The 288,358-nt window shown below is 36.9% G+C and overlaps 2 protein-coding genes and 1 pseudogene across 6 annotated transcripts; all 3 read right to left on the bottom strand.

Annotated features, from left to right (window-relative positions):
• Nucleotides 1-69,098: 69,098 nt before the first annotated feature.
• Nucleotides 69,099-69,229, bottom strand: LOC145284429 (U2 spliceosomal RNA; annotated as a pseudogene).
• Nucleotides 69,230-98,852: 29,623 nt separating this feature from the next.
• On the bottom strand, nucleotides 98,853-264,285 carry LOC145295898 (uncharacterized). Of its 5 annotated transcripts, none has more exons than XM_080142071.1 (5): nucleotides 264,031-264,228; nucleotides 111,251-111,352; nucleotides 109,353-109,391; nucleotides 104,351-105,050; nucleotides 98,853-99,003 (listed from the first exon to the last, which is right to left on the bottom strand). In XM_080142071.1, the coding sequence occupies exons 2-4, from the start codon at nucleotides 111,288-111,290 to the stop codon at nucleotides 104,386-104,388; spliced, it is 744 nt and encodes a 247-aa protein (XP_079998197.1). In that variant the 5' UTR covers nucleotides 111,291-111,352; nucleotides 264,031-264,228; the 3' UTR covers nucleotides 98,853-99,003; nucleotides 104,351-104,385. The 5 variants fall into 5 exon arrangements, with proteins under 5 accessions (XP_079998197.1, XP_079998110.1, XP_079998015.1 ...); XM_080141984.1 differs by lacking the exon at nucleotides 264,031-264,228 and adding an exon at nucleotides 257,704-257,841; XM_080141889.1 differs by lacking the exon at nucleotides 264,031-264,228 and adding an exon at nucleotides 118,234-118,268.
• Nucleotides 195,119-196,265, bottom strand: LOC145294882 (uncharacterized). The gene has a single exon (XM_080141422.1). The coding sequence runs from the start codon at nucleotides 196,154-196,156 to the stop codon at nucleotides 195,545-195,547; it is 612 nt and encodes a 203-aa protein (XP_079997548.1). The 5' UTR covers nucleotides 196,157-196,265; the 3' UTR covers nucleotides 195,119-195,544.
• Nucleotides 264,286-288,358: the final 24,073 nt, after the last annotated feature.

The following is a 288,358-nucleotide window of genomic DNA, read 5'->3' as shown; positions in this document are numbered from 1 at the left end:
TCAGGGGGAGGGTGTTACGAATATAGACTCCAAGCCCATGCATATATCTGTCAGAGTCCTTACGGCAGAGTAGAAGATAACCAGGCATGTTAAAATAGTTAGAGGGAATGGAGGAGTGAAGATTAGTTTCACTTAATGCTAAGATATCCGGGGTGTTTACAAGGAGATATGATTCAATATCATTTAAGTTATTTTTAAGCCCGCGGACATTCGTAAATGCAAGCCTCAAGGGAGGAGGCAGGTTGATTTTCTTTGAGTTTGGTCCTGGTTTAAACTTATTTTTCGCTTGAAGTGTCATTTCATTTTGTTTAATTTAAAAGTTTCAGTTAGGGTGAGAAGTTAGGGGTGCTTGACAAGTGGTTGTGCAGAATATCAGACATGCAACACAAGTAGACCATTAGCTGTCCTCACCCACAGGATTGTGGCCTCAGGATAGCCCACCGGGGATGAGTGAAAGGTCCCTTTCCATGCGCGACATGGCACTACAAACATCCCGATATTATACAACTGTTGCAACTAAGCGCTACCAAAGAGTTAGGGCTCTTGTACTATCAGTCGGAAACAGCAGCCAGGAAACTGTCAATCTGGTACCCTCAATCCATTAGGCAAAGTCAGCCCAGTCCACTGTACCGACATATATGGTACTGAAGCACCCCCACAGTGTCCAGTTTGGGGGGATGGGATGTGGCAGGAGCAGGAAAAAACGGCGTTCAATGCCCTAGTCAGGAAACAAGGTCTACCACTGGGCGATTCTGATGAGTCCCTGTGATAGCACCTCTACGCCTGGCTAATAGGCAAAGAAGGAGTATGAGATTCGGGCGATAGACAGAGCCTATCTCCTCCTTAAATATATTTTTTAAATCAAAACAATATATTTTTTTTTAATCAAAACGAACGGTATTTGGTAATTATGTACTTATGTTCCCGTACTTAAATAATAACGTTATTATTTGGAAATCCATATTAACGTGGGGAGGGGAAAGTGTATTGTAATTATTCTGTACTTTCAACTAACAATTTAATAAAAAATATATATCCTAAAACTTCAATTTAACTTGAAAATACTATTTTTTTAAAATAGCACGGTAACATAAGTGCATAGGCACCCGATATATTTTTTTACAACCAAAACCAACAATAAATAATTTTTAAGACGAAAACGACCGATAAATTAGTTTGATTTAAAACCAAATGCTAATTAAATTCAAACAAATAATGTTACTAGGGCAGAAATATTTCAAACATTAAATATTAAAACATTACAAAAATTTGTTGTAGAATTTAATAAAAAGTTTGTTTTTTTTACTAACATTGTCATTCTGTTTGCGAGGTTACAAAATTTTTCAACTGTTTCATGCAGCATTTTTATACACTATCAAACATACAGTTAAAGAAAATAATAAAAATGATAATAAATGATAAATAATAAACTAATAATATTTTTTTTAAAAAACTCATTTAACGATTTATTTAATAAATAATTAATATATACGACCGTATTGGTTTTTAAATATCGGAACAGCTAAAATGGTTCAAAATTGGAAAAAAATAAACAAAATACTGATAGAAATCCACCCAATAAGTCTCACTCTGACATTTCCTGAAACTTATTTGATGGATTTCGCTCAGTATTTTGTTTATGTTCTTCGAATTTTGAACCATTTTCATGCTCCGAAGACAACATGTTTTCGGCAGATATCTTGGATTCCTGTTGTTTACCTTAGCAGCTCGACACTAGTTCTTTTATAAACCGAATAAAAGCTTTAAATACCGTTAAAACACACAAAACTTATCTCGGTATGTAGAAAAGTAATTTATCTTGCTTTTGGTAGCATTCATTAGTTATATATTTGAATTTTTTAGCCATTTTTTTTTCGTTTCTTGGCTCCTCTGCTAAATTCGAGAAAATAGTTAGCTTCTTTTAGTTTTGTCATTAGACGTTACCTACTTTCGGTTGTTTCTTTGCGTCTTGGGATACGTGACCAGAATCAATAGACCAAATTCACTGACGTCAGTAGATTAAATGATTTTACTTCCTCGGCCTCCTGAATATATTATGAAGGCCCATGCTTCTATCCACCCCTATGAAGATAGCTGGAAAAAGATTACTAATAGGCAATATTCTAGATGATCTTGCTATGTAATCTGAACAAACGTATTTGTAAAAATAAATACGAATCAAAGATGTGTTTACAGTATTTTTTGTATGTCAGTATCGCAGCTTTCTTTCCAGTAATTCGAGAAAAAAGAAACTTTTTATCCTTATTATAAATAAAGATTACGCTCACAGAAAAAAAGAGAGTGTATAACTGAAATTTACTTAAAGCCTATACGCCAGGAGATGAAAACGAAATGTGAAGACTCCAATAATTATTGTAGACTGTATTTTAGGAAAAAAGTCATTGAGAATCGCCATCGCCAACATCAGGAAAGGAGAAGAATCATTGAGTTGTTAGACAATAAGTAATTTTTTAGTTAAATGAAAACAAACAAATTTAAATTTCTGTATTTCTAGATGGCCACCATGAAGAGTTCATAATAATGAAATGCGGGGATTCTTTATATTCTAAAACATACAACATTTTAAAAAAAATTACACTTTAAAGCATCTAATACAAACGCCAAGGTAAGTGGGAAGTAGAAGGACAAGTCTGTTACTTAGTATTATGATAAGAAATAAATATTTAAAAGCTTATTTTATGCACATGTAATTAGTTATCAAATAGCTAAAGTATGAAGACAAACTTACCAAACGTTTTGTAAAAACGTGTTTAAACGTACTCTTCTCTCTAGGGAGATAAGGATAAATTATTTCCTTTAAAATTGATCCTACACGGAGAAAATATCAAGAAAAGTACGAATTAAAAAAAAATAGGATTAACCGATATTTCCGACAACTTTAGGTCTGACTTTAAAAATCCAACAAACTTCTCTTTTTTTTTTTATATTATATTTTCACCCCAAACAAGGCACATTGCCACTTTGTTATAGGGGGCTACTATCAGGGACATAAGCATCAGGGGTACTGTGTAGGAAGTTAGGCAGCAAGATGCCGGTTCACGTTACACTTGAACTTCTGCATGTCAGTACAGTCGGGGAAGCAGGGACCCGGAAGGGAATTCCAAAGTCTAGCTGTTCTGGGGAAGAAACTACTGGAGTAGAAGCTCTCTTGCATCTAGGGATTTCTACTGTGTGGGAATGGGATTTAGCTGCTCGTCGGGTTTGTCGGGGGTATTTATGTCGAGGGGACGCAAGTGCTTGCAGTTCGTCAGAGCATTCACTGTCAAAGTAATTGCAGAATAGGCAGAGGGATGCAATATTTCGTCGATGTAACAGAGGCCGAAGTTTAGCTGACAGTTCAGGACCTATCAAATTGGCGACTCTCTTTTGAAGCTTGTCTATGAGCGAGAGACTAGTAGCAGATGCACCAGCCCAAATATGACAACAATACTCCATACATGGGCGAATGGTGGCATGATAGAGGTACAGGATACTTTCAGGCGTTAATAGCTTCCTGGCAATGCTCTCAATATAATTGTTCCAACTCATGTTCCGTGTGAACGTTAGGCCAAGGAGTTTAAAATATGTACTTTCAGATAAAGAGTCTTTAGACATTGCTATTGGCGGTAGGGAAGTTTTCTTGTAATTATTGAAGGAAACAAGTTTAGTCTTGGCAGCATTGAAGGTGACCATCTATTTTTGTCCCCATTCCACTACGGATCGGAGATGTTTCTGCCATTTCTTTAGATGTGTGTTCATTTGTTTTCCTGCCGTGTCTGTTATAGAGTATGGTGTCGTCAGCATACATATCCATCTCACAGACAATTTTGTCAGGGAGGTCATTTATGAATATTAAGAATAACAGAGGTCCAAGGATAGACCCCTGAGGCCCTCCCGCATTTATATCATATTGTTTAGATGTACGACCATCAAGGACAACCTGGATTTTTCTCTTATCTAAGAAGGATCTAATTATGTTATGTATTCTTCCAGTGATACCGTATTATCTGATTTTCTTGAGAAGACCCTCATGCCATACCCTGTCACTAGCCTAAGATATATCTAGAGCTACCGCTCTACCCTCCACCACTTTGTCCAGTGACTGGTATATACGTTCTGAGATTACAGTTAGGATGTCTGCTGTGGAACGGGCTTGTCTAAATCCATATTGTTGGTCAGTAAGAAGTTTACCATCTGTAAGGTGATGGACTAGAGCTTGGTTAATTATTGTCTCAAATATTTTGGCGAAAAGTGGTAGAAGGCTAATGGGGCGATAATTTAGTGGGTCAATTCTTTCGCCAGAATTCTTGAAAACGGGTACCACAGAAGCAGTTTTCTAGTAGGCAGGAAAGCAAGATTCATTAAGGCATTTGTTGTAAAGTTTGGAGAGAACTAGAGCTACTTCGGCGGCGCACTTTATTAATAGCACAACCGGGATGAGATCAGGTCCACATGCTTTTGCAGTGTCAAGCTTTCTTATGATAGCATGCACCTGAGCAAGGGTGAATTTCAAATCGTCTAGTGTAGCGTCCGTCGGCAAAGGAAAGTTAGGGATGGGGGTGGTTAGTAGAGTCCAGTGTGGAGTTGGAGGCAAACCGTCTGGCAAGCATGTTAGCCTTCTCAGTTGCTGAGCTCATGATTGTTGGATAGTGGGGGAATAGTGTATTGCCCATTATTTACTACACCACTGTAGATTTTCCAGAAGTCTTGGGTTCCTAATTTCTGTGCTTCTATGCGTTTTTGATGGTTTCAGTAAATTCTCTCTTAGCTGTCGCTATTTCTTTCTTACAGTTATTTCTGGCTTCTATGTACTTCTGTCTGTTTGATCTGGACTTATGTCGGTTAAATTTGCGGTACGCATGCTGCCTTTGCGCTATGGCAGCTGCACAAGTTGAAGTGAACCATTGGGGAGAGTGGAGTTTGCTATAGAATTTACGTGTGGGAACATGTGCTTCAATTGCACTTTTGAACCATTCAGTGGTCTCATTTTCGCAATGTTCAGCAGGAAGTGAAATGATATTTTGCAATGGAGCGTCCCTGATGAGGTCCCTGATGGCTCACCAGTCAGCCTTTTTATAATATCTCGTTGTTTTGAGCACTGGCTCTTCAGTTTTGGCTCTAGAGTTTATGGCGATTTCAACCATTACCACTGCATGATCGGCGTTCCCAAGTGGGCTGTGGGCATTCGTTACACAGTCATCGGGAATTGTTGTCAGAAACAGATCTAGAGGCGATACATGTTGTTCTTGCTGATCTGGAAAACGGGTTGGAAACGTAACCATCTGTGATAGTGAATGAGATATAGAGAAGTTACGTGTTGTGGTACCAGCTGCGTCTGTGTGAGTAGAAAATCCAAGCCAGTTGCTGTGGTGGACATTGAAGACACAAAATACATGCACTTGTGCGCTAGTGTCGAGGGAAAATGCTGTACCTATGCTGTCAGAGACTTTGTTTAATAGGGTACAGTCCTGGGTCGAGGGAGAACGGTAGAGAAAATAAAAATAACTAATATTATGTTGTAAGTTAAGTCTAAAGCACGTAAGGGCTTGATCGTCCAATTCTAGTTTAGTTTCTTTAGTCTTTAGGGAGGGTGTCTCGAATTTAGACTCCAAGCCCATGCATATGTCTGTCAGAGTCCTTACAGCAGAGTGGGAGGTATCCGGGCATGTTAAAGTAGTTAGAGGGGATGGACGAGTGTATGTTTGTCTCACTTAGTTCTAAGATATCCGGGGTGTTTGTTAGGAGAAATGCTTCAACATCATTTAAATTAATTCTAAGCCCACATATTTCGTAAATGCGAGCTTCAAGGGAGAAGGCAGGTTGTTTTTGTTTGAGTTTTGGCCTGATTTTAGCATAATTTTTTTAATGTACTGTCATTTTTATTTTTAAGAGTTTCAGTTTAGGTAAGGGGTGCTGAGCAAGTGGTTATGCAGAATACCAGACATGCAACACAGGCACATCATCAGCTGTCCCTCCGTCTACTACGGTTGTGGCCTCAGGATAGCCCACTGGGGACGAGTGCAGGGTCCCTTTCCATGCGCGACATGGTACTACAAACATTCCGATATTATACAACTGTTGATGGAGCAGCCGCTCTAAGCGCTAGCAAAGAGTTGGGATCCTGTACTACCAGTCGGGAACAGCAGCCAGGAACTGTCAATCCAGTACCCTCAACCCATCAGATGATGGTCAACCCAATCTGCTTGCACTGGCATTGCAGTATTAAAGCACTCCTGTTGCAATATTTTGGATTTGTAATGGGGTAAGTATTTATTTTCGGAAAATATTTACAGCAAAAAATTTTCAGAAAAATTTGGCACAAGGCCGAACATGGGGGAGGGGGAGGGCGGTCTTCCTTGACTAAAGCTAACTAATCTAACCTAACTAGTTCCTACATTTACTCTACTTTCACCACAATACCACATTCATACTATACATCCATCAGCGTATACATCCTTCGTCGTTCACCATAAGAACATCATACCATGATAAACTAATTAAAACCCATAAGAAAAAGGGGGGGTTTGGGATATAAAAATTTTATAATACAGAAAAAAGAATGATATATACAATGTTAGTAACAAAAGACCCCCCTGTTACTAATCTGTGGCAGGTGCGCTGATTCGCCAGTCGAAAAGGTGATGCGGGTCGGAACGCTTTATTTCCACACCTCTTACGAAAACTTCGAAAGGAGACCCGCATCTCTGGCGAATCAAGCGATCTGTCACCTAAATTGGGGAGGGAACGGGGCTTTAAACATAAAAAAAAAAAAAAAAAAAAACGGGACAAACTTAAAAAGGGCCTAATGATCTCTATCATACACTAGTTAAGTTATGAACACAGGAGTCTAAAAAAATGGTCCTAACCTAGCCTAAACCGTGACCTACTCTGGACTTTAAACGAGTCAGGGCTGACGTTCGTTTCTGTTACCCAAAATTCTTTTCCTAAGGGACATCCAAGAACCAGTCAAGACTTGCTTCTCTCACCCGACACACACGCGCAACTGACACCCACCTTTCAACAAAGTCTGACGAAGAGAGTCCAACTCTCTCGGCCTTGATACGACTCCTCAAATGATAACGGAAGATTCGTATAAGGTCGAGGGGAGCGAAGTCCTCAGATCCGTAGACCACTCTCATACGTGTTTTCCAAATAACACCTCTCATAACTGCTAGCAAGGTCAAACACAATTCTTTTCTAATCCTATCCATTGTCGGAGCCCAATTGCTACATACATTGATAGGAACCAAAGTTAATGACGATATGTTCAGTATGCGAACCATGAGACCTGCAACAGACTCAATCAGCGGCACCACGATGCGACAGTAGACGAAGGCGTGACATAAAGTCTCGACCTCATCGCCACATCGCTTGCAAATAGGCGAAGTTGCCAAGCCAGCTGAGTGAAGTCTCTTACCTACCCAGAGAGCATCCCGAATTACCAGCCAGGTCAAGGATGCCTCGTCATTAGTGAGGCATCCCGACCCAGGCGCCCAAGGCCAGATTGAGCGGAGCTGTCCCTTCGTCAAAGGGAGCCCCTCACCAATAACATCCCTTACGGATCCCCTCACTAGTACCCGATATAATGCCTTTCGGGACAACAGCAGAGCGTTGGAGAGGCTTTCCTTAACTCTTAAGAGGAACTTCAGCGCGCGCCGGCACTCGCGGTAGAAGGGGCATTCACCTCGGGGCAACCTGTGTGCCTCCCTCTGAGACTCGTGCACCCCTCTCAAAGCCGGAAAGGCTTTCTTGGTGTCCTCCATCCACAGGGCACCGTCTTCCCTATCTTGTGTGCACATTCGATCTAGGTAGTAGAGCCGTAATGTGTGGAGCCGAATCTCCACGTTTGGCATACCTAGACCGCCTTCAGAAGGATGTAGGTAGCAGACATCGCGACAGACCATAGGGGCCCTTCCAAGCCAAAGAAAGTTGAAAAGAGCCCTCTGCAAACAAAGCAGTGTATCTGACGGGATTGGAAGCACTGATAGACGATAAATGAAGATTGGATAGATGTGGGTATTACACACCTCCGCTCTCCCCTTTAATGAAAGGTTTCTACTGATCCACAGCGCAGCTGCGGATCGGACCGCTTTCAGAACCTCCGACCAATTTTTCTCCAGCTGGAGGTCAGGACCAAACCAGACGCCGAGTATCTTGCAAGGCCCGTCGCTCCAACTAAAGGGCCTTTGAAGGGGCATACCCCTCCAGGCACCGATGCGCAAACCCGAAGACTTGTCGCAGTTAATTTTGGCCCCTGTTACCGTTTCATACAATCTGATTTCTACACCGACGACACTAATCTCAGCACTGCTCGTTACAAGCACAGTTACGTCGTCGGCGTAGGCGGAGTACTTTACCTGGGCATCCGCACCTGGCAAAGTGATTCCGCGTAGGAACGGGTTCACCCTTAGCTTGTGCAGAAATGGCTCTATTGCAAGCACATACAGCATGGGTGATAACGGGCACCCTTGACGAATAGAACGTGATAAACTGAAGGGTCTCGACCTCCTCCCATTTACTTCTACCATCACCGCGGGGTTAGCATAGAGAAGATGAACCCACGAGCGAAATTGCGGGCCAAAACCGGCCGCCGACAAAACAGCCCCCAAGTATCGATGATCAACCCTATCGAAGGCTTTGGACTGATCTAAATTGATCAGCGCGGCCTCAGTGTCGACTTTTTCTATCATCAGGCGTATCGTGTGCAAGTTATCCTGGATTGTCCTGCCCTTCACGGCACACGTTTGCTCGGGGCTAACTAGACGAGCCAGGACAAGCTGCAGACGATTTGCGAGAATCTTGGCCAAAATCTTTAACTCTGCGTTAAGCATCGTTAAGGGCCTGAAATTACCTAACCTATCCCCACCATCTTTGCTTTTACGAACAAGCTTTATCACACCCATGGTAAAGTACTTGGGGATTGAGCCGTTCCTAAACCATGAGTTAAACAAAACCGTCAGCAAAGGGACAAAGATGTGCGACAACCTCAAATACACTTCGTAGGGCAGACCATCGATCCCCGGAGACCTATTGAGGCCGACCCGCTTTAAGGCTTCAATGACTTCATCCTCCGTTATGCCACCTTCGCACCTAGCCGCTTCGGTTGTCGAAAGATGAGAAAAGTCAGCCAAATAGGTGTCGAACTGTTCTAATGACAGACCGGGTTCCATGGAAAAAAGCTCCTGGAAATGAGATCTAAACGCCTCCACCACACCCTGGTTTGTGGTCACGGTACACCCGTCCGGCAATGTGACATGAGCGATGTGCCTATCGGCCGCTTGCCTCAGCTCCTCTGCACGCAGTTCAGCGGCCATGTTTGTTGCTTCCTGGGGCATTCTTTTTAACCTAGCCCTAATCGCTAAAGCTTGGTGCTCCTTTTCAGTAAGGGAGGCAAGCTGAGCCTTAATTAAATTAACGCTAGCACTATCCCCCTCCTTCACCGCCCGATCTAATCTAGATTCTAGTGTCGCTTTAGCTGCCCTAGATTCTAGGTTGAGTCTTTTGCTAAAATTGGCAGAAAAGGACCTAATGGATTCCTTAATTTTTACCCACCACCTATTCCCTATAATTGCCCCCGTCAGTTCCCACTGTATGGTTAGTAATAGCCCTTCCCGGAAGCCCTTCACATCGAATAACGACGTGTTGAGCTTCCAGTAACCGGCTAATCTAGGCTTAGGTCTATCTAAGTTTACCCGTACACGGACAAGTCTGTGATCCGAGTAAACTATGTTGTGGAAACTTGGACAATTCAATACCCCTACATCGACTCTCCTAACTAAGAACCAGTCGATATAACTCGAGAGCTGTACCGAACCGGAGCCGCGTCTACCTGTCCAAGTCCACACTAAGTCACGGGGCTTTTCATTTCGGAATTTGTCGATAAGATCAAACTTATCCACAAATTCACGAAATAAAACAGCATCCCGATCTCTGTTAGTACCCCTAGTAGGTAACCCAAAACGATCTAACTCGGGATCCAGGACCGCGTTCCAGTCTCCCGCTAAGATAACCGTTCGAGAAGTATCCATGAACTGCTCGATTCGCCGAAAAAAGGCAACCAGCTCAACGTGACTATTGGGCGCATAAACCCCAATAAGACGTAATGCCCTACCCTTTATGGTAACATCCAAAACGCATAGTCTTCCCTCCGTATCCATATAGCACGGGTCACACGACGAATCTAGAGACCTTTTAACTAGCCAAGAGACCCCTCGAGAGTGAGAATTAAAGTACGCTGAATAATCCTTAAAGGTCTTATACAGCGCACGTAAATGGTCACCAGGAATAAAATGGGTTTCCTGCACACAGCAAATATCCACTCCGAGGTGCTGCAGGTCCAAACTCAAGCGCCATTTTCGCGAGTCGGCCCTTAGTCCTCGGACATTCACACTTGCAAGCTTGACATCCATGATTGTGCCTTAGGGTTGAGTACCAGAAACGAACATCGCGGTCGTGAGCGTGCCGACAGCTCTCGTGAGGGAATAGGTACCCATCGCAGTATCGATGAGTCTGTCACGAGAGATAACGCCGACATGCAGAGGGTAGGTTAATTTGGCTATCCTATACAGGGAGGGGTGCATTTTTACCGGGACCCTCCCAACACAACATTTTTTTAAATTTTTTATATCAGTATCTCTAAAAACAACTAGGGGAGGAGAAACGTTAAAAGTCTGATTTGCTTCCTCAAGCATTGACCACAGGTCCCTTGCTTCTACATTTTTCCTTATTACTGTCAGTAACCTTTTTGCTTTAGGGAAGTTTGTGGGTATGTCAATGAGTTTCCCACCTACTTCTTTAACTTCAATCAGCTTGGACATATCAACCCCTTTAAAGTTTTTGTGATTGTTTAGGGCTGCGTTATTGATAATGCATATGTCTTTTCCCGGGAGGTGGAGGGTTTTTTTCCTTTCTAGGGAGGGGCTTTTTTCAATCTCCATGGCCGTGTGTGTGTTGGAGGATGATTTTACAGGTGAGGCAGAAAGAGTAATTGAGGTGGAGGGAACAGGAGAAGCTGGTTTACTGTTTTTTGCCATCGGGCTAAGAGGAATTAACTTGGGAAGTTTATGGGGAAGAGGAGATGTGACAGGAGGGGGCATTCTAACTGGAGAGCGAGTTTTTACTTTTGTTGGAGACTGTGTGTTAGGGTTGGTAGGGAGTTTAGGGCTTTGTTTTGGGGGAAGGGGTTGTGATTTACAAGGGGAGGGAGGGGGAGATTTTGATGTTGTTTGTCTTTGAGCGTCAAGTTTTTTTTTAAGTTGCATGATTTCAATGTACTTGGCTTTGCCTGGGTCGTTTTTTAACATGGCCTCCTCTCTCATATTTTCAAGACTCAGACGTCCAGGAGTTTTTTTACCCGTGGCGATTTGCCATGGTTCTCCTTTAAGTAATCCATCTGGGGTGTCATTATTAGTCTTTTCATGGGGGAGGGGGTTGGAGTCATTAACTGAGCGTGGCATTCCCAAATGCTGACCAATTCTTGTTTTGGGGTTCACAGGGGTTTTTTTAAGGGGGCACTCTGAAGTGAGGTGACCAATTTCACCACAATTCCAGCAGGTTGGCCTCCTGCCTGCTACGATGATGGGTATTTTCTCCTCTCCTATTTCGAGGAAAAATGGTATGTTGATGAAGTTGTTTTATCTAGCAAAATGTCAAAAGACCAAATGCCGTGGAATTCATCTACTTGAATAGATATTATTTCTCCGTATTTAAGGAAAAAGGCTCCTATTTGTTCCCCTACTACATAGTGTGGGACGTGGAAAACGGAGACAGTCGTTCTCCGTTTACCCATGTATTCAGTTCTTAGTATGTGGTTTTGCGTGATAATCTCTTTTTGGGATAATGCTAAACATTCCTCCGCCGAGTTGAGCAGAACACTCCAAGTGTTATATCCCTTGCATTTTATAATGCGTAGGGGTCTGACGCCAGTTGAAGCCAATAGGTTAATAATAATATCTGCTGTGGCTCTTATTACTCTCTTGGTTTTCCGATCTACCACGAATAAGGTTAAACATCTCTTCTGTATTTCCTGTAATTTGGCTAGGTTTATGGTTATCCCAGTTTCTGTAACATACTCCAAGCATTGTTTTGCTTTCTCTATAAAGTCCTTGACGTTAATTTCAACTTTTGGTGGTTTCTTCCATGTGTTGTTGGTCTCAGCAGGTGTAGTATATTCTGCTTCCATAGTGTCGACTACAACAGGCGTCTGGCTAGCAGAAGCGGCCATAGCCGAACCGTTTAAAAACGGTTAAAAAGTTATAACTGTTATAATTAACAGTAAAAACAGTAGGAGGGGAAAAAAGTTGTGTAGAAAAAAAAAATCCGGCTCAGTGAAGAGGAAGAAAAGGAAAAAGACAGAGAGGAGATAACAGACTTACAAAATAATCGCAGTGTAGACAATCCCACACAGTCGGACGATTCTATTTATAAACGATGCTGCTAGGAACTGACGAATCGAATTAATTCATGTTCTGCTACCAACCAATCAGAAACCAGAATTGCTCCATAAATATTAAACCTTTTCTGTAGCAATTTCGCATGTTTTTTCCGTCTCGACACGGTAAGAATATTTTGCTCTGTGGAACTGTCTACTGCAAACAAGTCACTTCTCAAGACTTGTTTAGAACAACGAACCATCGGAAACTGTTCTGTCTACTGCAAACCAGTCACCTCTCAAGACTTGTTTAGAACAATGAACCATCGGAAACTGTTCTGAAACTAAACATGGCTTACACTTCTAGATGTTATGGGCCCAACGTGCGTCTTTATTTCGATGGATCCGAATCAAAATTCGAATTGTGGCAAGTTAAATTTCTAGGATATCTACGAATCCAAAAGCTACACAAAGTACTTCAAACACAACCTGAAAACAGAAAGGACCCCGACTTCATTGAAAAGAACGCAACTGTCTTTGCGGAATTAATACAGTGTTTAGATGGCCGAAGTCTATCACTGGTAATGAGAGAAGCCCTGGACGATGGCTGCAAAGCATTGAACATATTGAGAGAGTATTATTTATCGAAAGAAAACCCAAAAATTATTTCTTTATACACTGAACTGACCTCTCTAAAACGAATGGAAGCCGAAACTATTACTGGTTATATTATAAGAGCCGAAACGACTGCAAATTCTTTAAAAATGTCTGGTGAAGTTATAAGTGACAGGCTGTTAATTTCGATGGTCCTTAAGGGATTACCGAGTGATTTCAAGTCATTTACCACCGTGATAACCCAGAAAGAAAAACCCATGACTTTTAGCCAATTCAAGGTAGCACTCAGAAGTTACGAAGAAACTGAAAAAATGACCACAGAAAAAAAACAAATCCACAAATATCATGAAATTTAAAAATACACACATAAAAACACCAAAATTAAATTATACCCATGCCAGGAATAAAACCCACAACTTTGCCAAAACCAATTTTTCTCCTAAGAAAAGTACAAAAATTATTTGCTATAATTGTGGACGACCTAATCACAAGAGTTTCTAATGTAGATACAGGACTCAAAATGGCGACTCCATTAAAAATGTAGAGAGCTCTGTTAACGAACATACATTTTTATTTTCGTGTACGTTTAATGCTTCAACAAACAATAATAATTTTCTTGTCGATTGTGGGGGCCACGGCACATGTGATTACAAAGGAATCTGATTTTATCAATTTTGATCCCAACTTTAAGCCACAAAATCATTTTGTAGAACTAGCTGACGGGAGTCGAGTAAATGACATCGTTTTGAAAAGAGGCGATGCTAAAATCTCACTAAAGAACAATAAAGGTGAACAGTGTTTCTGTATTCTAGAAAACGCTCTTCTAATCCCAAAATTTAAACAAAATATATTTTCTGTACAAGCTGCCACAAAACAAGGTGCAAATATAAACTTTAGCCCCAATAAATCAAAACTGGTATACCCGAATGGAACTCTATTCGACATTAAAGAAAATTGTAGACTATATTATTTAAATAGCGTAGTCCCATCGAAAACCGCCTGCCATGATCTACAGACATGGCATAAAATTCTTGGACATTGCAATATTCCTGATATCAAAAAGTTGCCGACTGTAGTTGATGGAATGAAAATACAAACATAAAAAAACTTCAACTGCGACGTCTGTACGCAAGGGAAAATGACAAACTATCAAAGCAAGATACCAGACAAAAAGGCAAAAAAAAATTCAATCAATGGTGCATTGTGACTTGAACGGTCCTGTAGAAGCGATGGCCAGAGAACATTATAGATATGTGTTGAATTTCATAGATGACCATTCAGGTTTAATAATGGTTTACTTTTTAAAGAACAAATCTGATACCCTGCTAGTAACTAAAAAATATCTAGCCGACATGGCTCCCTACGATGAAGTCAAGTGTATTCGCTCTGACAACGGTACGAAATTCACCAATAAAGACTTTGAACTTTTACTAATTAACCATCATATCAGGCATGAAAAATCAGCTACTAGATCGCCACACCAAAACGGACTGCTGAACGTGCGTGGCGGACATTTTTGAAATGGCAAGATACCTACTCATTGAATCAAAACTCCCTAAAAACCTCTGGGCGTACGCACTTATGGCGGCAGCCTATATACGCAACAGGTGCTTTAACAAAACACTATCTAAAACTCCATATGAATCTTTCTATGGTAAAAAAAACAAATTTAAGCAGAATCCATATATTTGGTTCAACTTGATTCGCATATATAGATAAAAAGAGTAAATTGAATATTAAAGCCGACAGAGGTATATTTCTTGGATACGATAAAAACAGTCCAGCCAATTTAGTATTTTTCCAGAAAAAAATAAAATAAAATGAATCCGAAGTGTAAAATTCACAGACACGTTTAATTTTACAGAAGAAAACCCGTCATATGAAGAAGATGAAATTATATTCCCTCAAATAATTAAAACAAACGAAGACAATAAAAATGACGGAGACAAGAGTATCCATGATGATGATGATGATGATGATGATGATGATGATGAAGTCGAAAGATATCCCAAAAGAAATAGGCGACCTGATTTTTTTGTGGTCGACAATATAAAAGATTATCAAATCGATTATTGCTATTCAATGGAAAATGCGCCAAAAAGCTTTAACGAAGCAATTAATTCAAAACATTGTGATGAATGGAAAATTGCCATGAAAAAAGAAATAGATGCCTTAACCGAAAATGATACCTCTCCGGCCTCTCCCAAAAGATAAACATGTTATTTCTACAAGATGGGTTTTTACAAAAAAGACTACAGCATCAGGCGTAGAACAGTACAAAGGTAGATTTGTTGCTAAAGGCTACTCTCAGATTTACGGTAGAGAATATTTTTCTACGTTTTCACCGACCACAAACCTAACGACAATCAGAATTTTACTGCACATCCCATCGCAATATGACCTTAACATACATCAAATGGACGTAAAAAATGCTTATTTGAATGCCCCAATATACTGTGAAATTTATATTACCCCTCCAGAGGGATTTATAATGAAAAATAAAAATAGTGTATGGCGACATAACAAGTCATTATATGGTCTAAAGCAGAATTCTCAGTGTTGGAATACAGTATATAATGATTATATTATTGTAACCCCTCCAGTGTAGTTCAGCTCAGGTGCATAGGCTCCTGATTGAAATGCACTGAGGTGTTCCTTATCATGTAATTAGAAGCTATTAGTCACCTCCAGGTCGAAAATGCCTGGCGGCGACCCCTCACCCCCGATTCTCACCCCTTAAGCATCTCTGGATTTCTTTATATCGCTCAACAGAGGACCCAAAACCAACCTTTTCGTTGTTAACGGATTTCTAACAGTCATGATATGTGAACAAATTCTCGTTTGTCTTTCTCTTAAAAATCCCACCCCGGCCCTGGTGTGATAAGCGATAACTATTTATTTCCATGAGTGATTCGTCAAACATTTTCGGCTGGCGACCCTTTTTCCTTTTTTTTTTCCTGACAAAATCCCATAGACATTTCTGTTTAAAACAACATCAAACCATCATCATTACCATCATCATTAGAATTCAGCCGTGCGAATTACTCTGAATTCGTGTCGACTAGCAAGGTCACTCCGCATCATGTCACATTATTAAACAACAATTTAGGCAATGCGCTGTAGACCTCTGTTTATATACCCAACACAAAGACGATAAACTACTGATTTTGGTTTTGTGGGTCGGTGACATTTTAATCGCATCAAATTGTCACATAATGTTAACCGATGTTAAGAACAAATTAAGTAAAAGATTCAAAATGACCGATCTTGGCAAAATATCCTGGTTTCTGGTGATAGAATTTACTCAAAGCAAAGGACTTGTTACGATGACTCAATCGAGATACATCGACAAAATACTATTAAAATTTGGAATGGGAGAGTGCAAGAAACGCTCTACACTGGTCGAAAATGATATTAATAAAGATATACACACAGAATCTGAAATAATAAATGACAAACAATACCACGAAGTTATAGGTAGTCTTATATATTTAATGACTGCAACCAGGCCCGACATATGCTATACAGTAACAAAACTGTCACAAAAATTATCACGACCGACAATGAAGGATTTAAACAAATCTAAACAAGTCCTGCGTTATTTAAAAGGAACTAAAGAACAGAAGTTAGTATTTAGAAAATCAAGAAATCCCCTAAAATTAGAAGGGTTTTCGGATTCAGACTGGGGAAACGACGAAGATCGAAAGAGTATATCTGGATATTTTTTTCAGACTCTCAGAAAATGGGCCTATTATTTCATGGAAATCTAAAAAGCAACAGATTGTATCTCTCTCTACGTGTGAAGCAGAATTTATCGCAATCAAACATACGACCCAGGAAGCACTCTACCTTAAAAATATCCTAAAGACTATTTTAGAGCCAGAATTAACTAAAAGCCCCGTAGTAATTAATTGTGATAATCAAGCCAGTATAGTCTTAGCACAGAACACGATAATCAACCAAAGATCTAGGCATATAGATATAAAATACCATTTCATAAAAAAACGAGATAAAAAAGGAATCCATTATTTTGAATTACATATCATCAGAACAAAATATCGCTGATGTATTCACGAAACCCGCAACAAGAATAAAGTTAAAGTGTTTTTTCTGCAAACTTGTTGGGGGATTCGACTGAATAATTTTTTTTCGCGATCCTATATGTATATAAATTCCTATATATAAAAAAAAAGTCCTGAACAAGACGTTAAACTGTATCCATTTTATTTGTATTAACACTTTAACATACTAATGCGTAACTAATACTTTTGCTGAAATAAAACAAAAAAAATGTAAAAAAAAAAAAAAGAAAAAAGTCACTTTTTTTTAAACCTTTTGTAATTTTCCTTATCGACAAAATACTTTTTGCATGCTTATTTTAAGGCGCGCAGAAATTACAATTGACTTTTATTAATTTTTTGGTGCACATTAGTTTTCTTTCTTATTTTTCAAAAATGTCCTATCTTTTATTTGCATTGTTTTAAGTAACAAAAAAGAAAAAAAAACTCTTTAAACGGGTACATATTGTATGTATGTTTATTTTTATATGTGTATATTTATATGTATGCGTTTTTTTCTTTTCTTTTATTTACAAAACTGCATAATCAAATTTAAGAAATGGCTTCTTTTTCACATACCCACCCCTTTTTAAGGTTAAAATACCTTCAATTTCTCTTCTCTGTACACATATATCTGTTTTGACATTTGAACACAATTAAAAATGGTGTCTTTTTACATGCTAAAATTCTAAGATCCAAATGATTTCTATTTTTTGTTATGTATAATTGAAAATAAAAATATATATTTATTTTTGGGCAGAACGAACACAAGGGACGTCCCCATTATAAAAAATAGGGAGGATGTTGCAATATTTTGGATGTGTAATGAGATATGATCCACATAGTCGGACGATTCTATTTATAAACGATGCTGCTAGGAACTGACGAATCGAATTAATTCATGTTCTGCTACCAACCTATCAGAAACCAGAATTGCTCCATAAATATTAAACCTTTTCTGTAGCAATTTCGCATGTTTTTTCCGTCTCGACACGGTAAGAATATTTTGCTCTGTGCAACTGTCTACTGCAAACCAATCACCTCTCAGGACTTGTGTGTAACAACGAACCATCGGAAACTGTTCTGTCTACTGCAAACCAGTCACCTCTCAAGACTTATTTAGAACAACGAACCGTCGGAAACTGTTCTGAAACTAAACATGGCTTACACTTCTAGTGCCCAGTTTAAGGGTTGGGATGTGTTGGGAGTGGGCAAAAACGGCGTTCATTGCCTTAGTCAGGAAACAAGATCGACCACTGGGTGTTTCTGTCGACTCCCAGTGGTTCGACCTCTACGCCTGGCTAATAGGCACTGTCTATCGCCCGGCTTCCATACTCCTTTGCCTATCTACTCCTTAAGCAGTTTAGGTTTGCAGACCGGTAATTTTTTTTTAGTCACCAGCTCTAGGAAGGTTATCATCCGAGACTGGAGAGGCCTTCTTCCCCTTAACTTAAACTTCAGTTTTCCTTCTCCTAGACGGATGACCTGGGAAGATCTACGGGTCCATCAGCACCGAAAGGGTTTGCCCCGCGCCTGGGTCCTAATCCAGGTATTTCTGCGATCCCACTTACTAGGTTAGTTTATAAAGGTTATATATCTACTTAGAGATTATACTCCTCAAAGTGATTACGGGACATTTCTATTTCAATTGTTTGCTACTGGAGGAAAGGGTGAGTAAGAGTTCATTCAGTGGAAGCAGGTATATTTGCAAACAGGTCTGTTGGAAGGAGTTAATATGGCTTAATGTTTTTTCCTTTAAATTTATAATTGAAAAAATAAATAAATAAGTAAAAAAGAAAAAGTAAAATAAAATTTTCTTACATTTTATTTTTATGTTGGCGTAGGAATAGGATGATGCGTTACAGAATGGCTTGATATTACGAATTAACTAAAAATTGTTGTACAAGCTCTGGATATTTTAGATGGCAGAAGGGTTATGTGCATTCAATAGATACAAGTAACGTCATTTTTGATAAGTACAATACAGTATAGGTGGAAGTAAATTATACGCTATGGCGTCTACATTATGTATAATACAGTAAATAGATATATGGGAAGATTTCCAGTAGATGCAAATGTATGGGAGTTTTGGGTGTTAAGTAGGTTTCCATTTCTAATAAGGATATCTTCAGCTTTCTTTTATAAATCAGGAAATTGTATTTTTCGTTACAGGGTATCGGTTCAGTTTTTGTATTTAACATTGTAAGGCTAAGGAAGAGACAGCTATTGCTATGTAATATAGATAGTTGTAAATCTAAGCACAGACCGTGGTGAGTAAGTATCTACCTGGTTAAGAACAAACTAGTGCATACCTTGGGGGTAAAAATGAATGGCAGTCGTCTTGGAGGCAAAGTATATATATATTGGAGTTTGTACCGTAATGTGAGAAAAACTATTAATGTATGGTGCGTCAGGATTCATATTACAATACAGTCAGTTTGCTGCCGCTCAGTTAAAGTCCTAGCGACTTAGTTATGGTCACTGCGTTTAAGTTATAAATATAATTGAAAATAAAAGAATGTTCAGCAATTTGATATAGCTAGCAGGGAAGCAGCATTTCAATACAAGCGAGCTTATAGTAATAGATATTAAGTATACCACTTAAATAAAGTCCTAGCTTCCTATATAAAAAATAATTATCTTGTGTGTATATATATATATATATATATATATATATATATATATATATATATATATATATATATATATATATACTAGCAGAAGTACCTGTCGTTGACTGGGTTCAAAAACAGCCTATAGAAAATGGACTGTGATTGATGAAAGTATGATAGGTTATGAAAAGGAGGGGGTTGTAAAGAGATAGGTTTTGATACTAAAACATTTTACCCTAAGCAAAATATGAAAATAAAGATAATTTTCGCGAAAATATATTTTTTATATCAACTTTGTTTCCATTCGTAGCGAAGAGTGACCAACAAAATGATGTTTCCTTACAAAGAGAAAATGTTATATATATATATAATAATATAAATATACAAGAAATAAATGCTACCATATTCAATAAAAGTTACTTTTATGGTAGAAAAGTTTATTGTTTTTTTTTTTTGTTGTTGTTTTTTTTTTATTCAATTTTCACCCCAAACAAGGCACAGTGCCACTGTGAAGCAGGGGGCTACTATCAGGGACTTAATTTTCAGGGGCATAATGAAGGAAGATGAGTAGATAGATGTTCTGTATATCAGTACAGTTGGGAAAGCAGAATCCCGGAAGGGAGTTCCAAAAACCTGCAGTTCTGGGGAAGAAACTATTGGAGTAAAAGGCTTTCTTGCACCTAGGGATCTCTACTGTAAAGGGATGAGACTTAGTAGCTTGTCAGGTTTGTCGGGGGTAGTTACGTCGAGGAGGTACAAGTGTTTGCAGTTCGTTAGAGCATTCACCATTAAAGTATTTGTAGAACAGGCAGAGGGATGCAATATCTCGTCGATGGGACAGAGACTGAAGCCTAGATGACAGCTCAGGACCCATCAGGTTGGCGACTATCTTTTGAACCCTGTCCAGGAGCGAGAAACAAGCAGCAGATGCACCAGCCCAGATGTGACAACAGTACTCCATACATGGGCGAATGGTGGCCTTATAGAGGTACAGGATACTTTCAGGCGTAAGTAGTTTTCTAGCTCGGTAGAGGGAGCCAACCTTCCTTGCAGCAGCCTTGGCAATGCTCTCAATGTATCTATTCCAGTTCATATTCCCTGTAAACGTTAGGCTGAGGAGTTTAAAAGAAGTACTTTCAGGCAATGTGTTCTTGGATTTCCCGACTGCAAGGACCAGTGATCTATGTTATTTATGAACAAGCAAGATATAAACAACAGAATATATATATGCTTGTATATAAGCGAAAAAAGGGTTATTCCTGCGTGGCGTTTTGGTGAATTGTGTTATTACACGTAGAGAGATGTGGAGGAAGGAGACATTACCTTTGTCCTAAAAAAGATGATGAGGTTTAGTTAGCTTCAAGGGTGGTGTTAGTATTTCCGTGTTTGTCTTATATATTTTTTGTTATATAGTTCCATGGATGTTGATAAAATTTAATCCTTATTCGTCTTTTGCATATGGGGCAGCAGAATCGGGCCGGGTTCAATAACTGTCGAAGTAGCAAGTTGTGAGCGCGTTCAGCTGCTTTCAATTTGAATGAAGGTCACAGTACGTTAGTAATAGCGACAAAATAGCTGGGTGGGTAGAGATAGAAAGAATACGCTAAGCAAATCTGTGGGAGTGGTTAGATCGACTGATAAGAAGCATTAGGCTTCGAAATGCCTTGCCATAAAGAGTCCCTTCTATCCCCAACTAATTGTTTGTATTTCCTTATTCAATAAATGAACTCTGAAATGAAATGTTTATCTTTTGGGAGAGGTACTACCCTATAGGTATCATTTTCGGTTAAGGCATCTATTTCTTTTTTCATGGCAATTTTCCATTCATCACAATGTTCTGAATTAATTGCTTCGTTAAAGCTTTTTGGCGCATTTTCCATTGAATAGCAATAGACGATTTGATAATCTTTTATATTGTCGACCACAAATAAATCGGGTCGCCTTCTATATATTTTGGGATATCTTTCGACTTCATCATCATCATCATCATCATCATCATCATGGATACTCGTGTCTCCGTCATTTTTATTGTTTTCGTTTGTTTTAATTCTTTGAGGGAATATAATTTCATCTTCTTCATATGACGGGTTTTCTTCTGTAAAATTAAACGTGTCTGTGAATTTTACACTTCAGATTCTTTTTATTTTATTTTTTTCTGGAAAAAATACTAAATTGGCTGGACTGTTTTTATCGTATCCAAGAAATATACCTCTGTCGGCTTTAATATTCAATTTACTCTTTTTATCTATATATGCGAATCAAGTTGAACCAAATATATGGATTCTGCTTAAATTTGTTTTTTTTTTACCATAGAAAGATTCATATGGAGTTTTAGATAGTGTTTTGTTAAAGCACCTGTTGCGTATATAGGCTGCCGCCATAAGTGCGTACGCCCAAAGGTTTTTAGGGAGTTTTGATTCAATGAGTAGGCATCTTGCCATTTCAAAAATGTCCGCCACGCACGTTCAGCAGTCCGTTTTGGTGTGGCGATCTAGGAGCTGATGTTTCATGCCTGATATGATGGTTAATTAGTAAAAGTTCAAAGTCTTTATTGGTGAATTTCGTACCGTTGTCAGAGCGAATACACTTGCCTTCATCGTAGGGAGCCATGTCGGCTAGATATTTTTTAGTTACTAGTAGGGTATCAGATTTATTCTTTAGAAAGTAAACCATTATTAAACCTGAATGGTCATCTATGAAATTCAACACATATCTATGATGTTCTCTGGCCATCGCTTCTACAGGACCGTTCAAGTCACAATGCACCATTGATTGAATTTTTTTTTGCCTTTTTGTCTGGTATCTTGCTTTGATAGTTTGTCATTTTCCCTTGCGTACAGATGTCGCAGTTGAAGTTTTTTTATGTTTGTATTTTCATTCCATCAACTACAGTCGGCAACTTTTTGATATCAGGAATATTGCAATGTCCAAGAATTTTATGCCATGTCTGTAGATCATGGCAGGCGGTTTTCGATGGGACTACGCTATTTAAATAATATAGTCTACAATTTTCTTTAATGTCGAATAGAGTTCCATTCGGGTATACCAGTTTTGATTTATTGGGGCTAAAGTTTATATTTGCACCTTGTTTTGTGGCAGCTTGTACAGAAAATATATTTTGTTTAAATTTTGGGATTAGAAGAGCGTTTTCTAGAATACAGAAACACTGTTCACCTTTATTGTTCTTTAGTGAGATTTTAGCATCGCCTCTTTTCAAAACGATGTCATTTACTCGACTCCCGTCAGCTAGTTCTACAAAATGATTTTGTGGCTTAAAGTTGGGATCAAAATTGATAAAATCAGATTCCTTTGTAATCACATGTGCCGTGGCCCCCACAATCGACAAGAAAATTATTATTGTTTGTTGAAGCATTAAACGTACACGAAAATAAAAATGTATGTTCGTTAACAGAGCTCTCTACATTTTTAATGGAGTCGACATTTTGAGTCCTGTATCTACATTGGAAACTTGTGATTAGGTCGTCCACAATTATAGCAAATAATTTTTGTACTTTTCTTAGGAGAAAAATTGGTTTTGGCAAAGTTGCGATTTTTATTCCTGGCATGGGTATAATTTAATTTTGGTGTTTTTATGTGTGTATTTTTAAATTTCATGATATTTGTGGATTTGTTTTTTTTTTTTTTTCGTGGTCATTTTTTCAGTTTCTTCGTAACTTCTGAGTGCTACCTTGAATTGGCTAAAAGTCATGGGTTTTTCTTTCTGGGTTATCACGGTGGTAAATGGCTTGAAATCATTCGGTAATCTCTTAAGGACCATCGAAATTAACAGCCTGTCACTTATAACTTCACCAGACATTTTTAAAGAATTTGCAGTCGTTTCGGCTCTTATAATATAACCAGTGATAGTTTCGGCTTCCATTCGTTTTAGAGAGGTCAGTTCAGTGTACAAAGAAATAATTTTTGGGTTTCCTTTCGATAAATAATACTCTCAATATGTTCAATGCTTTGCAGCCATCGTCCAGGGCTTCTCTCATTACCAGTGATAGATTTCGGCCATCTAAACACTGTATTAATTCCGCAAAGACAGTTGCGTTCTTTTCAATGAAGTCGGGGTCCTTTCTGTTTTCAGGTTGTGTTTGAAGTACTTTGTGTAGCTTTTGGATTCGTAGATATCCTAGAAATTTAACTTGCCACAATTCGAATTTTGATTCGGATCCATCGAAATAAAGACGCACGTTGGGCCCATAACCTCTAGAAGTGTAAGCCATGTTTAGTTTCCGAGCAGTTTTCAATGGTTCATTGTTCTAAACAAGTCTTGAGAGGTGACTGGTTTGCAGTAGACAGAACAGTTTCCGATGGTTCGTTGTTCTAAACAAGTCTTGAGAAGTGACTTGTTTGCAGTAGACAGTTGCACAGAGCAAAATATTCTTACCGTGTCGAGACGGAAAAAACATGCGAAATTGCTACAGAAAAGGTTTAATATTTATGGAGCAATTCTGGTTTCTGATTGGTTGGTAGCAGAACATGAATTAATTCGATTCGTCAGTTCCTAGCAGCATCGTTTATAAATAGAATCGTCCGACTGTGTGGGATCATACCCCATTATACTTCTTGTCTGATGGGATGTGTCTCCTAGCGGCTTCGGCTGCATGGAGACAGGGTAGTACAGGTCAAGGATTCGTCACTTGACACTCAGCCCAACAGGTGAGGGGCCGGGAACCGGCCCAGCACCTGTTGGACTGAGGTACACCGCCTGGGTAATACCTAGGAGGTCCACCCTCCCAGGCCTTGCCACCGGGCTTTCCGGTGGGGCAAGTTTATTGCTTGCTGCCTGAGGCGCCCCGACCGGGGAATGCCGACGGGGTTACTCAGGCAATTTTTAAAATTGCAGGAGTGCCCCTCCTTTAGGGGAGCCTGCGGGGTTCCCACTTTCCGGCCTTGTGCCACATTTTGCTGAGGTGGGCAGCAAATAAATATCTACCCCATTATACTTCTTGTCTGATGGGATGTGTCTCCTAGCGGCTTCGGCTGCATGGAGACAGGGTAGTACAGGTCAAGGATTCGTCACTTGACACTCAGCCCAACAGGTGAGGGGCCGGGAACCGGCCCAGCACCTGTTGGACTGAGGTACACCGCCTGGGTAATACCTAGGAGGTCCACCCTCCCAGGCCTTGCCACCGGGCTTTCCGGTGGGGCAAGTTTATTGCTTGCTGCCTGAGGCGCCCCGACCGGGGAATGCCGACGGGGTTACTCAGGCAATTTTTAAAATTGCAGGAGTGCCCCTCCTTTAGGGGAGCCTGCGGGGTTCCCACTTTCCGGCCTTGTGCCACATTTTGCTGAGGTGGGCAGCAAATAAATATCTACCCCATTATACTTCTTGTCTGATGGGATGTGTCTCCTAGCGGCTTCGGCTGCATGGAGACAGGGTAGTACCAGTCAAGGATTCGTCACTTGACACTCAGCCCAACAGGTGAGGGGCCGGGAACCGGCCCAGCACCTGTTGGACTGAGGTACACCGCCTGGGTAATACCTAGGAGGTCCACCCTCCCAGGCCTTGCCACCGGGCTTTCCGGTGGGGCAAGTTTATTGCTTGCTGCCTGAGGCGCCCCGACCGGGGAATGCCGACGGGGTTACTCAGGCAATTTTTAAAATTGCAGGAGTGCCCCTCCTTTAGGGGAGCCTGCGGGGTTCCCACTTTCCGGCCTTGTGCCACATTTTGCTGAGGTGGGCAGCAAATAAATATCTACCCCATTATACTTCTTGTCTGATGGGATGTGTCTCCTAGCGGCTTCGGCTGCATGGAGACAGGGTAGTACCAGTCAAGGATTCGTCACTTGACACTCAGCCCAACAGGTGAGGGGCCGGGAACCGGCCCAGCACCTGTTGGACTGAGGTACACCGCCTGGGTAATACCTAGGAGGTCCACCCTCCCAGGCCTTGCCACCGGGCTTTCCGGTGGGGCAAGTTTATTGCTTGCTGCCTGAGGCGCCCCGACCGGGGAATGCCGACGGGGTTACTCAGGCAATTTTTAAAATTGCAGGAGTGCCCCTCCTTTAGGGGAGCCTGCGGGGTTCCCACTTTCCGGCCTTGTGCCACATTTTGCTGAGGTGGGCAGCAAATAAATATCTACCCCATTATACTTCTTGTCTGATGGGATGTGTCTCCTAGCGGCTTCGGCTGCATGGAGACAGGGTAGTACCAGTCAAGGATTCGTCACTTGACACTCAGCCCAACAGGTGAGGGGCCGGGAACCGGCCCAGCACCTGTTGGACTGAGGTACACCGCCTGGGTAATACCTAGGAGGTCCACCCTCCCAGGCCTTGCCACCGGGCTTTCCGGTGGGGCAAGTTTATTGCTTGCTGCCTGAGGCGCCCCGACCGGGGAATGCCGACGGGGTTACTCAGGCAATTTTTAAAATTGCAGGAGTGCCCCTCCTTTAGGGGAGCCTGCGGGGTTCCCACTTTCCGGCCTTGTGCCACATTTTGCTGAGGTGGGCAGCAAATAAATATCTACCCCATTATACTTCTTGTCTGATGGGATGTGTCTCCTAGCGGCTTCGGCTGCATGGAGACAGGGTAGTACAGGTCAAGGATTCGTCACTTGACACTCAGCCCAACAGGTGAGGGGCCGGGAACCGGCCCAGCACCTGTTGGACTGAGGTACACCGCCTGGGTAATACCTAGGAGGTCCACCCTCCCAGGCCTTGCCACCGGGCTTTCCGGTGGGGCAAGTTTATTGCTTGCTGCCTGAGGCGCCCCGACCGGGGAATGCCGACGGGGTTACTCAGGCAATTTTTAAAATTGCAGGAGTGCCCCTCCTTTAGGGGAGCCTGCGGGGTTCCCACTTTCCGGCCTTGTGCCACATTTTGCTGAGGTGGGCAGCAAATAAATATCTACCCCATTATACTTCTTGTCTGATGGGATGTGTCTCCTAGCGGCTTCGGCTGCATGGAGACAGGGTAGTACCAGTCAAGGATTCGTCACTTGACACTCAGCCCAACAGGTGAGGGGCCGGGAACCGGCCCAGCACCTGTTGGACTGAGGTACACCGCCTGGGTAATACCTAGGAGGTCCACCCTCCCAGGCCTTGCCACCGGGCTTTCCGGTGGGGCAAGTTTATTGCTTGCTGCCTGAGGCGCCCCGACCGGGGAATGCCGACGGGGTTACTCAGGCAATTTTTAAAATTGCAGGAGTGCCCCTCCTTTAGGGGAGCCTGCGGGGTTCCCACTTTCCGGCCTTGTGCCACATTTTGCTGAGGTGGGCAGCAAATAAATATCTACCCCATTATACTTCTTGTCTGATGGGATGTGTCTCCTAGCGGCTTCGGCTGCATGGAGACAGGGTAGTACCAGTCAAGGATTCGTCACTTGACACTCAGCCCAACAGGTGAGGGGCCGGGAACCGGCCCAGCACCTGTTGGACTGAGGTACACCGCCTGGGTAATACCTAGGAGGTCCACCCTCCCAGGCCTTGCCACCGGGCTTTCCGGTGGGGCAAGTTTATTGCTTGCTGCCTGAGGCGCCCCGACCGGGGAATGCCGACGGGGTTACTCAGGCAATTTTTAAAATTGCAGGAGTGCCTCTCCTTTAGGGGAGCCCGCGGGGTTCCCACTTTCCGGCCTTGTGCCACATTTTGCTGAGGTGGGCAGCAAATAAATATCTACCCCATTATACTTCTTGTCTGATGGGATGTGTCTCCTAGCGGCTTCGGCTGCATGGAGACAGGGTAGTACAGGTCAAGGATTCGTCACTTGACACTCAGCCCAACAGGTGAGGGGCCGGGAACCGGCCCAGCACCTGTTGGACTGAGGTACACCGCCTGGGTAATACCTAGGAGGTCCACCCTCCCAGGCCTTGCCACCGGGCTTTCCGGTGGGGCAAGTTTATTGCTTGCTGCCTGAGGCGCCCCGACCGGGGAATGCCGACGGGGTTACTCAGGCAATTTTTAAAATTGCAGGAGTGCCCCTCCTTTAGGGGAGCCTGCGGGGTTCCCACTTTCCGGCCTTGTGCCACATTTTGCTGAGGTGGGCAGCAAATAAATATCTACCCCATTATACTTCTTGTCTGATGGGATGTGTCTCCTAGCGGCTTCGGCTGCATGGAGACAGGGTAGTACCAGTCAAGGATTCGTCACTTGACACTCAGCCCAACAGGTGAGGGGCCGGGAACCGGCCCAGCACCTGTTGGACTGAGGTACACCGCCTGGGTAATACCTAGGAGGTCCACCCTCCCAGGCCTTGCCACCGGGCTTTCCGGTGGGGCAAGTTTATTGCTTGCTGCCTGAGGCGCCCCGACCGGGGAATGCCGACGGGGTTACTCAGGCAATTTTTAAAATTGCAGGAGTGCCTCTCCTTTAGGGGAGCCCGCGGGGTTCCCACTTTCCGGCCTTGTGCCACATTTTGCTGAGGTGGGCAGCAAATAAATATCTACCCCATTATACTTCTTGTCTGATGGGATGTGTCTCCTAGCGGCTTCGGCTGCATGGAGACAGGGTAGTACAGGTCAAGGATTCGTCACTTGACACTCAGCCCAACAGGTGAGGGGCCGGGAACCGGCCCAGCACCTGTTGGACTGAGGTACACCGCCTGGGTAATACCTAGGAGGTCCACCCTCCCAGGCCTTGCCACCGGGCTTTCCGGTGGGGCAAGTTTATTGCTTGCTGCCTGAGGCGCCCCGACCGGGGAATGCCGACGGGGTTACTCAGGCAATTTTTAAAATTGCAGGAGTGCCCCTCCTTTAGGGGAGCCTGCGGGGTTCCCACTTTCCGGCCTTGTGCCACATTTTGCTGAGGTGGGCAGCAAATAAATATCTACCCCATTATACTTCTTGTCTGATGGGATGTGTCTCCTAGCGGCTTCGGCTGCATGGAGACAGGGTAGTACCAGTCAAGGATTCGTCACTTGACACTCAGCCCAACAGGTGAGGGGCCGGGAACCGGCCCAGCACCTGTTGGACTGAGGTACACCGCCTGGGTAATACCTAGGAGGTCCACCCTCCCAGGCCTTGCCACCGGGCTTTCCGGTGGGGCAAGTTTATTGCTTGCTGCCTGAGGCGCCCCGACCGGGGAATGCCGACGGGGTTACTCAGGCAATTTTTAAAATTGCAGGAGTGCCCCTCCTTTAGGGGAGCCTGCGGGGTTCCCACTTTCCGGCCTTGTGCCACATTTTGCTGAGGTGGGCAGCAAATAAATATCTACCCCATTATACTTCTTGTCTGATGGGATGTGTCTCCTAGCGGCTTCGGCTGCATGGAGACAGGGTAGTACCAGTCAAGGATTCGTCACTTGACACTCAGCCCAACAGGTGAGGGGCCGGGAACCGGCCCAGCACCTGTTGGACTGAGGTACACCGCCTGGGTAATACCTAGGAGGTCCACCCTCCCAGGCCTTGCCACCGGGCTTTCCGGTGGGGCAAGTTTATTGCTTGCTGCCTGAGGCGCCCCGACCGGGGAATGCCGACGGGGTTACTCAGGCAATTTTTAAAATTGCAGGAGTGCCCCTCCTTTAGGGGAGCCTGCGGGGTTCCCACTTTCCGGCCTTGTGCCACATTTTGCTGAGGTGGGCAGCAAATAAATATCTACCCCATTATACTTCTTGTCTGATGGGATGTGTCTCCTAGCGGCTTCGGCTGCATGGAGACAGGGTAGTACAAGTCAAGGATTCGTCACTTGACACTCAGCCCAACAGGTGAGGGGCCGGGAACCGGCCCAGCACCTGTTGGGCTGAGGTACACCGCCTGGGTAATACCTAGGAGGTCCACCCTCCCAGGCCTTGCCACCGGGCTTTCCGGTGGGGCAAGTTTATTGCTTGCTGCCTGAGGCGCCCCGACCGGGGAATGCCGACGGGGTTACTCAGGCAATTTTTAAAATTGCAGGAGTGCCCCTCCTTTAGGGGAGCCTGCGGGGTTCCCACTTTCCGGCCTTGTGCCACATTTTGCTGAGGTGGGCAGCAAATAAATATCTACCCCATTATACTTCTTGTCTGATGGGATGTGTCTCCTAGCGGCTTCGGCTGCATGGAGACAGGGTAGTACCAGTCAAGGATTCGTCACTTGACACTCAGCCCAACAGGTGAGGGGCCGGGAACCGGCCCAGCACCTGTTGGACTGAGGTACACCGCCTGGGTAATACCTAGGAGGTCCACCCTCCCAGGCCTTGCCACCGGGCTTTCCGGTGGGGCAAGTTTATTGCTTGCTGCCTGAGGCGCCCCGACCGGGGAATGCCGACGGGGTTACTCAGGCAATTTTTAAAATTGCAGGAGTGCCCCTCCTTTAGGGGAGCCTGCGGGGTTCCCACTTTCCGGCCTTGTGCCACATTTTGCTGAGGTGGGCAGCAAATAAATATCTACCCCATTATACTTCTTGTCTGATGGGATGTGTCTCCTAGCGGCTTCGGCTGCATGGAGACAGGGTAGTACCAGTCAAGGATTCGTCACTTGACACTCAGCCCAACAGGTGAGGGGCCGGGAACCGGCCCAGCACCTGTTGGACTGAGGTACACCGCCTGGGTAATACCTAGGAGGTCCACCCTCCCAGGCCTTGCCACCGGGCTTTCCGGTGGGGCAAGTTTATTGCTTGCTGCCTGAGGCGCCCCGACCGGGGAATGCCGACGGGGTTACTCAGGCAATTTTTAAAATTGCAGGAGTGCCCCTCCTTTAGGGGAGCCTGCGGGGTTCCCACTTTCCGGCCTTGTGCCACATTTTGCTGAGGTGGGCAGCAAATAAATATCTACCCCATTATACTTCTTGTCTGATGGGATGTGTCTCCTAGCGGCTTCGGCTGCATGGAGACAGGGTAGTACAAGTCAAGGATTCGTCACTTGACACTCAGCCCAACAGGTGAGGGGCCGGGAACCGGCCCAGCACCTGTTGGGCTGAGGTACACCGCCTGGGTAATACCTAGGAGGTCCACCCTCCCAGGCCTTGCCACCGGGCTTTCCGGTGGGGCAAGTTTATTGCTTGCTGCCTGAGGCGCCCCGACCGGGGAATGCCGACGGGGTTACTCAGGCAATTTTTAAAATTGCAGGAGTGCCCCTCCTTTAGGGGAGCCTGCGGGGTTCCCACTTTCCGGCCTTGTGCCACATTTTGCTGAGGTGGGCAGCAAATAAATATCTACCCCATTATACTTCTTGTCTGATGGGATGTGTCTCCTAGCGGCTTCGGCTGCATGGAGACAGGGTAGTACCAGTCAAGGATTCGTCACTTGACACTCAGCCCAACAGGTGAGGGGCCGGGAACCGGCCCAGCACCTGTTGGACTGAGGTACACCGCCTGGGTAATACCTAGGAGGTCCACCCTCCCAGGCCTTGCCACCGGGCTTTCCGGTGGGGCAAGTTTATTGCTTGCTGCCTGAGGCGCCCCGACCGGGGAATGCCGACGGGGTTACTCAGGCAATTTTTAAAATTGCAGGAGTGCCCCTCCTTTAGGGGAGCCTGCGGGGTTCCCACTTTCCGGCCTTGTGCCACATTTTGCTGAGGTGGGCAGCAAATAAATATCTACCCCATTATACTTCTTGTCTGATGGGATGTGTCTCCTAGCGGCTTCGGCTGCATGGAGACAGGGTAGTACCAGTCAAGGATTCGTCACTTGACACTCAGCCCAACAGGTGAGGGGCCGGGAACCGGCCCAGCACCTGTTGGACTGAGGTACACCGCCTGGGTAATACCTAGGAGGTCCACCCTCCCAGGCCTTGCCACCGGGCTTTCCGGTGGGGCAAGTTTATTGCTTGCTGCCTGAGGCGCCCCGACCGGGGAATGCCGACGGGGTTACTCAGGCAATTTTTAAAATTGCAGGAGTGCCCCTCCTTTAGGGGAGCCTGCGGGGTTCCCACTTTCCGGCCTTGTGCCACATTTTGCTGAGGTGGGCAGCAAATAAATATCTACCCCATTATACTTCTTGTCTGATGGGATGTGTCTCCTAGCGGCTTCGGCTGCATGGAGACAGGGTAGTACAAGTCAAGGATTCGTCACTTGACACTCAGCCCAACAGGTGAGGGGCCGGGAACCGGCCCAGCACCTGTTGGACTGAGGTACACCGCCTGGGTAATACCTAGGAGGTCCACCCTCCCAGGCCTTGCCACCGGGCTTTCCGGTGGGGCAAGTTTATTGCTTGCTGCCTGAGGCGCCCCGACCGGGGAATGCCGACGGGGTTACTCAGGCAATTTTTAAAATTGCAGGAGTGCCCCTTCTTTAGGGGAGCCTGCGGGGTTCCCACTTTCCGGCCTTGTGCCACATTTTGCTGAGGTGGGCAGCAAATAAATATCTACCCCATTATACTTCTTGTCTGATGGGATGTGTCTCCTAGGGGCTTCGGCTGCACGGAGACAGGGTAGTACAAGTCAAGGATTCGTCACTTGACACACAGCCCAACAGGTGAGGGGCCGGGAACCGGCCCACCACCTGTTGGACTGAGGTACACCGTCTGGGTAATACCTAGGAGGTCCACCCTCCCAGGCCTTACCACCGGGCTTTCCGGTGGGGCAAGTTTATTGCTTGCTGCCTGAGGCGCCCCGACCGGGGAATGCCGACGGGGTTACTCAGGCAATTTTTAAAATTGCAGGAGTGCCCCTCCTTTAGGGGAGCCTGCGGGGTTCCCACTTTCCGGCCTTGTGCCACATTTTGCTGAGGTGGGCAGCAAATAAATATCTACCCCATTATACTTCTTGTATGATGGGATGTGTCTCCTAGGGGCTTCGGCTGCAGGGAGACAGGGTAGTACCAGTCAAGGATTCGTCACTTGACACTCAGCCCAACAGGTGAGGGGCCGGGAACCGGCCCAGCACCTGTTGGACTGAGGTACACCGCCTGGGTAATACCTAGGAGGTCCACCCTCCCAGGCCTTGCCACCAGGCTTTCCGGTGGGACAAGTTTATTGCTTGCTGCCTGAGGCGCCCCGACCGGGGAATGCCGACGGGGTTACTCAGGCAATTTTTAAAATTGCAGGAGTGCCCCTCCTTTAGGGGAGCCTGCGGATATCCCACTTTCCAGGCCTTGTGCCAAATATTGCCGATGTGGGCGGCAATTAAATGTATACCCCATTATACTCCTAGTATGATGGGATGTGTCTCCTGGCGGCTTCGGCTGCAGGGAGACAGGGTAATACAAGTCAAGGATTCGTCACTTGACACCCAGCCCAACAGGCGAGGGCCGGGAACCGGCCCAGCACCTGTTGGACTAAGGTACGCCGCCTGGGTAATACCTAGGAGGTTCACCCTCCCAGGCCTTGCCACCGGGCTTTCCGGTGGGGCAAGTTTATTGCCTGCTGCCTGAGGTGCCCTTACCGGAGAATGCCGACGGGGTTACTCAGGCAATTTTTAAATTTGCAGGAGTGCTCCTTCTTTAGGGGAGCCTGCGGGGTTTCCACTTTCCGGCCTTGTGGCACATAATGCTGATGTGGGCAGCATTTAAATATATTTACCAATACATAGTTTTTGTTAATTCATTTACCATTCCTATTGCTCTCCTCTATAAGTTCCAATGATACTTGTTGAGCTTTATATTGTCCTGATAAATCTCCTCTTATACAATTGAGCTCACCATTTTCTTCTAACGCACTAAGTTTATATATATATGTATATATATATATATATATATATATATATATATATATATATATATATATATACAGTGATGATCATATTTATTGGCACGGTAAAATAAAAGTTAAATTTTGTCTAATAAATTCTAAAAAAGGGATTAAATTAAAGAAAATAACAAAGTATATTATGTATTTTTAACTGGCCTTTCCGATGCAGCAATCGGATTTTAGAAAAAATAAATAACAAAGGAACAACAAACATAATTGCAAAAAACCCTTGTTCAAAATTATTGGCACGGCTTTGTTTTTCTTTTAGTATCAGTATAATATCAATCAATTTCCGGTTTACGTGCTTTCTGAACTTTTTTATAGCCATATTATGCTTGTTTAACGCTAATTCAGTGAATAATTTTTTTCAGATAATTTTTAGATAGCGATTTATTTAAACTATTATAAGTGACTAAATTATAATTTTCAATCGCCATGGTTAAAACTAAGGAACACAGCGAAGACGTCAGGAAGCTTGTTGTAGCATGCCATACCAATGGGGAGGGCTATGATAAGATTTCAAAGAAGCTAAACCTTCCCAAATCCACTGTTAGAGCCATAATAAACAAGTTCAAATCGCAAGGCCACGTTATGAGTTTAGAGGGTAGAGGGAGAAAAAGGATTCTTTCCCCAAGAGATGAACGGAAAATTGTTCGACAAGTAAAACAAAACCCAAGGATCTCTGTTGGGGAGATTGTTGATGAACAGAGCACCTCTGGAGTGAATGTATCTCGACATACAGTTGGTAGAGTTTTGAAGAGAGCTGGTTTAAAAGCATGTCGTCCGAGAAAGACTCCCTTATTGAAGCCTATGCACCTGAAAGCAAGGCTAGCCTTTGCAAAACGTCATATTGATAAAGATGTTGCATTCTGGAAACGTGTTCTATGGACTGACGAAACGAAAATAGAGTTATTTGGCCATAATAAAGTGTCTTATATTTACAGAAAATCTGGCGAAGCTTTCCTGCCTAAGAACACCATACCCACAGTGAAGCACGGTGGAGGCAGTTTGATGTTTTGGGGATCCTTTGCTGCCTCTGGACCAGGGCGACTTGTTAAGGTCACAGGTAGCATAAAAAAGGAAGATTATGTTAAAATATTGGATGAAAACCTGAAAGACTCTGCTAAAGAGCTCTCACTTGGTCGTCGTTGGTGGTTCATGCAAGATAATGACCCAAAGCATTCGGCTAAACTGACTAAGAAATGGCTTGAGGACAATCATATTAATGTTTTGGAGTGGCCATCACAAAGCCCAGACCTTAATCCAATTGAAAATTTATGGAGAACATTAAAATTGAGGGTAATGCAAAGGAAGCCTAAGAATCTTATTCAATTGGAGGATTATTGTCAGGAAGAGTGGGCTAAAATTACTACTGAAGAGTGCAACAACTTGGTTGTAAACTATGAAAAGCGACTGAGGAAGGTAATCAAGGCCAAAGTCTATACAATTGATTATTAAATAAATCGTGCCAATAATTTTGAACAAGGGTTTTTTGCAATTATGTTTGTTGTTCCTTTGTTATTTATTTTTTCTAAAATCCGATTGCTGCATCGGAAAGGCCAATTAAAAATACATAATATACTTTGTTATTTTCTTTAATTTAATCCCTTTTTTAGAATTTATTAGACAAAATTTAACTTTTATTTTACCGTGCCAATAAATATGATCATCACTGTATATATATATATATATATATATATATATATATATATATATATATATATATATATATATATATATATATATATATATGTACTAGCTGTACCTTGCCACGGGTTGCTGTGGCTTAAATTGGCGCAAGGAAAAAAGTTCCAAAATGAGAAAATGCATGTTTATCATAGGTTGAATAGAGATGTTCTGGTTTTGTGACTCTTGAACATGTGACATAAATTGTGAAAAAAACAGTCAGTGTGTAACTGTAAGCCAAACAATTGCAAAGATTGTTCCCTGAGATTTGTTGATGGTTATTGCAAACGACAATAAAATTGGAAAGTTCAATATCCTGAAGTGTAATGGTGTATCCGGTGGAATCATAGGCATCCGTGGAATGAAGATATATTCACCTGTGAAAGGTCCTGTTAAGATTGATGTTTCTATGATATTGTTTGTTAATTTTTTTACTTCAATCCATGTGCCATTGCAAAGCTTGGATTTGTTTATATTTCCCAACATGATAATTAGTATGCCAGTTTCCAGTTGCAGTACATGCGGTAGCATCCCTGGCAAATATAGCTGTTGGATAATTAACCACTTTATCTGCTTCCACAACAGTGTCGATGGATTTGTATTTGACTGCCTCACTTGAAATTTTCTGTTGAATAATAGTGTTAAGTTCATGGATGTCTTTGTATTGAGCTGCAAGAATAGCTCGTTCACTCAGTCAAGTGGAATTTTTATAATTAATTTGAATATGTGCAAAAACCTTTTAAAGCAACTTCTTGTTTGATGTAATAAAATTACAGAAGTTAAAAGTCAAAGAATTTCGCCCTTAACTCGGATCAGCTGGCACTTTTCCGTACCCAATTTCCCACAAGTGATGCAAAAAATTTTGTGCGGATCGAGCAGTCTGCAACTGGACGCGGATATTTTGAGTTAAGTTTAATGTCTTCACATGGCACCAAAAAAGTAGAGTATTTGAGGCAAGCATTTATTTCATCTGCTGGTGGTGATTGAGGAATTACAGGTAACATTTGTCTGAAATCTCCTGTAAGCAATATTACTGCATTCCCAAATGGTCTGACATTGACACGCAAATCTTGCAAGGATCGACCAAGAGCCTCAAGTGATTTTTGGGGTATCATTGTGCATTCATCCTAAACAATAAGTTTGCATTTCTGCAATATTTTTCCTCATACTGGATATTTTGGCGATGTCGAACATGAGATTTTTGAAAAATTGAATGTTTCAAAGTACAATAAATAGTTCTTCTACTTGGTAGCAAGGTCACAAGTTTCCGCATGCAGCAAGGACTAAGGCTATGTCATTTTGTCACTGAATGGCTGCCAAAATCGATTTAAATTTACTCCTGGTGCTGTTCAAGGTAGCAGTAATTTCAAAACTACTTTTATTCTCACAGTCAGTAAATTAGGTGACTAAAATAGGATTTATCCATGTTTTGACAATGCCTTATTCACTGCAATTAATTCAGGAAACTAAAATAGGATGAGGGATTAGAGATGGACAGATAGAGAGGAAGATATATAGATAGAAAAGAGAAACTGGGAGGGAAATAGAGAAAGAGAAGAAGATAGAGAGAGATGGAGGGATTGAGAGATAGACAGAGAAAGGGGGAGAGTTAGAAACAGAGAGGAAGCAAGACAGAGGAAAGGAGAGAAGGGGAGATAGAGATAGAGGGAGTTAGAGAGAAAAAGGGTCTCAAAGAGAGATGGAGAGAGTGATATAGAGAGAAAGATAGATTGAGAGAGGGAGAGGGAGAAATGGATGGAGAGAGATATTAAGAGAGGAAGTGAGAGAGAGAAAGAGAAACAGGTGAACTACACTTAACCGTTTTATCCTCGATCATTAAAGGAGAAATCTTTCGAGACTGAGGCAATTTTAATTTTTTATTATTATCCAGAGTACCCTTTTTTTTCGGGAGCTAGATTTTCCACACATTAGAAACCGACCGGGTTATCTCTACTTTCACCTAACAATTTAATAAACAAAAAGATATTGTAAACCTTTAATTTAACGTGAAAATACTATTTTTTAAAATAGTACGATAACATAAGTGCATAAGCGCCACTTTATTTTAAATATTTATTTTCCAAATGTCTGTTTGGATAAATCCACAATTAATTAGATTTTAAGTGTTGTGTAATTATTTTTTCTGCGTTCGGCTCGGCTTAACGCAGGGAAAAGTAAAGTAAAATTTTAAGTACAGAAAAAAACAAAAAAACCTACTGTTCATTTGTATTTCTTATTAAATGTTTGTAGAAAATGTCATTTTTTTTTGTCAAATAAATAAATTTTAAGCAATTTTTGCAATAAATAATAGCAACTTCGTTCATTTTTACGACTTGTCCCAGGGTATTATAAACACCCCAATCTCCCCATGTTAAAAACGGCTTTCGGAATAAACCCCCACCCCTCAATATCCCCATGTTAAGAACGGCTTTCGAGTTTTGGGGGGATTTAATCCGAAAGCCGTTTTTAACATGGGAGGTTAGGATGTTTATAATACGCTGGGGCAAGTGGTAAAAATTAAACAGCAAGTTTCTTATTTTTTTATAGTTTAGAAAAGGTGAAGCAAACTTTTTATGTAAACAATGCCATGAAAGAAACTAAACAATTGAAACGTAATGAATTGAAAATTAAAAAATTGGGAAGATAAACAAATGAATTTAAATTTAAAAAATAGGGGTGGTTCTTTCTTTACTTATCGATTAATATCTTGTAATTCGAATCGTTGAAACGGAAATTACCGGAAGTAAAACCGAGAAGTGTCTGGCAGAATCGACTTACGAAAAGTATTTTTATTTTGATTAAGTTTATAATTTGCAACTTTTATTTATTTTAATAACATAAAAACATTCCTCGACTCTAAGGATAGACTGTCTGAAAATTTCAATTAAATTGGTAATGTAGAAATATCGTTGTATGAATAACTAATGAACCAAGAATTAGATTTATATATATATATATATATATATATATATATATATATATATATATATATATATATATATATATATCGTATTATAGTTTGAAAATGAAACAACCTTTTTCTTAATTGACCGTATTTAATTAATTCTTTTTTTTTTTTTTCACTACACAGTTTATAGTGTGGAAATCGATTTTCATTAAATTACGAAAGATAATGTCTCTTAAGTAGCCTCCATTCTCGGCTTTGCAAAGTCGAACTCTGTCCAAGCTATTTTCCATGCCAGTTCTTAACATCGGGGGTTTTCATGAAAGAATTTCCTGTTGTATGTTTGTCTGTAGTTCTTGAATAGTTCGAGGAATATTTGCATACACTTTGTCGTAAAGATATCCTCAAAGCCAAAATTCTGTTACTGTCAAATCAGGTGAACATGGAGGCCATTTAAAATCGGAATTTTTAGAGATTTTTTAATCCTGAAACATCATAGTAAACAATCGCATTGTGGCTCTAGCTGAATGTGCAGTTGTTCCATCCTTTGTAGAGGTTGAAAGAAATTCACTAGCATATTTCTACATCTCTTAGCAGTTACAATCACATCATTTTCATTCACATTTTCAAAGACAAAAGACCCAATAGCTTTTTCTGATGTTACTCCATATTATATTGTGACTTTAACTGGATGCATACGACTCGCATGAACTTGACGTGGATTTCCGGTGCCCCAGAATCTAGTATTCTGCTTATTGACATCCCCGTTCAAATGGAAATGAGCCTCATCTCCAATGATCAACTTGTAAATAAACTCATTGTATTTCTTGCAGTATCCTGTGTTTTATTATACGATATATTTCTTTAGTGTTACAATCGTTTCATGATCATTCGGACAAGCTTCAAGATTATTTCGTTAAAAATATTCGACAATTGCTAATCTTCAGACACAAAATACATCTGTAATACATATATACTCCATTTCTTATTCATTGATATAAGCAGCGAAACTCACCTCTCCACCCTTCAATATATGTGTGTGTGTGTGTGTGTGTGTGTGTGTGTGTGTGTGTGTGTGTGTGTGTGTGTGTGTGGTATTTTATCTGGGGTTTTTTTTTGCGATACCTTTGGAATGAATTCAATTATTTATACGAAAGTGTATTTTTACCTAAATGCGAGTTGGGAATAATTTTCTCTTTGACCAATTTGGTATTCCCGATTGGTGGCCGGCATATATATTGTTTTTAAAATAGAATTATATTTTAAAAACAATATATGTATATATGTGTATATTGGTTTCGATTCTAGCTGATGTCACTCAAATCATATATATTTTTTTCCCTGATGTGACAAATCACCTTATTACGCGCGTCCATGCTCAAACGCATCATGTAAGAATAGCATAAACGATGGCGATGAGTTCGCAAAAAAATAGTGCGAGAGTTCAGGGGTTAATACCAAGCAAACAGTAAATTTGCGACGTGTTTGAATATCAGATTCGTTGTCAGCGACACCGAAAACCTATAAAAGAATATATTTTATTGGTCGGTGTTCTGATGTAGTTAAAGTAAACATTTACATTAAATTTTTCTGTTGGTCCACATGGAACTCAACGCCCAAGGAGTACCACCGTCTGATATGACGAAGACGACATTGACCAAAAGTTTCGTTACATAGCTTTCTAGAGACCACTGGCCGTGGGCCAGTTGTATTTATTTGCTTCACACCGAGCAAATTAGGCACAAGGCCGTTTTTTAATGTGGAGAGAGAGGGAGGAGGGAGGGAAAGGGGGACCAGCTCCCGAGAGGTGGGAAATGGGAGCTAGATAGTAACTGTTGGTCTGTAGGGTGATTCCTACTTTGACCAAGGTCTGATATGTGGGGTTACCCCCACATATGGTCTTTGCTTGCAGTATCTGTGGCAACAGATACTACACTTTGATCTTGTCGCCCGAGGCCACGGAGGGCAGGGTGAGCAGGATATTTATTTGCTCCCCCACCGAGAAAATAAGGCACAAGGCCGATTTTTAATGTAAGGAGTGAAGGGGAAATGGGGACCAACTCCTCAGGGAGTAGTGGAGCTGGATAGTGACAATTGGTATGAAGGGTTGCCCCTACATTGACCAAGGTCTTATATGTGGGGTTTCCCCCACATATGGTCTTTGCATGCAGTATCTGCCGGAACAGATACTACACTTTGATCCCAGCCCGAAGACCAAATATTTATTTGCTCCCCCACCGAGCAAATTAGGCACAAGGCCGATTTTTAATGTGAGGAGTGAAGGGGAAATGGGGACCAACTCCTCAGGGAGTAGTGGAGCTGGATAGTGACAATTGGTATGAAGGGTTGCCCCTACATTGACCAAGGTCTTATATGTGGGGTCGCCCCCATATATGGTCTTTGCTTGCAGTATATGCTGGAACAGATGGTATTTATTTGCTCCCCCACCCAGCAAATTAGGCAAAAGGCCGATTTTTAAAGTGAGGAGTGAAGGGGAAATGGGGGACCAACTCCCCGGGGAGTAGGGGAGCTGGATAGTGACAATTGGTATGAAGGGTTGCCCCTACATTGACCAAGGTCTTATATGTGGGGTTTCCCCCACATGTGGTCTTTCCTTGCAGTATCTGCCGGATCAGATACTACACTTTGATTCCAGCCCGAAGGCCAAGAACAACAGGGTGTTTATTTGCTCCCCTACCGAGCAAATTAGGCACAAGGCCGATTTTTAATGTGAGGAGTGAAGGGGAAATGGGGGACCAACTCCCCGGGGAGTAGGGGAGCTGGATCGTGACAATTGGTATGAAGGGTTTCCCCTACATTGACCAAGGTCTTATATGTGGGATTTCCCCCACATATGGTCTTTGCTTGCAATATCTGCTGGAACAGATACTACACTTTGATCCCGGCCCAAAGGTATTGATTTATTTGCTTCCCCACTGAGCAAATTAGGCATAAGGCCGTTTTTTTAATGTGGAGAGAGAAGGAGGGGAGAGGGAAAGAGGGATCCAGCTCCCGAGAGGTGGGAAATGGGAGCTGGATAGTAACTGTTGGTCTGTAGGGTGATCCCTACATTGACCAAGGTCTGATATGTGGAGTTACCCCCACATATGGTCTTTGCTTGCAGTATCTGTCACAACAGATACTACACTTTGATCTTGTCGCCCGGGCTGCACAGGGCGGGCGGGCGGGCAGTTGGTATTTATTTGCTCCCCCACCGAGCAAATTAGGCTCAAGGCCGATTTTTAATGTGAAGTGTGAAGGGAAAATGGGGGCCAACTCCCCGGGGAGTAGGGGAGCTGGATAGTGACAATTGGTATGAAGGGTTGCCCCTACATTGACCAAGGTCTTATAAGTGGGGTTTCCCCCACATATGGTCTTTGCTTGAACTTTGGTGTCCAGCCCTGCAGGACACATCGAATTTCGCTTTTTTTTATACCGAAAAACGAAAGCAACACGTGCTGATCCGAAAAGGTCGAATATTTTACGTTCCAAAGTCGGTCAAATTTAATAGAGAGGCGACCCCCTTTTTAAGTCGTAGATATTATCATTTAGACGTGATATAAAAAGTTTTAAAAATTAGCGACGGCCTCGAGAATCCGGCGGAAAATAGCCTTTCTTGGACATACACAAAAAGCGAACATACATACACACATTTTCGCTTTTATATATATAGATTTTCCCTCCGTCCTTTTTATCATGGATACAAAATAATTCAGCAATAAAAAAGTATTTCTATATTGAAAGAAGAAGATAAAAAGAAGATAGAATTAAGGACGTAACAGCTACTACAAACGACCACAACAACCTTGTTTTTAGTTATGCAAGAAGAATGTGCTGAAAGATATGTTATGAATATGTTCCTGATTTTTTTAGATGAGGATTGATAATGCGTACGATTTGGATTTTTCGGACTACTGTTCTCATGTTAAGTGTTATTTTCATAATGTTTCGGTTAATGTAGTCTCCGACCTTCTTCAGGTGTATCTTACTTGAGAATCTGCAGATCGGCAGAAAGATTCCACGAGTTCAAGAGTATACATCTGAAGAAAATTGAAGGATACATTTACTAAAACGTTAAAAAAAAATAACGCTAAAAATGAGGACAGAAAAATTCAAAATAATCCGATGCTATGACTAGTTTACGACTTTTATAAAATCAAAGTGAATAAATAGTGTTAGTGGTTGTGACGCAACAGGTGACGGGAATGTGTAATATATATATATATATATATATATATATATATATATATATATATATATATATATATATATATATATATATATATATATATATATAGAGAGAGAGAGAGAGAGAGAGAGAGAGAGAGAGAGAGAGAGAGAGAGAGAGAGGGCAGATGGGAGAAATCGGTAGTGTGTGTGTGTGTGTGTGTGTGTGTGTGTGTGTGTGTGTGTGTGTGTGTGTGTGTGTGTGTGCATAATCAAATCTGAGGTATAGGTAAATATTGAAAAGTTTCACACAAATTCCATTTCCCAACTTACAGAACTCGACCAATTGTCGTTATGCAAGTCGAACCTTGAACTGTAAAAGTGCGCAACATCTCAATAACGCGCAGTATTTCAAGCGTTCACATACGCGAAGTGGTTTCCTTTTATTTATACAAAACAGCCTTGTCTGTAGAATATTCATGGGGGGAAAACAAACAAGTATTAATATCAAATGAAAATCAAAGAAAGGTTCAGGGAGTTGGCACCCCCTCGCATCCCTCCCTCTTACAAGAGAGGCAATCTGGTTCGTGGCGGTTGCGCGCTACCACTGCTCTGAAATAAAGACGAATGATATAAATAGCTGACTGCGACCAGAAAATCACACGATGGCCGACGCCTGCGTATACATTCAATCTGTTTTGTGAGTGATGATCTAACTGCAGACTGGTAACCGGAGACAGTTCACCTTGTATCTTGTCAGATCTTCTAACAAGATAGTTATTTGCTGCTCATCCCATGAGACGTACGCTTCAATGATTAGCATTTAAGCAAACAGAAGAATGAAAGAAAGAGCGACAGTGTTTTCAATATTAATTACTTCGAAAGTTTGTTTTTCTTTCTTTTTAATTAAACACTAAAAAAAATTCCTGCGCGTATTCACGTAGTGGTCCATAAAGGTCAATTATTTCCACTGCGATGAGAAATCATTCACCTTTCTTTCTCTTTCTCCTCTCTCTCTCTCTCTCTCTCTCTCTCTCTATATATATATATATATATATATATATATATATATATAGAGAGAGAGAGAGAGAGAGAGAGAGAGAGAGAGAGAAAGAGAGATTGATAGATACATATATATATGTATATATATATATATATATATATTTATATATATATATATATATATATATATATATATATATATATATATATATATATATATATACAGCTAGATAGATACATACATACATATTCTAGAGGAATACGTGTCCTAGAACGGGTAAAATAAATTTCTTTGTACAGAACACTCTGGCACACGTTTATTTCATGTTAAAGTAAAAAAATCATCATATAATGTTACTATATGTCTACTACCTTATGTTTAGAATCCCTTTCATAAAGACACACAAACACACAGAGTAGGACTCTGAGATACGGTGACCCTACGGTTTTTTCAGGTTACAATGTGGAATACGATGTTTTTCGGTCCCTGGTTACGGTATTTGCCTCGCATTACGGTGTTATTTATAATGTTATTTGATTATATACATGTGTATTATATTTTTGTTACTAATTTTTAATGCCGTATCCCGGGGTTATTATATATATATATATATATATATATATATATATATATATATATATATATATATATATATATATATATATATATAATTATTATTAGTTCTTATTAAATAAATACATCTTATATGTTTTGTATGTCTACACGCGTTAATTTTTATTATATAACCGTACCGCCAATCGGACGATTCGAACCCCATCGTGATAATCCTGATTTGAAATGAGAGAGAATTAAGTGTATTTAAGCTTCATATATTTGTATGTGCAAAATTCACTCTTAAAATAATGAACCGATCATTATCATTTAAACATAACTGATTATACCTAGCAGCGGAATACAAATCCCAGGAAGAGTATTTTTCATACAAAAGAGTTTTACATCCCCTTTATGTCGCTATACAAAGATTAAAATATAGGGAATAATGATACTAATTTGTATAGAGAGAGAGAGAGAGAGAGAGAGAGAGAGAGAGAGAGAGAGAGAGAGAGAGAGAGAGAGAGAGAGAGAGGGGAGAGAGGGAGAGAGAGATCAGATTTAGATGGAACATTCTAAATATGGAATAGTGTAGCAAGATATGAGTACAAATTTTATTTAAATCTTTGTATGTTAGTAAAGTCCGAGAATAATTCCAATGGGATAATTCCAAGTGCCAGCGGTCCGAGGAAGGAAAGTAATAGAATAAGGAATTCGACTGAAAGTACGACAGGTACTCAACTGTGGGAAGTTGAACGGCTTTATAGATCCATTTATTGCTAACGCAAAGGTTTGCGCGCAAAAACTAGAAGAGTGGTGGCAACAAGAGACCAATATGTCATTTCTTGATTTTAGAAATGTTGATAAAGCGCTATGGCCTTTTATAATTACATGCCAGACAACGACGGACCCTTTATGGCGGTGATAAGGCAAGTTGAGAACACTTCTTTTGCTCGACCCAAGTTCAGGATCACCACGTCCGCCACAGTTTCTGAATAAAATAACCCAAAACAAGTTGATATGCTACAAAATATACAAGAAAAGCATTAAGTGAAAGCAAAATATTTTTTAATAGATGCATCAAATTAACTTAGTTCCTTCTATCATACAAGAAATAGTTATTGTTATAGAAGCTGTGTATTCATCATCATCATGTCGTATGAATTCGTCAGAATATTCTATTGTTGGCATTGGTTTCCCCGATATCATGTAGTCAAAATTTTTTCTAGAAAAACATCAGGTATTTACGAGAAGTTTGCCAACATACTAAGTGAATGTGATTTTTGTGGAACGAACTAGATTTGAACTTGGAACACTCAGGTCGTCTCGTTAACCATTTGGCCACCGTTACCACCTAGCTTTTGTATTAAAATAGCAAAAGTCACTTTGATGAGTAGGCGACCATTTCTTTTCAAAAGTGGATGATAACAGACGAGTGAGGAGGCAAAATGGCTGAGATAATTCTTGATGTGATGACAGTAATAAAAGCAATTACCTGGTTTGTAATACTAGTGTAGATATAAACCAGCAATTGCATGTAACACAGTTTATTATTTAACTAAACGTGGCAACGAAAACTGGGTGTTCGTATCTACGAAGCATTTCCTGTTTTTTTATCTTCCGCCAATTGGCCGATTAATGCAATCGGAAATTATCCTTACGGTTGAACATTGCTTTATTATAATGTTTTCGTTTGTTTTGTTCTTTGTTGTTGTTGTTTTCTTTTTTTTGTTTTTTGTTTTTTGTTTTTTTTTGTTTTTTGTTTTTTCAAAAGGTCAAATATATGTTGAAAGGGAAAATAAAAAGCGCACTGTTGAATTGACAAATCCAGCAAAAATTATTATTATTTTAATACGTCGTATTTCAAATAACTAGTAAATGAAAACAGGTTGCTGACAAAAGCGTTCTTATTTTCTTTTTATCAAAAGCGAAAACAGTTATAATTTATTTTAGTTCTGACCTCGTCATTTAATTATGAAAGCGCGGATTTTGATTGTTCTTAGCCGCCTACACATTTGTACGATTAGAAAGGTAGATAGAATTGGGAGCGAAATAGATTTATATCCGACCCTTAGACTATAAATTGACGTTTCAAATTTGCGGTACGCTCATTGTGCACGCACCATTTTACTTTGTTTTCTTCTTTGTTTGTTTATTTGTTTTTTTTTGTTGTTTTTTGTTTTGTAGTTTTTTTTTTCTATCTTTTTCTTTTTTAGCTTGTTTTCTGTATTTCTGCTCGGACAGACTTAGTGTTAGGTTAGAAGAAACTCCAGTGGCTCAGTTGCTAAAGTAACTGGAACCTATCTTTCCTTGCACTACAATCTTCTTTTTTCAATGAGATTATCTTTACTACCTGGGACCATGTCTTTCAGGATACCTTGGGGGAAATTTAGTAATCCTACAAATTATTTTGACCGCTTTCATTGTGCATACTGTCCACACATGTTCCTGTCTTTTTTTTCCTCCTTTTTTTGCCAGCAAGACTTGTCATTTGCGATAGAGTTAATGAAAGACATGATTTTTTTATTCATACTAAATATTACCTTCCTTCCAATGTCTGTTGAAAAACACAATTACTTACTCCCTCCCCAAAAAATACTCGTATCTACGTTACTGTGGGGGTGATCGTCTAATGATACGAATGTTTAAATGTTTATTATTATTTATAAATATTATAGTTACAAAGCATTACAATTAATAGCCATAACCCAATAAGAAAAATCAATTAAAAATATGTATATGGGGTTCAGAGATTGGGGAGAGGGCATAAATTTCTTGAATTTAATTTTTCCTGATAACGCCCAACACACGGTTGCGCTAGTTTCTAATAAACATTGAATAAATTAAAAGATCTGTTGTTCCGTTGTCAATCGGCATTTTGTTTATTTCGCTTACATTTTATTCGGCTCGACTAAGTTCAAATGTTTGGTTCCTTCTTCAAAGACATTCACAGCAAGAATTCGCATTTCTAATGTTTTTCTTCCGTGCACCTCATCGTGTAAATCGAATTTCCATGAACAGAATTTTTCTTCAAATAACTCCCCATCCAAGCAAACACATTACAATGGGGCTGCTTGTTTTCAGACTTCAACGTGGTCTACTTCAAATCCAATCTCAACAAATACTTGTTATGAACTGTCCTCATCAGTATTCAAATACCGTCCATTTCATTCATAATATTTGTCGTCATTCAACTGACAATCCATTCATCGCTTTAACTCCTATCCTCGGGTGGCGTTTGGCCTTGATAAATGGTTACTCCTTAATAAAAAGAATCATCAAGGTGAATTCTTCCTCGAACCACTAACCTTGTAAAATATACCCTTCTTACATAGAAACAAAGTAATGGTTTTTTTTCGTTTAAACAATCTGAGTGTCAAGCGACATTAACGTTTCCATATATGGAATAAATGGACTTGTGATGATAATGAAGCTATGTATATTATTGGATTAAAATCACTCTTATTCAGAAACTGTATCCTATTAAAATCGGTAAAAAAAAAAAAAAAATTTTTTTTTAAACACATGTAGAAAAATCTTTATGGTTAAAGCTTTTGCATTGTTATTAAAAAGACAGAAAATACCAAGGTCGGAAATGTATTTTCATCTTTTTGGACAAATATGTGATATAAAAATAAGGTACGTTATTTTTATTTATTTTTTTACTGGTCTTAAAATATAACAGTTTATTTGGATGCGAATTTTCCTCCAGCAAAAATGACGGGTATTGCAGTAAACGCACTGAATTGATATGAAAAACCTTTCTTATTTCAATAAGAAAGGTTTTTCATAACAATTCAGTGTATTGTGACGGCATTGTCTTAGCACACGCAGCATTACATATATAATCAACCCCCCCCCACCTCCGCCCATGCTAGAAAGGGTAAACGGCAGGACATGTTTTCGCTTTCCCTAGCCCAAGTCTAGTTTTTCCACAATTCTTTTTCGGTCGTTTACTGCAATACTGAGCATGGTTTTCGTACGCAATTCTCCAAGACAAACAATTTTTTTCTATTTTCGTCTCTACCTTGAAATTAACAATATATACACAGTCACATTCCAAAGTACGACATCTACGCACACTCTGATAGTATCTATTTACTATCCTACTTTTCTAGACCGTCTGGGGTAATCTCGTTATAAATATATACAGGTTATTTATATAAATTACTAGACTACCCGTGACCCGTTGGGTCAGTATGTTATATTAGCTATGGAATTCATGTATGAGCGTGACACTTGTGACGTAAAGAAAATAGTTTGTTTTTTTTTATAACAGAAACATTTCTATGAAAGTATATTAAAATGAAAAAAGAATATAGATAGTCGTTCTGTTTATTATAATTGATTATTTTGGGAAAAGAATTACAGTTATTGAATTATAAGTGGTTGGCCATACTTATAGGTAAATGTGCACTGAACAGATACCATAATACTTATTATAGTTAAATTCAAATTTTGATATATCTGCTTTTTTTTTACATCGTTCATTTCTGTATTACGCTTAAGTTATTTTAAACCCCACTCTTCCCATGTTAAATAATAATTTCGAAATAATAACGTTAATATTTCAGCGTCCCAATTGTTCTTTTGTTTTTTTGTTTTTTGTTTTGTTTTTTTCGCGTTTAAATTATCCAAATAAACATTTGTTAATACTGTCTGTTTTTTTTTTTGTTTGTTTTTTTACATCGTTCATTTCTGTATTACGTTTAAGTTATTTTAAACCCCACTCTTCCCATGTTAAATAATAATTTCGAAATAATAACGTTAATATTTCAGTGCGCAGGTCATGCGCGCATGCGCAACTGGATGTTGTAAACCGGAAAGTGGGTTACATACATCGTTACAAGGTCATTTGAGTTTTATAATTATAGAGATTGTGTAGTCCCTGGCAAAACTAAACCGTCCAAAACACTTCGTTTTTTATACATTTCACAAACTTAAAAATGTCTATATATTTAACGTATCACAGTAGATGGAGGGTTGGTAACTTTACGTGTTTGACTCTTGAACCTAATTATAATAAACATTACATCTTTAGCGTGAAAATTAGACAAACAGCTTTAAGAATTTGAGCATTCGCGTTGAAAAAATATTATTTCTGCAGCATTTCTACGTTTGAGACTTTTTCTATTTTCATTTTGGAAGCGTTCGACTTTGGAAAAAAGGCGACAATCATTATTTTAACGAACACTTTCTTTTAATTGTAATTTCGAAATAAATTAAAGCAGTCAGTTTGGGATATTCTGAATTGTATGGAAATTGTCATTACTTGAAAACGTGTGATTTTTAACGAACAGTTTCTTTAAGAAAATGTAATTCTGAACTTCTGAAGTTAATCATTTTTTTTTTTTCACAGATGTGTAATTTTTTTACGAAGAGTTGTCCTGATAAATTAAGATTTCTAAATATTATTAAAAAAATAGCCAATACTGAAAAAGCGTGATTAAAAAAAAACAGTTTACGTAATAGATTAAAATTTCGAAATTATTTAAAACTATGTAGTTTATTTACAACGAATTACATTTATTTCCTAAGAAAATTTCGTGATTGTCTCCCCTTGTCTCGATTCGAATTCTTCAAAAGAAAACAAAAATAAATAAGATGCAGAAGTGGCATTCCTATTATAGCAACTCTTGTTTCACTATGAACTCGCCATTGTGCAGGCACTTGTCCAAATAGAGTCAAATTAAATATATGCTTATGAAGACGTTGCGTTTACGATCTGGTTCTTTTACTTCTAAATATGTAACCGAGTTAAATCCCGTCTATTTATTTCTTAAAAGACCTCATGTATTTTCATCTCAATCTTTCTCCTATTGTAACTATTTTATCTTCTTTCTAATGTAAAACTGATTTCATCCGGTTCATCGATCATGATTAGTCGATACGGAATATTTTAGGAAATACCAAAAAAAGAGACGACTCATACTAAAAGAGCGCAATAAAAAATTGGATAACTCTCCCCTCTTTCTATTATTGATGCTAAATCGCATTCACGGTGCAATATATATATATATATATATATATATATATATATATATATATATATATATATATATATATATTGATATATATATATATTGACATATATATATATTGACATATATATATATTGACATATATATATATTGACATATATATTGACAAAACGAGTTCCTCCCACTTTTAAACGCATAAAATAATGAAACTATTCCAGTCTGGGTCTGTTCCTTATTAATCGCCTTCCTACTATCTTAGAATAGAATGAATCAACAATGTATACAACGTGGCCAAAAATAACTATATCTTATTTAATTATCTATTATAATAAAGTCGTATTCCTGTTTGTTTTCTCACAAATTCAATAATATATACAAAAGTTTGCACAGATTAATTTACATACTGAAAACGGTTGTTTACCCTTTTTATTCAAGCATAATTACTATATATAATATTTATTGAAAGGAAATCTACATGAAATAAGTTACCTCATTGGCATATTATATTACTGAAAATCTACTTTAATAATTATCTCTATATTATTAAATTTTATACCTAATAGAATCGTTTTGATTGTTATATTATTTAAAGTTGATTTATTTAATTTATTTTTAACTTAATGTGTATTTAATTTAATTGTAATAATTGTCGATATTAGTTATGTTTAAAACGGAAGTAAGCTTTATTTGTTTGAGCTATGGGAGTTATTTTCCCTTTAAGTCATGAAAGGTTATTTCCTGTTTGATTTTTATAGATGAAAATGGGTGTGTTTTATGCTTCCATAAATCCAACATGTGGTCCATTTTCAGGTAAAGCGTAACAGAAGCTAGAATATCGGTGTATCTTAAATAGTATGTGACTAAATCCTCTTTCCAGCAATATGTTTCGACCGGGCAACGCTGGGTATATAAGCTAATATTAAATAATACTAGAAAATCTTTAATCGATTTGTCAATGGTGGCGCATTGCACATTAGTATACTACATGTTAGAGCACTTAGTTGGCTGTTAAGATAAATAGATGATTTAAGAGTACATAACGATTTGGGAATAAAGTTTCAGTTTAAATAAAATTGGTGAGTTTTTGAGATCTTAGTAATGACAAAATATAAATACTATTTCACCGCCTGTTGCGAGCCTGTTTCTACTTTATCGTTGTTTTCATGGTAAGTGTTCGTCCCCCCCCCCCACCAAACTTTCACGAAAAACATTCGTCTAGCCAAAACCACTATCAATAATTTACCACACTCTTTTATCTGTGGCTAAACCTAAACGTAGATTCCATGAACAAAGCTTCTTTCTTAGAACTGCACGCATGTGGAACTCTCTTCCGTTTGCCTGCTTTCCAGCTGACTACAATCTGGTTGTCTTCAAGTTCAACGCAAACAAGTTCTTGATGAATCCTTCCCCTAAGTAATCAAATTTACAAAATGTCCACTACTTACGATTACTACGCTATAATCCCATTGACTAATGTATACCCATTAACCCTTATCCTCGAGTGGCCTCCGGACCTTGATAAGTGGTGACTCCTATGTAAAAAAAAAGAAAAAAAACCCGCCTTAAACGCTGCTGTCAAATAAAACTATATTACGCCATCCAATCAAAACATTTGTTTCCATGGTGACTGGCTGTTTACAGATTAGCCCATTGTATACGTCATTTATTTATTCATACCAACCTCTTACTCTTTTGTTATCATTTTCCATCTCTTTTCCGGTACTTATTCATCAGTTAACCACTTTTACAACGATCATTTTCTTCTTATCATAAACATTTTGAATGTATTTTTGTCGATTTAAGTACAGAATTCATTTTCACAATCTAATTAACAAAACTAAAGGGTATTTTTCTAATCCAAAGTACTATTTTTAAGTAATAAGATGCTCAAAAAATATCCCACTTTTCAGAAAATTTATGAAAAGTGTTTAATGCATCGAAAATATTCACTAAAACTGAAATATCTGTTGACTAAAACATTTTGCATAGAGTTGATGACAACGTTTTAAATGGAATTATATTTACGTTTTTGAAATTTTGAGATGAGGATTGATTATTCGTAGTATTCGAAATCTTCGGATTACTGTTCTTATCTTTAATATTATTTTCACAACATTTCAGTTGATGTAATCTTTGACTTTCTTCAGGTGTAAATTGTCGTACTAGGGAATCTTTCTGTCGAATTCGGGAAAATATATATGTGTGTGTAGAAATAATATTCAGTAATAAATGATGATATATAATGCTAAGTAGTAAGATTATACATTTTGTATACAAAATAGGTTTAAGGCTATTAAAATTCATATTAGGATTGTCTGTAAGGATAACTTACTTAGTACAATTCAGTTGTAAAGTTACACTATTCAAAAGGTTTAAGGTCCAACCCTCAGTGCAGGCTAAACTCAAAAATGAAATTGTAAATTGCTTAGGATTTCTACCTAACCGAACTACAGCATGCTACTACCGCGGATTAAATAAAAAGTTTCGTTCGAAATTTTGTGCAGATTACAGAGTTCGACAGAAAGATTCCCGAGTTCGGCAAGATACACCTAAATAAGCTCGGAGCTTACATCAACCGAAACGTTGTGAAAATAACACTCAAGATGAAAACAGTAGTCCGAATAATCTCAATAAACTAATTATATTTACCTTAGATATTGATAGAGCTCGATGACTATCTAATAGTTTGTATGGCTAAATAAAGCCATTTGTAAATTTATATCGAGTTTTAAAATAGTTTTAGTTGTTGCATATTATTATTATTAAATATTATTAAACTATAAGATAATAAATTACACTATCAGACACATTCCATATTACTTGTGAATGATTAACCTTTCTCTTGACACATACACTTTATACTTGCTGAAATTATTTTTTCGATTGAGAATACTCTAAGAGTGGAGACATTTTCCCTACTCATCTAAACAGAAGTGTGAACTTACGCCCTTAATAAAAAATGTTTCGACGTTTCTCTATATTTTTCTTCTTTTAAACTATTCGTTTCTTAAAATTAATCGTCTATGTAGATACGATGTAAAATAGTTTTTTTTATTCTAACTTCTATTTAAACGTGAGTTAATATTCCATGCTTACAAATACGAAACGACTATATTAATCATTCTTTATTAGATTCAAAAACTTTTCGAATTGAGTACTTTAAAAGACTGGTAAGCAGTGTAATTGCTGATGAAAATTACAAGTTCGCACATTCTACATCGAAAATAGTCGTGACAGATAATTCTTAGTCATGAACTGTTTTGATAATATACAACTGATAATTTAATTTAGTTTTAACATAGTTAATACTTCCGAAAATCGGTCAGATAAAAAAGGATTACGATATCCGATAGCTCTGGAGTTAAGATGATTATAGGTAAGTCGGCTTTATTATTGGTAATAATATGTTAATAGCGATTTTAAACATACGTATTTTTATATAGATAATTATCGCGATGTTCCTAAAATGGTTTTAAAAATATTGTATAAAGAATAATACAAGAATTGAGCAGAATGATTTACAAAAGGAAAACAATTTTCGTTCATTTTCAGTGACATGAAAACAAACCATTCACATTACAATTGTCAAGTTCTTCATTATAGTTATGCGTTTACTAAATGAACCGAAGATGGTGAAATTTACTTCATTTAAATATTTCCTTTTATTTGAAATGTAAATTTCATAAACTCACCTTAATTCGTTTTATGTTTCTTACTTTTACCATACAGAAATACTTACTTTGGAATTCATGGATTTTATTAGAAAAATAATACACAGCAAGCTTAAACAAACAACTCAAACAGTTTTATCGATAAAAAAAAATAAAATTCGAACCTCTTTTATTTGTAACCCGCCAAGGGAGGGGGGGATATTACACAATCTTGCTTCATGGGACCAATTAGTGTAATCAGGCCATCTCCAATCTCTGAACACAGGGCTAACCCCGTGGCTACATTCTTATTTTCGTCTAGTGATGGTCCCTTCAAAATGTAACCAGACACTTATTACTGAAACTACTATTCTAATGGCCAGGGCACACAAAACGTGCACGACCCCAAGTTTGAGTGCAATACCTTTAACACCTGAATTGGCCGTTCGTTGTCAGATGCTGTGGTTGAGTTCTTCTTATAGTTGATCTGGCGAATGTTTGGTATATCGCCTCTCAGCTGGAGCTTGATGTCAGGTTCAGGGGAGATCTGGAATCGACTGGATCATTCTCCACAACAAAAGCAACCAATAATCAATGATAACTTGAAGATCATTTTCTTATAAACGAGAATAATTATTCATAAGATATTTTATGTACTCTTCGTGCAAAGGAAAGTTACACTATTTGGGTTCTTAACGGTTTCAAGATGCAGGATTTTTTTTCAACTTGGATTTCTTCAGATGGTTTCTCAGTCACAGGAGTAACAGCTTTTCCACTTAGCTCTTTTGGGGAGATTTCCAGCTTTTGAGTAAAAGCCCCACGTCGTCTCTATCTGCCAAAACCAATGGTTTTATGAGATTTGTAATCTCTCCCCTCTCTTGGAAGTATTACCATTTCTCTCTCTGCTGTCTTTCTCTTAATCCATATATGTCTTTAATTCTCTTTTTCCTTTTTCTTTCTTCCCGCTTTGTCGGTATTTTTCTCTTAATCTTATGTTCTAAAGAAATTTTATTATCATAGCAAACCTTCCTGTGAGGTGAGTTGCTGGATTGATATCTCCATGTATGTCAAACCATACCCCATGGCGGCAGATGTCCACTTTACTTCGTTAAGAAAATACTTTTTCTACAATATCACAATAAAAACACATTCTATAATTTCTCTGAAATTTGGGCTCTCTTAAATCTCGTGTCAAGTACCCCACTCAACCCTTATTCTGTAAGCAGTGTAATTTGATACTGCCCGACGCATATAACAGCGTTACTTACCGACAATAGTCGCAACAGATAATCTATGTGCGTTTGAAAATAAATGTTACATGTTTTCAGATGATACAAATAATAGTTTTGACAGATTTTAATTGAGTGACCTCCAAAGAATTATTTCGTCGATGTCACATGCTTTTAAAAAAGCATATGACGTGTTTAACGGGTGATTAAATGATCTGTTATTTTCCTTATGGTTTCCATAAACATAAAATCTGAATATTTCGAACCTAATTGAAAATTACCCATAGATTGTTTTCAAAAAGATGAATAATTAAAAGACATTCCAAAAAAATGTCCTCTGGGTGATGTGTTCTTACTGATGAAGTTCAATTCTCTGAAATATGATCAAAGTAGAAAACCTGTTTCGTCAAGAATGGTGGAGGAAAATGTTAGTTTTTGAACTAGCCAATGGAGAAGTGAAGAAACAAGAAACAATCTACATCACTGTTATTGAAATATAAATGTATTTATTCAACCGATGAACTGTTTAGATCAAAAGTTTCTTGGATGTGATTGACGAGAAAAAATATATTATCCTGCACGGGGATTGAACTCACATCTTTCAGATTATGATAATTTTATGTTTAATACATCCCATCTCCATATTATCCTCGTCCAACCACTTCTTCCCTTTTCGCCTTCCATTGTCATCTGTTATATCATGTTCGGTTAAGACAGAAAATAATATTTATAATATAATTGAAAAATTGTGGTGGTTTGGGCGAGAATGGAACTAAAAAATGAACTGACACAGAAACTATAAATTGGGAATGGCAAATTTGGGCCTCCTAACATCCTCACATGCTCTAGGCTCGTCATATGACGGCATGGCCAGGGTAAATCGACTCCGTCTGCGATCGTTGTTTGATAAAATTATGTCAGTTCTAAATTCTGAAATGAAAACTATTATTTTTCAAAAGTGTCATTTATTGTTAATTTTTAATCAACACCATTGTACCATATAAAGGAGGAATGTTATGACTGGCTTTTTCTCATAAGAAACGTTTCTTATGAGAAAGAGTCCTCCTTAATAGTTTTTAAATAAAATAAGATACAAGCGACTTCTATCAATAGCTGGTGGAAGAGGTGCCCATTAAAGATTTAGCTTACTTTGATAGAGATGAATATTTCCCTGGTACGCTAACACACAATCATTGAAAAAACTATATCAATCACAGACCAGGTCCTGAAAAGAAAAAATTCTTTTTTCACAAGAAGGCAGGTTTCATGCGGATCATAGAAAAAGCATGAACACTCACAGACCTGCATATTTAAAACAAATACGTATATATATGTTTTTATATATTTATTTACTATTGGAATTCAGATTCAAATGCAATGTATATATATATATATATATATATATATATATATATATATATATATATATATATATATATATATATATATATATATATATATATATAGAAGAAGAAGAAGAAGAAGAAGAAGAAGAAGAAGAGACCTGCCTTTGAAGAGAGAAAGATTTTCGCTGAAGAGGGGGGGATAGACCTGCCATTGGCAAGAGAAAGTTTTTCCCAGGCGTTCTATTTTTAGCTGTCGTGGTGCATGGTGTGTGGCCAACCTTTTAACCTAGTTTCTAGTAGCTGTTCCTCGATTTCCTTGGAGCAGTATAGTACGCTTCGTTCTATGTTGTTACCCGTTACCTCTCTGTTTCTGATGGCGATTTGTTCGTTTGCAGTTGTGTGGAGTAGTGGCTCCATGCAAATTTTCTACGCGGTTGCATTTTTATTTTCAGGTTCGTATGTGTCAATTTCCTCGTCGCTTTCGATGATGAAAGTTTCCTTATCTCTGCGACGTATAAGTCTCCTGACGTGGGCGAGTTTTGAGGTGTGTGAGTGTTTGTCGCGTAGAGCGGAGTGGCAACGTAAGCCAGTGGCTGAACAATGTCGCAGTCTACCATCGGTCGTTTCTGTGTCACGCAGAACTGAGCGTCCTCGTTGGGATCGTATCTGCAATTTGGCGATCGCGAACTCGTGATCGTTTCGTCGGTCATGAGCGCCTTCTCTGGGTTTTACCGCACTTTACTGTGTTTTTCTTTCTCTCTAGGATGTGCGAGTGGGATATTAGGAGCAAGTATTTGCTGCCCTGTTTCAGTTTCTCAGTCTGAGTGCTGTGTACTCCTGCGTGTAGTTGTTGTCGATGAACCTGTCGATGTACTGTCAGCCGCATCAATAGGTGTATCAGAATTTTTTAGGAAATTTTTGACAACCCTAACGCAAAATTGCGAATGAATTATAAAAAAACTCGTAATTTCTCTTTTTAAAGTGGGTTGTTTATTTTCTTTATGGAATATACTTCCAAAATAAACTATTAAATATTTTTAAAAACATAATAAAAAGATTATGTTTTATTTAAAAAAAAAAAAAACAGTGTTTACAAAGTGCATGCGCGCGTTCATGCAGTCATTTTTTACGTAATGAAATCAATTGAATTTTATGAGTTGAATTTTTTTCAATTTTTTCACTTTAAAAATGTATCAAAATTTTTCTATTCGTTCAATTTTTAAGATATTTTCAGATTGAATGTGAAATTTTATGTTCTTTCCAATAAACCGAATATAATATTCTAGACAAGCGTTTTATTTTAAATTCATCCCCCCCATTTTGAAATGTCTACAAATAAAAATAAAAAATTGTTAGAGTGTTTTTTTTAACGGCAAAAACTGATAAGTGAAATGGGATCATTTTTCACATACGGTGGCCATATTTACTAACTTTTGTTTACAGCACGCAATAGAAAGAGACATTAATTCTATCGCTTAAAGCCACCGAAGATGTCAACTCGAAAGAAAGCAGACATTTGACTCCCTTTATTTCAACTGTGAAAAACATCTGATATCACGTTTTTTTTTAATACTTGCTAAAAATTGTTTTATTTAAAAAGGACATGGAATATAAAATATGAATATGGATGAATTCTTAACAATGAAGAATGGAAGTACCCATTCATTAGTATTTTTATGGCTAAGTGATTTTTTGGAATTTATATATATATATATATATATATATATATATATATATATTATCGAACTAAGTTAAAATTCGTTGATTTTCTTTAAATCTTTTTTAAAGAAAACCGATTTAAAAAACTAATATGGCGTGATTTGCTATTAAACCTGCTATTTTTTAAAATTTGATCTTTGCTCTTTTCATTGAAAAAAAATTAGGGTTTGAATTACATATTTTTAAGTAGTTATAAGCTTTGAAAGATAGGAGGTCGAATTGTTCAAGTTTTTATCGCGCATTTTTAATGGCGATTTCTGACCCTGCTACCGCATCAATGGATTCAGTTCGATCGCACCCCATTCCTTCAGTTTGGTTATGGGGTGGCAGGTCTCGTATAGGAACATGTGGTTGCGTAGGGTTTCCTTTTCCCCCAGTATGTGTCGCCACGGATCTTCATTGCTGGTGCTCAGGCTTGGGGTTCTTTTCAGCGGCTGCTTGCTCTGGTGCTTCACATTGACCTATGTCTCCATGCCTTCAGTATACACTTGGCCTCCTCGAAGTGGTTCGGTGTAAACCACATCTTGTCCGTGTATATTAGAGTCTTGCCTACACAGCTCCCGAATATGAAGTTGTCCATAGCCTGGCATCACATTCTGCTGCAGTTCATCAGTTTGTTACATATGGAGCAGAGGATATAGGATTTGCTGCTGTTGCTGACACCCGTTATGTGTAGGCCGTTTTTCTTTGGCAGGATCTTGTGGCAAATTTTGAACGTGTGTCATCCAAACTCCTCCTTTTTGATGCTGTGGTGAGCGCATCATTCAATGTAGATGTTAAGACTATTCTGTATGTCCCAGAAACTGTTTCTGTCCATCTTGAAGAGCTCCTTCTGTTAATGTATCTGTTCCCAGATGGGCGTCACCTTTATCTCGACGTGCAAGTCCATCACAAAAAGGTATGATGTTCTGCAGGTTCGACATGTTGCGGAATGTTTTCCCACGTCTCCTACGTCCTGTTGCTTTTGGTCATCTTGCAGTAGGCCATGATGTCAGCCACGTCAGGGGAATTGCATTTGCGTATGATTTTTTTTACAAAGTCTTACTTCTTGCTGCGCAGCGTCGTGCTTTTGTTCACAAAGCTGTTCTCGTCACTGGACCCGCCGTCCTGGGTTTTATTGTCCTGTAAGGATTTACCCAAGATTCTCTGTAGGAATCGGGTTTTCCCAGCGCTGGTAAGGTTCCCTGCCGAGACAGGATATCGAGACTGGATTCTGGGTCAGGTACGTGCACAAGTCGTAGGGACTGTACACCTTTTGGCAGAGATGGCGTACAGCTTTATGTCCCTAGTATGCATCAGTTTTTTGAGCATCACGAAACTATGATCATAGGTAGGGTGGCTGTTGTGCCATGTGGAGACGTGGAAGTAGTCAATGTCCAAACAGTGCTTTAGCTTGCTCGGCCCGACGCTGTGGTAGACTACTATGTATGGGTGGTTCTCTTTTCTTGTGAAAGATAACGGAAAGCCTTTTGTGCTGGCAGCACGTTGGACAGTGAATAAAAAAAAAAAATTTTTTAAAAGCTCAAACTCGGTGGGAATCGCTTAACGGTAAACCCAAATGTACAACGTCAGATTTTTCCGTTCACCATGTTGTCATTCAGGACCACATTGTTGAATATGTTTCACAAGTTCGCATTGCAGATACGATCCCACCTAGGACGCTCAATTCTGGGTGATGCACAATTTTCTTTTTTTTTACATTTTCACCCCAAACAAGGCACATTGCCACTTTGATGTAGGGGGCTACTATCAGGGACATAAGCTACAGGGGTACTATGTGGGGAGTTGGGCAGCAAGATGTCGGTTCACGTTACCTTTGAACTTCTGCATGTCAGTACAGTTGGGGAAGCAGGAACCTGGAAGGGAATTCCAAAGTTTAGCGGTTCTGGGGAAGTAGAGTAGGAGGCTCTCTTACATCTAGGGGTCTCTACTGTGAAGGGGTGGGATTTAGCTACTTGTCAGATTTGTCGAGGGTATTTACGTCAAGGACGTACAAGTGCTTGCAGTTCGTTGGAGCATTCACCATTAAAGTACTTGTAGAAAAGGCGAAGGGATGCTACATTTCGTCGATGTAACAGAGGCTGAAGCTTAGATGACAGTTCAGGACCTATCAGGTTGGCGACTCTTTTTTGAACCTTGTCTAGGAGCGAGAGACTAGTAGCAGATGCACCAGCCCGAATATGTCAACAATACTCCATACATGGGCGAATGGTAGCCTTATAGAGATACAGGAAACCTTCGTCATCAAAAGCAATGAGGATATTGACACATACGAACCTGAAAAAAGGTAACTTAGAACCGCTGGTATCGTGCAGAAACTCTGTATGGAGCCACCACTCCACACAACTACAAAACGAACACATCGCCATCAGAAACAGAGAGGTAACGGATAACAACATAGAACGAAATGTACTGTACTGCTCCAAAGACATCGAGGAACACTATGCACCATGACAGCTAAAAATAGAACGCCTGGGAAAAACTTTCTCTTGCCAATGGCAGCCCCCCTCCCCTCTTCAGCAAAATACTTTTTACGTTCAAAGGCAGGTCTCTTCTCTTTTTCTTTTTTCTTATTATATATATATATATATATATATATATATGGTATCAATTAAGATAAAAATGAAATGTAATAAGTCCTCAGACGTACCTCTCCATCGTACAGTATATCGATACACTATGGCTGACTGGGATACTTTCCGTACATTTATATCGGATCTTCCTCTGCATTCCATGTTTAAAAAAGATGTGTCGTCTATAGTATCAGACCTGACAGAATGGTTAATTGAAGGTATAGACAATTTCATACCCTCAAAAAAGTTCCAGCAAAAACCTAACAGCCAGCCATGGTTTTCTCCAGAATGTGCTGCTGTTATTGCGCACAGAAATCACTTTTTCCACTGTTTCCAACGTAATAGATATATGGAAACTAAAGCCGCTTTCAGGACTGCCAGCAACCATTGTAAGAAAGTAATAAAGAACGCAAGAGAGTTATATGCTCAGTCCGTCAAGTAGCTGAGCAGCAGCTTGGTTCCCACCAGTTTTGGCAAATTGCAATCAGAATCCTGAACAGAAGCGTGTGCCCTATCCCAACTATCATCAATGGACCTGAGTTAATCTCGTCAGCATCAGACAAAGCCAAACTCTTTGCCAAGAACTTTGGAGTCAATTCTACCCTTTGCGACCAAGGCCGCCAACCCCCAATATTTCCTCCTGTATCAGAAAACACACTATGTGATATACAAATATCTGTATGTGATGTTGCCAAGCTAATCAAAAACCTTGATTCCAGTAAAGCAACCGGCCCTGACGGTATTCCAATTATAGTACTCAAAAAACTTCAACCAGAACTAGCACCCATACTTACAAAACTGTTTAAACATTGTCTTAAGGAGAATTGCTTCTCATCACCTTGGAAAATCTCATCAGTATGCCCTGTATTTAAGAATTCAGGGGATCGTTCATCCCCCTCTCAGTACAGGCCAATAATCTCCTGTGCGTCATGAGTAAGTTGCTGGAATCTGTGTTAAATAGAGAAGTAATCAAACATCTCAACAAAAATAACCTTCTTAGTGACACACAATATGGTTTCCGTTCTGCTAGATCTACAGCAGATGTGCTTACAGTTATATCTCATAGGATTAGCGAATCTCTCGACAGAGGCAACCTTTCTAGGGCAATTGCTCTTGACATATCAAAGGCCTTTGATAGGGTATGGCATAAAGGTTTACTTCACAAGATCTCCAGCTATGGTATAGCTGGAAATGTCTTCTCAATTATTAAATCATTTCTCTCTGATAGGTTCATAAGAGTAGTAGTTGATGGGCAAAAATCAGAAGCTCACAGTATAAATGCTGGAGTCCCTCAGGGGTCCATCCTGGGCCCAACTCTTTTCCTGATCTACATTAATGATCTTCCAAATCACATCCTTACATCATTCGTAGATATTTTTGCTGACGATACTACCATCTATGGTAGTACATCTAAGACAGTAAACGACCAAGTTCTCTCCGATTCTTTCTCCTCTGATCTTGATCACGTTGTACAATGGGGAAAGGAATGGCTGGTTACTTTTAATGCATCTAAAACCAAGTTTCTATCTTTACATCATCAACGTTCTGATCCTCATCTAGCATCAATTAAAATGAATGGCTCTCGTCTTGGGGAGGCCTCAAGTTTTGACAGGCTTCTGGGCTTGACCTTTTCTCCTGATCTTAAATGGAATACGTACATCAAATCTGTCGCCAAGGCCGCTGGAAAAATGGTGGGATCCTTCTATCGATCCAGTAGATATCTCATTGCTGATGCAATTCTCTATCTATATCAGAGCCAGATACGTCCAAGGATGGAATACTGTTGCAACATATGGGCAGGAGCCGCTAGAAAAGACTTGTCCTGCCTTGATAGGGTTCAAAATAGACTTTGTGGCCTGGTGGGAGACGTCCTTTTCTCTTCGCTGCAACCTCTATCTCACAGAAGAGATGTTGCGAGTTTATCTCTGCTTTATCGTTATTTTCATGGAAAGTGTTCGACTGAGCTTCAATCTATGGTCCCCCCTCGCCAAACTTTCACAAGAAACACTAGACTAGCTGAAAACATTATCAATAATTTTCCCCACTCTTTATCTGTGCCTAAACCTAAACATAGATTCCATAATCAAAGCTTCTTTCTTAGAAATGCACGCCTGTGGAATTGTCTTCCGTTTTCCTGCTTTCCAGCTGTCTATAATATGGTTGTCTTCAAGTCCAACATGAACAAGTTTCTGATGAGCCGTTCCACTTAAGTTAACAAATTTACCGAACTTCCATTACTATCGATTACTATATTGTTCTTTTGACTACTCTACACTCTTTAACCCTTATCCTTGAGTGGCCTATCGGCCTTGATAAGTGGTGACGCCTATGTAAAAAAAAAAAAAAAAATATATATATATATATATATATATATATATATATATATATATATATATATATATATATACTAGCAGAAGTGTCCGTCGTTGACTGGGTTCAAAAACAGCCTACAGAAAATGGACTGAGATTTATGGAAGTATGATAGGTTATGAAAAGGAGGGGGTTGTAAAGAGATAGGTTTTGATACTCAAAAATTTTCCCCTAAGCAAAATATGATGAAAGTAAAGATAATTTTTGCGAAAATATATTTTTTCATATCAACTTTGTTTCCATTCGTAGCCAAGAGTGACCAACAAAATGATGTTTCCTTACAAAGAGAAAATGTTATATATATAATAATATAAATATACAAGAAATAAATGTTACCATAGTCAATAAAAGTTACTTTTATGGTAGAAAAATTCATTGGTTTGTATTTTTAAGTAATTTGTAAAAAAAATTTTTTTTTAATTCACAAACCGGTTTTAAAAAAATCAAATGGCAGCGACTTTGAAATGGAGATCCCCGTTTTCAATTTGAAGGAGGGGCGCCTAAGCATTCTGTTTCAACAATTTAAGAGAGTTCCGTCAACGTAAGGAATATTTATAAACATATTTTAATGTTTTCCGTTATTTTGTGCTTGAGGAATATTCGATTATGGCATGTGTAGTTTATATAAAAATTCATTTAAGTAGTTATCGCCTCAAATTTCGTTTTAATTTCGGTTCGCTGAAATTATTTCAAGTAAAGAGCATTAAAAACTATTTCAAAACAAAAAAAAATGAACTGAACTTTTATTGACTATGGTAACATTTATTTCTTGTATATTTATTTTTTCGAGTAGTCGTTTGTTGGCTTTTCTGCTAAACACTCTTACTAAATAATATCGACGGTATATCGAAAAACAAAAACAGTTTTGAAAAATAATGAAGCTTTACTGACTTAAGTAAAATAATCCGAAACATCAAAATGGGATATTAAAAAAGTAAACACGTAATTACTTTAGTTTTTAAAACAAAGAATCGATATAAATATGAATAATAAGAAAATGGCGCCCTTTTCAAGCAGAAAAGCTTCGTTTCAGTTTTACAATATTGAACGGTGTAGTATTGCGCCGTAAGATTCAGGGTTGTTATATTGCAATGTAAAGAACACGCAGAAAAGGTTGTAATCAACTGAATTCCTTCTAGTACACTGACAAAAAAAAGCTTAAACAGATATATAAATAAAAATAAACAGGTTATGTAAATGTTTTTAAAAAGACACGTAATCACATGAGCAGGATTTTTTCCTTCTTTTGACACGATAACAAGTAAGGTTCTTATTTTTTATTACTTATCTATTTATCTATTTTCAAAAGAGTGTCACGTGCAAGTGGAGAAGGAAAAAAAACAGAGTTATGCAAAATTTGTGTTGAGAATTATCTAAAGTTCCGACTTTTTTTTTTTTTTTTGGCTTTCACTTTAATAAGAACGTGAATTTATGAGGTGAATTTATTTGACACAATATGATTCAACTCAAAAAAACAAATGAAAGCTAATGTGAATTAAGATTAAAGTTAAGGTGTTATTGTGGACCATTACCCCTTTTAAAAAACCTTGTTAAACTTTGTGACATACTTACATTCTATGGTGGTCAGGCGCGAACGAACACCCAATAATTTTATTATACCATATTTTTTCAAACTGAAGCATAATTATCAAAGTATACTTACGCAAATAGATATGAAAAGTCTTTGTTAAAGTTTGTGCCATATTTCCATGGAGTACAGGCGCGAACGCAGACCCCACGATTTTATTATACCATCCCTATTTAAGTTGAAACATACTTATCAAAGTATTCTTATGTACATCTATATCAAAAACACTTATAAACGTTGTTTTTTTTTTTTCATTTTTTATTTCCATACTTTGGGGATCAGGTGCGAACGCAGACCCCACAATTTTTATGAACCACCGTTCTGCCAGATCAAACATACCCATTCCTGATCCTCGATGCATCTTCTATCATTATATGTAATCAGTTTTTTTAAAATAATCAACCATATAGGAGCTTATTCGTGACCAGACACACACACACACACACACACGTTCAGCTTTTTATATATATATATATATATATATATATATATATATATATATAATGTGCTATATATATTACATTTTGAATCTGAATTGCAATAGTAAATAAATATATAAAACATATATATATATATTTGTTTTTAATATGTACGTTGCCTACCTGTGAGTGTTTATACTTTTTCTAGGATTTACATGAAACCTTCCTGTGAAAAAAGCATTTTTTTCTTTTCAGGACCTGCCTGTCATTGATATAGTTTTTTCAATGATTGTGTGTTAGCGTACCAGGGAAATATTCATCTCTATCAAAGTAAGCTAAATCTTTAATGGGCACCTCTTCCATTAGAAGTCGCCTGTATCTTATTTTATTTATAAACTATTAAGGAGAAATGTTAAAACTGGCTTTTTCTCATAAGAAAAGTTTCTTATGAAAAAGAGCCCGTCTTAACATTCCTCCTTAATTCCTTAATATGATACAATAGTATTGTTGATTAAAATAACAAAAATGACAGAATAAGTTTTTCAACAATTTAAATTTTTGGTTCTAGAATTTATTTTATAGGATAATAAAATTGAATTATCAAATGGCATCTGGTTTTGTGGTCGACGGTGGATGAAAATTGACCGTTGAATGATGGTTTAAACTAAGTTTGAAAAGAAAGGTTCGAGAGTGAAATATTAAGATGGAAAGACGATTTTAAATTAAGATTTTTCCAATTGATATGAAGGAAAGGAAGTTACTCTCCAAATAATTGCGCAGATCAATGAGAATTGTTGAGATTGCAATTAGTTAAGTTCTAAAAAAAATAATTGATGAAATTCACCTTTTTCGGTGGAAGACTAATAAAAACATTAATTTCTCTTCCCATCGAAACCACTTTAGTTTGAAGTCGATTTCAATTAATATTGGAACGATTGATCGGAATTGGAAATCGGAAAATCGAAATTCTTTGGAGTATCGGAATCGGTATCAAAAAAATTTGAGACCAATTTCCGATTCAAAAACGATTTTTTTTTTTTTTTTTACTTCTTTCTTTTTTCCAATCTCTTTTAACTTGATATTCCATTTCTGGTACTAATTATAAAATGATAAATATTTATTGCTTTCAAACTACTAATAAAACTAAAATTATAGACATCGAATTTAAGTAAAAATGGTACCGGCAAAATGATAATATAAGAAGTAAACATGCCATGATTAAATAAATAGAAAAAATGGCACAGGTAAAAATGATAAAAGTTGATGAATAATTTTAAAATAGCACAAATCAAAAATATAGATGAAAATCTTACAATGAGTTTATCAAAATCTAGAATACAGTACATAACTGGAAAACATTAAAAGTTTGTCAAGTTAAAACGAAAATTACTTTTAAAAGTAATACAAATTTGTAAATGAGAATCCTCAGCAAAATATCCCTCATAAAAATAAGATTTTATTTTTTTATGCAATTACACGTGAACATCCGGAGAAAAAGTGTCTTTTTAGTGGGGGGGGGGGGGCAGTTACTTTATAATTTAGAATCGAGGATCAGTTTCGCATATAGTTTCACACATAGTTTCACACATAGTTTCACATATAAATTTGACATAAAATGATCAAGTAGCCGAGCAAAATTACCCATTTTAAAAATGATATTCCATTTTTAGACGACTACGTGTGAATACTCAAAAAACCTGGAGGGGGGAAAAATAACTATGAATGAGAGATCGGTTTCACATATAAATGTAAGGTAAACAGATCACTCATTTTCCGGCCAGTGTCTAATTGAATAGCGTTTTCAGAACATACGGCAATACAAAAATTGCGGAGGAGTTTAAAGAGATAAGTATAGTGCGATTTTGTTGTTGTTTGGTGTGTAGAGGATTAAATAAAATAAACTTCCTTTAATCCTACTACTAGCCTAAATCCGTATGGCAACGGCCAGCTCTCGCCCCAAAAATGACAATTTTCCCTTAACACTACCACTAACGTTTAAACTGTGTGGCAACAGAATCCTCCCAAAAAAGAACAAAATATGGTTGTACCTAAGATTTAATACAATAAAAATTGTTTTGGGTTCAATGTTGAATATTTTTTTCATTTAAAAACTATATGGGGAAAGAACCTAGCCCTCATAAATGTATGCTATTTGCGTGAATGCAACAAAGTAAAAACGGATTTTAAAATAAATATTTTAAAATAGAGAAAGGGCCTCAAGTAATTATTCCATTAAGACCCATTGTTAACGTCTGAGGTTCAGCATGCCATCCATTGAGCCAATTCTTGGTAAGTATAAGCCATATGCAAATCTCGATAATATGCCAATAATTCTGATCACTACATGGAAAAATATCTCAGTAATGTTGATATTCAATTCAAGTCGAAACATAAGTTGTTCACGATAATGGAGATGTTAACATGCTGTGTAGAAAGTACATATTTTGTGATGGAAGCTGACATTTTCCGACAGAAAGAAGGTCTGTTTATGGGAACACCATTGTATTCAGCATGGATCGATGCATGCATTGGCTATTTTGAGGAGATGGAATTAGAGTCTACATCCCTACAGCCATGAATGTGGTTGTGATATGTCGATAACGAATTCGTACTCTAACCACATCAGAATGATGTTTAAGCATAGCAAAACCATATAAACACAGCCCATCTATCTATACAGTTCACCATAGAAAATAATAGCAAATCAGCCTTCCTAGATGTAGTGATAACTCGCACTAATCAGGGATTCAGGTCGTCTGTATATCAAAGGTCAACTTTCACTCGACAATATATCAATTCTAACTCTCACCATTTATAATATATAATCCAAACAAAGGAATCATCCCTTATCTACAAAATCAAGCAAAGGTAATATCCAGTAACATTATCGCGAGGCTGCTTCCTAGCTGACTGTAATATGGTTGTTTTCGAGTCTAATGTAAATAAGTTCTTAGTAACCGTCCTCTTAAATAATCAAACTCTACCCAAGTTCCACCATTACTGATCATCACCGTGCTGTTTCACAGTCTACCCGATATTCATTAACGGTTATCCTCGAGTAGCCTTTGGGTCTTGATAAGCAGTTAGTCCTAGTAAAAAAACACACCAAGAGTTTGTAACGTTTGAAGGTTCGCAGGTAGTGATCGGACAGAAAAGTGCGTAAACACACAACTACACACATTTCATTATTATAGTTATTGATACATGTGACCTGTTGACGTTAAAAAGCAAGCAAAGTAGAACTTGGTTAATAAACAAGAGAGAAAAAAAGTTTGTAGTGTCGTCTTGCATGTAGTCGACGAGCATATATCCCTCCAACGTATGTTTGAATAATCAGCTGATGCTTCACCTGTCGAAAGAGTTAGTTAACTCCATCTTAAATGTAATTAATACCAAACATAAATAGAAATATATATCATGTTCAGGTGCACGTTAACTGCGATGCAGATTAAAACATCACGATTTTTTTCTTTTCTTTTTTTTAATTAAAACGTCGTATTTACATTTTATACAACTCTGTTCTGTAGAATCATTCGTTTTAAAAGCGCTTTCAAGTTGATTTCATTTAATTTCTCTTGTTTAGCTTATTGCGTCTATTTATGCCACAAGATAATTAATTTGTGGTGCGTCTTTCGAAGGCATAGTATGAACAATATTGTAATGAAGAGATAAGAGAGGAACCGAAGTGACCATAGAAGAGGAATAAGCAATATAAAATGTTTCATAATTTGGAGGCTATAAGTTCAAATCCCAAAAAAGGTAGTACATTAATGAAGCTTGTGCTATCTTCATTATAATAAAATGTTAAAAACATATCTTAAGAGAAAAATGCATTTAAACAATCATTTTTGCTGTAGTTAGTACTGTATTAGTAGTAGTAGTAGTAGTAGTAGTAGTAGTATCACCACTTATCAAAGCCCAAAAGCCATCGAAGATAACTGTTAAATGAGTTTGTCAGGTAGACGATGAGACAACGCCGTCGTGATTTGTACTGATAGTGATGATTGGACAGAATCATATTAAGAAGGTGGCTCAAGAAGAATTTTTTATATAGCACTTGAAAACGACTATGTTGTAGTCAGCTGGGAAGCAGTTTCTGGTATTGTATTACACGCTCATGCAGTTCTAGACATAAAATTTTTATCCTGGCAGTTTCGTTTAATTTTAGGTAGAGAGAGAAAAAAAAACTATTGCCAGTAGTTATAGCTGGACGAGATCTTGTGGGTGTTTTACTAAGGCCATATATTGAAGCTCAGTCGAGCAGCTGGCATGTAAATAATGACAGTGTTAATAAAGGCTGGCAAAAGTGAGAAAGTGGTAGTAGGGAAGAGAAAAAAGCATCGCTGACTAGATTTCAAAGTTAGTTTGGAACTGTCTCATGGCAGGAATGGGTCCTCTGAGTATCACCTATCCGAATGTAGCAACAATGATGATGATTTATTAAAATAACAAGTCCGATAGCCATTAGTCGCATGCTCTCGTGTAATGAATGAATGCGTGAATGTAGGATTGACATGATATTCTTAAAGATAAACTAAAATGGGCTGAAATGACTTAAATAAAAAATAAATGACTTAGAATGACTTTAATGAACTTAAGGATGAATTGAATGACCTTAAGAATGACTTGAATGCTTAAAAAATACCTGGAATCCTTCAAAAACAACTTGAATGATCTGGAGAATGACTTGAATGGCTTTCAGACTGACTGATTGTAAAGTGGGTGATCATTTTACATTAAATTAATACACAAAAGTGATCCCCCACTTTATATTACAATAAGTCCAGCCCAGCATATAGTAAGAACAGATACTACACTTTGATCTTGGCCAAAAGGCAAAGAAGAGGGTATTTATTTGCTCCCCCACTGCGCAAATAAGGTACAAGGCCGATTTTTAATGTGAGGAGTGAAGGAGAAATGGGGACCAACTCCCCGGGGAGTAGGGGAGCTGGATAGTGACAATTGGTATGAAGGGTTGCCCCTACATTGACTAAGGTCTTCTACGTGGGGTTGCCCCCACATATGGTCTTTGCTTGCAGTATCTGCCGGAACAGACACTACACTTTATCTTGGCCAAAAGGACAAGAAAAGGGTATTTATTTGCTCCCCCACCGAACAAATTAGGCACAAGGCCGATTTTTAATGTGAGGAGTGAAGGGGAAATGGGGACCAACTCCTTGGGGAGTAGAGGAGCTGGATAGTGACAATTTGTATGAAGGGTTTCCCCTATATTAACCAAGGTCTTATATATGGGGTTACCCCCACATATGGTCTTTACTTGCAGTATCTGCCGGAACAGATACTACATTTTGAGCTATTAAATTTTTTATTCACAGGAAAAAAATACAATTGGGAAAATGAACAAAAAACTTAGGCACAAGGCCAACTCAACTGGTGAGGTTGGTTGAGCCATCTCGTCTCTGTTGTAAATTTTAAATGATTTTTCTCTCGGCCAGCCTCTTTTATCATGGTTACCCCTTTAAATTTGTATTTATGTGTGTGTGGTGGAAGGGGGCGCCTACTTAAGCCCAATTTTAAAACATTTTTTATTTATGTCAAAAAATACAAAAAAGATAACAATCTTAATACAATTTCATTTATGTCGAGGGACTTAGGGAAAAAAAAAAACGGTTAGTAAGGCCCTCCCAACCCTATCTGAAATTCTAGACCATTCGTTTCACTCTGGTTTGTAAAGGGACCAGGGTTTCGCGAGCAGCCTCTAAATGGAGGGGAGAGGGGTTGTGTCCTAAATAGGGGAGAAAAGAAAAAATTGGCGGTTAGGGCGGGGTGGATGTTAGTGTTTTATTTAATTTCCTCCAAGCTGGGTTGAATTTCAAGAGGAAGGGCGGGCAAAAGAAAAAACTGTTGTTTTTGGAGGCTGGGGATCTTGGAGGCTTTCTAATAAGGGAAACAAGATTTATTCGGCTGGTTGAGAGGCTGAAGGAAGTAGAATTGGAAAGGGGCGGGGGTTCGACAGAAACCTTAGAACTGAGGGCTCCACACATAGGCGGGAAACACGTATTCAAATTTGGCCCCTCTTCGTACACACAGACTTGCTAACTATATCCATCTTCTTTCAAAAGCCACACGATGCAGCCTTCTTCTGTCACATCTGATCCTTACTCATAGTTGGTGTTTAAAGAAAGGGATCAGATCCTGATCAGAAAAAGGCAGCAGCCCCCGGCCATCTTGCAGTCTCAACGTCCAAATCACCATTCTCGCCACGGCCAGGATTGCGATGTAGACCATTTGTCTCTCACGGTCCCACGGCGGCCTCACGTTGTCCACTACGTTTGATATAGTAATCGGGCGAGGATGCTCGGGGTCGATGCGAGCTGTCATCTCGCCAACATACGACCAGTACTGGTGGAGTTCGCGGCAATTGAAAAATGCATGATCAGTTGTTTCTGCGGCCATCGTCTCGCAACGGGGACAGGCAGGTGACTCCAAAAGAACAGAACTGCATTGTATATTGTTGAGGGGAAGCGCATTTCGGGCCAATCGCCAGGTCAGAGAGAATTCTGAATTGTTCAGATGACTCGAACCTGGCGCCCAGCTCCACGCGGAGCGGATCTCACTCTGCTGCCAACCCAAACGCGCACATAGCGAATCGTTGGCAGCCCCCCTCCCTCACTAGATCCCTGTGGAGTTCCTTATGGGTGGAAGTCACAAGGTCGCTGGATCCGGGTAGTCGTTTTAGCGTGGCTCGGCACTCTTTCAGGAAGGCTGAATCTCCCCGCAACTCTTGATAGCGGGGTCGAGAATGCGGTTGGGAAAGGCAGCAGTGATCGCAGGGTGCCACGGTTGATCGTCTTGAAGGTAGTGGCTAAGGAAGGCCAGCCTCTCGGCGTCTTGACGACACCTCAAGTCCGGCATTCCCAAGCCTCCCTCACACAGACGTTGAATACAGACCTGTCTGCTTACCCAGTGTCTTCCTCTGACCCAAAGGAGCGAGGACAAGAGTTCAACAAGAGCTGTTAGGTGTTGTGCAGGCAGAGGAAGTACGGCCAGTCGGTAAAAGATAAGAGGGAAGACGTATGTGGCGCACGCCTCAGCTCTACCCTTTAAGAAAAGTTTCCTAGGAAGCCACGCATCGACCGCAGCTGCCACCTTTGACCGTACCTCCGACAAATTCTTATCAAGCAGTAGACCCGGTCCGAACCACACGCCGAGGATCCGAACCAGGCCATCTGTCCAGCTGAAGGGCGCCAACCACAGTCCGACCAACTTGCTGCGGTTTATCTCACCCCCGTGATTCTTTTGTACTGTGCAAGCACCTCCGACACGATCTCAATGTCTCTGAAGCCCGACACAAAGACCGTGACATCATCGGCGAACGTGGATACCTTGGCAGCTGAGCCACCAGGCAGAGCCATTCCACGCATGGCCGAATTTGCCTCCCCACGTCTCAGCTTGCAGAGCAGAGGCTCCAAAACCAGGACATAAAGCAGGGGCGACAGCAGATAACCCTGACAAACTGACCGAGAGATAACAAAGGGTTTTGAGCGCTTTCCATTGACTTGCACGACCGCCATGGGCTGTTGATACATCACAGAGATCCACTTGCAGAAGTCCAGTTTAAAACCGGCGGCCTCTAAGACAGATGCCAGGAAACGATGGTCGACCCTATCGAACGCTTTGGACTGATCTAAGTTGATCAGCGCGGCTTCCGTGTCGTCATCCATTCCCCCCTCTAGGATCGTGCGGATCAGGTGCAAGTTGTTCTGAATCGATTTCCCCTTCACAGCGTAGTTCTGTTCTGGTTCAACCAACTCTTTGATAACGACCTGCAGCCGATTCGACAGGACCTTGGCCAAAATCTTCAACAAGCAGAGTTATGGGCCTGTAGTCGTCTAACTCTTACCCACCATGCCCATCACCTTTCCTCAGCAATGTGATCACTCCCTTGGTTACCTGCCCTGGGATGTATCCCTGAGCAAACCAATGGTTGAACACATCCGTCAGAAGAGACAGAAACATGGGTGACAGCCTCAAATACAATTTGTATGGCAGACCATCAAGTCCCAGCGATCTGTCACAGCTGACCTGCTTCAGTGCAGTAAAGACCTCCCGCTCCATCACCCGGCCCTCGCAATCAGCCGCTCTAGCCACTCTAGCCGCATCAAGACGGGGAGAGTCGGCTAAATAGTGGCTAAACTCAAGGACTGGAAGATCGGGCTGCTGCATAAAACGCTCCTCGAAATGTTCTCGAAACCCCTCGCAGATCTCCCGAGTCGATTCAAGGGTGCGTCCATCCGGATGTCTAACTTTTTCAATGTATTTGTCCAAGCCACACCTAGAAATCTCACGATGCGCAACAGCATCAGAGTTGACTGCTTCATTGCCTATCTTTCTAAGCTTAGCTCTGACTACTTGACCTTCATAGCGCTCGCTAGTCTCGCGCAGAAGATCCTGCATGAACCGCAACTACTCGAAACACAGAATCTTTTACAGCTACATCGGCCACGCCTGCCCACCGTATCTCTATGAACAACGTCGACCATCGCGGACAGAGTTCACTTCACTAGCGAGGAGACTCCCCTTCCCCGTGGGCTGCTGAGAAAACTTCAAAATCCCGGTTCAGCACCTGACAGTCCACAGAAGAAACAAAATGCATCTCCTGGATCGCAGCAACATCGACTCCCAGGGACAAGAGGTTGTGCTGGAGGCGAGCCTCCCGGTCAGGTGATCTCAAGCCCTTGCATTCAAACTGGCCAAATTTAAAGACATGGTACCTACCTTTAGGGTGTATCGCACTTGGCTCCAAAGTCGGTCGACGTAAGGATGCCGAGGTTGTACGCAATGCTCAAGGAGGTCAAGTTTTTCAGGTCCTGGCCTTCTCTCACAATGCCGCCAACGTCTAGGGGAAAGGTCAATTTTAGGGCCCTGTAGAGAGACGGATGGACCCACACTGGGACCCTTCCCTTGCATTGTTTTGACAGTTCGTCAAGGGAAGAGTCACTTTTTTTAAACAGTTCCATTTCCGGAGAGGCCCCTTCCGCTGCCTCCAGAAGTGACCACAAGTTGCTCTTGCAAGCCTCTGGAGTTCTAACGAAAGTTATTAGGAGCAGGGCATCCGGGAAATTTGAGGGGATGTTAACATCTTTCCCCTCTATCTGTTGGCAATCCAGCAGTGGCTTTAAAGTCTTCCTCTGATGATGTGAGAGAGCCGTTACCACCGTCAGAGGGTCAATTCGACACAGTTCTTGTGTTTTAGTCGGTCTTCGAGAGGCAGAGCGACCCCTCCCTCTCCCGGGTTCATTCGTTTCTTTTTCTCTTTGGGGTGGTGGTTCAGTTTGCATTGGTGTGGGTGGAGTGCAGTGTACGGTGCTGGTGTGGTAGGTGTGGTGCGTGTGGTGTCTGGTGTTGGTGTGATGGTTGGTGCAGTGTTTGGTTTTGGTGCGGTGTCTGGTTTGGGGGTGGAGGTGGATTTTGTTGTTGCTGCTGTTTGGGATGGTGTAAGCGCACAGGAGGTGGGGGCCACCTTTTCTTCCCCTTCCATCTTTTTATGGACCGGGGAGTGGGGGAGTTTGTTTTCCGTCCCTCTCGCTGGCCGACTTATCTTCTTAGGAGCAGTCCTTCCTTCTCTTGGTCCCCGATTCAATTCGTCCGGGGGCCAGTCGTTGTTCCTGGGCTGGTTTGTTCTGCTCCTCTTGATGTTGTTGATGATGCTTTTCCTTCTGCTGTTGCTTCTGCTGTGGTTGCTGCTGCTTGGGTTGTGACATCTTTGGCTGCGGCGGTTGCTGGACAATGTGTTCTGGTCGCATGTCTGGAATTGGCTGCAGTTGTTGTTGCTGCAGCGCTTGTTTTTTGTCTGCTTGCTGGCTGGAATTGGGGGACTTTGTTTTCCCCTTTCGAGTCACTGTGACCCATCCAATGCTGGGGAATGGGCCCACTGGCTTGGTCGTCGTCTCTGAGGCACAAGGCTTGTCGGCAGCTGTAGGGGCTTTGGTCAGATTTCTTTTGGGGCAACCCTTGGCCATGTGTCCCTTCTCCTGACAGTGCCAGCAGTGCGGTCTCCATCCCTCTACTATGACAGACATTGTCCCCTCCTCGCACCTCAGTGTCGCTGGTATTTGGTTGAAGCCAGCTTTGTCGAGGCACATCTGGAATCTGTAGTCTCCAGTCTCTTCGGCCTCTCTTTGGGTTCGGAGCAGGACGTTCCACATTGCGTAGCTCCTCCTGCATATGTATTTGGCTGGGATCTTCAGATCCAGGAGGAGGTCCATCATGCTGTCCTTGTCTACTCCTGTGAGGCCTCTTTTCTTTGTGTCCGAGATGATGAAGGACACTATCCTATTCTTAAGGTCCTTTGCGGTGCCTGGAAGGGGTTTTATTACGTTCCCTTCCATGAGGTCCTTGTAAGTGGACTCGAAAAGGTCCCGGTATTCCTGAAGGGACATTTGGGTTTGTGGACCCCATTCAGTGTCTTTATTACTGGCAATGCGGGTCCAGGACAATGTCGTCTGGCTTGGGTGTTGCTGTTGCTGCTTCTGCTGACCGGGGTTTGGTGGTTTGCCCAGTGGGATGAGAGCCGGCCAATCGGTGTTGAAAGTTGCCAATCTACCAGTCCTTGCCTCCTGGGTCTCTTTCTTTTTCTTTCTGGGAGGGGATTGTTGGCTCCTGGGTGCCATCTGTTGTGCTCCACCACTTATGGGGGTTGCCTCTGCTCCAGTGTTCTTTGCCAGGCTTTTGTTGCTGGGTATCTCCCTTTCTGGAGGGGTGGCTGGTTGACTTCATTGATTAGCGCTTTAGCCTTCTAGCTACTCCATCCTCATCATTTTCCCCTTTTTCCGTGTGGGGGTCGTCCTCTTGGAGAGTTGGAGTGCTACATTTGGGTGATTGTGTAGTGGACTGAGGAGCCGGGGGTTCTATCAGCTGGGGTCCACCCGCGACGTCCATTGTCTCCTCGTCCCTTGATTTCTTCTCCACTTCTGCTGGGCGTTAGCCCTCGTGGGGAGCAGGAGTGGAGGGGTCGTCTTTGGCCAACGAGGATTGAGGAGCAAGAGGTGCCACTGAGTGTGGTTCACCTGAAACGTTCCTCGTTCCCTCGTCCGCCATTACCTGTGCTCCCTAGGTCGGGGAGTTGCCCTCTTGGGGAGCTGCTTGTGAGTTTTCTCCCTTCTGGGGGGCGTCCTTCAGTTTATTATCTGGGCGGTATGCCCCATTGCTTTTTGCTCCCCCTGTTGGAGAGTCATCCTCTTGGGGAGCAGTTTTTCCTGTGGTAGCCTCCTGGCTGGTGTTATCTGTATTGGTGACCCCGGGCTGGGGGTGTCCATTTTTTAAAAAAGCTCTCTTCCCTGTATTTAAAATCGCCAAAATGAGTGACGTGGAGTCGGCGTCCAAAGTGGGGAGCCGAATTTGGCGCCAAAAAGAAGTGGCGCCAAGAGGGGAGATAGAACTGAGAGAGGGAGTGGGAAGTTAGTGGAGGGAAGAGAGAAAGTGTTTCCGCCCTCCCTTACAGGAAGGTTGTAAATTATCAGCTCAGATCCCCCGTGAGGGGGGAGAGCAGAGAAAAACAGACCAAGTGGGGGTGCGGACAGAACGCTACCCAACAAGCTCGTCAGGTGTTCCGGACACGAGAATGTGTCGCCAGAACAGCACTGCCTAGCGTGGTGTATGTATCAGAGAACAGATACTACACTTTGAGATATTAAATCCTTTATTCATGTTAAAAATACATTGAAAATCAACAATGAACAAAAAACTTAGGCACATGGCCAACTCCTACACTTTGATCCTGGCCCGAAGGCCAAGAAAAGCTTAAAAAGTTAAGAACAGCATCTATTAAGAACAGATCTTTGATCTTAACCAAACAGGCAAAGCACAAAAGTGTTACGGATAGACCGACCGATGGATCGACAGACCGACCGACTGACCGACAGACCAACCGACCAACCGACCGACCGACCAACCGACGGAGTGACTTATAGAGTCACTTGCATGTGACTAAAAAAGGGTTATGTTTATTTTTTTAAAACAATTGGAAAAAAGTGGTTAAAAAGATATGACATTATTCAATTCACTTAATTGAGAAAAAAAATGTAAAAAATGTTTCGAATAGAAATACTTCTTTATTATTTTTTCCTTCGTAATTTAACACAGATTTAAAATTTAAATATTTTTATCGGTTAAAACTTAGTAAAAGTAGATGATCAACCTCGCCCATATTAAGCAAAACATTAAAGCTGAGTAGTGTTAATCTTTTTAATCTTTAAACATTAAAATTAAATGTACTCGGATTCTCATATATTTATTAAACATAAAAATAAATAAAGTCAGTATTTTATTTTGATGAATATATTTATTGAAATCATCAAACTAAACAAAAGAAACTGTCAGGCTTAGAATAATTCATTATATTATTTTTTATTCGTCGATATCGATTTTATGAATGAATAACATTTTATGAATAAATATCGGATAGATTTTTTTAACTCTACAGTTTATTAATCATTCTATTCCTTATTTTTTTAATTTTATTCGCTTATCAAACTAAGAAAAGTTTTCACCAAAAATGTTAGGGGCTATTGTAATACGAATCGGATCGAGACCAGCATGGATAAGGAGTTTGACAGCATTATGCTTGTTTACATTACATTTAACTTTACGCATTTTTGCATCGTTGGGGAAATGGAGAGCAGGGAGGGAATTCCAAAATCAAGAGCTGTGAGTGACAAAGCGCACTCTGGACTTTTAAGACTGAGGCATCAAAAGAGGCTGACAAAATTTTTTAAGTGTATTGAGAATGGTGGTGACTGTTTAGGAAAAATAAATTCTAGAACAGAAAAGGTCGATCATTTTAATGGTACCATTCCAGCCTTCATAGCTCTTCAACGTTTTAGTTTTTTAGTTAAAAAATAGAATGGTTGATAAGCCCAATCTTTGCTTGGAAAGTTCTGTTGCAGTGAGAACAGGGAATGATAGCAGAAGTCAAAAACTTCAAAGCATTGTTCTTCCTGGCTTGCCTGCACTTCTCTGCAGCAGCTTTTCTGGCACTTTCATATTGGCAGGCACTGTCGTGAATATTGGTCTGCCACTTGGCTCTATCTGAAGCAGTCTGCTCCCATGATGATGGATTGATAACTTCCATAATGTCTTCAAAGTGTTTTTAAATCGTTTTCTCTGGCCACCACAGAAGCACTTACTGTGTTGGAGTTCACCAAACAGAAGCTTCTTGGGCAGTTTGTAGTCTGGCATGCATGATACATGCCCAGCCCAACGAAGTTGGGCTTTCATCAGGATAGTAGTGATGCTTTGGAGCCTGGCACGAGTGAGGAGTTTTGTATCTAGTAGTGTGGAAGTGATTTAGTTTTCTAGCGTGCCGTTGGTAGATTGTCCATGTCTTACATCCATAGAGTAGGGTGATGAGTGACAGCTTTGTAGACCTTGATATTTGTCAAGGAGGTAGTACCTCTTCATTCCATACATTCTAGTGGAGTCTGCTGAAAACAAGTCTGGTGTTGATTTCATCGTCAATGACTACATTGCAGGAGGTGGGGGGGCACATACTGCCAAAGTAGGCGAATTTGTCAACCAGATTAACTCTTTGCCCCTTGATGAAAATGTTGGGTCCTGCATATAGTATTTCTGAAACAGATTATTGCATCATCTCGTCTCCATGGTATTAATTGTGAGACCAAAACTGTTACAGCCTTTGAGAATATGCTTGCACTATGTTGCATGACTGTCTCAGGTATAGGGTTAATGGCACAGTCATCAGCAAACAGAAAGTCATTAATAGTGTCTATTGTAACCCTGGATTTTGCTTGTAGCCTTCTGAGATTGAAAACTAATTGAATCTGTACCTGATTCTAGTATCCACATCAACGTATCCGGATGTGCCTGTCAGCATAACAGAGAATATAAGGTTGAACAGAGTGGCAGCCAAAACACACGCTTGCTTCACTCCATTTATGACTTCAAAAGGATAAGAATTCTTTCCACTATCTTGTACTCTGGCCAACATTACATCATAAAACTGACATATGATGATGATGAATTTTCTAAGACACCCATACTTTGCCCTGATTCTCCAGAGGCCTTCTCTGCTTAAATCTTCAAAGGTTTTAGTGAGATCTACATAGTTGGAGTATATATCTACATTTTCTTTTCGACACTGTTCTTGACGCTGCCTGGCAGCAAATATTATATCTGTAGTACCACAATCCTTGCAGAATCCACACTGGCTCACTTCATCTGAAAAAAAACCTCTTAAGAGGTCTTTTTTCAGATGAACTATAAGCCTGTTCAGCAATATTCTGACCAATACCTTGCCTACAATAGATTGCAGGGATATTCGCTGATGGTTAGCACAAGCCTGGTGGTTTCCTTTATGCTCGTGTAGATGTATGAGGGAGGCATTCTTGGAGTCTTGGGGAAATATTTCCTCCTACCAGACCAGGTGGAAAAGCTGATGGAGTTTTTCAGTCAGGGTCCTGCCGCCCTCTTTATAGGACAGAGTCTGAGTTGGCCGGTTTCTCAGTGGACAACAGGCAGATTACTTTCTCAATCTCTTCGAGGGTTGGGAGTTCATTCAATTCCTTGTTTACAGTAATTTGGGGGAGGCGGTTTTCTGCTTTCTTGCTAAGCTAAGAACCATGCAGTTGTCTGAGTTTCAACTGAATGTTGCTATACAAACTTTTCTTTAGTTCGGAAGATAGGTCTTCAATATGGGTTTTGCATGCAGAACGCTTCTCCTCTAGCAACTGAGTAATCTCCTGGTAGTTTCTCATCAAACTAGTCTTTGTGTTTCCTGGAGATTAGCTAAAGGCACCCCATGACTGTGTTGTGCATAGTCTTGTGGATTGTCTCTCATGCTGCTTCTATGTTTTGACTGTCTATCGCAATAGGTTCAAGGCGTTCTAACAAAGTTTCAGAGGAAAATTTCTAAACAGTTTTTCTTTTCAGCTTGTTGACATTCAGTCGTTTTGGTGCTATCTTTTCTTGAAGGTCTTCTCTTTAGTTGAATATGCAGATTGAGTTTAACAACTATGAGGCAATGATCTGTCCAGCACTCAGCCCCACATATGATCCTAGTGATACGTGTGTCTCTTTTCCTAATGATGATATAGTCAATTAGATGCCCATGCTTTGTGTGAGAATGCATCCATGACGTCCTTTTGCAGACAGGGAGTCGAAACACAGTTTTTGTTATCAGCAGATTATGCTGAAGGAGAAGAAGGCTATTGCTGTTGCATTTTTCGAACACCATGCTTTCCTCTCACACCCTCCCAGGCGACACTGTTACAGCCTGTTCCTACGTTAAAGTTACCAAAGATGATGAGCATGTCTAAATTTGGTGTTGCACCTATGATAGTGTTCAGATCTACATAGAACTTGTATTTAACTTTATCGTGGTTTGTCATGGTAGGGTTGTACGCACTGACAACAATAGCAAACTTCTTCCCATTTTAAAGAATGAATCTCAGTGTCATTAGTTGGTCATTCTCCTATTTTTGGAGGTTCGCCCAGTTTGCTCACAAGCGCACTTTTCACTGCAAAACCAGACCTGTGCGAGTTATTAGCACATCTAGGAACGATAATTTATTGTTATCTTCTTTTTCCATCGTGAACTGTATAGTTGGACGGATCGAGTTCACATTGTCTAGTAACGTTTGAACATCTTTCTAATGGGGTCATAGTATGAATGTGTCATCTACATACCGACACCACATTGTTGGTTTTAGTGGTGTTGATCCTAATGCCATTCCCTCAAAGTATTCCATGTATGAGTTCGACAGAAACATTCCCGAGTTCGACAAGATACACCTAAAGAAAGTCGGAGGTTATATCGACCGAAACGTTGTGAAAATCACACTCAAGATGAGAACAGTAGTCCGATGAATAATAATACAAATAACCAATCCTCATCTCAAAAATTCAGAAACGTCAGCTAAGTAACAGTTCTGTAGTATTATAAGAAACACATATGACATAAAAAGTAGATCTATACGTTTGCTAATTTATTATAATAAACTGACTATATGATGCCCGAGATGCAATTTTATTTTTTTATTTATATATTTGTATATCTATAAAAAAATAAGGCAGCCAACTCCTATCATGTTCTTGAATCCACCTTCCTAATTTTTAGTTTACCTAGTTTAACAGAAATATTTCTGAGTTCGACAAGATATACCTAAAGAAAGTTAGAAGTCACATCGTCTAAAATGTTGTGCGAATAACACTCAATATGAGGACAGTAGTCTAAAGAACCCATTGAAGATTCAATCCTTACTACAGGCGATAAAAAATAATATTAAAATTAAAATTATTGAACACTTCCAACCAATTATGAGTGGCAGAACGCGAACAAGCCACCCTCATGGATTAAATATTCAGTTCGAAATTCTGTATGACTTCCAAAGTTCGACATAAAGATTCTCGAGTTTTATAAGATATAGTAATATTTTGAGATACGAATGCACTAAGATACGACTTTTTAATACGATGATACATTGTGCCTATATTTACGCCTGATACGACGATTTTTTTTAGATAAGATTTCAAAAATTGCACGACGCCAAAGAATTAGAAAGCGAAAAGACAAAAACTAACATATAAAAGAAAAGAAAAAAACACAACACTCAAAACAAGAAAAAAAAGTGTTAAATGCTATTTGGTTTAACTGAAAATCTGACAAGGTAAGCTTATATGTTAAACCGCCTTAGCTCTTATTTCTCACCCATGTCACGCTCGTATTATATAGTTTACGTTGATTTGGTTTAGCTGTTCTGGCTTTATAAACTTAACGGCTAACACAAATTGCTTATTTAGACGTTTAATTGAACACAAGTTGCTATTTTATCCATAACTGTGAGGGTAGGGGGTGAGTGTTTATAAATTTTCCTGATGATACACACGCAAGTAAATACAATAGACTAAGTTGGATTCGAACTCGACGTAATTGATTCCATAGTCCGTGTAGATATCCATTACGCCACGCGCGCCTCCTGGTATCACATAACGTGATATGAGAAATAAAGCAGCTGTGACAAGTTGCTCATCAAACGAAGCAGCAAAATGATACCTTATGTGGATTAGCGGTGACTGACGTCACTGATGTCGCGTATATGCCGATTACGACTACCGTAAATCTGGTTTACATACATAGGCTGTTAAGATTATAATAGAACTGGGTAGATGACACGATAACAGCCAATCTCGAAGCAAAGAACGTCAGGTAACAGTAAGTAAAGCCATCGATACCGTGGAATTTTGTTCGACTCTAAGCACTTGCGTGCACATACACACACACACGTATGCGTGAGTATGTGTCTGTTCGTTATATAAAATATACACACATAATATAGACACACATATACATGGACAAAAATCCTTATTTAAAAAAAGAAATGTCATATAAATGTCGCAAGTGTGTTGCATACAGCATATGAAATGTGTCCTTTGTTACAAGGTGAAAAGAGACATGCATGTGATACGAAAAGTTATTTGACAAACCTATTTTTATCCAATGTCCACTGATCTATAAGTGCATTATATATGTGCGTGCCTGTATGTATTTCTACGTGTATTGTACTTGTTAAAACTATTAAAACATATAACAATTTTAATCCCTTTGCTTTGGGTTGGAGAGTAAAAATAAGAATCCGATAAAAGAATGATCGACAACCATCATTATAAAAGACACCGGTTGTAGAAGGAAAAGCAGTATCAATAAAAACTAATGACAAAGTTTATTCATACAAAATTGATTCTTATTAACATTTTAAGACAATTAAAATAAAGAGTTAGTACATATTTAGCTATTTTACGGACCGTGCTTAAACAATTATTGTTTAGAAACCCACTCTTAACATGACAAAAGGCTTTCACTTAACAATTTAATAAACAAAATATACCGATTGAACATAACTTGAAAATTATATCTTAAAATATAGCAGGATGCATAAACTGCAAATGTTCCGATTGTGAATTCAAACAGTCCTCAGAACATTTTAAGTGAAAGACGGTGTTTCATCTATAAGGAGAATTTGAGTACACGTGTTCATTTAAGCTGGCGCCGTGTGCGTTTACTTATGTGAAAATTGAATTAGTATTAATATAAAATATGTGTATTTATTAGCGTGTCTTGTGTTGTTAGTGAGGGAGTATATGCTTGAACTTAAGGTGTTTATTAAAATTACTGTAAGTTTGAATGTTATTTTATTTTAAGATTTGGATTTAGAAATGGAATAAAAGTTATATTTCATGTAAATAGTTAAAACCGATTACTTTTCAAAATAGTAATTTTTTATTGTTTTTTCTCTTCTCAAATCTCCATTGGCTCATATTATATAAAGCTGTACAGAACTTGATTTATTGCTTGTTCTAATATATTATACATGATTTGGAGTCGTCTATGTAATCATATGCTGATGATTTCATGTTCATACATACATTATCACCCTCCACTCGCCTTTTTTTCAAAGATGGAATCGTCCGATCAGCAAAGATGGTAATTGATGAATTATCATATATCGCTAATTTTGCCTTTCCTATTTTTCAAATGAATTTTTCCGAAATCAAATTATGCTGCTTCGTCGAAGTAAACAGTATAATTTTCAATAAATACATTTCCAAACGTGACATTCATCATTTGAAGAACATTTTGCTGACAATATTTTTAGGGTAAGAGTAAAATAATATTTATCGTTATAAGGAATTAAATTAAATATAATTTTAAATGAAGAAATGAAGAAAACACAGGTGTATTTTATTTAAAGATTATTTAGCTGAGAGTGAATTGCTCCAGTTCACCACATAAGCACAACATTCACAAATGTTAGCATTCAAATCCATCACATTTCAAGGTGTTTTATGTGGTGATGGCAAATAAGTTGTTCCTTCTTTTGTACTCATCTTGCTTTAAAACTGAAACCCAATCGACACGATTAAAATGAGTGTGTAAATGTCCCGAATCATTATAGCAGATCGTAGTTTTCTCCTGTTCACAATAGTTTAAATGTAACATAACGCGTTATTTCTATACTAGCAAGGAGACCTGGCGTTGCCTGGGGTTGAATGAGGATCAACGAATGCTTCATACTCCCATATTTTTATGTCATCGAAATCAGTGAAATCGACCATTTTTAAATCAAATCGATTGATTGCCTGCTCTAGTTGGGGATCTATCGCGGTACACCGGGAGGAAGCTTCACATGCCTCTCGCAGTGACTTAGTTCACAATACATTGTAGTCTGTATTGCACTGCAGAGAATCTAGTATTAATTTTATAAAATTATTTTATATATAATGGGTTGAAATAATATTAAAATGCAAATGTCAAGTATCATGCTTCAATTGTGTTCTAAACATAAACATTCATTTCGAATGCGGCCATGTCATATCAAAGAACCTACTGTTGATTTTATATGTTTGGTCTTACTGCTTGTGCAGTGATAATGGATTGAATTTAAGTTTAAAATGAAAAAGTCAAGTATCATAGTTCAATTATACTTTAAACAGAAGCATTCATTAATGTTATTTATTGCGGACTATTATCCTCATCTTTTTTTTTTTTTTTTTTAGTTGTTTCACGACGTTTCGGCCAACTATTCCTCTGACCTTCGTCAGGTGGTAAACGCAACGGATAGGAACTCTGAATCTCCCAACTGCAATTACTGCATTTTATAGTTATCGTCTCACCACGTTGTGGCCAAGTAAGCCTCTGGTCGGCTTTGGGTAGGATTGAACCGCTATCTACAGACAATTCTCACCTGGAACCGTAGGGATTCAACGTCTCTATCAACTGCGCCACGGGCCCCGAAGAGCGATCAAGGTCGAATTTTTTGGTCTTATAAATTCATGTTTATTATTGGATCTTTCATGGTCGGGTCCGTACCGAATGGTATATATTATTTTTAATTGGAGTTCATTGAGATGAGTATTATTTATTAATTTTATTTATTGCGGACTATTATCCTCATTTTTTTTGTAGTAAGACGACAACAACTATGGAAGCCAGTAATTACAGTCAGGAGATTCAGAGTTCCTATCCTTCGCAGTTATCACCTGACGAAGGCCAGAGGAATAGTTGGCCGAAACGTCGTGAAACAATTAATAAAAAAAAAGATGAGGATAATAGTCCGCAATAAATAAAATTAATAAATAATACTCATCTCAATGAACTCCAATTAAAATAATAGAAACATTCATGTCGAACGCGCTCCTGTCATATCAAAGAACCTACTGTTGATTTTATATGTCAAGTCTTTTGGCTTGTGTGGTAATAAAACTTCTCAAATGCACTTAGCAATGTTAGGCTGTGTAAGATGTTAACTTTGGTTAAAATCGCCTGTTCCTTCTTCCATCGGATTATTTCGATTATCGATATTTACCGAAGACATTGTCATAAAAAAACCTATCTAAGAACACTGCCAGGCACATAAAGTACCTTCGTATGAAATTTCATAGAAATCGGCTTGCTGTTTTCGAGTCCATAGGAAACGAACTCACACAAAAAAAAAGTTCCTTTTATATAATAGTAGACATTTAAGTTTAATGTCATTTCAAGATCAGAATGAATTATAGTAGATTGATTAAAATGCATGAAATTACTTTTAGATTTTCTTATGGTAGTTAACCGCTGAACACATAAAATGGTTATCTATCTTTCTATCTATCTATCTATCTATCTACATATATATATATATATATATATATATATATATATATATATTGTGTATATATATATATATATATATATATATATATATATCTTCTCTTCTTCTCTATTCTTCTATCTATTCTATCTATATAAATAAAATGAACTCATTTTTTCCCGTAGGATTTTGACCTTAATAGGATTAAAAATCAAGATATTTCATGCAAATATAATATGCACAAACGGCAGAACAATATCTGAGGTGTGTTATAGGCTTATTATTTCTCAAATTCCTCGATAATCTTAGATTTCTATACTTTTTCTGCTGAGAAGTAACGGCCAAAATCGGTTAAGATCAATGGAAGTGGTAAAATATTTTCTCTCTAATAAATTCCTCCTCCCCCTGCCACCACTTAACACCGTTTGGGAATCGTTCACAAGGAACAGTTGAGAAGAGAACACCGGTTTGGCTTCGTAGTTCTTTCATGTGAAGTTATTTAAAATCACTAAACTAAGCTGCAGTGCTCTGTGGCGTAGTGGTTAGCGTGCTGGACAATTCACATTATATTTTCACGTTCGCGCCGACCTACCGTAGTCGTTTTTTGTTTTTTTTTCCTAAACAACTGGAATAGACTTTTCTTGGTGGCCGAACTGTTAACGTTGCAGATGTTTTTTTTTTGTTTGTTTTTTTTTTTTTCACACTTTATTTTCCTACTTTTGCTCATGACTCCGGGTTTGATCCTTCCTACACACCTACCATAACATTTTTTAAAACTCCCGGAAACAAACACTCGGGCAACGCCGGGTACCTCCGCTAGTATATATATATATATATTGTATCTACGTATTCCTCGTATTTTTAACATGTTTATATCCCAAAATTACGAAAATCGATGAGGTAGAAAATTATTTATTAAAGAAGATAGAATTTCAAGAAAACGATCGTATTTGCTTATGTAAAACACAAGAGAGTTCAAAAGGGGGCAAAGAAGGGATGGGGCGGAAGTTCTTAGTAAAAATATCAGATTTCATCAAAAAGATAATCTAATAGCACAGAATTATTGGTTTGTTATAATATGAAAATCGAAAATAATTTTTACGTTTTTAAACTGACGATTCGAAACCATCCTTACGTTTAACTAGCAGGAAGACCCGACATTGCTCGAGATTAAATAAGGATTAACAAATGTTTCACTCTCCCATGTTTTATTGTCAGCGAAATCGGCGAAATCACCCATTTTTCAATCAAATCGATTAATTGCCTGCTCTAGTTGAGAACCCACCTTAGTGCATCGGGAGGAAACTTCACATGAGCCCCGGAAGTGAATTACGAGGGGAGTGCAATAAGTAATGCTCCTGACCCACTTCCAGTTATCTGATCTAGCTGAAATTTTGCATGTGCAATGGGTTATATCTCTACGGGTTATGTGGCAAATTACAGCTCTGAACTAATTGTGGTTTCTGTTTTACAGGTGTTTGAACTGAGTCAGGTATGAAATGGAGCCTGTTGAATGTCGAGCAGTGATCCAGTTTTTGTAAAGGACGTACACCACAGGAGACTTTTGGTGAAATAAAAGGAACTTATGGTGATAATGCCCCATCATATGACCTTGTAAAACCCTGGAATCGTGAATTCAAACATGTCCGGAAGTCTGTGGAAACAACTCCCAGACCTGGTCGCCCCCTTCTGCCATTGATGAGGTATCTGTCCGTCAAGTTGGGGCTGCCATTTTGGAAGATCGGCACATTACTATTCGGCAAATAGCCTAAGATGTCAAGATTAGTACAGGGTCTGTGGAAACTATCATTCATGACCATTTGCATATGCATAAGGTGTCTGCCAGATGGATTCCCAGGTTGCTCACACCATTCCAGAAGCGAGAACGCGTCGAGTGCTCGAGGATGAATTTGGAGATGTGCCAAGAACATGAGTCAAAGTTTTTCAAAAGACTAATTACACAGGATGAAACCTGGGTTCATCACTATGGTACAGAGACCAAAGTCCAGTCAATGCAGTGGAAGTACTTGGACTCACCACCTCCAAAGAAGGCAGGGTGCAGCTCTCCGCTGGCAAGGTCATGCTCACAATCTTTTGGGACCAGGACGGAGTAGTGATGACAGATTTCCTGGCAAAGGGTACCACAATTACAGGAGCCTATTGTGTTTCACTTTTGAGGAAATTAAGGGAAGCTATCAAAATCAAGAGGTGGGGCAAAGGTACCCTCCTCCTGCAGGACAACGCTCCGGTCCACAACTCGCATGTCGCCAGATCAGAAGCACTGGCGTGTGGTTATGAAATCCTTCCCCATCCTCCCTACTCTCCTGACCTTGCGCCCTCTGACTTTCACCTCTTCCCAGCCATGAAGTTGTTTTTTGGAAGGAAAGCGTTTTCCGGATGATGCAGCCTTGATTTCTGAAGTCACGTCGTGGTTGGAGGACCAACCTGGGGTGTTCTACAAAAACGGTCTCCAGAGCTGCATCAAACGATAGGAGAAATGCATAACTCTGGGTGGTTCCGATGTAGAGAAAGACTAATAACTGTGCCAAGTTTCGTTGCTCTACTGCTATGGGAAGTGGGTCAGGGGCACTACTTATTGCACGCCCCTCGTAGTTTATAATACACCGTAGTTTACATTGCACTATAGAGAACCTACTGTTTATTTTATAAAATTATTATATATATTGACTTGAATCAAAATTTTAAATGCAAAACTCAAGTATTATTGTTCAGTTGTGTTCTAGACAGAAAAAATTAATTTCGAATGTGTCCCTGTCTCAAAGATCATACCGTTGATTTCATATGCCGAGCCTTCTGCTTGTGCGGTAATAAAACTTCTCAAATGCACTTATGATATGAGGTGTCTATGAGGCGTTAACTTTAGTCAAAATCGTCTGTTACTTCTTTCATTGAATTTTTTCGATTTAAAAAATCCATTGGAAACTATCTCTCCTTTTCTCTATCTCTCCTTTTCTCTCTCTCTCACAAATCAACATTAAATAATATTCCTAAATAAAAACAACAAATAACGTGGAGCTGATTATTAAAATATATTTTCTTTAATGTGATATGTAAACTAGCTTCCCTCTGTAATATAGATTTCTTTGGAATAAATAGTATATAATGCTGATGTAATAAAAGTGTGGCCATCTTGCAGTTTAGATAAACAAAAATATTAGGAAAATACTGGGACATATTTAGTGTTACATCGTCCCTAAGAATGCAATTTAATTGGATATTGAAATTGATGGAATTATTTTAAAAGAATTTAAAAATTAAAATGAAACAATATTAAAATTGACGTAATGAAATTAAATTGAACCAATATTAAAAAACAGAATATTTTTATTAAATGATTCATATTAAATACAGAAACAAATAAATAAACATAATTAGAAATTATATTGTTTTCGGATACATAATAATATACGAGGAAATATCTGACTCGATTCTCTTCCGCCACAAAAATTCCAACAAATGCATATTGCTTTACTTAAATATGACTTTTTTTCGACTTTTAAAATATTCTTTTACAATAATTATATTTTTTGTAATAATAATTAAACAATAATTATATTCTTTTACAATAATTAAACACGTGTTAATAGGTTGATAAAAAATACAACTGCAAACCTTTAAAAAAATTATTTTACCATAATTACGTCAATTACAATAGCCAATCAAATTATATTCTTACAAACGGTGTACCCTCAAATATGTCCCAGTATTTTTCTCATATTTTTGATTATCTGAACTGCAAGAGGGCCAAAAATGTATAAAGTCCGTTTGCAGTATTAACGGAATTTGGGGGTCGTTGTCAAAATCCGTTTTACAAGGTAACGAATTGAAAGAGAAGAAAAAAGGAAAAAGAAACATATAAAGCAAATTTTCTGGAAATGAGGAACAAAAGAAAAGAGCAAATAAAGTACAGACCCGAAATGTGATTAAAATGATCCAAATTTTATTAAAATAAAGTAAAATGTTATTATTGCTTTTATTTTCCAAAGTTAGAGTAAAAAAAAAAACGTAAAGAAACATTTAAAATCAAAAACAAATACAAGGAAACAACAATTCTTACTTGAACGGCTGAAAGGAAAAGAACATATAAAAAAACAGAAAAGTTCTTTTAAGTCTTTAAGTTCAGTCTTTCTTTTAACAAAAGGGTTTTTTACCCTCGAATGGGAACCACAAACAAATAAAGTCCCTTTGACTTTAAATAGGAGAAAGGGGGTAAAATATTTTTCCCTTGTGAAGGCTTAGATACTTTTAAATTCAAGGGAGATTAAAGAAAACCATGAAGCCGATTTGTAGGCTTTATGGGTACAAATAAAATAATTTTTACGTCTGTATTTTCAGATTGTCCAGAATGTCATGTTGTCCTTACACGGGATAAATGCTGGTATTAATGTGTTTTTTTTTCTTTTAAAATAAAAATGTTGTTCTATGAAGGAAACTTCGGTTGAATTGTCTTCCAAGACGGTCTCTTTTAAGTTCCTTGAACTAAGAGGGAATTTTCTCTCCTGGCGATCACATGTCTCGATAATCTGCTCGTCTTCTTCTTGTCAGTCAGGTCGGCGAAATTAATTTCTGTCTTTTATATAAAAAAATCCCCAAAACACAACCGGTTGGTCCTTTTGAGATTAATAATTTTCCAGTTGGTAAGGCGTTGTCGCCTTGTAATTAACTGGGAATGAAATTACGTTGGAAGTTTAGTGACTATCAATGGAGTTCCAAACAAACGTCTTTCTGTAAAAGAGAAAACCCCGGAATATTACATTTAACGTCAAAACCTTTTTTGACGCAGAACGCAGTTAGCTTTCACCTCTAAGGCCGGCTATACTCGAACTGATGAAAACGGGCAAAGGTTCTGCCCCACCCCCCTCGCTCTACAGGGACAGAGGAGGGGGCCGCCGGAAAGGCATGATGATGATGATGATGATGATGATGATGATGATGATGATGATGATGATGGTGGTGGTGGTGCTGCTGGTGCTGGTGCTGGTGGTGGTGGTGCTGGTGCTGGTGGTGCTGGTGCTGGTGCTGGTGGTGCTGGTGCTGGTGGTGCTGGTGCTGGTGGTACTGGTGGAAAGGGAAAGAGGTGACGACAGAGGGCAAGTGACCTGAAAACGGCCAGTTAAAGTGTGCATCCCTTTCACTAAATGTCAAAATGTTGAATGCGTGTATAAAAAAAAATAAAAATCATTTCTTTATCAAAATGTCAACAGTATTAAAATTAATTTGTGAAACAGTGCACCTTTTCTGTGTATTAATCAAATTGTGAATAAACAAAAAGAAATACGACTTTATTATAATATATATGTATATATAAACAAAAATGACAACAGTGATGTAGATGTGTGTACAGAAAATCCTTCCAAATAAAATACCGAGAGCATAATTGCATCAAATTCTGAATTTATATATTTTTTCTTTTATGGAGTTATTGGTTGGCTGATATTAGGTTTCCGTGTCCATAATAAAGCTTAAATATCACCTGACACACAAGGAGCATGATCTCTCGCTGGGTTTTCTGCCGGTGGGTCATTACCTAAAAGTAATTATTGGCCATCCTGTCAGCAAATCACTTCCGCACAACAATGTTTGCGTTACTATTCATTGGGTGTCCCTTCAAGACCATTATCGCCTTCGCTTCATCCATCTTTGATTGCATTGAAGAATCTGGTAAACAGCACTGATTTGAATTGTTAATATCGCATGTGGCAGGCATTAATGAAAGGGTGTTCCAAACCAACGTCATTCGATGTATAAATCATACGCCGGGTTTTCAAAACGAATGGTTCTCTTGGAATCCGAAAATTAAGTCACTATTGGTGAGAAAGTATTTCCACTCCCGGCGTTCTTATGTGAATGAAAGAGGCTTCCTTATTAAAAAAAAAAAACGCATTAACAGACCATGGTAAGAATGTCATTCGATGTATTTTTAAATTCCGAGTAGTTAATGTAATTTCCTTTTAAAAATATCTGCAAATTAAACAATTTTTAAAAATTTACAGTTGTTTTTTTATTAGCCTATTGACACGTGTTTAATTATCAGAGATTTTTTAAGGAAATTTGGTCAACGATATATAAAGTACATAGAATCACACTCTAACCTAATGAAGATACATAAGAAACATAAGAAGATATGTTGAATAAATGAATGAAAATACGTTTGTGCAGTTGTTTGAGGGGGATTTTTGTATTGTTTTCGTATTATTTGAATTGTGCGGGATACTGTTCTTATATTCAGTGCTGTTTTCACAACGTTTCGGTCGATATGATCTCCGATCTTCATCATGTGTATCTTGTCGAACACGTGAATCTTTCTGTCGAACTCAGAAATCTGCACGGAATTTCGAACAGAACTCTTTATTTAATCCACTTGTTTTTGTTTTGTTTTCGTTTTCTTTTTTTAATTCATGTATTCATTTATTTATTTCTTATTTCATTGATTTATTTATTTTCTTGCATTTATTTTATTTTTTCGTAGATTAAAAATCATAGGTGATCTTTCACCTTCGTTAGTTTAAAGTGTATCAAATTCCTATCGTAGCTAGCTCTTATCTATTCTTATCTATTCTGTTTTTCTCTTTCTTAATTTTTGTAAAACCGCATACATTAACTTCGAACGTGTGTTTCAAATAAATGCATTTGTTCAAATTTTCTGCTGGCGTTTTAACTTTCCATAGAGCGCAAAACTCATTGTTATTTGAGCAAAACGTTTGAAAAGAATTTCAGAATTTAAGGAAATTAAGAAAATGGATATAACTAGCAGGGTGAACCAACGTTGCTCGGGATTGAATAATGATTAACGAATGTTTCACACCCATATTTTTATTGTTATTGAAATCGGTCAAATCGCTCATTTTTCAATCAATTTTCAATCATTTTTCAATTGCCTGCTCTAGTTGGAGACCCATCACGCTGCACAGGGAGGAAGCTCACATGCCTCTCGCAGTGACTTAGTTCACAATACATTGTAGTCTACATTGCACGGTAGATAACCTACTGTTGCTTTAATAACAAAATTATGTATAATGGTTTGAATTAAAGTTTAAAATGCAAAAGTCAAGTACCATGGTTTAATTGTGCTCTAAACAGAAACATTCATTTCGAACGCGTTCCTGTTATCAAAGAACCTACTATTGGTTTTATCTGTCCACTCCTTCGGCTTGAGTGGTAATAAAACTTCTCAATTGTCCTTGTGATATTAGGTTGTGTAAGGTGTTAACTTTGGTCAAATGCGTCTGTTCCTTCTTTCATCGGATTCTTTCGATTATCGATACTTATCGAAGATAGTCTGATACAAATCACTGCCAAGCTCATAAAGTACCTTCGCGTGAAAAATCGGCCCAGCCGTTGTCGAGATGATAAGGAACGAACTCACACGTACGGACACACACACAGACATAGTTGGAAGATGGCCTCTGTGGTACCAGTGTACAAGAATTATGGCGAAAGAACAGGCCCTCTCAATTATCATCCTATAAGATAACCTGAGCATAAGAAGATGTATTGAAAGATAATTAAATGTAAATATTGTAGTAAAGGGTGTTCTTTCATAATACAGTCGTCTCCGTGGTTTCTTCTGTTGTGTTTTGTCTGTTTGCTTGGGCTTTACGAAAATGGCATCAGCAGCATCACGACCTATGAGGAATTTAGCAACGAGATATAAATGACGAAATTTTTAACTACTGAGTCCAAGTCAAAATTATTTCCAATACGTTTTGCCATATATTTTCCATAGAAAAACATGGAACAGCATTGTTTGTGAATTTTTTAGACGAGGAATGATTATTTGCGTTCTTTGGACTACTTTCCTCATTCCACAAGAACCTGTGACATATTGGAAAAAGGTTTTGGTAAAATTCAGCTGTAAGTTACACTCTTTTGTAGGTTGAAGGTTCAATCTTCAGTGTGGGTGACACTCAAAATACAATTGCGAATTATTTAGGACTTCTATCCAGTCATGACTGAAGGAGCGATAGTATGCTATGCTCCTGGATTAAATAAAGAGTTCCGTTCGAGATTCCGTACACACTACTGGGCTCGTGAGAAAGATTCCCGAGTTCAACCAGATACACCTGAAGAAGTTTGGAGCTTACATTGAGCGAAACGTTATAAAAATAACACTCAAGGTGAGTACAGTATCCCTAAGAATCCAATTAATACAAACATGGAACAATTTTTTTTTTAACACACCATAGCAATCTTCTACAAAACGCATGTGAGTCATATCTTTTACAAGTCATCTTAATTCTTGAAAACGAATAGAAAAACCATGTAGATAAAAAGAATGGTTTCAAAAAGACTAGTATATTTCATTGAGAATATACCTCTATGCATTGTTACTTCTGGTCAAGTGCTCTTGTAGAAACAGTTTCGTATTCATATGTATGGAATGTGTGCATGTACGTGTAAACGTGTCTATATATGCATGTATGTGTGCAGATACATATGTGTATGCGTACCTGTTTTTATGAGAATATATGTGTGTGTATTAGTTATTTTATATTATGTCGGTTTTATGAATCATCTAGCATGGTGACTCGACGTTGCCCGGGTGGTCAACAAATGTTTCACACTGACATATTTTTATTGTTATTGAAACCTGTGAAATCGTCCATTTTAAAATCAAATCGATTGATTGCCTTCTCTAGTTGAGGACTCATTGCGGTGCACTGGGAGGGAGTGATGTTAGGCTGTGTAAGGTGTTAACTTCGGTCCAAATTCCCTGTTCCTTCTTTCATCGGATTATTTCGATTATCGATTATCAATACTTATCGAAGACATTCCGATACAAAACTTATCTAAGAATGCTAGACACATAAAGTTCCTCAGTGTTAAATTTCATAAAAATCGGCCCAGCCTTTTTCGAGTCCATGGGGATGAACACACACAAACAAAATTCTTTTTATATAATAGTAGAGATTTCGACTTCCCATATCACTTGTTATCACTATGTTCTACTGCCTAAGTATCCTATTTGCACTTGAGTATGTCAATGCGATGTGTTCTGTTTCATAGGTTTTTCTTGTGGATTATTGCCGTGTGTTGTTAAGAACCATAAAATTAATCCGGTTTAATTACTTTTAGAAAATACTTTGTCCATGTCGAAATTATCTTTATATGGTCATTACCGTAAAGGGGACAAAACTCTGCATTCGTCAGTACTTCGACAGTACTTGCCTTTACTTTGAAGCAAAAAAAAATAATACTTTGATAAAAAAGGGGGGGGGTTAAAAATGAATAGCAAAACAAGTACACTGCCGAGCAACACCAGTAGGTAAATTTAGTTTTATATCTTTTTTTTTTCCTTCCCATAGTTCTGTGAATAAAATCTTACATGAGGAGTGGTTTACTGCTGTGTATCCATTTGTATCCATGGTAAGTTGAGTTAAGAATAGCTCAATCAGAGATCATCTTCCTTGTTACCATAATGACAAGAAAATCCTTGAAGATTTCTTCATTCAGTTTAAAGTTGGAAAGATTAAGGCGCATTCGAGTGGCACAACAAATATTCTTCGAACATGATTCCAGTATGGGCTTATTATAACAGCCAATTTCAATCTGGTGATTAAATTCTTTTTATGTTGTAACCAAATCATGTTATTATTCTCAAGTGACGAACAAATAAATGTTCCACTATTTCTAGTTCGGTTTTAGTCATGTGACTAAGATTTGAGCTGCTGTTCTGGGTTGTGCATAACGTTTCTTTATATCATATGGTACTATAAGTTTTATCCCTATTCTGAGAATCTTGCTTTCTTTTACTCGTGATAAACTACTGATTTTTATTTTTAAATAAATTAAAGTTTGTTTATCTTTTTTTAATTCTGCGTTGTATTGGCTTTCTAAACTTACGAATTTTTGATTAAATTTAAACAATGCTTACATTGGCAAGAAAAGAATTGCACTAATAAATTCCACGCGCGAGGCAGGCGCCATATTACCATATTTTCATTTTTAAAGATTACATACTGTGATTACTACATACATAACAAACCATTCGGCTTCCAAGGTTTTAATAAATGATGTCTTTCTGAAAAAGCTTCTAGCAGTTTATCCACAGTCAGTATTTTATGTGACTCACATATAATAATGCGCCAGATAATCATAGTTTCATTTGTTAGCTAAAGGGGGTTCTTTTACTGATCCTGTTTTGGCTTGTTAAAATACATATCATACACATTTTGCGTAACATAGAATGAGACAAAAGAGAAAGAAACATATTTCAAATCTATCATTTTGTTTAGATTTCAGTAAAATTTAGTAAATACGTCACATCCACTCATCCGAACAAAAGGATAATTTTAATTGTTCTTTTAAACTAATATATATTATTATTTCAGTTCTTTTAAACTAACATATATTATTATTATTTCAGTTCTTTTAAACTAATATATATTATACGCGCTGAAATTTTGCATGTGCAATGATTTATATCTCTACGGGTTATGTGGCAAATTACAGCTCTGAACTAATTGTGGTTTCTGTTTTACAGGTGTTTGAACTGCGTCAGGCGTGAAATGGAGCCTGTTGAATGTCGAGCAGTGATCCAGTTTTTATATTTGAAAGGACGCACATCACAGGAGACTTTTGATGAAATGAAAGGAACTTATGGTGATAATGCTCCATCATATGACCTTGTAAAACCCTGGCATCGTGAATTCAAACATGTCCGGAAGTCTGTGGAAACAACTCCCAGACCTGGTCGCCCCCTTCTGCTATTGATGAGGTATCTGTCCGTCAAGTTGAGGCTGCCATTTTGGAAGATTGGCGCATTACTATTCGCCAAATAGCCTAAGATGTCAAGATTAGTACAGGGTCTGTAGAAACTATCATTCATGACCATTTGCATATGCATAAGGTGTCTGCCAGATGGATTCCCAGGTTGTTCACACCATTCCAGAAGCGAGAACGCGTCGAGTACTCGAGGATGAATTTGGAGATGTGCCAAGAAGATGAGTCAAAGTTTTCAAAAGACTAATTACACAGGATGAAACCTGGGTTCATCACTATGGTACAGAGACCAAAGTCCAGTCAATGCAGTGGAAGTACTTGGACTCACCACCTCCAAAGAAGGCAGGGTGCAGCTCTCCGCTGGCAAGGTCATGCTCACAATCTTTTGGGACCAGGACGGAGTAGTGATGACAGATTTCCTGGCAAAGGGTACCACAATTACAGGAGCCTATTGTGTTTCACTTTTGAGGAAATTAAGGGAAGCTATCAAAATCAAGAGGTGGGGCAAAGGTACCCTCCTCCTGCAGGACAACGCTCCGGTCCACAACTCGCATGTCGCCAGATCAGAAGCACTGGCGTGTGGTTATGAAATCCTTCCCCATCCTCCCTACTCTCCTGACCTTGCACCCTCTGACTTTCACCTCTTCCCAGCCATGAAGTTGTTTTTGAAAGGAAAGCGTTTCCCAGATGATGCAGCCTTGATTTCTGAAGTCACGTTGTGGTTGGAGGACCAACCTGGGGTGTTCTACAAAAACGGTCTCCAGAGCTGCATCAAACGATGAGAGAAATGCATAACTCTGGGTGGTTCCTATGTAGAGAAAGACTAATAACTGTGCCAAGTTTCGTTGCTCTACTGCTATGGGAAGTGGGCCATGGGCATTACTTATTGCATGCCCCTCGTACATATATTTACTTTTGGGGGTGGGGGATTCATTAAGCAGAATTATCTCCACGGTGTGAATGCGGTATTGTGGTGAAAGGTGCCGACGAAGAGTAATTACAAGATTCGTAGACAATAAAAAGACCATCGACCCCTCTCCCCAATTCTTATTAGGGCTTCATGCCTAAGTTTGCTGTTATTGTAAATTACAGATTATTGTATTCTTACTTTAAATTCTACTGTTTCAAGACGCAATAAACTAAATATACAAGATCATGGTGTAGTATCTGTTCTGATGCTACACTTCACTTTTTCTGTTCTCGGTCAGTGGAGGAGAAATCCTTCATGACTGAGACAATTTTTATTTTTGTTCCTATCCAGGCTGTCTCTTTTGGGGGAGCTGGATTTTCCCCACATTGAAAACTGAGCTTGTGTCTAAATCTGCCCTCGCGAGGAGGCAAGTAAATGGAAACACTCAACATTCTAGCGATGCAAATACTTCAAATACTACCGAATTTTAATTTTATGTTTATTTTAACTAATTCATTAGGATTATCTTTTATTTCATTCATAATTAAAGGCTTAATACAATTACATCAAATTGAATATCATTCATTTTATTTCCCCAGACACCCCGTGTAAATAGCGCTATTCAAATAGTAATAAAACTTCACTATTTACGACCGCTAGAAGAAAAAGAACAGGTTGACATTTGATGGAATTGCGATGTTTCTTGGTGATGTGAGAATGTCCCACTTGATGAAACTTAGTTCAGTCTAAAGATGCGTCCACTCAATCTGCGCGCTTAACCACGATTGAATGCTATTTCAAAATTCAATGTGAGAGACTTAATTTTGATGTTTGGATGCATTCAATAAAAACCAAGCAACTTTTCGTTCTTTGGTCGTTTAATAAATCTGTCCTAATGAAGAACCTACGTATATGTTGGTTATTTCAAAACTAGGTAATGATTATAGCTTTAGTATAAGGATTATTTGGTTATTTTGTTTTACAGCATATCAACCCTTTGCGGATTATTTAATGCTGAATACAGTATTTTTTTTTAATTTATGCTTCAATTTCTTTATATCTTCAAATATTTATTCATGGAGTTTGGTTTGGTTGTTTTGTTTTATGTCATATTAACCCTTTTCGGATTATCGAATGACAAATCCAATAATTTTTGTAAAAGTTTTTGCTTCAATTTCTTTTTATCTTCAAATATTTATTCATGGAATTTACTTTGGTTTGGTTGTTTTACAGAAGAAAAATTCTTTTTATTTTTTATTTTGCAGATCATGATTGAGTTTTATCAAAAACAATAACATCAATGCTTGGTGCATTTTAGATCAGGAAGCCAATATATTCAGAAATTTTGATCTAGTAGTACCAGGTAACATAAGGGTAATAAATCAAGATATTACTGGTGGTGGTGGTGGTGGTGGTGGTGGTTAAGCGAGTCGCTTAGAACTCACAAAGATCGTGTCTCGAGGTTGTCTGATCTGCATGAAGTTCTCCTCGTTGATCGTAGCTATTTGTTACCTGCAAGATTGCAGTGTTTTACCCCCGACACCGAGACCAGCAAAGTTCGGCCATTGCATACGATATCCGGGAAGGTTTGACCAAGAGCACACAAACGAATAGCACAGAAGCAACATCGTCACCTTCACTCCATTGATGTGTGGTTCCGTCCTTGACATCTTTGCTTGAAACACGCAAAGGCAGAGAACGGCGGATGCTGATGCCGACTCCTCCTGTATTTTAACCAGAGCTGTGTTAGTTGAGTTGCGGCCCTATACCGCATACTGCTAAACCTGTCTGCCATGTGTGACCCTGCCAGAAACCGACTACACTACTACATTGCTAACATCCTATCACGATGAGGTAGAGTTGTATTATTTCTGATGTATGAGCGACGCAAGAATGCAGTTGCATACGATAGCGTCGGATATACAGAGTGAAATTCGTATATTGAATTATGCATCGTTACTATTGGGAATATTATGAAAGCACAATTTTCTTTCGGTTAAAAATCCACGATTAAACTGGGTTAGTGTTCAAGAAAAAGGGAGAAACATTGTAGGTTATTAGACCCAACTGTGACTATAAAAGTGTGATATTCGCAAATAATAACTAGAATTTGTTTTGCTAACGGATATTTTACATGAAGTAAGCTTTTTTACGAGTTAGTGACATAAAAATAAACGAATGAATTTGAATAATGGACACAAAGATATGAAAATTGGTTTCATAAGTTTTTAATTTATTTTATTGTTTTACAAAAAACATTATAAAAAGAAAAAATATTGATTTGCGCTATATAAGTATTTTATGAATCAGTGAATCATCTGGGGTGTCATGCCGATATGTTAGAAAGTCATCCCGAAAATATACTGAAAGAACAAGAGAAAACAATATTATCATATTAATACGCGAACTTTCATTAATACTATTGAAATAAAAAATAAATGTAATTTATAAAACTCACTATGTCTCTATGTCTGTCTGTATGTCTGTCTGTCTCCATATTTTCAAATTCTATCTCTTCCGAATCTAAAAGTCTCAGAGCAGTGCTAGGGTAGCAGTGTCAGAAACCGATCTTAAAGAATGCATGAAAAAAAATTGAATAATTCGACCGCCTATCTTTACAAGCTTATAACTACTTGAAAAATGTAATTCAAGCCATAATTTTTTTCTGTTAAAGGAGCAAAGAACAAATTTTAAAAAAAATAACAGGTTTAATAGCAAATTATGCAATATTTGTTTTTTTAAATCAGTTTTCTTTTAAAAGATTTGAAGAAAATCAACGAAATTTTACTTACTTCTGTTATAAAAATCGATATAAATTTGAAAAAAAAAAAATCAAAAATATTATTGAATGTTTAGTTCCATTCTTCATTGTTCAGAATTTATCCATATTTATATTTTGAATTCCATTTATTTTTTAATTATAAGAATTTTTTAAACGACTGTTTGAAAAAAGCGCGATTACGCAAGCATTTTAGGTCTTTATCGAAAAAACGAAAGTAGTTGTTTGTACTTGTTTAGAAATACGGATGGACAGAAAGCAGTAAAAACTACACGTTCGCGTTAGCCGTCTAGCCTTGTGCCTGTAGAAATATGTGTTCTCATAGTTTAAAAATAATCAAATTTTATTTATAAGTTTTTGCCTTAAAAATAAACCCTCGAGGAATTTTTTCTTTTCTCAAAGAAATTTATAAATTTTTATTTATTATATTTTCATTCTTCTTTATCGAGTGAATTTTTTTTAAATATCTAAAAAAAAGAAAACATTGAATGAAATAGAAAAAAATGTCCTCAGCGTCCAATATTGACTGGAAAATTCTAAACATAAAATAAGCTTCCACTTAAAAAAAAAAATCAACGTCGTTTTAGAAAAAAAAAGTATTTACACTTTGGACTTTATAGGTAAATTTGCAAAAAACACTTCTTTTTTTGTTTTAAATTTGAATATTTTATTTATTGATCTTTTATCTTTAATTTGTGATATGTATAAAACTTTGGTACTTAAATTAATTATTTAAATTTTAATAGACATTTCAAAATGGGGGTGAATTTAACAAAAACGTTTGTCTAAAATATTAAATTTGGTTTATTGGAAAGAGCATAAAATTTCACATTGACCCTGAAAATATCATAAAAATTGAACCAATAGAAAAATTTTGATAGATTTTTAAAGTTTAAAAAATGAAATATATTTAACTCGTAAAATTGAAAAATATTTAACTCGTATAATTCAATTGATTTCATTTCAAAATGGCTGCCTAAACGCACGCAGGCACTTTGTAAACACTGTTTTTTTTTTTAAATAAAACATAATATTTCTATTATTTTTTAAACAACTTTAATAGTTTATTTTGGAAGTATATTCCATAAAGAAAATAAATAACCCACTTTAAAAAGAAAAATTACGAGTTTTTTATATTTTAATCGCAGTTTTGTGTTAGGGGTGTCAAAAATTCTCCAAAATTCTGATACACCTAGTGCTAAGGGCCTCAAATGATTGGATTTTTATGGGCCGTTCTTTTATGGGCATTTAGCCGATTAAAATAGTTTTAAGGGTTTAAAAATTGGTCAAAATTGAAAAAAATCGTTATACATTTGGTACATTCGTTTTAATTTATTTTTAATCAGTTTACATGCGTGTCACGTTGGGACTGTGGTAACGTCACCAGCTTTGAATTCTACAGTTTTACTTTCGGTTTCGATTCTAGCTGATAGCACCCAAATACATTTTTTTACTTTTGAAATTACGACTCTATAATAATATGTACGAAATCTGGACAAATTAAAATATCATATTTAAGCGTATTTTAAGACCTGGCACACATGTTCGACAGAAGGAAAAAATATAAATTTCAGTTTAAATAAACCGAATTACGGAATTTATAGAAATCGTTTTTGAAATAAAAATTAAGCATATTTTCAACTTTGTAGGAATGAAATATTAACACAAGAGAGAAGCAAAGAATTTATATGAAATGGAGAGCTTTTGCTATTTGAGAACGAACAACTGACATTCGGGCTATTGACTGAAGTATTGGGACTTTGAAGATGGAATTTGAGAGCAGCATTGAAAGGGAAATATGAAGGGGGACTTCAAGCAAGCGATAAATAAAAGAGAATATCTCTCCTTCCTTTGCCTTACAAAGTATGGTTACAAATAAATTATCGGATTGATAGAACTTAAACAACGAAGCAGTAATAAATTTTCTTTACTGTCTGGACGTTTGCAAAAACTAAGGGAAGAAGCCAACATCTTAAACAAGTCAAAAATTCCGCCGATCCTTACAAACAGAATCAGTGCAAACATACATAAATTGTTTCTAATGGTACTAATTATGTAACAATTATTGACTACTAGCAGGACCCGTTAACCGGCGTGGCCCGGTGACCCCCCCTCCTTGCAAAAATGTAAAGTACGGCTGTTGATAACCTGCAGGTAGTGTTTGAACATGAAAAAAAGCAAATAAGGGAATGCGTAAATCCGTATGCAATAATAAAATTAGGAATGATGGTCCATTAGAATAAGAATAGAAAGTAAAAACAGATTTTTTTTAGAATTTAGGGATTCTCACTGTATATGAACTGTTTAGATTGATAGAAACTCCCCATGTTAAGAACGGCTTTCAGAATAGACACCACCAACCTCCCCTTGGAATAGACACCATCAATATCCTCATATAAAGAACGTATATCAGAGCAGAGCACCCCTTTTTTAGTTGGGGTAGTAGATAAATAAATCCCTCAAATTTAACCGTGAAAATCGTAGGCAGTATACCCACCCGCAATTGATATGGTTGTTGACAGTGTCGATAGGAGAGAAGTGGATTTTTGTATCGCACACGCGAGTACAAATCTGGCGGGCATTTAATTACAGTGCAGAATACATGTGTTTATATCTCTAAAAGCACTTGTCTGCACAAAATTTGAATGAGATTTTCGTAATCAGTTTAGACGAAAACTTATAAAAGTAGTCAATGTAACGAAAAATGTGGAGGTGGGCGTAATGTAAAAATTTACACCCCCCACCCCCAAAATAAAATGTTAACGTGTGCGCGTGTAAAAGAAATCTAACCGTCTACTGTACTAGTAAATGGCATAAGTCGTAATTGTAACGAAAAATGTGGAGGTGAACGTAATGTGTTAATTACTCTTCATGTTAAGAATGGTTTTCAGAATAATAACGTTATTATTTCAGCACGGCAACAGAAGAGCAGAAGAGCAGAAGTACCTATGTGTTTGGTTCATGGCAGGTTTTTTATTTGAGGGGATGGTGGCGATACTGGTAAATGCTGATATCGAAATACCCTAGCCAAATTACTGCGAAAGAAATTGTCCGCGTCCATCAAATTTAAACATCGAATTGGAAACTTGAAAACAAAATGAAACGAAGTTTATTTTTATTATTGCCAGAGATGTATTTCCCCGGTTATTATTTTAGTAAGAACGAATTACTAATTCGTTAGCTTTCTTACTAAAAATAATAATTAATTTTTTTTCCATGCGTACTTGAATAAAATTCACTGAAAATGTAAGAAATAAATAACACGACGCTATTGATGAAATAGCACGACTATTAAATAATAAACAAAACTTATGTGATCTTGGCCCGAAGGCCAAGGAATAAAAATCTCCCAAAATTTTCGATCTTTTAAATTAACTGAGAATTTGAAAAGAATTTTAAAGCCGTAAATTGTTATTCGACAGTTTAAAGGCTTTACCTATTTCGTTTATTTTTATTTTTATTTATTTTTTATTTTATTTATTTATTTTTATTTTTTTTTTGTAAACAAAGCAATTTAAATCGTTAAATAATTACTTCGTGACTCCTCACGGGCCATTAAACTGCAGAACAGAAACTTCTGGCTTTAAAATTCTTAGCAAATTGTCATAATAAAAATAAAAGTTCGTTTCATTTTGATTTCGAATTTCTGATTCGATGTTTAAGTTTTATGGACGCGGATTATTTTTAGCGGTAATTTGGCCATAGTAATCCGATAATAAATGAGAATTAGCTAAGAATATTAAAGCCGTGAATTTTTATTCGACAGTTTAAAGGCTTTACCTATTTCGTTTATTTTGTGTAAACAAAGCAATTTTAATTGTTTGTTAATAGTTGCAAGCATATATGACGAAAACTGTGTGTGTATCTGAATTATTTTACTTGCGCAAGTTCCATTAAAGAAGGCTATCAGTAGTTAATTATCTGTTCATGAGCAGTTAATAGTTTTTACTTTATTTTATTTTATTTATTTATTTATTTATTTATTTATTTATTTATTTATTTTAGGCTCGCTAGTGTGTTCTGTGGATAACGACAGAAGTGTAGATAATCGATGTAGGAAAATCAGACCGTATTTATGGAAGTTTTTGCCTGTGAGTGTCTGTAGCGTTATATGAGATTAGTAATATGTAAATGTATGTTTATGAATGATTATTAATCGGTAAATGGTTCTCGTTTAACACTAGATCAGCCAATCGTAAAAGCCGAAATATTGTCGGGGAGAAGTTAGTAATTTTAATGCGAAAATCGGAATGAATATGTTATGTCTACGTATGTAATCTTGCAGTTACAAAGGATGTAATCGCACTGTAATAGAAAAATGCAGAATCGTACCCGGTGACAACTGGTAGCAGTGGTAGGACTAAATATATAGAGAGAAAAGTAGGGACTTCTTCCTCCTATAACGTTACGATTGTGATGGTGGTTATTCACGGATAGAATCTAGCATTTTAATATCACGACCGAATGTGTATGTAACGGCGTGCAAAAATTACATAAGATGGTTTTGACATAATAAATTTGTATGTGGTATCTATTTGGTGATATATATATATATATATATATATATATGTAATTGTATTGCACTTGTAATCATGTAATAAACAGTTTGTTATCATTCCAAAAGTCAAAAGAATGAAATCAATTCGTTATATTACGTCTTATACGTCTTGCGTTGAATAGCGAAAGATCACTAAAAACTCTTCAGAGACAAATGAATATTCCGAAAAAAAACTGTTAGAAAGTTTAATATATGAAATGGAAAAAAAAACAATTTGAGGAAGAAAATGGAGGCATGTAAAGTCTACAAAAAATATAAATTTAAAAACACTTAATATAGTATTCATGTATGTATGTATGTATGTATGTATGTATGTATGTATGTATGTATGAATGCGTGTGTAAGAATACAGAAAGCTTATTTTGTAACTTACTTGTTTCGTTTGATCCAGTTGTTTAGTCCAGTCCATCAATAGTAACGGCCGAAATTGCCAAACATTGCTGGGTATTGTCCACCATAAACTGGTGAAGTGCCATATCCTCCATATAAACTACGAAGACCAATGCCGAAATTAGTCATTGGACCTACGAAAACTCCCATCGGATAATATCCATTGGCACCTGTATTCATACCACCATATCCTGTTGAACGGAGAGAATTATAAACTGAGCCTACTGGGTAAGAAGGGCCATATCTTAGACCACCCCAGAGATATTTCAGACCAGTCGAACCATATCCTGGGCTACCCCACCCACCATAGGTTGTTGGACGAGTTACAGAAGTGCTAACAGATGATCGGGCAGGGTAGCTCAAGCCATATCCTAAACCATTTAGGCCATATCCATAACCATTGAGACCATATCCTAAACCATTTAGGCCATATCCATAACCATTGAGACCATATCCTAAACCATTGAGACCATATCCATAACCATTGAGGCCATATCTATAACCATTGAGACCGTATCCTAAACCATTGGAACCCCAACCGCCATAACCCCCTGGAGTAGTGACAGAGCTAACAGTTTGTTTGCTTGGATAATATCCTCTCCATCCTCCATAATAGCCTGGATAATTTGTACCTTGGTATGTAGAGGTGAAATAAGGATAAGTATTATATCCTCCCGATGAACCTGGAAAATGAATTAAAAAAAAATGTTAACAAAGAACTCTCATTTCTTCTTCTGTGTACCTAAAATTAAATAGCACTTCAATGAACAAACTTTCTGTTGTGAGACACGTTACTACGAGAATGTTTTACAGACTACAACATTATTGCTTTTCAAATCGAATGTCAACACATATTTATCGTGCAACCCTGTGAATTAATCATAATTCTCAATCCCATCATAGTACTGTTCCATAATCCAATTGAAAATCTCAGTCTTATCCTCGAGTAGCTCTTGGCCTTGATAAACAATGAAGAATAATAATAAATATATATATATATATATATATATATATATATATATATATATATATATATATATATATATATATATAAAATGAATAATCTAACGGTAATCATTTACCTACCGGTTTCCCTGGATTCACGATATAGCAGTCTCGTCAGTGTTGGCTTATTTTGGTTGGGAGCATAGATCCCAACGCTGTCAACAACCACTAGGTTATTACATTTTGTAAGGAAAAGAACGTAGATTCTTTAATCACTAGAATTGTCCAGTCTTAATTAAATGTTCAGTATATTATTAAATACACTAGCAGGATCCCTTGGAAATTCTATTAGTGCTTTCTATATCAATCTGTATAAGTTAACAATAATATTCTTTTTGATATGATAAAAGGTAGTCAAGGTCAATGTTATTAAGAAAGAAAAATAATTACTCTTTCTTCTTCCGTAAAAATAATTGCCATTGTTAGTTAAATTCTTTAATAAATTAACTAGTTATGTCCCTTTTTGTTTATTTGAAATTGCCGCAATTTAATTTTTTTTAAAACAATGAATATCCTCTCTTTTCTTACCGTAAAAATAAATGCCACTTTAATATTCTTCAAATCAACAAAAACGAATGTCAGCTTTTGTAATGCATTTATTTATCTTTTAGTTGCCAGATCAGTATAATTTGACTTTAGAACGATTAATTTTTAATGGGTAGTTGGAACTTTGTATCTTAGCGACATCAGATTAATTGCTGGTAGGACGATCTAATTTTTTTTTTTTTTACAGACGTACAAACATAGGGTATTATTATTATATAGATTATTTTATAATTAATATATATGTACTTTTTTTTCAAATTTAACATCATCATGTCTTTTAGAAGATTGAAAGTTTGGGTCATAATAATACACATAGGACGTGACGGTGGTCAAGCAGATAACGAGAAGGACAGACGGCCTGTGGGTATTTATTTGCTCCCCCACCAAGCAAATTAGGCACAAGGCCAATTTTTAATGTGATGAGTGAAGGGAGGGGGAAAGGAAAAAAGGGGACCAGCTCTCGAGAGGTGGGAAATGGGAGCTGGTTAAAGGTCAGGTATGTGGGGTTGCCCCCACATCTGGTCTTTGCTTGCAGTATCTGTCGGAACAGATACTACACTTTGAGGTATTTATTTGCTCCCCCACTGAGCAAATTAAGCACAAGGCCGATTTTTAATGTGAGGAGTGAAGGGGAAATGGGGACCAACTCCCCGGGGAGTAGGGGAGCTGGATAGTGACAATTGGTATGAAAGGTTGCCCCTTCATTGACCAAGGTCTCATATGTGGGGGCGACCCCACATATGGTCTTTGCTTGCAGTATCTGCCGGAACAGATGGTATTTATTTGCTCCCCCACCGAGCAAATTAGGCACAAGGCCGATTTTTAATGTGAGGAGTGAAGGGAGGGGGAAGGGAAAAAGGGGACCAGCTCCCGAGAAGTGGGAAATGGGAGCTGGTTAAAGGTCAGGCATGTGGGGTTGCCCCCACATCTGGTCTTTGCTAGTCATAGCTGGTCTTTGCTAGTCATAGCTTGCAGTATCTGCCGGAACAGATGGTATTTATTTGCTCCCCCACCGAGCAAATTAGGCACAAGGCCGATTTTTAATGTGAGGAGTGAAGGGAGGGGGAAGGGAAAAAGGGGACCAGCTCCCAAGAGGTGGGAAATGGGAGCTGGTTAATGGTCAGGCATGTGGGGTTGCCCCCACATCTGGTCTTTGCTAGTCATAGCTAGTCATAGCTTGCAGTATCTGCCGGAACAGATGGTATTTATTTGCTCCCCCACTGAGCAAATTAGGCACAAGGCCGTTTTTAATGTGAGGTAAAAACCAGCTCCCCTAAAAGTACGCAAAAAGGGGGCACTCTGGTTACCAAAAATAATAATTGTCCCAGTATAGAGGGTTTCCCCTCCATTGACTGGTACAAATTATCTTAAGTGCAGCATCTGCCGGAACAGATACTACACTTTGATCTCGTCGCCCGGGCCCCGGAGGACGGCGGGCCAGTGGACAGACGGCCTGTGTGTACCAAGCTCGAAACCAATCGGTGCCATAGTATTACTTTCAGTTAGGGATGTTGGTAATTATTATGTGGTCCCACCTGCAAGAAATACCAACAACAGAATCAAGTCGGTAAACAAATTTGGACCACTTTCATTCGAATTTACTTAAATATGCACGCGTAGTAAACTTTTTATTTGTTGTTACTGCTAATAGCGACTTCATCTTTCTCTTCTTTTTCAATAAAATTTTAAGTAAAGGTAAAATTGGAAGTAAGGAGGCCCGTGTGCCACTGCTGAAACAGGGCCATTCGGCAGATGACGAGATTTTTCAGCATAAGTATCCTCGATTCTGGTTGTCTATAGAGAACGATAAATACAAGAAAAATGGTTCTAATATTGATTCAGATCCTTTATTTAATCTGGATGGAAATATATAAATCTCAAAAATCAATAGATCAATTTGTTTAAATGTGTTCGATCAAAATCTTGCTCTTCCTTTTGTATCAGTACCAGACACAAATCAGTTCCATGAACATAGCCGCCATCGGTGAGCATTTATGAAAATCAGTCTCGTTTCGTTATGAAAGAGCATAATAACCTATAATGTTCTACCGTTTTTTTCCATATCTTTTGAATATTTGCCCAGTCTAAAAACAATGGAATATACATATTCTCTTAATGACATATCTTTGTCTTTCCATTCGTTCATTGTCACATTGATTCTCTCTTCGTTCCGTTGCAATATGGGCACAAATAGGATTTATAGATTTTACTAACATACAATGTTTGTTGTGTATATTTATAATTCGATGCTATCTTTATCTTCATAAAGTAAAGTATGTTTATACCTAAACTAATTAACCGATAATTATGATTTTTTAACATAGCTGTTAAGCGGAAATTTACAAACTGTGGGCTTAATTTAATTCCATGTAAAGGGGGTAAAAAGACAGAGAAAGTCGTTCGAGAATATGCGGGTACTTTCATTTTTGTGCAAATTTCAGTTTCTTTTAATATTTTATAGGAATTTCAGGGGACATAATATGGACACAACCACCAATTGGAAAACTCAAATATATCATATGTGTAGTAAATTTGATTCTTAGTCATTAGAGACCATAAAGCAAGATTCCCTTGATTTCAATTTCTTCTTAAGACTCCTTAAGTGTAAATATTAATATTAATTTGGAGACATTTTCTAGAATATAAAATCATTTAATGGGTTTGATCAACATTAGAAAAAGGATTCTAGACATAAGTAGGATCATATCTTCGTAAGACACATAAAAATATTTCCAAACTGTTTTGTTGGGGAATTAATTTTACTCGTCATGGGACAGGTATTTTTTTTTTTTTTTTACATAGGAGTCACCACTTATCAAGGCTCCGAAGCCACTCGAGGATAAGGATTATTGAGTGTATAGCAGTCAATGAGATAATATCGTAGTAATCGTTAGTAGTGGAAATTTGGTAAAATGGATTACTTAAGGGGACGGTTAATCAAGAATTTGTTTACATTGGACTTGAAGACTACCAAATTGTAGTCAGCTGGAAAACAGGCAAAAGAAAGAAAATTTCACAGGGGTGAAGTTCTAAGAAAGAAGTTTTGTTCATGAAACCTACGTTTTGGTTTAGACACAGATAAAGAGTGGGGAAAATTATTGACAGTGGTTTCAATAAGACAAATGTTTATCGTGAAAGTTTGGCAAAAGGGGACCATAAATTGGAGCTCAGACGAGCGTTTGACATGGAAATAACGATAAAGCATAGACAGGCTCGCAACCTCTCTTCTGTGGGAAAGAGGTTGCAAGGAAGAGAAAAGGTATTAATATAGTTACTCTATATTAGAACACTGACATAAATACGGTGACTTCTGGATGAATGGTTGCGTTAGTATTGTGAATATATATGTAATCGTAAAACTATATACAATATTGGAAAGAGGTGAGACGAATAAAAATAAAAATATATGTATATATACATATATATATATATACCTAAAGCGAGGGCAAATGATGAGCTGGTTAGTCCGAGAACTGAAATGAAAAGAAATTAGGGAAATTAAGGTAAAACATATAAAATAAATAAAAACCATAAGGTAATACATAGTGAAAATATATAAAAACTACTTTTTACTTTTTTTTTTTTTTTTTAATATTTTCACCCCAAATAAGGCACATTGCCACTTTGGTGTGGGGGCTACTATCAGGGGCAACAACTACTGGGGTACTATGTTGGGATTTGGGCAGCAAGATGTCGGTTCACGTTACACTTGAACTTCTGCATGTCAGTACAGTTGGGGAAGCAGGGACCTGGAATGAAATTCCAGAATCTAGCGGTTCTGGGGAAGAAACTACTGGAGTAGAAAGATCTTTTACATCTAGGGATCTCTACTGTGTGGGGGTGGGATTTAGTTGCCTGTCGGGTTTGTCGAGGGTGTCTACGTCGTGGGGGCACAAATGTCTGCAGTTCGCGAGAGCATTCACCATTAAAATACTTGTAGAACAGGCAGAGGGATGTAACATTTCGACGATGGGACAGAGGCTGAAGCTTAGATGCCAGTTCAGGGCCTATCAGATTGACGACTCTCTTTTGAACCTTGTCTAGGGGCGAGAGACTAGTGGCAGATGCACCAGCCCAAATATGACAACAATACTCCATACATGGGCGAATGGTGGCCTTATAGAGGTACAGGACACTTTCGAGTGTTAGTAGTTTTCTAGCACGGTGGAGAGAGCCTACCTTATTCGCAGCGGCCCTGACAATGCTTTCAATGTAAACTCATGTTTCCTGTGAACGTTAGGCCAAGCAGTTTGAAAGATGTACTCTCAGATAAAGAGTCACTGGCCATTGCTATTGGTGGCAGAGAAGGTTTCTTGTAATTATTGAAGGCAACCAAAAAAAACTTTGGGAGTTCAGTTTCCTATGTTAAATTTACTTACATTATCCGTTTATAAGTAGAATCATTTCGATTAAGGACCGGTCGAAAATCAATTTTTGACCCCTTAAAACTATTTTAACCGGCTAAATACCCATAAAAGAACGATTCATAAAAAATCTAATCATTTGAGTCTCCTTGCGCCACTTTCGACTTTAGGTTGGGAGAAGATAGAGTTTGAAAATATTGAAACAGACAGACAAACATATAGCCTTTTATATATTGGATTTCTTAACTTTAATATATATATATATATATATCAGCAGTGGTGGCGCCCGGTTTTACCCGGTCGTAAAATACGCTGAAATATATTTTAATTTGCCCAGATTTCATAGATATTATTATAGAGTCGTGATTTCATGAGTAAAAAAATATATTTGGGTGCCATCAACTAGAATAGAAACCGAAAACAAAACTGTAGCATTTAAAGCTAGTGACGTTATCAATGTATCAATGTATCACCGTGACACGCATATGAACTGTTTAAAAGGTTAAAAATTAAAAATTAACTAAGAAGATTGTACAAAATGCATAAACATTTTTTTTTTTTAATTTTGACCTATTTTGGGCCCCTTAAAAGCTATTTTAACCGGCTAAAGACCCATAAAAGAACAGTCCATAAAAAATCCAATCTGTAAATTTTAGTTTCGATAGAGATAGAGTTTGAAAATATGGACAGATAGACAGGCAGAAAGACAGTAATATAGCCATTTATATATTAGATGATGTTACAACTTGAATATCTTATACATTTCAACAATTTAAGTATTGTAGATTCAAAACTAACGACGAAATAAAAATGAACTTAATATAATTGTATTAATTTATATTCCAACGGACGTAATAGTAAATATATGTATGTGCGTGTGACTTTACATTTACTATAATTTCTGTAAAATTTCCAGATGGTATATTTTAAGAAATAAAGATATCTCATAATAATTGTCTTGTTTTTACCTGTTAATAAAGTTGCTGCTGTAAAAAATAGAGCTGCCATTTTGTGTCGATGTTCTTCTTGCCGGCTTGTTTGAAATTATTTCGTTTTTGGTCGAGTCCAAACTGAAACGAGAAATGTTTGCGGTTTGTTTGGTTTTTTTTTTAATTTTATTTTATTTATTTATTATTTTGGTGGGTGGGTACAAAAAAGTATGAAAAATCAAGGTGAGAATTTTATGAAAAATAGCTTGTAAGATAAACGCACAATGCCATTCTTACAAAAACAGAACTATCTTTTGTCAAAATATGAGTTCTGTAGTGGGACTGGTGGATATAAAAGTATATATCCCCCAGTAAAATGGCTTTGAAATAATTGTGTAAACTTCTTGTTATTAATTCTCTTTGAATTATCTGAAAAAGGCCACACACATATATATATATATATATATATACATACATATATATATACATATATATATATATATATATATATATATATATATATATAAATTTTAATAAAAACATAAAAAAAAAATAAATAAATAAAGAGTAGGAAAAGGAGAAGAGAGGGGACAGCAAAAGGAGGAATGACCATAGTCTGACCTCAATAAGAAGGGTAGTAGTGAAACACACCCATGAAGATAGTTGGAGTTATTTACAGACATTTCATCCGCTCGGGAAACATGTAACCAAAATGGACTGCGAAAATGCTTTTATACATTTTCTGAACACATTTTAAATATATTTTAATTATTTTACACTTTGAATAATTTCTGAAGAGGACGCTACACAGAACGTCTGAAATGCGTAAAAAACTATTTCAATGATTTCAAAACATTATTACAATGATCGGATCAAGTAAAGAATAGATACCCTGTAGCAGACGACGCCGCCTGGCGGTGACAACCGCACATTTCATCTAATGAAATGTGCGTTTGTAACCGTCGTCTGCTACAGGGTATCTATTCTTTACTTGATCCCACTGATCTAAATATGATACCTTTTTATATGAAAAATCAAAACACGGAATAATAAAATAATGTTAAAAAATACGTAGCAATTGTTGGTGACCTTTCTTATATATATATATATATATATATATATATATATATATATATATATATATATATATATATATATATAGTTGGGGAATTAATTTTGGATGCCGGAACAACACACGGTGTTGAGTCTTCCATGAATTTTTTTATGTTTTCTTTTATCCGACATTATATTGTCATGTATTTTTTTCTAAGCACAGAATTTCTCATATTAGTCATATTTTTCTCTCAATTTTTTTTCCTCGGAAGTAAAATGTCCATCCTCATGTTGCGCTATCGAGGTCCCACTAGCTGGTAATGCATGTAGAACTCTCTTTTATATATATATATATATATATATATATATATATATATATATATATATATTAAGCTGGAAAGGAGCGCACTCGCCAAATGTGAAGTTGAAAATGTGTCGGTCAGTAGAAGCATTTTGAAATAAATAAAAATATAGAATAATCAGACAAACTGTTTTAAAACAGTTATATATATATATATATATATATATATATATATATATATATATATATATATATATATATATATATATATATAAGAATAAAAATTACAATAAATTACAACAATAATTTGGAATTCATTCCATTTGCGCTTTTTTCCAAGGAACTCTGCCTTTTGGATTATTTTGGACCATTTGGAATTTACCCATTGGATTGAAATTTTAAATTCGACCGTTTTGGATTTTACCATTTTTGGATTTTTACCCTTCACCGGACTATCCATTCATGTGAAATCTTTTTATCATTTTTCTTTTGCCTCTGTTCCCCTTACCTCACCCTTTTTTTAACCAAGTAAGATCTCTGACTTACTTCTAGTTTCATTAAATATTTTTATATGCAAAATCCGATCCTGCATTTTGCTAATTCCTGCCCTCTGATGAGAAGGAGAGTATTTCTTCGAAACTCCGCGGATTAAGGACTATCCACTTATCTTGTGTTTCCTTTTTTAAAATTAAATTTTTTTAACTCTTTTTCAAGATGTCTTTTAACATGTTTTATTAATCATTTGTTCATATATATGTGTGTGTGTGTGTGTGTGTGTGTGTGTGTGTGTGTGTGTGTGTGTGTGTGTGTGTGTGTGTGTGTGTGTGTGTGTGTGTGTGTGTTAGCTTCCTTCAGTCTTGACAGACTATGGATACACATTGTAAGGATGCACAAGCGTGGAATTTTTGTGGCAAGAGTTACACAATCTCCAATCACACTTCCCCTGAGTCGAAATTGAAAAAAAAAATGGTATTTTTGCAGAATTTGACTCGGATCCTCGGGAATTCCTGTCAGTCATGACCTAGGTTCGAATTACAATAACTGGATTAAGCCGAGCGTTGCTATAATGTTGTAACGCTGAATCGAATTTTTTGTTATTTTGGGGGTTTTTTTTGGCGTCTGTATTAAAAAATGTGAGGTTTTAATTAGTATTTGGGTGAAGAGGCCATTTTTCTTAACATTTGTTGGAAAAAAATAATTTGTAAATTTGGTGCTTATGTATTTTTGGTACAGCGCTATTTTTAAATAGTTTTCAAAGTTAAATTGTAATTTCACGATATCTTTTTTTTTTAATACATTGTTACTTGGAAGCACAGAATAGTTACAAAACACGGTAAGAATGGATGAAAAAATAATAACGGTATTATTTCAGCACAGTACCCAAATGCATATGTACTGTAAATTTTCTTGCAAAAATACTTTTCTGTACTTTTACCTAACAATTTATGGTTTTAATAATAAAAAAAGTATTCATATTTCTTATATAAAAACTTCTGTTTACAAAAAAAGCGTACTGCCAATTTTGGTAAAAAAAAACACAAAAACTTTGCTTTAACCTAACAATTTACGGTAAAAAAAAAAAATCAGCTGACGTACACGAATCGGACCCCCATTGCCAAATAGGCATCTGCTACTATGTTGAACGCGCCATCTATATTGTTTATCCAAGTTAAGTTCAAATTTCACGATCTCTCTTCTTTTTTTTTTAATAAATTGTTAGTTGAAAGCACAGAATAGTTACAAAAAAGCCTCTCCTCCCCATGGTAAGAATGGATGAAAAAATAATAACGGTATTATTTAAGCATGGTACTAAAATGCATATGTATCATAAATTTGGATCAAGTAAAGAATAGATACCCCGTAGCAGACGATGCCGCCTGGCGGTGCCAGGCGCACATTTCAACTAACACCGGTGATTCGACCTTGACATTGGCATAAGCACATGGCGTCGGTTGTTTTTAAACACGTCAAATAGCAAACATGCTCGAATATTCACCAGCATTTTTTTTTTAAATATATTTACAAAACCTTTGAAGATTTAAAAGAAAAAGTATATATTTAAGTAACAAAACGAACGTATTTGAATAAAAGATATTTAAATAAACGGGTGTCTCGTTCTGTTTTGGATTTTTGCGACCAAGATTGATTTTTATGTACCGTGTTTTGGGGGTTCTGTGTGCGTTTTTAAGACAATTCAATATTTATTCTTTAAAACATTAACTTCAGCGACAATTAATATATTTTCAAAATAATATTTTTAAATATTACATTTTTACGAATATTCGCGAGCAAGATTTTTTTAAAAATAAAAGATATTTCAATAAATGGGTGTCTTTCTGAGTGCGTGTTTAATATATTTACAGAACTTTTTAATAACTATTTTATTCTTTTTATCAAACAAAAATAGAACTTTTATAATGACATATATATAATATGGACTGTTTCGAAATTTTAAAATTAAAGTTAGTTTTATTTAAAAAAAACAAAAACAAAGGCGAGGTGTTTTTTTTTTCAATTAAATTATAAACTTTATTTGAACTTTCAACAAACTTTTACAGACATAAAAATAGACTTTATAGATATTTTATAATAATTTTTTAAAAATATATTTAACGAAAAGTTTTTTTTTTATCATTTCATTGTTGAATAAAATTTCAAAGTAATAAATGGTGAAAAAAAATATCTCTAAAAGAAAAAACACCTCGTCTTTTTTTTTTTGTTTTAAATAAAACTTTAATTTTAAAATTTCGATGTTTGAAAAACAGTCCATAATATATATTTCATTATAAAAGTTCTATTTTTGTTTGATAAAAAGAATAAAACAGTTAATAAATAATAAAAAAAAACAACAGTCCATTAAGTTCAAATAAAGACTGTTTGAATAAAACTTATAAAAAAAGGTTCATTCTATACGGTTCTGGCCATTTCTTTTTTGTACGTTTTTAATACAATTCAATATTTATTTACAGTGCGATGTATGTCGGTGGTCAGTGAAGGAGAAATCCTTTTAGGCCGAGGCAATTTTTTATGCATAATAAAATCACAAGTATAAACAATCGAGATAAAAAAATATATTATTTTATTCACATATCTTTTTATAACTTTTATTTTTATAAAGATGAAATGTAGTATCACAAGATAGAAATCTTTTTATAATTTTTATTTTTATTTAAAAAAAAAAAAAGCACTCAGAAAGACACCCATTTATTTAAATATCTTTTATTTAAAAAAAAAAATCTTGCTCGCGAATATTCGTAAAAATTTAATATTTCAAAATATTATTTGAAAAATATATTAATTGTCGCTGAAGTTAATGCTTTAAAGAATAATTAAATAAATATTTAATTGTCTTAAAAACGCACACAGAACCCCACCCCCACAAAACACGGTACATAAAAATCAATCTTGGTCGCAAAAATCCGAAACAGAAAGAGACACCCATTTATTAAAATATCTTTTATTTAAATACGTTCGTTTTGTTACTTACTTAAAAAAAAATGTTTTGTAAATATATACTTTTTCTTCTAAATCTTCAAAAATTTTCTAAATATATTTTTAAAAAAAAATTGCTGGCGAATATTCGAGCATGTTTGCTATTGACGTGTTTAAAAACAACCGAAGCCATGTGCTTGTGCCAATGTCAACGTCGAATCACCGGTGTTAGTTGAAATGTGCGCCTGGCACCGTCAGGCGGCGTCGTCTGCAACGGGGTATCTATTCTTTACTTGGTCCAAAAAAAAGCATTAATATTTTCTGATATAAAAACAACTTCTGTTTACAAAAGAAAAAACGTGTATTGCCAATTTTGTTAAAAAAAAATGTTGTCTTGAAAAAAAACAACTTTACTTTAACCTAACAATTTACGGTAAAAAAAAAAAAAGACATTAATACAATACGCTGACGTACACGAATCGGACCCCTATACCAAATAGGCACTGGCTACAATGTTGAGCGCGCCATCCAATTTTTTTCTAAATGGATTTTGCCGCATTTTATTTTAAGAATTTTTTATAACTGCATCATGCCTTACATGTTCAGACAATGATTACAACAAAAATGGTTTTATTAAAGTTTTGCACGTCTTTGTTTACTTTCAATTTCTGCTCCACGATTAATTCCCTGAAAAAGTCCTTTCTGGTTAACATCTACTCTCGACGTATTTATTATTGCGAATGTAGCTCTTTTTCTTAATTTTTTAAAAGAATTTTGTTTTTTGTGGACCTCACTTATTTTTTTTTATTTTTTTTTTTTTTTTTTGGTTTGAACTTTGCGCCTTTCAGATTATTTTATATGAATATGTAAATTTTTATAATATCGTCAACACCAAAGAAGTTTCCACTAAAAACTCAATTTCTGGCGAGGATATTTTTTTTTTTTTTTTTTTTTTTTTTTGCCTGATATAACAAACAACTATATTTTGGAGCACAGTAACATAGGTGCTTAAGTACAAAAAAGTCTACCGGAAAAGTGAAAAAAATAAAAAAGGCCAAAATGCGTAAAAAAAAAAAAAAAAAGCTATCAATTAAAAAAAACATGATGCTGTTATCAAAAATTCTTAAATAAAAAAAAAAAAACAGTATGGCAAAATCTATTTAGAAACACGTTCAATATTGTATTTCGCACTTGGGATTCGACTCGTGTACGTCAGCCGATTAATCTTTTTTTTTAAAAAACAACATTTGTTTGCTGAAATAATAATCGCTAATCTTTCTTCAGTTCCATTCGTCGACATGAGAACTCCGTGCAACAGTTTAAAATACATGGCATCTGTTCCATTCTCTTTAATCGTCCGCATGTGGATTAATGACGAAGCGAGAAATTTCGCGTTTCCCGCTTTTGGGATTCAGCCAATCGGCGCTCTTATGCCAGTGTTTGCGGCTGTATAAAATGGACGGCTATTGCCGAGAACAAATGATTTCGAAAAAAAAGGTTTTTTAATATTTCAATATTTTTTCGTTTTAAATATATAAAAACACGCTTGGACTAGCTAAAAACGCTGTTGATAAAATGTGAAGGGAAACGGGTCTTTTTTTAGTTTATCGAAAACGAACATACCAAGAGTTTTATATATATATATATATATATATATATATATATATATATATATATATATATATATATATATATAAGAGTTTTTATATATATATATATATATATATATATATATATATATATATATATATATATATAATTTTGTCGAATAAGATAGATGTTCTGTGTCCGACGTTTTGTTCAAAATTCAATAACTTGCAGAAGTTTTCTAAAACCGTAAAGTAAATACATTTATCGATATATATATATATATATATATATATATATATATATATATATATATACATATATATCGATAAATGTAAAACCGTAAAGTAAATACATTTATCGATATATATATATATATATATATATATATATATATATATATATATATATATCGATAAATGTATTTACTTTATGGTTTTATATATATATATATATATATATATATATCGATAAATGTATTTACTTTACGGTTTTAGCAAACTTCTGCAAGTTATTGAATTTAGATAGATAGATAGATAGATAGATAGATAGATAGATAGATAGATAGATAGATAGATAGATTTGTAAAAGTTGGCACGTTGGACCAATAAGTTAAAAATTAACAAAACGCAACAAAACTCATAATTACCTTCGCTGATCAAATGGTTTGGGCTTTGTGAATTTGGAACTACGATTGACCCTAACAGCTAACGGCCTTTTATACCCAAACGTTGAATAATTTCTCAGACTAATTAGTGAAGGGATTTTAATTTGAATAATTCAAAATCAGATGTGACTGCGACGGTGGGAACGATCACATTTGGCAATGCTTTTATGCAAATTCCTATACAAAACTAATATGAACACAATTAAAATGTGGTTTTCATTTCTCATCTTATTCACTCGTTTTAATTACGTTTTTGGAAGCTTTTGTAATAAAAATAAAGATTACATAATGCATGACTTTCCAAAGATTAATTTCTTGTGACTGTTTTACGACATATTAACCCCTGATGGTAAATTGTTAGTTCATACCACTTCTCAATGCTATTATTACATAATTAAAAACAATACATCCGATGACCTTGTGCCAGAATGAGAAAGGATCTGTACGCTTGTGCCTTTTTGGCAGTATATTAAATATTGCGATTCGGGGAAGTATTAATCGGGTGTCCAAGAGATATAAATAGTTAATAGAGCAAAGGTGAACCTAACAGAATAAGGAAAAAAAAAGACAAAGTATTCATGCTCGTTGAACCGTAAAAACATCATCCTTTTACAGAAACAAACTTCTTAAATGTGTACGCTGAGAAAGGTATGACATCAATAAAGAACGGAAACTAAAATCAAACGCGTTATTTTTCATAACTGTGGTCGTTTTTTTTTTTAGCGGTGAATTGATTTTTTATCAACCATAATCATTTTTATCAGCCATAATCATTATCATATTCCACTTAACGTTTATTTTAAATGTGAGCATGCGTTGGACCACTTTAAGAATTTGACTTCCAAAATACCTTATCTCTATCCAGGTCTTTATTTATCCCTCTTTTTCTAGTCTTCATTGTTATCAAGTCTTCTCATATTAGCATTCTATTGTGAACTGCAGTTACTACTTAAACTGTGGTAAATCTACTAATCCAAGAACCCTCATCCGTTCTTTCAACGTGATCATATCATCAAAGTCTCCTGTATTGTACACATCTCCCTATACTATTCAGATTTAATCTACTTCTGAGTTCATGAGATCTAAGCCTGCCTATAAAACTGACAGTACACATCCATCATATCATTTTCATATCATTTATCGCCATGCAACGCGCGTCATCCACCATCATTGGTCAAGTTCCACTTTCATATATCCTTGAAAATAAAGACTGTATAATGTAAATAAGCCTGGAATAAGTTTCTTACGAAATAGCTTTCCAAAGTGTAATTATTTGTGTCTGATTTACTGCATATAAACCGCTTCAACGTTCAACATGGTTCAGTATAGATTGTTCAGATACCATTGCACAAAGACAGCAGACATTCTGCCGGTTTGTAGATGCTAGAAATCACTGTAAGAGAGAAATAGCCACAGCCAAAAGAAAACATGTTGAAATAACCAGGGATATGCATAGAATCGCAAAAGATAGGAACTCGTGATTTCTGGAAAATCTATAATAATGTAATGAATAAAAGGCAATTGGTAATTCCTCCGCTATCCAACAACCAGGTCACATACACGGCAACCAAGGAAGCCAAATTGTTTGCCCGGCGATTTGCCTCCAACTCCACCTTAGAGCCAACAAACAACTCTCTCCCAAATTTCCCGATGCGGACTGAAGCCACACTTGATAATCTGAAAACCACCCATTCTCATGTCCGTTATATCATAAAAAACTTAGACACCTCCAAGGCGTGTGGGCCTGATCTCACCCCTGCTATACTAATTAAGAAATGCTCAGCTGGGCTAGCCCCTGTACTTACCAAGCTCTACAATAAATGCTTTGCTGAATCTTGCTTCTCTAATAGCTGAAAGATGGCCAGTGTACAAGAATTATGATGGAAGGACTGAGCCTCTCAATTATCGCTCTATCAGTTTTCTCTCCTTCACTAAAATCTTTTAAATCGAGGTGGTGAACTAGTGCTTGGTTAATTAAACCAAGCACTAGTTCACCACCTCGCAAAAGCTAATGTTCTCTCTGACAAACAGTATGGATTTAGGCCATGTCATTCTACGGTAGATATTTTAACTGTCATCTCTGAACGTATATACCATGCACTGAATAAGACGGCCAGAGCCAGAGCTGTAATCCTTGATATATCCAAGGCCTTTGACAAAGTCTAGCAGGAAGGACTGCTAATGAAAATTAAATTGTACGATATAACTGGGTGTATAATAAATATAATTAGATCCTTCTTACACAACAGGACCATCCAGGTTGTCATTGATGGACGTACATCCAAACAGCATAACATTAATGCAGGAGTGCCTCAGGAGTCGGTTCATGGACTACTATTATTCCTGATATACTTTAACGGCCTGTCTGATAAAATTGTGTCCAAGATAGATATATGTTTAAGCATTGCAATACATCTAACTTTGAGTTTTATTTCCAACATTAATTGTTATTAACCTCTGATTTCTCTAACCGGCATATTGAACTTCCAATTTTTATGATGGCTTCCAATTTAAAAACAATGCTTTTCCCTTATATCTGTCATTTGATGTATGTATGTATGTATGTATGTATGTATGTATGTATGTATGTATGTATGTATGTATGTATGTATGTGATGGTATCAGATTAGGTGTCGTTGACACATTTGTTTACCTTGATAGCACTTTGTCGAGGGATGGTTTGCTGGATTCTGAGATACATGCTCGCATCCAGAAGGCTTCTGTTGTTTTTGGCACGTTGGAAAAGCGGTTATGACATGAGAGATGTGTAACTTTTCCAATCAAAGTGGCAGTTTATCAGACATGTGTGCTAACCACTCTATTATAATCATCAGAAACATGGAAACTGAAATGGCTTGAAAGATTCTATCAGGGCTACTTAAGGAGGATCCTTAACATAAAATGGCAATCAGTGACACCAGACACTGTTGTTCTTCAGAGAGCGCGTTGTCTAAGTATAGGAAGCATGATAATCAATAATCAGATGCGCTAGGCTAGACACATTGTCCGTATGGATGGCTGCAGATTACCAAAGCAGCTGTTTTATGGTGAGCTGACAGCTGGCGAGTTCTTACAGCACAAACCAAATAAGAGATTCAGGGACTGTTTGAAAGACAATCTTAAGAAGCTTTCGATTAATGTTGAAAGATGGGAAGTGATAGCCGAGAATATGAGTGAATGGCGAGAAGTTGTCTCGGCGGGTTCCAAGGTACTGGAGACAAAGAACTTGGAATAGGCAGAGCTTAAGAAAAATCTGCATAAAGGTTTTGTGAAGGATTTGGATGCTCGTGGGGCTGGCTGGAATGTGAGACATGTGGCCGCTTTCTACTGTCCAAAGCTGGATATGATAACCACACAAAGTCACATGAAAGACGCCCTTATGTACCCTTGCCTCCACGCCCTGTGTGGTGTGCGACAGGAAGTGCAAGTCGACTGCAGGTCTGAGGAGGCATATGAGTGAGTCTAGTTAACTTTGGCCAAACACTTTGTGTCATCTTTGCTTCAGGTCATGTAAGTCGGTTTGAAGAGCCATCTTCGTGGCCATGTAAGATGAACTGAGGAATAAGGTTGGTGGTGGGGCTTTTTGTTGGGCAGGACGGCAATCATCGGCAAAGATGAAGCAATCATCATGTATGTATGTATGTATGTATGTATGTATGTGTATATACGAGTGTGCATGTGTGTGAGAGAAGAAAGAGAGTGATATATGGACACACAGACGGACAGAGAAACGTCATATATCAAATAGTTTACAGTAATATTTTAATAAGTTTGAACAAAAATAGAAATAAATTAAGTAAATAAAAATGAATATAAAGAGGAATATTCTTTGTATATTTTTTAAAACATTATATGTGTGCATATATCAATTAATGAAAGACACTAGAATCTACAGTAAGTGGTTAAAAATAAATAAATAAATGTGTGTGGAGGTGGGGGCGCGTAGACAATCCAGACAAGCAGCTATCCTTTTATGACTCCAATGGGAAGCATCAGCTTCTGATCAAAAGTTTCCACTTATCTGTCTATATCTGTTCATCAGTTTCCAGATGTATGTGTACATATGTCTATAAATGTGTGTGTGTGTATTCTGTGTGTGTATGAGTACGTGTATATGTGGTACTGTGCAGTTGTACATGCATGTATATTTTCATATGCGAGTGTGTATGTGGAGTGCATGAATGTCCAATTCAAGATTTTATGAAACACTTGGTTTTGAATTGAGGCTACACTGGTTGCTGACCATTCCAAGTCAAAAATATTGGGAGGGTCATATTCAGATAGATCTTAACCTCATTTGCTATACCCGTGCCATTCCTGCTGCTAACCTTGCCCGCCTTGAACTCATGTTTCCATCATTCACACGGAAGAAGACCGAAGGATCGACCGAAAAGTATGTGCTTTTGAAAGAAACATTTTCGGGAGGGGGGGGTCGAAAAAAATTTTGTATTCCTACATGTCAACACATAGGAAATAAATACAGAAAATATATAAACATCTATATATTTTTCGTATTGATATTTTGGCTCCATTGTTACAAGAGCTTTATCAAGAGTGAAGTTAAAAGTGACAAAATATAAGAAATTTGGATGCATTCTTGTCTTTGAATCCTTTTACAACTTTTGATAAAGCCTCTTAATTGGGCGAAATGTTGAGGTAATTTCTAAAGTTTTAGATATTTCCTTTTCAATTTGATCTCATACTGTCAGATTTTTTTTATCCTGTATTTGTTATATATAATGAGGTGAATGTTGTACTTTGCTTGGAGCATTGTAAGAATTGTATTTGTAGGCTATGACAATGCTGTTTTGTAGAAAAAATATGGTTGGATGCAAGACAAGATAAACAAAATAATTCAACCCAAAATAAACAATATGCGGTGTTTTTCTACAAAATTGCTCAGACTTCAAACGCAACATACACACGCACATATACATATGTGTGTGTGGGGGGGGTTATAAATTAAAATGTAAAAACAAATGATCGTTTAACCTCACAAATCAATAGAATATTCTTTGAATATAATAACATGAGAAAATTTAATCTAAAATTATAAATAACAATGTAAATTGTTTATCCCAAATATATTGTGCGTGCGTGTGTGTGTGTGTGCGTGCGTGAAGTCTGTCTACTAATCGAAGTTTGCTCTGTGATACCAGTGTATAAGAATTCTGATGAAAGGACTGACCTTCTCAATTATCATCCTATCAATCTCCTCACCATCTTCACTAAAATCTTTGAAACCTTAATCAATCAAGTACAAGTTCAGCACCTCACAAAAGCTAATCTTCTCTCTGATAAACAATATGGATTTAGGCAAATGTTGTTCTACGGTAGATATTTTAACAGTCATCTCTGAACGCATACACCATGCACTAGATAAGGTGGGCAAAGCCAGGGCTGTAGTTCTTGATATATCCAAAGTCTAGCAGGAAGGGCTGCTAATGAAAATTAAATTGTACGGTATAACTGGATGTATACTAAATATGATTAGATCCTTTTTACACAATAGGACCATCCAAGTTGTCATTGATGGATGTACATCCAAACAGTATAACATTAATGCAGGAGTGCCTTTGACTCAGAGGTTTATCCTTGGACTACTATTATTCCTGATATTCATTAATGAACTGCCAAATAATATTGTGTCCGAGATAGGTATATGTGCTGATGATACATTGCTTTATAACATGCGCAAGGAAAGAACGGATGTACACAAATCTAAGACAATGGCAGAATACCGTAGTGGAGTGTAAATGGATGGTAACTTTTAATGCTAGTAAGACTTAGCAGATCTCCTTTAACAATTACAAGATGTCTCGCCAACAACCAATACCATCCAACCTGAGAATTCTTCCTTCAAACTCCTCAGTTTAACATTCACAGGCAATATAAACGGGAGAAGTACATTGAGACCATTGCAAAGGCTGCTACAAAGAAGGTGGGTTCCCTCTATCATGCTAGATAACTACTCACATCTGAGAGTATCCTGTACTTCTACAAGGCCACCATTCGCCTATGCATGGGGTATTGCTGCCACATTTGAGTTAGTGCATCAATCATTAATCTTTCCCTCTTGGATAGAGTCCAAAAAAGAAGCTTCAATCTGAAAGGTCCCACTTTGTCAACTAAGCTCCAACCCCTGTCCTATCGCTGCAATATTGCACCTCTCTGTCTGTTTTACAAGTATTTTAAGGGAATGTAATTTAATGAACCCATTGCACTTGTACCTCTTCAACGTACATATCTCTGATAAACATACTTACAGGTCCCTAAATGCCAGAAAGCTTTTTACTCTAATAGTTTCTTCCTTCGAACAGCTAGTCTTTGGAATTCCCTTCTGCTACTTACTTCTCTTACAGTAAAGATATGCAGAAGTTTAAATGTAATGTAAACTAACATCTTGTTAATCTTTCCTAGGCATGGTCCCAAATAGTAGCCCCTTACGTCTAAGTGGCTATATGTTGTTAGCAGATGAATGTTCAGTAAAAAAAGGGGTTCTCTGTCTGTTTTACAAGTATTTTAAGGGAATGTAATTTAATGAACCCATTGCACTTGTACCTCTTCAACGTACATATCTCTGATAAACATACTTACAGGTCCCTAAATGCCAGAAAGCTTTTTACTCTAATAGTTTCTTCCTTCGAACAGCTAGTCTTTGGAATTCCCTTCTGCTACTTACTTCTCTTACAGTAAAGATATGCAGAAGTTTAAATGTAATGTAAACTAACATCTTGTTAATCTTTCCTAGGCATGGTCCCAAATAGTAGCCCCTTACGTCTAAGTGGCTATATGTTGTTAGCAGATGAATGTTCAGTAAAAAAAGGGGTTCTCTGTCTGTTTTACAAGTATTTTAAGGGAATGTAATTTAATGAACCCATTGCACTTGTACCTCTTCAACGTACATATCTCTGATAAACATACTTACAGGTCCCTAAATGCCAGAAAGCTTTTTACTCTAATAATTTCTTCCTTCGAACAGCTAGTCTTTGGAATTCCCTTCTGTTACTTACTTCTCTTACAGTAAAGATATGCAGAAGTTTAAATGTAATGTAAACTAACATCTTGTTAATCTTTCCTAGGCATGGTCCCAAATAGTAGCTCCTTACGTCTAAGTGGCTATATGTTGTTAGCAGATGAATGTTCAGTAAAAAAAGGGGTTCTGCACCATACTAAATAGTTATTCGATTTCGTCTCTTTCGTAATATATTGCATCCAACTGCAAACATTTTTCTGGATTGCTCTTAAGGTTTTAATCAACAGCCGTTTTCTTTTTGTTTTTTTTTAATGGACACCATTTTTCTTCTCAGTAGCAAATTTCACTACCAATATTTTATATTTATAATAATACATTACTGCATTAATATCTAATACATACATAGTGTAATATTATTAGCATACAAATAAACGTGAAAACCTTTGGAAATCTCAGGTCGCTTTCAAAATTCAGTTCTTTGATATGTGACTCAGTGCCCAAAAGGAATTCTCTCTTATTTAAGTATATTGCATTCTCACGGAAAAATGCAAATGGCATCATACACATGGTCGCTGTGGAAGTGAATATCATTTAGTTTACCAATAGCATTGCATCTAACAAATCGATATCTATCTATCTATCTATCTATCTATCTATCCTTGTCGTTGAGGCATTTTTTGTAGGTTAGTTTTTGTAGGTTAGAGTGTTCTTACTTTAGGAAATCCTACTTTCTGCCCTTGTGTCACATCATGCCCCCGCGTGAGGGAGATTATTAATTCAGAATAACTACTTCCGAATAGCACTGATTGAAAAGAGAAATAATTCGAGGTTACACAATTTCGGTTGTTGTTTTAACTTATGTCATGTTGGCAAAGGTATCCAAGACGGGTTATTTGTGAAAATGAATGGAATTATAATTAAAAATTACCTACATTTATTTGGAATTCAGCATCTTTGCAAATTTCATTGATTTTTTTGTTTGTTATTTTTGCCCTTTTCAATTTCCAAGTTATTATTTATGGATGCTTTATCAATAAAGGATGGTAAAATCTGAATTACTTTTTTCATGTTTTACATAGATATAAGGGAATCTTTATTTAAAATTCAACTACCATCAACATGAACTTTCACTTCTTTTTAATTCAGTATCTTCCGAGTTTATTCAACAAAATTCAATACAACTTGAATTAAAAATTAACTTCTCGATTTAACGATATTGAATTAAGCATTGACATGTATGGATGCCTAGTACTGCAATAAATTAATACAGTTATTAAAAGTTTCTTACATTTCTGTTTAATGCAGTACCTTTAGACGTGAATTCACAAAAATCAATACAAGTGAGAAGAATTAACTTCTCGATTTAACGATACTGAATAAAGCTGTACTGACGTTACTTGTATCTATTGAATACACATAACCCTTCTGCTATCTAAAATATCCAGAGCTTGTACAACAATTTTTAGTTAATTCGTAATATCAAGCCATTCTGTAACGCATTATTCTATTCCTACGCCAACATAAAATAAAATGAAAGAAAATTTTATTTTACTTTTTATTTTTTACTTATTTATTTATTTTCTCAATTATAAATTTAAAGGAAAAAACATTAAGCCATATTAACTCCTTCCAACAGTCCTGCTTGCAAATATAGCTGCTTCCACTACATGAACTCTTACTCACCCCCTCTTCAAGTAACAAACAATGAAATAGCAATGTCCCGTAATCACTTTGAGGAGTATAATCTCTCAGTAGATATATAACCTTTACCAGTAACAACACTAACCACCCTCGCGGGGTCAGGGAAATACCTGGATTAGGACCCAGGTGCTGGGCAAACCCTCTCGGTACTGATGGATCCGTAGATCTTCCCAGGTCATCCGTCTAGGAGAAGGAAAACTCTGAAGCTAAACCTAAGGGGAGGAAGCCCTCTCCAGTCTTGGATGGCAACCTTCCTAGAGCTGGTGACTCAAACAAATTATCAGTCTGCAAACCTAAACTGCTTAAGGAGTAGATAGGCACTGTCTATTGCCCGGCTTCCATACTCCTTCTTTGTCTATTAGCCAAGTGTAGAGGTCGAACCACTGAGAGTCGACAGAAACACACAGTGGTCAATCTTGTTTCCTGACTAGAGCAATGAACGTTGTTTTTCCCCACTCCCGACACATCCCATCCCTTAAACTGGGGACTTGGGAGTGCTTGATACCGTAATGCCAGTGCAAGCAGATTGGGTTGACCATCATATGATGAGTTGAGGGTACCGGATAGACAGTTCCTGGCTGCTGTTCCCGACTGGTAGTACAGGATGCCTAACTTTTTGGTAGCGCTCAGAGCAGCTGCTCCATCAACAGTTGTATAATATCGGGATGTTTGTAGTGCCATGTCGCGCATGGAAAGGGACCCTGCACTCATCCCCGGTAGTAGATGGAGAGACAGCTGATGATCTGCCTGTGTTGCATGTCTGGTATTCTGCATAACCACTTGCTCAGCACCCCTTACCTAAACTGAAAATCTTAAAAATAAAAATGACAGTATATACAAAAATTACGCTAAAACCAGGCCAAAACTCAAACAAAAACAACCTGCCTTCTCTCTTGAGGCTTGCATTTACGAACATCCGTGGGCTTAGAACTAATTTAAATGATGTTGAAGCATTTCTCCTAACAAACACCTCGGATATCTTAGCACTAACTGAGACAAACATACACTCCTCCATCCCTTCTAACTACTTTAACATACCCAGATACCTCCCACTCTGCCGTAAGGACTTTGACAGACATATGCATGGGCTTGGAGTCTACATTCAAAACACCCTCTCCTTGACTAGAGAAACTAAACTAGAATCGGACGATCAAGCCTTTATGTGCTTTAGACTTAACATGCAACAGAACATTAGCTACTTTTATTTTTTCTACCGCTCTCCCTCGACCCAGGACTGTACCCTAATAAACAAAGTCTCTGACAGCATAGATACAACACTTTCCCCTGACACTAGCACACAAGTGCATGTATTTGGTGACTTCAATGTCCACCACAGCAACTGGCTTGGATTTTCTACTTACACAGACGCAGCTGGTATCACAACACGTAACTACTCTATATCTCATTCCCTATCACAGATGGTTACGTTTCCAACCCGTTTCCCTGACCAGCAAGAACAACATGCATCACTTCTTGATCTGTTTCTGACCACAGTTCCCGATAACTGTATAACAAATGTCCACAGCCCTCTTGGGAATGCTGATCATGACGTGGTGATTGTTGGAATCGCCCTCAATTCTAGAGCCAAAACTGAAGAGCCAGTGCTCAAAACAACGAGATATTATAAAAAGTCTGACTGGTGAGCCATCAGGGACCTCAACAGGGACGCTCCATGGCAAAATATCATTTCATTTCCTGCTGAACATTGCGCAAATGAGACCACTGAATGGTTCAAAGCGGCAATTGAAGCACATGTTCCCACACGCAAATTCTATAGCAAACCCCATTCTCCCCAATGGTTCACTTCAACTTGTGCAGCTGCCATAGCGTAAAGACAGCATGTGTACCACAAATTTAACCGAGATAAGTCCAGTTCAAACAGACAGAAGTACATAGAAGCCAGAAATAACTGTAAGAAAGAAATAGTGACAGCCAAGAAAGAATTTACTGAAACCACCCAAAAACGCATCGAAGCACAGAAATTAGGAAACCAAGACTTCTGGAAAATCTACAAAAATGTAGTAAATAATGGACAATCAACAATTCCCCCACTAGCCAACAATCATTAGGTTGTTTGCTCAGCAACTGAGAAGGCTAACATGCTTGCCAGACGGTTTGCTTCCAACTCCACACTGGACTCTACTAACCACCCCCTACCTGAGTTTCCTTTGGAGACAGACGCCACACTAGACGATCTGAAAATCACCCCTGCTCAGGTGCATGCTATCATAAGAAAGCTTGACACTGCAAAAGCATGTGGACCTGATCTCATCCCGGCTGTGATATTAAAAAAGTGTGCCGCTGAAGTAGCTCCAGTTCTCTCCAAACTTTATAAATGCCTTAATGAATCTTGCTTTCCTGCCTGCTGGAAAACTGCTTCTGTAGTGCCAGTTTTCAAGAATTCTGACGAAAGAACTGACCCATTAAATTATCGCCCCATTAGCCTCCTCCCATTTTTCGCCAAAATATTTGAGACCATAATTAACCAAGCTCTAGTCCATCACCTTACAGATGCTAAACTTCTGACTTACCAACAATATGGATTTAGGCAAGCCCGTTCCACAGCTAACTGTAATCTCAGAACGTATATACCAGTCACTGGACAAAGCAGGGAGGGTAGAGCAGTAGCTCTAGATATATCTAAGGCTTTTGACAGGGTATGGCATGAGGGTCTTCTCAAGAAAATCAGATCATACGGCATCACCGGAAGAATACATAACATAATTAGATCCTTCTTAGATAAGAGAAAAATCCAGGTTGTCCTTGACGGTCGTACATCTAAACAATATGATACAAATGCGGGAGTGCCTCAGGGGTCTATCCTTGAACCTCTGTTATTCCTAATATTCATAAATGACCTCCCTGAAAAAATTGTCTGTGAGATGGGTATGTATGCTGATGACACCACGCTCTATAACAGACACGACAGGAAAAAAAATGAACACATATCTAAAGAAATGACAGAAACACTAGAGGAAGACCTCCGATCCGTAGTGGAATGGGGACAAAAATGGATGGTCACCTTCAATGCTGCCAAGACTAAACTTGTTTCCTTCAATAATTACAAGAAACCTTCCCTACCGCCAATAGCAATGGCCAATGACTTTTTATCTGAAAGTACATCTTTTAAATTCCTCGGCCTAACGTTCACAGGAAACATGAGTTGGAACAATTATATTGAGAACATTACCAGGACTGCTGAGAAGAAGGGGGGTTCTCTCTACGGTGCTAGAAAGCTATTAACGCCTAAAAGTATCCTATACCTCTATAAGGCCACCATTCGCCCATGTATGGAGTATTGTTGTCATATTTGGGCTGGTGCATCTGCCACTAGTCTCTCGCTCCTAGACAAGGTTCAAAAGAGAGTCGCCAATCTGATAGGTCCTGAACTGTCAGCTACACTTCAGCCTCTGTCACATTGATGAACTGTTGCATCCCTCTGCATGTTCTACAAGTACTTTAATGGTGAATGCTCTGACGAACTGCAAGCACTTGTGCCCCCTCGACGTAAATACCCCCGACAAACCCGACAAGCAGCTAAATCCCACCCCTTCACAGTAGAGATCTCTAGATGCAAGAGAGCCTTCTACTCCAGTAGTTTCTTCCCCAGAACAGCTAGACTTTGGAATTCCCTTCCGGGTCCCTGCTTCCCCGACTGTACTGGCATGCAGAAGTTCAAGTGCAACGTGAACCGACATCTTGCTGCCCAACTTCCTACACAGTACACCTGTAGCTTATATCCCTGATAGTAGCCCTCTACCTCAAAGTGGCAATGTGCCTTGTTTGGGGTGAAAATGTAATTTTAAAAAAAAGCATTGAGATATATGAATGTTCACTACTGCAATGAACAGATGCATAAAAAATTTGCATTCATATAAATTAATCTTCTATATAAAGTTCAAATAATACAAGAAAATATTATTGCAATTATTGTCATCCATACATCAATAATAATGATAATTAAAATTAAATATAAAATTAACATAATAATAATAATAATAATAGTAATAATAATAATAATAATAATCGCCACATCAAGAGACACTGTGTGCAAAAACAATACAGAAACTGTGAAACAATACAGAAAACCATGAAACTTAAAACAAAAAGACAAGAAGAGTAGGAATAAAAACAGTTACATGAACGATTCATAAGAACAACAAGAGAAGAGAATCACAAAAACATGTGGACATAGTTAAAAAAGAAACTTGAAAAGAGATACGATATTGCTACTGACAGCTGCACAGACCAATGTGATTAGAACTAATAACATTAAAGCTAAAAACAGGAAAACAGTAAATGTAGGCTCTGCGGACAAAGAGACAAAACAGTAGATCACATAGTATGTGAATGCAGCAAACTAACAAAATAAAATACAAGAATAGATATGACTGCATCGGAAAATCAATACATTGGAAGCTATGCAAACGATGCATTTTGAACATTTCGAAAATGGTACAGATGTAAACCATAGAGTACCAGAAAACGAAAACCACAGCATTCTCTGAGACATGTATGTAGAAACAGATAAACTCATCCAAGCAAGAAAATCAATCATGATAGTTAACAAAAAGTAAATAAATTGCCAAATTGTAGATTTTGCCGTCCCAGCAAATGATATGGTCGTCATTATTATCATATTGTATGAATCCAAAAATTGTTGACATTGGTTTCCCTGATATATTTCCAGTCAGAATTGTTTTTTGAAAGACATCGGGTGCTTATGAAAAGGGCCACAAGAAGTGTACCAATATCCTAAGTTAAAGTGATTTCTGTGCAACGAATTGGATACGAACTTGGAACATGCAGGTCATCAGTTCATGTCGTTTACCACCATACCAATGTCACCTCCGAGACTGATCACAGAGACAGAAAAACGAAGCAAATACACGAAGCTTGGTAGAGAATTAAAAGAATATGGAACATGAATAAAGTCAGTATAATACCGGTAACTGTAGGAACACTTGGAACAGTCCTAAAAAAATGGAAAAATAGACTAGAAATTAAAATTGAAAGGAAGACTAAGATTCTATAGTGAACTTGGTAAATGTAAACTTAGGATTTTAAAATCTTCTCAGAAACTAGTTATATAAAGGTCTCAAATAAAACAATGCAAATTCTTTTTCAAAACTGGGACGATTTGATAGTTTGTTATTTTATTTTATTTTTTTTTTTTTTTTTTTTTGTCATTTGCATTTAGACTGACACCAGTTAGAAGAAATTTAAATTTTGAATTAAAAAAAAATTCTTAAAATATTTTCCTTAGAAGCAAACAAGGGTTGACTGAAAAACAGGATTCCAAAAGCCAGACCTTGGTAAATATAACCGTTAGATTTTAAAACTAATAATTCGATGTTATTCGAATTTTATCTCTAGAAGTGTTAGATAAATTATCAAATATTTAACAAAGTATTCCTGTTGGCCCAGCGCTTCATGTTCCTATATGAATAATGGAGGGGATCTTATCTTCCTTTTATTTCAAGAGGAGCTTAGAAAATATTTTATTAAGAAGATATTTAATATATATTTGTGTGTATGTGTATGTCTATCCTGTCTGTAATTGTCCCTAGATAAGCGTGTGATAGTGCACATTATTTCATGAAAATAAGATAAACACTATTCCTGTAACAGAATCACAGGTACGCTAAATCTAGGCCTGGTGTAGCCACATGCACCAAAAATGACTCATGATAAATACTAATGATACAAACCGTGGGATTCAGAAGAAAGATCTGAGTGTCATGATCGACAGGTGCTTTCTTGTTGGCCAACATGGGGGATCCAATCGGCATCCTACAGAGGTTGGTTCTTCTTCTAATTTCAGGAACAAGATCACAGACAAAATAACAGATAAGTAACCTCTCTACTTGCCGAAACACCAAACCAAATGAAATACAAGAAAACAGTAAGGTACATAATAGCAAACCGAAAAGAAAGTGAACTGCAAAAGAAAGCAAACTAGTGATGATTTGCTACTACAGAAGAGGGAGGCTTCCAGAAACGAATGAAAAATCTATGGGACATATCCATTGACTACTCGACAACTGAACAAAGAGTCAGACAGATCCTCAATAGAGGCTGATTGTCAGAACTCGAACTAATAGAAATCCAACAAAAGATAGCTGAACAAGAAACACCCATTAATGAAAACTCACAGACAGAAAACTGTCAAAACATTAATATGGAAACTGAGCAGACTGAAGAAAGGGAAATCATAGAGTTCATTGAAGAAGAAACGAAAGTTGAAAATATCAAAGGATAAAACAAAAGTACTGTCACTAAGAAACGAACAGCGAAAAATGTTAATTAGAAAGGAACATCTTAGATCCATGCAATTTTATATATGCAGGAGCAAAATCAATGAGTATGAGACTAAAAACTGAAGCAAAACTGACTAAAACAAAGATGGATGAGAACTAAAACTAGAAAACCAGATCACCAAACGTAAAAAAGAAGCTAAAACCATAAATAGAATGAGATAGGACAGAAATTTGTGGAAGAGGGGAAATCTGACGCACAAGGAAAAAATGAATATGAAACAAAGAACTAAAACAAAAATAGTAGTAAAAGAAGGAAAACTGAGACGATATAAATGCAGCACCTTTGAAACCAATGAAAGACATTTTTATCAACACGTCAATGGAGAAATAACAAGAACGGAAAAACTAGAACCAACAGAAACCAAATACTTTTGAAGCCTCAAGACCACCACAGAAATATCAAATGGCTGAAAGATATGAAAAATGAACTCCAGAAAAATGAAGAAGGAAGAGAAATAGAGAAAGGGTCAGTTGTTTTACTTGAATCAAGCTTTTTGATTAGCTTGGTAACATCATGCATAGATATCTGCATGTTGCATAGCATGTTTCAGAGACAGGGGGAAATATGAATGCTTGGCGGCCCTGATCGCTTAGGGTAGAATTAGCTGCAAAGTTGTGGGCAAAGAGTTTGACTTCGTCCAATGCTGATGAGATTACTTTAGGTTCATTGATGATGGTTAGGATACAGCACACGCTTCTGTTCAGGCCCTGTTTATTATTTGCCAAAACTGGTAGGAACCAAGCCACTGCTCAGCTACTTTAGACTTTATGGACTGAAGTGGTCTATACTGACAATTAACCATTCCATCAGGTCTGATACTATAGAGGACACGTTCATTTTAAACATGAAGTGCAGAGGCATGTCTAATATAAATGTACAGAAGCTGTCCCAGTCAGCCATAGAATATCAATATGTTGCATATTGAAGGGGAAAGCTCCTGGATTTTAGAGAAACAAAATAATTAGGATCGAATATAATTATTATCGAAGGAGAATGCTAGAATCGAACACAGTTATCAAAAGATAAAATGAATACACATTGTTAGTTAGACACGATTCCAGGAATGCAGTGGAATTATCCATTGTAGTTAGAAATAACTATACAACAAAGTTTAGGTCAGAGCAAAATAATAGAACAATGAATTAAAGACCATAGAGAAATATGAGACTTGTGTTGCTAGGACACGTGTTGGAAGTATGTGCATGTCCATGTGCATGGGATGCACATGTTTGGCCTGCATGTTGATCTCACATAGAATTAATATATACACTTAAGTCAGATTAGAGAGAGAGTTCAAGTCAGTGTGAGTTAGAGCATAGTTCAAGTTAGGCCAGTAGCCAAAACTCCTTAGGAAATGGAGGGGTCAGGACGACAAAATGTAGCAACTTAGCCAGGTATCGAGTTCTAATCACCAACTGGAAAAATGAATGTCTTATATTTGTTATGCAAGCCTTTTGTCTTTGTTTGTCATCAACCGCAAGGTAATGTGTCTTTGTCTTCATCATAATGAACTTTGTATGTAAACCCCTTCCAAAGGTTGACTGTATCACCGTTTTCAATAATACATCTCCCCCATCCTGTTTAAAGAACTCCATTACACTAAATCTCTTTTATTATAACCCCCACCCCCGCAAGGCAACAAATATACTATACGATGAGGAGCTACATTTGAGGACATTACATTTTGTTTTTATCTTAACTGAGACAACCAAGTGGTCGGACGATTCCAGTGGAGACAGAACAGAGGAGGAACATAGCTCATGGCAAGTTTTAAGAAAAAGATTTAGGAGACTTGAATACTGACCGTCAGTATCAGGCACATGGGTGGGTTCGTGAACAATCCGAGTTAGGTCATAAGCAATGGTGAAATCATGACAGTACCCCCCCCTCATCATCTGTCTTGTTTGAGTGAGCTAACCATTCCACATTGTGAACATTGAACTCACTACACATGTGAATGTTGGTCAACGGATGAGCAGACGGGATGTGGTCAATTTTCTCAAATATGCTCTTAAAGATAGTAACTCCACTATTGTGTGGGCGATAGAGAGCAAATATGGACACAGTGCTGTAAGCAAGTGCAACCCAGAAGCACATTTAGGACAATTTAGGGTCTTCCCTAGAGATGTCTCTACCACATGGAAAGTCATCTCTAATGTAGGAACATATTCCATGACCATAGCGATCTTGGGGGTCAGATTTTGATGTTAAGTTAGAGTATCCTTTAATCATGAGTTCGTCTAGGGAAACAGTCGGTTCAATGCCAGTTTTGCATAAGAATAATAGGTCTGATTTGATCTGCTGTAATTGGATTTCAACCTCTGGAAGGTTAGAACGTAGACTCCTGATGTTGGAGAAGGAGATCTGGTTGGGGGGGGGTCTATATTGGAAGTTGTAGTTCTGAGTTTAATCTTGTATTTGTTCTTGAGACATTTCATGATGGAGTTTTGGGAATTGTGGAACAGGTCGACAGTTTGTTAGAGCATGGAAGAGAGGGAAAGTAAGGAGAAAAATAAGCGAAGAAACATTTTTTGTAGACCATGATAAGGTAAAGCCATAACATTACCTACTATGGCAGCGAGAATCCTTATCAGGAGCTACTGCATAGTCCAGAATCCATTCGTCAAATGGAAGTACAACAACCTCAGAATTTTGCACCTTTCTTTATGTTCTAATATATTTCAGTTATTTTTCGATGGAATCAAAAGCAAATGTATTTAGATTATGTGAAAACTGTTACCCTTATTGAAACTTATTTGAATGTTTTAATTGTTAATATATCGATTTCTAGGACAACAAACTAACATTGACTTTTATATATAGACGAATTTAATAAAAAAATATAAATAAAAATAAATAGCTATGCTAAAACTTTCTTGCCACAGTAATCACCCAAATAGTGACGCACAGATTGTGTATTTATGGTTCCTGTATTTGCCTTTGGAATGCACTTTTGTTCTGATGCCAATTGGTTTTTTGACTCAACTTCAAATAACCCTTCCAGTAATTTGTCTTGTAGCCAACCAGTGCTATTCGACTATTGCTTTGTGGTAAATATCAACTGGACTGTTTTTCCGTAACTAAAATAATTGAAAAAAAAAACAATTATAAAATATGTTTAACATTGTTTATCTTTAGTTTCATGGTGTTTAGTCTCTATGTCATACCATGGTCGACCGTAATGTAACAGTTTCAGTAAATACATTATTCCATTTTTGTGTCACACCACGGTCGGCCGAAGTGTAACATGAAGAAGTTTCAGTTGATACATTACTCAATCATACGTCATATCATTGTCGACTGTAGTGTAACATGAAAAAGTTCCAGCTGATACATTATTCAGTCTTCATTTCATACAATAGCCGATTAATTCTTTATCTTTATATCTAACAAATATCTCGCCATTGTTGTCTTATCTTGTAAACAGAAGAGTTGTTGTGTACTTAACTATGACACTGTTTAGTGTTGCTTTGTCTTTCATTTTTTCTCTTTGTTTGCATGCGTCATTGTAATCCTAGTTACGGGTAGACAGTAATATACAATTATGCGTTTGAATATTTTTCTCTTTTTATTTTTATTTAAGTTTCTTTTAGCTCATAGTAAAATTACAAATTTCTCCTCAGCTTTTGTGGCGGCGTGGGAAACTTACTTCGAAACACACGTCTATTCTGGTTGTCAGATAAGACCCAAGGACAGATTAGATTAGCTTTTTTTTATTTCTCGTTCATGGCATCATTGCTTTAATACGTCAACGTAAATTCATAACCTTAACTTCTAGTTAAATAATTTTCCCCATCCCCTGAACATCTCTATCTTTATCAATCTACATCACTTTAATGAAAAACTTATGTGACATGTTTAACAACCGATATATATATATATATATACATACATATATATATATATATATATATATATATATATATATATATATATATATATATATATATATATATATATATATATAAAGTAGAATGATAAAATTGTCGCCCTAGAAAAGACGGCATGGTTTAATTTCTGTTTGATGAAAACCGGTTTTCTTTTTTCTTTTTTTTTTTGTTGCAGACCATCTACTAGTTGGCCATGTATACAAATCTCAAAAGTAATAGGAGCCTTCTATCATGTTTGAAAGTGACACAATGGTCAACAAGCAAAAGCGGAGATGTGCCACTGTACATCAAGGCAGAGGACACTGCCAAGACCCAGACTAAGAAGTTCTTCGAAAAGGTCCAGTCAGTAATTGATGAAACTCCCCAGTGGCCTATTCGGCAGATTACCAGAGATTTAGGCTTCTCACAGACAGCTGTGAATATGTGTGTGAAGTAGGTCTTACAGACGCCAAACAAGCCAGATCTTGACTGAGAAGACAAAGAACCTCAGGCTAATCAAGTCCGTCAGAGTGCTCAAAAAACTGAACCATCCCAAGAAGCCAAACATGCTTTGGTTCTTTTCAAACGAAAAGAACTTCTACCAAGACCATGTGCACAACAGCCAGAACCACCGCTGGATTGCCACATATAACAGCGTGATGAAAACAAACAAAATTTCTGGCCACGGTTATTGTATTTGGTGAAGTTTGAAGTCAGGACCACATCACATCATCTCACATCTCACATCTTCGAAGTCATTTTAAAAGTAAAGTTCATGAATGTGCTGAAGAGTGTGGTGATCTCCTGGTGCAATCAGGTGGTCGCTGGCAGATCCTGGGTGTGGCAGCAGAATTCAGCGCCGGCCCACAAGTCCAAAGAGACCCAGGCTTTGTTTCAGAAGAAGTGCTACGACTGTCTACACTTCTCTCACTGTAACCTGAACCCACTGGACTACTTCGTTTATTCATATGTGAAGAACATCACCAACATGACCTTGCAAAACACCAAAGCCAGCCTGATCGCCGCCATCCGTCAAGTATTCGCCAAGCTCCTGCCTGCGCTTGTGGAAAAGACATGCTCCCACTTCCAGATCCGTATTGACCCATATCGCCAGTGATTGAAGCTAAAGGCGGCTACATTGAGTATTTTGCTATATAATCAAGTTACCTGGATTGATTTTTTCAATAAACATTTTAGTGTTGTTTTTTAGGGAAATTCTATCATTCCACCCTTATATATATATATATATATATATATATATAGATATATATATATATATATATACATACATACATATATATATATATATATATACACATATATATATGTATATATATATACATATATATACGTATATATATGTATATATATATACATATATATACATATATATATGTATATATATACGTATATATACGTATATATATATGCATATATATATACGTATATATGCATATATATATACGTATATATATATATATATATATACGTATATATATATATATATATATATATATATATATATATATATATATATATATATATATATATAGGCTGTCCAAAAGAAGCTGACAGATTTTAAATTCGATTAACTTCCTCTTTATTTAAGTTATGCTTACCAATTTTCATATGTAGGTAGATGAGCCTCACCGTGATTTTTTTAGCTATAGTTAGATATCATAGTCTACTTATTCTAATTTTATTTGGACAACTTAATCTATGGTATGTGTTTCACACGGTCTAATTTTAGTTATGAAAAATGATGTTACTCAAATGTCCACCATTTTCATTTTCACACTCTTGTGCTCTCTGCAGAGCATTGTCCATTCTCATTGGACCAATGTTTTGCACCAATTGAATTTTATATGGAAATTTGCCCTCTTCATGAAGCATTCTGTGAAGAGATGATCGAGAGACCCCAATTTGACTTGATCTCCTTCTTATTGATGTGGATGGATCCTCGGCCACGCTCTCTGCTAATCTCTGACGATTCTCATCACTTCTTACCGTATGGGGTCTACCAGAGTGATGAAAGCATACAGACCCTTGCTCATGTAATCGAGCCACCATAGCTTTTATTGCATTGGGAGTAGGGGAATTTCTTGCGTTGAAGTTTTGTCAAAATTCTCTTTGGGTATTGACTCATTCAACCGAAAATACGACTCTACGGTAAATATCCGGTCCTCGGTAGTGTAATGACGACCTTGGAAGGGTCACTCTAGATGATCTGAAAAAATAAAAGAAAAATATGAAAAATTAAGAAAGTTATGTATTTTTTTTAACTATCAGCTTCTTTTGGGATGCCCTGTATTTATATATATATATATATATATATATATATATATATATATATAGTTATGATCATATTTATTGACACGGTTTAATAAAAACTTCATTTTGTCTGAAAAATCCTTCAGAAAAGGGTTAAATCAAAGGAAATCACAAAGTATAATATATATTTTGAACTGCTCTTTCCAACTCAACAATCGAATTTCAAGAAAAATGAATAATAAAGAAATTACAAACGATATTTCAAAATTTTCTTGATCAAATTTATTGGCACCGTAATTCTAATGATCGATTGTATGGCCTTTAGCTTTAACTAGCGGGGATATCCGGCGTTGCTCGGGACCGTATAAACAATGAGAAAATTGAATTTGATTTTGAATATATTTGTTATTCTTAGGAGAAAGGAATTTTTAATGTCTATGTATCATTTGCTATTTCGAGCAAAAGAATATTTTACCTACCTAGGACGGGTATTACACGTATGAAATAATTGTATCTTACCTAGGGTAGATAATTTACAGCATGTACATGAAATTTTACCTTTGCAAGGATGGGTAATATACAACACATACTTAAAATAATTTTACCTACACTAAGACGGGTAATTTAAATACATATATGAAACAATTTCACATACTTTTTTTTTTTACCTCAAAACGGACATTACTCTCTTCAACCAACTCCCAAAAGAAAACGCAAGAGCACATTTAAAATTAACATAATCATGCTTCTTTCTACCCACCACTACAACCATCACATCATTTCCGGATGATAACATAAAATATTCAAAAAAATATAGATTACCCCCTAAAGTAACTGGCCTGGTAAACTTTCATAGAAAACCTACAATATATATGTATTAATCTAATTTTGAGATCGTAAACTGTTTAAGCCATATCCGGAATCGACTTCACAAATGAAGTAATTTGGAGATAGAAAATTGTTTAAGCCATTTGCAGTACAAACTTTATATTCTGCCACCTTCATTTAATCCAGAGCGACGCTGATTATTCTACTAGTATATATTTGCCTCTATCTCATTTCATCCTGAGTAACGCCAGGAATTTTGCTAATATATATTTCCATCAATTTCCTTCAATTCTGGGCAACGCCAAGGATATTGCTAGTAAATTCTTGGACATGTTACTAATTTCGAAAATCATTTTTCATAATTTAACCCACATTATCGCTCCCCTCTTACTAAAATAATAACTTTGATACATTGTCTTGGCTGTTTAATTCATTACAAACACACTAATCAAATAACTCACATTTAATAATTTTTCATAATTCTTGGATATGTTACTAATTTAGACAATCATTTTTCATGATTTAACTCACATGATCGCCACCCTCCCCATTACTAAAATAATAATTTGAAATATTGCCTTGGCTGTTTTTTTCATTAAAAACACACCAATCAAATAACTCACATTTCATCATTTTTCATAATTCTCGGATATGTTACTAATTTCGACAATTATTTTTCACGATTCAATCCACATTATAACCCCCCCCCCCTGTTACTAAAATAACAACTTTGATAATTGTCTAGGCTGGTTATTTCATTACAAACACACCAATAAAATAGCTCACATTTCATCATTTTTAAAAATTCTTGGATATGTTACTAATTTCAAAAATCATTTTAAATAATTAAACCCACATTAATCGACCCACTCTTATTAAAATAATAACTTTGATACATTCTGCTAGTATATATTTCCAGCAACGTTTTCAATACCAGGTGATGGCGGGTACAAAGCTATTATATATTTCCAGCAAAGTTATTCAATCCCAAACCATGCGGCATACTCTTCTATTATATATTTCCACCTATTTAATCCATTCAAGAGCGATTCTGGGTATTCTACTAGTACATATTAACACCTGTCTCATTCAATCATGGGCGGTGCCAGGATTCTACTAGTATATAATTCCACCTATCCCATTCAATCCCAGGTGACGTCAGTTATTCTGTTTGTACATATTTCTGCCTATGTAATTCCATCACGGGCGATGCCAGGTATTCTGGTAATATATATTTCCACCTATATAATCACAGTGCAGGCGACGCTGGGTATTCTGCTTGTACATATTTCCACCTATCTCATCCAATCTCAGGCAACGCCAGGTATTCTGCTAGTATATATATCCACCTATCTCATCCAATCCTGGGCAACACCTGGTATTCTGCTAGTATATATATCGACCTACCTCATCCAATCCCGGGCAATGATGGGTATTCTGCTAGTACATGTGTACACCTATCTCATCCAATCCCGGGCAATGCCGGGTATTCTGTTCGTACATGTATCCACCTATTACATCTAATCCCGGGTGATGCCGAGTATTCTGCTAATAAATATTTCCACCTATCTCATCCAATCCCGGCAACGCCGGGTATTTGGTTAGTACATATATCCACCTATCCCATACAATCCCGGGTGACACTGGGTATTCTGCTAGTACAAATATCCACCTATTTTATCCGATCCCAGGTGACGTTGGGTATTCTTCTAGGAAACCTTCCACCTATTCCATCCAATCCATGGCAAAGGAGAGTATTCTGCCAGTACATATATCCATCTATCTAATCCAATCCCAGGCAATTCCGAGTATTCTATTAGTAGATATTTCCACCTATTTCATCCAATCAAGAGCAACGCCAGGTATTCTGCTAGTACATATATCCACCTCTCATCCAATCCCGGACGAAGCCGGGTATTCTGCTAGTACATATATCCACCTATGTCATCCAATCCCGGGCAACGCTAGGTATTCTACTAGTACATATATCCACCTTTGTTATATAATCCCGGGTGTAGCCGGGTATTCTGCTAGAAAACATTCTACCTATTTCATCAAATCCCTGTCAATGCAATGTATTCTGCTAGTAAATATATCCACCTCTGTTATCTAATACTGGGCAACGGCAGATTTCTGCTAGCATATATAGCAATCTATCTCATCCAATCTTGGGCAACGGCGGGTATTCTGCTAGTACATATATTCACCACTCTCATCTGATCCAGGGTGATGCCGGGTATTCTGCTAGTACATATATCTTCCTATCTCATTCAATCCAGGGCGACACCAGATAGTCTGCTAGTACAAATATCGACCTGTATCATCCAATCCTGGGCGACGCCAGGTATTTTGCTATCACATATATCCACCTATCTCATACAATTCCGGGAGACGCTGTGTATTCTGCTAGTATAAATATCCACCTATGTCATCCAATCTTATCAAATCCCAGGCAACGCGGGGTATTCTGCTAGGAAACATTACACCTATTTCATCCAATCCCGGGCAACGCTGGGCATTCTGCTAGTACATATATCCATCTACCTCATCCAATCCTTGGCAATACCGGGTATTTTGCTAGTACATATATCCACCTATCTCATCCCATCTTGTGTGATGCCGTGTATTCTGCTAGTACAAATATCGACCTATGTCATCCAATCACGGGCAATGCCGGGTATTCTGCTAGTACAAATATCCACCTATGTTATCCAATCCCAGGCAACGCCAGGTATTCTACTAGGAAACATTCTACTTATTTCATCCAATCCCGGGTGATACGGGGTATTTTGTTAGTACATATATCCACCTTTCTCATACAATCCTGGGAAATACCAGGTATTCTGCTAATACATATATCCACCCATCTTATCTGATCCCAGGTAATGCCGGGTATTCTGCTGGGAAACATTCCACCTATCTTATCCAATCCCGTGCAACGCTGGGTATTCTGCAAGGAAATATTCCACCTATCGCATACAATTCTGGGTAACGCTGTATATTCTGCTAGTACATATATTCACCTATGTCATCCAATCCTAGACAATGCCGGGTATTTTGCTAGGAAACATTCCACCTACTAATCTAATCCCAGGCGACACTGGGTATTTTGCTAGTGCATATATCCACCCAACTTATCCAATCCCAGGTGACGCCTGGTATTGTGCTAGGAAACATTCCACCTATCTTATACAATCCTGGGGAACGCTGTGTATTCTGCTAGTACATATACCCATCTATGTCATCCAATCCTGGACGACGCTAGGTATTCTGCTAGTACATATATCCACCCTTGTCATCTAATCCCGGGCATAGCCGGGTATTCTGCTAGGAAACATTCCACCTATTTCATCCAATCTCAGGCAACGCCGTGTATTTTGCTAGTACATATATCCACCTATGTTATCCAATCCAAGGCGTCGCCAGGTATTTTGCTACTACATATATCCACCTATTTCATCCATCCCAGGCAATCCGGGTATTTTGCTAGTGCATATACACACCTATCTTATCCGATCCCAGGCGACGCTGGGTATTCTGCTAGGAAACATTCCACCTATCTTATCCAATCCCAGCAACGCCGGGTATTCTGCTAGGAAACATTCAACCTATTTCATCCAGTCCTGGGCCATGCCGAGTATTCTGCTACTACATATACCCACCTATGTCATCCAATCCCGGGCGATGCCGGGTATTCTGCTAGTACATATATACACCTATTTCATCCAATCCCGGGCTACTCCGGGTATTCTGCTGGTAAATATATCCACCTATGTCATCCAATCCTGGGCGACACCAGGTAATCTGTTAGTACATATTACTTTAACATGAATTCCTTAGTGTAGTATCAGTCTCAGCATTCAATTGACTTTAATTCCCCTCCTCCTTAACTCAGGATTATATAAAAAAAAACATCCTCTCCCAATATTAAGAATGGCTTTCTAAATAATAATGTTTTTATTTCAGCACGGTCCATATTCCATAATAGTAAAATACTAGCCCTCTTTTTATATTAAGAATTTTTACATTGCCTTATATTAAGAATTGATAAATTGTTAGGTGTAAATATAGAAGATATAAAAACATCCTCTCCCAATACTAAGAATGGCTTTCTAAATAATATTTTTATTTCAGCGTGGTCCATATTCCATAATAGTAAAATACTATCCCCGTTTTTATATTAGAATTATTAAATTGCCTTATATTAAGAATTAAAAAATTGTTAGGTGTAAATAGAGAAGATATAAAAAACATCCCCTCCCAATACTAAGAATGGCTTTCTAAATAATAATATTTTTATTTCAGAATTTGGAAGCAGCAGTTTAGCGATGTTATTTTTGAAATATGACATCTTGTCTCAATTTAGAACACGATAAATATATAATATGCATCTTTTTTAATAGAAGATAATGTTCGATGGGAAATAACGCTATACGATACGGTTACTTGGTCTTTTGGCTAAGATTAAAGTGTAGTATAGAGCCTTGTGCCTAAGTTTGTTGTATTGAATTGTTTTATTTGTATAAAAAATTTTCAAGAAAATAAACTATATATATAAGATCAAAGTGTAGAGATCCGCTCCGCGTGGAGCTGGGTGCCAGGTTTGAGTCATCTGAACAATTCGGAGTTCTCTCTGACCTGGCGATTGGCCCGAAATGCACTTCCACTCAACAACATACAATGCAGTTCTGGGTTTCTGGAGTCGCCTGATTGTCCCCGTTGTGGGACAACGGCCGTGGAAACTACGGATCACGCTTTCTTCGATTGCCGCGAACTCCGCCAGTACTGGTCGTATATCAGTGGGGTGACGGCTCGCATCGATCCTGAGCATTCTCGCCCAATTACTGTATCCAATGTTGTGGACAACGTGAGGCCGCCGTGGGACCGGGAAAGACAAATGGTCTACGTTACGATCCTGGCCGTGGCGAGAATGGTGATTTGGACGTCGCGTCTGCAAGGTTGCCGGGGGGTGTTGTCTTTTTCTGATCAAGATCTGATCGCGTTCTTTAAACACCAACTACGGGTGAAGATCAGATGTGATAGAAGAAGGCTGCATCGCGCGGCATTTGACAGAAGATGGATACATGTGGCAAGTCTGTGTGTACGAAGAGGAGCCAAATTTGAATACGTGTTCCCCGCCTAGGTGTGGAACGCGCAGTTCTGTAAAGTTAAATTAAACAAGTAGTCTCTCAGCTAGCTGAGTGTGTGTTCCATCCCTCCCCGATTAGGAAGCCTCCAAGATCCCCATCCCCTCTTACCTGCAATTTTTGTTTTCACCCCTTCCTCTAAATTTTACCCATCTTGGAGAAAAAGAAATACAAACTAACCTCCATCCCTTACCCACAAAAATTTTCTTTTCTCCATTCACCCCCATCTAGAGGGCATCCCCACCTAGAGACTGACCCGCAGAAGCGAGGTTCCTTTTACAAACCTAGTGGAACGGGCAGTCTATCAACTAGACGGGGTTGGGAGGGTCCTACTAATCACCTTTTTATTTTTTCTTCCCCCGCCCTCGACACAAATGAATTATTGTACCATTTTATTGTTATCTTTTTTGTTTTTACTCGTCAATAAAAAATGTTTTAAAAATTGGGAGTTACTAGGACGTCCCACAATATGAAAGGGTGAATGCGGTATTATGGTGAAAGAAGATACTAGCTGGGAGAAACTTTTGACTTTGTTTAGTTCTGGAGTGACAAGGATGACCAACGACCCCCAAAATCCCCCCTTTTGAGTTGGCCATGTGCCTAAGTTTTTTGTTCACCGTTAATTTTACTGTATTTTTTAACATGAATAAAAGATTTAATATCTCAAAGTGTAGTATCTGTTCTTAGAATTCAAGCGGTCTCATCTTTCACCCCCGCCTCCTACTTAACAGAATTAGGAATCATATTGTTACTAATACTAAAAAGAAAATGGGCGTTTGTTTTTGTTACTCGAAAATAAGGGGGAGGTTATGCCTGGGATCTCAAGCTTTAGAGAAATAAACGTTACTCGAAAATAAGGAGGAGATTATGCCTGGGATCTCAAGCTTTAGAGAAACAAACGTTACTCGAAAATAAGGAGGAGGTTATGCATGGGATTTCATTAAACACTCACCAAATATTAAAATCTGTAAGTATAAGACTGATTAACGTTGAATAGCTTATATAATGTTTAATTCGTTTAATGTTTTTATTTTAGCACAGTCCGTATTCCATAATAGTAAAATACTAAAAATATAGCAACTTTCGATCTACACAAAAATAAGGAGGAGGTTATCCCTGGGATCTCACTAAATCCATTAACTCAAATTTCGTATAATATTAAAATGTGTAAGTATAAGTTTGTAGTGAAACAAACGCTGATTAACTCATATTATGCCTCCCTCCCCACTTTCCCTCCCTACTCGCCTATATTCAATGTTTTGGATTGAGAAATGCATTGTTTACAAGATATAGCAACTCGATCCTCGTCGGTAAAAAATTCCAATCACTCATAATTTTATTCCCCCCCCCTTCAATTTTACTGTAAATTTGGTATTCTACGCTTTGAAATGCGATAATTACGTTGGTACCAATTTGTCGACTCGAAAATTAATATTTAACTTTGGGTTATAATATCAAGTTACCCTTCGAAGGCAGTTAATGTATGTATTAAACGTCGCCATTAAAACCTGCTGACGTCACATCACGTGACATGACTAAGCGTTTTTTTCAATTATGTATAAACTAGCAGGGGTACCCGGCGTTGCCCGGGTGTTTGTACATGTGTGTATGGGGGAGACATAAGTAATAACACTATTTAAATATTATAAAAAAGCGATGTTAAAAAAAATGGGGAAAAAAAACAGCGAAAAGCAGAAAAAAATGGCATAAATAACCTTGTCAGATCGAACCTGCAATCTTAAGATAACAACGTTGTGTGTATGGGGGTGGGGGGGTAAACTAAAGAATAAGACAAGGTTATTTATGCCATTTTTTTCTGCTCAAACCCGGAGCCTTGAGGCCTATAGACTGAGCCTGAACACTTGCGCTACCGCGACAATGCTAATGTAAGACCGATTAAAGTGAGTTAAGTCAAGGAGGTTTGATTGACAGGTGGACACTTAATGAGGTCATCGCGGGAGCGTTACAATGACGGGGCAGTTTTTTGGCGTTTGCTTACTTTGTTTCACTGCGGAATCATTTTTTCATTTACTACAGGGCAGGTTGGGCTTCCCCAAGATGATGGGAGGGGGGAAACCAGCTCCCTATTGAGAGGGGATTGTCCAAATTGAATAGCAATTGTCTGATATAAAGAAAAAGCCGCATTGATCAAAGCTGATTGCTTTTGGACGTTTCAGCGATCGCGCTGGGAATGTATTAGTTTCACTTTTATTATACCAAAAAGGCGAATCTACATGCGGCGATTGAAAAATGTTGAATATTTAGCTTTTGAAAGTTGGATAAATTAAATACACACACGACCCCTGTTCGTAACTCGTAAATATTATGATTTCGACGTGATATAAAAAGTTTTAAAAATAAGCGACGACCTCGAGAAGCCGCCGGAAAAAATCCTTTTGCGGACATACATAAAAAGTGAACATACATACATTCACACATTTACGCTTTTATATGTATAGATTACTTGCTGTAGTCGTTTATTATAGTTTTCCACTAACTTGTAGCATTCTTCAGCAGTAAATTTAACCCATTCCTCCTGACAATAATCCTCTAACTGAGCGAGATTCTTGGGCTTCCTCTCCATTGCTCTCAATTTTAAAATTCTCCACAAAGTTTCAATGGGATTGAGGTCCTGCCTCTGGGATGGCCACTCCAAAACATTGATAGTGTTGTCCTCAAGCCATTTCTTAGTCAGATTAGCCGAATGCTTTGGGTCATTATTTTGCAGAAAGCACCAACGTCGACTAAGTGACAACTCTCTTAACGCATTCTTGGTTATACCATTCCGTGGTTCTTTGCCAAACACGTGGCCCTTGGTCGCCGAAGGAGATACAAAATCGAGACTCATCTGAAAAGCAACTGCTCATCAAACCTGGACTTCAGATGAGTCTCGATTTTGTATCTCACACACTACCATTCGTCTGCAATCCAGGTTTGATGAGCAGTTGCTTTTCAGATGAGTCTTGATTTTGTATGTCCTTCGGTGACCAAGGGCCACATGTTTGGCAAAGAACCACGCAACGGTATAACCAAGAATGCGTTAAGAAGTTTGTGATGTTCCCACAGTCTTGCGTGGTTTGGGGCTGTATGAGTGCTAAGGGTGTTTGTAATTTATGCTTCATCAAAGGAACTGCTAACACAAAAGTGTACCAAGATATCCTGGAAGCTAATTTACTGCCAGTGTTGGATAATCAGTTTGACATGGAGGCTACAGACATTATTTTTCAACATGACTTGGCACCGACACACTCTGCCAACACCAAGTCTTTCTGGCTCCGAGAATGATCGATCCCTATTCTTGAATGTCCAGTGAACTCGCCAGATTTGAACGCTATTAAAGCATTGTGGGATCAGATAAAGAGGAAGCTCCACAAAGAAAAACCTACTCCTCTTGCAGCTATGAAGATTGCAATTCAGAACACATGGGATTCAGTGTCTACACAGGATTGCAAGAAGCTTGATGATTCCATGCCCTGGCGAATTGATGCTGTTATCAAAGCAAAAGGTGCTGCTACTAAATATTGATTAATTTTATTTGTATTTATATTAATAAAAAAACTATTTTGTTTACTTACCTGCCTTGTTCTATTATTTTGAAACACGAAATATTTAAAAACTGACATTGCAATTGATATGAAAAAAAAATTCTGTCGTAAAACAACTATTTCAGTTAGTTTAGCATGATAGGGATATCTTAGCACCAATTACATCTCACAGATCGTCCTCAATAAGAATTTAGTGCTAAAAAACATGATGTTCTATTTTTTTGACCAGCACGTTTATATATATATATATATATATATATATGCATATATATAATATATATATATAATATATATATGCATATATATAATATATATATATATATATATTATGTATATATATGTGTATATATATATACAGATATATATATTATGTATATATATATGTGTATATATATATACAAATATGTATATATATATATATATATATATATATATATATATATATACTAGAATTTAATCCCGGCATTGCCCGGGTGTTTGGATGTGTATGTTGAGCAAAAAACAGAAGAAAAAAAAGAGTGGTAGTAGGAAGGCCAGCTTCAACCCGTACCGCGAAGGAGGAAAAGAACGGAAAAAATGTGACGTCTTTGCTGTTACGACCACCGCCAAACCGGAAGTGACTTATGTTTAAATTAAGGTTAGACAATCGAAAGGAGAGGATAACTTTTAAAAAAATATCGGCGAAAAAAGCGACCCTCCTGTAGAAAAGTGAACCTAATTTGTGCTAATTACCGCTAACTGTTTTCTTATTACAGCTTTGACTTAAAAACTCCTAATTAAGTTTTACTTATCTTGTCTTGCTTTTTTTTTTTTGTTCTGAAATCTTTGTCAAATATGCTTTGTGATCGGTTTTCGAACAGAAATTTGGCTGTTAAATGGTCAAAGTTCAACGGTTTGACCTTTGAGAACTATACCAAACTCCTCCGTCAATTTTGGGTCTAAACATTTGAAATTTTAGACATAGGTTCCTTGGACATGGGTCTAACTTAATAACTTGATTTAAGCCCAAAACAGAAATGTCAAGGGGTCATAATAGGGATTAAAATTTAAAAAATTGACCGCTTTTTTTTTTTTTTTTGCTCAACATACACCTCCAAACACCCGGACAACTATATATATGGTGTGGGCATGTGTTAAAGGCACATAGATGATTTAGCGTCATAGTGTGCTTCTCCCAGACAAGTCAGCCCGATGTGCACATTGTGACCACTGCCACGCAGACGGAGCTCTGATGAACAGCGAGTGTCCTGCGCCATATAACTGGACCTCTACTGCCTTGTGGGCCAAGCTTTTTTTAACGAAGGCTAAGGGTAAGATAACCCTGACAGAAACCTCCAGAGGAGTTTACGCCCTGTTAGCTGCATCATACTTGGCCCGCTTTCGTGTAGAATATACTCTGATGACCAGCACCCTAAATCCAAGTCATGGATCAAATGGCATGGGGGTGGAGAGGGCTCCCTTAAACCGTGGTGAAGGCAACCTCTCTAGGAGAAGGAAAATCCTGATATAAAACCTGCGGTCGAAACAGTTACCAGTTATCTTGCAATTGCTTGTCATTGGACTGGACTGTGGATGCTCAGAGAATGATATTTGTGTCGTACAAGTATTTATGATTGAGATAATTTTGTACAGATATCTCTTCTTTACAAGTCCTGTAGCGATAGAGGCGAACCGACGTGTACAGACTTAACTAGTTGAAAGTATGTAGTCACAAATCTGCAGACAGGCGGCTTAAAGCTTATCTTAACATCGCTATTATTTTGAGGGACAGGAAATAGTTTCAGTGGGGCTTTTTGCGACTGAGCAGCCTTTTGTAGGGACAGTGTTGCTCACCCAGTTCATGGAAGAAGTCTAGAAAAATCGTCTGTTCCTATTTTCAGCTGGTCAGTTATCTGCGGCCGACGTTTGTTCATTTATGCAGGGGTAACAAAAGAAAAAAAATGTGATATATATATTTATGTATATATATATATGTATCTCTCACTGAGATTTGGGAAAATCTTTATAATCCGTTTTCGCCATAGAGGCGACGGATTTTACCAAGATCAGTATCGTTTTGAAATTCGACCTTTCAGACGACAAATATCGAAAAATTGGCTAAAAACATTAATGTCTTCACTGGGTACTTTTCTACAGAGGAGGGTCGCTTTTTTCGCCGATATTTTTAAAAGTCATCCTCTCCTTTCGATTGTCTAGCCTCATTTAAACCTACATCATTTCCGGTTTGATGGTAGTCGTAATAGCAAAGCCGTCAGGTTTTTTCCCCCATTCTTTTCCTCCTTCGTGGTACCAAATTACTCAGACAATTTCTGGTCTAAACATTTGAAATTTTACATAAAGGGTATTCAGAGATAGGGCAAGCTTTTTAATTGGTTTGGATCGAAAATTTGAGTTACCAATATATAAATGTATGTATGTATGTTTGCATATCTGCCTAAAACTTTCAACAGAGGCGACGGATTTTCACAAGATCAGTACTGTTTTTAAGCTCGACCTTTCAGACAACAAATATCGAATAATTGGCTAAAAACATTAATCTATTCACCTTCAACTGGGCACTTTTCTACAGGGAGGGGTCGTTTTTTTCGCCGATATTGTCGAAAGTCATCCCCTATTTTCGATTGTCTAGCCTTAATTTAAACCTACATAACTTCCGGTTTGGCGGTGGTCGTAACAGCAAAAACGTCACGTTTTTCCCTCATTCTTTTCCTCCTTAAAAGACAGAAAAACTTTTAAACAGTTTCATGAAGCTAAATATATACAAATCGCTCGAAAATGAAATTTCCTGCGTTTAGTGACAGGAATTAATTGTAATTTTTTTATTTTAGATTTTTGGGTTATTAACTTTAAGACATAGAAGCTAAAAGGAAGAAATCACGGCAGCCATTTTGGATTTTTACTTATTAAACAGGCGAATGTATTGACAAAATCTTACATCAAAACAAAAACAAATTTTAAAACAGTTGTTGAACTTAAAAAGTATGCAGATCGGTAAGGAAATAAAATTTCCTTCTGTATGGTAAAAGTTATATTTTTGTTTGTTTTCGATTGCTCTGGTGTTAAACATATTGCATGAATGCTGATATCTATTTAAATCTTTCGTGATTCCAATGTCCTAATGAATTTTGGTTATTTTGATTTCGATAAATCAATCTTTTCCTGCTCGTATTCCAATCATTTTAATTCGTATTTTTATTTCATGAAATAAATATTCATGGAGTTGTTGAAAACTATAGAACCAGTAAACTGGGTTCAGAATTAATCGATTCTGTTATAGAATTTACACATTAATATCTTTTATGAAATGTATGCACTTGTATTTCATCTGGATGAAAGTAAAAAAACGTTTATCTTTAATTGATCGCTTACAATGAATCTTTTAGAATAGTTATTATATTTTTGCATTAAACAAACCACATGTGTTGTAAAAGAGGCTAATTCAATACAAATGTAAAAAGAAAATAAATATGTTTATATATATTCTCATAAAGGTTTTGTACTTTCCCACTTTTCAAACCAATCGGACACTTGACAAAAAGTAAACGAAATACCAGGAAATGCTGAGGAGATTGGTGAAACTTTGGATGAACGAGATAGCCGCCGGACGCCCTTAAGTCTCTCAGCAGGTGTTTGTTCCAGTATAGGCCAAGACGATCGAGGCATTCTGTTCAATAATGTTCCTTAATACTAGTCGCCAGACTTGTGGTTGCCCTCCTCACCCAACTACAATCTCAATTGACTATTTTTTCTGAGGCATGATCGAGGCCAAGACTAACTAGCATGCCAACAATACAATCGACTCCCATGCAGGCATTAGCTGCAATAAACAATGACAAAGGACTTCACTTTCTGCCCACCTTGAGATAGTTATCTTTGCCATGAAAACAAAGAATGTGACTGTTGATAAATAAACTTTCGTGTCTCTGCATATACAACTGTTGTTTTTATTAACTATTTTGTTTTCCTTTTGTGTAGTGTCAGATTTTTCTACAATACTCTGTATTTCCTACTCCAATACGAAATCTTCTCTAACATGAGAACTTAATAATATTTTTTTACCACCTGACGTCCTTTATTTGCTGTCAATTTATTTCTATGCTTATAAAAATCTCCCTCCCTAAACATTCATTTAGAAACGATTAAAGCTATTTAGTCAAACTTGTAACTCTTCTTATTTTACAGGAAATATCTAGAATAAAAATTCGTTTCTGGAAAATGAAAGATTTAACTGAAGGTAGCTACAATGACGGCAAAAGCATTAATAAGCACTGCTGCCAGTAAAACATGTTGCAAAAGCTTCCATTATGGAATGGGTTCATCTTTTAAGTGAGATGCAATACTATCAACCTTCCAATTGACCAACAACTTCAAAGACCTTCACTATCATTGGGAGAAAAAATAAATAACTATTGTTGGCATTTGTTTCCCTTGTATCTTTCTAATTCGAATTAGAAAGACATTGGATACTTACAAGAAGGGACCACATGAAGGTTGCCAACATCCCTAACTGAAAGTGTTATCGTAGAATGAACTGGATTCGAACTTGGCACACCCAGGTTGACAGTCCATTTATTTAACCACCGTCACCTCCCTAATGATGATGATGATGGTGGTGGTGATGATCAGTGGTGAGAATATTGTTGTTGGGTTTTATGGCATCTCAGCAATACTTGGATCATTTTATGCTGATAATCGTACCTTTTTTTGATTTGTACATTAATTTGAATTTTAATAGATATTTGTTAGATACACCAACTAGTTCTCCCAGATGATTCTCCGTTTAGTATTGGCAAGGCTCAACATCAATTAACTTCGCTGATCAAACTTAATTTATCACAAAAAAAGACCAACCAGACAAATCGGATGATACATTGGCTGGTGTTCTCAGTGTTGTTTTTTTAGATTCTAAATAAAAGATCATCCCCATTGTAAAATTATTATTTTTACCCACGCTTTTATTCATGATTTGTTCTTGTATGTTACCCAGGTGTGTGTGTTTCATATGGTGATATTAAAATAGAATTTTTTTTGTCTATTTTCGATATAATTTTCACTACCGCACCCCACCTCCAATTAGAACAATACATTAATTCTACGGTGCGTAATTTGTTGTAAATCTCATACTTTAACGCTATAACTAAATATGGATTCGAACAATATGTACTCACACTTTCTCATTGATTATAGTTCTATAAAATTCAGGTCAGTTTTACTATGTCAAATTGAACTGAATATCAGTCACTTTGTAACAGAATCACAGTTAAAATGAGTCAATTATTGAGTGTTTAATGCATTGTAAACAGTTTTAAGTATAAATCTTTTAACTGCTGAGACTCTCTCAAACTTTAAAATGTAAATAATGTCTCATACGTGATATTTTGGGAAATACATTGTTGTGCGAAATTCTCACAGACACACATAAAACAAACACGTGAACATCACTAGCACTCTTACCCTAAAATTCGACTTTTCGTAACGGCAGTAGGCACGGTGACAACGTGGTAGTGTCAGACCTACCCAACTAACAAGGTTCTAGTGAAAATACAGGAGTGAACACCAGGATCCATCATCCTCAGGTCGCCTTTCACTCTGCATACAATAAACAAGGATGTGTCAGGCTCAGAATCCATTGAGAGAAGATGACAATGTATCTTCTGTACATGTGCAACCATCATATCTTTCTGATTTCTGAGCCAAACCTTTCCTGACTTCGTATGCAACCACTAAGCCTTGATGCTCTTGGTGATTATTTGCTGAGTATCATTCATAATGCTTTTTATTGGCATTCATTTCCTCGATATCTTTCTATTGAGAATTCTTTCTAGAAGGATATCAGGACCATGTGACGGTTGCCAACGTCCATAAGTGAAAATATTTTTGTAAAATGAACTGGATTCGAACTTTACATACACAGGTTGTTAGTCCATATCATTAACCACTGAGTCACCGTCACCTACCTGCTCTTGGTGTTGAAAGTGTACCTGCAATCTTGCCGTTATAACAAATAGGTATAGCCAATGAGCAATACAGTCCTGAGGCATAATCTTTGTGAGCTCTGTTTAGAAGTCTAATTCACTCAACAACAACAACAACAACAACAACAACAAGCTTATCTATCTATTTATCTATCTATCTATCTATCTATTCATTTAAAGTCACTTTTCTCTCATCTAGTGAGTCAATCTTTTTTTTTATTATTATATTTCACAAGTTCACTCATCAGTCCTCATGATGCAATTGGTCAACTCTCTCCAAATTTCACCTTGTACGGTCTTGCTTCTAAATTTACCTTGGCCAGCCAACCTTCCTGCGATTCAAGGCACCAATGCTTCTGCAACAGTTTATGCATAATTGATGATTACTCCACATGACCGTACTAGCAATAACCAATTTTTCCTAAGGATAACTTCTATGCTCGGAAAATGTAGTGCTTGCAGCAAATCCACCGACCTAATGTATTGGGTTTGGTCAGATTTTACATTTAGATCCATAAATCGTAGACCTGTCATTGAGCTGTAATCTGGTGGTCATGCAACATAATATCCCAACAAAGCTAGTATACAACTTAGCTCAACATACAACTACAATGACAGCAACAATCAGAAATGCTGTGTACTTTCACTCAACTATCATGTCAAATCAACACAGAAGACTGATGTTTAGATTGAAACGGTTAGGATTATGGTTTTTACTAATGGTATAAATAAATGCGAACCAAAATCAAAATGTTCATTTTTATATTTTGAAAACAGTTCCGGCGCTGGTGGCTCATAAGTCTACCTATCCCCACCAACGATGACATGGAGCACTCACTAGAAAATACTAGTTGTAGACAATCCCATCTATTAATTATTAGTAGTAGTACTTACAAGAAGTGCTCACACAAATCATCACCAGAGATTGCTCACTGACAACAACCGGTCATGTTCCCTGGAGTCTGAGTGACAAGTCTCCCCAAATTTCCAGTACACTCCACCTCTTTCAATAAATTTTGCAAATGAATTTGTGTTAGCACAACAATCACTTGCCATTGGCTTCTTTTTGACAACTTGGTTATCACTGGAATTTGTGTGACAACAAGCCTCCCCAAAATCCCAGTCCTCTCTACACACATCTAGTGGAGGCTTGGTTAGTGCTTTCCGTCCTCAGTTTTTCCATCCTCCTTGAGCCTTCAACTGTTTGGTGTAGTGGTTGGTGATGCAGACTCCATAACTAACTCCGTAATAGATGTATGGAAACTAAAGCCGCTTTCAGGACTGCCAGCATCCATTGTAAGAAAGTAATAAAGAGCGCAAGATGGTTGTATGCTCAATCTGTTAAGTCCAAAGTAGCTGAGCAGCGGCTTGGTTCCCACCAGTTTTGGCAAATAGCAAACAGAATTCTGAACAGAAGTGTGCGCTCCATTCCAACTATCATCAATGGACCTGAGTTAATCTCGTCAGCATCAGACAAAGCCATACTCTTTGTCAAGAATTTTGCAGCTAATTCTACCTTTTGCGATCAAGGCCGCCAACCCCCAATATTTCCTCCTGTATCTGAAAACACACTATGTGATATACGTATATCTGTACGTGATGTTGCCAAGCTAATCAAAAACCTTGATTCCAGTAAAGCAACTGGCCCTGACGGTATTCCAATTATAGTACTCAAAAAACTTCAACCTGAACTAGCGCCCATACTTACAAAACTATTTAAACATTGTCTTAAAGAGAATAGTTTCCCATCTCCCTGGAAAATTTCATCTGTATGCCCTGTATTTAAGAATTCAGGTGATCGCTCATCCCCCTCTCAGTACAGGCCAATAAGTCTCCTGTGCGTCATGAGTAAGTTGCTGGAATCTGTGTTAAATACAGAAGTAATCAACCATCTCAACAAAAGTAACCTTCTTAGTGACACTCAATATGGTTTCCGTTCTGCTAGATCTACAGCAGATGTGCTTACAGTTATATCTCATAGGATTAGCAAATCTCTCGACGGAAGCAACCTTTCTAGGGCAATTGCTCTTGACATATCTAAGGCCTTTGATAGGGTATGGCATAAAGGTTTACTTCATAAGATCGCTAGCTATGGTATAGCTGGAAATGTCTTCTCAATCATTAAATCATTTCTTTCTGATAGGTTCATAAGAGTAGTAGTTGATGGGCAAAAATCAGAAGCCCACAGTATTAATGCCGGTGTCCCTCAGGGGTCCATCCTGGGCCCAACTCTTTTCCTGATCTACATTAATGATCTTCCAAATCACATCCTTACATCATTTGTAGACATTTATGCTGACGACACTACCATTTATGGTAGCACATCTAAGACAGTAAACGACCAAGTTCTCTCCAATTCTCTCTCCTCTGATCTTGAGCATGTAGTACAATGGGGAAAGGAGTGGCTGGTTACTTTTAATGCATCTAAAACCAAGCTTCTCTCTTTACATCATCAACATTCTGATCCACATCTGGCATCAATTGAAATGAATGGCTCACGTCTTCAGGAGGCCTCAAGTTTTGACAAGCTTCTGGGCTTGACCATTACTCCTGATCTTAAATGGAACACGTACATCAAATCTGTTGCCAAGGCCGCTGGAAAAATGGTGGGATCTTTCTATCGATCCAGTAGATATCTCACTGCTGATGCAATTTTCTATCTATATAAGAGCCAGGTACGTCCAAGGATGGAATACTGTTGCCACATCTGGTGCTAGAAAGGACTTGGCCTGCCTTGATAGAGTTCAAAATAGACTTCGTAGCCTCGTAGGAGATGTCCTTTTCTCTTCCTTGCAACCTCTATCTCACAGAAGAGATGTTGCGAGTTTGTCTCTGATCTATCTTTATTTTCATGGAAAGTGTTCGACTGAGCTTCAATCTATGGTCCCCCCTCGCCAAACTTTCACAAGAAACACTCGTCTAGTTGAAAACACTATCAATAATTCCCCCCACTCTTTATCTGTGCCTAAACCTAAACGTAGATTCCATGAACAAAGCTTTTTTTATTAGAACTGCATGCCTGTGGAATTGTCTTCCGTTTTCCTGCTTTCCGGCTAACTACAATATGGTTGTCTTCAAGTCTAACGTAAATAAGTTCTTGATGAGCCGTTCCATATAAGTTATCAAATTTAACAAATTTTCATTACTAATGATTATTATATTGTCCAATTTCTACTGTACACTCTTTAACCCTTATCCTTGAGTGGCCTCTTGGCCTTGATAATGAGTTGATACCTATGAAAAAAAAAAAAGAAGAAGTCCAATGTGAACAAGTTCTAATTGAATCGTCCCCCTAAGTAATCCAAGTTTCAAAATTCCCACTGTTTACTATGCTAAAATCACAATGACTAATGTATACCTATTAACCCTTATCCTCGAGTGGCCTCTGGGCCTTGATAAGTGGTGACACCCTTGTAAAAAAAAAAAAAAAAAAAAAAACTTTTTGCAGGGGGGAGGGGAGAACTTACAATTTTGCAGTTTCAATTTCCTTGTCTGCATCTTCTAGTTTTACTTCTGTTGTAGTTTCTATATGTCCGGTAAGCATTTGTCGCTCATATAGATTAGTTTCCGCATTCAAAGGTTTTCCTTAAAATTTCAGCTCTTTTTAGCATTACCATCCATTATATAGTCTCAGTTTTCCCTTCGATTCCGATTTCTTCCAGTCTTTTTTCCAAGTTCCCTGGAACTGTTTCTAGTGCTCTTACAATTATTGATATTATATTCATTTTCTTCATGTTCAATATTCCTTTCAGTTCTTTGGCAAGTTTTGGATATTTGTTTCAGTTTTCGGGGGGGGGGGTATCTTCACCCTGTGATTGCTGGAATGGCAAAATCTACATTTTTGCAGTTTCTTTCCTTCTCATTAATTATTATAACGTCTGGTCTTCTTGCTTAAATGAGTTTAGCTGTTTGTATCTCCATGTTCCAAAGGATTTTGTGGTTTTCTATTTTCCAGTACTGTGTCCGGTTTGTGTTTGAATTATTTGTCTGCATATTCGAGGTGTAGTCGTCTACAGAGTTCCCAATGCAGTGCCGTCCCCATTTTGGGCTAGTTGCTGCATTCACTTATGTAGTTTATCATTTTGTCTCTTTGTCCACAGAGTCTATATTTACTGTCTTCTTGTGTTTCATCTATTTTAGCTTTATTATCATTATTATTACCATTATTATTATCTATATAATTATAAAACTGTGGATTTTGCTTGCTTTCTTGCATCTTGTCTTCAACTTATGACCGGGCAATGGTGGGCGGCCTGCTAGTTGTTATTATTATTATTATTATTATTATTATTATTATTATTATTATTATTATTTATTTATTTATTTATTCAACAAATTATATATTGTACAGATTTACACCCTCAATCAAAACTGATGGGAAAAAATTATTCTTCACCAGTGTTTGCATTAATATCTTTTTTTTCTTTTACTGTTATTTAACTCAAACAAGGCATAATGCCACTGAAATGTAAAGAACTACTATGATAGGGACTAGATTCATAGGAAATTAACTAACAGTTCAGTCCTTAGAAACCATTTTCCCAGACATTATCTCCTTATTTATGATAAGTGGATCGTTGCTGATTGAAATTCTCACTCGATGTGGTAAATTTCCACACTGGAAATTAAAGTTCATATCTGTGGCGCATAAAAATCATGACGGGGGTTTTAACGTTTCCCGTAGACAGAGTTTACTTGAACATATATCCAACTTGTGAAAAATTGATTCGATTTTGGCAGGTAAAACCTTATATACAGGCCTTCTCAAACGTTTATTCCAGCCAGGTATAGCGGTTGCTACATCACTCCCCTACCAGACGAGATGTCAATTTTAAGGAGAAGAATAAAATACTGCAAGTATTTCACTGAGTGTAGGTAGCAAATCGGAGTGGACGTTTTATGTGTCTGCTGGATTTGGTGAAAGTTGGCAGGAGTTAAAGAATCTCTTGAGATTTGAGTCTGTATCACTGTAATACTACAGTCTGTAGAAAAACGCTTTCTTCAGTCATTCAACGCTGATAGAACCATGTCTGTGATTCTTATCTGTCACAAAATGTTTCTGATATCTTTTAAAAACCTTGTAAGGACCGGGGTAGGGCAGCTTCAGATGCATGGGTACTTCATCATTCCATACGAAAACATGTGTCCATGTTTGTATGTCTTCAGGAAGTTGAATTGTTGTTTTTTGGGCTCTTGGTTCGATATGCAAGGGTCTCGACATGTACTTCTTCAAGTGAGACATATAGCTAGTCGGGTGTAGCGTACTTCTAATGGTGGCCAGTGCAATCATTTGTCCTGGTAAGGTCAGAAGTGTTCCATACATGATCTCGGCAGCTGTAAGTCCAATGTCCATTTTAATGGTAGATCTAATACCGAGAAGTATGAGAGGGAGGAATTAGTTATTGGGATCGGTACATGCCTTTAAAGAAACTTTCAGTTGGCGATGGAAGCATTTAACCAAGCTATTCGAGGACCGGTGATAAGGCATGATCCATATATGCTTGCATCCAAGTAGATGTAAAAGTTCAACGAAAAGATAGGAATCGAACTGTTTACCCTTGTCAGTGGTAATAATTTCTGGCACACCAAATCTTGATATCCACTGTGAAATGGGTGTTTTGGTGACATTAGCGGCAGAGATGTCAGTGATGGGTAAGGCTTGAGGTCATCTGGAAAAGCTGTTGACACAATTGATCAGTCGCATACATCCTTGTTAACAGCGATCCATATGAAACGTGACGTTACCAATTTCTATGTCACTCAGATGCATGGGTGCGATAAATTGTGTAATTTCAAAAAACCTGTTCGTCTGTGTTCGAAGGGTACGTATGGACGTTCGTGTCCAGTCCAAATGTCACACCGAATAGAATCGGTTGAGAAAGGCAAGGGAACTTGTTGCAAGTTGAAATTGGGAGACCGTCGTAAGTTGTTTAATTCTTCATCACTTTACTGGTCCCTAGCAATTTGATGAAGATCCATATCATGAACACATTGTATGGCATTGATGTGCATACACGCTAGTGTGTCAGCGGCAATATTTTTGGTGCCTTTGATGTATAATCATCAAGGCTTGTTGAAAGAGAAAAGAGATTGTGTATGTTTGCGTCTAAAGTAGTAGTGGATACGTGCATCACAAAAGATTAGAGACAATACTATAGGATGAGAAAGAAAGTTTGTGTGTGTACCACATTGAGGTCCGTGTGTGTAGATAACTATTTTGGCTTGTTTGTATTCATGTCTTAGTCGAACCCCAAGCCCGAAGGCCGGGTGAATTCTGTTGAGCCCTAAGAGAGAAATCGGGGGAGAGAGGGACAGGTCCGTTCCACGTGGAATTGTTGTAAGTCCAAAATCTAGGAAAAAGAGAGAGAGAGTGTATTGCCAGTTTAATCGTTTATAAACACGGTCATGTGACTAAGAGCTGACTTCTGATTGGACAAGCCAGGAAGGAAGGGTATTCAAAATCTCCAGTTGCGAGAATTCGCTCCTGCTTATGTTTGTTGCAATTTCATCTGCTACAAGTTTTCATGGACTTTTGCATGAAATTTTTATTTAAATAAGTTGAAATAAGAAAAATGATTGTACTTGTGCATTTATGTTACCGTGCTGAAAAATTTGCATCTTTATTTAGAAACCCATTCTTAGCATCGGAAGGTAAGGGTGTTTTGTAACTATTTTGTACAATTTAATAAACAAAAATATCCTAAAATAAAAATTTGAATTTAACTTGAAAATACTGTTAAAAAGATAATGCGGTAACATAGATGCACAAATACCAAAATAATTTTTGTTTTAATTACTTTTACTGTGCAATAATTTATATTAGTTTGAAATATGTTAAATTAAAAAAAAACATTGTTTATGACCGTTTTGATCCAAAAAAAAACAATGTCCACGGCTATGAATTTGGAATAAGGACATGTGAGTTAGAAAAAAATGAGGCTATAAACACGGAGACAAAAGATGCATGAGAACCAAAACAAATAAAATAATTACATTTTTGTGTGAATGCATATTGTCCCTGCATCTCATCCTCACCTCATCGCTCCACCAGAATTACTGCCAATTGAGCCCATAATCAAATGCACTTACCTATTTATTCATTAGTGGGTTCCCACAAGGTGAGATCCCCGTCAACTTTTCTGTGTCACTTTTACCGTCCATGTTTTTTAGGGGTTTTTATAAGGCCATTCTTTGATCATCAACGAATGGGGATATGTAATTTTTCAATTAGCCATTTTTTTTTTTAAACGGTCCTTTTTGCACATGGTTTTTTAGTAAAATAATCTTTTACCACAATGTTACGTTGCCGTATCATAAAATGAGCGTTTGCTGTATATTGGTTGAAATTGGAATGGAGATGATATATTAAAACGTGTCTATTTATAAAAGATTGTGTGTTTGATTATCTTATCAGAGTTAATGTCGTTTATGTGTGATCATCTAGTGGTCTTTCTATTACATATGTTCATATGCTGTTAAGTGTGAATATGTGTGTGACATGTCATTTGAACATACTTTCTGCCATTTTGTTGGTCCATCTGGAAATTCTCGTCTGGGAGGGAGACTTGATACCTGTTTTGGGGGACGAAGATTTATTTCACACCAAGACAAGAAATTGGTTCTATAGTTTATTTTACTTTCCCAGATGTCTTGCAGAAGGTGGAAAGTGAATTTGGTCAGTGTTGTTTTTTTCTTCTAGGTCTTAGTTCTACCACATCAGCGTTCGTTTCCCACCCCAGCGAAGGGGAGGAGACAACGGCGAAGCCGTCTGCTCTCGTCCAAGTTGCAACCAAATCTCCTCGATTCAGCTAACCTGATCACATGACTCACACGCAATCCAATCAGCTGATCTTAACTTCCTGTCAACGTGTCTACACTGTAATTCACACTCTCCCTCCCCTCTCTCTCTCTCTCTCTCTCTCTCTCTCTCTCTCTCTCTCTCTCTAACATTCCTTCCCCCATTATTTATAAAAATGTATGGCGCAGACATACATTTTTTTTTTTACTACCCACTTTTTCTAAGGGAATCCTAAGCTCACCCCACTGGAAAACGAACTGTCATACCATTATTCACAAATAATACCATATGGTGCAAATCCTTGCGCCCTCGAAGGTCAACAACTCTGTGACCCCATGGCCTCCATCTCGCATCTTAGGATCATGCAGAGATCACTATATCTCTTGTCACGCTATAACGCGTTTCCACAAGCACATGCCTCATACAAGATAAAAGATTTTTCTTATAACATTGCGAGAGCATTTTCCTATGTCCCCCGCCGAATTACGCATCCGAAGAAAAATCCCACAAAAAACGACACAAAAAAAAATTCTACAACCATTTTGAACATTAGAATAAATATCGACTGAACCTTTGACTCTTCCAAACTTAAGAACTAGTTGACCCCTTATTCAACCCAGTAGTGTGTCTTTTTTCCCTACACTGCTTAAATCTTATTTCTTTCTCTTTTTTCCTATTTTATCATTATTATTACTATCATTATTATTTAATTAACAACATGTTCTTACTTATAAATTCATTATTATCTCAATAAACCCCACAAGGCAAAAATTCACTCCTCCTTCATTCTTCGAAAAAAAATACATGTCAAAGAACAAGAAAAAACCTGCACAATTCTGATGTGAGAAAACATCAATCGCATGAAAATAAAAATTTAAAAAAAAAATTCTTATAATCATTCACAAAGTCTCATCTCACCAATAAAAAGTTACAAATAACAAAACATAGATTCATGGAAACCCAAAATTGTCCACGTCAGCAAATTTTGAGGTCGGTTACATCACCTTTACCACCTCACAGAATCTCAAAAATAAAAAAATAAAAAATCAGTCGTTTACAAAAAATACATAGACATTTACAATTAAAATACATAGTCGTTTCCAAAAACAAAAAAAACGACTCACTTATAACTTTCAGACAATCCTTCATAAAACAAAATTCAACACAAAATAACAATCGGTGGAAACTAAAATTGTCCATGACACCCAACACTGGGGTTTTCTGAAAAAGAAAAAAAACATCACCTTTTACTTATCCGAGTGATTTTTATTATGGCCTCTTCTGCTATTTTCTCTTCTGCCACTTATCCCACGTCAGGGGAACTCCATTTGCTCCCTGATGTTGGACAGAAATATATTTTGCTCTGCTATATTGGAAAAACTTTTTTTTTTCCAGGTCGGTAACCGTGACTGCCTTTCAAGGCATATAGCCCAGCGAAAAATATCGGGACTTCCACTCATGGATTTTTCCATGTTGATCCTACTCAAAATCCCAGAATCCCATCACCCAAAGACAACACTTGTGTTTTTTTTTCTGTTTTTTTTTTCTTAATCTAAAAAACATACATTTTAACATTTCATTAAGCAGTTGAATAACATTTTTCCGCACCAGAAAAAAAAATTCTTACGATAAAAAAATTTTTTAAAAAACCGTACAATTAGAGAAAAAACAATTTTACATTAGCAGAAAATGTCCCTTGCTTCTTAACAAAAAAAAATACACATTGTTTTTCCTAAAAGTACGCAAAGCTTTTACAATTTAACCACATTTTAACTGTATATAATTGTTTAACCTATAAATTCATAACAAATATTTGATTGACGTGTTTCTCGTAATTGTGACAAGTCTCTTCATTCACACTCTGTAACTAAAGTTTATATTTCTTTTCTATTTCTTTTTTTTTCTTTCTGTTTTACACATTGACTGCATATTCAAAATTAACAATTTATTATCAGTATGTCGATTGATATATCTTTCTTTTTCAATTTCCTCTGTTTTACACCGTAACATAGCAATTTTTTTCTTTCTGTGTTTTCATATTTAAAATCAACAATTCGTTATCTGTATGTTGATCGTGCTATCTGTTTTTTTTTACTTTTTTATTTCTCTTTATTTAGCATAATATATAACTATACATAATTTTAATATGTCTTTTTTTCCATTGTGTCTATATTTTTTGTTTGTTTGTTTTCACCGTTGTTCAATGAAAAGACCCTACGTTGTTGTTTTTTTCCACACTCTTTCTGGGTGTTCTGGTTCAAGAACGGCACAAAATGAGCGTTTGAATAAATATACGGCGCAGACATATGTTTTCTATGTCTCCCGTCTTAAATAATTTATTCGGCCAGACCCTTTTTCACGGCCCATATGGCATCATTCAGGGATGTGGGTAAAGTAACCTCATGTTCGTTAACAGCTCTTATTCAGCCATCCCATGCCAATTCCAATATCCAGGCGCTTCCCGCCTTATCTCAAAAAAAAAATTTTGCGGACATCTCATCCGACAGATTTCTGACTTCTAAAGTTCTTACATATCAGCAGCATATATTCTATTTTTTTTTAAATTTTATTCTTTCTCCTACTCCAGATTCACTACATAGTGGCCACGTCACCACTAAACGTCCGCTCTTGAGTTGGAAGTTCTGTTACTCCCAAGATTGGGCATTTTCAATCAGCCGAAGCTCACAAGCGGCTCTATCTGCAAGCTTAATCTATGTGGGTGCATTCTATCACGCACCCTTGTTGCAGCTACAACAAGCATTTAAGCCCATAGGCCTGTAATACTCCCATCTTTATTGTATGCGAAGAATATGATCTTTCAACCGTAACACTGGTCAGCTTAATCAAGCTACATACAGACGGCGAAAATAGCATTTTTCATAATCGAAAAACCTATTAAAAAATCCCCCTTACAGGGTCCTGTGAATCTCTTCCAAAAAAAAAAAAAATAGTTAACCGCTTACGTAAATTTAAACCTGCCCCCTTTTTAAAATTCTAATTTGACTAGACCGACTATTTTATCTTAATCTAATCTTCTGATTTTTTTTCTTTCTTTTTTTTTTTTAATTACTATTGTGCAGACCCCTGGAAAACAACAATTATACATTATATAATACAATATCAAATCATCAATACACATTTTTTCTAACAATGAACATTAACTTCTAAGTAATTACATAAAACAACCTTCTTTAGGCCTTAAAAAAATGTTCAAAAATTCCGTTAAAACTGGAAAAAACAATGTTCACCATCTACAGAAACAGTCCATTGCTTCTGGCCTAAAAAAGAGCATCAATTCTTTTTTCTTTTTTCTTTTCTTTCTTTTCTTTTTTTACCAGTTCAAAACAAGCGATGGCCATTTCCTCTATAAACTTCTGCAACGGTGTAAATATTTCAAATTATGATTGACACATTTCCAAACATTTTCATTTGTGCGTGCTCCCATTACATTTTCTTACTGTCTCATCGGTCCATTGCTTTAAACAGAATAACGTAATTCTTTGTTTTCCCCATCTAATTTTTACATTAAGTGATATTTTTCTTCGATTCATAACGAGCTAATTCCTAATACGATAAACATTATTTTTTTTAACTATTTTCTATATATAAAGTTTTACATCTGTGTGTCTGTATGCCTTTTTTTTCTTTCTTTGTGAAAAGGTTGTACGTGTGTATTGCTTTTTTTTTCCTATTGTTCTTTCTTTTTTTTCCAGACATTTTATTGTGTTTTATGTGTTTTTCTTGTCTTTTTTTCTTGACACGTACTCTCATTCCAATTTCAGGACCTACTTCCACATTGTATTTTTCACTCCAGGTTCGGTATCGCATCGTCGATGCGAACTGGTCAATGGACACCAAATGAGTGTTTGTTACGTTGTCGTATCATAAAATGAGCGTTTGTTGTATATTGGTTGAAATTGGAATGGAGATGATATATTAAAACGTGTCTATTTATAAAAGATTATGTGTTTGATTATCTTATCAGAGTTAATGTCGTTTGTGTGTGATCATCTAGTGATCTTTCTATTACATATGTTCATATCCTGTTAAGTGTGAATATGTGTGTGACATGTCATTTGAACATACCTTCTGCCATTTTGTTGGTCCATCTGGAAATTCTCGTCTGGGAGGGAGACTTGATACCTGTTTTGGGGGACGAAGATTTATTTCACACCAAGACAAGAAATTGGTTCTATAGTTTATTTTACTTTCCCAGATGTCTTGCAGAAGGTGGAAAGTGAATTTGGTCTGTGTTGTTTTTTTCTTCTAGGTCTTAGTTCTACCACGTCAGCGTTCGTTCCCCACCCCAGCGAAGGGGAGGAGACAACGGTGAAGCCGTCTGCTCTCGTCCAAGTTGCAACCAAATCTCCTCGATTCAGCTAACCTGATCACATGACTCACACGCAATCCAATCAGCTGATCTTAACTTCCTGTCAACGTGTCTACACTGTAATTCACACTCTCCCTCCCCTCTCTCTCTCTCTCTCTCTCTCTCTCTCTCTCTCTCTCTCTCTCTCTCTCTATCCATTCTCTAACACTCATGTCTTTATACTAATATATCACTGCTTTTCAAGGCCCAAAGGTCACTTGAGGATTGGGGTTAATGAGATTTTAAATTGGCTATGAACAACTTCAAGAAAGGATCAGAAACGATGGGTGAAATGGTCAAAATTTGATTATTTAAGTGAACAGTTTCATAAGAATTTCATTAAATTCAAAATATGAAATTTCTTTACATTGGATTTAAAATACAATAAGATTGTGTTTAGCCGGGAAACAACAATGTGATATCGTATTCCACTGGGAAGTTCTTGGAAACAAACTTTGTTCATAGTAGTTTAGTTTTAAGGGCACAAAGGAAAAAACGAAAATGTATTTACAGTGGTTGTAGAGAGACGGTTTTTGCAGTGAATGTTTTACAGAGGAGGAGGAGGCAGAAATTAAAGTTGTGTCGAGTAGCTATCATGAAAATAATAATAGAGTAAGAACAGATTATCCCCCGCTAGAATTCAAAGTCAGTTTTGTACTCTGTCAAGGCAAGAGGGATTACTGCGAGTGAAATCTCTCCAGATGTGGCAACATTATTCAATCTGGCTCTTGTACAAATAGATGGTGTCAGGAATGAGGTACTTTCTAAAGCCATAGAAAGATCCGACCATTTTTCCTGCAACTTTAGCAATAGATTTAGCTATGGATTCTTCCATTTCTGGTATGGAGTGAACGTTAGTTCTAGGAGATTATCAAAACAGGGGAACTTCCTCAAGGATAAAGCCATTCATTTCAACTTGGCAAAAGCAAGGTTCCAAGCATTGGTTATTGTTGTGGGGACTTACCCATACACAAGATTTGAGTTCTTCTGCTCTGTAAAGATATACTGAGAAATAACCACTCTAGGTGGTGTGTGTGTGTGTGTGTGTGTGTGTGTGTGTGTGTGTGTGCATTTCATAGTACAGAATATTGGCATTAATTATTACAACTCTCATTCTCTATGTATTCTGTCTTGCTGTAAACACAAACACCTTTTTCTAAACCATATCTGTGTCCGAGTCTTTCTTAAGGACCCTTTTGGGCCACAACAGTTATGAAAGGAAAGAATCTTAGTTTTGGGAGTATTAGAAGTAACAAGCCACTTTTTCTCCTGTTGCATCATGTGCTCCAGGTTAGAGAAAGAGAAACAGAAAGATGTTGAGCATCAATGCTTTTTGAAGTGTAGTCGTCGATGGTTGTATTGTCATCATAAATGTAAACAAATGATCTGTGAATATGATTTGAAAAATCATTGATGAATATCATGAAGAGGGTTGAGTCCAGTATGGATTCTTGATACACACCAGCATTGATACTATGTCTTCTGACTTCTGCTCATCAACGAATACTTTTATAGATATCAGAGATGAAAAATTTGATGGTTGAAAGGACATTTCCAGATATTCCATAGCTTATAAAGTAAACTTTTGTGTCAAATTCTATTAAAATCTTTGATGTTGAAACAAAAATGTAGTAGGCAAAACAAAAAAAAAATACAACTAAAAACAGACGGAACAAAAACTCGCTTCTCACAGACACGTGGGTCGTAACAAGCACAATCTACTCTCCAGAATCACCTACACACAATGTGCAGAACGCCCCCTCTCCTTTCCAGTGTCCTGCCTTTATAGCGGCCGGGAACGACATATTAGCATAATCTCGCGAGAGCAGACGTGATTCAACGATAATCACATTGGGTAAACGCTAATAAAAGCCCATGGACGCCATCTTGGAAATCTCTCTTTCGCTCAACCCAAAACAGACGTATCCGAGGTAAGCTCTATTTCTCATTTTGGTTACTGCTAATTCTGCTACACTCCCCCCTGATCTCATGATCACAAACGGGGCATGGGGCAGTCTTCTTTGCCGGGTGCTTCTTCGAAGAACTGGAGGCAGCACTTCCTCCTTGTCATCTTCCTCGTTATCACCGTTATTGCTGCCAGCTTGTTCCATAGGCGGTGTTTTACAATCAGGGCAGGGACAGGGGGGCAGTATCCGTCTTTGTCGAGTACTCCTTCGTAAAGGCAAGACGGGTGGTCCCTCTTCCGCTTCTTCCGTATGTGCATTATATGGCTCTTCATTGTCCTGCATCATACTCTCTGCTTGTTTAGAAGATATTGTACTGTCTTCCTCTTCCTCTGATGTAACAACATAATGGCAAGGGCGCAGATCTTTCACGTGGTGAGGCACACCATCCACCAAAATCGATTGAGGGCTGATTACCTTGGTCACCTCACCCTTGCCGAACCTCGTGGTACATCGATTTTGCGGTCGTTCGACCAACACGCGATCTCCAACCTGGTAAGAGCTGTCCTTGGGATCTGCGGACACAGTTGCGAGATTCGTCTCCTTTACTCAAACTTTGTATCAATAAATCCTGTTGGCAGGCGCAGTGAAGGGAGATGTGTCGTCTCTTGGTGTGATGTTATACCAGTAGACAGCTTCCTGTATGGGACAGCACATTCTAGCCGCTATTCGTTTCACTGTACGGTGACATCGCTCCGCTATGCCATTCCCGGCTGGAGCGTACGCACAACGGAATCGCAAGTGAACTCCCCATTTATGTGCAAATGCTTGAAATGCGTTGCTGCAGAAAGCAGTGTCATTGTCTAAAAGGATTTCGTGCGGCGAGCCACGCTCGAGGAACACTGTTTCCAACTGATGGATCACGCTTGCCGAGTCCTGCCTTGCCAGTTTCCTCCAAATGGAGAAACGCGATGGGCCACGTCTGTCAGATATAAAAAATGGAAGGTGCTATAATGCGTGATATCTATTCCAATTATTTGCCGATTCTCGTTAACTTCCAGCTTTCCCTTTTCCCACCTGACTGGCACTGGGTCAATGGACTGACATTCCTCACATTTCCGTATGACCGTTTTAACGGTTGCTTTTGTCGTGGTTGGGCAACTTCTCCTGACAAAGTAGGTAGTGCGTCGCACCCCTGGATGTCCACTACCTTTGTGAATAGCCATGATTTGACTCTCATCCAGCTCGTCTGTGTGAACCGCGCCTATCACCAGGTCAGGCCCGTTTTTTTTTTTCATTGCCTCAAACCATGTCTGTGGTACTCGTGTCAATCGGTCAGCAATGTTTCATGCTGAAGGAACCAGCGTCACGTCCACTGTCAGCCCGTACTCTTTCACGAGCTCCTTTAGAGTGCTTAGTCGCCTCCTAATAAGCATCTCGCTTGCTGCTTTGGTGCGCACTCGTGCCTTTCCAGTTAGTGTGTCCGAGACCCAATGGTATACGCAGATAGAATCTGTCTTTCAGGGGGTGGTCCTCAGACCACTTCCACGATGTGGTCCACGTTCGGTTTTGATGATCAAAGGTGGCGGTGAAATCTGGTTCATTAATAGAAATGGCTGCGCATTTAATATTTTTCCCATCGATTTCCACAGTCTGGTATGGCCACATTGTCTCATGGACCCGGACTTGTAGGTATGCTCTCCTGAGGTCCAGTAGAGACACGTTAGCACCTTTTTGTCTCCATTCGCGCAGCTTAGCCGCACAAACATCTGCATTGGCCGTAAATGCATCTACGTAATGATTTAGCTCCCGGTAGTCCACTACCAGGCGCACTTTGGCTTTGTTCTGCTGCATCACAGCCATCAGGGGAAGTAGGCCTTTGGGAGGTCCCAATTTATCCTCTGGGTACGGCACGCACCAACCATTAGCTATCCAGGTGCGGAGCTCCTGCGTGTATTCTTCATGGATTTCCGCCGGCACTGGGTATTCTGACACTCGATTGTGTAGTCTTTCAGGTCGGGTGTTCCCTGGCGTCGATCCCTAGAAGTAAGATTTTGTTGGCGTAAACATCCACACGTTCGCCATAGTCGGGCCGAAATAGCTTGAAACAAAAATGTAGTAGGAAAAAAAAAAAAAAATACAACTAAAAACAGACGGAACAAAAACTCGCTTCTCGCAGACACATGGGTCATAACAAGCACAATCTACTCGCCAGAATTACCTACACACAATGTGCAGAACGCCCCCTCTCCTTTCCAGTGTCCTGCCTTTATAGCGGCCGGGAACGACATATTTGCATAATCTCGTGAGAGCAGACGTGATTCAACGATAATCACATTAGGTAAACGCTAATAAAAGCCCATGGACGCCATCTTGGAAATCTCTCTTTCGCTCAACCCAAAACAGACGTATCCAAGGTAAGCTCTATTTCTCATTTTGGTTACTGCTAATTCTGCTACAGATATGTCAAGAGTTATCACTCTAGATATGAAGGGTACATCAATAGAGTGACTGCATCTGTGCGATATTACTGTCAACATGTCAGCTGTTGATTTTTGCAGGACAAAATCAATATTGTTTGTCACTAAGTAGATTGCTGTTGTTTTTGTTTTGTTTTTTGATTTATCAGATTCAAGCAACTTAAGTTATGATGTACAAAAGACTGTGAAGTCTGTAATGAGATGCAGATGTTGTCTGTCTAGCATCCAGGTTCTTGGTAAGTTTGGCAACGTCCCAGACAGATATACAGATGTCACTTAGAGTATATACAGTCATAAAGAGAAATTCTAGAGGAAAGTTGCTCTGATTGCAAAGGGTGGAATTTGATGCAAAGTTTTTTACAAAAAGTTTGATTTTATGAGATGCTGAGCATTTTTTTTTTTTTTTTACATTTTCACCCCAAACAAGGCACATTGCCACTTTGGTGTAGGAGGCTAATATCAGGGACATAAGCTACTGGGGTACTATGTAGGGAGTTGGGCATCAAGATGTCGATACTGTTGGATTGTGTAGTGGACTTTCGGTCAGCGTTCAAGTTGTGGATAACTTGACAAAGACTAAAGTTACTTCTCATGAAAGAGGAGAACTATTTATGGCACAATGGGAGATTCCATTGTGCACACATGGGCCAGTCTATTCCTTGGATCGTGATTGGCTGAATCACCTGATTGGATATGCTTGTACATAAATACAAGCCTTCAGTCCAGCTCAATCTGGTGTCTGTATTGTGCATAAGCTGGATCCTTGGTAAGTGTTGCTGCTATTATTATTATTGTTGTTGTTGTGTGTTATTGACTAACACAGTTCTTTTGATTATTCTACATCTCCCCTCTTCCCCCCCCCACTAGTAGGCTGGGTTGTGTGAGAGGCGTATCTCTCTTTTAGGCCTAGTTTGTTGTGTGGTTGTAACCTAGAAAGAGCTCGGGGAATCCTTGATCGAAAGCGTGGGGATATATGTGTGGTTTGTTGTTGGGGTTTGGTTGCTGTGTATGTGCTAGTGAGATAGTGGGAGATGCAAGAATGTAGTATCACCTGAGGGAATTGTTGGTCCTAGTGCTGCACTTGGTATTGGGGTTGGTGCAGGCTTAAGTTCGCATTTTCTGAGGAAACGGCGATTCCTAAGTGTGATCCTTCCGGATCCGTTAACCCTGATTCGGTATTGTCGATCTGGTAGGGAACTGATGATTTTGCCCGTTGTGTTCCATCTGCGATTGACTGGATTTTGGATGGCTACAGTGTCACCAGCTTGTAACGGTGGAAGGTTGTGGGTATATTTATTGTATCTTTCTACTATTTTTGCATTGCGGTGGTGGAGCATTTCCTCGCGATGTTGTGCCGCTGACACCCATTCAGGATGAGGCTTGTAGAGGATTGGCTGTGAAGGGATGGAGTCACGTAGTCGACGGTGAAGTAATAATTGAGCCGGTGATAGGCCAATGCTTTGGATTGGGGTATTCCAATACTGCAAGATGGCCCAGGCAACACTGTCATTGTCCAAGGAACCGTGGGGGCCTGTGTTTCCTTTCACAATCCTCTTTGCAGTTTTTACTGCGAGCTCTGCCCTGACATTGGATTGGGGATACGCAACAGAAGATAATCTGTGCCTAACACACCATGTTTTCAGAAATTCTTGGAACGTGTTGGAAGTGAAAGGTGGGCCGCCATCGGTGCTGAGTTCTTCTGGGGAACCATATGTTTGGAACAGTTGTCGGCATATGGACATCAATTTGGTTGTAGTAGTGTGACCTGATTCTAGGCGGTATAAAATTAGCCAACCAGTTAGCCTATCTGCGCAGGCAAGGTATGTGTGATCTCCAATATAAAAAATATCCATGACGATTTGTTGGAATGGCCACTCTGGGGATCGTGTTAGAATCATAGGCTCCCTTGGTTGACTAGGTGCGATGGTTGAGCATACCATGCAATTCGCCCTAATACTGCGGATTGATGCATCCATCCCTGGCCAGTACACCGATTCGTTGGCACATGCTTTCATGCCAACTACTCCTTGGTGTGCAGAATGCAGGCAGTGTAGGACCTTTTTTCGTTGTGTTTTGGGGATGACGATCCTTCGATCCAACAATACTAGACCATTGTCAGTGCTAAGGCGGTGCCTCACCTCCCAATACTCACGGATTTCGGGCGCAGTGAGATTACGTGTTTTTGAGAAGCCTTGCTGTATTGTGTCTATTAATTTGTTATATTGTTGATCGCCACGATCTGCTGAACGAATTAGGTCTGGTGATATCATGGCTATATTACTGCTGTCTGCAAATGTTGCTATTAAGGCTGTTGACTCTGTTATGTTGCTTATGTTGTTCGACTCCAATATATCCATTTGAGAGGGTTTTGTTGGAAATACATCGAGGAGGGCTTGCACCATCGCCACTGGGTGGCGGGAAACTGCATCAGGGCCTCTGTGCCACTTCCCGGGGCAATGCTGTATGGTAAATCTGTATCTCAGGGTCTTTTCCTTTAGTCTAAAGAGCCGGGGGTTTTGGATCTTGCTCAGATCACGATCGCCAAATATCCCCTTCAGAGGTTCATGGTCTGTGACCACTATGATGTTTGGAGAACACATGACGAACATACGGCATTTCTCCAATGCCCATGCTATTGCTGCTACCTCACCCCCTATTGGTGTGTATCTGCGCTCAGCATCCGTGCAAAATCTGCTGCCGGCATATATCAGATGCCAACCTTCGGAACAGCAGATTGGGGCTTTTTCCATGGTACATTTGCAATGTTTTTATAGGAGTAGGAAGCCCATTCCTTCTTTGCTCCAATCTGGAGCAAGGCAAGTTGCTCTGTCTTTGTCAAATGTTGCTACCCTCTTCTGGACTAGGTGAATTATAACTCGCTTGGAATCTTTGAATGCGTCTTCAAGGTTTTGATTCCAAGCAAATTTGGAGTTTTGTCTGACGAGGTCCCGAAAAGGCACCATAACTGGACCCAGTGAATATGCCCAGGCTACTTGGTTGACAAGCCCAAACCATGATCTGGCATCAGTAATTGTCCTTGGGACTGGAAAATCCTGTATCGCTTGTATCATGGACTCAGAAGGGGTCACTCCTGAAGAAGTTATCTGGAGGCCTCCAAATTGTACGACATCCTGACAAAATTGGAATTTATCGGTGTTGAGCACAATTCCATTCTTAGCACATTGGAGCAGAAAATCGAAGGTATGATAAAAGGCTCCCTGAATGCTAGAGTCATATAGCAGGGTATCGTCTACTATCTTCACCTTGCGTGGGATATCTTTTATTATCTCATCGTATCTGCGAGTGTAAGCATCCCCAGATGCGACATATCCTTGAGGCATCCTAAGATACATGTATCTTCCCCACTCAGTTATGAAGGTGGTTAATGGTTGAGATTCTTTGTCTAAGAGAATCGAGTGGTATCCATCAACAGCGTCTAGGACTGTTTTCTTTGTTCTAGGTGGCACTTGCAGTGCCAACTGGAATGGCGACCCAGTATGGTGGGTTTCTCGCTTGCATTGAGAGTTAAGGTGTTGGTAATCTATTGTTCTACGTGGATTACCATTCTTTTTGGCAGTTATTACCATAGTACTGCACCAATCAGTAGGCATACCCACGGGTACTGAAGCTATGATACCTTTTGATTATTCTACAGATACATGTTACACTTGAACTTCTGCATGTCAGTACAGTACAGTTGGGAAGCAAGGACCTGGAATTGAATTCCCAAGTCAAGCGGTTCTGGGGAAGAAACTACTAGAGTAGAAAGCTCTCTTATATCTAGGGATCTCTACTGTGTAGGGGTGGGATTTAGCTGCTAGTCAGGTTTGTTGAGGATGTTTATGTCAGGGGGGCACAAGTGCTCGCAGTGTTCAGAGCATTCACCATTAAAATACTTGGAGAACAGGCAGAGGAATACAACATTTCGTCAGTGGGACAGAGGCTGAAGCTTAGATGATAGTTCAGGACCTATCAGGTTGGCGACTCTTTTTTTAACCTTTTCCAGGAGCGAGAGACTAGTAGCAGATGCACCCGTCCAAATATGACAACAACATTCCATACATGGGCGAATGGTGGCCTTATAGAGGGACAGGATACTTTCGGTCGTTAGTAGCTTTCTAGCACGGTAGAGAGAACCTACCTTCTTCGCAGCGGTCTTGGCAATGCTCTCAATGTAATTGTTCCAACTCATGTTTCCTGTGAACATTAGGCCGAGGAGTTTAAAAGAAGTACTTTCAGATAATGAATCTTTGACCCTTGCTATTGGTGGCAGAGAAGATTTCTTGTAATTATTGAAAGAAACAAGTTTAATCTTGGCAGCATTGAATGTGACCATCCATTTTTGTCCCCATTCCACTACCGATTGGAGGTCATCCTCTAGTGTTTCTACCATTTCCTTAGATATGTGTTCATTTGTTTTCTTGTTGTCTCTGTTATAGAGCACAGTGTCATCAGCATATATATCCATTTCAGAGGCAATTTTGTCGGGGTGGTCATTTATGAATATTAGGAATAATAAAGGTTCAAGAATAGACCCCTGAGGCACTCCCACATTTATATCATATTATTTAGATGTACGAACGTCGAGGACAACCTGAATTTTTCTCTTATCTAAGAAGGATTTAATTATGTTGTATTCGTCCAGTGATACCGTATAATCAAATTTTCCTGAGGAGACCTTCATACCATACCCTGTCAAAAGCCTTAGATATATCTAGAGCTACCGCTCTACCCTCCACTGCTTTTTCCAGTGAATGGTATATACGTTCTGCTGTGGAACGAGTTTGCCTAAATCCATATTGTTGGTCAGTCGGAAGTTTAGCATCTGTACTAGACTAGACTAGAGCTTGGTTAATTATGGACTCAAATATTTTGGCGAAAAGTGGGAGGAGGCTAATGGGGCGATATTTTAATGGGTCAGTTCTTTCGCCAGAATTCTTGAAAACTGGTACCACAGAAGCATTAAGGCATTTGTTGTAAAGTTTGGAGAGAACTGGAGCAACTTCGGGGAAGCATTTTTTTAATAGCACAGCTGGGATGAGATCAGTTCCACATGCTTTTGAAGTGTCAAGGTTTTTTATGATAGCATGCACCAGAGAAGGGGTAATTTTCAGATCGTCTAACAACCTCATGATTGTTGGTTAGTTGAGGAATTGTTGATTGCTCATTATTTACTACATTGTTGTAGATTTTCCAGAAATCACGGGTTCCTAATTTTTGTGCTTTGTTGCATTTTTTGATGTTTTCAGTAAATTCTCTCTTAGCTGTCGCTATTTCTTTCTTACAGTTACATCTAGCTTCTATATACTTCTGTCTGTTTGAACTGGACTTATGTTGGTTAAATCTAAGGTATGTATGCTGCCTTTGCGCAATGGCAGTTGCACAAGTAGAAGTAAACCATTGGGGAGAGTGTGGCTTGCTATAATATCATCTCTGGTCCATTGATGATACTGGGAATAGAATTTTTACATTTATTCAGCTTGTTATTTGCCAAAACTTATGAGAGCAAGACTCAGCTACAATTGATTTAACAGATAGGACATAGGACTCTTTCGTAATTTTGGTGCTGTTTTGCAGTGGTTGTGGGAAGTTTTTAAGGTTGGTTTTGGCTTCAGAACATCTATTTTACTGATAGCCATTTAAATAGGGGTTTTTCTGAGAAATAATAACAAAACATCTAGGGGTGTACCATGGCTATCTATTTGATCTCTGCTGAAATTTTGAAGTTCTCAATAATCAGCTATACCATATTGTGGTTAATAGTTATATCGAATGCAATACATAGAGAAATGGAAATCGGAAGAATTTCAGATTCTGAGACTATATGATTCATCCCTTAATAAGTGATGTAAAAGAATATCAGTAGTCTTACTGAACTTCAATTTGATCATAAGTGAAACACTTGAACGCATGGAGGATCCTAGAGAAAGCACGACAATGGATATGTACTGTTTAGGAAAAGATTAAAAAAAATGTTTGTGAAATATCCATTAGTATCAATTTGTGAACAATCTAAGTTTGTTCTTCTCCATCAGAAAGATCTTGGTCATTGCTGGCCTTTGAAGCATTGCTATAGATCGTGGTGTTGTTTGCATAAATGATCTAAGAATGTGATTTGGGAGGTCATTGATAAAGATTAAGAAGGGAGTTGGGCCCACAATGGAACCTGTAGAGATGCAAGTGTTCAGTTGAGCATTGATTTCTGCCCATCAACGACTACTCTTATAAGTTTATCAGAGAGAAAGGATTTAATAATTAAGAGGACATTTCCAGCTTTTCCATAGCTGGTAATCTTTTGAAGTAGACCTTTATGCCATACTTTATCAAAAGTTAAATATGTCAAGAGCTATTGCTCTAGAAACGAAGCCCTTGTTGAGAGGTTCACTAATTCTGGGTTATATTACCGTGAGTACATCAGCAGCAGATCCCACAGAATGAAAATCATATTGCATGTCACTGAGCAAGTTATTTTTGCTGAAATTTTAATTTCTTTTAGGCAGGAAAATCAAGACATAAGCTATTCAGTTAATGTTATTGAAATGATATTTTTATCATTTATTAAATGTAATATTATGTTTTATAGTCACATTGTTATGTTCTTATTGGGTTTTCACATAAATGATAAAATCATCATCATCATCTCTAGTTTAACATCAGTTTTATATGCTGGCAAAATTGACTTTCAAACTCGGACTAGTTTTTTTTTATGTTCCTTTTTCTCTCAAGTCTAAGCTTACTTCTTGTTCATCTGATGTTTTCTTTGGTCTTCCACCATGAACTTACTCTGCAGCCTCAAGTTCTACACCTACTAACCTAAGAACTCCCCCTACTAACCTAAGAACTCTCATACATTCTATCAACCTGGCTATACCATCAAAATCTTCTGTTCTCCACACATCTCCTTATACTATCCAGCTGTAATCCTCCTTTAAGATCATTAGACCTAAGACCATGTTTAAAGCTCATATCATACATCTGTTGTATCATCCTCATATTATTTCTCTTCATGCAATGCATATTCTCAACCCTTCAGTGGTCAGATTCCACTTTCATTCATAATCACACTGCACACACATTCTTAATAGACTTTTTGCTTGATTAAGAGTGGTAACACTCTGTTGGTTAGTAATGACAGAAGTTTTCTGAACTTACTCAATCCACCTCTAACTCCTTCTTGTATTCTAATGGCATCACCAAAATAACAAAAACTTCCAAATGACCTCAACAGCTTCACCATCCTAATATACTTCCCTTCATCTGAGTTCTCATCTGTCTCCATTGTCATACATTCATTTCACATAAACTGGTTATTGTCTCTCAACCTAGCAGTAATTCCACTGCAATTCTTTTGTAAACAATACTTATCACAAAAATTTTGAATTGTGCCTGACTCCCTTTCTATAAACTGAATAAGAAAATCTTTCTCTTTCTAATGGCTTTCCATTTTCATACATTATCCACAAAGACGAAAGTATCTGACAAATTGTTCCTATCAACAATGCTGTTGGTACTTCTTTGGTATATACTTAGCCAATTCATAATGCTGATTAGCAAACAAGAGAGCAGTGATTAAAGGGAGACAACTATTCAAGATCAAAAATGAAGTGAAATAAAGCCGTGTGTTGCACCCACACTCTTTCTCAGTGTTTTTTTTTTCTATAAACGTATCTATAGATATATAATGATAATAGAAAAATAGTTGATTTGCTTGATTATTAATTGCATTGTTAATATTTATGTAGCAAAAAAAACAAAAGAAACCAAAAAAAGAAATACTTGTCATAGGAAGGATTTTTTTTTTCTTTTATTCACCCAAAGCAGATTGCCACTGTGATTAGGAGCCATATATATATATATATATATATATATATATATATATATATATATATATATATATATATATAAAATAAAATAAAATAAGTTATGTCTCGGCAGTCGTGTGAAAAGCATATCTTATTTTTCTTTTATTAATATTATTGGAATTTTCCCCTTTTCTTTTCTTTGTACATATTTGTGAATTATTCCATGGATTTCGGCCTTTTGGATTATTTTGGACCATCATCCAATTAAATGATTTCCTTGGATTTTACCTGTGCAAATGGAAACTCAGTTAACTTTCTGGGAGTTGTATTTTTGGATTTTACCGTTATTGGATTATTTACCTTTCACCAGACTAGCCATTCACGTGTAATCAACTTTTTCTTCACCATATTCCCTCTGCTTCACTTTCTGTTATCAAGTAAGATCTTTGACTTACTTGTAGTTTCATCAAATACTTTTCTATGCAAAATCCGATCCCGCATTTTGCTAATTCCTACACTCTGATGAGAAGGAAAGTATTTCTTCAAAACTCTGCAGATTAAGGACTATCCACTTATCAAGTGTTTCCTTTTCAGATTAAATATGTTTTTAACTCTTTTTTAAAGTGTTTTTAACATGTTTTATTAACTGTTTGTTCTTTTTCTGCATAATTAGTATAGTCAAGAAAACAGAAAGTAGTGAGAGAATTCCAAAGGCAAATGGTCTGAAGAAAGGTGTTATTAAAGTAAAAAGTTTTTCTGGCATCTGGCAACCCCTATGATGATGAGCTATTATGTTTGAGACTCATTTTTGTATCCTGCCGAAATGAAGAAACTAGTGTTTGGTACACCAGTCCAAATGTGGTAATTATACTACATGCATGGACAAATGGTGGCTTTATAGAGATATAGGATGTTTGTAGATGTGAGAGTCTACCTTATTTTCTTTATTCAAATTCATGTTGCCTGTAGATGTTAGACCAAGGTGTTTTAACAGCATTCATTTTATCTTAACAATGGTAGTATTCAATAAAGAATGAGCAATTATTCAGAATCAGATTCGATTTATGTTTTATAAGGAAGATAACATAAAACTTGAATTAAGGGAGATAACTTCATACTTTGAAATATATCCAAGTCTTAAAGAGAAATGATTATAGCTTAGTTTTCCAGATAGGCAATTAAATTGTTTTCAAACAGCTGTTATCAAGTACGAGAGATCTTTGTGAATTTTTTTTTTGTTTTTGTTTTTGTTAACTGGATGCAGTAATATATATTCTAGAAAATTTCACTGATAAAATTCAACTAGTTGACCAAAGCAACTGAAATTCCGAAATGATATCTGATGCTTGTCTAGGAACCTCCCTCATGAAAAAACAAGAATAAAGAAAAACCTGTATGATATATTTACCCATGATGGCAAAAATATTCTGCACAAAAAATTATGTAAATTGATTAAATAGTTTTATTTTTAAACAAGAAAATCAAATTATATGGTAAAACCACAAATGATGATCTCACTATGTCATCTTGAAAACAGTCTGAAGGAACAAAGAGATAATTACAAACAATTCATACTTCTGCAAGAGTTTAGAAAGCCATTCTTAACATTGAAAAACCTCAAATTCGCTTAAAAATTATTTTCTTTATAAAAATGAAACTACTTGATCAACTGATGTGATTTTTGGTGTATGATATTTTCTTTTCGTCACAGGTATATACATCATACAGATTTTTATTTTTCATGGGGTGGAGGGTAGTTCTGAACAAACACATATTTTTCTGTGTTTTTCCACAACACCAAAATTAGATGCAGAGAATAATTTTCCAGATCTTCATTTTCTTTTGTTGCAAAAGTGATTGCTCTACTACAGAACTACACATTAAGTATTATATTAGAGTGAAGAGTAGTTTTATTCAGTCGAGAAGAGAGATTGGTTTATCCTGTCCTCCGAGGTGTCCACCCAAACGCATCAAATTTTACACCAATCCAGTGCCCTAGTTCTGATGAAGTTGGGTTTCTCAATATAAACTAATTGCAGTCTCTGTGGCCATCTGCACAAAATGCAAGAGAGCTATATGCCCAGTCTGTTAAATCCAAGGTAGCTGATCAGCGGCTTGGTTCTCACCAGTTTTGGCAAATAACAAATAGGATCCTGAACAGAAGTGTGCGTTCTATCCCAACCATTATCAATGGACCAGAGGTCATCTCGTCAGCGTCAGACAAGGCCAAACTATTTGCAAAGAACTTTGCAGCTAATTCTACCCTATGCGACGAAGGCCATCAACTCCCCATATTTCCTCCTATAACACAGAACACGCTAGGTAACATACAAATATCCGTGCATGAGGTCGCCAAGCTAATAAAAAACCTAGATTCCAGTAAAGCAACTGGCCCTGATGGCATCCCAATTATAGTGTTAAAAAAGCTTCAACCAGAACTTGCTCCCATACTTACGAAACTATTTAAGCGCTGCCTTAACGAGAAGTGCTTTCCGACCCCCTGGAAGACCTCATCAGTTTGCCCTGTATTTAAGAATTCAGGTGATAAGTCATCTCCCTCTCAGTACAGACCAATAAGTCTCCTCTGTGTTATGAGTAAGTTGCTGGAATCAATATTAAATAGAGAAATAGTCAACCACCTCAGCAGGAATAACCTTCTTAGTGACACACAATATGGTTTCCGCTCTGCAAGATCTACCGCAGATGTGCTGACGGTTATATCCCACAGGACTAGTGAATCTCTTGACAAAGGCTTCCTTTCTAGGGCAATTGCTCTTGACATATCAAAGGCCTTCGACAAGGTATGGCATAAGGGTCTACTTCACAAGATTTCCAGCTACGGTATAACTGGAAATGTTTTCTCAATCATTAAATCATTTCTCTCCGATAGGCTCATAAGAGTAGTGGTAGATGGACAAAAATCGGAGGCCTGCAATATAAATGCTGGGGTCCCTCAGGGGTCAATCCTGGGCCCAACTCTCTTCCTGATCTACATCAATGACCTCCCTAAACACATACTTAAATCATTCGTTGACATCTATGCTGATGACACGACCATCTACAGCAACACATCAAAGGCTGTAAATGACAAAGTTCTCTCTGATTCTCTCTCCTCTGATCTCGAGCACGTGGTTCAGTGGGGGAAGATGTGGCTAGTTACCTTTAATGCATCTAAAACCAAACTCCTATCCTTACATCATCAACGCTCTGATCCCCAGCTGGCATCAACTGTGATGGATGGCTCTCGTCTGGGTGAGGCCCCGTGTTTTGACAAGCTTCTGGGTTTGACCTTTACTCCTGATCTGAAATGGAACACGTACATCAAGTCTGTTGCCAAGGTCGCTGGAAAGATGGTGGGATCCTTCTACCGCTCCAGAAGATATCTCACTACTGATGCAATTCTCTATCTATATAAAAGCCAAGTACGTCCAAGGATGGAATACTGTTGCCATATCTGGGCAGGAGCTGCCAAAAACAGCCTATCATGCCTTGACAGAGTACAAAATAGACTTCGTGGCTTAGTGGGGGATGCCCTTTTCTCTACCCTGAAACCCCTCTCTCACAGAAGAGACGTTGCGAGCCTATCCTTGTTTTATCGTTATTTTCATGGCAGGTGCTCATCTGAACTCCAATCCCTGGTCCCCCCTCGCCAATCTTTCACGAAAAACACCCGTCTAGCTGAATCCACTGTGAAAAATTTCCCCCACTCTATATCTGTGCCTAAATCAAAACGCGGATTCCATGAACAAAGCTTCTTTCTTAGAACTGCACGCCTGTGGAACTCTGTTCCATCTGCCTGCTTCCCTCCGGACTACAACTTGGATGTCTTCAAGTCTAATGTTAACAAATTCCTAATGAACCGCCCCCTTAAGTAAACACTCCATCAAATCTCCACACTAACGTAATGTACTTGCAATAACCCTTATCCCTGAGTGGCTTCCGGGCCTTGATAAGTGGTGATCACTGTGTAAAAAAAAAAAAAAAAAAAAAAAATGTACCATCATTGCTTTTATCTTAACAGAAGAAAGGCAGCATTCTCTGTCCATGTTTCTGTTCCCTGGAACATCCTATGAGAAGAGTTCTTGATGATGCCTACCAGGTTTAAAGTCACCTTGGACAAGCATTCATACCATATATAAATGCATATCTTTTGTCTTTTTACATGGTTTGTTGCATTTTGCTATTGTTTTGCCAATAAAATTGATTAAAACTAATGGTATGTTTTGTCACAGGTACAACTTAAATATATATGGTACAATCATGTTAACACACCGGTTCTCGCCAGATCACCTAAATTAAGCAACAATGTGCCTGACCAGTACCAGGTGGGTGACCACTTGGGGATTCTGGGTACTGTATGTACTGCACCAGGATATAAAAATTCCCAGGTCGGTATCTGAAGACACATTTAATCAACTGGGAGAGATACACCCTTAGACTTTTCTAAAACATACATCTAGAAGAAAATCTCTTGATGTAAAAACCTGAGGTCTACTGTCTGCTCTGTCTTTTTTTTTTTACATGGTGGTCACCACTTATCAAGGCCCGGAAGCTACTCAGGGATAAGGGTTATTGCAAGTACAGTACGTTAGTGTGGAGATTTAATGAAGTGTTTACTTAAGGGGGCGGTTCATTAGGAATTTGTTTATGTTGGACTTGAAGACATCCAGGTTGTAGTCAGGTGGGAAGCAGGCAGACGGAACAGAGTTCCACAGGCGTGCAGTTCTAAGAAAGAAGCTTTGTTCATGGAATCTACGTTTTGATTTAGGCACAGATAAAGAGTGGGGAAAATTTTTGACAGTGGATTCAGCTAGACGGGTGTTTTTCGTGAAAGATTGGAGTTCAGATGAGCATCTGCCATGGAAATAACGATAAAACAAGGATAGGCTCGCAATGTCTCCATGGGAGAGAGGTTTCAGGGTAGAGAAAAGGGCATCCCCCACTAAGCCACAAAGTCTATTTTGTACTCTGTCAAGGCAGGATAGGCTGTTTTTAGCAGCTCCTGCCCAGATATGGCAGCAGTATTCCATCCTTGGACATACTTGGCTTTTCTTGTCTTATGGCAACCATAGCACCAACTGAAATTAGCAATTGTACCAAAAAGTGTGATTGGTTCTGCACAAAGCCTTCACTACTATAAACAAATCATCTGTATAGATTTTTAAACAAGTGTGTTGTGCCTGATCTCATACGTCAAAATCGGCAGGAGTATTACACAAGTGAAATATATAAAAGGCAAAAATAGAATAGAAATGCAAATGATGTATAAATCATGATAAAGCAGTTGTTGATAACGTAATATTTAAATACTTAAAGAAAGATTATTTCAAACAGCTTTGTATGCATATTGCATTGCATTAGTATGAGAACATGTTGTGAGTCAAGGTGTGAAAGTAAGGCTATAGTCAATGTAGGCAGCATGTTCATGTCTCCCGTGGTTGCATAATATAAGCAGAAATGTTTGCTAATAGAGAGATGGGCAAGTTTATCAACAGTAATAATAATTTTAGCTGTTAGCTGGTCATTGCTATTTCTCACTTATAGGTGGTTTTATATTGACATGGCTGATAATTGCACTTCCATAGCAAAATATCAGTGTTGTAGTTGCTTGTCATCGCTGGTTTAATGTTAGCAATAATTTGGATTGAAGTGTTACAGAACCTAGGATAGTATTATTTCTACAACATAGATATTTTCTTTTTAATTTTTTTTAACACCCTTGTCTACCCCAAGCCATATTGCCATTTGGATAGAAGGGACTACTATTTGAGACTGTGTCTACTGGGGACTATGTGAGATGTCTGTTCACATTACATTTAAACTTCTGCATGTTAGTACAATCACGGAAGCAGGAAGGGAATTCCAAAGTCTAGCAGTTCAAGGGAAGAAGATATTAGAGTAGAAGCATTTCCAGCATCTATGGACCTCTACAGTGAAGGAGTGTGATTTTGATGGTAGACGGGTTTGTCGGTTGTATTTAAGTTGAGGGAGTGCAAGTGCAATGAGTCTGTCAGAGTACATTCCATTAAAGTACTTGTAAAACAGATACAGAGATGCAACATGGAACAGGGATTAAGGCTTGGTTGATAGTGAGGCACCTATTATATTGGAGACTTTTTTGGACCCTGTCTAAGAGGGAGAGACTAGACGTGGTAGCAATATTCCATGCATGGGGGAATGGTGGCTTTGTAGAGATTATTGCCAAGAATTATTGCTAAGAATGTGATTTGGGAGGTCATTGATGAAGATTAGAAAAAGAGTTGGGCCCAAGATGAAACCTTGAGGGACGCCAATGTTAAGTTTCTGATTTCTGCCCATCAAAACTACTCTTATAAGCTTATCAGAGAGAAACGATTTAATAATTAAGAGGAGATTTCCAGTTTTTCCAAAGCTGGTAATCTTGTGAAGTAGACCTTTATGTCATACTTTATCAAAAGTCTTTGATATGTCAAAAGCTATTGCTCTAGAAACGAAGCCCCTGTTGAGAGGTTCACTAATCCTGGATGATATTACAGTGAGTACATCAGCAGTAGATCTTGCCAAATGGAAATCATATTGCATGTCACTAAGCAGATTATTTTTGCTGAAATTTTAATTTCTCTTTTGGGCAGGAAAATCAAGACATAAGATATTCCATCCATCCATAGCCTTCAGTCCCGAAGGGGCATAGGCCATCTACAACTTTGTAGATGCTTTTGTAGCGACTGAGTTCTTTTTTATGGGGTTAGGGTGCTGGCCCCATACCCAACCTTCCCAGAAGGTACATACAGCACCTAGCCTTCCCAAATGGTCACCCATCTGGTACTGGTCAGGCTCAACATTGCTTAACTTCGGTAATCTGGCGAGAACCAGTGTGTCAACGTGATTGTGCCGTACATAAGATATTCAGTTAATGTTATTGAAATACTTTTATCATTTATTAAATGTAATATTATGTTTTATAGTCACATTGTTATGTTCTTATTGGATTTTCACATAAATGATAAAATTATCATCGGTTTAACATCAGTTTTATATGCTGGAAGGTGTTGGACAGCTTTTCAAAATTGACTTTCAAACTAATCTATCTCTATTAATTTATTTATTGTGGACTATTACCCTCATCTTTTTTAGTTGTTTCACCAACTATTCCTCTGGCCTTTGTCAGGTGGTAACCGCGACAGGATAGGAACTCCAAATCTCTTTACTGCCTTCCATAGTTGTTGTCGTCTCACCAGGTTTTGGCCAAGTAAGCCTCTGGCCGGCTTTGGATAGGATTGAAACCACTATCTTCAGACAACTCTCACCTGGAACCATAGAGATGCAACATCTCTATCCACTGCGCCATGGGCCCCAAAAGGCGATCAAGGTTGAATTTTTTGGTCTTATAAATCCATGTTATTTATTATCTGATCGTGGAGAGGTAACAACTACAGAAGGCAGTAATTGCAGTTAGGAGATTCAAAGTTCCTATCCTGTCGCTGTTACCAGAGGCCAGAAGAATAGTTGTCCAAAACATTGTGAAACAAATAAAAAGATGACGATAATAGTCCGCAATAAATAAATTAATAAATAATACTCATCTCAATAATGAATTCCAATTGAAAAATATATAATCTATCTCTGACTAGTTTTTTTTTTATATTCCTTTTTCTCTCAAGTCCAAGCTTATTTATACATCTCATGTTTTCTTTGGTATTCCACTGTGAACTCACTCTGCTGCCTTAAGTTCTGCACCTACTAACCTAAGAACTCCCCCTACTAACCTAAGAACTCTCATACATTCTATCAACATGGCTATACCATCAAAATCTTCTGTTCTCCACACATCTCCTTATACTATCCAGCTGTAATCCTCCTTTAAGATCATTAGACCTAAGACCATCTTTAAAGCTTGTACATGTGTCGTATCATCCTCATATTATTTCTCTTCATGCAACGCATATTCTAAACCCTTCAGTGGTCAGATTTCACTTTCATTCATAATCACACTGCACACACATTCTTAATAGACTTTTTGCTTGATTAAGAGTGGTAACACTCTGTTGGTTAGTAATGACAGAAGTTTTCTGAACTTACTCCATCTACCTCTAACTCCTTCTTGTATTCTAATGGTATCACCAAAATAACAAAAACTTCCAAATGACCTCAACAGCTTCACCATCCTAATATACTTCCCTTCATCTGAGTTCTCATCTGTCTCCATTGTCATACATTCATTTCACATAAACTGGTTATTATCTCTCAACCTAACAGTAATTCCACTGCAATTCTTTTGTAAACAATACTTATCACAAAAATTTTGAATTGTGCCTGACTCCCTTTCTATAAACTGAATAAGAGAATCTTTCTCTTTCTAATGGCTTTCCATTTTCATACATTATCCACAAAGACGAAAGTATCTGACAAATTGTTCCTATCAACAATGTTGTTGGTACTTCTTTGGTATATACTTAGCCAATTCATAATGCTGATTAGCAAACAAGAGAGCAGTGATTAAAGGGAGACAACTATTCAAGATCAAAAATGAAGTGAAATAAAGCCGTGTGTTGCACCCACACTCTTTCTCAGTGTTCTTTTTTTCTATAAACGTATCTATAGATATATAATGATAATAGAAAAATAGTTGATTTGCTTGATTATTAATTGCATTGTTAATATTTATGTAGCAAAAAAAACAAAAGAAAAAAATGGAAACACTTGTCATAGGAAGGCTTTGTTTTGTTTTTATTTTGGTCTTTTATTCACCCAAAGCACATGGCCAGTGATTAGGAGCCATATATATATATATATATATATATATATATATATATATATATATATATATATATATATATATATATATATATAGAGAGAGAGAGAGAGAGAGAGAGAGAGAGAGAGAGAGAGAGAGAGAGAGGGGAGGGGCATCATAAGTGGGGAGTTGTACAGTAGATGTTTGTTTACATAACATTTAAATTTCTGCATAATTAGTATAGTCAAGAAAACAGAAAGTAGTGAGAGAATTCCAAAGGCAAATGGTCTGAAGAAAGGTGTTATTAAAGTAAAAAGTTTTTCTGGCATCTGGCAACCCCTATGATGATGAGCTATTATGTTTAAGACTCATTTTTGTATCCTGCCGAAATGAAGAAACTAGTGTTTGGTACACCAGTCCAAATGTGGTAATTATACTACATGCATGGACAAATGGTGGCTTTATAGAGATATAGGATGTTTGTAGATGTGAGAGTCTACCTTATTTTCTTTATTCAAATTCATGTTGCCTGTAGATGTTAGACCAAGGTGTTTTAACAGCATTCATTTTATCTTAACAATGGTAGTATTCAATAAAAAATGAGCAATTATTCAGAATCAGATCCCATTTATACTTTATGAGGAAGATAACATAAAACTTGAATTAAGGGAGATAACTTCATACTTTGAAATATATCCAAGTCTTGAGAAGTGATTATAGCTTAGTTTTCCAGATAGGCAATTAAATTGTTTTCAAACAGCTGTTGTCAAGTACCAGAATGAATTTGAATTTTTTTTTTCTTTGTTAACTTAACTGGATGTAGTATCATATATTCCATGCATGGTGGCTTGTAGAGATTCTTGCCAAGTTCAAGGCTGCGCTGATTTGTTGAGAGAAGACATAGAATATTTTTCTACATGGCTTCTTTTAGATTGTCATCTGCGATCTGTTTGTTCAATGTGATTGTCTGCTCTTTTATAGACATTAATATCAAATATTACAGAATAGTTTTCCTTCCTCGCTGAACAGATCAGTTGGTTACTTGCATAAACGTTTTATGTTCGTACATTTTCATTGGACTGATAAAATCTCTAATTCTGTCTTGACAATCTTTGTTGCAGTTGGAAGGAAATAAATCCTTCCTAATGATTTCGATCAACCTATTGTCCCAGTAGAAATTGCTGTTTATCCTTTAACTTGCTCAGCCATATAGTTTGATAGATAATTAAAATGTTAAAATTTGTTTAGTTATTAAATTCAAAGGGCAATGAATTGGTTTGAGAGGATTTCAGTACTTTGACGGAAAATTCCAAGTTAGCTCCATAAATGGACAAATCAATTTACAGTTTGAAAGTCTCAAAATAAAAAAATTATATATATATATATATATATATATATATACACAGTAGGTTGCAAAAGTATTTGGTACATTATTTTTTTTTTTTTTTCATATTTCTCAAAAAATATCAAGCTAATTTGAATGAAATTTACATTCAATCTTTAGTTGACAAATATTTTTCAACAAAAAATTGAATTACTCATATGCAAATGTATTTAACACACTGTCAAATTTCATTCTTAAGCAGTCATTTCATCTTGCTACAATATTTGAACCAATCAGAAGGTACTTTTGGGTCCAGCTCCTTACCGGTCAGTTGATAACAGCTCTCTGACATTCGAAGTTAACTATTTCATTACTGTTTTAAAATGGTTAATACAAAGGAAATAACTAATGATATGTGCCAGGAAATCATAGCAAGACATAAAAATAGAAAGGGGTACAGGAAAATAGCTTCAGAAATAAATTTGGTGATGAGTACAGTTGGAGCTGCCATAAAAAAGTGGAAAACAACAGATGGTAATACTAAAAGTCTTTAGCCGCGTAAATTAAATGATGTTATTGCTTGTTATATTGCTCATAACGTAAAGAAAGAACCATTTCTGACTCATTCAGAAAAATTTGCAGGAAGCACATATTGAAGTAAGCAAGGACACAATCAAGCACAATCAAGAGATCATTGAATCATGCAGGCTTGTATTTTAGATCACCGAAAAAGACTTCATTGTTGAGTCCTAGACATGTAAACGATCGTTTGAAATTTATTTATGAATATCAATGTGAACTGAATGACTTCTAGAACAAAGTTATTTGATCAGATGAAACAAAAATTGAGCTTTTCGAAAGAAACATGCACACCCGTGTATGGGGGGAAAAGGGGCACAAAATTTAAATCATCTAATACCATTCCGGCTGTAAAATTTGGAGGTAGAAGTGTGATGATTTGAGGCTGATTTTTTCTAAATAGAGTTGGAGGAATGAGAATCATAGAAGGGAAAATGAATGCAGCAAAATATACAAAGATTTTGTCAATACATCTGTTCAAGAGTGCCACAGATTTAGGATTGGGCCGTGACTTGTATCACCTGCTTGTAAGAAACTCGTAAGCAGTTATGGAAAGTATTTGGAGGCTGTAAGGAAGAACAGAGGATATACACCTAAATATTAGTAAATGTGTTAAATACTTTTGCATATGGGTAATTTGATTTTTTGTTAATAAATATTTGTCATCTTTATTTCCCTTTTATTTTTAGATAGATAATATCTGTTCCAAGATTAAGTGTAGATTTTATTCAAATTAACTTGATATTTTGGGGGAAATATGAAAAAAACAAATTACCAAACATTTTTGATACCCACTATATTAGTCATCCACATACAATACTGTTTTGCTGTTTCACAACTGATCAGTGCGGCTAGACAAACAACTGCCTCAAGCCAGGATCAAAACCTGACCGCCCAAATGACAGTCAAGGCTTCTCACCATTATGCTATACGGCTGCTGCTGTGTGGGTAATGAATTTAACGATGTTTTGTTTTGACATTATCCAAATGCCTCCATTCGGTTTGTTTACACAAAGAGCGTCACTTTATACACTAATGGCAATTTGTATATCACTTCCCAAAATGCTCAACCTAAGATGGGGAGCATTATATATATATATATATATATATATATATATATATATACACACACACACACACACAGGGTGTCCCAAAAGAAGCTGATGGTTTGAAAAAAAAAATTCATAACTTTCTAAATTTTTTATATTTTTATTTTATTTTTTTTCAGATCATCTAGAGTAACCGTGACATAGGCTGACATATATTCGGTGGGTTTCTAACAGTATTTTGTATAATTTGTTTGTTTGAACTCATTTTCCCAAACTTACCGAATTAGCGAGCATGCCGACATTTTCTTTTTAAAATATATCGATAAACATTGTGTTTAACCAAGACCGTCTTAAAAGACAAGATGGCCGGTGGGCAAAAATAATTTAATCTGCGTACGTCATCACGGATAGTCCCTTAGTTGCTTGACACCGGTAATCACCGGTAGTCACTCGTAACATCTTGAAGTCAGTGTAATATTTCTTTTTTTATTAAAATGCCTTCACGGTGCATCGTTCCAAATTGCCGAGGAAATTATCGTAAAGGACCAAAAAGTGACAGTATTTTCATTTCCGAAAGATAAAGAATTATAATGCAGTAAAAAAAAAAAAAAAGATTTTACACCATCTCCATTCAGCAAAGTAAGTTTTAACGTGCTTCCCCCCCCCCCTGTATTTAACACGATGTAACTATAATTTAATTCAATATTATCATCCTAAGTTTTTTACCATTCAAAAGAAGAAGCTTCAAATAAATTGATAATATTAAAAAAAATTTTTTTACAGCATACAAAACTAATGAAAATGCGAGACATCAACTCTTTAAAACACGTTCTTTTGAAGAGACGATTTTTTTAAGCTGTTGACACACGTTTTAAAAATCTAGCAAAAATTAATTTTCCTGAAATTTTTCAATATTTAAAAATAAATTATGCCGGCTGATAAAATTTTTAAACTTTTTTTTAAAGCTAAAAAGATAAAATTTAAAAATACTTATTTTTATATATATATATATATATATATATATATATATATATGAAACTAAACTAAAAAAAAACGCGCGTTCACTCGTGGTCTTAACATAATTGGGTTTGTATTACTGTACACAGATTCAAAAAAGTTGTCAAAAACCAATATATAACAAATAAATGTTATCAAAGGCAAGATAAGTTACTTTTCTACCAAATATTTTTCGTGTTTTTATTCAATGTAACATGTTTATTCAGCTCGAAAAACATACAGTGTTTACCGATGTATTCGAAAATTCAAGATGGCGTCTGATTCTCTCTTTAACACGGTAAGTTTGGGATAAGGTGTCATAAATAAAAAACTATACAAAATACTATTAAAAACCCGCCGAATATATGTCAACCTATGTCACGGTAACATATATTGAGCGAGTTTTTAACAGTATTTTATCCGGTTTTGTATTTATAACACCTTTACCCAAACTTACCATGTTAAGGAGAGAATCAGACGCCATCTGGAATTTTCGAATACATCGGTAAACACTGTATGCTTTTCGAGCTGAATAAACATGTTACATTGAATAAAAACACAAAAAATATATCCAGTTTGGTAGAAAAGTAACTTATCTTGCCTTTGATAACATTTATTTGTTATATATTTGTTTTTTGACAACTTTTTCGAATCTATGTGTACAGTAATACAAACCCACGTATTTTAACAAACTGAAAATATGGATATAAAAAAATGATTTTGCATGTTATTTTTGTTATGTGGTGAAATAATCTTAAATAAGAAACATGATTTTTTCTTTAGGTTAATTATTTTTTTACTGTGCAATATTTCATGAATTTATTAAAAATATTGTTTTTGATTTTCAAAAAATATTGTGGTTCATTTGCATTTAAAAATATTGTGGTTCATTTTGGTTAAAAAATATTCATTTTGATTTAAAAAAAATATTGTTCATTTTGATTTTAAAAAATAGTTTAATTTTAATATTTGTTTATTGTCTTAACTCATATCAAATGTTTTGCTTGTGTTCTGCTTCAAATATTCATAATCTTACATGCATAATTTTCATTTAATTATATTAAATAAACTTCAAGTTTACTACAAATCAAATCGTGTTCCTTCACTTTTTTAAAATGTAATTTATAAGTAATTAAAGAACGCATTCTAATCTTTAAAATCTATAATACAACAACGAAATATTCAATTGCTTATAATACTTAAACAAACAACTTGTGTTTTTTTTATTATTTTTTTATTATTAATATTAGATGAGTTTCAGTATAAATCATCGTGTTTTTTCTTTATTTCTTTATTTTAATCCAATTTTGAAGTTTTGTAACGCTGTCTGTAAAAATTACTGTTCATTATTGACAGTCTAAGAGTTCCACATATCTTGCTTGTTGGGACCTCGGCGATGACGTCATTTTTTCAGCTGGCTGGCCATCTTTATAACGAAGGCCACGGTTTAACTCTGCCCTCGTGGTAAAGTAAATAGGAACATTATGACCTGACAACATTTTAATAATAATTATTATAAAAAATGGGATATTAATAAACAAATCAATAAAATAATTTAATTAATCAAATAAACAATTTATAAGTTAAATTATTTTATTTAATTATATAAATATTAAGATTGGCAGATTTATAGGGTGCTGGTTGCTGGTCTGGTTTAATGTAGGGTTCTTATATTTCAGCCACATTTTCACATTGCAAAAGACTAGCTCTGCTAGAAAGCTGCATCCGGGGTTGCACAAAAAGGAATTAAAAATAAAAATAAAAAAAACTTAGAGAAAATACTGTTAAAACCCCACGGAATATATGTCAGCCTATGCCTATGTCACGGTAACATATATTGAGCGAGTTTCTAACAGTATGTTGTCTAGTTTTTTATTTTTAACTCTTTTTTCCCAAACTTACCGTGTCAAAGAGAGAGTCGGGCGCCATTTTTAATTTTCCAATACATCGGTAAACACTGTATGTGTTTCGAGCTAAACATGTTACATTAAATAAAAAGGTACTGGTCGCGGTAAGAGTTCCCTGCCGAACACCCTCCAAAAACAATGATGTCTCCCGTTTCTCGCGCAGCCACAAAGGACATGTTTTAGTTGCCATAGTAACAACACTTTTTATCGACATTGTTTTACTGTTTAAAGACATTACTACACATTTATTAATAATATCTCACTTTTAATCACTTTTATCGACTTTTTAAAACTTTTTTTTTTACTCTTTTTAAATGACAACGTTAATGTTTATGAATATTGAAATAAAACATTACTACACATTTATTAATATCTTTTTTTTTCTTTACTGTTTATGTGTCAATTTTATCGACTTTTTTTTTTTTACTGTTTATGTGTCAATTTTATCGACTTTTTCTTTTCTTATATTGAATATTGAAATAGAAGACATTACTACACATTTATTAATATCTTTTTTTTTTTTTTTACTGTTTTCTTTTTAAATGACGACGTTTTTACTGTTTATGAACATTAAACTTTAAGCTTAGAAATACGATTTAAAATATAGCGCGGATCATAAGTGACTAGCACCCATTTTCTTATTAATAAATGTTTAGTAATTATTTTTCTTTTAATATTCATAAACAGTAAAAACGTCGTCATTTAAAAAGAAAATGCTATTAAAAAAAGAAAATAACATTGATTAAACGTAAGTAAATTTATTATTCTATCATCATTTTGTGGTAAGTAAATTTCAAGAACCGCCGACAAGTTTTGTGGTAAGCAAATTTCAAGAACCGCCGATAAGTTTCATAAAAGAAAAAGTCGATAAAAGTGACACAAACAGTAAAACAGTAAAAAAAAAAAAAAAAAAAAGATATTATTAATAAATGTGTAGTAATGTCTTTTATTTCAATATAAGAAAAGAAAAAGTCGATAAAATTGACACATAAACAGTAAAGAAAAAAAAGATATTAATAAATGTGTAGTAATGTTTTATTTCAATATTCATAAACATTAACGTTGTCATTTAAAAAGAGTAAAAAAAAAAGTTTTAAAAAGTCGATAAAAGTGATTAAAAGTGAGATATTATTAATAAATGTGTAGTAATGTCTTTAAACAGTAAAACAATGTCGATAAAAAGTGTTGTTACTATGGCAACTAAAACATGTCCTTTGCGGCTGCGCGAGAAACGGGAGACATCATTGTTTTTGGAGGGTGTTCGGCAGGGAACTCTTACCGCGACCAGTACCAATAAAAACACTAAAAACATATCCAGTTAGGTAAAAAAAAGTAACTTATCTTACCTTTGATAACATTTATTTGCTATATATTTGTTTATTGACAACCTTTTCGAATGTATGTGTACAGTAATACAAACCCCGATTTTTTTAATGAGAACTTCATTCCATACCGGGTACGTACATCATAAAGATTATTCTTTATCTTCGTTATTTAATATCTTTGCTAAATTGCATAAGCACCTTTTTTGTTTTGTTAGCTCTTATTAAAATGCCTGTATGTAACCAACCATAAACGAAATGTAAAATTGTATTAATTTTTTAAAAAATTTTAATTTATTTATTTTTATTTTATTTTTGCCAAAGGTCAATCACTTCAGTCTTATTTTGTATTTTGTTTACATGCGGTCTGCATTTCTAATCAAAAAATTTTAAGTTCAAATAAAATCAACCACTAACTTATTTCTTCTTTTTCTTGGCTATGGCGATTTCTTCAAGTTGACCCTGGAGTTCCAATAACTGCCTATCAGGAATATATCGACTCTCCTCGTCGGATGGCGACAGGTAATCAACATCCAACATTACTCCTTCTGGTGTGTTACAAGTTAATAAAGTTATTAATGGACTTAATTTGATGCTTGGTAGATTTGATATGACAATAACTCGTTCATAAAGATCAAGGTTATAAGTCTTGTCTATGATTGTGGAATTAAGTCGATATGTATTCACGCGAATTGACTTACATGGCATCGGATAGCACTCAGTGGTGAGAGTCATGGACCTCAATACGCTGTGCGCATGTTTGGCGAATCTTTCCAGGACTGTGAAGTCATAACCCTTAAATTTAAGAGCAAGTGTGTCATATTCGGGGATTTCCGGTGGTAACCCAACGTCATTCGGTTCCAACAGAGATTCAAATGTCTTCTTCGGTGCCGTGCAATAAAATGAAGAGGGGAGATGGTGCTCCGTTAAGTTAAGACTGTCAAATTGTTTGAATACAAAATGTCGTATCGTGTTAGTTTGTCGTGTAAAAACAGAAGCGCAACGACTTAACTGCACCCTCGGAAACATGGCTGTTGTGAAAATAAATTTCAAATATTAATAAACTTGAATTCCTTCCCTTACTTCTAGTTTTCTCCACTAGGTGGCACATCAAGGGACGCAACTAAGTTCGTCCTTTCAAGTTTTCTGTCCTTTTCCGTAATGTTTTATACGAAGTGTGTGTGTGTGTGTGTGTGTGTGTGTGTGTGTGCCTGAGGGAGACAACTCTCTTTTTCGTTCAATTTTTCATTTCATAATTTAGGACGCTCAAAAACAACGATACGTTTTATTAAATTAAAACGTTAAAAAAAGAAAGTTGAGATGAATTTTTGATACTTTTGCACAATTTGACCCGGATTCTCGGGAATTCCCGTCAAGCATGGATCGGGCAAGACCAGCAATCATCGGGTTCAGCCGGGCGTTGAAACGCTGAATTGCCTTTTTTATTTGTTTATTTTTCTTTTAATGTTATGTTTTTAGTATTTTTTCGGTGATAATAAGGGGGGGGGGAGTCTGATTATTTATTCTTTTGTAATTCATTGTCTGGGCGTTCGATTAGCCAATGAAAAAGCGCTATTTAAATGGAAGCAGACGACTTTCGAATTGTAACAATTGTAAACAAAAATGCTTACTAAAAAAATGATTGTGTGTTAAGATTTGTTTCTCCTGGAGATGCACAAATGGGCAGTGGCACTGCCCATTTGTGCATCTCCAGGAGAAACAGCAGTGCAGACAATGGATACCTTGCGCACAGGATCGTTTTTTTTTGTTTTTTTTGTGCGATCCAAGTTGGAGATTCCAATAATAGTAAAGATCATTTATTTATGGGCGTTCGAAATGGCTACCCTTAAAAATATGCAGAGCACACTTATACATTTTCTCTACCCCATCTCTAGCAGTGTCAGAAACGACATTAAAAATGCGTGATAAAAAATTGAATAATTCGATCTCCTATTTTTCCAAGCTTATAACTACTTGAAAATGTAATTCAATCACTAATTTTTTTTTTTTTTCAATTAAAGGAACAAAGACCAAATTTTAATAAAATAACAGGTTTAATAGCAAATTATGCAATATTTGTTTTTTAAATCGGTTCGGGAAGTGAAGTGACGAAGTAGGGTCACCATGCATGTTCGTTTCATGTCAATCGGGCGCACGTCACGTTTGCGTATATACACTCATATTCACGTGTATACACACACACGCTAACGTACACACGTGTACGCACACATACACGCACATGTACGCACACATGGACAATGTCACTTCCCTTTCAAAGGAAATCCACACATACGCAAAAGACCACCGGAAACAAATATAAAAGCAAGAGCAATAAGCTGCTTCCTCCTTTTTCAACTTAGCTCTCGAGCTGAGCGGTCGTCGGACCATTCGCCCGCCCCCCCCCCCCCTTTCGGGGCACCCGCGCGCGCCACGTCCCTTATGTATGGGGCACGAGCTAACAGACAGTACATACACATTACACGTTTTCTATCTCCATGGCCTGGATTGACTTTTTCTCATTTTCTCTCTCTCTCTCTATACTACAATAGACTTTCCTTCTCACCAGCTAACAGCGAGAGACACACACCAAACTGGATTGACTTTCTCTCTTTCTCTATGACAATAGACTTTCCTTCTCACCAGTAAACAGCGAGAGACGAACGCGGACATGAACATGTGTTGTCCCCTTTTCTTTCATGTGTTTCTTCACAAAATAAATCCTAGTTCGTTTAATTCAAGTAAACGCGTTGTTCATTCCTTCCTTAAAGCAATTCATTTTTCCTTTCTCAATGCAACTTATTTTTCCTATTTTGTACGACTGGGGGATATGTATAATATATCCACCAGTCTGCTACAAGTTCGTCTGCTACTTTGCAGTGCATTGATTGGCTGATCGACGTCTTATGTCACATTACAATCAAACTTGAGAGCATGACATCATGTTCTGAGCAAAGCTGATCTGACACTTACAGTTACATCTGGTTTCGTTAAAAAACGACCCTGGTGTCTAACTCTGTCCCGTGGGGAGGTATAGTAAATAGGTACATCTGGTTTAAATTATGCACAATTACCATAATTTCTTAATTTCGCAATGTTAAAGACTAATGTTTAAAAAATCCTTACCATAGCATTTACTTTTTAAAAAGTAGTCGTAAAAAATGTAGGAAAATTTTTTTTAATGTTTTCATCTTATGAAAATATCATTGGTTCGTTAGTTTTAGCATCATTAATTATGAAAACAGAAACGATTCTCTTAATAGTCGCATAAAGATTACATTTTGTATTATTAATGTTACCAATTTTGTTACATAAAAAAAAATTTGTAGCAGCTTTCTTTTTGATTTAATAAAAAGTATCGTTATTGAGCATCCTAAATTATGAAATAAAAAAAAAAATGAACGCATCTCTTAATAAAAGAGAATTGTCTACCTCAGCACAATGAAATAATTGTAAACCAGCACCTATATCTATACCCATATATATATATATATATATATATATATATATATATATATAAGTTTCGTGGTTAAATTTTAAATTCTAAAAAAGCAACATATAGAGACATATATGACCATATTGGGAAATATCAAAATGTTTTATATGAAGTCGCAGGTTCTACGTTCGGCCATTTTTATTTGCCCACTTCTTTAAGACGCTTGTAACGATAGTTCTACTGAAAGGCCCATCATGAAATTTGGAATATATACTGTCATAAGATAGACAAATATTCTGTCAAAATCTAAAAGAAATTGAAAGAACGTTTTTTAAGATAATTGAGGTTAAAAGTTAAGGTCATGGTCAACTTTTTTAATTTAACCTTGAAAAAAAAAAAAAGGTCAACTTTTTTAATTTAACCTTGAAAAAAATATTCCCAGATAAAATTATAGATTTATCCAAGTACTTTAAAATGATATATGAATGAACTTTGTAGGCCCATAAACAATAGAGATATCGTCTTTTAAAGCTGGTCACTTCTCCATAAAAATTCACATTTTTGTAAAAGGTCAATGTCATATCTCAGGTACCCCTTGATCTTGAGATGTTTAACAAGTGCCATTCAATTCCTTTCATGGAGATCTATAAGTGTAGCAAATTTGAAAAAAATTTGTGTCGGATATGGTTTTACCCCTTGTCGATTTGACATGGAATGAGCCATATGTATGTATGTATATATATATATGTACATACACACATGTATATATTAGTGATGGTTCGATTCCAAAATTTTCCTCGATTCTGATACAAGTACCGAATCTGACTGATTCTTTAAAAATTTCTAAGTATTTAATTAGAGATTTAATATATTTTTTAAAATGTTCAAATGATTATAAAACCTTTTTTATGTCCACAAATATTTTGCAAATACACTTGAGAGTGAGTGGGGCATATATTACAGGAGTGGATCTTTCTCAATATTTTTTTCAAATGTTTTCTTTGTAATTCATTGAAAATTGTGAGAAGGTTTTCTTTTAAAACAGTCGATTTGTATTTGTTCTGTCGTTAAAGCTGTTTGAAATTTCCATAAATAATTTTAAAAAATCAACGATTAGTCTGCAAAATAAGAAACCAGTGTAGGAACAGAATAGTTAACAAAGCCTGTCCCCATGTCAATAATGAGTTTCTACATAATAATGTGACTATTTAAAAAAATATTCTTATCATGGGGAGGAGGATTATGTTAACTATTCTCTGCCTTCCTTCTATGAAAATTTTTTTATATATTTTTATCACAAATATAAAAATTTGGTCGGTTATTAGATGGATTTCTTTTACTGTAAAAAGAAAAACAAAAACAAACAAAAAAAAAGATGCACATGATGATGATGATGACGACGACGGCAAATTTGTAAATTAACACATTTAGTTAAATCACTCCCCCAGAATTATATTTGTTGGGATCGAATATATCTTATATCCTTTTTAGATCATTGTGTGGTTAAAAGAAAATAAAAAAGAAATATTTTAGAATTTCAAGTAAATCAAGTTTTGGATATAAATTTAATATAAAATGACCATCAGCTCTAGCTGATTCTAACTTTTTAGAGACATTCACAATTTTTTTTTATCACTAATCTTATCTAATCTAATCGCTTAAAAATAAAAAAATAAGCAAAATACTGGTAAAATATTACATTTTAGCACGATTGTTGACATTTAGTTGATGTGTTTCTACCTGCATTTTGTTTAATTTTCGGTTTTAAGCATTTATCAAGGGTCCATGTGCATGGCTTATGGGTCCATTTTTTATTCTAACTTAACAGAATGGACACTAGATTTATTTTGAGCTAAAAATTCTTTAAAGTAAGTTTGTATATAATCTTACCCATATAGGTAGAATAGTAACTTATCTTGCATTTGGTAACATTTACAGAGTGCGGAGAAAGTCTCCAATCTTGTAAAAATGTTAATTTAACAACTAATAGAGGATGAGATCAAACAAAATATCTTAAGTCAAGAAAATTGTTTTTTAATTCTAAATAACAGATGTTTCATCAGCACCACTACTTAATCAAAAAGTTGGTAGAGTTTATTACAAAGTTTAAATTTTATAGACATAATGAATCTTCAGAAATGCAAAAAAATAATTAGTTTTACACATTTCACAAAAAAAATATATCTATATTGCAATACGTGCTAAAAACATAATGGCTTGTAAAAGGCTGTTAGTATGTGTATTGCAAGATATAGCAGTTTTTAATGAAATGTGCAAAAATAAACCATATTTTCTTGCATTTCTGAAGATTCATCATGTCTATATAATTCAAATTTTTAATAATCTCTACAAACGTTTTGATTAAATTGCAGTACTGATAAAATATTCTTTTGAATTAAAGACAAATATTCTTTGTTTTGTCAAAAAATATTTCAATATATATATTTCAACAACTTACCTGTTTAGATAACACACAGGGAAAAACAAAAGAAAAATTGACAAAGTGGATCTGTACAAAACAATTAATTTTTATTGACAACTTATTAAGACAATGCAAAATAAAGTGTTGACAATGAATGTGATATTAAATGGTCCAAGGAAAGTTCCAAGTGAAATAGGGATCTTTATCTGTAATGAGGAACTGAGTAGATATGTTCATTTCAGTTGGTATCATGTGGGTAAATTTGATAGGCATGAAGATGTGTGTTTGTTAATGAGAGAGTGTATGTAGGAGCTTGTTGTATATAAATATATTTAGCAGAGTGTATATGTGTTCACTATGCTTAGTAGGTAGTAGCTCACTTAATGTGATGATTTACTTGGTGAACGATAATAATTGCAATGTTGTTAATGGTACAATTATTGAACAGAGTACACAACTATATGTGTGTGTATGTGTGATATTATATGTCACTAGTTGTTGGCTTTATAAGTAAGAGACTAACATAATAAGTATCTGTCCTGGATGAAAGATGATCATCCACTTTCCGACAAGATAGCATTTGAATATGTAACCATTTTAGTTAAATCTTAGATATAACCACATTGTTTTGAGGACGTTGATAAACAGATTTAAGATTAGTGGTAGTTAATAGAGATGTTTTTTGGTAGCAAGCATTTCCATCCGGATGGATGATAATTTTATCTTAAATATATATGTGAAACTGATCCTCTATTCTAGATTATAAAGTAACTGTGCCCCAACCCATAAAAGTTTTTCATGATAATCACATGTAATTGCCTATAAAAAATTGAATCTTATTTTTGGGGGCAGATATATTGCTGAGGATTTTCATCTACAGATGTATGTTACTTTTAAAAGTAGATATACTTTTCTTTTTAACTTGACAAACTTTTAAACTTTAAACTTAAACTTTTCCATTTATGCATTGTATTCTAGATTTTGATAAACTCATTGTGAGATTTTCATCTATATTTTTCACTTATGCCATTTTAAAATTATTCACCAACTTGTGTCATTTTTACCTTTGCCATTTTTTTCTGGTACTATTATATTACCTAAATTCGATTAGCTTATTTGTAAAGTTGCCTGTATTTTTGTTTATCAAGATTGATATTTCACTACGCATTTTTCAAATCATTTTTAATGCATTTTTTTACTTATTATCCAAGTTGTTTTCTGGCTCTCCCTCCACACACACGCACAAATTTCAGCTTCTTTCGCCATTGTTACTCACATGCCTATGTAATAAGTAATAAAATTCCACATCCACTTTAGATTTGAAATTTTACTACTCCTTTCACTACTTATTTCTTAATAATAAAAACTTAATAGGTTTAACGCTCCTAAAATTCATATTCATAAAATTCATGTCCATGGGAACTCATCTAGTCTTGCCTGGGATTTTTTTTTTAACTTTTATTTTTGTTGACTCCAAACTTTCATCCTCCTTTTTTGTTCTTTTCTTTAATTCCTTGTTGAAAGAGATTTACATTTTTTTTTTTTTTTACAAAGGAGTCATCACTTATCAAGGCCCGGGGGTCACTCGAGGATAAGGGTTAATGAGTATACAGTAGTCAATCAGGAAATATCACCGTAATCATTAGTAGTAGAAATTTGGTAAATTGGATTACTTAAAGAGATGGCTCATCAAGAATTTGTTTACGTTGGACTTGGAGACGACTACAATGTAGTCAGTTGAAAAGCAGGAAAACGGAACAGAGTTCCACAGGCGTGCAGTCCTAAGAAAGAAGCTTTGTTCATGGAATCTATGTTTAGGTTTAGGCATAGATAAAGAAGGGGGAAATTATTGATATTGATTTCAGCTAGACGAGTGTTTTCATGAAAGTCAGGCAATGGAGGACCATAGATTGGAGCTCAGACAAGCATTTGCCATGAAAATAATGATAAAGCAGAGACAGGCTTGCAATGTCTTTTCTTTGGGAAAGAGGTTGCAGGGAAGAGAAAAGAGCATCCTCCACTAGGCTACAAAGTTTATTTTGAACTCTGTCAAAGCAGGATAATGTGCTTCTAGCAACTCCGGCCCAGATGTAGCAACAGTACTCCATTCTTGGACGTATTTGGCTCTTATACAGGTAGAGAATTGCATCAGCAATGAAATATCTACTGGAGCGGTAGAAGGACCATTTTTCCAGCAGCCTTGGCAACAGATTTGATGTATGTGTTTCATCTCAGATCAGAAGTAAAGGTCAGACCCAGAAGCCTGTCAAAACATGGAACCTCCCCAAGATGAGAGCCACTCATTTCAATTGATGCCAGACGAGGATCAGAGCACTAATGATGTAAAGATAGAAGCTTGGTTTTAGATGCATTAAAATTAACTCGCCACCTCTTTCCACCTTGTACCACGTGCTCAAGATCAGAATGTTATTTAAAAAATCGAATTTTCAATCAAATTAATTGGATATTTTAATACTTTCAATTTTTTTAACACTTAATTTTATAATTAATTTGAGTTTTTAAAGAATATCTTAGTTTTCATTTTTAATTTGTTTCAATAAATATTCACTTAATTAGTAGATAAAAAAGAATCCAATGTACATTTATTAAAATTACAGTTTTATTAATATAGACATAATAAAGTTATGGTATTTGGGGGTAGAGGTGGGAGTCTGTTCATATGCTATTATAAACATAATTATTTGACAAAAAAGGAATAGGCAGAATACACATTATTAAGATAGTAGTTTTTACAATGTCAATACTGGAGTTCAGATCTAGCATAAGTGTAACAGATTTTTTCTAACTGGATATGTGTCTTATGAATTTCAAAAAAATTAACATAACAAAAAAAGAATTACATAAATATTTTTTTTTTTTTCAAACAAAGTTACTTTATACATACATAAAGGATCTTCAGCATTAGTTCAAAATAAATTATTTTTGCTCAAAAACATAATTTTTTTTTTTTTAAAGGATGTCAACACATTTAATGTAGTTACTTATTCTCATGAAAATATCAAGTAGATTTTTTTCCCACAATTTTCATATTCCTTTGTACAAACTAAAACGGTAAAATGTAAAGATAAAAATTGACACACACACGTCTGAAAAAGATATAAACTAATTTTAAATGAAAAGGTTTAATGTAATGGCATGATCATCTTGACCTAGTTTATTTCTGATAGATTATTTTATGCTTTCTGTTCTTTACTATTGAAATACAATTCAGTACAATAATTTCTATAAATATAACAGGTTCCAGGTTTTTAGATGCAGTTAAATTCCTTGGAAAAATCTTTTTACATTTTCTTTTGGTTCTCCTCTTGGTTTGAAGTTTCTCTCCCTTTTTCCTTCAGATTGTTTTCAAGATGGCGTTGCAAGATTGTTGCTCATTTGATTATCTTCTTAAAAAAAATAAAACTACTTGATCAGTTTACATGATTTTTGGTGTACAATATTTTCTTTTTGTCACAGATTCGTATATCATAAGGATCTTTTATTTTATTATTTTTTTTTTTTACATAGAGGGAATTTGAAATAAGCACTGGAACTTAAGCAAAAAACAAACAACCTAAATTGCTAATTTTCATGCATTCAGTGTTCAGAAAGATACATCCCTCGAACCAGAGTTACCTACCTTGAGTAGAGGAAAGGACAAGGAGAGTTGGTCAACAGCCGGACAAAGTTACAGGAACCAGAGCTGGAATAGCTGATCATGTCAACTGTTGACCATCTAAATTAGTCAACATCTAGACAAAATTGCAGGAACAGGTTATCACAAGAGCAAACTAAAGTTAGTGACACGTGAAAAGAAAAGGTTTCAAGCATCCTGTTGCCATAAGAAAAAAACAAATAGGGTCAATAATTTAATATGGTCTCAGGGCAAGAAAGAGGTTATAACCCATATCTGAATGTGAAACAATGGAGTCGGGTAAAGTAGAAACAGATACTACACTTTGATTATAGATATCAAGTAGCTCAGTTTGGAAATTGAGTAGTTCAGCTGGGAACAACAGTCAACTATTGTTTGACTGCCTAATTCATGCTTTAACAATGATGGTACAGTCAATGGTTTGGGTTGAATTAACAAAAAATTAAGGAAAATGTCAGCAGAAAGTAACCAGTCTGTTTTGTTAAAATTAAAATAGTGGTTGCACTACATATCTATGGAAATCTTGTATGAACTTGCAGCTAGGATTTTTTCAGAAACAAGAAGGTGTCAAGATGTTTTATGATATCATGGACATGGGAAGATGATGGAACAACACTTGATGATCAGGTCATCAAGTGTGGTTTCAGTTTGCAATGGGAAATTTGGAGGTTGCTTCCAAGTCCAATGTGAAATTGAAGACAAACTGCTGAACAAATAGTTCAGCCTCCTCAGATGCCATGTAAATGACATAATTGCGGTTGGATAGCAGAGGAATTGTTGATTCACAACACCATTATAGAATTCCCAGAAATCATAAGTTCCTAATTTCTGTGACTCAATATATTTTCTAATCATCTTGGTATACCTTCCCTTAGCTGCAGCTATTATAATCTTACAATCGTGTTATAAATTTCTGTTGATTTTTAATTGATTTATAGCAGTTGAATTCACAGAATGCTAGCTGTTTCTGAGCAATAGCAGGTGTACAGTTCAAGGTGAACCATTGGGGAGAGCGGGACTTGCTTTACAATTTCCATGTAATAACATATCCTACTACATCTTGACTTATATGCACTTATGAAAAGTTTTACTCCATGAGGCGTCTCTGATGGATTCCCAATTAGACCATTTGAAGTATTTTGTCATTTTGAGTAATGGTTGATCAGCTTTCGATCAAGAATTTAAGGTGATATCAATCATTACCACAAGGTGATTAATGTTCAGAGTGGACCATGGGCATTTGTCACACAAACCCCACACAGTATTGTCAAGAACAAGTAGAGAAGTGAGGTTTGCTGACCTTCATGATCTGGGAATTGGGTTGGGAAAGTGTTGGTTTGTTAAAGTGAGTGTGCAATGGAGAAGCTGTAAATGCAATTAACAGCTGCATCTGCATAGCTCAAGAATGTAAACCAATCATGATGATGGAGATTAAAATCTCTAGATATATTTAAGCACTCAGATCTAATGAGAGTGCTACATTTATGCTATCAAAGGCAAACTTAAGCAAAGTATAGTCCTGGGTTAAATCAGAATGGTAAATGAAGTAACTAACACTATGTTGTAAGGATTCTAAACTATTCTCTAGTTAAGGGGAGGCTGTTCCAAATATAAACTCGGATTGTTTTACGAATCCATAAATGTTGAAGTAACAAAAGGATAATGTCACCTATTTAAAAAAAGAAATAGAACATCGACTGTATATATAGACTTAGCTCAACAGCCTAGTTTCTACTAAAAAGTCAGTTTAAAATAAATTTAAGTAATTAAAGTGATTTTGATTAAAAAACAAATATATAAAAGAAAATTTGAAAGACAAAGTAATATTTATATTTTATCATAATTTATTTATAATTTTTTTTAAATCCAAACACTGACCAATACTTGCATCCATTGGCCTGAATGATTTCCAGGTGACAAATATATATTTCAGTTTTTCAAAAATGGTTAATCCTGAATGTTTTAGAGAATCTATATCTGCTATTAAGCAGAATGAATCTTTGGTTTGACATTCAGCATTGTTTGTGATATACCATTAGTTTTATCAGAAAAATTTGATTTTATAAAAACTACCGAATATTTTTAAAAGATGGGGATCATTATAGATCAGAAGTAACCAAGTCAGTAGTCAGCAAAACTAGTTTTTTATTTATTTTTTATTATAAAATAAATTTATTTTATTTATTCTCATATCTCCATATCAATTTATTGGATTTACAGAAAATAAGTTGAATGAGTTTTTATCCACATTAAAGTTTTAAATAACTTTCATTAAAGGTTCAAAAAGTGTCAAAATAATGGCATGCAGTTGTCTCCCTTTAACTGGAATTTAAAAGATTCCTTCGCTGGTTTTGTCTTTGTAGGGTAAAGATTTTTTGTCCGTGTTGGAGATGGGATGTGCCTTGTTCTTAAATGAGAACGTATCAGACAAATAAAATATAAAATTTCTTTTGAAAATATACATAAATTTTCAATAAAAAAAATACAATTTCTCTGACAGAAAACATTAGGTATAATTTTTTTTATGAGGAAATGTTTTTTAACTACCTTTTTTTAAATAAAATTTTTACACATCTTCTATTAAATAATAAAATAGGCTTGGTATTAATCAGTGTAAAAATTCAAAATGTGTGCAAGCCAAGGAAGTGAATGAAGATATTATTTACTATCTTAAAAAATATTTGATGTTGCCGACCTGAATTTTGGGTACATTTAAGTTGAATGAAATGTCAGGTAATCATTAATATTAAAGGAAAAACAGGTGGAAAATTAGTGAAAGACAATTTATGAGGGTCATTCCAAAAGTAAAGTCTCCAATTTTCTTGTTAATTTAAAGTGTTGAAGAGCTATAAAGACGGGAGTGGTGCCATTAAAAAAGTCGACTTTTTGTGCTCCAGAATTTATTTTTCTACATAGTCGCCACTATTCTCAATGCACATTTGCCAGGAATGATGCATCTCTGCTCCTGACACATATCCATGACAGCTATTGCTTTCTTAGAGGCTAACTTCACCAATATCTGCAACAGAGATGAAACTTTCAATGAAGTCATAACAATGCAATTTCAATCCTTTCTGATTCATTCAGGCAAAAATTAAAAAATTGGAGGCATTACATTTGGAACAACCCTCATATTTTGCTTTGTGTTACAATTTTAATATTTAAAAGTTTAAACAAATGTAAGTACTAGTGAAGTTATAAATTCGTGTTGAAATAATAATATTATTTAGAAACCCATTCTTAACATAGGGAGCGGAGGGTGTTTTGTACCTATTTTGTACTTTACCCTTACAATTTTATAAAAACAGATACCATAAAACTTTAATTAAACTTGAAAATACTATTTAAAAAATAGCGCGGATCAATAAATGCCCTAGCACCTAAATTTACTATACTGTGAATAGTAATTGAATAAAATAATCTGTGTTCAGTCATTTCGCTTATGATCAGAGACTATGTACATCACCAAAAATGGAAGCAAGTACTCAGCTTCTGCATTTTACACTTTAATTCACACTATCAGTTAAAAAATTTTAAAAAGTGGGTTCTTTGCTCAACCCTTATTTTTTCCCACTCAAGTGAAGCAAAATAAATTGTTTTTGGTTCATTTCCTCAAAATATTTCCTTTAATATAATTTATATCAGAAATTAATGGTTATCAAATTTTGGTAGCGAGAATTCACAAAGCATTATATTCAATGTAACACCTGTTTTACATGTTGGCATTTTTTTTTTTTAACTCATGTTCACCCTTTACAAAGCATATCACCACTTGGATGTAAGGGGCTAATATTTGGGGCCATGTCTAGGAAAGATTAACAAGATATTTGTTTATGTTACATTTAAACTTCTCCATATCAGTACAGCCAGGGAAGCAGGCAGCAGGAAGTCTAGCTGTTCGAGGGAAGAAACTATTAGAATAGAAAGCTTTCTGGTATTTAGGGACAGCAACAGTGAAGGAGTGAGATCTTATTGCTAAGCGGGTTTGTCGGGGATATGTATGTCGAGGGGGTACAAGTGAAACGAGTTCATCAGAACATATTTTTTCAAAATATTTGTAAAACAGGCACAGTGATGCAACATTGCGGTGATGGGACAGGAGATGGAGCTTAGTTGATAAAGTGACACTGATTAGATTGACAACTCTTAGAAATTGACTTCTAAATTAACTTACCTGTGGCCAGGCCTCTATCCTTTTTTCTCTCAATTCTTTGCTTTCCTTCCATGTTTTCCTTGACCTTCCTTTGCCAAATGCCCTTCCCTATTTCAACTGTTCTTTATTTACTAATAATGCACTTTCATCCATTCTTTCAATGTGATTATATCAACAAAATGTTTTTTACACATTTCCCTAAAACATCAAGATTTAATCTTTCTCTCAGGTCATCAGATGTAACTGTTTTTGAGACTCGCATTACGTATCCATTATATTATTCCCATATCATTTACCTCCATGCAACGCATATCCTCAACCCTAATTGGTTAGGTTTCACTTGCATCATCACACTATGTACACATGCCTGATAGACTCTTTGTTCAAAACCGATGTTTTATACAATGCACAGAAAACGATTATCATCATTCAACCAACCTGTATTTCTTGAGTCGTCAATGCTTGCAAGTACCACAAAAAATGAGTTACTCCATACTTCCTTTTTCCACAAATTGAGCATGAAAACCTTCTTCTTTCAAGGAGCCTTACAAGATTACGACAATTAATCATCATTTTTATCTTGGTAACACTGAAAAATTTTTAGTATACCAGGACTCTACATAAAATTCTTCAAAATCTTTTACTTAAGTAGACTTTCTATCATTCAGTGTTTTTTGGGGTTTTTTTAAATCAAATTTCACCCCAAACAAGGCACAGTGCCACTTTGAAGTATGGGGCTACAATATGGGACATAAGTTGCAAGGATATTATGAAGGGAGGTAGGCAGCAAGATATTTGTTCACATTACACTTGAACTTCTGCATGTCAGTACAATTGGGAAAGCAGAATCCCAGAAAGGAATTCCAAAGTCTAGCAGTTCTGGGGAAGAAACTATTGGAATAGAAGGCTTTCTTATACCTAGAGATCTCTACTGTATAAAAGTGGGATTTAGCTGCTTGTCAGGTTTGTCGGGGGGGAGGGGTAATTACATTGAAAGGGTACAAGTGCTTGTAGTTTGTCAGAGCATTCACCATTAAAATACTTGTAGAACAGGCAGAGAGATGCAACATCTCGTCAGTGGGACAGAGGCTAAAGCTTAGATGACAGTTCAGGACCTATCAGATTGGCGACTCTCTTTTGAACCCTGTCCAGGAGTGAGAGACTAGTAGCAGATGCACCAGTCCAAATGTGACAACAGTACTCCATACATGGGCGAATGGTGGCCTTATAGAGGTACAGGATACTTTCAGGCATAAGTAGCTTTCTAAAAAGCAATTAATGCATTTTAAAAGGATATCCTATGCATATATATCCCATATCATGTATTTAGGAAACATAACTAAGAGTTAACGTTCCCCTTCCTCTCTTAATTTTTCTGATTATTATCCATCATCACTTTTCAAAACTTTATTTTTTTGTACATGACCAGTATGCAGGATAGGAATTGCCATTGTTTTTCCTTGAAAAATTTTGCAATCTTACTCAATATTTTTTTTTCTTCATGCATTTGAAAGCATAATATTCCAACTTGCAATAATCTCAAATTTCTTATTGCCAGTTGTCATAAACTGTTTGGTTGTCTTTTCCTTTTGACTTCTGGCAAAAAGAAAACACACACACACACACATCTTTGATGTTTCTGTCCCTCTTTGTGAATATACTCCGTAATATTAGTTTACTTAACCCTTCGCTATTTATTTATTCACTTAATATATCAAGAATATTTTCTAACACCCTCCTCACTGTTTCACGATTATTTCTCCCATTCAATGCTACTTTCATCACTGATCATTTCAAATTCTTTGATGTCTTTGTTTAATGCATTTTTACATCAGATATAGGTTGCACATTAGCCATGACAGTACAAAATAACTTTCTCTATTAATGTTAGTTTCAATATGCTTGAGGTTATCTTGAATCATTTCAAGTTTTTCTTTCAACCTGCTTTTTCTCGCTTATCCTCAAAACCGGAGCTAAGTTCATACCAGAGGCTGTTGCAACACATAGTTGACTAGTCTGTTTACTTTCCGCCTCATTAGGAATAACTATCAAGGTACATACCACAAATCCATATAATCTGACATGTCTGTGCTGGCTGGGTTATGTCCATTGTCATCAACTGAGAGTTCATCTACAAAGTTATTGTCGCAGCGATGTAGCAGACAAAAAACCTGGCTGACAACAGTTAAAGTTAACCTAGAACTCAACCTGGACTCTCATGCTTACAATTGTTGATTTCATATTATCTGGCACAGTCAGCCCAAGTGAGGAACACCACAAAGAGGCTGGATTGTACCAGATCAACCCACCCCAAGTGAATGCTGTTTCAAGTATTACAGGAAATACATCTACCCATTAATTCTTTAAACAAACATAACCAGAAGTATTTTTGCTTAATTGGATGATGGATTTTATCCATTTCATGTGACTATGATACTCATTCTTAGATGAGAAGGAACAGCCTTACTAACAGCTTATCATCAGGTTAAGATAATACAAAACCCTATTCATATTTTTACTTCACTCTAACTGAATGTCTACCTCTCGTTATTCTGGTTTTATATTCTAAAATCTTAATTGTACCCTGCTAGACTTAAAAGCCAAACCTGTATTTTCTTATTAGTAGGCCTGTTGTCTAAATAGTGAATGTAGCACCACGTAGGTAGATGTAACAGTGAATCACTAATATGGCCTAAAACTTCCTTCTTCAGAGAAAGAAGGCTCAACTCAACTACTGTGAATGTCAAACTAGTAATGAAGTTTTTGAAGTAGTGTTTAGAATGTTTCTTTTTCTATTGAGAATTGTTTCCATATCATTTAACATGGAACTAAATAAATCAGTATGATTTGAATTATTTAAACTACCATTCTCAGCTTAGATGCTATTCTCATACTTCAGACAATATAAGGTGTCTAGTTGAACACAGGAATCATTATGTTGAACTTTGGGATATGTACAGAAATTTAATAGAACCCTTTATTTAATCCATATTGATAGACTGCTCTTTTTTGATCAATCATGACTGGATAGAAGTCTTTAATTATACTTTTGGTATCACTATAACTGTAGGCACTTCACTTATGTTTCAGGTATCGTTGGGTGGTCTTCCATTGATCAGTTAATCCGTTGAGTGACTTCTCCCCCACCCTTTTCCTACTTGGCGCTGCGAAGTGAGGGTACATGGACCAAATTCTTCTCAGATGCTGATATCCTGCAAAATGTCACTGCTAAGTATCTCCAGTCCTCCCAACAGAACCGCATCACAACTTCAGTATTGTCCAAACTTCATAATGATGCACTTACTGAGTTAGATGTGTGCACTCTCAGTGATAAGCTGGCCATGCTGAACTTAGCCCGATCGCTCTCATCGTCGCCTGCTGACTTATCACGTATCTCTCCCTCAACCAAGGATACCTCAGGTAAGGTCAAACCTCCATCTGTCTCCACTGAAATGACCAAACCACAATTCCGCAAGTTTCGAGTGGACTTGGGCATTTACAAAAAAATCACGAGACTGTCCAAGATGAACATTATCCCTCATCTGTATAACTGCTGCAGTGATTCTGTCTAGCATTGTCAACACTGTGCTACAGTTTCTCGAGTTATTGGAGGATGAACTGCTGGACATAGTGGAGTCACTCGTCACGAAGAGTTCCAACCCGTCCGACCATCAAGTCGTGTTTTGTTTTATCCAGCAACACGAACACGAGTCCATTCAGGAACATGAAATACGCTTACGTACTGCTGTTGTTGAATGTGTATACAGTTGCTCATATTCCAATCATGATTTGTCTGAGGACAATATCAAGGAACAGTTCATCAATGAACTGTTCAATGAATCACTTCAGACTGATATCCTAGCCAAGACCACCCAACTATCGAGCCTCGACTCTATTAACCATGCCAAAGTATTTGAATCGGCTATTTGAAATCAGGCCAAACTTCATGATTCCAGCGAAATTCATGTAGCCTGTATATGAGCGTACAAAATTCAGCAGAAGTCTACCCGCTGGTCAACCAACATTCCAACAGCTGCAGGCTCTCGCTCCTTATGATTTCAGCAACCAAACAGTCCGTGCAATGGTTGTGGCAGCTTACAACATTCATCATATCAAAGATTGATACTTTACCCTGCATGGGGACAAACCTGCAGTGGATGCAGACACCCAAACCATTTTCCGGTGTCAGCCTTGTCGCCCATTTTCAATATGACAGAGACCAGGACTGTTTTCGGTCAGCGAACCACAATATCGAGGAGATTCCAGCCACAGTGACATCTTTTGACGGCCCATCACATAATCACACTGTAATTAACATTTTTCCAGACTGTGAGGCCTCCATCGGCATTAGTAACAGTAAACTTTGAGCTTCTCGGCATATATGGATCCCTGTTACGTCCATGCAGCAAGAAGATTGTTACTGTGTACTCCCATGCCTCGGGTGGATTCCTATTTCCTTCAACATCAGTGGCCATTTAACTATACAGCTAGTATACATCTGTGACAAAGTTGACAGGCTTGTATTTCAGTTGAACAGGTTGTATCGCTACCAAAATTTTACCACACACATTCCCAATGACAACCGAGCATTTGGAATCTGTCTCCACCATCAGCCTACCCAGAGAGGATCTTCCCCCAAAGCCTTGCAAAACACTCTTCAACCCTATTCCAGAAAATATTCCGAAGCTGGCATCATTCATCAAGGACGTGTTCCATTCAAGCACCTTCAACAACTCATGTTTGTTTCTAAAGATGAATACTGCGCCTGCGAAAACCATCTCACGCCATACATGCGACACATGTCAATCACAGTGCCACACCATTGGAAGGCTGCAGTGAAGCAGAGCTTGGATAGGGATGTATCAAGAGGTATTATCGCACACGTTCCCATGGTGTGCCCCCATGGTTGTTACAACCAAAAAGGATGGTAGCCCACACCGAACTGTCAGCCTGCAACGTTTAAATTCATTCGGTATCAGGGAAACCCATGTTCAACCACCATTCCAGTTCTCTGCTTAGATCCCATCGAACATGTTCAAATCTGTTACCGATGCTACCGAAGGTTATCATGGCATCCAACTACATGAAGACTCTCAGCACCTCACCACTTTTATTATGGAATGGGGCCGGTATCGTTATCTGCGACTGTCACAGGGATTCAAGGCGTCCAGTGATGCATACACACACCAGTTTGATAGGGTGATTGATGGTGTTGAACGAAAGGTGGAGGTTGTGGATGACACACTGTTGTATGATGACTGTGACAACAGAATATTCTTTTCATTCTTTTGACTCCCAAGTATATATCCAACACAGTAAATTAACTGAGAACCATCAGTCTGTATAAAAACATATAAGATATTAATGGATATATACTCAAGAGTCAAAACAATGAAAAGAATATGCTGTTGTCACATCCCTAATGATGACACTATCAAAAAAAAATTCTACCATATGTGGGATTTCCTTACCATTCTTGCCAACAATGGTATCGTGGCTAATATTGACAACTTTCAGTTTTGCAAGAAGACTTGAGTTTGGTGGCCTTGTGATCACACCAACAGGTGTACAGCCATCCTTAAAGATACTATCAGCTATTGAGAACTTTCAAACATCAACCAACATCACTGACGCTCGATCATGGTTTGGTTTGACTTGGTAAACCAGATCTCCTGGGCATATGCCATCAGCTCCATCATGGAACCATTCAGGGATCTGATAAAACCGAACAAAAAGTTCTTCTAGGATGACAATCTTGACAGGCTTTTCCACCAATCCAAGAGAGTCATCATTGACTTTGTTTGATTTGATGCCAACAAAAACACGTGCTTGCAAACTGGTTGGAGCCGCACCGGCATCGGATACCTTCTCCTGCGACAGCACTGTACCTGTGAAAATAGCAAGGCCCCGATGTGCTGCAAGGATAGTTGGAAGGTAATCTTGTGATGTGGTGTGTTGCACACAGGGCCTTTGAGCGTGTAGTGTTGTAGCTTAGTGAATGTGTAGAGTGCTTAGCTGCTTGGCTTTCAGGTGCTTTGCTCCTCTTGCTTCCAGCTGTAACCGCCACCTATACTCGCATGAGTGAAGGGGAGGCAGTTTAGTAAGCCCTGCCCACTGGTGGTTAGAGCGTCTCACTGGTCAAGACTCGCATGCCACCTCCTCGTGGTACATCACGGTTTAACTGGGTACCTTGCGGCCCCAGGCTAAGTGTATGTGGGATCTCGGAGTAGTCTGGAGCCCCAGAGGTGTTGAGTGCATGGCCCTCCGGCGTGAGGACACGCCCTGGCTTACACCAATCCAGACCCCAGCTATGTGGTCAAATAGCAAAATGTCATCTCGGCAGCAGGAGTTGGCAGTCATGGTATGAGCGCAGCTGATATATTTTTCAACCACCGGTCTCCCATGGCGGATCACTGAGCGGATGAATCAAGAACGATCAACGGTCAGGGATCAACACCCAGTTAGCGGGTACTGCGGGGCAACCTACCACTGCTCCAGCTGTCGCACTTCTGTGCTCCGCTGGGGTCCGCAATGTTGGGTCCAGAGGTGGATGTTCTGTTCTGGGCATGCACTCATCCACTACTTCCCTGCCCCGGCGCTTGACGTTTCAGGCAACTACTATGGATATGTCAAGAATAAATTCTCAGCGACTGGCAATTCGGGAGCCCCCTGCAGTCGGGGGTGCTGTCGTTGCTCGGCAGGGCCCGCGTTCTAGGCAGGCGCGCCCCGGTCGACATCCTGCTACTGCCTCCCCACTACACCTGGCCTGCTGGAATGTCCGCTCCCTTGGGGTGACTTCCTCTCTTGACAGTTTTCATCCTCGGAAGTCTGCTGTTATCGACCTGGAATTACTCCGGTTGGGGGTGGATGTCTCAGCACTAGGCGAGACATGGCTCACTGGAAATGGCTCCATACGTGAAGCTAACTTCACATTTTACTGGACTGGCTACCCTGACTTGGAGAGACCAAAACATGGAGTGGGTTTTGCCATCTGCAACAAGCTGCTCAGCTTTGTCGAAACTCCCGTCGCCATCTCTCCCAGATTAATGTCACTACAGCTACACACCACCTCTGGTCCAGTGTCCCTATTGTCTGCCTACGCCCCAACCCTCACCTCGCCGGATGACCAGAAAGATGCTTTCTATCTCCAGCTGAGTGAGACCCTCTCCAAAATCGACCGCGGTCACCGCATAATCATCCTGGGTGATCTCAACGCTCGAGTAGGCAGTAACACCAATGCCTGGCCTGATGTCCTGGGTCCTCACGGAGTGGGCTCTATGAATGAAAATGGACAGCGTCTTCTGGAACTCTGTGCTACACACAGGCTGTGCATCCCATCAACCTTCTTTAAGGGCTCACCGTGGTCGAAGATGACATGGCAACACCCACGCTCTAAGCGCTGGCACCAGCTGGACCATGTGATCACTCAAAAGAAGCACCTCCAGGATATCATCCACTGCAGGACAATGCACTCTGCGGACTGTGACACAGACCACTCACTTGTGCGCTGTAAGCTTAAACTAAAGCCAAAGAAAATCCACCTGTCTTGCTCAAAACCACTTTCAACGCTCAATGTTCTTGCTACTAAGTCCAAGGAGAAATGCCAACATTTTCAAGCTTCAATACAATCCACCTTTGGCCAGTCTGCACCCCCTCAGGATGCTGCCTCTGCCTGGCTGCGGATTCGTGACACTGTTGGAGTTTGCGCACTCTCCAGTTTTGGTAGACGTACAGTAAAGCAGCCGGACTGGTTCAGACACCACGCGGACACACTCCATCAAGCACTAGCAGAAAAGCGAGCGGCAAGACTGGCTGTGATGCAGGACCCCTCTCCTCAAGCTACTAGCCTCTGGAAGCAGAGCCGCTCAAAAGTGCAGCGCCTAACTCGAGAGGCTAAACACAACTATTGGAGTGACATCTCCAAGCGTGCTGAAGACTGCTCTGCCACCGGCAACACCGGTGGCATGTACCAAGCTCTGAAAGAGGCTCTAGGTCCTCCTGTGAAGAAATCATCTCCTTTGCGATCTCTGACCGGAGAACTACTCACCAATCCTGATGATCAGCTTGACCGTTGGGTGGAGCACTACAGCTCACTGTATGCTCAACCTGTAGCAGCTAGTGAGGCTGCTATAATAGCTGCTGTTCCCCAACTACCAGTCCTCCATGAGCTAGATTACGACATCACCATCGATGAAGTACACAAGACCATCAAGCTACTGAGGAACAACAAAGCCCCCGGCGTGGATGGGCTACCTTCAGAAATCTTCAGATGCGGTGGTGACTCACTAACTGAGGAACTCCATCATCTCTTCTCAATCTGCTGGAATGAAGGTACTATTCCCGATGAACTTCGTAACGCCAACATAGTTACCCTGTATAAGAACAAAGGGTTTCGCTGCGACTGCAACAACTACCGTGGCATATCTCTACTTTCCCAGCCTGGAAAGATCTATGCCCGCTTAGTCCTGCCACGTCTCCAGATTATTGCCAACAGAATTCTTCCTGAGAGTCAATGTGGCTTTCGACCTGGCCGCTCTACCACTGACATGATCTTTTCTGTTCGTCAGATCCAGGAGAAATGCATTGAGCAAGGCCGTCCTCTCTATGCAGTTTTCGTTGACTTGACGAAGGCCTTTGATTATGTTAGCAGATCAGGGCTATTTCTAGTCCTCCGTCTACTGGGCTGCCCTCCCAAACTCCTGAAAACCATACAAGAATTTCACGATCAGATGAAGGCTACAGTACAGTTTGAGGGCTCTCGTTCTAAAGAGTTCCCCATCTCTTGTGGTGTCAAGCAAGGCTGCGTGTTAGCTCCTACTCTGTTCGGAATATATTTCTCAGCTGTTCTGCGCCGAGCCTTCCCAAACCCAACTGGAGTGCTCCTTCACACTCGCAGTACTGGAGGCCTATTCAACCTGGCCAGGCTACGCTCAAAAACTATGGTTAACCGCGTACAGATCCGTGAACTCCTGTACGCTGATGATGCTGCCTTCATCGCCAACTCGGAGGTTGAGCTTCAGGCAATGTGCTCCTCCTTTGCTTCTGCCTGCGAGGAGTTTGGTCTCAAAATCAGCCTAGGCAAGACGGTGGTCTTTGCCCAGCCTGCTGGGCTTTCACCCATAATAACCGTAAACAATCATGTACTGTCAAACGTCACCAAGTTCACTTACTTGGGTTCTACAGTTGATAACACCAACAGTCTTGATTGTGAACTGGACTCCCGCATTGGAAAGGCATCAACAACTTTCGGCAGGCTTAGTGAGAGAGTCTGGAAGAACAAGTCCCTCTCGCTACACCTAAAGATCAAGGTTTACGAGGCCTGCATCCTCAGCACTCTCCTGTATGGCAGTGAGACTTGGTGCACCTACCGCCGACACGAACACCGTCTGAACGCCTTCCACTTCCGATGCCTGCGCACAATTCTTGGATTCACATGGAAGGATCATGTACCAAACACAGCTATCCTCTCCACGACCAAGAGTACTGACATGTACACAGTGCTGCGCATCCGTCGCTTACGTTGGGCTGGCCACACCTGCCGCATGGACGACAGCCGGCTACCAAAAGCACTTCTCTTTGGAGAGATAGCTGATGCCCCTCGCTGTGCTGGCAGGCCACGCCTCCGCTACAAGGATGTCCTGAAACGTGACCTCCAGGTCTTCGGCATCCCTCACAACACTTGGGAAACCTCTGCCGGCAACCGAGTAAAGTGGCAAGCTGCTATAAGATCTGGTGCCAAAAGATCCTGCCAGCAATACACAGACTTCCTGAACTGTAGAAGACTGAAGCGCCTTGCCAATCGTCGTCCTCGACGTTAAGGGCCTATGTGTAATCTTGGCAGGATGAAGATTCACCAACGGTGCAGAACAAGGGTACTCTCCAACTGAAGGTAAGGCACTAGCAATCTCATGGAGCCTCCAACACTCGTTTGTTCACCCAGAGTTGCCCTAAATTGCTTGTTATAACGTATAAACCGTTAATTGGTGTGTTCAACAACTGTGAGCTTGACTCAATAGACAACCCACATTTATTCCGGTTGAAAGAAAGCACTCTTGATTGGTCATTCAAAATCATTCACAGACACATTGGTCCCGATGCACTATCACGTTATCCCATGATATCAGAAGTTTCTGCACTCCACGAAAATACCTCAACAGACATTTCTGGGTTGGACGACTCTGCCTGCTTAACAGCATGCGGTCTGACTGAAATTACCAAAAACACCATCTCATTGGATACCATGCATGAGTTTGGACTGAAGGACCCGGTATACCAAAACCTTATTCAGCAGATACACACAGGTTTCCAGACATCCCAAAATTAACTCCAGGAGGAAATATGTCCTTATTGCATGACCACCTGAGTTCTGCAGACAGCATTGTTTTCCTTAACAGGCGAATTGTAATCCCCATTAAACTTCACAAAGTAATTTTGGAACACTTACACATCGGCCATCACCAATCAATTTGCTGGTCAGGAATCCATCGTTCCATAACCCAGTACTACGCCAGCTGTACCTTGAATACACACAATCTCAATCGTCTGAACCATTGAATGTTGATGATCCAACTGAGTATCCATTTAAAAGGATTTGCATGGACTATTTCAAGACTGAAGGCAACTACTATTAGTGACTCGACAGATTCAACGGGTGGCCCATAATCCACAAAATGGAACATTCATCCACAGGTTAGGTGCTGGTTGATGTGACAAGAGAAATTTGTTGCACATATGGAGCTCCCCAAGAGATCAGTTCTGACGGTGGTCCACAATTCATTTCCGAAAAATTTCAATCATTTTTGTCAGCTTTGGATATAAGGCACAGTTACCTCCAATCAAATGGAAGAGCCGGAGTTGCGGTCAAGTCAATGAAACACATCCTGCATGACAACATCAGCCCAAACAGCATTCTTAACTTCAACAAAGTTGCCCTCAACCTTCTGCAATTTTGAAAGACCCCAATACATGGTATCGGTCTGAGCCCAGCACAGATATTACTCCACAGGCAGTTGAGGGACGGAATTCCAACCAATCCAATCTATTATCAACTATACCGTAAGTGGATCCTCATTGCTAAAAAATGTGAACAGTTAACATTGAAACGCAACGCATCCCAGGAGAGGAGATATAACATTGGCACCAGAAAGCTGGAAAATCTCAATGTCAGGACAGATGTGGTGATACAAAGCAATGCCTTCCATATAGATAATATAAGGTTAAAATTAGTGGTTCAGGTCGCATAAACCTCCAGAACCTAAATTTCCTCTGCCCTAGCACCGACACTTATGCTCAGCCAGGTCTGTTGTAACCAGATGCTCCGGTCATACCTGCAGAACCCTGTCGAACGAGTCCGAAACCACTGCCGTCAATCCTCCAGGCCTACCAGAGAACACCCCTGCCAGTCTAGTTCCCAGAGCCAAAGGTCCAATCGTTGATCACTCTCATCCATTAGAGCTAGCTATCATGACAGTAGAGGTCGCAGCGAAGTATAACACACAACTCAGGTCTCAGAACTGTAACTGCACTATACATGGACTGTTTAATCCCATTGGCAGGGGAGATGCAGGCACTCCACTTACGTTTACTATTTATGTTTCATCAGTTGCTCCACAAGTTCATGTAAACAAACTTTTCTACTTCTATTTAGTCTATCGTGTAAAATTTGTGTCAAGCCTGCACCAACTGCAATGTTGGATGCATCTGTATAGAGCTTATATCTTTGGTAAGATTAAGGCTATACCAGAGTTATTTCTGTCAATATTTTTTTTTTTAAGAAACTTATTTCATTTGTTATTTCCTCATTCAGTTAAGTTATGTTTGGTTATGCATGTTGGAATGAAACTCCCATAATAAATCTATTTCCTCAAGAATGGTTGGATTCCTCCTGATTGGGACTAATACTTTATTACCAACCATAAATGCCAAATATTTTGTTTTGACAGTTTTTATGAGGTTTAAAAATTTTTTTTTTTTTCATTTCTCCAAGCAATGCTCCATGTCAAATCATCTCAGTATGAATCAGTGCTGATTTTTACATCTTTTCCATATCAGATGTGGGTTGCATATCTGAAAACTGATTTTCTCCATAAAATTTTCACCATTTATATTAGTTTTGATGCTTAATTACTTGAAGCCATCTTTAAACAGTCATTTAAAGATTTTTTTTTTACCAGCCTTTTCCTTAGCCATATTACCGTAAGCTGTTGCAAAATTGACTTCAGTCTGGACATATTGAATAGAAGATAGTCAGAATTGTCATCAAAACACAAATTCATCAAACCATAGCCAATCATTTCTCTACATTTTCAGAAAATCAAAATTAAGAGCCTGTATTTATTGCAGACTATTATCCTCATCTTTCTTAGATTGCGAAACAATATCTAAGAAAGATGAAATAATAAATAAATTAACAAATAATACTCATCTCAATGAATTCCAATTAAAATAATATACAGGAGCCTGTAGTAAGACAGAAAAGCAATACTGGCAAGAGCTAAAACACTTATAGCTCTAATTACTTAACCTCTTCTCAGCATAGTTGGAATTCGCTTTCCTCCTCACTCACTAAATCAAGCCCTGCAAAAATAGGTGTAAAAGTAAACTAAATTCATATCTTTCAGTTTCAAAAATATCTCCAAAAGCAAAAAAATAAGTTGATAATTTCCAACTTCTGCAGACCATTCCCACACTTTAATTGAACAAGCACTAAATCATCTTCTAGAAATAATTTTCAATAGGGACCGATCTTCCTTACAGTCCACTGCATTTCTTGGGAACCTATTAACAACCTGTGCAGCAAAACCAAACACCACAAGACTTGTCTGAAGTATGCAAGTTTGGGAATATGAAGTTATCCTAAAAACATTTCAAAATTGTTAGTTTTCCACAAGCTAAACTTTGCACATAGTTTAACCAGATTCGGCAGTCATTACCAAATCATTAGCATACAACAGTTCCTAGGAGCACAAAATTCACTGGAGAAAAGGACGCAATACCGATCAAAATAATTTTGGATTTTACAATTTTTGTGAGATACATATAAAAATATTGAAATTATTACTCTGAATATCTAAACTGACCATCTCTAAAATATCTTTGCCAGGTTTTAGAAATATTAATACATTTAGCATGGTATATACATATTTTGTCTGTCAATTTTTTTTTTTTAAACATTGAATTTATCTCATTTGAAAATCTTTACTTTTAGAAATAGAGAAGACTGCATTAATTAATAGGATAGCATGCGTTATTTATTGTGTCAAGCTTACATCCAAGAGACTCGTGTAATTGTTATGGACTTCCATTTCTTGTAATAAATAATTTTACCAAGAATCCTTAAGTTTTGGTTTCAGTTTCGATTATAGCTGATGTACCAAAGTCATGTGTATATATATATATATATATATATATATATTTATTTTAAATCGCAACTTTATAATAAATAAAAATTGATAGAACATAATATATACAAAATCTGCAAGAATTAAAATATCAGATTTAAGCATATTTACGGCTACGCTACACTGAGTGTCCTTGCTAGCTTATATAAATACTTTTGCGGTTTTAAAAGAGCTACAATAATATCAGAGCGTTTCCATTTACGCTGAACATCTACAGAATGCCAACATCAATATATTACATATGAAGGAGTCACCTGTAGACTTTCCCTTGAGCCCGCTAGTACTGCATAAATAGCAAACAAGTTCTCAACAATTAAAGCAGATGCTAGGATGGGAAACAGAAATTGGAGAACTTCAGTCTGAAATTCTACTAATTAGACTTAAATTGATCAGTACACTATTTAGTGTTTGTAAAAAGCTATGAACTAAAAAGTAAGATGCAGTGAGGCCAATTCAAACTTCTGAATTAAGGGTTACAAATAACACATCTGTAGATCCATGTTTTTGTATTTTCAGTTCGATTTGTATTTCTTGAAAGTTGCGCGGCAGTCGTTCATGTTGCTCGTTCTTATTAGGTTCCGGAACGTTCTTTTGACTGTAGGTTCGTTGGATGTTCCCCGCTTCTGTTTTCTCCAAGTCCAAGTCTGTAAACGGTACTGTCGCGTCCAAATCCATGTTCGCTATGTAGCAGTTCATTGGATCGCTGTGTCTTATGCAGACTTGTGCCGGTTGGTCGGGGTCCAAGTCGCATTTATCGTCTAGTTCTGGCAGGAGGTTCTGTCTTGCCTTGGTTGTCCTTATTTTTTTTTCGACGGACTGTGTTCGTCGCTGTCGTCCCATGTGTATCGCGTGGAAGGTTTCGGTTGTGCCATTGTTTGCGCTGCTTTAGGTACGTACACTTCCGTTCTGTAACCCGTAATGTGACGTTGCCAGATGGTTAACCACATGAGTGGATTCAGTTCCAGAGTTCCCCAAGCTCGTAGTTCATCCATTGCAGTTCTTATATTGTATAGGAACATTCTGTTTTTCATGGCCTATCTCTCGTTAGCTCCGTGTCGCCAAGGGTCGTTGCTTGTCGACAGGCATGGAGTTCACTTAAGTATCCTCTCACTCTGGTTTTTTACGTTGAAGTACGTATCCATGCCTTCCAGGATACACTTCGCCTCTTCGACGTTCTGCGGTGTGAACCACATTTCTTCTGTGAAGATGAGGCTTTTATTCATGCAGCTGCCGAAGGTGAAATTGTCAATTGCCTGGCAGCGCATTCACCCTGCGTTCATCAGGCTGTTGCAGATGCTTCTGAGGATATATGATTTGCCCGGAGTTTGACAGACCCGTTATGTGTAGGGCGTTCTTTTTCAGGCGTATCTTGTGGCATACTTCAAATGTCGATGTGGCAAAGTCCTCAGTGTCAATATGGTGGAAGTCGAGCCACTGATCGTAGACGTCTAATGATTTCTGTACGGGCCAATACTGGTGCGTCAGTGACGAGAATAGCTTGTGTTTCTCTCGTATCTGCTCGTGTATTAGTGTTACATGGCTTTGAATCTGGACGTCCGCCACCGCTATGATGTTGGACAAGTTGGCTGTGTTTTTGTGTATTGAGTGCCATGTCTGTTTAGTCAACTGTTTCGCCGTTCTGGCGCAGTACAGCATAATGTCCCCTAGGTTCGTTGAATTAGCCTTCTTCATTACCTTGGTCAGGAAGTCATATTTCTGTCCACGTAAACTTTCAGCTTTGTGAGCCAAGCGAGATTCCTCAATCTCAGGACTGGGCTCACGTATCATATTATCGGTCAGCCGTCGTAACATACTTAGTTGTCTCTCCGATGTCAGGTTTGCTGCCGATAAAATTGTCCGTATTGTTGGGTCGGTTGTCAGGTATGTACAGAGTCCGTAAGGACTGTAAACTTTCTGGCACGTCATAGAGTATGCATGTTCGCCGCGGTCCTGCAGGGTTTTCTTTAATTTCGCAAAGCCGTACTCGCTTGTCAGGTGCTCGAAATGCCAACTGATTACGTGAAAGTGGTTGACATCCAAGCAGTTCTTTAATTGGCTTGGTCCCGCTTTGTGGTAAACCACTATATTGGGTCTCTGGCCCAAGATGTTGGCTAAAAGGGTCATCTCTCTGTCTGTACTGTCGAATGTGCAGGACTTTCGGAATGTGTCTAGATTCGGTCGGTCGGGTCCGATTATGAAGGAGCTTGGTCGTTTCCAGCGGTACACCAATGAATACAAAGCGAAGTAATAACCCTGTTTAAAGACTATAAAAACAAACACTTAAAACTATCAAGAAAAAAAAAATCCTGAAAAAGCAAAACAAACAATTAAAAAAATGAACATGATGCAATACGAACGGTCCGGCAGTGCCCGGGTGTTTTGCAAAAAAAAAAAAAAAAAAAAAAAAAAAAAAAAAAAAAAGAATTCAAATATCAATTCCGCAGTGAACGAATTCTAAATGAATTTATTTGTTTTAATTTAAGTGTAATGCAAGTGAATTTATGATATCGTTACATTGTAATAATAAACAGTAAAGAATTAATTCTTTGTGTAAAAATAAATATTTAGTTGCAAGCAATAATAAATAAAGGTATAGTTATATTTCAAGGTTAGTCGTTAAAACCAGAAGTAAGAACTGGTTAGTCCCACAAGTTGTGTCTTACACTAACTAAAAAAAAGCAAAAAGAAAATAATAATCGCGTTTTCTTTTTATATATTTTTTTTTTATTTCTATTTTATTTAGGGTAAAAACAGAAAGCATAAATCAGGGAAAGAAGATATATAAAAAAAAAAAAAAAAAAAACGGCCTAAATAACCTTGTACGATTCCAAACTGGTGTTTCCTCATACTGTTCCTTGTGAACGCATCCGATGCGGTGTAAATGGGGAGCGGAAAAGGAGGAATCTAATAGAGAGAAAAGATGTTGCAATTTCCATTGAATCTAACCGATTTTGGCAGTGAACTCTCACCGGGGGAAAAATATAATGTACAGTACAGTTATCGAGGAAGTGTAAGGTTAATAGGCCTATAGCACACCTCAGATCCTGTGCACATTACATTTGCATGTAATGTCTTGATTTTTAATCCTATTAAGGTCAAACTCACACGAGAAAAAATGAGTTCATTTTATTTATATTTATATATATATATATATATATATATATACATACACACACACAAGATAGATAGTAGATAGAGAAGATAAAATATAAATATTATCTATGTAAAATTAAGTAATTGTAAAACAACATACAATTTAATACGGAAAAAACTGAATTATTAATTTAGGGAACAAAAAAACATGAAACACATCTTTTGGCCTTCAGAACAAGATCAGTGTAGTATCTGTTTTGATGCTACACTTTACCTTTTCTGTCCTTGGTTGGTGGAGGAGAAATCTTTTATGACTGAGATTATTTTTGTTCCTATCCAGAGTGCCCCTTATTGGGAAGCCGAATTTTGCCCACAAGATTATATGTTGAAATATTTAAATAACTTACTTTAAATAGAGAAATTATATTTTAAGTTTTGGTTTTCTGTTCTTCTATGTCCATTTTTTTCATCAAAATTGTATTAGTTGTCTCACAGGCCATCATCAGTGATCACTCACTGGCAGTAACCAGGTGTTCCCTGGAGACCAAGTCACAATAAGTTTTCCCAGATTTCCAGTGTTCTCCACCTCTTGACCACTTGTGTAGATGATTGCATGTATCGCAACAGCCGTTGTCACTGATTTCTCATTAGCATCAGTCATTGGGTTTGGGTGACAAAATACCAGATTTGAACTGCGCTCTTCCAGTGGAGATTTGGTTAGTACTCTCCCACCTTGGTCCTCCCATCTTTCCTGACCGTTCACGACTAGTTGGTGTGGCGGCAGTCGATGTCATCTACGCCAGTTTTTTTATTATTATTACTATTATGATGATAATAATAAGGGTGCTTTTGCCGTGTACGCCCGTGTATTTTAAATATTTTCAAGTTAAATTAAATTTTGGGTTTGTATTACTATACAGATTCGGAAAAGTGGTCAAAAATCAAATATATAATAAATGTTATCAAAGGCAAGATAAGTTACTTTCCTACCTATCTGGAAAGATTTTTAATGGTTTTACTCTAAAAACATAATTGCTTCAAAAATCATACAATATTTACGATATATTTCAAGAAAAATGTCGGCATGCTCGCTAACTCTGTAAGTTTGAGAAAAGGAGTCCAAACAAACAAATTATACGAAATACTGTTAGAAACCCACTGAATATATGTCCACCTATATCACGGTAACATATATTGAGCGAATTTCTAACAGTATTTTGTATAATTTTTGTTTAAACTTGTTTTCCAAACTTACCGTGTGCAACAGCAAGCATGCCACCATTTACAATTTTCAAATACATCAGTAAATACTATGTTTTTCGAGCAGAATAAACACTTTCCATCAAATAAAAACAGTATAAATTTATCCAGTTTGGTAGAAAAGTAACTGATCTTGCCTTTGATAACATTTGTTATATATTTGTTTTTTGACAACTTTTTTGAATCTATGTGTATAGTAAAACAAACCAGTCATGTAAATTATTTAGTTAAAATGTTATAAAATAACAAAAACTTGAAGTTTTAAATATATTTCAAAGAAATAAATTACACCAGGTGCTAAAATATTGAAAATTCACCAATCGTTAAAAGAAAAAAAAAAAAAAAAATGCTAACTTGAAAATACTCAGTGAAAAGTTTTATTGAAAGAATGGATTGAAAAATATAAAAATTGTTTTGCAGTAAAAAAAGAAAAAATAAATAAGTGAAATGAAATATTCAACTTTCTCAGATAGAAAACAAAGTTAAAAAACGAGTTCACTTACTATATTTTGTTAGATTAAAATTATCCCAATGTGCAATTATAATTATTATCCAAATGGAGAATTGTTATTTCTCTTTAGAACGTACATGGACAATCAGTAACACATTGGTAGCCATATTTTTTTTATGCCTGTTAGCGTGACCACATGGTTGAATACCGGAAACTTTCTATACCTACAAGTTAATCAAGAAGTGACGTTACGCTGTCATGTTCATTGGTCTACTCTCTCGGTGATGGTGGTCAAACAGACTGTAGATGAATGAATACCTTTTTTTTTTTTTTTCAAAAAGTACTAGAAAACTGTAAAATTACATTAAAAAAATAAAACAAACAAAAAGATCATTTGATTTATGCTGAAACTGGACTTTATTCAATAAAAAATAAAATAATGTAAAAACTGTTTAAAACAGGATACAATCAAAAACAGAATTATGAATTTAGGGAATAAACAAATTAAGAATAAATTATAATTTTAAAAAGCAACAAAAATAGGAACTATAATATAAAAAATATGAACTAAATAATTTAACTAAGTTACTAGTGCAAAAATATTTCTTAAAAATCAAACAGAAAAATCTGTTGGATTTTGAATGTTCGAAATTTTCATAATTGTAAAGAAGCTTTAAGATTACAGAGAACCCTAGAAATCCCCTAAAAATAAGCTTATTTCAGTTAATTCTTCCAGATACTAAATGCCTGCAACTAATGCATTTAATTTTCTTAAACTGCATAACAGCAATAATCTACTAAGTTATAACAGGAAGTATTATTCTACATTGATTATTAATAAACATCTGTTGTGGCTGTCATTTCATTCCAATTAGTTTCTTGTAAATTCTTCAAATCAATAGTTCGGTTATTAAAAAACAAGTTTAGTTTTAATACCGACAGAATTCAGTTTTTTTCCCCAAAAAACTTGGTTACATTAATCCCTGGTAAGTTCACACAATTGGCCAACCTTGCCTCAAAGTGGTCGGTTTGAAAATTGCTAAGTTCAGTTCATTCATGCAAGACTTTGTATTAGAATTGCATGTCATATGACGTAAAACGGTGCATGTTTCCTTAATTTTCTAGTTCTTCCAGGAATTCTATTCCAAGAGTCTAATCAGTTGTAAAATATGAGAAATGTATAATTTGTTAATTTATAACGTGACTCGATCTGCACCAACCACACTGGGTGTTCTTAACCTCGTCGGATTCCACCTGATGTGACAGGTGTTCTTTCAATCGTACATTGTCCCGTCACAAGTTGGCCTGTTGATCGTCTTCACCTACTGTGTTTTCATGGTGGGGCACTTTGCCTCTCGATCGAATTGTCTCCTACCCAGTGTAGGTAGTCTCCGGGTACATCAACCACTCTGCTGGTCCTTGCAGCTTGCTGCAAAATGAAGAGTCCTCACCACAAAACAGAACTCCGGTTTATAACAAACTATTTATGAGTTTCATTACTTCATAACAGCTACCAGCTAAATTGAGGTGACTGACTATAGCAGTGAAACGATGTAAGACCAGACCAGTGAAGTCACAGATTTCCCATTTCCACAGGTTAGTTAACATAACATCAGGCCCTGAGGGCTCCCAAATCGGGAGCGCTTGACCAGCCCAGCCGTTTAGTTTGCTGGTTACGACTCTACTCTTTAGAATTCCTTTTTATAAATCCAACCCCTTTTCTCCACCTCTCCTTCAGAGAGGTGTTACAAACACCCTCTTCCTCTATCCCGTCTGGTCAAAGACCCGCCTCACTGCAATATGCACCTCGCTGCATGCATTCATGATACCAACAGTGTCATAATTTAAGTGGCTTAACATATTTACTACTAAGCTAATAACAATTATATAGTGTTTTTACATCCAAACATGTATTCTGCATAGTTTGACATGTTTTCTTAAAATTATTGAAAATTTGTAGAACCAAAGTAATATTTTCCTTTCAAGACTAGTGGGAGAAAATAGCATTTGAATATAAAATTTATGTAAAGTAGAATAGGGCAGCTTGAATCTCTTCTATAAAAAGTCACTGTGTGTGTATGGGTGTTCCTTCCTCATAGGTTCTGTAACGGCTGAGCCTATCTTCTGCAATTTTTACACAAAGGTAATTTATATTTCTGGCAGTGTTCTTAGATATGCTTTGTACAGAAAATCATCCTATAAGTATCAAAAATAAAAAAATCCTCTCTTAAAGTCTTCCTTTCTAAAAGATAAAAAAGAATTTTTACAGGGGAATATTTTGTTGTACCAGCCAAGGGATATAATTCTCAGCAAATAATTCTTAGAAAAAAATGGGACCATTATCATCTGGTGATATAGCCCAGTGGTAGAGTATTCAATTATGGATCGAATGGTCCCCTGTATAAGCCCAGGGTGTACCTCCCATTTTATTTACATTTTTTTTTTTATTAATGAGTTCAATTTACGGTAAAAGAGGTACCATTAAAAATCACAGCAACTCATTTGTTTACATATTTTAAACTTAAACATAATCAGAAGTGACTTTTCAGGGCATTCTCCGTCAAGCTTGACTATCAGCTGGCATGATATTGTAAACCAAGACAAACATTTTATTTTTCTGCGAATTAGTCCACTGGGCAAATTATAATATCATAGTATATAGTAATTAATAGAGGATTGATTCTATAATAATACATACGCAATCTGCATAAAATATATGTTTAAGCATATTGTACAACCGGGTGTCCAGCTAGTGTTACCATTATTATGACAAAACTTTGAGAACATCATGCATTTACTTTACTTGGTTGATAAAGATATGAAGGACAGTTTGGTAGAATTCTGGGGATAGCACCATTCCAAATATGTTTTAAGCTTAACTGTAATAATGACATCTGCCTTTTCATCAAATGCTGATGTCTCTTTTTGTGTCCCCTGTTGGAAAATAAAGTTCACATATCTAAAGAAATAATTTAAAAGACATACCATAAGTTAAAATCTTATTAAAAATTAAGAATAAGTCTTTCTTCATTCTAACTAACATATCACTAAATTTGTTTTGAAGTAGAAAATAAACTAAAAACTAAAACTAAAATCAATCATCTGCTACTTTAAAGCATTATTTACATTGCAGACACATGCACACATTGACTTTATCTCACAATATAATAAAAAATATTAATAGTAAACAATTTTTTTTATAAATGGATCTAATATAATCCTTTGAAATAGCAGATGACTGACAGTCGTTCATCATTCTAAGTGAAAAATGACGAAATTTACCAAAAAGTTAAAAGCTAATAAATCAATTTGTAAGTGTCATAAAACTTATTGATGCAAAAATTTCTGAACTATTTTGAAAAATATAGTTGATACATAATGGCATAGAGATGAAAATATGTTGGCATTTCTTCACATGTGAATAAGGATAAACATTACTTAAAAAAACTTCAGACATAAATAAACTTCAAACATTTTTACACACAAAAGTTTTAACATAATTTAGTGAATTTCAAAGAAATAAAATTAAAACTATAAGGTTATGGTTAAAATTATTTAAAAAAACTCCAAAATATATGAAAGATACTCAAAAAGTTTTAACAGACGAAACAAATCATGTAAAAATTATTTGTTTTACTTTAACAAGTTTAAAAAATAAATAAAATTTAAATTTTGAACTGTTTCTGATAGATATTGCTAAGGCAGACAAAAAAATTAGCTTTTTTCAGACCCTCACATAATATAGTTAAAAGAAAAATAATTTAACAGGTTCACTGCATTATTAAGAAAAAGGATTGAACAAAAAAAAAAGTTGTTTGAAAATGGGTGCATTTTTAAACTAAAATTAACCGTGTGAATTAATAATTAAATACATTAAAAAATATAAAAAATTGTCCCTTTTAATTTGCATGTGCCCATATGTACAATTCTTTATCTTTTGGAAAAGAGTCACTTGTGGACCAGTTTAATAATTTCCTTGGTAGTTTGGAACAGTCCAACCACAAAGTATATGAGAATTGAAACAGAAAACGACCACCATGTTACATAGTTTCAATAGAAACAGTACCAAATAATCAATCTGTTGCATACTGTGTGTATAAATAACATGTAGTATATATATCTGTAATGTCATTGTGTGTGTGTGTGTAATAATATATATATATATATATATATATATACATACACACACACATACCTCTGCTATTATATAGAAGGAACTTTGTGAGTTCTTTCCCCATGGACTCTGAAATAGTTGAACTGATTTTTATGAAATTTCACACAATTGTAATTTACGTATCTGACAATGTTCTTAGATTTTGTATGGGAATATGTTCGATAAGTATCGATGATGAAAGAATGGACAGGCAATTTTGACCAAAGTTAATACTTTATGTAGCCTAACATAAGTGCATTTGAGAAGTTTTATGAACACACAAGCAGAAAGGCCCGGCATATAAGATCAACAGTAGGTTCTTTTTTTTTGGGGGGGGGGGTGAAATAAAGGTTTAGAGCACAATTGAAGCATGATACTTTTGTGTTTTAAACTGAATTCAAGCTGTTCTATATAAAAATTTTATAAAATCAGCATTAGGTTCTCTATAGTGTAATGTATTGTGGACTAAGTCACTGCAGAGAAGCACATGAAGCTTCCTCTCAGTACGCTGCAAAGGATCCTTAACTAGAGCGAGCAATTAATCAATTTGATTGAAAAATGGTTGATTTCATGACAAATTCGATGACAATAAAAATATGGAAGTGAAGCATTTGTTGATCAGCATTCACGCCAGGCAACGTTGGGTCTTTCCGCTATATTCACTAACTATTCTATTATTTACTTTCTTCTCCACAAGGGCAAAGTTAAACACAAAATTAGTTTTGATGTGGAGAAAATCCAGCTACCCAAAGAGGGACACTGGATTGGAACAAAAATAAAAACTGCCTTAATCTAGCAAGATTTCTCTTTCACTAAACATACTACACTTTGTTCTTCCAGTCATTATCTCATTTGAGGGTTTATTCACCATTATATTACCCTCTCAGCCTAGCAAAAATATGTGAATGAAAGGAGCATATGCTTGTACTGGTTATAAAGATATAAAGATTTTTTTCAAAACATTACTATGAAAAGGCAAAAATAGTTCTGCATATGTTTATTTTAAGCGAGTCTCAAGGGAAAAGTTAACACTGAAAAATATTTAGTGCTGATTTGGAGACACTAAGAAAACATACCAGGACATAATAGCAGTTGATTGAGGAGCTGACAAGTGTGAGTAGAATCAACAGCTACTGTTGTACCAAAATGTATAAATACTTACATCTATTACTTAGTGATTTTACCATAGTCAATTTTAAAAATAAGTGAAAAATAAATAAACACCAGTTCATGTTCTTAATTTAAATGCTGATGGCATTCACAGTTGAAAGAGATGAATCTAGAGCAGTGATAATCCACATAATCTACAATCCGAATGCCCTAATGTGATGATTAAAAAGTTTTACTATGACAAAATATGAAAGTCAAAGGATAACTTGTCCAAGAGTATTTGGTAAGGTTCTCTCCCCTGGTTGAGACAACAGTGAGCTGATCAAACAATCAAAATATAAAACCCCTAAATATGTTTACTAAAAAAATCTAATTGGTCTATTGCAGTGTTACTTAACTGGGAATCTATGGCCCCTTGAGGGAGTCACAGGCCTTTGATGGAAGAGAACATCAGAAAAATGTAATTCAAAATGCAGAAACTTGTAATGCATAAATAAGGTGACAAAATTCCAGCCATAAAAAATGTCATTTATTTTTATATAATGGAACCTCGAGGTACAAAATTAATTGATTCTGACTTGGCATTCATATTCTGAAAGGTGCTTTACATATAAATCGCCTAATCCATTCCAAGTTGTATGAAAGCATTCATTAAATTTTTAAGACTTAAAAACCAAATGAAATTAGAGCAATAATAGTAACTAACCTAATCATTAATACCTGTAAATGAAGTAGATATTAGAGCCTAATGCAAATAAACTAAAACAATATAAAAATGTAGAATCTTACCTTTCAAGTGAGATGATGTCCAAACTTAAAATTAATTTTTAAGTTGTTTCTAATTTCTAAGATGTCGAAGGTTTGAAAATAAAAAGTTACATCAAGTTTACTTAGTGATGTCAAATGCATCACTACATTCTTCCAAATATTTAAACCATCATGGCAAGATACATCCCAAAAAAAGAACAATAGTTCTGATGTTCCATATTCAAAAGGTGCACAATAGGATCGTGATAAGAAATTTCCCAAATTTGGACTCCGTCCCGAATAAAAACCTGCTCTACAATCCAGCTATGAAGTGGCATACCAATTAGTAAAGCAAAGCACATTCCAGGCTAACTTACAATTAGACAAGTCTACAAACATTGCACTGGAGTGCCAGTTGATTCCCTTCAATTGCTATGAGAAAAAAGAATTTTTGTTTTGCAATACTCTGTCAACCATAACAGATGTCAAAACTATTATGGACTTTTTCTTTTTTGAAGTTAATGAACTTGGTAAAATTTCAAGCACATCTGAACTGATGGTGATCCAGTGGGGATTGGTGTCAGGGTTCATCATGTTTGTCAATGAATGGCCACACATGTCTTCCCACTCTTCACTAAGGCTATTAAAAAAAGAAAAAAAAAAAATCATTGACTCTTCCAACTTCTAGCCAAGAAAATGGGAGCATGAGATGAGACTTGTTCATAATCCAAATTTGTTGGCTATATGAAGGAGAGAACACCTCTCAGCTGTATGAACTCCATGTGAAACCATAAATTGGTCTACGAAAAAACGAAAACATTCATATCCACTTCGACCAAGAGTTTGTTATGAAGTTTTACCTACCTGACTGATATTTTTGGTTGACTCAATGAAATGAACCAATCCTTGCAAGACAGTGATGCGACATTCAAGACAAGCTAGCCAGACTGTCTGCTTGAATTGAAGCGTTTCATTTCTGGAATGAGTATTAAACAATGCAGAGAACTCAATTTCCTATCAGCACCAAAAGTTGCATCATTGGAAATTCTGTCAGAGTTCAAATCTTATTTTGAAGCACCACTGGATGTTCCATGGTACAGAGATCCATCCATACTGAAACTGAACCTCTGAAGTAGAAGAGCTGGCAAAGTTCAATAAAGGTGACCTTCCATAACAAAAACCTTTCCAACTTCTGGTTCTATTCAGGATATGTATCCCCTATTTAGCAAGAAGGCATCTGTAATTCTCATACAATTTGCTGCAAATACCTTTGCGAATTTTTTGACCTAGCAACCATTAAAACAAAATTCAGAAACCATCTTTGTTAGAAACAATATTCACCTTGCTGTGTCCAAGACTGAGGCAAGCATAAGAGGCCTTATCATATAAGGCCAACAGCAATATCATTTTCACTTTGATTTATAATTTTATAATAACTAAAAATCTGCATTTTTTGTTCAAGTGTTACGAGTGTGGTAAGGGGGTTACAGATATCAAAGGATGAGAATCACCGGTCTATTGTGCGTGTTTGTGTGTAGGAAAAGGGAACAACCCATGTTGAGAATCACTGGTCCAAATTAAAATTACATGCACAAATTCATTAAATTTTTTTTTATTGAAACAGTTGAAAGAGGTAAAAGTGTTAACATCACTATTTAACTTCACCACCACAAGGACATTTGAAATTATAGTAAATTTTAGAATATTATTGCATCCCTACTTCCTATGCTAACTGATTTAAAAAGATACTTTAACATGTAAACAGAAAAAAAAAAAATAGCTCCTGTTCATAATACACTACCACTTCTATTTACTTTCCTTAAGGACCAAATTTTTCTTTTGTATGTCATGTCAACAGAGAATTATTGAGGAAGTTCCCTTTATTATTGTTGCATAAACTGATCACCTACTTTTTGACCATCAAATATATTCTGTACACGATTACCAAGCAGGTCTTCTTTGCTCTCATACATTTAAAGGCACTTATGAAATACTAGCCTGGGTGTTTGAAAATGTGTGTTGGAAAAAAAAAAGGGGGGGTAGTAGTAGGCAGGGGGGGGGCTTGAAAATATCAGCGAAAAGGTGACCTCTCCTCGTAGAAAAGTGCCCAGTTGAGGTTTTTTTTTTTATTTTACAAAGGCATCACCACATTATCAAGGCCCAGAGGCCACTCAAGGATAAGGGTTAAAGAGTGTACAGTAGAAATTGGGCAATATAGTAATCATTAGTAATGAAAATTTGGTAAATTTAATAACTTATATGGAACGGCTCATCAAGAACTTATTTACTTTAGACTTGAACACATCCATATTGTAGTCAGCCGGAAAGCAGGAAAACGGAAGACAATTCCACAGGCGTGCAGTTCTAAGAAAGAAGCTTTGTTCATGGAATCTACGTTTAGGTTTAGGCACAGATAAAGAGTGGGGGAAATTATTGATAGTGTTTACAGCTAGACGAGTGTTTCTTGTGAAAGTTTGGCGAGGGGGGACCATAGATTGAAGCTCAGTTGAACACTTTCCATGAAAATAACGATACATCAGAGACAAACTCGCAACATCTCTTCTGTGAGATAGAGGTTGCAAGGAGGAGAAAAGGACATCTCCTACGAGGCTACGAAGTCTATTTTGAACTCTATCAAGGCAGGACAAGTCCTTTCTAGCAGCTCCTGCCCAGATGTGGCAACAGTATTCCATCCTTGGACGTATCTGGCTCTTATATAGGTAGAGAATAGCATCAGCAGTGAGATATCTACTGGATCGATAGAAAGATCCCACCATTTTTCCAGCGGCCTTGGCAACAGATTTGATATACGTGTTCCATTTAAGATCAGGAGTAATGGTCAAGCCCAGAAGCTTGTCAAAACTTGAGGCCTCCTCAAGACGAGAGCCATTCATTTCAATTGATGACAAATGTGGATTAGAATGTTGATGATGTAAAGAGAGAAGCTTGGTTTTAGATGCATTAAAAGTAACCAGCCACTCCTTTCCCCATTGTACTACGTGCTCAAGATCAGAGGAGAGAGAATTGGAGAGAACTTGGTCGTTTACTGTCTTAGATGTGCTACCATAAATGGTAGTGTCGTCAGCATAAATGTCTACAAATGATGTAAGGATATGATTTGGAAGATCATTAACGTAGATCAGGAAAAGAGTTGGGCCCAGGATGGATCCCTGAGGGACACCGGCATTAATACTGTGAGCTTCTGATTTTTGCCCCTCAACTACTACTCTTATGAACCTATCAGAAAGAAATGATTTAATAATTGAGAAGACTTTTCCAGCTATACCATAGCTAACGATCTTATGAAGTAAACCTTTATGCCATACCCTATCAAAGGCTTTAGATATGTCAAGAGCAATTGCCCTAGAAAGATTGCCTCCGTCGAGAGATTTGCTAATCCTATGCGATATAACTGTAAGGACATCTGTAGATCTAGCAGAACAGAAACCATATTGAGTGTCACTAAGAAGGTTATTTTTGTTGAGATGTTTGATTACTTCTGTATTTAACACAGATTCTAGCAACTTACTCATGACGCACAGGAGACTTATTGGCCTGTACTGAGAGGGGGATGAGCGATCACCTGAATTCTTAAATACAGGGCATACTGATGAGATTTTCCAGGGAGATGGGAAACTATTCTCCTTAAGACAACGTTTAAACAGTTTTGTAAGTATGGGCGCTAATTCAGGTTGAAGTTTTTTTGAGTACTATAATTGGAATACCATCAGGGCCAGTTGCTTTACTCGAATCAAGGTTTTTGATTGGCTTGGCAACATCATATACAGATAGTTGTATATCAGTGTTTTCTGATACAGGAGGAAATATTGGGGGTTGGCGGCCTTGGTCGCAAAGGGTAGAATTGGCTGCAAAGTTCTTGGCAAAGAGTTTGGCTTTGTCTGATGCTGACGAGATTAACTCTGGTCCATTGATGATAGTTGGGATAGAGCACACGCCTCTGTTCAGGATTCTGTTTGCAATTTGCCAAAACTGGTGGGAACCAAGCCGCTGCTCAGCTACTTTGGACTTGACGGATTGAGCATACAACTCTCTTACGTTCTTTATTACAATGGTTGCTGGCAGTCCTGAAAGCAGCTTTAATTTCCATACATCTATTACGTTGGAAGCAGTGGAGAAAGTGATTTCTGTGCACAATAGCAGAGAAAACCATGGCTGGCTGTTAGGTTTTTGCTGGAACTTTTTAGAGGGTATGAAATTCCCTATACCTACAATTAACCATTCCGTCAGGTCTGATACTATAGACGACACATCCTTTTTAAACATGGAACGCAGAGGAAAATCCGATATAAATGTACGGAAACTATCCCAGTCAACCATAGTGTATCGATATACTGTACGATGAAGAGGTACGTCTGAGGACTTATTACATTTCATTTTTATCTCAATTGATAAAACTGAGTGGTCGGAAGATCCAAGAGGAGAGAACGGAAACTGAACATAGTTCAGGGCATGTGAGAAAAAGGTCTAGGAGACTTGCATACTGGCCGTCATTGTTGGCACACGGGTGGGTTCGTGAACAATCTGAGTGAGGTCATAAGCAATGGAGAAATCATGACAGAATCTCCCCTCATCATCGGTCTTGTTTGAGTGGGTCAACCATTCCACATTGTGAACATTGAAGTCTCCACATACGTGAATGTTAACTGAAGGATATGCTGATAGAACTTGGTCAATTTTCTCAGATATGCTTTTAAAGATAGTAACTCCGCTGTTATGGGAGCAATAGAGAGTAAATATAAATGCCGTAGTGAGCTAGTGCTACTCGGAAGCACATATAGGGCAAGTTAGGATCTTCTCTGGAGATGTCCCTACCACATGGAAAGCTATCTTTTATATAGGCACATATTCCATGCCCATGGTGATCTTGGGGGTCAGATTTGGAAGTTAGGTTAGAGTATCCTTTAATTACGAACTCATTTAGGGAAATAGTCTGTCCAATTCCAGTTCTGTCCAATTCCAGTTTCGCTTAAAAATAAAAGGTCTGGTTTAGTCTCCTGTAATTGGGCTTCAACATCTGGAAGGTTAGAACGTAGACCCCTGATGTTGGAGAAGGAGACATGGTAGTGGGGCTCTACGTTGGAAGTTTCAGATTCAGGTTTAATCGTGTATTTTTTATTGAAACTTGTCATGATGGAATTTTGGAGTTTGTGGACTAGGTCGTCAGACTTGCTTAGAGCAGGACAGAGGGGAAACAAAGAGAAAAGTAAGAAGAATTTTTTTTTTTATCTTTTATTTTTGTAGCACATAAGGTAAAGCCGTAACAATTACCCACTAGTATGGCATCGAGAGGCCCCACCAGAGACTACTGCATTGTCCAGAATCCACTCACCAAATGGCAATGCAGCAGCCCCAGTACTTTCCGCCTGCTGATAGGACAGCCTCCTTAGTGGTTAATCCAAGGTTCGGGTCCCTGACTATCAGGCGCATAACGTCAGCCCAGATAAAACGTTTACCTCCAGCACCCTTAATAGTGACATGGCTACAAGGATAGACATAGAACAGAAAATTTCCGCAATCTCTTGACTGTTCACGTAAAATACTGCCAACCTAGAATACAGCTTTTTCTTCTCCCTTTGTCAAAAAACAAAATCACTCGTTAAAAAAAATGAGGACTGAGTGACAAATAAAGAGAAGCAAGAGTAACGGGAGCTACCGACAACACTTCCACAAAACGTTCTCTACTCTCCTTTTAGAGGCGCGTGTGTGTGTGTGTGTGGGGGGGGGGGGATGATTAGAAAGCCAAGTAATAACTGTTTAAATATTATAAAAACAATGTTAAAACTTAAAAAAAAAAACGTCCGGTGGTGCCCGAGTTTGAAAAACCCAAAAAAGTTTGTGGGGTGGGAGGGACTCTATCTAATCCTTTAGGCAGAAGCGTTAAAAAAAAAAAAAAAAAAAAAAAAGTGATGAATTAACTAAAAAGTGAAATATCAATCCCGTAGTCAAGTTTTTTTTGGTTTAGTTTCCCCAAGATGTTTGGTTGAAAACCATTTCCCCATAAAAAATAGGGATGTCCATATGGAAGCAATTGTCTGATATAAAGTTTCCACCGCGTTGATCACCGTTTGAATTTCACGATTTATACTAAAAAGCAGGACAAACAGGCAACACAGCGAAATAGCGCGATTTTTATAAAAGTCGATGTAAATAAATCTAGACACGACGTGCGTTCCCAAATCCTAGATATTATCTAACACTTCTAAGCACTTCTTTTTTATATGAAAAAAAGCTTAATGTACATGCAGCAATCGAAAATTGTTGAATATTTATCTTTTGAAAGTCGGGCAAATTAAATAGACAGGCGACCCCGATTGTTAACTCGTAGATATGATTTAGGCGCGATATAAAAAGTTTTAAGTTGTGAGGCGACCAATCGGTTTTGGGAAAAAAGCCTTTCTTAGACATACACGAAAATGCACACAATTTCGTTTTTATATATATAAGAAAAAAACCTTAAAACTTCTTTAAAAAATTGTTGCCTTGGTGTTTGTAGGGGTGTGTGTTGGTAGAGGGGGGTTAAAAAAAAGTTTTGGTAGGTAGTATCAAACCTGAAGCCTCGAGGCGAAGGTGGAAAATAAAGTGAAAAAAAAAAAAAAAAAACCCCGACACATTACCCGCTTGGCCAGCCAGCAAGAAAGAGTAACTGAAACATTTAACGAGGTCAAATAGAAATAGCGCAGTTAACTTTTACTGCGAGGCAGTGTTTCTGCGTTTGTTTACCCAACTTTGGCTGGTTTTGTTTCCTCAAGATGTTGGGACAGGGCGGAAGCCAGCTCCCTATAAAAAGGGGATTGTCGAAATCGAATAGCAATCGTCTGATATAAGGAGTTTCCTCCGCATTGATCAAAAGCTGATTACTTTTTGGACGTTCCCCCACGCGATTACCAGGAACAATGCCTTACCTTCGAATTTAGTTTCCTTTTATACAAAAAAGCTGAATCAACACTAGACTGGCCAAAATAGCAAGAATTTTGTAAAAATTGACGTAAATAAATCTAAACACGACACGCGTTCGCAAATTGTACATATAATCTAGGGGGTCTATAAACAGTTGTAAGACATAGATTACCTACTACAGAAACTGGCCTAGTAAACTTTCATAGAAAACCAACAATATACATGTATTAATCTAATTTTGAGATCGTAAACTGTTTAAGCCATATCCAGAATCGACTTCACAAATAAAGTAATTTTGAGATAGAAGATTGTTTAAGCCATTTCCAGTACAAACTTTATATTCTGCCACCCTCATTTAATCCAGAGCAATGGTGATTATTCTGCTAATATATATTTGCCCCTATTTGATTCAATCCCAGGCAACGCCGGGAATTTTGTTAATATGTATTTCCATTAATCTCCTTCAATCCCAGGTGACGTTGGGGATATTGCTAGTAAATTATCTCACGTATCTCATTAAATCCTGGGCGATGCCAGGTATTTTGTGCTTCTATATATTTCCACCTATCTCATTCAATACGGGGTGATGCTAATATATATTTCCACCTATCTCATTCAATCCCAAGCAACGTCAGGTATTTTGCTAATATATATTCTCACCTATTTCATTTAATTCCGGGGTAACACCAGGTATTCTGCTAGTACATATCTCCATCAATCTCATTAAATCCTAGGTGACGCAAGGTATTCTGTTAGTATATATTTGCATCTATCTCATTCGATCCCAGACGGCCGTGTATTCTGCTTGCATACATTTGCATGTATCTCATTCAATCCCGGGTGATTCTGGGTAATTTGCTAGTATATATTTGGAGCTATCTTGGTGAATCCCATAATTCTTGGATATGTTACTAATTACAATCATTTTACATAATTCAACCCACATTATCGTCCCCCGCTTACTAAAATAACTTAGATACATCGTCTGGGCTGTTTATTTCATTACACACACACACAAATCAAATAACTCACATTTCATCATTTTTCATAATTATTGAATATTTTACTAATTTTGACAATCATTTTTCATGATTTAACTTACACTATCGCCCCCCTCCCCGCTCACTCTTCCTAAAATAAAAATGTTGATACATTGTCTGAGCTGTTTATTTCATTACAAATACACCATACAAATAACTCATTTTATCATTTTTCATAATTCTTCAATATTTTACAAATTTCGACAATCATTTCTTTTCGATTTAACGACATTATCGCCCCCTCTATCACTAAAATAATAACGTTGTACTAAAATAACCAGCCCAGACAATGTATCAAACACACAAATTAAAGAACTCACATTTCATTTAAAAAAAAAAAAAAAAAATTTCAGTAGGTAGGTAGGATCAAAACCGAAGCCCCGAGGCAAAGTTGGAAAATAAAGTGTGAAAAAACGTTACACGTTAACCGCTCAGCCAGCAAAAAAGAGTAACTGAAACACGTTTGAATTTATTCAAGTAGAAAGAGAATTGTCAGGTGCCCGCACTTTTTGAAGTCAAATATTTATTTATTGCGGAGCAGTTTACCGAACTTCAGCTTTTCCCAAAATGTTTAGGGAAAACCAGAGGAAAAGAGGGATCGTCCAAATTGAATAGCAATTGTCTGATATAAGGAGAAACTCCGCATTGGACGTTCCATGCCAGGAACAATACCGGCTTCGAATCAGTTTCGCTTTTTTATACTGAAAAGCGAAAAACGAGCAGCGATCGAAAAATCTGGAAAAAATAGCGCGTAAAAGTCGGGCAAATTAAATACACACGCACCGCCCGTAACTCGTACATATCATTTAGACAGCATATAAAAAGTTTTGAGTGACCCCTTCCCCCCCGAAAAAAACGCCTTTTGCGGACATACACAAAAGTGCACACACATACACATTTGATTTTATATATATACTAGTGGAGGTACCCGGTGTTGCCCGGGTGTTTCAAGGTGTCTTAGAACCCGAAGCCCTGAGGCAAAGTTTGAAAATAAAATGTGAAAAAAACGAACCGTTCGGCCAGCCAGAATGAGTTACTGAAAGATGTTTGAATTTATTTAAGTAAGAACAAAATTGACAGGTGCCCACACGGAATATTTTGTGCGCGCGTGACGACGTAAGCAATAGCTATTCAGCAGTTGTTTTTAATGAGGTTAATGACCAGGTTTGTTTGTTTGTTTGTTATAAGCGAAGTAAAAAAAAAGAAAAAAACGAATGTTAAAACATTGGGGGGGAGGGGATCAAAACATCGGGGGAAAAAAAAAAAAAAAAAATAATGTAAGGCAAACGAACGATGTTAAATGTAAGAATCTGAAAAACAGAAAAAACAAAAACGGAAGTTAAAAAAAAAAACACGCGAAAAATGGCTTAAATAAGCCTGTTTCGATATTAAAATTTAAAAAATCTGTGGGTACCCGGGTATTTTGGGGTGTGTGGTCGGGGGTGGATAAGCGAAGTAAAAAAAAAAAAAAAAAAAAAAAAAAAAAAAAAAAAACGCACGTTACGTGAAAAATGGCTTAAATAACACTGGTTCAATATTTAAAAAATAAAATAAAAAAATAAAAAAAAATTTTTTTTTAAAATCGAAAAAGACATCTCACACTACGATTTGAACTCAAAACGTTTAGATAATGACAACGCGCTAACCAACTGAGCTAACACGATGTACATGAAATTTAGTTCTTCAACTATTTAAAGTAAATCAGGTCATGACGTCATCTGACGCATGCGTAAAACCGGTCGTCGTCACGAGGAACGTTTACATACATACGTGTATATATATATATATATATATATAAGCTGAACTATAATTAATCAGTAGAAGAATTTAAAGCTAAAAAAGTCAGGTTCCAAATAATGCTGGACAATTCCAAGGACACAGTAGTAAAGTGGAAATTCTAAGACTATATAAATGAGGGATAAGAAAACCCTAGCTCACTAAGTTAGGAGTCTCACTCAGACATGAAAATTTGGGTTAGGAATGATCAACATTCCAAGAAGGTCTACAGGTTCAGGGGTCATTCCATGTCAATTCACCAGGACATTACACCCACCGACACCAAATTACTTGAAATTTGGCACAAATATTCCCCTTCATGAGTTAAGAAAATTTGCCAAATTATTTGGTCCTAAACTTTACCGTTTGGATTTTAGGGAGGGGGGTGGGGTAAAATTTGCATATTTTGCTTCTAATTTTATGCTGCAAAACGTCATGGGATTTCAGTTTTATAAAAAAAAAAATTCCACATATTCAATATTTCTGAAATTTGATAGGAAGGGCATTTAGGGACAGTAGAATCTGAATATTTAATTATTTTAACCTCACATCTAGTAGAAAATATAATTTTGCTTACCCAAATGCATGTCCCCCAAATCAATTTTTTACCTATGTCTCCGTCTAGAGAAAATATGTCCTCTTCAATTTTCATAATTTTTTTTTTTATAGCATAACTGCTAAAGTTCTCAAAAAAAGTTTTGTGAGGGTTTCTAGCCTACTTTAGAAGATATGGCCATGCAAAGTTTAGTTTTTTTTCCTATGTACGAGCAATAACTGTCACAACAGGGACAAAGGACAAACTGGGAAGAAGCTATGCAAAGCTCCATTACATAAAATAGACATTTGCTATCTGGTGCCACCGAGGTGGAGCTTTATAATATGCTCAACTTACATGCTTCCATCATTTACTAATTGACCAGTACCTTATGAAAGCTGGGTAGGAAAACAATATCAATACAAAAAAATAAGATCTAAAAGAGAGCTAGCCCATGAAGATTATGTTGTAATCCTTTGAGCCATTAGGATTGGAGCAAGGGTTTCCTTGTAAGCACTCTATATCAACTTTTTAGTCAGATTGGAATTAAAGGCCAAAAAAGAATTTTAGCAAATAAACGGCTCAGAGATAATGTGCAATGTGGCTCTGGACAAAAAGGAAGACCGCATGATATAGTGTCGACAGTGTAGTTATCTGAGTAAAATAAAATGGATAAATAATTTCTACTTATTGTTTTTTTTTTTAAATGTGTTTTATTTGTTTACTTTTTGTTTTTTATGTGAGCGTTGAAATCAACGAATGTTAGATACAGCCTTTGAATATTCAAGTATCAGGTGAAATACAAAGCTGTTGTGCAAAACAAGAAACACTGAATTATTAAACATCCAATTGTTATTGTATTGAGCAGTTCATTTGAATGCAATTCAGATAATGGGGTTTCACATAAGTGGGGGAGGGCATACACAAAAAAAGCTGGAAGGCCCCTAAACTGCATATTCCTTTGATAACCAGACATTATCTGAAGGACTAAATGAAATACTTCAGAAGTGAATACAGCTGAAAAAGGTACAAGATAAGCCATTCTTTTTCAAAACACAGTATCTCCTATTGTCTGCTTGCTTCATAACGAGCTTCTGCTACTGTTCTAGTAGCAACTATCTTCTATAATATAAATCTCAAACGTCTGTTAGTGTGTATGTTTGTTTGAGTAAAATTCGACACACAAACAAAACTTGTTCTTCCATATGTTTAGTTATTTCCCTTGTCTCTAGTGGATATTCAATATGGCATCTGACTATCAGTAACACGTGTCCATCCAACAGAGGGATGTACTAAGTGAACTAACATTGGTAGCAGAGCTTAGTTTTGTGTAACATTTGTTCAACTTATGTTGAAACACAATTGAAAGAAAGATGGTGTCATTTACAAAACAGTCACCTACTTCACAGAATGAAGAAATGTACATCGAATGGAAATGAGACATAAGTATATGGTCTATCTTCACGGATTTACCTAAGGAAAAACAGGGCCCAGCAGTATTTTTGCCATTGCCACAAAATATACGCGAATGTGTTTGACTCTTAGATATCACAGATATAAACTGAACTAATGAATTAAAAATAATTACAGACAAATTGGATAAAAGACGAAAACATGGCATACGTCATTCAAGGAATTTTACTTTCACAAAAGACCTGCTGGAATAAACAAACTTTTTGGTGTGTTATGAATTCATGTACCAGCAATTATGTAAATACGGAATTTCTCTGCCAGGAGTTCAAGCATTTTTTTTTGTTTTAAATACAGCGAATGTATTGTAAGAAAATGAAAAATAGCTAGGACAACACATGGAAGCTTAATTTATGTAGCAATGAAGGATACTTTAAAAAAAAGTGTTTTCTGATATTTTTCCATTGGAATGCAAAACAGTTTCCGCTATCAAGGAAGAAATTGAAACTGTAAATTTCAATCGGAACAGAAGTTAAAAGGAACAAAAATTCTATCAAGGAAACAAATCCAACGGACAGACAAGGTAGGACAATGCATTGTTTTAAATGTGATTCTATTAGGCATTTTGCCAGAGACTGTACTGATTTTAGTCCTAAACACTTGTGGATTCAGACCATGTACACTTCTCACTAATTAATTCAAAGTCCCGTTATCAAACATTGATAAAGGATTCCAATACAAAAAGTCTTGTAAAAGAGACACTGGGTATGGCAGTGTTGGATTTTGCCTGTTCTAGAACTATTACTGAAGAACTTTGGTTTAATGTATTTTTTGGTACATTAAATGACCGAGATAAGCGGTTAGTGAAGACTTAAATCCAACAAAACATGGAAAGGAAGTAGTTAAATTTCCGGTAACTATAGGAGGCGTAAAAGGTGTCAAAGGCTGACATTGTCAAAAATGATTTATCCTTATTACTAAGTTATAAATCAATGAAAACTGCTGGCATAGTACTACATTTAAAAAGTGACAGCTTAAGATTTTAGGCATATATATAAAATTGCAAAAGACAACTTCTGAACATATAGTCTTCCATTGACAAATATGCTTTCTAGAATGGAGAAAAGAATGAAAGCTGAGGAATTACATAAACGGTTTGCTCATGCATCAAAAGAGAAATTGATATCATTGGTGAGAGGCAGTAGGGCCTTTAAGGATAATTAGTTTTTGGCTCTTATCAAGGATGTCTGTGATTAGTGTTCAGTTTACTTAAGGCTTAGAAGACCCCCTCCCCCCTTTGTCCGGTGGTAGGATTGGCTCTTTGAAATCGGTTTAATAACACTATGTATCGACTTAAAAGAATTCAGACATAACCAATGCTGGATTTTACACTTAATTGACACATCCACTAGGTACTCTGCTGCTAGGCTGATTAAAACCAAAAAAGTGCAAAAATTATTCACAACATTTTTTAATGTGGATAACATTTTGGAGTTTCTAAACACTTGAGTGATAATGGGGAAGAATTCAATAATGATGATGATTATAGAGAGATGAACAAAAAATAAATAAGACTTGCACTAAAGCCACTGAAAGTCCATTTAGTAACAGCACGTGGAACGTCAATTTAATATTGACTGAAGCAATGGAAAACAATACATTGGAAGATGAGAATGTGAACCAGAGATAGCTTTGGCTGGGGCTATCAGTACCAAAAATACTCTTCAAATTATTCTGGACATAACCCAAATGAGCTTGTTTTTGGATCCAATATAAATATGCCGTCAAATATAGACCAGCTACCCACATTAGATGCTGCAACAACCAGTGATATGGTTAGAATCAATTGAAATGCTTTACATTCTGCGAGAAAAAAAGTTTATGGAGACTGAATCAAGTGAAAAAATTCGAAGAGCACTGCAATTTAATATAAGACATTATGCGGATAAACAATGTGACAGGGAACAGTGTTTATTATAGAAGACAAAACTATAAAGGATGGCATGGCTCTGCCAAAGTTTTGGGTAAAGAGGGTCAATGTGTACTGATCAGACATGGAGGAGCATTCTACAGGATGCGTGAACAAGGATCTTGGAAGGTCAAGGAATAAAGAAAATGCAATTCCCTTAAACAGGGCTCTACAAACATTTTAGTTGACCTTTAACAACTAAATATTTTCATTTACTAGCCAAACCCACAATTTTTACAATATGACATCTTAGTTCTATGACAAGTATGTACAAAGATTTTTCTGTGTTTTTTTTTTTTTAATAAGTAATTCTAAATATGCAACAAATTTTATGTTGATACTTGAAGGTATAAACATTCTAGTTTCTTCAGATATCTTTAAAAAGCCTTTGTTAAAAAAGAGTATATTGTTCTGTTAAATTTGTTTAAATAATTTAACTTTGTTCATTTTAGAAAAAAAAAAAAGTTGAAAAGATATTTTTCACTCAGTAGTGAGCTTTGGAAGATTGTCAGTGAAAGAAATAGAATCGCCAAAAGTGTTTCATTATTTCTAGTCGCAACTTAAAAAAAAAAAAAAAAAAAAAAAAAAAAACACTCGCAAATGCAACTGTTTCACTCGCAATGTCCCTGTTAAATGAAATGGATGAAGTCTTGGAAGGAAGTTCAACATCCAACATGAAAATTCCAATAGTAACAGGGAGGAACTGAAAGACAATACTACAAGGCAGAGTAAAAGGAGAATAGTCGAATATAAAATTATTCGAAGTAACGAGTGGAAAAAAGGAAAGATGAGTACAAGACCAAAATCAACTGGAAATTATGGCTATTGGCAGAATATAGAACCAGTTGCAGAAAATGAATGTCCAGTGTGTATCAATTGGGATAAGGTTGATCAGTGGTGAAAACCTTCCCAAGTTAAAGAACATCATGAACACGTTTTTCTCACAACTAAACAAGCAAAATATGTGATTAATGTAAAAGAAAGAAAAAAAAACATGAAAACTCATGAAGTGTATGAATGTGTACTTAACATAGGTCAAAAATGCATATAAACAAGATGGGCGATAACAGAAAGTTAATGATAACAAAAAGATAGCGAAAGCTCATCTTGTAGCACGTGGCTATGAAGAAAATTCACACAACCTAAAAAACACTCTCCAACATGCAACCGCAAAACTATGCGTCTTGTAATTTTAACAGCCTTCATTAAGAATTTGCAGATGGAGACCCTTGATTTCACCTCAACATTTTCGCAAGGTGATATGCTAGAGAGAAGTATTTCTCAAACAGTCATCTGAGGCATGTCCAGAGTCATAAGTGTGGAAGCTGAAAAGATATTTATGGATTGAATGATATACCCTATTCGTGGTACAACAGAGTTACTCAAGAATTAGCTAAACTAACAGGAATTCTAAATGCATATGACAATGCAGTTTCTTTGGCATGATTTATCTGAGAAGTTGATGAGTATTATGGCAATGCATGTAGAGGATTTCATATTTTGTGGAAATGATCATTTAAAAATAAAAAAAAATAAAAAAAGTGACTTCAGAATTAAAAATATTCAAGGTTGGAATGCATGAAAATGGAACCTTCAAATTTGTGATCACAGAAGATAGGATTATTATAAACCAAAACAACTATGTCATCTATTTCTCCAATAGATATAAAGAAACGATACTTAAGGAAAAATGAGCTGATTTAAGAGGACAAGACAGATTTAAAAAAAACAGGTTAAATGATGTGGGTATCTACCCAGACTCAACCGGATGTATCATTTGATGTGTATAGGATGATTAATACCCGAAAATATCCCAAAGTGAAGTTACTTTTTGAAGCCAACAAGTCACTATTAAAGCTAAATATCAAAGCCAGGCTCCATATCCTTTCCATAGCTGAGAAATCCTTCAGATTTGAGGGTGGTTTGCTATTCGGATGTTACCTATGCCAGCTTGGAGGATAGTTTATCTTTGTTTATGGTAAGTTGAATATAGACTGGCTCCGATATGCTGGTCATCAAAAAAACTTCAGAGACTTGTGTATTGATAGCTCCCCTGCTGCAAGAAATCTTCAGACTAACCAATTTGCCTGAAGTACTTTGCAAAACAGAAAACGCATCTTCGGCAGAGACTTTAAAAATCATCAAATCTTGCAAGTGACAGACGTTTGAGAGTTGATGTGGCCAGAGTAAAGGAAATGTTGGTAAAAGAAATCTAAATTGAATGGATCAAGAGACAGGAACAGGTCGTAGACTGTTTGACAAAGATGGAGCCTCTACTGAAATTCTAAGAGACTTGTGTTAATAAGCCGTTTTGTTTTTGCTTTTTATTTTTTTTATTTTGTTGACACCAGAGAGTTATTTAACTTGATAGCCTTCTATATATTTAGTTATTTTCCTAGATATTTAATATAACGTCTAGCTATCAATAACATGTGTTCATCCAATGTCGTGTACTAAGTGAACTAATAACACTGACAAAATCGGTATTGTTTGAAAACAAAGTCTCTCAGCTAACAAATATCCAAAATTGGACAAAAACATTTTTCACCACCAACTGGGCCGTTTTTTGTTTTTACAAGGAGGGGGGGGGGTCACTTTTTTCGTTGATAACTATGCAGAGTCATCATACGTCTTGCAATGACTAAGCTTAATTTGAACGGCGGCAACGTCGTATGTCACGGTAGGGCAGGTCGATTTTGGAACCCCGGTGATGCACATGTGATGATAGTTGGGGTTTGACATAAAAAATACCCACACAAAATATTTTTCAAAATTGTTATCTCCGCTGGAGGAAACGACTTTATAAGTTGAAAAATTGCAGTTATTAAATGTTTTTAGGTGAATTGCCAAGTACGTCCCGTCATCAAAAGAATCCGCATCATTAAGAAAATGGAATCATTATTTAGAATATATTTTAAACTACATTTTAAATAAAATGAGTGAGGATAATGAATTAATAAAATAAATATTTAGTGTAAAGATAAAATTGTGTTTTTAAAATAATAGCGACTGAAGTTTGCTTTTTCATTTCAGGAACTTTTTGGGTGGGGACATCTTAGATTTCACACGCTTGTTATTGCTATTGACGTTTGTTTATCTTTTAATTGAGATAATTTACAATTTTAGGCTAAAGACCAAATTATTTCGAAAGGAGAAACTAAAAAGGCTTGTTTAAAAGATATTTTATATTTCCAGTGTCTGCCATGAATTTTAAACGTATTTGTTTTATTCGCTGAAGAAATTTTTCCCGTTGTTGTAAGTTACTTTTTAAGTCTAATTTGTTTTTCGATTTCACATCGAATTCTATTTGAAGGTTTTATTAAAAATACGGTAATATTCCAGTTTTATATAAAAAAAAAAAAAAAAAAAAAGAAAAATGGCCCATACAATTTTAGGTACTTGTGCATTTTTGGTACCGTGCTGAAATAACATTAATATTTTTAAAGCCATTCTTAACATGAGGGACGGTGTTTTATAACTATTCTGTGCTTCCACCTAACAATTTTTATATATATATATATATATATATATATAACAGATAGCGTGTAACTTGAATTTAACCCCCAAAAAAAACTGTTTAAACACCCAATTTTCTTCTACATTCTTTACGAAACATAACCAGGTAAATTTTAAAGTTTTTCTACTTAATAAAAAAATTACTTTGCCAAAAATTAGTGGCAAATTTTTTTATTTATTTTTAGGGAGTAATTGTTTTTAAGCAGTATTTTTAGAAAATTATAGTTTTAAAATTAGATAACATACAAAGGTTAATACGAGTAGATAAGGTTTTTCGGTATTCGTTCATGAATGGTATTGTGCTGAAATGACATTTAGAAAGCCATTATTAATACAGGGGGAGGGGAGGGGGTGTTGTAACCATTTTGTACTTTCACCTAACAATTCAATAAACAAATATCGTAAAAATTAAATTTAACTTGAAAATACCATTAAAAATAGCATGGTAACATATGCACAAGCACCGGTTTTTCAAACACTAAACACTTGTTTAAAATGGCATGGCTACAGCAAAAATGAATCACTTTATGGATAAATTCATGTTATCGAAGCCGGAGCTAAAGTCTTAAAAAAATGTCTAAACTAAACACTACTATGATCTGGTTTGGTCTGGTCCTGTCCCTTCAATACATCTAATTCAACTCTAAAAAGTTTTTCATTACTTCTTATTACTAGAACTTATGTTTTTTTACATATGAAACTGGAATATAGCCTAAAACAATTTCCTTCAGTTATAATCCATTTATTTATTTTACTTTTCAGATTTAAAATGTCAGTAAAAGCACAACGTTCGGTTTTAACCCATGGTTCAAAGATTTGCTGGTCCACCTTGTCGTTCGGATGAAACAGCACCCCCAACTTTACAACAAGTCATCCAGTTTAGTTATTTCCTCGAAAACAGTTATCCCCACTTAAAATATAATCAGATCTCTAAGTTAATTGCCAAGGAAATAATTAGTATTTGGCAAGCAGTCAATCCACAATTGCCCTTGTTAAGGGAACGTTATATAGGACAGAAGATAAATATATTTTGCTTTAAGAAGGCCAAACAGATTGACAGGAAATCTCTTTCAGCAACCAAAGTGAAAAAAAATGGAGGACCAGCTAGACAGACTGTTTGATATATCTTGTAGCTGTAAACTTCCTGTCTTGAGATGTGATGACTTTGCAGTAAAGTGCAAGAAAGAAAATTGTCAAACAAGGCACAGTCTGCACTTGTTTTCCTAACAAGAAGGTAAGATTAATTTTATAGTTTCACCTGCAATTATGTTCCCTTTTTGTGGAAAATAAAATATTTGTATTTATTATTTATTCTGAATCTATTATTAAACATGCACATTTTGCAATTTTCAGGTTCACTGTGAAAAATTTCCCCCACTCTATATCTGTGCCTAAATCAAAACGCGGATTCCATGAACAAAGCTTCTTTCTTAGAACTGCACACCTGTGGAACTGTTCCGTCTGCCTGCTTCCCACCGGACTACAACTTGGATGTCTTCAAGTCCAATGTTAACAAATTCCTAATGAACCGCCCCCCCCTTAAGTAAACACTTCATCAAATCTCCACACTAACGTAATGTACTTGCAATAACCCTTATCCCTGAGTGGCTTCCGGGCCTTGATAAGTGGTGATCACTAAAAAAAAAACTTAAAAGACTAGAGAGAAAAAGAAGGGCCAAAAGGTCATTAACTGGGACCTATCGATAAAGATGCTATAAAAAATACCAAAAGTCTGCTAAAGTGGGTAAACTGGAGAGGCAGAACGAAAGACAGGAACAAGCTTCCACAAATATTTCGATAGTCATCTTCTAGTGAAGGAACAACAGATGGCAGTTTTGATCCAGGAAGACAGCTAAAGGGACCTTACAGCCTTTTAAAAATCCCAAGATATTCTATGGAACTTATCAGGTGATGTAGCTTCCAATCTTGGTGCATGTCTAGCTAATGCCTTTCTGTTGGACCTTAAACATATGGGCCTTCTTCACCAATCTAAATTTTAAGGACATAATTTTAGATAAATCCAAAATTGATAGAGAAAAAGCTAGAATAAAACTATCCAGTAATTTGCAGCATGTCCATCAAAATGAAAATCTAATTTGTGTTGGAATTGATTGTAGAATTGATACGGACACTTTACAATACAAAGAAGTTGTGGATGAAAATGGTAAGAAAATATTGTGAAAAACAAAGACGCAGAACGCCACTTAACTTTCAGAGAAACAGGAACAGAGAGCAAATATCTTACCCATAGAGTGATACCGAATCTGGGGACAACTGGTGTTCTCTTAGCTGAAGATGTTGCTGCAGTTTTAACAGAATATAACAGTGTGGATACTGTTAAGGCAATTTTGGTTGATAATACCAGTACAAACACCGACTGAAGCAGGACTTATTACAGCAGGATTTATTATTATTAACAAAAAATTACATACTATTGGGTGTTCACTTCATCAAAATGATTTTTAAATCAATTGATGGAACAACAAGAAGCCCAACAGCATTTACTGGTCCTTTGGGGGAACTTTGTATCAATAATTATCAAGATTTGCTTCAAGTAGAATTTCAAAAAATTAATGACCCTCTAGATCATCATCTGACAGCAGAAGTAACAAGTAATTTAAGTGGAGACCAGAGGCTACTTTTTTGAGTATGCTGTTGGCATTTCCCAAGGAGAAGTTAATGCAAGATACGCAGCTTGGAAAATTGGGCCCTTGAATCAAGCAAGATGGCTAACATTAGCTATAAGGTTAATGTGTTTATGGACCAGAGGTGTCTATCCTCAAACACTCCATGATAAATTAAACATTCTGGTCAAATTTATCATCCAAGTGTATGCAGTTATTTGGTTTGAGATCAAAACTGACAATTTTTTTTAACCAACAACAGTATATTTTTAATCTGATTTAGAGGACAAAACAACAATCAACTGAAATTCAAAATACTGTTTTTAACAGTTTAAAATAGTGCTTTCGCACTACTTCCGGAAAATATAATTTCAATGATAAATTCAGATGAATTGGAAGTGAGAGAAGAGGCTATTAAAATCCTCGTAGGAGATGTCCTTTTCTCTTCCTTGCAACCTCTATCTCACAGAAGAGATGTTGCGAGTTTGTCTCTGATGTATCGTTATTTTCATGGAAAGTGTTCGACTGAGCTTCAATCTATGGTCCCCCTCGCCAAACTTTGACAATAAACACTCGTCTAGCTGTAAACACTATCAATAATTACCCCCACTCTTTATCTGTGCCTAAACCTAAACGTAGATTTCATGAACAAAGCTTCTTTCTTAGAACTGCACGCCTGTGGAATTGTCTTCCGTTTTCCTGCTTTCCGGCTGACTACAATATGGTTGTCTTCAAGTCTAACATAAATAAGTTCTTAATGAGCCATATAAGTTATCAAATTTTCATTACTAATGATTACTATATTTTCCAATTACTGTACACTCTAACCCTTATCCTTGAGTGGCCTCTTGGCCTTGATAATGTGATGCCTATTTAAAAAAAAAAAAAGTAAGTAAATATTCATCCATTAAATTTTATCTCAATTTACCCAAACAATAGTCAGATTTATTCATATTGCATCACAAAAATATTTTTAAAAAATAAGTTTTTCTTTTTTCAGAAATAGTGAACCACAAAAAAAAAAAAAAAAAATTACTGCTATCAATTTTGCAGCCACACATTGGTCATATTTGATTGATCTTTCTCAAACTGGAGTTTGTGAACCTGCATTTGCAGAATGTTTTACAAGTGAAGAACTTGTAAAATCGTCTATGACAGGAACAAAACTAGAATTTCCTAAATTATCCGCCCACTCACAAGGAGTGGAAAGAGCTGTGAAATTAACAGAAGCTTCACAAGTTGTATATGGGCAGGAAGCAAGGCAGACACATAATTACAAAATCATTGTGCCACCAAATTAGACGTTCATTTTCCTCAAAAGGAAATTACACAGAACAATTTAGTTCTTTAACATAGTTCTTATGTTTAATAAAAAATTAAAATACATGGTTCTGTAATTTGTATCAAGTTGTTATATTGTGTAGTACATCTTCACATCTTTTTAAATTATGAAATTTAAGAGACTTAGTCGCTAATTAGCCTTTTCTTAGTTTGTTTAATCAATGCAGTAAAGGTTGAGATATTTTGCTACTTGTGATTCATAATTAAAATTATAATTCATGTATTTATTTTTCTTTCAATGTATTTCATATAAATATATCAATTTTAATTAAATTTATGAAAATAGAAATTCAAAGTCAGTTCCGTGTAAAATGCTATGAAAATTAAGGATTTCTCAGCATTTTCCGTCACGATTTTTAAAATTAAATGCTCAATTTTCCTTTCAAGAAAGGAATCTAATTTTTGGTATGCGTTCTTTTTACATCAAACCCCAACTATCATCACCAGTGCCTTGATTTTCTGAAAAAAGTTGCAAATCAACCTGCCCTAATGTCACGGTGGCGGCGGGACTAAACCATTCGCATATTTTTCACTTTTTGCTCTTAGTGTTACAGGTTCAAACCTCCCTGCCTACTTGATACTTTTTTTTTTTGGGGGGGGGGGCTCACATGGATACTTGCTACTTTAATTATTTTTTATGGGGTTGGTTATTTTTATTAATATCTTTTTAAGGCTCTGTTGCTCAATATCCTTACCATAAAACCTCTCCACACTCGGGCAATGCCGGTGCTAGTGCCATATAAAAGTTACATCGTCTTATGGAGAAGGAGATAAATTCTAGGGTGGCTTTGGAGACAAAATAATAAATTTGATGGTCAAAAAGTGGATAATGATTTTATGTTAATTTTATATAGGAAACTTAGCTTATTTAAATCTAATATTGGGGGGGGGGGAGTACAAAATGGCTGATAAATATAAAATTTTTAACTCTCTCCTTTCACAAAATCAACTAATTATAATGAAATTTTCAGTATTTACTTAGTGACCATGGAATATAAGACATTTTTCAAATCTTAATGAAAATTGTGTAAACAAAAAACATCTTTACTAACGTAATATCTCAAAGAGTACTTATCCAGTTTATGCTTCATCTGACAACGTCGCACCTGCATTTTCCAGCAACTTTTCATAAACTGTCAGAAGATAAATTTCAATGAAAGCATAAAATTTATTAAAAGTAAAGAATTTTGGCAGATTTGCTGTTTAGTTGTACAAATAGGTCCCAACCCTGTTATAAAAAATTAAAAAAATAAGGACATGTGTCATCAGTATATATCCAGAAGTTTGTTTACGTATAATTTATTTTAGATTAACCACACTGTTTAACAAATAAAAGGATTAAATGTGTTTTATTTTATAATTAAAAATTTTAAACATTAAACAATGCAAATAATACATTGTTTAACAAATAAAAAATGAAGTTTTAAAATGATTAAATGTTTTATTTTATAATTTAAAATTTAAAACATTGAACAATACACATAAGATTTTGGTTTGATTTTACATTGTTCTCAGATGCATATAATGCGCGGAAACACTTCTCCACAATAATTCAATATTTAACTTCATTATTTCTTTTTGAGAACAAAAACCAACATTTTATTTATATTGTTCATTGTTTTTATTTTTAAATTATAAAATGAAACAATTTTAAAACTTCATTTTGCATTATTTCTTTTATTTGTTAAACAACGTGGTTAATTTAAATTTAATCATAGGATTACATATTTCATAATCACGTAAACATATACAAACTTCCGTTTACATTATATATCGGTATCAACCCAACATGTCCTTTTTGCTAAGGGGGTTCGAGGCTATTTATAAAACTAAACGGCAAATCTGACAATGTTTTTAAAAAATGACGCTATGTCAACGTCCTCCTCTCCATGTTAGTTTTTGTTTTTAAAATAGAAAGCCATTCTTAACATAGGACACCGCATTTTAAATAAATTGTCTGACAGTCTTCACTTCAGCATCTATTGTAACTTGCCAATACAAAGTTGCTGGAGCTGGATAAAGTTAGCCAATTTATTGATAGATGTTAAAATTGTCAGCTTAAACAGTTTCTTACAGAATTTGAATAGTATATAAACATTTTTGTAAGATTGATATAATGAATGTTTTGGAGTTAAATCAATTTAATATTACACAGTAGTAGGGAGGAAAGACTAGCAACTTTCTTTTTGAATGATAAAAAAAAACCCTCAAGGCTCTATTATGGTGTTTTAATGGAACTCCGAGAAGTGTAATAGGTGTATCAGTTTTTGTAGGAATTTTTGACACCCCTAACACGAAACTGCGAATAAAATATAAAAAACTATTAAAAGTCGGTTGTTTATTTTCTTTATGGATTATACTTCCAAAATAAACTATTAAAGTTCTTTTAAAAGTAATAGAAATATTTTTTATTTTTTGAACTTTAAAAAATCTATCAAAATTTTTCTATTGATTCAATTTTTACGATATTTTCAGGGTCAATGTGAAATTTTATGCTCTTTCCAATAAACCGAATACAATATTTTAAACAAACGTTCTTTTTCTTTGTTTAATTCACGCCCCCCCCATTTTCAAGTGTCTATTAAAAGTAAATTAATTTACTCAAAGTTTTATATATCACAAATTGAAGATAAAAGAATATATTCAAATTTAAAACAAGTGTTTTTAGAAATTTACCTGTAAAGTCTGAAGTTTAAAACCTTTTTAAAAAACTTGTTTTTTCTTTTGTTTTGTTTTTTGAAATGAAACCTTGATTCTTGCTCCTTTAATTGGGGAATAAAAAAAAAAAAAAAAATTAGGGCTTAAATTATATTTTTAGAGTAGTTATAAGCTTGGAAAGACAGGGGATCGAATTAATTCACGCTCCCATTTTGAAAAGTCTATTAAAAAGTAAATTTACTCACAAAAGTGTTATATATCACAAATTGAAGATAAAAGATCAATAATATATTCAAATTTAAAAAAAAAATTTTTTTTTTTTAGAAATTTACCTGTGAAGTCCTAAGTTTAAAACCTAAAAAAAAAAAACAAAAAAAAAAAAAAAAAAAAAACACGTTTGTTTTGTTAATGAAACCTTGGTCCTTGCTCTTAATTGAAAAAAAAAAAAAAATTTTTAATAAAAATTAGGGCTTGAATAACATTTTTCGAGGAAAGACTGGGTGGAATTATTCAATATTTTTCACAAAATTTCTGACACACCTAGTAGTGTAATATATTACACTAGTTTCAGTAAAACTCCATTTTGTAAAAATGGAAATTATTCCAAACGCATTTTCTTTGGATTAAATGTGGAAGATTTCAAATTTGAAATGATTCCTCAAAAATTTGTCTAGACAATTTATCGCATTCTGTTTAGGCAAGCCATCAACATTTACCAATTTATTTCCCTTTAAATTAGCTAAGGGTTAATTTTATCCATTTTTAATGCAAGGAAAATTCATCTTCAATAAGAGCATTGAATTGGGACAAAAATAAAAATTGTTTTAGTCTAAAAAGGATCTATTCGAATGTAGAAAAATGCACATCGTTTTCACTTCACACGTGCTGGTGTAAAACGAACATGTTGCTTACCGTTTTTGTAGTGTGATACCTCAAATAGATCTTTCGATTCCATTGGAGGGCACGATAAATCAAAATGGTTGCCAAAGTAACCGGAGATTATTAATCCACCATTTGCATGGGACTGCTTGTGCAAATCAATTCCTGGTTACTGCAAAAATGCAGAAGACAAATTAGAGAAATTTACGTTATTTAAAACTGGAATTTACTTACAGTAAAATTATTGAGTAGTTATCACTTGAGAACTAAAAATATGGTGGAACCTGGGTAGTGGAAATGATTTGTAAAAAATAAAATGGGAAATTATCTAGCAAAGTTAAAAATAAAACTGAAAAATGTGTCAAACTTTAAAAGCTACACAGATTGAGAAGTTTTCTTGCATTTGGTAAAAATTTCTAATTTTTTTTTTTTTTTTTTTTTTTTTTTAACTTTTCTAAGCATTTGCTAACAGATTAAAAATTAAAACTAGTTGCATTCGGTAAAGAATTTAAAAAAAAAATAAAAAATAAAAAAAAAAAGTATTTCTGCAGATTACAGAGTGCCTTTTTTTTTTTTAATGAATTAAAGTTAATTCAATTTTATAGAATCTTTATTTTAGGTGAAAATACAGAATAGTTACAACCCCCTCATGTTATTTTACCATGGTCCATAAACTGCAGAAGTACGGAATTTAATCCTAATTGATTCGATGTTTTTTAAGAGTGATCTTTCCAAGTGTTTGACTATATTTTGTAATTTTATATTAAAAGCACGATGAAAAGACCTTTTAGAAAGTCTAAATAAATCCGGGTTAGCAGAGAAAACTCCTTGTCACAATATGCAGTATATAAATAAGCACGGTACAAATTATTTAAAGCCAGTCAAGTATGAACTGGAAAAGTTAAACATGGCAGATTTTTAGTTCAATAAATGCAAGATTACTTTTAAAGCTTGCATTCAACATTAGTTCGGTAAAATCCAATAAACATTTCAATAGCCAAAAGGCGAGCACACACAATGAAAACGTGGTTCATGAACGCAAGACAATGTAATACAATTTCTTTTTGGATAAATTAAATTTTAATTATGAAAATTATTTGGAGTAGAATGGGTTTTGACGTTAAATTACCTTTATTTAAATGCGAAACTGAAGTGAAAACTGAACCGAATTTTCTTTTTTTTTTTAATAAACCCTAGACAAGGCTATGCATACATAATTATAGTGGATAATTTTCTACTTAACAGGAAGTTTTGCTTGAAAATTCAAAATGTTCACATAACTAAAAAAAAAAAAAAAAAAAAAAATGAATAAAATAAATCGGGTTTAATCTATTGGATGTTGTAACCAAGCCAATATTGGTACTAGCACATACATCCTTTGAACCAGACGTAACTCAGTGTTCGCCGGAACATGTCAATAACTTTGGTTTAGCTGCTGTCTGACGTAACATTGATCAGCCAACCAAACCACACCGCCGCGCGCTTAGTTTCACCTCTTTGCGAGTCCTACTCTCGATCAGCAGACGGGAAATTGGATAAATATTGGAAGAAAAAATGCTATCATTGGAAGAGATAAACAAAACATGAATTCGACCGTCTTGACAAGTCAACAGCGGAAACTACTGGAAAAACAATACAATATGCGGCCACAAGAGCAAGCATTACCGACGACAGCTGAAGATGTGCGAATGTGACAGCAATCCAGACTGGGACCTTCGCTAAATTTCGGAAAAAAAAAAAAAAAAAAAAAAAAAAAGATCCAAACCCCTAAAATACAAAAATTTGTTCCAATTTGCCTTCACCTTAAAAAAAAAAAAAAAAGTTCTTTCCAATTTTCCTTTAAAAAATTCAATTCACATTCTTACACAAAAAAAAAAAAAAAAAGTTGTTCCTTTGAATATTGCTTGAAAATATTTGCTTAAAATTATTTGACAAAGAAAAAGGACTCATCACTTCAGTGAAGTGAAGTGATGAGTCCTTTGCGGTTAATAAAAATTACAGTACGTTTTCTTTTTTTTGGGGGGGGGACGTTTCTACGTTTAACATTTTGCTATTTTCCTTTACGTAGCGTTTTTGATTTCATCGGCATAATCCGGCTGTTTTTACGCCATGCTCCAGAGAAAGCCAAGTTACGTCTGGTTCAAAGATGCTTCTAGCACAGTGTTTTGTTTCAAGAAATTTTTATTTTGACACTTATTATGACCCCCCCCCCCAAAAAAAATCCTTAATTTTTTGCATTTAAGATTTGTTTTAACACTAATTTGTAAACAATATCATTGGCGGGGGGGGGGGGCAGTTAAAAGAAAAGGGAAACTCGTTTAGGTCTGTTACAAACAAAAGAGTTACTCCTCGGCACTTGTGAATTTTGCGACAATGTTAATTATCCATTAACATCGACTAAACAAAAATACGCATTTTTTGCCAGAGAATTTGGGACATTACCTGGATAGATTTGGGATGTTTTCCACCGATTTTAAAGTGAATTTTAAAGTTTGAAACTTTAGTGCTGGCTGAGCGCTTTATTTAAAAACGAAAATCAAGTTGAAAACATTCTGTATCCAACGTAGAAGATAATGTAATTCTGGCAGACATTTTTTTTTCCACAACCGAGCAGTTAATACGCATACGTATAACTGAAGCAGACGGCAAAAATAGGGTGGTTATTTCGAAAGACGTTAACATGGGGTGGTTCGCACTCGCATTACTAATTCCTGAGCTGTGAAAAAAATAAATGCCTGCCAGGAATTACGTTGGATGAAGGTTTTCATATCTAGTAAACTACTTTATCAGCCCCAAATTTAACTGATATTCGGGTACTCTTGACTCGGATTCTCAGGAATTCCTGTCAAGCATGGATCGGGCGAGACCGACAATCATCGGTTTCAGCCGAGCGTTGTTCAAATAATGAAACGCTAAATAGACTTTTTCTGAGCGTACCAAATCGCAAAGCCGAAACACTCCTTACAATCAATGAAACTTTGCCTTTTGGCCAAGATCAAAGTGTAGTATCTTTTCAGATGCGGCACTTCCATTTCTGGTTCTCTTTCAGTGGAGGAGAAATCCTTCACGACTGAGAATTTCTGTCCCGTGGTGAGGCATTGTAAATAGGTACAATAATAAACATTCTGCCGGGGACTTATAGTCGTATATCCGACTGTTGGAAGGGCCTATAACGAAGTAGAGGAAGAAGGATTCCACCAACGACTGTGAATCATAAGTATGCATTTTGTAGACCCCGCGACGAAGGCAACAAGTCGAGAGGATGTGGTAAGGAAGCAAAACAAGAATGTGGGACCAACCGCGAGATTCTGGGTACATATTTACTTGAATTTATGATGGAGAAAAAAAAATTCGGAAACTATCCTTGTCTCCATCAAATCACATTTCCGAAAGCTACCCGGTTCTTGGGGAGTTTCTTCCGGTTTCCTCTACCCCCACCCCTCTTGCGGTCGATGGCCGTTTCAACAGTCGACCTAAGTAAAAGATTCCTTAGGAAATATCCTTATCTTGAAAAAGTTCTGCCGGCAATGAGCAGCAAAAAAATTGTACTTACACCTAACAATTTACGGTTAAAATAAAATAAAACGTTCATCTTTTCTTGAAAAGAAAGAAACACTTTAAATACTTTGCACAAAATAAAAATATTTTCAGTTCTTTAAAAGGTAGGTTTTTATTTTGGATTATTTGCATTTTTTTTTTTTCGGTTTGTTTTAAAAATTAGTCTGCGTCGGTTACAATGCTCGGCTTAAACCGATGATTGGCAGTCTTGCCCGATCCATGCTTGACGGGAATTCCCCAGAATCTGGGTTAAATTAGGCAAGAGTTCAGATATTAGTTGTCAGCATACCCAAAAACCTGTAACGGTCAACATTTCGAATCTGAACTGAGTTGTAGTTAAAGTAAAAAAGTTTAAATTTTGAATTGGAAAATACTATACTTATCTGTAACATCCGGAATACCCTGGCCAAATCACTGCTTAAAAAAAAAAAAAAAAAAAAAAAAAAAAAAAAATCGTCCGCGTCCAAACTTAAGACCAGACCGGAAACTTTAAAATGAAACTGTGTGTGTGTGTGTGTATATATATATATATATATATATATATATAATTTTGCTGGGTCTTTTTTTTTAATTGTAGTTCAGGCATGCATTTACTAGAAAATACCGAATTATTTCGTTATCCTTACTAAAATAAAATTGATTTTTTTCTTCATGCGTACCTATTTTACCGTTATTTTAGTAAGAACGAATTTCTATTTTGTTACCTTTCTTAATAAAATGACAAAGTTGTTAGTTTCGTTTCATGCACACTTGAATAAAATTCGAAAAACACCGGTTCATTTATTTGGATAGAAAGTAATTCGTTCTTACTAAAATAAGGAAATCTTTTCTGGTACCTGAACTAAAATTTTAAAAAAGTGCAGCATGCTCCATAGCGTTTATTCCTATAAATGTTTCACGTGAAATTTATAGCGATTTTTGAAAAGTGGCAGGATTGTCAACCTCCAACTTTAAATTAAAACAATACATCGGTAAACACTGTTTTTCGAGCTGAATAAATGTTACATTGAATAACACGAAAAATATATCCAGTTAGGTAGAAAAGTAACTTATCTTGCCTTTGATAACATTTGTTATATATTTGTTTTTTGACAACTTTTTCGAATCTTTGTGTACAGTAATTAAGTTTAACTACACGTATTGAACAAATTTACCTTGAAGTTGCAATTAAATGTTTTTTGAATAGCGTTTTTTCGAATTAATATATAATTCGTTGAATTGCCAAGAAAAAGAAACTCTGTAAACATTTTTAAAAGATTAAAATTCCATTATTTCAAAATGTTTCGTTACATAAATTTTTGGTACTAGTGCAGTAATTGATCCGTGCTGAAATAACATTTAAAAAGCCATTTTTAACATGGGCAGGGGAGGGTGTTTTGTACCTATTTACAATTGAATAAAAAAATCATAAGACTTTAATTAAACTTGGAAATACGATTTTAAAAAATAGCGCGGATCAATAAGTGCACTAGCACCAGATTTTTAATTAATTTTTTTTTTTAATATTAAGTTTTTACATAAACATGGCTCTTGTCATGTATTTTATCGCCAGATTAAAACATTTGCATTCATTTTGTTCGTCTTTTTACCGAACAAAAAATGGAAGGCTGCAGGTAACCAAAAGAACATTCAACAAAACCGTATTTCATTTAATATACAAATGTTTATAATATTAAAATCTGTAAATCTTAAAACCTAAAATTATAAAGATTTTGCAGTTTGAAGATAAACAAAGGTTAAAAAAATAAATGAATAAAATAAAATAAAAATAAGTCGCTTCTGCTTTTTCGTAGTTCGTATAGTTAACAAGTCTGACGTCACGGGAACATGCGCTCCGTTTTTTCACATTGTTCTCCGCAAATTCACTTAATTTCATCAAGTAGTTTTTGTTTTACAGCGAAAAAACAATTTATGACACCGAGAAAAAGGTTCGATTTATAGGAAGAAAAACTAGCATTAAAGATGGGAGGGAGTATCGGCGCTTTAACTGGAGTTATCTGTGACATTTCTATATCTGCCTTCCACGCGCTCTCAAAGAAACGTTTTTCCGCTGTAAAAAAAAAAAAAAAAAAAAAAAAAAAAAAAAAAAAAAAAAAAAAAAAAAAAAAAAACTCGATCAAATTAAGTGAATTTTTTTTTTTCGGAGATCTTCAGTTCAAAAACATTCTCGTTAAGAATGGCTTTTTAAATAACGTTATTTCAGCACGGATCAATAAATGCACTAGTACCGAAATTTCGGTAGATTTAAATATATTTTGTTGGAATTTCCAAAATAAATATGGAGGGGGGGGCACGCACTAAAAAAAAAACTATTTCCCCTCATATTTTACGGAAACTGCATCTTATGTAATTTCTGTACTTGTACATTAAAAAATAAAAATATCGAGAAAAAAAAAAAAAAAAAGTTATTGTACGTATCCGTTTTGAACTAAAAATCTCTTTAATCAAGATTATGAAAATATCAGAAAAAGGTTATATTGTACGATACGTACAATATAACCTTTTTCCGATATTTTCATTATTTAATGTCTTGATTAAACTGTACAAGTAAATGAGTTAAAAAAAAAAAAACTATACAAAATACTGTTAGAAACTCGCTCACTATGACAGTCCGTGGGTTTTTAAGTTTTGTATAGTTTATTTTTTTAACTCAATTTTCCCAAACTTACCGTGTTCAAGAGAGTCGGGCGCCATTTTAAATTTTCCAATACATCGGTAAACACTTTTTTTCGAGTCGAATAAACAGACATGCTTGAATAAAAATACAAGTATCCAGTTAAGTAGAAAAGTAGCTGATTTTACCTTTGATAATGTTATATACATTGTTTTTTGACAACTTTGTCGAATCTGTGTATAGTAACAACCAAATTTTTGGTCGACCTAGACGAGAGGATCCAAAATGGCCGACCAGGACTGAGATATGACACGTGACCGGATGTAAAGGAAGAAATATCTCATGTATTTAATTTTTTTTTTTAGATTAGGTCTACCTCCACAACTTTCTTTTAAATGACAACTTTTAAAGGTTTTCGACTATGCTGAATACAGAAATCGCATTGAAATTTTCAATAAGTAGTTATCGAGATATAAAAAAGTTGTATTATGCATTGTATTCTTTGGTGGCCATCTTTTTACGCGCGTAGATTTGTTTGTGGCGCGCGGAACAAAGATAGCCGCCAAAGAATACAATGCATAATAAAACTTTATATCGATACCTACTTATTTCTGCAAAATTTCAATGCGATTTCCGTATTCAGCATAGTCGAAAACCGGTAAGAGTTGTCATTTAAAAGAAAATTGTGGCAGTAGACCTAATCTAAAAATTTACCGAATTCTCGAATAATTAGACAAATTGAAGTGGTAAAGATGGTACTCATGAACTTATTGATCCGTGCTGCTGAAATGATAACGTCATTTGGAGAGGGTGTTTTGTAGCTATTCTGTACTTTAACCTTACAATTGAATAAAAAACATTCAAATTTTAAACTTGGAAATACGATTTAAATAAATAGCGCGGATCAGTAAGTGCATTAACACCAGAAAGCTTATACCAAATTACTTTTTCTATTTCCGAACAATTTTTTTTAGAGTGATTATGCGTCCGTTACCGCGCTATTCAAATAGTATTTTCAAATTAAATTCATCGGAAAAACTAAATTTATTTACGTTTCATTGGGGATGAAACACCGCACGAACAAAAAGAAAGGAAAAAAAAAGCGGAGGGGGGGGGTATTTGCCGTGATACTGTCGACAGAGTACCACGTGATCAACTTTTAAGCTGAAAACGAACGAGGCTCGAATTTCAGACCCCTGTGCGCTATTTGCACCTAGCCGTAACCCCCTTACGGGGGTCATTTACGAGTCGAAATGTTAAATTATTCAAAAAAATTAAATTGAACAGCAACTAAAAAGCATACAATATTTACAAAAAAAAAAAAAAAAAAAAAGCTTGCAAAATGGAGTAAAAAACGAAAAATATTGTTAACAATAACAATTTTATTTTGTGTGAATGTATGAAAAGGGGGAAAAAAAAAAAGGTTACATTCAATTTGGCCTAAATGTTGAAAAAATGTGTTTAGGCCTTCTCCCGTTGGACGAGAGGACACATTTTTCATTTGTAGAGTTTCTTGTTGGAAATGATGAAAATTAGAGAAAAATGGAAGAGGGAGGAAAGGAAGTAGAAGAGTCACGTGACAGCGACGCAACTCAGCCGGTGGATTTTTTTTTTTTTTTTTTTTTTTTACGCGGGATTTAATATACGCAATTTAAAAGTTGTTGCAATAAAAAAAAAAAATTTAAGAAATCAGTTGTTTAAGCTTTTTTTTTTTTTAACGGCGAATTCGCACATTACTAATGAACTTAAAGCAGAAAAAACTGATTAATAAAAATTGGGAAAGGGGGCGAAAGTAAGATTTTTCTTGGTAAAACTGTACTTGGTTTGAAATTTTCATGAATTTAATGTGTGCAAGTGTTAGTGTGTCTTCAAAAATAATGAAATTTACCAGCTGGAATTTATGTTTTCGAGAGTTCCTTGCGAGTTCTTTCTCCCAGGTCATCCATTTATGTTGCTGCGCTCGTGGGCATTTTACCACCGAGAATTCCCTCTGGAACCGCCATATGAATCTGAACCATTGGTACATTCTCTAGCAAAATGGCCAGGTTCTCCACATTTGTAGCAGCCACCACCGCCGCCGCCACCACCGCCGCCGCCACCATAACTGCGACCACGGTTGCCTCCGCCGCCGCCACCACCGCCGCCGCCACCAGAGGTACAATCTCTGGCAAAATGTCCACCTTCACCACATCGGAAACAGTTTCCGCCGCCGCCACCGCCGCCGCCGCCTCCATATCGGCCGCCGCCTCCGCCTCCATATCGACCGCCGCCGCCACCACCATAACGTCCACCACCACCACCACCACCGCCATAATCATCTTGAAATGTTCCATCAAGAACCTGTTCAATCATATTTTTGGCAGAATCTTGACTTTCTGGGTTTCCCATAATTTCAATTCTTCGTTCACCTCTATCGTCAGAATCATTATTATGAATCTTGATGCGAGCTCCAGAGGTTTGCTCCATCTCACGGATCCTTGAACCTCCTCTGCCAATAATAGCTCCTACGCTTGAAGAAGAAATTGACATGAATATAGAATTACCACCACCGCCATCATCATCATATCTGGAGGACTGCGGAGGTCTTCTATACATTTTAAATTTGTATTTTATGAAGAGTTAAAAACCAGTAAACCGATGCGGTGAAGCGACTGAGTGAAAAGAAAGTTGTTCTGAGAAGCGCGTCGCTGATTGGTCAATTTTTAAACCTCTTCACTTCTCGTTCGAAACAAAGCTTAATCTCGCGTTACTTTGTGTCTGCCGGCTTTCCTTCCCTCACCCCTAAATTTTCCGTTGAATTTGTTTATTTTAACTAAAAAAGATATTAAAATTATAATTAAAAAAAAAATAAATAAATAAAATGCATTTTTGATGTTAAATACTGTAATGATTACTGCACTGTTTGTTTTGCATGCACTCGAGAATTAAAAGCAAAAGGTGAATTTATATTCTACCAGATAGAAATAAACTCGATGATTGGGGGGGGGGGTGAAATAAACTTTAATTATTGACCAGCGAAATGTTTTTTTTTTTAATTATGAAAGTCTTACTTTAATTAGCAGTTGAGTGATGAGATTTAAAATTTTGGTACTCATGCACTTATTGATTAGTGCTGAAATAATAACGTTATTTTTTAAAAAGCCATTCTTAACATGGGGAGGGGAGGGTGTTTTGTAATTTGTACCTATTCTGTACTTTAACCTTACAATTGAATAAATAAATAAAAAAACATTTAACTTGGAAATACGATTTTAAAATAGTGCGGATCAGTAAGTGCATTAGCACCAACATTTTACGTAAAATAATCCTAAATTACAGATTTTTAACAACGATTACATATCACAATTATCTTATTTCGCAGATGCCCTTTGTTATAAAAAAAAAAAAGTGGGGGGAGAGGGCAAATCTAGCGCATCCGCCGCATCCCCTTACATTTTTTTTTTTAGATGTTAAACAGGAATTTTCTTTTAATTATAAAATTTATAAAATAAATGATGCTACAAGCTTTATGTCTGACTATCGGTACAAAGTAGTGAATATCTTTATTTTTAGGAAATTTTTGTTAATCTGTTTTAGAGGGGTATAACCAGAATATTTCAGGTAGCATGCCTCCGCAGGAGAACAAAGTCTTATACAAAATCGGCTTTTTAACGTGGGGAAAATTCAGCTCCCTAAAGTGAGCGCTCTGGATGGAGACAAAAATAAAACGTGTCTCAGTCTAGAAGGATTTCTGACGAGCGGGGACAAAATAGATATTGATTTTAATCTGAAAGCCAGGAAAGTCATTTAAGCTTATATATTTCTCTGGCCTCATTAAAAAGACAATTGTGATAATTAACATCAAAATGCACTTATCAAAAAAAAAAAAATTGAACTAATAAGACTTCGTTTAATTTTTTAAAATTGATATTTTATTTTTCTATGCCGATATCTTAAACTTTGAAAAAGAAGAACCACTATTAGGGACACGAAACGGTCGTTGCGTTTAGGCTATTTGTCCCCATTACAGGGATTGTTTTTGTCACATAACACACACAAATGCATTTATTTAGGCTTTGAGTCGAATCAATGCAAAGTGTGCCTGTCAGCAAATTCATAATTTTTTTTTTTTTTTTTTTTTTAGTGGATGAGCGGGGACACATGTGAAAATAATCTTTTGCTGAAAAACACGCAGAGTTTCTTCTTTGTAATTAAAAAAAGATAAATACTTTTTGCTTGCCACCCCATGAGGGCCAGATTAGAAATAAGTTCAGTTTTTAATGAATACAGTTCACATCAGTGATCGAAGATAAAAGATCAAGTGTACTGTAGTATAGCACCTCGGAAAATTAGGCAATTTTAGGATATTTGTACAGTTTAATCAGGACATTAAAAATGAAAATATCGAAAAAAGGTTACGCATCCGTTTTAAACTGAAGATCTCCGAAAAAAATTTCGGGTTTGTATTACACATAGATTCGAAAAAGTTGTCAAAAATAAAATATATAACAAATAAATGTTATCAAAGGCAAGATAAGTTACTTTTTTTTACTTAACTAGATACTTTTTTAGTGTTTTTATTTAATGTAACATGTTTATTCAGCTCTAAAAACATAGTGTTTACCGATCTATTGGAAAATTTAAAATGGCGTTCGACTCCCTCTTTAACACAGTAAGTTTAGGAAACTGAGTTAAAAATAAAAAATATTATACAAAATACTGTTAGAAATTCGCTCAATATGTTACAGTGACATGGCTAACATATATTCGGTGGGTTTCTAACAGTATTTTGTATAGTTTCTTCCTTTCTTCACCTCCAAAAAATATATATAATAACATGATTATATATATATATTTGTAGTCATCGACATACAGTCCTGTTTCGTTGTATCACAACTCATCAGTGCCGCTAGACTAGCATCTCTCCCAAGCCAATGATTGAACCTAGAACCGTCGTGTTGGCAGTCGGCAGTTCTCCCACTCGACCATGGAATTGACGCCCGTAAATAACTCGTCGGAATGTCTATTTAAATAGACACCCGTCACCACTTTTATAGTGCTCAAATCGTCTGTTCGTAAACAACTAGCTTCGCATTTTCAGGCAATTAAGTAGCGGGTACTATATATATACTAGCAAAAGTACCCGTCGTTGACTGGGTTCAAAAACAGCCTACAGCAAATGAACTCTGATTTATGAAAGTATGATAGGTTATGAAAAGGAAGGGTTGTAAAGAGATAGCTTCGAATTTGGGGGTATCAAAACCAAAGCAAAATATGATCGAAGTAAAAATAAAATAGATAAACCTCATAATTTATTATACCATACCTGTTCACATTGAAACACTCATCACAATATTCTGTGGATCTATATGAAAAAACCTTGTTAAACTTTGTGACATATTTACATTCTATGGAGGTCAGGCGCGAACAAACATCCCATAATTTTATTATGCCATATTTCTTCAAACTGAAACATAATCATCAAAATATACTTACGCAGATAGATATGAAAAGTCTTTATTAAAGTTTGTGCCTATTTGCATTCTGTGGAGGCCAGGCACGAACGCAGACCTCACAATTTTATTATACTATCCCTATTTAAGTTAAAACATACTTATCAAAGTATTCTAACATACTTATCAAAATATTCTCATGTGCATCTATATAAAAAACACTTGTAAACGTTTTTTTTTTTTAAATTTTTTATTTCCATACTTTGTGGACCAGGCGCGAACGCAGACCCCACAATTTTAATGAACCACCGTTCTGCCAGATCAAACATACCCATTCCTGTGTCTCGATACATCTTCTATCATTATATGTTATCAGTTTTCTATAATAGTCAACCATATAGGAGCCTATTCGTGACCAGACACACACACAGCTTTATATTATAGATATAAATTTAAGTTTTATAATATCTTTTTTGTTTATTAAATCGTTAGGTGAAAGTGCAAAATAGTTACAAGACACCCGCCAGCCTGATAACATAAGTTCATAAGTACCAATAAAGTGATTTTTAATATCGTATTCAGCTTCATTTATAACAAGGGGCACTTTAATGAATGGTTTATTTTATTGTCACTACACCGTAATCACGTGATTAAAATTTTGGCAGGCGAAAAATTGGGAGACAAAAGAATCAGGAGAACATGAAATTCAATATTTTGGTTTTCGTTCTAATTCTGAAAAAGCACCTTTATTTTTTTTTTTTATTCTCTTACATCTGAAAAATAAAATGTTTACTTTTTACCGTTGGGAGTATGTACATCAAGAAGGTACAAGTGCTACAAGTTCATAAAAGCACATTCTATTAATATATTTGTAAAACAGACACAAAAATGTGGCATTGCGGCGATGAAATAGGCTGGAGCTTGTGGCTGGTAGTGTGAGACTGCGAGACCTATTAGATTCTATGCTCTTTTTAGGACCCTGGTTCAGAGTGAAAGACTAGTGGCAGATTCTCCAGCTCAGATGTGGCAACAATTCCATGCATGGGTAAATTGTAGTTTTGTGATGATAGTATGCTCTCTGGCATGAATCTTTTCTTGCACGGTAGAGGGAGCCCACCTTCTTTCCAGCACTCTTGGCAACACCCTTACTGTTGACTGAATGTTAGGCCAAGTAGTTTGAAAGATGTTCTCTTAGATAAGGTGCTATGGTAATCAATAGTCGAGAAGGTTTTTTTTTTTTTTGTAGTTGTTAAAGGAAAGGAGTTAGTCTTAGTAGAATTAAAGGTTACTAACCTATTACCGCTAATTCCACTAGTGACTGAAGGTAGTTTTGAAGATTTCTGCCATTGCCTTGGATATATGTTCATTCGTTTTTTTTTTGTTTTTTTTGTTTTGTTTTGTTTTGTTTAACGGCATATCAACCCTTTGTGGGTTATTTAATGCCGAATCCAGTTATTTTGGGAATAGTATTCGATGTTGTATTTTGAATCATTAGTCCGTAACTTTTGATTTGGTTGCTTTATAGTGGATTTTGTCATTTTTGTTCTCTGCCTTGCAGAATATGATTGGGTTTTGCAATGGAAGGGGGAAAAGAGTTACAGTATTATTTAGTCCTGTATTATGAATGTACTTATATTGTTGATAGTGTTTTATATTCAAATTGTCCTCATTCTTAAGGAAGGTTTCTTGGAGATAAATAACCAAAGGATTAAATTTGGTTTGCAATAATAAAATTTCATTGTAATTTGCCTTCAATCCACAGAAATTCCATTGGATTTTCTTGTAATTCATGAGGATTTTTTTTTTGGTTTGAGGAGTAATTTCAGTTTCCATGTCTTCTAATTCCGTAAATCTATTTGTAGTAGTAGTAGTAGTAGTAGTAGTAGTAGTAGTAGTAGTAGTGGCTTCTGTTTGTGGTAATTTCTTTATATTATTTTGTTTTTTGGTAGATGTATTTTTTGTTTGTTTTTCAAGTGTGTTTTTTTAACCACAGGGAAGACGTATTAGTGACCTGTGTGGTCTTTCTTTTAACTGATTTTGTTTTTCCTTAGTTTTGTCTTTTTCAGCATCTGCACGACGTACTGGTGATTTTTGTGGTCTTTCTTTTGATCGACTTTGTTTTCTTGGATGTTCTGATTTTGGTTGAGAATTTGTTTTATTGGTAACATTAGTTGATGATTTAATGGGATGATTAATTTTTGATGATATGTTTCGTTTGATTTCATTTATAAATTTGGGCCAGTCATATGGTCCCAATTTGTTTATTAGTATTTCGTATTTGGAGTCTTAGTGTGTCTTGGTTAGTGATGTTGGATGATATACAACTTGAGGTGACTTGAGAGTATGTCTTTTCCTTCATGTATCCATCTACTATTTTCCTGGCTTCAAGGAAGGAGATGTTTTTGGTATGTTTTATTGACACTACTTCCTTTTCTTTCTTCCAGATTCTGCATGCTCTAGCATAAGCAGAATGGTTTTCTCCACAATTTGCACATTTGCAATCAAGATTGCAGTCATTGACAATGTGGTGTGAATCTCTCTGGCCACATCTGCCGCACACTGCTCGTCCCCTACATGCATCCTCATGGTGCCCAAACTTCTGGCATTTAAAACACCGAAGTGGGTTTGGTATAAATGGTTCAACTTTTTCAACGTTGAACCAAGACCGTCTTAAAAGACAAGATGGCCGGTGGGCAAAAATAATTTAATCTGCTGACGTCATCATGGATAGTCCCTTAGTTGCTTGACACCAGTAGTCACCGTAACGTCTTGAAGTCAGTGTAATATTACTTTTTTTATTAAAATGCCTTCACGGTGCATCGTTCCAAATTGCCGAGGAAATTATCGTAAAGGACAAAAATTGACAGTATTTACATTTCCGAAAGATAAAGAATTATAATGCATTTAAAAAAAAAAAAAAAAGATTTTACACCATCTCCATTCAGCAAAGTAAGTTTTAACGTGCTCCCCCCCTGTATTTAAAACGATGTAACTATAATTTAATTCAATATTATCATCCTAAGTTTTTTACCATTCAAAAGAAGAAGCTTCAAATAAATTGCTAATATTAAAAAAAAATTTTTTACAGCATACAAAACTAATGAAAATGCGAGACAACATCGACTCTTTAAAACACGTTCTTTTGAAGAGACGATTTTTTTAAGCTGTTGACACACATGTTTTAAAAATCTAGCAAAAATTAATTTTCCTGAAATTTTTCAATATTTAAAAATAAATTATGCTGGCTGATAAATTTTTTAAACTTTTTTTTAAAGCTAGAAAGATAAAATTTAAAAATACTTATTTTTATATATATATATATATATATATATATATATATATATATATATATGTATATATATATATATATGAAACTAAACTAAAAAAAAAAAAACGCGCGTTCACTCGTGGTCTTACAGTTCATTTCATTAACTTAATTGGGTTTGTATTACTGTACACATAGATTCGAAAAAGTTGTCAAAAAACAAATATATAACAAATAAATGTTATCAAAGGCAAGATAAGTTACTTTTCTATCAAATATTTTTCGTGTTTTTATTCAATGTAACATGTTTATTCAGCTCGAAAAACATACAGTGTTTACCGATGTATTCGAAAATTCAAGATGGCGTCTGATTCTCTCTTTAACACGGTAAGTTTGGGAAAAGGTATTATAAATAATAAACTAGACAAAATACTATTAAAAACCCGCCGAATACATGTCAACCTATGTCACGGTAACATATATTGAGCGAGTTTTTAACCGTATTTTATCCGGTTTTGTATTTATAACACCTTTTCCCAAACTTACCGTGTTAAAGAGAGAATCAGACGCCATCTTGAATTTTCCAATACATCGGTAAACACTGTATGTTTTTCGAGCTGAATAAACATGTTACATTGAATAAAAACACGAAAAATATATCCAGTTTGGTAGAAAAGTAACTTATCTTGCCTTTGATAACATTTATTTGTTATATATTTGTTTTTTGACAACTTTTTCGAATCTATGTGTACAGTAATACAAACCCACGTATTTTAACAAACTGAAAATATGCATATAAAAAAATGATTTTGCATGTTATTTTTGTTATGTGGTGAAATAATCTTAAATAAGAAATATGATTTTTTCTTTAGGTTAATTATTTTTTTACTGTGCAATATTTCATGAATTTATTAAAAATATTGTTTTTGATTTTTAAAAAATATTGTGGTTCATTTGCATTTAAAAATATTGTGATTCATTTTGATTAAAAAATATTCATTTTGATTTTAAAAAAATATTGTTCATTTTGATTAAAAAATATTCATTTTGATTTTAAAAAAATTCATTTTGATTAAAAAAATAGTTTAATTTTAATATTTGTTTATTGTCTTAACTCATATCAAATGTTTTGCTTGTGTTCTGCTTCAAATATTCATAATCTTACATGCATAATTTTCATTTAATTATATTAAATAAACTTCAAGTTTACTACAAATCAAATCGTGTTCCTTCACTTTTTTAAAATGTAATTTATAAGTAATTAAAGAACGCATTCTAATCTTTAAAATCTATAATACAACGAAATATTCAATTGCTTATAATACTTAAACAAACAACTTGTGTCTTTTTTATTATTTTTTTATTATTAATATTAGATGAGTTTCAGTATAAATCATCATGTTCTTTCTTTATTTCTTTATTTTAATCCAATTTTGAAGTTTTGTAACGCTGTCTGTAAAAATTACTGTTCATTATTGACAGTCTAAGAGTTCCACATATCTTGCTTGTTGGAACCTCGGCGATGACGTCATTTTTTCAGCTGGCCGGCCATCTTTATAATGAAGGCCACGGTTGAACCCAATTTTGATTTCTTTTGGGATAGTGGGTCTATCGAACTGCATAATGTAAGTGTTTGTATGTATAGTCTGATTCTCTATTTTTATTGTAATTCTTTTAACGTTTATTACTCCTTAGTTTTTAAGTTCTTTTGTTATCTCTTCAGTAGTGCACATTGATAGGTCTTTCGATTTTATTACACCTTTGGATGTATTCAGATTCTTGTGTGGATAAGTTTTGATATTTATGTTGTGGAAAGTTTTCATTCCTAGGAGAAAATTGGTATGTTTTTCTCTTTCCACTTCCACCAGTAGGGTTTTATTTTTTTAAGTTTTTACATTTTTGGGGGTAATATATGCCAATATAATTTTATGTATAATAAACAGTGATAAGTCAGTTATTTTCTTCGGTGGATTCCAATACGATAAATTTTGAGGATGTTTGATGTAGTTCATTATCTGAACTATCCGAGTCAACGTGTTGGCGCTTGGAGTTTTTATACTTGGCCATATATATATATATATATATATATATATATATATATATATATATATATATATATATATATATATATATATATATATTTTAAATTCATTGTTTACACTCCCCACGCACCTCGGAGTCCAATATTGGGGCATGTTAAGGGGGAAGCCCATTTGCCTTGTCATACCAGGTCTACATAAACAGTATAACAATGGAAATGGAAGCATAGTAATGCCCTTTTTTAACCAGGTTACCTACTAAAACCAGCCCATATATCTATTTACCAAATTACACATGACTCAAACTTACTGTTTTACCCGTACTATATTGCACTCGCATCTCATGCCCTGCTATCATCTAAAATATAGTTTGGGCACAACTCGTAGTTCAATTCTTAACACCTACTCACACTCTAATATTATACTAGACCCAAGCTCACATGAATAAAAAAAATAAATAAAAAAATAACAGGAAAAAAATAAAAAATATATATATACAAAAGAGAAAGCCTCAAACCACATTATCTCCTCCTAACAAGCCTCCTTACAATCATAGTTGCTTACACTGCATGAGCTCTACTCAACCCCTTTATCCAGTAACAATGAAATAACAATGTCCCTAATCCACTTTGAGGAGTGTAACTATTCAGCAGATATAACCTCTACAAACTAACCCAATAACATTAACTAACCACGCGGGGTCGCAGAAATACCTGGATTAGAACCCAGGCGTGGAGCAAACCCTCTCAGTGGTGACGGACCCAGTAGATCTTTCCAGATCATCCGTCTAGGAGAAGGAAAACTCTGAAACTAAACCAAAGAGGAGGGAGGCCTCTTCAGTCTTGGATGACAACCTTCCTAGAGCTGGTGACTCAATCAAATTACCGGTTTGCAAACCTAAAATGCTTAAGGAGTAGATAGGTCCTGCCTATCGCCCGGCTTCCATACTCCTTCTCTGCCTATTAGTCAGGCGCAGAGATACTATCACAGTGATTCGACAGAAACACCCAGTGGTAGATCTTGTTTCTTGTCTAGGGCAATGAACGCCGTTTCCCCACTCCCGACACACCCCACCCCTAAAGCTGGGCACTTGAGAATGCTTGAGTACCACATATGCCTGAGCAATTAGATTGGGTTGACCTTCCTCTGATGGGTTGAGGGTACCGGATTGACAGTTACTGGCTGCTGTTTCCGCCTGGTAGTACAGGAGCCCTAACTCTTTGGTAGCGCTTAGAGCGGCTGCTCCATCAACAGTTGAATAATATTGGGATGTTTGCAGTGCCATGGCGCGCATGGAAAGGGACTCTGCACTCATCCCCGGTGGGCTTTCCTGAGGCCACAGTCCTATTTGATGGAGGGTCAGCTGATGGTCTACTTGTGATGCATGTGTGATATTCTACATAACCTCCTGTTCGGCTTCCCCTAACCCAACTGAAACTCGTTAAAAAACATGATGACAGTACAATCTAAAAATAAGCTTAAACCAGGTTTAGGGTCAAACAAATCCAACTTGCCTCCTCCCTTGAGGCTTGCATTCACAAATATCCGTGGGCTTAGAACTAATTTAGCTGATGTTGAAGCATTTCTCCTAACAAATACCCCGAATATCTTAGCACTAAGTGAGACTAACCTACACTCCTCCATCCCCTCTAACTACTTTAACATGCCTAGATATCTCCCACTCTGCCGTAAGGACTCTGACAGACATATGCACGGACTTGGAGTTTACATTCGTAATACCCTTCCCTTGACTAGAGAAACAAACCTAGAAACGGATGATCAAGCCTTTATGTGCTTTAGACTAATCATGCAACACAACATTAGCTACTTTTACTTCCTCTACCGCTCTCCCTCGACCCAAGACTGCATCATAATAAACAAAGTATCTGACAGCATAGACACAGCACTCTCCTTCGACACTAGCGCCCAAGTACATGTATTTGGCGACTTTAATGTCCATCACAAAAACTGGCTTGGATTCTCTACTTACACAGATGCAGCAGGCAGCGCAACTCATAGCTTCTCTGTATCTCACTCCCTATCGCAAATTGTTACTTTTCCAACCCGCTTCCCTGATCAGGAAGAACAACACGCATCACTATTAGATCTGTTTTTGACCACAGTTCCTGATGATTGTGTAACGAAAGCCGACAGCCCACTTGGGAACACTGATCATGCGGTGATAATGGTTGAAATCGCCCTAAACTCTAGACCCAAAACTGAAGAGCCAGTGCTCAAAACAACGAGATATTATAAAAAGGCTGACTGGGAAGCTATCAGAGATCTTATCAGAGACGCCCCATGGGGAAATATTTTTTCTCTTCCTGCTGAACAGTGTGCAACCGAGACCACTGAATGGTTCAAAACTGCAATCGAAGCGCATGTTCCCATGCGGAAATTCTATAGCAAGCCCCACTCTCCCCAATGGTTTACTTCGACTTGCGCAACTGCCATTGCTCAAAGACAGCATGCATTCCGCAGGTTTAACCGACATAAGTCCAGTTCAAACGAACAGAAGTACATAGAAGCTAGAAGTAACGTTAAGAAAGAAATAGCGACAGCTAAGAGGGAATTTACGGAAACCACTAAAAAACGCATCGAAGCACAAAAACTAGGAACTCGTGACTTCTGGAAAATCTACAACAGTGTAGTAAATAATGGGCAATCAACAATTCCCCCACTAACCAACAATCACGAGGTTCTTTGCTCAGCAACCGAGAAGGCTAACATGCTTGCCAGTCAGTTTGCCTCAAACTCCACACTGGACCCTCTAAACCACCCCCTACCTCAATTTCCTATGCGGACAGACGCCACGCTAGACGATCTGAAAATCACCCCTGCTCAGGTGCATGCTATCATAAAAAACCTTGACACTTCCAAAGCATGTGGACCCGACCTCATCCCAGCTGTGCTATTAAAAAAGTGCTCAGCCGAAGTAGCTCCAGTTCTCTCCAAACTCTACAACAAATGCCTTAATGAATCTTGCTTTCCGAGCTGTTGGAAAACTGCTTCTGTAGTACCAGTATTCAAGAATTCTGGCGAAAGAACTGACCCATTAAATTATCGCCCTATTAGCCTCCTCCCACTTTTTGCCAAAATATTTGAGACCTTAATTAACCATGCTCTAGTCCAGCACCTTACAGATGCTAAACTTCTGACCGACCATCAATATGGATTTAGACAAGCCCGTTCCACGGCAGACATCCTCACTGTAATCTCTGAACGCATATACCATTCACTGGACAAAGCGGGAGAGGGCAGAGCGGTAGCTCTAGATATATCTAAGGCTTTTGACAGGGTATGGCATGAGGGTCTCCTCAGGAAGATTAGATCTTACGGTATCACTGGTAGAATACTTAACATAATTAAATCCTTCTTAGATAAGAGAAAAATCCAGGTTGTCCTCGACGGTCGTACATCTAAACAATATGATATAAATGCGGGAGTGCCCCAGGGATCTATCCTTGGACCTCTGCTGTTCCTGATATTCATAAATAACCTCCCCGACAAAATTGCCTCTGAGATGGGTATATATGCTGATGACACCACACTCTATAGCAGGCACGACAGGAAAACAAATGAACATATATCTAAAGTAATGGCAGAAACACTAGAGGATGACCTCCAATCAGTAGTGGAATGGGGACAAAAATGGATGGTAACGTTCAATGCCACTAAGACAAAACTGGTTTCATTCAATAATTACAAGAAACCTTCTCTACCACCTATAGCAATGGCCAACGACTCTTTATCTGAGAGTACGTCTCTCAAGCTCCTTGGCCTAACGTTCACAGGAAACATGAGCTGGAACAATTACATCGAGGGCATTGCCAGGGCCGCTGCAAGGAAGGTGGGCTCTCTCTACCGTGCTAGAAAACTTCTAACACCCGAAAGTATCCTGTACCTCTATAAGGCCACTATTCGCCCATGTATGGAGTATTGCTGTCATATTTGGGCCGGTGCATCGGCTACTAGTCTCTCGCTCCTTGACAGGGTTCAAAAGAGAGTCGCAAATCTGATAGGCCCTAAACTGGCATCTAAACTTCAGCCTCTGTCCCATCGTCGAAACGTTGCATCCCTCTGCCTGTTCTACAAGTATTATAATGGTGAATGCTCTGAAGAACTGCAAGCACTTGTGCCCCCACGACGTGAACACCCTCGACAGACCCGACAAGCTGCAAAATCCCACCCCCACACTATAGAGATCCCTAGATGTAAAAGATCTTTCTACTCCAGTAGTTTCTTCCCCAGAACTGCTAGACTTTTGAATTCCATTCCAGGTCACTGCTTCCCCAACTGTACTGACATGCATAAGTTCAAGTGCAACGTGAACCAACATCTCGCTGCCCTAATCCCTACATAGTACCCCAGTAGATGTTTCCCCTGATAGTAGCCCCCTACACCAAAGTGGCAATGTGCCTTGTTTGGGGTGAAAATGTAATAAAAAAAAAAAGTATACATGTTCTAAATGGGAGCCATAAGCACCCATAATCCTTTAGTTACACAATCCAAGTCATTTGTGGTAACTTCCGGCACTATATAGCCATGTCATGACTTTAATCATTTGGCACATTTGATCCTAGTCACCGCCTTCTAACACATGGAAAAGAGGGGAAAATATGTAAATAGTTTATAGTGGTATAGGGTTGAACTGTATTTGTTACGGTTTAGAAGAAATTGATAGAAAAGTAGAAGACATGTTAGGGCTTGACGTAACTAGCTGATTGATCGGATCGGGCCCCTCCGACCACCCGTCTAGCCTTGTACGAGGCCAAAGTGGAGTGTTGCAACTGATATCTTTAATTTCCCTAGATATCAGTTGCTCAGCCACCAGGATCCGTTTCTGAGTCATTACAGGTCACCACCCACGGCCAACAGGTGGCCCCTTTGAGAGGCTTTTACTCTCTGCGGGGGGACAGTCAGTGTATTCTAATGCCCCACCGACGAGGTTGGGAAGAAGGGAAGGAAAAAAAAGGGGGAAGGAGAAACGGGCTGTTGTTTTTTTTTGTTTTGTATTTTTTTTTGCAGAACATAATTAAGTTTTACAAAAGAGAATAGAAAACAAAAACAGAAGTTTATTGTAGGTGTTTCCTCTCAGGAAGCCACTAGACAGCCTGATCTGGTAGCACCAGGCATTCGTTTTTTTCCCCCCTCATCCCTATTACAGAGCATAGTGTCATCAAATATATTCATCTGAGACATAATTTTATCAGGAGGTCATGTATGAATATCAGGAATAATAAAGGACCAAGGATCGACTCCTGGGGCAGACTTGCATTAACATCATGCTGTTTAGACAGGCGGTTATTGAGGATAACTTTTGTTGCAATATTTTGGGTGTATAATGGGGTATGATCCCACACAGTCAGACGATTCTATTTATAAACGATGCTGCTAAGAACTGACAAATCAAATTAATTCACGTTTTGCTACCAACCAATCAGAAACCAGAATTGCTTCATAAATATTAAACCTTTTCTGGAGCAATTTCACATGTTCTTTCCCGGGTTTCGACACGGTAAGAATATTTTGTTCTGTGGAACTGTCTACTACAAACAAGTCACCTCCCAGGACTTGTGTGTAACAGCGAACCATCTGCAACTGTTCTGAAAGTCAAAATGGCTTACACTTCTAGAACCTTGATCCTTCCCTTGTCCAGAAAGGATCTGATTATGTTGAGTATTCATCCAGAAATACCATACAATTTAATCTTTGTGAAAAGCCCTTCATACAAGACCTTGAGAAAGGCTTTGAATATACCAAAGGCTACAGCTCTAGCTTGCCCCATATTATCCAGTGCATGGTATACATTCAGAGATGATGGTTAAAATGTTTGCAGTATAACGAGCTTGCCTGTATCCATATTGTTGATCAGAAAGAAGCTTAGCATTTACAAGATGATAAACTAGTGCTTGAGTGAGTAATGACTTAAAGATTTTAGTGAAGAACAGCAAGAGACTGATGTGGCAATAATTGAGCAGGTCTCTTTTTGCTAGAATTCTTGAATACTAGTATAACAAGCAATTTTCCAGTTATTAGGAAGCCAGAATCAGCAAGGCTGAAGAATTTGAAGAAAACAGAGGCTAGCTTGGCGGAGCATTTCTTAGTCTGTATGGCAGGAATTTGATCAGGCCCACATGCTTTGCTGGTGTGTAGGATTTTTCTTTTTTTTATATCACAGACATGAGAACGGATGATTTACAGATCCTTGAGTGTAGCTTCTGTTTGCAAAGGGAAATTTGGGAGGGAGTGGCTTGAGGGGTCTAAGGTGAAGTTGGATGCAAACTGCCAGGCAAGCAGGTCAGCCTTTTCAGTTGGTGTGCAAGACATCTCATGGTTGTTAGTTAGTGGGGAATTGTTGAGTGTCCATTATTTATCACACTATTATAAATTTTTCAGAAATTATGAGTTTCTATTTTCTGCAACGAATAGTTTCCTGGTCACTTTGGTATGCCTTCTTTTAACTGTGGCTTTTTCATTCTTACAGTTATTTCTGGCTTCTATAAGCTTATGCCTACTTGACTTGTGACAGCCAAATCATTGGAATGCATGTTGCCTTTGTGCAATGGCAGTTGCACAAGTTGGCATGAACTATTGGGCTTGCTTTAATACTTCCATGTTGGAACATGAGCTTCAATGCCTACTTTTTATCACCCAATTTCTCATTGGCACACTGTTCAGCAGGTAGAGAAAAGATACTAGTGCTAGATTTGAGCCGGGCTGACACTGATAAAATTGGAGGTGTGCACACACGCACATTCCAGATGGATTTTTATCTACATTCTTGTGTTCTATAAAAATTACCTGAATTATGTCTATCGCCAAAAACAAAGAAAGGCTTACATTCCAGATCGTAGAGTAAGAATTGCATAACATAAAATAAAGAACAATTAAATATTTACATTTCAGGAATGTCAGTTGATGGTTATATGAGACAAGGATAACAAAAACAAAATGCATAACTTACCTGGGTGTAGCTGCCAGACGTGAGGATGCTCTTCCAACAGCCAAGAAGAACAATAGCCTTGTGGTTATTTATACTAATAGAGTAAGGTAATTGTTATAAAAACCTTCCTCCTTTGTGAAGAGTAACTTCATTCTTTTTTTTTGCGATCTTTGTCTCATGCGGTGCATTACTTTATCAGTGATTTCTCTCCTTTCTGTCCTTTTTCTTTTATTTCTATTATCGTCGGATTTTTTTTTTCTACACAACACTTTTTTTTCCTGCTTTTTCTTACTATTATTTTTAACAGTTTTGTGGACTATTTTCTTAATCATTTTTTAACGGTCCGGCTATGGCCGCTTCTGCAAGCCAGATGCCTATTGTCATCGACACGATGGAATCGGAAAACGTCACACCTATGCCAAACATCTGGACTAAACCCCCAAAAGTTGACATCAATGTTAAAGACTTCATTGAAAAGGCAAAACAATGTCTGGAACTTGTTACCGATACAGAATTGATTATTAACTCACCAAGGTTGGAGGAAATCCAAAAAAAGTGCCTTACACTATTTGTAGTGGACCAAAAGATGAAAAAAGTCATAAGAGCAAGCTCAGACATCGTCATCAATCTTTTGGCTTCAGCAGGATTCAGACCCTTACGCATTGTAAAGTGTAAGGGTTATAATACCTAGAGTGTACTTTTCAACTCGTCAGAAGAATGCTTAACCATCTCACAAAAAGCAATAATCATGCAGCAATACATTCTAAGAACTGAGTATATGGGGAAACGTCACACTACGGTTTCCGTTTTTCAGGTTCCGCACTACATCAAAGGAGAACACCTCGGCGCCTTCTTCCTAAAATTTGGCGAAATGGTTTCTGTGCAGGTTGACGAGTTCCATGGTATATGGTCCTTCGACATCCTCATCGATAAGGAAAATTTTGTAAACATTCCTTACTTCCTTGAGATAGAAGAAAAATTACCCATAATAGTAGCTGGCAGGAGACCAACTGGCTGGAATTGCAGTGAGATTGGGCACCTTACGTCCGAGTGCCCGTTAAAGAAACCTCCACCAAACCCCAAAAGACTTATCGGACAACACTTGGGAATCACAACATCAACAAGCGTTCCCAAGCCTACTACCCACGAAACGACCACAAACCCAGACAAAATCCTCAGAGGAGAACCCTGGCAGATCGCCCCTGGGAAAAAAAAACCTGGATGCCTGAGCCTCGATCAGATGAAGGAACAGGCAATGCTCAAGAACGACCCTGGAAAGGAAAAATAAGTCGAAATTGTCAACCTAAAAAAGACATTAGACTCTCAACGGCCATCACCCAAATCCCCATGTAAACCCCCTTCTCCGAAACTAAGCCCCAAATCTATAACCAACCCTATCACCCATTCTCCTACAAAACCAAAAACTCTCTCCCCTTTCAAAATGCCTCTTCCAGTCACAACTCCGGTCCCTCACAAACAGCCAAAGCTAACACCTTTAAGCCCTTTAAAAAAACACAAACCCTCCTCTCCTATTCTATCCACCTCTGCAACCCTTCACAATACTCCCCCTGCATCTCCTGCAAAACCCCTTCTAACACACACACACTGCTATGGACACAGATATTACCCCCTCACTTGAACACAAGAAAAAGACTCTCTACCTCCCTGGCAAAGATATTTGCATCTTAAATCAAGCAGTCATAAATAACCACAAAAATTTTAAGGGAACAGATCTCACAAAGCTAATTGAGTTCAGGGAGGTAGGGGGAAACTAATAGATATCCCTACTAACTTCTCGAATACAAAAAGAGTACTAACAGTCATTCGAAAAAGAAAAGAGGTTAAGGACCTTTGGCAAATGTTAGAAGAGGCAAACAAAGCCTTTAATCTTTCTCCTCCCCTTGTTGTTTTTAAAGATTCGGACATAAAAAGCCTTTAAAAAATGTTGTGTTGGGAGGGTCCTGGTAAAAATGCACCCCTCCCTGTATAGGATAGCAAAACTAACCTATTCTTTGCATGTCGGTGGTATCTCTCGTGACGGACTCATCGATACTACGGTGGGTATATTCCCTCATGAGAGCCGTCGGCACGCTCACAGCCACAATGTTCATTTCTGGTTCACAACCCTAAGGCACAATCATGGATCTCAAGCTTGCTAGTTTAAAAGTCCGAGGGCTAAGGGACGACTCACGAAGATGGCGCTTGAGTTTAGACCTGCAGCATCTTGGAGTGGATATTTGTTGCATGCAGGAAACCCATCTTATTCCTGGCGACCATTTGTGTGCGCTGTCTAAGACCTTTAGGGCTTACTCAGCGTACTATAATTCTCGCTCAAGGGGGGTTTCCTGGCTAGTTAAAAGGTCTCTAGGTGCATCGTGTGACCCGTGTTACTTGGATCCGGAGGGAAGACTATGTGTTTTGGATGTTACCATAAAGGGTAGGGCATTTCGTCTTATTGGGGTTTATGCGCCCAATAGCCATGTTGAGCTGGCTGGCTTTTTTCGGCGAATTGAGCAGTTCATAGATACTTCTGGAATGGTTATCTTAGCAGGAGACTGGAACGCCGTCCTGGATCCCGAGTTTGATCGATTTGGGTTAATATCTAGGGGAACTAACATAGATCGGGATGCTGTTTTATTTCATGAATTTGTGGATACGTTTGATCTTATCGACAAATTCCGAAATGAAAAGCCCCGTGACTTAGTGTGGACTTGGACAGATAGAGGTAGCTCCAGCCTAGTACAGCTCTCGAGCTATATCGATCGGTTCTTAGTCAGGTGAGTCGACGTAGGAGTATTGGATTGTCCAAGTTTCCACAATACAGTTTACTCGGATCACAGACTTGTTCGAGTATGGGTAAACTTAGATATACCTAAGCCTAGATTAGCCGGTTACTGGAAGCTCAACACGTTGTTGTTCGATGTGAAGGGCTTCCATAACGAGCTATTACTAATCCTACAGCGGGAATTAAAGAGCCAAATTTTTCCCTTTTTTTTAATTTTGTAAAATTTCGAAAATAAATTACTTCATTCTTTTTTTATGTTACTGTGGTTACAAGACCTGAGAAGAAGGTTGCAAAGAAGATTGTATTTTTTTCGCAACCTTACTTCAGGTTAGCTACTCTCAGTTATATGATTTCTTTTTTTTCCAACAATTTGTAAAACAAATACAACAGTTCAACACAATTTCCTAATGGAACTTTGAACGTCATTAGTAACAGCAATTAGTGACAATTCTGGAATTTGTTCAATTACCCTTACAAGAATATGGAAACCTCTGATACTTCAACTGTGGCAGATTCCAGGGAGCGACACCATAACCGAATTTCCATTCTGAAGATGAAAATCAAGGGTAGGCTTTGTTTGTCCCGTAGCACAAAGATTACTCCTGCTATATTTTCTGTATTCCACAGAGAAATTTTGGAGAATATCAACGAAATTGAAATCTCCATCTGCAAGTTGCAACTTTCCTGTGTCTCAGAAGAGGAAAGAGAGCTTATGGAGTCCGACTGGCTAAGTTACCAGCTGAATATACAGAAAGAATTAGAGGATCTCTCTCTCCTGTTACATCCTCCAGAGGCTAGTGGTTATTTGGAGCAACCTTCCCTTCCTTACATGCCTGGACCTTCTATGGATAGAGCTCATTCATCATTTTCTGTTAAACTTCCGCAGGTACAAATCACTGGAGAAATGTTCAGTGGTTGTGAAATGGAAAACGATAGAATGAGTTTTTACAATTTTTTGTCAAGATTTGAAAATTATAAGACAGGCATGGCAAATGATGCAGAAAAATTGAACTTTTAAAATGTTCTCTATTAGTGAGACCTCTGCTGCTGATTAATCACTTGAGTTGCAGCGATACAAATATCAGCAAACACTTGCAGTATTAAAAAGGGAATATCTAGATGTTAGTGACATTATTGATAAGATATGCCAAGATATTATCAATTTCTCCCCCAAAGGGGAGGGTTCTTATGAGGCTGTTGGGAGTTTCATCAGCAGAACTGCTTCCATCCTAGAAGAACTGGCCAGCTCTCTTGATTGTGATTTCTCTGAGGATGGTTCTGCGGGGGCCTGATTAATGGTCAAAATACTTTTTTTGAAATTTTCAAGAGCATTGAAGGGAGAGCTTATTCAGTTATGCGGCACTAGAATTCCTTCTGTCAGTTTTGTTGTGAGACACCAGTGAGGCTATCAAACGCTTGCTAATTAAAGGCGGTGGGTTGCCTGGTTCTTCTAATATCCATCGAAGCAATTCTCGGGTAACCGTTTCAAAATCTAGAGGAGCCACTACAACCCAAGATGTTTCTTTCCGTATAGATTCAGATTGCCAGACTCCCTCTGGTTACTTGAGTAAACTACCTCCTCTTATTTGTGTTACCATTGGTTGTGGAGGAAGGACTATCTCTGTAAATTGCCTATTGGATACTGGCAGTGGCCAAACGTATTTGTCTGGTGATGTCTTGCACTCCTTGGGTTCCTTGAGTTCTGACAGTTTGGATTGTCATTTGAGACTGACTACTCTTCTTGGAGAATGTGAGCAAATATACAGAGAGGTGAAATTGGATGTGGACTTAGGGTCTGGTCATGTGGGGCACTTTCCGGTGCTGGTTGCCAACACATTGGACCTATCTTTATATTTAAAAAATTGGCACTTACTGTTTGAAGAGTTCAAACGAACTGGATGTTCTCTGGCTGGGCAATTTAAGTTGGGCACTGATTTAGTGGCTATAAGTGGAATTATGGGTCTGGATCTGGTAAAACATTTGGGTCCCTTACAGTTGGTGCCTTGTTTGGAGGGTCGGTCTTTCTCTGTTCCTGCTGGTTTGATTCCCTTTAGTGAGGTAGACCCTTTTTTTCCTACAAATCCTGCCTCTATTTCAAGAGATTCTACTTTGTTCAGTTCAGTAATGGAGAATACTCCCCAAGTGGAAGCGTCTCATGTTTGCTTCATCCTGGAAGCTGATCCTACCTATGCAGACCCCTGGGTGGATGTTTTTCCCTTCAGCAATGTTGAAAGAGAATTGGAGAAAATGTTCAGCATTGAGTCGTTGGGCATTCAGGACGGAGAAGAGATATCAGGGTATGATTCAGCAGTTTCAGGAATCTATAACATTCAGGGATGGGAAATATCATGTGCAGTTACCCTGGCATGCAGATAAACTGGCTTTAGTTCCTTCAAATCATGCTATTGCTTTGCACATTTCGGATCGTGTGGTTAGGAGCCTGGATAAAAATGGGTTGTACCAAGATTATGTAAATGTGTTCCTTCAGCAGCAACAGGAGGGCATCATTGAGGAAATACAGGTGGATCCTCAAAATTTTGTAGATTATGTCTCGATACCTCATCGGCCCATTTTTAAGACAGATCCAGCAGCTACTACTAAAATCAGGCCTGTATTTAACTGTAGCTTGAAGGTCGGTGGCTCTGCTTCTCTTAACGAGGCTGCCTACTCTGGTGTGAATATGACAGGAGATATGTTGGACTTGTTGATGTCTTTTTAGATCGAACAAATTTGTCTTGCTTGCGGACATCAGGAAAGGTTTCTTGATGGTTCGCCTTGTGCTAGAGGCAGACAAGAACAGATTCTGTTTTTTTGTTAAGGATGGTATCGCCTTCAATGTTTCCACTATGCCACTCTGATTTTCGGATTTACCTCGAGTCCCTTTATATTGGGAAGTATCCTGAAGTTTCATGCAGCCCAGTATCCTTCTGATGAATGTCGAGTTGCGATGGAGAACCAATTTTATGTAGACAACCTGGTTGTGACTGAGTCTGACCCAGCAAAGCTTGTAAGGCTGTATTCTCAGGTTAGGAAGCGTTTGCAGGAAAGTGGATTTGTGGTACAGTCATACAACTCAAATTGCGACAGCCTTAGGATGAGATGAGAAAAGATGGTACATTTACTCATGAGGTTGGATGGGAGATGGTACTCTGGTACTGGTATGATCCTATTTCAGAAAAGCTCCGCACTGCCCCTGTTAAGTGTGATGCGAGTGCATCTACTAAGAGGCAAATCCTTTCAGAATCGGCAAGGGTATTTGATCCCTTATCTCTTTGCCTGCTCATGACTATAAGGAGTAGGATTTTGGTGGAAGAATTGTGGAAGCGAGGTGCGAAATAGGACAAAGAAGTCCCTCTAGAGTTTCAGTCTTCTTGGATGCTACCTGGTGGAAGACTTATCAAAATTGAGTGACATGCATTTCTGCAGACGGGCCCATGACGGGAACTAACCTGAAGAATTGTATCTGTTTTGCAACGCTTCTAAAGAAGCATATGGATTTGTAGCCTACTATGTTCAGGACAACAATTCTGCATTGATCTTTGCCAAAGCACGAGTTGCTCCAGTGAAGAATAAGACATTACCAACTTTAGAACTAATGGCGGTATTTCTTGCTCTGAAGTGTTTGCCCACTATCTTGGTTGGATGCAAGGGTGTCTGCCTTTCTAGGTTGTGTGTGGTGACTGCCATCTTAAATGTTCCCATCTGGGTATAGAGTCAACCTTAACTGAATTGAGATGTTGCGGCTATTGAGTACTTCAAGGGAGGCAGGCAGTCAAAAATGCCCTGAATTCCTGCACAAAGTGTAAAAGATACAATTCTAGGCCGGTGTTGCCTGGGAACATGGCCAATCTACCAGCTTCTCATGTCAAATTTGAGGTTCCTTATAGGAACACTGGGGTGGACTTCACAGGACATTTTTGGGTGAAAGAGGGTAACAGTGAGAAAAAATGTATCTGTTGTTGTTCACTTGTTTGAGTGTAAGAGCAGTGTATATAGAGGTGGTGCCAGACATGGGTATATTGTCCTTTTTTCAGGCACTAGTCATTTAC

This window comes from Euprymna scolopes, chromosome 1 (genome assembly GCF_053919585.1).
Source record: "Euprymna scolopes isolate OS-2025 chromosome 1, ASM5391958v1, whole genome shotgun sequence".
In the NCBI taxonomy this organism is placed as follows: Eukaryota; Metazoa; Mollusca; class Cephalopoda; order Sepiida; family Sepiolidae; genus Euprymna; species Euprymna scolopes.
Note: the sequence above shows the minus strand (reverse complement) of the source record. Positions and strands in the feature narration are given on the sequence as shown.

Excerpts from the sequence above, each read along its gene's own strand:
- LOC145295898 (XM_080141705.1), bottom strand. The coding sequence starts at position 257,746 with ATGGAATCGAAAGATCTATTTGAGGTATCACACTACAAAAACG. Across the intron at positions 224,455-257,703 it reads GGTATCACACTACAAAAACG|TCTTTAAACAGGGTTATTAC; the intron begins GTAAGCAACATG and ends TTGTTTTTATAG.
- LOC145294882 (XM_080141422.1), bottom strand. The coding sequence starts at position 196,156 with ATGTTTCCGAGGGTGCAGTTAAGTCGTTGCGCTTCTGTTTTTACACGA.